The sequence below is a fragment of the Phyllobates terribilis genome, unplaced genomic scaffold (genome assembly GCF_046119375.1).
Source record: "Phyllobates terribilis strain yellow unplaced genomic scaffold, ASM4611937v1 Scaffold_1__5_contigs__length_1240528914, whole genome shotgun sequence".
NCBI classification, from domain to species: Eukaryota; Metazoa; Chordata; class Amphibia; order Anura; family Dendrobatidae; genus Phyllobates; species Phyllobates terribilis.
The window spans coordinates 509,692,743-509,981,100 of record NW_027362761.1 but is presented as its reverse complement, the minus strand read 5'-3'; positions in this window follow the sequence as shown (position 1 = coordinate 509,981,100).

Sequence of the window (288,358 nt, the reverse complement as noted above, 5' to 3'; positions counted from 1 at the left end):
GGTCTGTGAATAATAATTTTCTGAGCTTGGAATCAGCAATGCCCAAAGACACTCCCTCATCTAACATTTGAGATAATGAATCTTTAAAAAAGATGGTGGGATCAGATCTGATTTTCCTATAGGTGCTGTCATCATGTAACATGGAAGACACCAATTCTGTATATAATGAAGCATCTAAGACCACCACACATCCTGCCTTGCCTGATTGGTGGATGACTAGGTCAGTATTTGAGCGGAGTTCTTTTATTGCTATAAATTGCTTAGTAGTCAAATTTTTACAAGATGGTGACTTTCCAATTTGTATGTGAAGCGCCTTCAAATCCCCTATCTATCGACTATCTATTGCTGATAATTTGGGGGTCCCCCAAGAGTAATGACATGACATGGTGACACATGACGTCACTGTCCCAATTTACTGACATCACCTTTGGGACCAGTGTTCCAGCACTTATGTGCCTATTTCATTGCTCAAGGAAATTAAACAAGGATTAAAAGGAAATGAGAGGCTCCTTGTTTCAATTTTTAGCTTAATAAATAAGTGTCTAATCCACAAGAGAAGAATGAAAGTAAGTGAAAAAGTGAAAAAACAAAGTATGTGCATCTAACCATTCTTTTCTTTTAGATAGTTAACTTTAGAAGTGCAGTCAGCTTCCAAACTAAAATTTTGAAAACTTTGAACTTTCATTGTTTATGATCCAATCGAATTCATATTCATGAGCCGTCATTAGTAGAGATGAGCGGATCAGGCAAAATTCAAATTTGACTGTTTGCGCAGATATTCCAGGGAAATTCGATTTGCCAGTTATTCTCTGGGAATTTAATGTTTTTTATTATACTAGATGGAGGCCCGATGCTATCGCATCGGGGGGGGGGGGGCAGTAATGTCACGATGAGGGCAGGCTTTGCCGCGTTGAGAATCTCTCCCCCCATGTGCTCACTAGAGATGAGCGTTGTTCTACTCGAACTGTTCGCCAATCTCAAATTCGAGCTGTTTTGGGCGGTGTTCGAGCCGGTCGGCGAACACGAACAATTTGAGAAAAATTCGGCTGTTCGAGGTTATGTTCGATAACTGTTCGTGCACCAAAATCATAACTGGATTTTTTCTCAGTAATGATGAAAATTAATGTTAATACGCAGTTTGAGTGTACAGCGGGGCGGGGGGAGGGGCAGGGGATGGATCTCTGCAGGAACAATGAAGATCTCCATTTTTTTTTCTCTTTCCCGCATTTGCAGTGGGGAGGTGCAATCTGTCAGCCTATCAGCAGCGCACACACGGAGCGAAGTGCTTTTTTTCACACAAGCAAGGGCATGTGTGATTGGCAGTGTATGTCACATGTCCTTGCCCTATAAGACCAAGCCATTTTCCCCGTCGCCACCATTTTCTCACTGCTGCAGCTGCGTGTTAGACGGCACCGCTGTTGCTGTGTGCGCTATACCTTGTTAATTTCAAGCCAATTTTCGCACAAATATACAGATAGCTTGGGAGTAGGGAATAGTTGTGATTGCAGTCCTTTTAAGGACTAGGTTACAGCATTTCCTACGACTTTTATCAAGCAGGTCTGTGCTCTTAAATAGATAGATTGTGGGAGTAAAGACTAATTGTAATTGGAGTCCTTTTCAGGACTAGGTTACATCAGTTCCTATCAGTTTTTGCCAGGCAGGTCTGTGCCAGTGCTGTGCAAGTTTTTTTCACAGCATTTGGCTGAATCTAGCAAAGCTAATCCTTTTTGGCCTATTGCAGAGTGTGTTAGTCAGTGGAGTAGCCTATCTGTGTTGCAAGATATACCACCTGTGTATAGAATACCAATTTTTTTACTGCACCTAGTGAAGTAAAATCTTTTGGGCATAGCATCATTCTATTAGTCCATCTATACTGACCTCCATCAGGTTGCAAATTAAAAATAATTTTTTTCTGCATCTAGCTCTGAAAAAATATTTGGGCTTCTAGCAGTGTGTGGGACTTGGTCTATTAGTCCATCTATACTGACCTCCATCAGGTTGCAAATTAAAAATAATTTTTTTCTTCATTTATCTCTGAAAAAATATTGGGCTTCTAGCAGCGTGTGGGACTTGTTCTATTAGTCCATCTATACTGACCTCCATCAGGTTGCAAATTAAAAATAATTTTTTTCTGCATCTAGCTCTGAAAAAATATTTGGGCTTCTAGCAGTGTGTGGGACTTGGTCTATTAGTCCATCTATACAGACCTCCATCAGGTTGCAAATTAAAAATAATTTTTTTCTGCATCTAGCTCTGAAAAAATATTTGGGCTTCTAGCAGTGTGTGGGACTTGGTCTATTAGTCCATCTATACTGACCTCCATCAGGTTGCAAATTGAATAAAAAAAATTTCTGCATCTAGCTCTGAAAAAATATTTGGGCTTCTAGCGGTGTGTGGGACTTGGTCTATTAGTCCATCTATACTGACCTCCATCAGGTTGCAAATTAAAAATAATTTTTTTCTGCATCTAGCTCTGAAAAAATATTTGGGCTTCTAGCAGTGTGTGGGACTTGGTCTATTAGTCCATCTATACTGACCTCCATCAGGTTGCAAATTAAAAATAATTTTTTTCTTCATTTATCTCTGAAAAAATATTTGGGCTTCTAGCAGCGTGTGGGACTTGTTCTATTAGTCCATCTATACTGACCTCCATCAGGTTGCAAATTAAAAATCATTTTTTTCTGCATCTAGCTCTGAAAAAATATTTGGGCTTCTAGCAGTGTGTGGGACTTGGTCTATTAGTCCATCTATACTGACCTCCATCAGGTTGCAAATTAAAAATAATTTTTTTCTTCATTTATCTCTGAAAAAATATTTGGGCTTCTAGCAGCGTGTGGGACTTGTTCTATTAGTCCATCTATACTGACCTCCATCAGGTTGCAAATTAAAAATAATTTTTTTCTGCATCTAGCTCTGAAAAAATATTTGGGCTTCTAGCAGTGTGTGGGACTTGGTCTATTAGTCCATCTATACTGACCTCCATCAGGTTGCAAATTAAAAATAATTTTTTTCTTCATTTAGCTCTGAAAAAATATTTGGGCTTCTAGCAGTGTGTGGGACTTGTTCTATTAGTCCTTCTATACTGACCTCCAGCAGGTTGCAAATTGAATATAATTTTTTTCTGCATCTAGCTCTGAAAAAATATTTGGGCTTCTAGCGGTGTGTGGGACTTGGTCTATTAGTCCATCTATACTGACCTCCATCAGGTTGCAAATTAAAAATAATTTTTTTCTGCATCTAGCTCTGAAAAAATATTTGGGCTTCTAGCAGTGTGTGGGACTTGGTCTATTAGTCCATCTATACTGACCTCCATCAGGTTGCAAATTGAATAAAAAAATTTTCTGCATCTAGCTCTGAAAAAATATTTGGGCTTCTAGCGGTGTGTGGGACTTGGTCTATTAGTCCATCTATACTGACCTCCATCAGGTTGCAAATTAAAAATAATTTTTTTCTGCATCTAACCCAGCCAATAGTTTTGGCCTAATACCACAGTTTGGCCACTCAGCTCTGCTCGGTTACCATCCATTGTTTTTTTGTGCAAACAACTCCAGAGTTGTGAATTAGTTAACCACCAAAATGAGTGGAAAAAGGCCTGCTGCTGGTGGAAAGGGGAATAGGCGTGTTGGGAAGGGGAAAAAAGGTTGTGTCCGTGGGGTAGGTGCAGAAGAAAGACCATCTTCCAGCCAAACTAAAATGTCTACTTCTTTTAGCGGACAATGTGATAAGATCCCTTTCTTACGGCCACGCCAATCGCTACAAATTCCAGATGAGGCACAAAAACAGCAGGTGCTTCAACGGATATCAAGTGCTCCTTTAAGTGGGCTCTCCTCCACATCAACTTCAACATCACAAATACTCCAGTCCTCAAAGGTGTCACCCAAATCGCACTTGCTTCCTCACAGCTCCCAAATCTCCAGCTGCCCGTCTGAGTATGAGGTAGAACAGATGGTTGAGTCTACAGAGCTGTTTACTCATACTATAGCCTGGGAATCAGAGGTCGACTCCAGCGCTTCTGTGAATCCAGACGAGGAAATGATCTGCACTGATGCCCAGAATCTTTATGAGTCGGATCCAGGACCAGACGCAGAAGGTTCTGACCATAATGTAGACCCTCATTCCCAAACTGTAACTCCTGTTGGTGGAGACAATGAGGAAGACGATGATAAGACTCAAATACCTGATTGGAGCGACAACTTTAGTTTTTTGTCAGGGCAGGAACAGGTTGGCTCTGAGGACGACGGGTGTGATAACGCACAGGGTGATGATGATGAGGTCGGAGATCCCACTTACTGTCAACCCACAGTCAGCCAAGAGATGAGGTCAGCAGAGGAGGTGGAGGAAGATGCTAGTGACGACGAGGTCAGGTTGCGCCTTCCTGGACAGAGACGTATTACTGGAAGCACGTCAACAACTGCATCCTCAAACACAACTCTGCCTCTCACCACAAGTCGTGGTGGCTCTTCAGGTCGCATGGGTGCTAAGCCTTGCATAGCCTGGGCATTTTTTCAGATCGATAAAGATGACCCAACTCGTGTTATCTGTAACATTTGTCAGCAAAAGCTAAGTAGAGGCCAAAAAATACATAGTTTGAGTACTTCATGCATGAACCGGCACATGGACATGAAGCATAAGTTGCAGTGGGAAGCTCAGTGTGCTACAATGCGGCCTAGCCGGCCGGGCCAACCACCGTCTGCCATATCTTGTGCATCCGCGGCCTCTTCATCCTCTGTGACTGGGGGGACAGCAGTCACACCTGTTTTGGGGCGCAGACCTGCCACCTCTTTACCCGCAACAGCCAGCGTGATTGGCAGGTCATCATTTTCTTTGGAGGTGGTAACACCAGCTGTTCTTGAGCGCTGTCCGACATCGATAGCACCACCTTTGGATCAAGGCAACCTAACATGTCCGCCTGCATCTTCCTCACAGACCGGCAGTTTGCCGGGGACACCCTTATCAACCCCGTCTAAGCACAATAGCCAGCCCTCGGTCCCTCAGATGTGGACAAGTAAAAGACCATTTCCTCCTAGCCATGAGAAAGCTAAGAGGTTGAATTTCACCATCTGCAAGCTCTTGGCTACAGAAATGCTGCCTTTCCGCCTGGTGGACACAGAGGATTTTCGAGACCTTATGTCCGTCGCAGTGCCCCAGTACCAGATGCCCAGTCGGCACTACTTCTCAAAGAAAGGTGTGCCTGCGCTCCACCAGCATGTCGCACACAACATCACCGCTTCTTTGAGAAACTCTGTGTGTGACAGGGTGCATTTCACCACAGACACTTGGACGAGTAGGCATGGACAGGGGCGTTACATGTCGCTGACTGGGCACTGGGTAACTATGGTGACAGCAGGACAAGGGGCTGCTGTCCAAGTCTTGCCGTCCCCACGAGTTGTGCGTCAATCCTCTTTATGTCAAAGTTCCTCCACTGCTTCTGCCTCCTCAACCTCCTCTCGGTCTTCCACCTGCACCCAAAGCCTGTCTGGTCATGCCACAAGCTTTCTAACTGCGCAGAAGGGATCCTGCACACCTCCTTACTATGCTGGCAGTAGGGCTCAACGTCATCAGGCGGTTTTTACATTGAAATGTCTGGGAAATGTGAGTCACACAGCTGAGGAGTTGTGGTCAGCTCTGGAGAACCAATTTCATGAATGGTTGTCTCCACTGGACCTGAAACCAGGGAAGGCCGTGTGCGACAATGCTGCAAACCTGGGTGCGGCCCTTCGCCGGGGCAATGTCACACACGTGCCTTGTATGGCTCAAGTGTTGAACCTGGTTGTCCAGCAATTTTTAGCCCACTATCCCAGACTAGATGGCCTTCTGCAGAGGGCACGGTCGCTGTGTGCTCACTTCCGCCGTTCGCATCCCGCAGCTCAGCGACTTACATCTCTACAGAAGTCGTTGGGCCTGCCACTTCACAGGCTAAAATGCGATGTGCCTACCCGGTGGAATTCAACTCTGCACATGTTGCAGCGACTGTGGCAGCACCGACAAGCCCTGGTGCAATACGTTCTGACGTATAGCCTGGGCCAACGAGATTCAGAGGTGGGGCAAATCACGCTGGAGGAGTGGTCTCAGATCAGGGACCTATGCACCCTTCTGCACAGTTTTGAAATGGCGACGAAGATGTTTAGTGCTGACGATGCCATTATCAGCATGACTATTCCGGTGATTTACATGCTGGAGCACATGTTAAACAGAATTCGGAGTCAGGTGGTGGCACAAGAGGAGGTGGAGGAAGTAGAGGAGGAGGAGTTGTATGCGGAAGGGCTAACATCTGCAAGGTCCAGACGGTCGGCAGCACCAAGGCGGCAGGCATGTGAGGGTGGGGGAGATGATTTTACCAGGGCGCATGGTAGCAGCCAAACTAGTGAGGAAGGTGCAGGAGCCCAGGAAGAAGTGGAGGACGAACTGATGGAAGACTCATCAGATGAGGGAGACCTTGATCACATTTCTGTTGTGCGAGGTTGGGGGGAGAGGACAGAGGAAGGAAGCATGATTGTTACCTCGCCACCAACACAACAGGGACTTGGTGCTCCTGGATGCGCAACACACATGAGTGCCTTCTTGCTGCACTACCTGCAACATGACCCTCGAATTGTGAGAATTAGAAATAATCCTGACTACTGGGTTGCCACACTGTTAGATCCCCGGTACAAAAGTAAATTTGCAGAAATTATTCCTGCCATAGAAAGGGATGCACGCATGCAGGAGTATCAGCAGAGACTGTTGCAGAATCTTACATGTGCTTTTCCACAAAATACCAGTGGTGCATGTAGTGAATCTCACAGTTCCAATTTGCCAACCGTGGGACCGTCAAGTGTTCAGCACTCAAACCGTAACAGAACCACAGTATCTGCTGGTAACATCAATTTTGCGGAATCATTTCACCACTTTTTTAGCCCATCCTTTGCAAGGCCACAGGAGACAAGAAGTCTGACACATAGTCAACGCCTAGAGACGATGGTACAGGAGTATCTCCAAGTAAACATTGAAGCCACGACTGTGTCACTGGACCCTTGCTCTTTTTGGGCTTCCAATCTGGATAAATGGCCGGAGCTAGCCACTTACGCCTTGGAGATCTTGTCATGCCCCGCAGCCAGCGTTCTGTCTGAACGTGTGTTCAGCGCTGCTGGTGGTGTGCTGACAGATAAGCGCACGTGGTTCTCCACTGATAATGTAGACAGACTCACGTTCATAAAGATGAAAGAATCATGGATCCGAAACGACTTTTCTACCCCTGTGTAATCCTGGGGAGAGTAAAAGCTTGATGATTGGTTAAAATCACCCTACCAACCGTTTTAAGCTTTCAAATTACTAATCATGTTTATCTGTATCTTGACTGGAAAATAATTTGGGCTTTGTAGCAGTGTGCAGCACTGATCCTATTAGGCCATCTATAATAAGCTTCACCAGATTTAAAATTAAAAATAATTTTTAGCTGCATCTAGCCCGGAAAATAATTTTGGGGCTCCGAGATGCGCAAGACACATAAGTGCCTTCTTGCTGCACTACCTGCAGCATGACCCTCATATTGTCAGAATTCGAAGTAATCATGACTACTGGGTTGCCACACTCTTAGATCCCCCAAACTTTTCGATCAACCTTTTCATTTTAATAAAGACCAAAAAAATGGTCATTTTTGAAATTATAAGCATTAGCAGGTTGTTAGAAACTGAAATCAAACAGTTTTCAACTCAAAACTTTATTCTAGGTGATGTTACATTTTCACATAGGACCCCTTGTTCGAAAGGAGCTTCTGAACTCTCTCGTCCATTGAATTTGTCAGGTTTTGGATGGTTTCTGCTTCAATTGTTTTGCATGAGGACAGAATACCCTCCCAGAGCTGTTGCTTAGATGTGAACTGCCTCCCGCCATCATAGACACTCCTTTTAATGATGCTCCAAAGGTTCTGAATGGGGTAGAGGTCAGGGGAGCATGGGGGTCACACCATAAGTTTGTCCCCTTTTATGCCCATATCAGCCAGAGATGCAGATGTTTTATGTGCAGCATGAGATGGTGCATTATCATGCAGAAAAATGATCTTGCTGTGAAATACACGGTTCTTCTTCTTGAACCATGGCAGGAAGTGCTGTTTGAGAAAATCCACATACATTATGGAGTTCATCTTTAGCGCCTTCAGGGATCCTAAAGGGGCCGACAATCTCTCTCCCCATGATTCCAGCCCAAAACATTACTCCACCTCCTCCTTGTTGGCGCTGTAGCCGTGTTTGCGTGGGGTGTCCATCAACCAGCCATCCTCCACTCCATTCATCTGGACCATCGAGCGCTGCACGGCACTCATCCGTGAACAAAACAGTTTTGAAATCAGTCTTCATGTAATGTTTGGCCCACTGGAGCCGTTTCTGCTTGTGTGAAGTGGATAGAGGAGGTCGACAGGATGGCATATGCACAGCTGCAAACCTCTGAAGGACCCTGCATCTTGTTGTTCGGGGGACGTTGGAGGCACAAGCAGCTTCAAAAACTTGTCTGCTGCTATGACATGGCTTTTTTGCCGCTGCTCTTTCAACCTGACGTAATTGCCTGTAGGAAAGAGTCCTCAATTTGCCCTTATCAGCACGCACACGTGTGTACTGTGAATCAGCTACATACTTCTTGATTGCCAAGACACTTCATCCTGATCATCGCACAATGTTGATTGTAGTCATGCCTTGACCTAAACACTCCACAATTTGTTGCTTCTCAGCAGCCGACACATCCTTTTTCTTTCCCATTTTGGCAGAAAATGTAGGCTGCTTAATAATGTGAGAGAGCCTTCTTAAGTAGTCTTGCCTTTCATTGGACACACCTGCCAAACTAATTAGCACAGGTGTCTGCAATTGCTTACAGTGATATAAAGAGCCCTGACACACATCACCATCAATGAGTTTAACTGACAAACAAACAAATTCTTCCCTTATCACTCCTAAACACTTTTTGCATAATAATTTGGAACGCGGTGTACATGTGCTTTTCCACAAAACACCAGTGGTTCACGTAGTGAATCTTACAGTTCTAACTTGCCAACCGTGGTCTGTATGGAATTGTTCAATAAAGGGCCCAAAATTAAGATAACATAGATGGGAGAGGTCTCTATGAATAGGAATTCCTAAGTATTTGATACCCTGTGAGGGCCAGGCAAAGGGAAAGTTGGACTGGATGGAATCCTATATGGATTCAGGGAGGGAGACATCGAGGGCCTCAGACTTCGCTGCATTGATTTTAAAATTTTACCATGTAACAAAGTGATCTATTTCAGCCATAACAGCAGGGATGGATATATGTGATTGAGTGATATATACTAGGACATCATCAGCAAATAGAGAGCACTTGTACTCGGTGCCTCCCACCTCAATCCACCTAATATTGGGGTTATGGCGAATTGATGAGAGCAGGTGCTCCGTCACTAGGATGTATAAGAGAGGGGAAAGAGGACATCCCTGCCTTGTCCCATTGGTGATTGTGAAAGGTGATGAAAATGTTCTGACGCACCCCCTGGGCCTTGGGACACCCGGAGCCGGACCCTTTTTGGTGGATGCTGGTGGTTGTAGTCTTCGTGGCGGCGATCCGGTTCCGTGGCTCAGGGCGGTCAAACCAGTGGCGGAACTATTTATGTGGTTTTGATGTTTAAATGTCCGACTACGCCACCCGTGGATTGCGGTCAGAGTGAACCGCCGCTACAGGGCAGACCGCTAAGGCTGGTGTTGTGGGTGCAGCAGAGCGTAGCATAACTCCCCACGGGAGGAGTATAGCCTCAGGGCAGTGTATGCGGAGGATGGGGGTGATGGTGCAGGGCAGCAGCAGTAACGACACGGAGTCAGTGATGCAGTTCAGGGCCTTTACTCACAGTTCTTATTATCCAGACCACGTCTGCAGGTAACGGCTGCCCACGTCGTACTGTGCTCACCAGGTGAGGGGCTCAGACAACTCCCAGATAACTTTGGAGCGCTTCACAGGACCCCCTTTGTGTGTCCTTTGTCTGGCCTTTCTTACCAACACTTCTGTCCGGCTGCCTCGGGCCTCCTCTTGGTAAACTTGACGCCAGTTTCCCTGACCCTATGTGGTGCCTTCCTAGCGGGTGGAGCAAGGGGCTGCGCCACATAAAATGTCAGAGCCTCCGGTTTCTAGCTGAGGGTCGTTTCCTGCCTCCACTAGTTCGGGGACCGGTCTCCCCCTTTGGCCTGACCCCTCCACGCAGGTGGATTCGGGCGTGCGGTGGCGACTCGCCCGTCCGCACCCCTGGGATCCCTTCATTCCTCGTTCCTGGAGCCTTCTCCGCTCCTCTTCCTTCCTTCTCCCTCTTGCAGGCCTGGGCCTCTGTTACTAGGCCCGCCTCCGGAGCAGAGCTCATGCAGAGCCCCTGCTCCCTGCCACTTCTGCTCAGACTTCTCTGCACTGAACTAAGATGGTGCCCACCTTTTATACTCCCTTCTCAATGCACCCAGGAACTGCTTCCTCCCTGCTCCTGCACTGCAGGGTTCCCCTTCCTCAGTGTTCCCTCCCCCCACTCCAGCCAGGGACAGGGACTGTCGTGCCCATCTCAGGGGCATATTGGTCGCCCTGCCCCACGGCAATGTGGTGTAATGCATGCAGGTGTCGGGTCCTGATCCACACTCCATCCTTATCTGAGAGTGAGATATCACACCTCTGGGTGAGGTGCAATACGTCTGTAGCAACCGAGCCCTCGGTGCTACAGTTCCATTTATCTTCAGCCTAGGTGACGTATTGTGATACAGGGCCGTGATTTTGGCTATAAAAGGGTCCCCTAGACCCCTACCCCAAGCTTTTTAAGAGAATCATATATGGCGTGCCAGGAGACTCTATGGAATGCTTTCTCAGCATCCAACGAGAGTATCTACTTACAAATTTTTAACTGCATCTAGCCCAGGAAATACTTTGTGCCTAGTAGCAGTGTCTGCTAGTCAGCGGATTATCCCGGCTGTTAAGCAAGCTACACCACCTGTAGTTTGGACACTTAATTTTTTCAAAGGAAATGCTTCGGGACCACGGGATACTCAGTGAAGAGCATCAGGAGGCACCCCAAGGCATAGGGGCTGGGACTGGCACTAGGATGCCTTGCGGTGGACAGCCGAGCTCGATCCTTATAAAAGCTTTTTAACTGCAGCAGCTTTAGTGGACGCTACTGGAGCTGGAATTACGCGGCTGCTGGCATGAGACTTGCCCTCCAATAGATCCTTGTAAATGGATTTAAAGTGTATTCATTCAAATTAGAGGGACAATTTAAATTAAAAAGCTTAGAGCTGCCTCCACCACAGGGGGGCTCTCTCGACCCACCAGCGGACAGGCACCAGTATTGGGAGAGGGGGGCTGGCCGTCAGGGTTCACCGCGGCTCTGGCACAAACCCGGCGACACGGAGGTGGCACGGGCAGGAGCGGACTGGCCGTCTCGGCTTCTCACTTTTTGGATTTTAGAAGGGCATGACATGCCTATATCTGTGTCTCCCCCTCCTTTTACTCCTCCACCTCTTTTCTTTTCGCATGACTATATGTACTTGTCACTTTTCCATGTGTTAGTTGTGTCTTCTGAGCAGTTTGTCAGCTTTTGGACACCTTTGAAGGTGTTTTCTATGTGTTTCTATGTGTTTTTGTTTGCCTGCCATTGGTTTTAACGGTGTTCGAAGGTGTTCGACGAACAGTTCGACGAACAGTTCGGCGAACACACGGGTGTTCGACGAACCGAACCGAACTCGAACACTACGGGGGTGGCTCAACACTAGTGCTCACCCACCTATCCAATCTCTCTTTCCCCCATGTGCTGACTTCTCCTGTCTGTGCTCTCTTCTTTGACCTGTCTACCCCATGTGCTATCCCCCTTGTCTGCTGTCTCTCTCCTTCCTGGGCTGTGTTCTCCCCTCATGTGCAGTCCCGTTTGAGCTGTCTCCCACCTGTGCTCTGTCTCTCTCACCCCTGTGCTTTGTCTCTCTCACCCATCTGCTGTCTTCTCCTCTCATATGATCTCTTCTTTGACCTGTGTACCCCATGTGCTCTTCCCCTTGTCTGCTCTCTCTCTCCACCCCTGTGATGTCTTCTTCCCTCATGTGTTCTCTCGTTTGAGATGTCTCCCCGCGCAGTAAATCAGACCGCCGCCATCTTTGTGCAGGCAGATAGCGGCGGTCACATTAAAACTGCGTGTAACATCCCTGGCGGCGTACTGGCATGGCTTACCACCTCCCACCATGCAAGACCGGCATCTTACCTATCAGTCCATGCTGCACACTTTGCTCCAGTACCTGCTGTGTGAATGTCTCTTGTCTGATTGCTTAGGGCGGCGGCGCTGTTACTGCCTGATTCTTAAACTTTCAGTGTGCGCAGTCCTAATGCTTCCCCAGCCTATTGCTGTGAGTCACTGGATACTTAAACCCCCTCCACCCAGTAGGAGGTGACTGAGCAACACTTTCTTTCAGTGTGTTCTGTGCAACTGAGTTGCCAGGTCCTGTCCTGCATCTTGTCTGTTTCCGCCACCCTGGGGCAGTATACCCAGGCCTGTTACCTGTATCTGTGACTTCTAGTCTGTTCTGCCATCATGGGGGCTGTATACCCAGGCCTGTTACCTGTATCTGTGACTTCTAGTCTGTTTCCACCACCCTGGGGGCTGAGTTCCCAGGCTCATTCCTGTATCTTGTTCTTGGTTCAGTTCCTGTCTGAACAGTGTCCTAGCCCATTACTTGTTTGTCTCTATGTTTGTATCTTCCCTTTTCCTGCATTGTCTGAACCTGCACCTAACTCCAACTCGTTGTCTCTGTACTTCTGTTTGTGAGTTTAGTGTCCACTCGCTACTTCATTGTAAGTACCTTGTGTGTATCTGCTCTGCTTGTCTACCACACCTGTGGGTTTTGCTCTGCTCTGCTTGTCTACCGCACCTGCAGGTTTTGCTCTGCTCTGCTTGTCTACCGCACCTGCGGGTTTTGCTCTGCTCTGCTTGTCTACCACACCTGCGGGTTTTGCTCTGCTCTGCTTGTCTACCGCACCTGCGGGTTTTGCTCTGCTCTGCTTGTCTACCGCACCTGCGGGTTTTTCTCTGCTCCGCTTGTCTACCGCACCTGCGGGTTTTGCTCTGCTCTGCTTGTCTACTGCATCTGCGGGTTTTGCTTTGCTCGTCTACCGCACCTGCGGGTTTTGCTCTGCTCTGCTTGTCTACCGCACCTGCAGGTTTAGCTCTGCTCTGCTTGTCTACCGCACCTGCGGGTTTTGCTCTGCTCTGCTTGTCTACCGCACCTGCGGGTTTTGCTCTGCTCTGCTGGTCTACCGCACCTGCGGGTTTTGCTCTGCTCTGCTTGTCTACCGCACCTGCGGGCTTTGCTCTGCTCTGTTTGTCTACCGCACCTGCGGGTTTTGCGCTGCTCTGCTTGTCTACCGCACCTGCGGGTTTTGCTCTGCTCAGCTTGTCTACCACACCTGCGGGTTTTGCTCTGTCCTGCTTGTCTACCGCACCTGCAGGTTTTCTCTGCTCTGGTTGTCTACCACACCTGTGTTTTTTGCTCTGCTCTGCTTGTCTACCGCACCTGCGGGTTTTTCTCTGCTTGTCTACCGCACCTCCGGGTTTTTCTCTGCTCGTCTACCGCACCTGCGGGTTTTGCTCTGCTCTGCTTGTCTACCACACCTGCGGGTTTTGCTCTGCTCTGCTTGTCTACCGCACCTGCGGGTTTTTCTCTGCTCTGCTTGTCTACCGCACCTGCGGGTTTTGCTCTGCTCTGCTTGTCTACCGCACCTGCAGGTTTTGCTCTGCTCGTCTACCGCACCTGCGGGTTTTGCTCTGCTCTGCTTGTCTACCGCACCTGCAGGTTTTGCTCTGCTCTGCTTGTCTACCGCACCTGCGGGTTTTGCTCTGCTCAGCTTGTCTACCACACCTGCGGGTTTTGCTCTGTCCTGCTTGTCTACCGCACCTGCAGGTTTTCTCTGCTCTGGTTGTCTACCGCACCTGCGGGTTTTGCTCTGCTCTGCTTGTCTACCGCACCTGCGGGTTTTTCTCTGCTCGTCTACCGCACCTGCGGGTTTTGCTCTGCTCTGCTTGTCTACCACACCTGCGGGTTTTGCTCTGCTCTGCTTGTCTACCGCACCTGCGGGTTTTTCTCTGCTCTGCTTGTCTACCGCACCTGCGGGTTTTGCTCTGCTCTGCTTGTCTACCGCACCTGCGGGTTTTGCTCTGCTCGTCTACTGCACCTGCGGGTTTTGCTCTGCTCTGCTTGTCTACCGCACCTGCAGGTTTTGCTCTGCTCTGCTTGTCTACCGCACCTGCGGGTTTTGCTCTGCTCTACTTGTCTACGACACCTGCGGGTTTTGCTCTGCTCTGCTTGTCTACGGCACCTGCGGGTTTTGCTCTTCTCTACTTGTCTACCGCACCTGCGACTCTGTTCCTGTATCCCAGTCTGTACTGGTCCCTGTCCTACCTGCGTTCCTACCTGCCAGTACCCACCTGTCTGCATACCAGCCATGCCTGCCAGTTCCCACCTGTCTGCATACCAGCCGTGCCTGCCGGTACCCACCTGTCTGCATACCAGCCGTGCCTGCCAGCACCCACCTGTCAGTATGCCAGACTAACCTGCCTGTTCCTGCATTCCCCGGTGTGGGTCAACAGCTGTGACCGGGGTCTGACCTGGAGTAGCACCTGGTCCCTCTGCTCGGTTCCTCCCTGGTTCACGGAGTCGATTGAGCTGCCGTGCGACCTTGGTTGGACCGAGTTGATACTTAGTCACGCCCCTCCAGGCACTCCTCGGTTCATGATCCAGTGGGATCACTAACCACGCTCACGCCAGTCAGTCCGGGCGTGTGCGTAACACTGCGCATGCGCTCCTCCTGTACAAAGATGGCGGCGGTCAGTAAATCATTTGGCTGATCCCAGCGGCGGCATGTACTGCGTGTTCGCGACGGTGTTTTGCTAGTGGTACCGCTCAAGAGGCTGCTACCACCAGCGGTTTCCATATCGAGACACCCATCACTTGGATGTCCCAATATGGCGGTTGACGAACTTCCGCCGCTTGGAATTATGGGATCCGGACACATTTGGACGAAACAGGATGTGAAGACATTACAAGGTAAATATATTACAGATAATATAATAAACATAAGATGTAAAAAATAAAAAAATCCTCATACTCACGTTATCTCTCACCTCTCCAGCCCCTCCTCTCCTCACCTTCATTTGTCTGGTCCTCATTGCATCTTCTTATCAACATTGCAAATAAGGTCATGGCGTCACGACTAGAGCTATAATCTTATGCGCAGATGTGCAGTAGCGTTCTGGATCTCATCAAAGCTGGAAGTTCTGGCCTTGTGTGAGAGGCCTAAGGATTTCAGTGCTCACGGCGGTGATATGAAGGTGCGACAAGGACAGGATGGGTGACATAAGGAATAGAATTGAGCGTTGTTCTACTCGAACTGTTCGCCAATCTCAAATTCGAGCTGTTTTGGGCGGTGTTCGAGCCGTTCGGCGAACACGAACAATTTGAGAAAAATTCGGCTGTTCGAGGTTATGTTCGATAACTGTTCGTGCACCAAAATCATAACTGGATTTTTTCTCAGTAATGATGAAAATTAATGTTAATACGCAGTTTGAGTGTACAGCGGGGTGGGGGGAGGGGCAGGGGATGGATCTCTGCAGGAACAATGAAGATCTCCATTTTTTTTTCTCTTTCCCGCATTTACAGTGGGGAGGTGCAATCTGTCAGCCTATCAGCAGCGCACACACGGAGCGAAGTGCTTTTTTTCACACAAGCAAGGGCATGTGTCATTGGCAGTGTATGTCACATGTCCTTGCCCTATAAGACCAAGCCATTTTCCCCGTCGCCACCATTTTCTCACTGCTGCAGCTGCGTGTTAGACGGCACCGCTGTTGCTGTGTGCGCTATACCTTGTTAATTTCAAGCCAATTTTCGCACAAATCTACAGATAGCTTGGGAGTAGGGAATAGTTGTGATTGCAGTCCTTTTAAGGACTAGGTTACAGCATTTCCTATGACTTTTATCAGGCAGGTCTGTGCTCTTAAATAGATAGATTGTGGGAGTAAAGACTAATTGTAATTGGAGTCCTTTTCAGGACTAGGTTACATCAGTTCCTATCAGTTTTTGCCAGGCAGGTCTGTGCCAGTGCTGTGCAAGTTTTTTTCACAGCATTTGGCTGAATCTAGCAAAGCTAATCATTTTTGGCCTATTGCAGAGTGTGTTAGTCAGTGGAGTAGCCTATCTGTGTTGCAAGATATACCACCTGTGTATAGAATACCAATTTTTTTACTGCACCTAGTGAAGTAAAATCTTTTGGGCATAGCATCATTCTATTAGTCCATCTATACTGACCTCCATCAGGTTGCAAATTGAATATAATTTTTTTCTGCATCTAGCTCTGAAAAAATATTGGGCTTCTAGCTGTGTGTGGGACTTGTTGTATTAGTCCATCTATACTGACCTCCATCAGGTTGCAAACTGAATATATTTTTTTCTGCATCTACCTCTGAAAAAATATTGGGCTTCTAGCTGTGTGTGGGACTTGTTCTATTAATCCATCTATACAGACCTCCATCAGGTTGCAAACTGAATATATTTTTTTCTGCATCTACCTCTGAAAAAATATTGGGCTTCTAGCTGTGTGTGGGACTTGTTGTATTAGCCCATCTATACTGACCTCCATCAGGTTGCAAACTGAATATATTTTTTTCTGCATCTACCTCTGAAAAAATATTGGGCTTCTAGCTGTGTGTGGGACTTGTTCTATTAATCCATCTATACAGACCTCCATCAGGTTGCAAACTGAATATATTTTTTTCTGCATCTACCTCTGAAAAAATATTGGGCTTCTAGCTGTGTGTGGGACTTGTTGTATTAGTCCATCTATACTGACCTCCATCAGGTTGCAAACTGAATATATTTTTTTCTGCATCTACCTCTGAGAAAATATTGGGCTTCTAGCTGTGTGTGGGACTTGTTCTATTAATCCATCTATACAGACCTCCATCAGGTTGCAAACTGAATATATTTTTTTCTGCATCTACCTCTGAAAAAATATTGGGCTTCTAGCTGTGTGTGGGACTTGTTGTATTAGTCCATCTATACTGACCTCCATCAGGATGCAAACTGAATATATTTTTTTCTGCATCTACCTCTGAAAAAATATTGGGCTTCTAGCTGTGTGTGGGACTTGTTCTATTAATCCATCTATACAGACCTCCATCAGGTTGCAAACTGAATATATATTTTTCTGCATCTACCTCTGAAAAAATATTGGGCTTCTAGCTGTGTGTGGGACTTGTTGTATTAGTCCATCTATACTGACCTCCATCAGGTTGCAAACTGAATATATTTTTTTCTGCATCTACCTCTGAAAAAATATTGGGCTTCTAGCTGTGTGTGGGACTTGTTCTATTAATCCATCTATACAGACCTCCATCAGGTTGCAAACTGAATATATTTTTTTCAGCATCTACCTCTGAAAAAATATGTGGCCTTCTAGCAGTGTGTGGGACTTTCTCTATTAGTCCATCTATACTGACCTCCATCAGGTTGCAAACTGAATATAATTTTTTTCTGCATCTAGCTCTGAAAAAATATTTGGCCTTCTAGCAGTGTGTGGGACTTTCTCTATTAGTCCATCTATACTGACCTCCATCAGGTTGCAAATTAAAAATAATTTTTATCTGCATCTACAGTACATCTGAAAAAATATTTGGCCTTCTAGCTGTGTGTGGGAATTGTTCTATTAGTCCATCTATACTGACCTCTATCAGGTTGCAAATTGAATATAATTTTTATCTGCATCTAGCTCTAAAAAAATATTTGGCCTTCTAGCAGTGTGTGGGACTTTCTCTATTAGTCCATCTATACTGACCTCCATCAGGTTGCAAATTAAAAATAATTTTTATCTGCATCTACCTCTGAAAAAATATTTGGGCTTCTAGCTGTGTGTGGGACTTGTTCTATTACCCCATCTATACTGACCTCCATCAGGTTGCAAACTGAATATATTTTTTTCTGCATCTACCTCTGAAAAAATATTGGGCTTCTAGCTGTGTGTGGGACTTGTTGTATTAGTCCATCTATACTGACCTCCATCAGGTTGCAAATTAAAAATAATTTTTATCTGCATCTACAGTACCTCTGAAAAAATATTTGGGCTTCTAGCTGTGTGTGGGACTTGTTCTATTAGTCCATCTATACTGACCTCCATCAGGTTGCAAATTGAATATAATTTTTATCTGCATCTAGCTCTGAAAAAATATTTGGCCTTCTAGCAGTGTGTGGGACTTTCTCTATTAGTCCATCTATACTGACCTCCATCAGGTTGCAAATTAAAAATAATTTTTATCTGCATCTAGCTCTGAAAAAATATTTGGCCTTCTAGCAGTGTGTGTGACTTTCTCTATTAGTCCATCTATACTGACCTCCATCAGGTTGCAAATTAAAAATAATTTTTATCTGCATCTACCTCTGAAAAAATATTTGGGCTTCTAGCTGTGTGTGGGACTTGTTCTATTAATCCATCTATACAGACCTCCATCAGGTTGCAAACTGAATATAATTTTTTTCTGCATCTAGCTCTGAAAAAATATTTGGCCTTCTAGCAGTGTGTGGGACTTGTTCTATTAGTCCACCTATACTGACCTCCATCAGGTTGCAAATTCAAAATAATTTTTTGTTTGCATCTAGCTCTGAAAAAATATTTGGCCTTCTAGCAGTGTGTGGGACTTTCTCTATTAGTCCATCTATACTGACCTCCATCAGGTTGCAAACTGAATATATTTTTTTTCTGCATCTACCTCTGAAAAATTATTGGGCTTGTAGCTGTGTGTGGGACTTGTTCTATTAATCCATCTATACAGACCTCCTTCAGGTTGCAAACTGAATAAAAAAATTTTCTGCATCTACCTCTGAAAAAATATTTGGGCTTCTAGCTGTGTGTGGTACTTGTTCTATTAGTCCATCTATACTGACCTCCATCAGGTTGCAAATTGAATATAATTTTTTTCTACATCTAACCCAGCCAATAGTTTTGGCCTAATACCACAGTTTGGCCACTCAGCTCTCCTCGGTTCCCATCCATTGTTTTTTTGTGCAAACAACTCCAGAGTTGTGAATTAGTTAACCACCAAAATGAGTGGAAAAAGGCCTGCTGCTGGTGGAAAGGAGAATAGGCGTGTTGGGAAGGGGAAAAAAGGTTGTGTCCGTGGGGTAGATGTTAAAGCAACAATAACATCTGCAGAAGAAAGACCATCTTCCAGCCAAACTAAAATGTCTACTTCTTTTAGCGGACAATGTGATAAGATCCCTTTCTTACGGCCACGCCAATCGCTACAAATTCCAGATGAGGTACAAAAACAGCAGGTGCTTCAACGGATATCAAGTGCTCCTTTAAGTGGGCTCTCCTCCACATCAACTTCAACATCACAAATACTCCAGTCCTCAAAGGTGTCACCCCAATCGCACTTGCTTCCTCACAGCTCCCAAATCTCCAGCTGCCCATCTGAGTATGAGGTAGAACAGATGGTTGAGTCTGCAGAGCTGTTTACTCATACTATAGCCTGGGAATCAGAGGTCGACTCCAGCGCTTCTGTGAATCCAGACGAGGAAATGATCTGCACTGATGCCCAGAATCTTTATGAGTCGGATCCAGGACCAGACGCAGAAGGTTCTGACCATAATGTAGACCCTCATTCCCAAACTGTAACTCCTGTTGGTGGAGACAATGAGGAAGACGATGATAAGACTCAAATACCTGATTGGAGCGACAACTTTAGTTTTTTGTCAGGGCAGGAACAGGTTGGCTCTGAGGACGACGGGTGTGATAACGCACAGGGTGATGATGATGAGGTTGGAGATCCCACTTACTGTCAACCCACAGTCAGCCAAGAGATGAGGTCAGCAGAGGAGGTGGAGGAAGATGCTAGTGACGATGAGGTCAGGTTGCGCCTTCCTGGACAGAGACGTAGTACTGGAAGCACGTCAACAACTGCATCCTCAAACACAACTCTGCCTCTCACCACAAGTTGTGGTGGCTCTTCAGGTCGCATGGGTGCTAAGCCTTGCATAGCCTGGGCATTTTTTCAGATCGATAAAGATGACCCAACTCGTGTTATCTGTAACATTTGTCAGCAAAAGCTAAGTAGAGGCCAAAAAATACATAGTTTGAGTACTTCATGCATGAACCGGCACATGGACATGAAGCATAAGTTGCAGTGGGAAGCTCAGTGTGCTACAATGCGGCCTAGCCGGCCGGGCCAACCACCGTCTGCCATATCTTGTGCATCCGCGGCCTCTTCATCCTCTGTGACTGGGGGTACAGCAGTCACACCTGTTTTGGGGCGTAGACCTGCCACCTCTTTACCCGCAACAGCCAGCGTGATTGGCAGGTCATCATTTTCTTTGGAGGTGGTAACACCAGCTGGTGTTGAGCGCTGTCCGACATCGATAGCACCACCTTTGGATCAAGGCAACCTAACATGTCCGCCTGCATCTTCCTCACAGACCGGCAGTTTGCCGGGGACACCCTTATCAACCCCGTCTAAGCACAATAGCCAGCCCTCGGTCCCTCAGATGTGGACAAGTAAAAGACCATTTCCTCCTAGCCATGAGAAAGCTAAGAGGTTGAATTTCACCATCTGCAAGCTCTTGGCTACAGAAATGCTGCCTTTCCGCCTGGTGGACACAGAGGATTTTCGAGACCTTATGTCCGTCGCAGTGCCCAAGTACCCGATGCCCAGTCGGCACTACTTCTCAAAGAAAGGTGTGCCTGCGCTCCACCAGCATGTCGCACACAACATCACCGCTTCTTTGAGAAACTCTGTGTGTGACAGGGTGCATTTCACCACAGACACTTGGACGAGTAGGCATGGACAGGGGCGTTACATGTCGCTGACTGGGCACTGGGTAACTATGGTGACAGCAGGACAAGGGGCTGCTGTCCAAGTCTTGCCGTCCCCACGAGTTGTGCGTCAATCCTCTTTATGTCAAAGTTCCTCCACTGCTTCTGCCTCCTCAACCTCCTCTCGGTCTTCCACCTGCACCCAAAGCCTGTCTGGTCATGCCACAAGCTTTCTAACTGCGCAGAAGGGATCCTGCACACCTCCTTACTATGCTGGCAGTAGGGCTCAACGTCATCAGGCGGTTTTTACATTGAAATGTCTAGGAATTGTGAGTCACACAGCTGAGGAGTTGTGGTCAGCTCTGGAGAACCAATTTCATGAATGGTTGTCTCCACTGGACCTGAAACCAGGGAAGGCCGTGTGCGACAATGCTGCAAACCTGGGGCTCACGTGTTGAACCTGGTTGTCCAGCAATTTTTAGCCCACTATCCCAGACTAGATGGCCTTCTGCAGAGGGCAAGGTCACTGTGTGCTCACTTCCGCCGTTCGCATCCCGTTCGCATCCCGCAGCTCAGCGACTTACATCTCTACAGAAGTCGTTGGGCCTGCCACTTCACCGGCTAAAATGCGATGTGCCTACCCGGTGGAATTCAACTCTGCACATGTTGCAGCGACTGTGGCAGCACCAACAAGCCCTGGTGCAATACGTTCTGACGTATAGCCTGGGCCAACGAGATCCAGAGGTGGGGCAAATCACGCTGGAGGAGTGGTCTCAGATCAGGGACCTATGCACCCTTCTGCACAGTTTTGAAATGGCGACGAAGATGTTTAGTGCTGACAATGCCATTATCAGCATGACTATTCCGGTGATTTACATGCTGGAGCACATGTTAAACAGAATTCGGAGTCAGGTGGTGGCACAAGAGGAGGTGGAGGAAGTAGAGGAGGAGGAGTTGTATGCGGAAGGGCTAACATCTGCAAGGTCCAGACGGTCGGCAGCACCAAGGCGGCAGGCATGTGAGGGTGGGGGAGATGGTTTTACCAGGGCGCATGGTAGCAGCCAAACTAGTGAGGAAGGTGCAGGAGCCCAGGAAGAAGTGGAGGACGAACTGATGGAAGACTCATCAGATGAGGGAGACCTTGATCACATTTCTGTTGTGCGAGGTTGGGGGGAGAGGACAGAGGAAGGAAGCATGATTGTTACCTCGCCACCAACACAACAGGGACTTGGTGCTCCTGGATGCGCAACACATATGAGTGCCTTCTTGCTGCACTACCTGCAACATGACCCTCGAATTGTGAGAATTAGAAATAATCCTGACTACTGGGTTGCCACACTGTTAGATCCCCGGTACAAAAGTAAATTTGCAGAAATTATTCCTGCCATAGAAAGGGATGCACGCATGCAGGAGTATCAGCAGAGACTGTTGCAGAATCTTACATGTGCTTTTCCACAAAATACCAGTGGTGCACGTAGTGAATCTCACAGTTCCAACTTGCCAACCGTGGGACCGTCAAGTGTTCAGCACTCAAACCGTAACAGAACCACAGTATCTGCTGGTAACATCAATTTTGCGGAATCATTTCACCACTTTTTTAGCCCATCCTTTGCAAGGCCACAGGAGACAAGAAGTCTGACACATAGTCAACGCCTAGAGACGATGGTACAGGAGTATCTCCAAGTAAACATTGAAGCCATGACTGTGTCACTGGACCCTTGCTCTTTTTGGGCTTCCAATCTGGATAAATGGCCGGAGCTAGCCACTTACGCCTTGGAGATCTTGTCATGCCCCGCAGCCAGCGTTCTGTCTGAACGTGTGTTCAGCGCTGCTGGTGGTGTGCTGACAGATAAGCGCACGCGGCTCTCCACTGATAATGTAGACAGACTCACGTTCATAAAGATGAACAAATCATGGATCCGAAACGACTTTTCTACCCCTGTGTCATCCTGGGGAGAGTAAAAGCTTGATGATTGGTTAAAATCACCCTACCAACCGTTTTAAGCTTTCAAATTACTAATCATGTTTATCTGTATCTTGGCTGGAAAATAATTTGGGCTTTGTAGCAGTGTGCAGCACTGATTCTATTAGGCCATCTATACTAAAGCTTCACCAGATTTAAAATTAATAATAATTTTTAGCTGCATCTAGCCCGGAAAATAATTTTGGGGCTCCGAGATGCGCAAGACACATAAGTGCCTTCTTGCTGCACTACCTGCAGCATGACCCTCATATTGTCAGAATTCGAAGTAATCATGACTACTGGGTTGCCACACTCTTAGATCCCCCAAACTTTTCGATCAACCTTTTCATTTTAATAAAGACCAAAAAAATGGTCATTTTTGAAATTATAAGCATTAGCAGGTTGTTAGAAACTGAAATCAAACAGTTTTCAACTCAAAACTTTATTCTAGGTGATGTTACATTTTCACATAGGACCCCTTGTTCGAAAGGAGCTTCTGAACTCTCTCGTCCATTGAATTTGTCAGCTTTTGGACACCTTTGAAGGTGTTTTCTATGTGTTTCTATGTGTTTTTGTTTGCCTGCCATTGGTTTTAACGGTGTTCGAAGGTGTTCGACGAACAGTTCGACGAACAGTTCGGCGAACACACGGGTGTTCGACGAACCGAACCGAACTCGAACACTACGGGGGTGGCTCAACACTAATAAGGAACAGAGAGGCCAGAGAGGTGAGCCATAAGATGAGTATTAGTATTTTTTTGTTATTTTTTAACATTTGATGGCCTGTTATGGTTTAGAAAAATGTTGGCCAATTCTATTTAAATATATTCACTCATCTCTATGTATTAGGATTAATAAAGTAGGAATACCATAGTATAATCTTATAAAGAACGCAGACCTCACATAGTGATAAATATCTTCTCAATATTATATCATTGCAAGATAATTTGTCCATATACACAGAAATAGAGCAGTGTTATGATATAAGCTCTAAGTTGAAGAAGCCTGACCTTCTATTAAGATCCAAGAAAACTTGACTCAAGGCACTGGTCATGGATGTAATGGTTATAGACGTGAAAAGTGAAAATTTCCTTTAAATGGGTTGTGCCTCTATAGGTGATAAACGTATGATCCCTGAGGATCCCCTGTGTGAATGGATCAGTAGTGATTAAAGTGCGTATTTTATTTATGTGTGCCTAATATGAATATATGTGCATATGTGGCGCCCCTGAGGGTTCAGTCGCCACAGGGGTACTGCACCTCAGTTGAGGTGTGGTATCTCCTCTTCCAGGTAAGGATGGAGCATTTCTCAGGACCCCACTTCACCACTCAACACTACACCACTCCTGTCCTGTAGGGGGCCTAAATGCCCCAGGGTGCTGCCCCTGCCGGGGTTAGAGGAGATGGGGGGGAACCAAAGATAGGGGGAACCATGTAGTGGGTGAGGGTGGAGGACACACTTTTAGGAAACACATTGATTCATATTTAATCTACGGCCATCTTAAGTTCAAGGTCTTTGATTGTGATCTTCGTCTGTGATTGTGGTCTTCGTCTGTGATTGTGCTCTTCTGCCAGAGTCCAGCAAAAGCCCGCAGCTGATTGAAGATACACGGTCCTCGTTCTCTGGCCTTGAGATAAGGAGCGGGTCAGAGTTAACCACTGTCTCTACCCGGTCAAGGTCCTGACCTAAGAAGGCCTGGAGGGGAGCAGAGGAGATAGGCTCCACAGGCAAAAGGATCCCAGGGAATACGGACGGAGCGGAGTCGCCACCTGTACTCTTTATTCTGGTCTAGCCACAGTGATTCCTGCTGCACGAGGGGTGACCGGCCCCCGATATCTGACTTTGTCACTTCACGTCTCAGTCAGAAAAGCCCGGAGACTTAGTGGTCCCAGGGGGATATGGACGGAGCGGCCTACGCCACCTATATCTCTCATACTGCGTTTATCCAGTGGGACCCGGCCTTACACCACGTTCTAACCACACACAGTCAGGAGAAGACTTAGTGGGAGAACTCACCAAGGAGAGGAACACACACCAGAGGGGTCTCGACAGGTGCTCCTGATCTACCTGGAAAGTGCTAAACCCCCTTCCCGGTGGCCGCAGTATGCCGTGTGTAGCAGAGGGAAGATTTGTGGCTAAAGTTCATCTGAAAGTGAGTAAAACCCCTGGATGACTTCACACATCGCCTCAGCCTGTTATTTCCTGCGCGGCACTGCACCCACCATTCCTCCTCACACTGCCCTGAGGCCTGCTCCGCCTGCGGGGAGCCGTCCCACCTTAGCTGCCCGTAACACCGGCCTCAGTGGACTGAAGCAGCGCTGATGCTCATCACCGGAAACCGCAGGTGGCGTAGTCGAAATACCACTCATCCTTGAAAGCCCGTTTTCTCTTTTATGTGACCGCCCTGGGCACGGACCGGGTCCAGGCCACGACTGTCTCCCCCGCGACACCTGCACCGACCCGGCTCCGAGTAACCCCATTTCTCAGGGAGGGCCTCACACATATATACGCAGGTTGGTCCTGATATGGAGGCCAGGCCCTAGTCCTGCACAGGGACCCTTCACTGTCAGTGTTCGCCCCTGAGCAGCAGGTACCATGCACCTTTCCTGTCCATTAGAATCGTTTTTTTGGAATATTTTCTATATACATATAATTGCCTTTTTTGTCGCATATAATGTCACTCAATATTTACAAATCAGATTGCAGTATGCACGTAATGTAGCATCTCTGTTTTGGAGCAATGTCACATTATTCTTGATAGAGTTTTAGTATGTTATGGTGAGTTTCTATACAAACCGAAGGATGGTTGCAAACATATACAATGTAATCAATAGGACATGACCCTTCTGTATGGCATGTACAGTTTTATGCATTTGAGGATTTCAACAAGTGAGATGTCCTTTACACCAGCAGCGCTACTCCTTAAACTTTTATGAGGAGGTTGCAGCCTTATAATCGCTACAAGACATATGAAGCATTAAAAGGTCAATCCAATCAGGAATCCACCAAGAAAGCCACAGTCATCTGAAGGACTCCGTAGGATTGTTTCTGAATGTGTTTGACTATTAGATTAGCACTATCCTTGTGTTGATATCTAAGATTATGAAAATGAAAAAAAAACCCTCACAAAAGTAGTTGAATTTTAGTTGCTTAGGTGGAAATCTATCTCCATTCCATGGCTGGTCATTTTCACTTCCTCTTCAGGCTTTGTTCATATATGTAGTGTGGTGGATTTATTTGGTCATGCACACAGCAATTTTGCCGCAATTTCTTATATAACAGCTAGGATAAATAGTAGTGATGAGCGAGCATGCTCGCTACTGCTCGGTGCTCGCCCGAGCATCTCACTGCTCGAGATGCTTGGCGCTCGCCGAGTATTTCCGGGGTTTCTCGGCGGGACTCGGGTCCCCTCCCTGCATGTTTGGCGCTCTTTAGAGCACCAATCGACATGCAGGGATTGCCTGCCACTCACTGTAATGCTGTAGCCATGTTGGTTGTGGCATTACAGTGATTGACTGGCCGCACAGCGTCATCAGGTCTATATCAGACCTGGCGCCGCCATGCTCGTCACAGTCACTTTGGAATCAGACAGTGTAGGGAGAGGTGCTGCTGCGTCAGGGAGAGATTTGATTGTGTATTAGGTAGTGTAGGGAGAAAAACTGTACATTTACACATATCTATCTTAACAAACAGTCCTTTTGAGGACTAACTAATCCATCAGCAGAGATATCAGGCAGGCAGTGTATATAGGCAGTAAATAACCTCGGCACTCAAGATATACGTATAAATGTGAAAATTTATTACAATCATAGTCCAATCCCAAAAAGTAGACGTTTCGGCCTGTCAGTGGCCTTCATCAATACAATCTATAATCATAAATGGACACCATAGATTATAATATGAAGTTACAAGATAAAACGAAAATACATAATAATTGTGCGTCGACATTATAGATACATATGGCATAATAACAGAGAGGAGAAAAACCTCAATATATGACACATACCAAATTTTGGATTGGAATAAGTCCAAGAATGAGGGCAAGTGCCTCTGGAAAATGGAATAAGTCCTGTAGGAAAATGTGAGTCAGGGAGTGAGTTGCAGAGATCACAATGATAGTCAGGGGTGACGTATATGGTCCTATTGGAATATGCCTGTGCGTCCTGGAAATGGTCCTATAGTCCCAACGCGGTATCCACCGCTAGTTGTGGAGAGAGTGACCTCATGGATTAATGAATGCCGCTATTTATATGCCCTGATGGAGGTGGGATGTGCGTGGTGAGCATCGCTAGTAAAGTGATTGATACATGTGGAACGCACCCAGCTGAATTGCTGTGTATGTGCGTTCCACAGGGATTCGGAAATGACGTTTCCGGAAGTGACGTCAGGGAAGTCTAGTGCGTTCCACACTTCAGGAGGCTTGCGTTTCACCAGGGGAGAGGGAGGAGAGGAGCTCAGATAGAGATTTTTTTATAAATAAAAGAAGGCAAATCGCGTTGGAAGGGTGCTTCGTGCCTAAATAGTCCAATGTCCAGGTGGCAAGTTGAGTCATGTGGACGTGACACCAGAAAGGAGATACAGTGGATATGTGACACCCCAGGGGTCTGGTTGCCACAGTGATAGAGATGTTATGTCTGAGAGCAGGTGGGAGGTCCTTTGGTCAGGGATCCTGTGCATGCCACACCTCCTGCCCAGTCTTGGGAGGGGAAGGACTTCCCCTATATAGACCTGGGGCTGAGGCAGGGTTAGTGAGTTCAGAGAGGAGAAGACAGGGAGCAGAGCTGCTCTATGGGCTCTGCTCCACAGGCAGGCCCTGTCCTGGGGCCTGAGCCTGGAGTAGAAGAAGAACAGAAGTAGAGACAGAGAAGCAGCATAGGAAGAAACAACAGGAGCTCTGTGGGAGCAGTGTTACAAAGAGTCAGGGGCTGGCAGCTGCAGAGCTCGCCCTGACTGAGAAGATTTCTTACCGGACCCGGAGTCCGAGGCTGTGGGGACTAACTCCTACCCAGCAGCAGAATCCGTCAGGCAGGGGATTTCAGGTCCTCTGGCCAAGAAGCCCGAAGGCACGGTCACACGCATGGGACCAGCACCGCCGTCGTGGAGCGGAAGCTATTAGAAGGCCCCGAGTCACCGGCCATACGGGTGAGCACCACACGGTACACTCAGGGACGTGGGCTACTTATACCCGCCTCAAGCAAGGTAGCCAGAAGAGTACAGATAGTTTGGGAGGCCTACAACTCCGCCTGGCCAGGGGAGATCCCATCTGCTCAAGGACTGACCAGGCCCCAATCGCTAGCCAGTACTCCGGGAGGGTCTATCTTTATTACCAGTAAAGACCCTGAACTGCACCGTACCATCTCCGAGTGGTTCCTGCTACCCCCATCAACCACGTCGGCTGCCCTGAGGCCATACCCCTCCCGTTGGGGGTTATACCACCACGCTGCACAATCTCACCACCGGCCTCAGCGGTCTGCCCTGCAGCGGCGGCTCCAAAGCTGCATTCAACGGGTGGCGTAGTCGTACAACATCTACCGCTGATACGTCGCCGCTCAGTTTGGCTCCCTGGGCACGGACCGGGTCGCCGCCACGAGACTACAGCCCTCAAGAGATCCGGCTCCGGGTAAGCTCCCGCGTGCGCAACGCAGCGCGACACAGGCCCAGGGGCGCGTCAACTTTGGCGTAGTCGGCAGGATTTCGTGCCCGCAACCACCGGGTACTGCGTGCCTGAAAAGCAAAGACTGTTCAAACTTACCAGTGGTGAGGTTTCCCGCCATCCGGCGCCATCTTCTGCCTTCTTCCCGCCATCCGCGAAGTTTTCCCGCCATCCGGCGCCATCTTTGGCCTTCTTCCCGCCATCCGTGGAGTTTTCCCGCCATTGGACGCCATCTTGAGGACGCCGCGCGGGAAGAAGAGGGGCGTGGACTTCGAAAGCGCGCGAGAACTGAAGCCCCGCCTCACGTCCGGACGTTGCGTAAGGTCCTGGAAGGAGCCCAGCAGACGCCGACGTCACCGGAGCGCGACGGAAGGTCCTCAACCCTGACGATCTACTGCGGAGCCGCGGCCTACGGAACAGGATCATCGCAAGGTAGGCCACGGTCCACTAGGGGGGAGGAAGATGTCGGATACGGAGGAGAGCTTCACTGCCTCAACCTCCGCCAGCGCCACCGCTGCTGCAGTTATGCCCTTCACCATGCCCTATATCCCGGGAGCCGCTTGGCAACCCCAGTACTCAGGGGAGTCACATACCCTGCATGACTTTAGAGAAAAGCTGGATAGCCTCTTCCAGGTGTACCCCCTCACAGAAGAGCAAAAAGTGAGCATCCTGGTGGCCCAACTAACCGGGGCAGCCAAAAGGGAAGTAAAATCCTGGCCACCTGGGAGGAAGACTGTCGCAGGGATACTAACCCGGCTGAAGGATACCTTTGATACCCGCACCTCAGCCGAGATTAAGCTTAGATTCTACGGGTGCAAGCAGCGAGCGCATGAGAGTATAAGGGACTATGCACTAAACCTACAAGAGGCCCTGAGGGCCATTAAGCAGACCGACCCTGATGGAGTGGGAAACGAGGACAGGCTGTTGACCGAACAATTTATAGAGGGACTGTATTGTAATGCCCACCGAACTCAGTTGCGGGCGATGGCCTTACAGGATCCCCATCTGGGCTTTGCACAGTTCAAGGACAGAGCCATCCGGGTGCTCCGAGAACCGGCACCGGGTGGCGTTATGACCCACAGGCGCCCAGCTATTACTTACCACCAGGAGGCGGCGCCCTTGTCGGCAGGGCCTGTGGGAGCTGATGCGCAGGCTTTGGACAATGACCCGGCTCCAGACCTACACCATCAGGTCCAAGAGCTAGCTAAGAGCGTTGCTGCGCTAACCCGAACTGTGCAGTCTTTACAGGTTTCCACCCCAGGGAAGATCCAGCTGGCATCCGGACCGGAGGACATCCCGTGGTGTCGACCAAGGAGGACCCCACCGGCCAGAGGAAGACCCAGTGACCGATACAGCGAGGACGGACGACCCATCTGCCGCCGCTGCAATCAACCCGGACATATGGCAAGGTACTGTTCTTTAAACGGGCAGAACCTGGGGTAGAGGGCCAACCCCCAGGAAAAAGATCACCAGGCCCATCGAACTGGCGCGACAGATATGTGGGAGGACGTCCAGTCTTGCCTGTGGTACTGGATGGCATTCCCATGAGTGCCCTACTGGACACCGGGTCACAGGTCACCACCATCCCGTACGTGCTCTTTAAGCAGTACTGGAATGCCTCGGATATTACCCGCTACCCTGACGACGACTTGAGTATCATCGCCAGCAATGGCCAGCCCGTGCCACAGATCGGATTTAAAGAGGTGACCATCAAAATCGGTAGAGTCGAACTGGCAGCACAGGGACTGATCATTGTAGATATTGACAAACATGAGAGTCACCCAAAAATAACTCTAGGAACTAATGTAATTGAAAATTGTCTTGCAGAGGTGATTTTCCTTTTACAGCAGGTTGCCAAGAACGCCAGCTTCGGCGAGCAGCGGGTGCTCCAGAAAGAGATCCGGGCACTGATGCGACGGCAACAGGTGGAACTCTCCGGCGGTGAGATTGGTAGCGTAAGAATGTGTGACCCTTTTCCTATTGCCATGCCCCCAAAAAGTGAAATGATGATTTGGTGCCGGGCAGCTATTGGTCTGAGAGGTAGGGATTACCAGGCAATGGTAGAACCAGTTTACTCAGACAGTAGGCCCACCATTTTGACAGCACGGGGGGTGGTTGATGTACGCCATGGGAGGGTGCCCGTTCGCATAATAAATATCGGGGAGAGGGAAGTGTACCTGCCCCGGTATGCCACGCTAGCCAAATTATATACCATTAACCAAAATTCTATACAATCTGTGGAACCCTTGCCTCCATCTCACCCGGAGGAAGGTAACGGCTCTAAGAAAAACATGGAGGACTGGTGTCAGCAACTACATCTGGGTACTGACTCCACTCCCTCACACCAGAAACAAGGAGTCTATCGGGTGGTTCAGGAGTACGAGAGAGTGTTCAGTAAACACCCGTTAGACTTCGGGCGAGTCAAGGGGGTAGAACACCACATCCCCACGGGAGACCATCATCCTATAAAAGAGAGGTATCGACCCGTACCCCCTGCCCACTACCAACACGCCAAGGGGATGCTTAGAGACATGAAGGAGGCTGGGGTGATCAGGGATAGCTGTAGCCCCTGGGCAGCTCCACTAGTCTTAGTCAGAAAAAAAGACAACACCATGAGGATGTGTGTAGATTACCGGAAAATCAACCGTATCACACACAAGGATGCGTACCCCTTACCAAGGATAGAGGAGTCATTGGCTGCTTTAAGATCTGCTTACTTCTTCTCTACCTTGGATCTCACTAGCGGGTACTGGCAGGTTCCTGTAGCAGAGGCGGACCGGGAGAAGACCGCATTCACCACCCCGATGGGACTTAGCGAGTTCACCTGCATGCCGTTCGGACTCTGCAACGCACCAGGAACCTTCCAACGACTAATGGAGTGTTGTCTGGGCCACAGAAACTTCGAGACGGTCCTGTTGTACCTGGACGATGTCATCGTATATTCCAAGACGTATGAGGACCACCTGAAACACCTGGCGGAAGTGTTCGAAGCTCTGGCGAGTTACGGCCTAAAGGTGAAACCCTCCAAGTGTCACCTCCTGAAACCAAAGGTGCAGTACCTGGGACACGTGGTGAGCGCTGACGGAGTGGCTCCCGACCCTGATAAGATCACCGCAATTAAGGAATGGCCAAGCCCCTCCAGCGTAAAAGAAGTGCGGCAGTTCCTCGGGTTGGTAGGCTACTACCGAAGGTTTATTCCCGGTTTCACCAAAAAGGCAGCACCTATGCAGGACCTCCTGATAGGCCAGAAGCCGCCCTTCAAATGGGAGGAGCTGGAAGAAGAGTCCTTCCGCCAGCTGAAGATGGCCCTCACGGGGGACGAAATCCTGGCGTACCCGGATTATAGCCAGCCCTTTATCCTCTACACCGACGCCAGTAACATCGGGCTAGGAGCCGTACTGTCCCAGATCCAGCAGGGGAAGGAACGAGTAATCGCCTACGCCAGCCGAAAACTGCGACCCACCGAAAGGAACCCCGAGAATTACAGCTCATTTAAGCTAGAGTTCCTGGCCGTAGTATGGGCAGTCACCGAGCGCTTTAAGCATTACCTCGCTTCTTCCCGGTTCACCGTGTACACGGATAACAACCCGTTGACACACCTGGACACGGCAAGACTCGGTGCCCTGGAGCAGAGGTGGATGGCCCGTCTGTCCAACTACGAGTTCACAATCAAATACCGGGCCGGACGCTCCAATACCAACGCGGATGCCCTGTCCAGGATGCCCAACCTGCCGGACGAAGGAGAAGATCCGGAGGGACTGAAAGAAGTTGAACTCCCTGCGTTCCACCGTCATGGGACTATCCAGTATTCCCACCGGGTAAGGAGTAAGCAGGCTGCTACGTTGAACCCCTTACCTCACTACAACTGGGCGGCAACGCAAGACAGCGACCCTGTCGTCCGACTGGTGAAGGAGATGCTGACTCGCCCGGAGGCTTGCCTTGAACCAGATGCTCCGGAGGAAGCCAAACAACTATGGGCAGAGAAGAGTCGACTGTTCCTTTACAAGGGGAAGTTGTGCCGCAGAATGGTTAACTCCCGGACGCATGAACTACTCTGGCAAGTAGTGGTGCCACGAAGAGACGCAGCCATGGTGATGGAGGCATACCACGACGGAGCTGGACACTTCGGGTGGAAGAAGCTGGAGTTCCTGCTGCGCGAGCGATTCCACTGGGTAGGCATGAGGGGAACCATTGAGAAGTGGTGCAGAGACTGTGGCCCGTGCAACCTGAGAAGGAAGGACCGTGCCAGCCAGAAGACTCCCCTGCAGTCCATCGTCACCCAGCAACCGTTGGAACTGGTACCTTGGATCATGTAAAACTGACCCCAAGCAGAAGTGGCTACGTCTACGCGTTAACCATCGTGGATCATTACTCCCGGTTCTTGGTTGTCGTCCCCGTCAAGGACTTAACGGCTCAAACAGCAGCTAGAGCCTTCCAGCAGCACTTTTGCCGTCCACACGGGTACCCGGACCAAGTGCTGACGGACCAGGGACCTGCCTTTGAAGCGGAGGTCTTCCAGGAATTCTGCAATCTGTATGGCTGCCGGAAGATAAGGACGACACCCTACCATCCGCAAACTAATGGACTTTGTGAGAAAATGAACCAGGTGGTAATGGATCTTTTAAAAACGTTGCCCCTGGAAGAACGCAGTCTGTGGCCTGAGAAGTTGCCCGATCTGGTGGACCTATACAACCACATCCCGGTAGGTTCCACCAACTGTACCCCGGCTTACCTAATGAGGGCAAGACCTGGTAAGTTACCTGTTGACCTGGAAATGGGAGTCCTGACACCCGAGGACACTTCACCAGAAACAGACTGGGACACAGAGAGGCAGCAGCAGTACCGGAGAGTACAGGAGAGCGTGGAGCGAAGTCTCTGTCAGGCTAGGGAAAGACAAGAGAAAACTTACAACCAGTATGCTCCCGCTGTTCCCCTGGTACCCGGAGAGCAGGTCTTGAAGAGGAAGAGACGGCTCCACAAGTTGGACGACCAGTGGGAAAAGGACCCGTACACCGTACTGCCCTCAAGCCACGAGAACCCGAAGGTTTGTACCATCAGTAAAGACGGAGGGGAAACCACAGCTATTGTATCCCGGGACCACCTGAAGAAGTGTCCCGAACAACTGAGGAACCCTGAAGAGGAACAAGAAGACCATCGACCCGTAGAGGAAAGGGAAGATATGGTTAGTACTGTGCTCGGGGACTTCCCTCGGTCTTGGACTCAAGTCAATGGTGCAGTTGTGGTACCCGTACTCACCTTCCTCCAACCAGCATCCCAAGCACCTACGGAGCAACAGGTAGAGCTGGAAGAACAGCCGGTCCAGGAGGCAGAAGACCCCACACCCGCAGACCAGGAGGATCAACCCTCTGCTTGCAGTGAGCCTGCCATATCCCTAGTGAGCCAAAGAGCCTGTAGACAGCTGCCCAGTTTACCGTTGACAGCTCCTACACCCTGTAGTTCAGGGCTAGGCAGTCAGCTCCGTAGGTCCACTAGGGCCACTAGAGGCCAGTTACCCGCACGGTGGAGGATTTGAAGTGTATAAATTGTTTTATTTATGTTTACCTGTGTATTGTTGCTTGTGTATAATTTTGTGTTTCTAGTTATTTGTAGGAGTCCTTGGTGGATTTACCGGGAATCCTTGTACATAGTTGGAGCGTAACCCAGGACGGACTAAAGACTGTTAAGGACTCGGGGTAGGACAAACCCCTACCTGGTTACGTCTCCCTGTTTTGGTGAAATGGACACCTTGCTTTTCTTCAAAGACTGCACCCGGTTACGGACATGCCGTAACCATCTTTATATGTTTTTCTTATTGTATTATTATTGTTTTTATCTTGTTATGTTTTTCTAAAATATGTTTAGTCCCGGAGTACTAAATTTCACTAGGGGGGAATGTGACACCCCAGGGGTCTGGTTGCCACAGTGATAGAGATGTTATGTCTGAGAGCAGGTGGGAGGTCCTTTGGTCAGGGATCCTGTGCATGCCACACCTCCTGCCCAGTCTTGGGAGGGGAAGGACTTCCCCTATATAGACCTGGGGCTGAGGCAGGGTTAGTGAGTTCAGAGAGGAGAAGACAGGGAGCAGAGCTGCTCTATGGGCTCTACTCCACAGGCAGGCCCTGTCCTGGGGCCTGAGCCTGGAGTAGAAGAAGAACAGAAGTAGAGACAGAGAAGCAGCATAGGAAGAAACAACAGGAGCTCTGTGGGAGCAGTGTTACAAAGAGTCAGGGGCTGGCAGCTGCAGAGCTCGCCCTGACTGAGAAGATTTCTTACCGGACCCGGAGTCCGAGGCTGTGGGGACTAACTCCTACCCAGCAGCAGAATCCGTCAGGCAGGGGATTTCAGGTCCTCTGGCCAAGAAGCCCGAAGGCACGGTCACACGCATGGGACCAGCACCGCCGTCGTGGAGCGGAAGCTATTAGAAGGCCCCGAGTCACCGGCCATACGGGTGAGCACCACACGGTACACTCAGGGACGTGGGCTACTTATACCCGCCTCAAGCAAGGTAGCCAGAAGAGTACAGATAGTTTGGGAGGCCTACAACTCCGCCTGGCCAGGGGAGATCCCATCTGCTCAAGGACTGACCAGGCCCCAATCGCTAGCCAGTACTCCGGGAGGGTCTATCTTTATTACCAGTAAAGACCCTGAACTGCACCGTACCGTCTCCGAGTGGTTCCTGCTACCCCCATCATCCACGTCGGCTGCCCTGAGGCCATACCCCTCCCGTTGGGGGTTATACCACCACGCTGCACAATCTCACCACCGGCCTCAGCGGTCTGCCCTGCAGCGGCGGCTCCAAAGCTGCATTCAACGGGTGGCGTAGTCGTTCTAACATCTACTGCCATAGACTGCCACTGAGTTTGACACCCTGGGCACGGACCGGGTCACCGCCACAAGGACTACTACCCCTATCCGGATCCGGCTCCGGGTATCCCCTGAACACGGCCCAGGGGGCGTGTCAGATATATATTCATCTGCAATAAAGTATCATACAAAAAATGTTAGAGGAATAGCGATAGTACAGATTCAATAATATATCTAATCACCATATGTTAAATAAAAGACAATAGGTCATAGTCTCTATTGAGACCTCTGGGGGTAAGGGACTGTAACTCATTTATCCAATATGCCTCCCTCTGCTTGAGGAGGCGTATACGGTCCCCACCCCTACGTGGTGTCAAAACTGGCTCCAATACTTGGAATTTCAGTTGTGCGATTTAATGGCCTGCTGAATGAAAATGAAATGGGATAGGTAATAACAGGTTCTTACAACGAATGGTGGACTTATGTTTAGAGATACGATCTCTAATGGGTTGTGTGGTTTCCCCAACGTAAGCAAGACCGCAGGGGCACTTAATTAGGTAGACCACAAATGACGTGTCGCATGTGAAGTAGTCCTTGATCTTGTACCTCTTCCCAGAAAGTGGGTGGTGGACAGTGTCACCTCGTAACACGTTGTTACACTGTCTACATTGTAGGCAGGGGAAAGTGCCAGTTCTGGGATTTTGGAGGAACCTTTGCTTCGGGCCTAAATTCTGGCTCCCTATGTCTGCCCGTATCAGACCATCTCTCAGGTTTGAGGGTCATTTAAAACATGGTAAAAATGGTGTCTGGAAGGAGGGGATGTCTGGATAGCCTGTACTCAAGATGCCCCAATGTCTATTGATAGCTTTATGGATCATATATGCATATGGATGATAAGTGTGTACAAAAGGGATGCGGTCTCTTGTAGGTGGATTTGGACGCCTGGGTTTTTGGTGCAGGGCAGTTGTTGAGTACCAGCATCAACAAGGCCGTCGGTATTCAGTTCAGACTCCACACATAAGACCTCAGGAGTGGACATGGATGTCAGACATATGTACCATCCTCCAAAACTTTGAGGACTCCACAAAGATGGTGAGCGGCGATGACGCCATAATTAGCGTCACCATCCCGCTTCTCTGTCTTCTGAAATGCTCTCTGCTCACAATCAAAGAGGATGCATTGCAGGCGGAGCACGATGAGATGTAGTAAGGAACCATACAGGGTGATTACAAACAGCCAAGCTTCATCTCATTCCAACGTGGATTGGATGACAATGAGGAAGAGGAGGAGGAGGAGGAGTAAGGACAGGAGCTAGTTTCATGCACTATAGACGGTACTACCTGCACAGCTGTCATATCGTCTGTTCAGCGTGGATGACCAGAGTACAGAGAGGAGGAGGAGGAGGAGAGCATGGTCAGTAATCCTCATGGAAGTCTTGCCTGTTAGCAGCCTGGCATGCATGGCTGAATTTGTTACGCTGCCTTTCCCATGACCCTCGCGTTCTCATAATTTTGGGTGACAGTCATTACTGGTTGGTGACACTTCTAGACCCACGCTACAAGGAGAACTTTATATCTCTAATTCCTGAGGCGGACAGGTCTACAAAAATGGGGCTGCACCAGAAGGCCCTTGTTGCGGAACTATTAAAAAAATTCCCATCTGAAAACTCTGGCGGCAGGGGGCACACTTCGTTGGACAACCAAGGAGTACAGGCGAGAGAGACACAACTTCAATCCAGCAGAGGCAGGGGAACACTGTCAAAGTTCTGGGAGAGTTTTCTCAGACCCTCCCATCGCACAGGCCCTAAGGCGAGGGTACTCTCACAAGGAGTGCAAAGTTTGGGAAGATGCTGAGGGAGTACCTTGCCAACCGTACCATCGTCCTCCGTGATTCCTCTGTGCCTTATAATTATTGGGTATCCAAGCTGGATACGTGGAATGAACTGGCTTTCTATGCCTTGGAGGTCCTGGCCTGCCCTGCTGCCAGCGTTTTATCAGAGCGAGTTTTTAGTGCCACTGGTGGAATTATAACTGGTAAGCGCATCCGCCTGTCAGCTGAAAATGCTAACAGGCTGACTCTTATAAAAATGAACAAGGGCTGGATTGAGCCAGACTTTTCAACACCACCAAATGATAGCAGTGTAACATAAACTCAAATCCAGTGTCTTTTATTGGGAGGGGTATTCCCATGCACCTTTTCACACCCACACATGGGTATACGCTTCCTAATTTTGGCTATTTGCTCTTGTCCTCCTCCTTCTCCTCAACCTCCACCACCATATCACCAGGGTGACCGTGGTCCGTGATGCAACACACACATAATTTTTTTAAAGGGTGTTTATGATGACCGTAAAAAAAAAAATTTTTATACAGTATGTTCATGCATACCCCCCAGGGGTAAATGTTTGTCAGCCCATACACTTAGTGTATGGGCATTACAAGTATAGGAGGCCAGCTCCTTTCTAATGCAAAAATTTTTTTATGAGGCCCTCTTCCATGTCTCTTCCAAGGGGCATTGAAGTGCCTCCAAATTTTTGGCAGCCCTTGCATTTACTGCATAGGCCAACACTATGGGAGACTCTCTCCTTTCTAATGGGAATTTGTCGTTACTGTGGCCCTGCTCTATGTGTCTTTAACTTCTTAGTGGGATTTTTCCTAAATTTTGTCAGCCGTTGGACTCACTGCATACCCTATAACTGTATAGCAGACCCTCTCCTTTCTAATGGGAACATGTCGTACCTTGTTACTGTGGCCCTGCTCTATATGTCTTTAAATTCTTAGTGAGGTTTTTCCTAAAATTGGTCAGCTGTTGGACTCACTGCATACGCTATCACTGTATAGCAGACTCTCTCCTTTCTAAATGGGATTTGTCGTTACTGTGGCCCTGATCTATTTGCCTTTAAATTCTTAGTGGGGTTTTTTCTAAAATTGGTCAGCCGTTGGACTCACTGCATACCCTATAACGGTATAGCAGACCCTCTCCTTTCTAATGGGAACATGTCGTACTTGTTACTGTGGCCATGCTCTGTGTGTCTTTAAATTCTTAGTTGGGTTTTTCCTAAAATTGGTTAGCCGTTGGACTCACTGCATACCCTATAACTGTATAGCAGACTCTCTCCTTTCTAATGGGAATTTGTCTTTTCTGTGGCCCTGCTCTATGTGTCTCTAAATTCTTAGTGGGGTTTTTCCCAAATTTTGGCAGCCCTTGCAGTCACAGCATGGGCATTACCACTATAGGCGACCCGCTCCTTTATAATGGGAACATTTTTATTACTGAGACCCTCCTCTATGTCTCTTCAAAGGGGTATTGGGTTGCGTCCAATTTTTGGCAGCCCTTGCAGTCTCTGGACAAGCAAAAACAGTATAGGAGTCCCACTTGTTAATAATGGGAACAACAAAGCATAGCCGGCTGGTGGCTCTCTAACAATAGCGAGGGCCAACTGCTGGCCTTTTAAGAATAGTAAAGGCCATCTGATATCCCTTTAAAAATAAGCTTTATGACTTTCAGAGTCCCTCCATCATAAGTAAAACAGAATGTGTCTGATGATGTGTCACACACCACATTGCCAGATACGGTTGTAAAATGTTAAAATGACATTTCCCGGTGAATGCATTTGTCTTAAGAAATAACGTAAACAAAACAACAGGATCTTTCTTTAGTATAAAAAACAGCGTCACCAATTTAACCTCAATGTAATCACATTGTTCAGCTCCTGCACCTCCTCCTCCATCTCCGAAATGACCACATCAGTCACAAGCTGACAGCACTGCAGCACTGCCTTGGCCAAACGGCAATAGGCTGTGCTGAAGATAACATGCTTAATGCTTAATTGACAAACCGCCCAGCGCTGCAGAGTTGTTGAAAGCTGTAACACAGCAGCCTGATCTGCGGCTCTCACCGCTGAACATACAGCCAGGCATGGTCATGTGTGACAATGGGCGGAACCTGGTGACGGAGAAATGACAGCAGGAGAAGATACGGTTTCCGTTTATGCCAGTCCTTTCACCGAGCTAAATACAACTCTCAGCAAAAAAAGCTGTGGACTGGCTCCGTTCCGTCCCTGGCCACATTCACCTGTCCACGTGTTTGTGGTCAGGCGGTCCTTCTCAGTAAGTACACTGGGGAGGGCACGGATAATGTTGTGGGACCCGTGCTTATGGAAGGCGGAGATGACACCGGGAGAAACAGTGGCGGCTGGGGACCGAGTATGGACACCCGGCCGCCGCCAGCATAAGGTTATGAAAAGCTTCCGAATCCACGAGCCTAAAAGGCCACATTTCAAGTGCAAGCAGCAAATTTGGCAGTATAGTACTGCAGCCTGTGGGTGTGTGGGTGGCTGGCTGCATACTTGCGCTTGCATTCCATGGAATGGGGTAGGGACAACTGAACGCTGCACTGGGACAAGGACGTGGACGGTGATTGTTGCAAGTCTGCAATGACAGGTGCATGGTGGGAGGCATCTTCGCATGCGCCAAGGATCACTTATGATGGGCACACTTTTGGCAGTGACCTGGGAGTCAGAAATGCTTCCAGAGGTCTTCCCCATGCTGTTCCCATGTCTTTTCAGCACTGTATGCATGTGTCTGATGATGTGTCACACACCACATGGCCAGATAAGTTTGTAAAATGTTAAAATTACATTTCCCAGTGAATGCATTTGTCTTTGTTGAAAGCAATGCAAAGCAATGCAAAAAGTGCAAAAACGCATCAAAAACGCTATGTGTGAACATAGTCCAAGGTGTAGAGGAGTATTTTTGGTTTTGGTTATTTATTTTGCCTTATATACAAGTCATTACCCTGGAAAGGATTTTCCTTAATATATTTCCCAGTAAAATCCATTTTGGTTTTGTTTTTGTATGTTTTATTGTGAATCCGTAAAAGTATTGTAATACTCTGACAACGTTGTTGACAGCAGTGACCTGGGAGTCAAAAATGCTTCCAGGGATCTTCCCCATGCTGTTTCAATGTCATATAAGCACTGTTCCCATCGATTTGGCCAATTTTTAGGCCCTCTGCAGACCGTCGGTTGGAGCCACCTGAAAAATGCTCGAGTTTCCCATAGACTTACATTGGGCTCGTTGCTCGGGTCGAGCACCCGAGTATTCCAATTTGCTCGACCCGAGCAACGAGTACCGGAGCATTTTAGTGCTCGCTGATCACTAATAAATATTAGTTTAAAATATGGAATGCACATTCCTTTGTTATACAGGGTAGGATCCACACATCTAACCATTCCTACACATGTAGCATTCACCAGACAAATGTTCTTTATGCAACAAACTTTTGTTTGGCTCAAAAGAATCTTCATGCAAAAAAAGCATATCTGCCCCTCCAATACATAAATGAGTTCTTATCTCTTCCCCATTTTTATTTGAAGCCTGGTTGGGCATGTGGAGGGGTGAGTCGCTAGACATAGGGACCATCCCAAAAAATATTGTTGACGTAGTACCAGTGACTTAGTGCTGCGACGTCCGGGCCTTTCTATAATGCCCTACGGATATGACATGTAACAAATTATTATACTTTGTACAGTGATGAGCAGTACCTGGACCATCACAGATCAAATGCTCCCATTTTGTAAGGTAGAGTTGTTTTCTATCTCCAGAGTCACTGGATAAGTCTCTCTCTCCTTTACATGGTAAGCTCTTATGGTCAGCAGGGTCATCCTCTCCCTCTTGCCTCTAGATTATAAGCTGTATGGTCAGCAAGTTCCTATCATCAAGCTTTCTCTATTTTGTAGAGTGTAAGCTCTTATAGTCAATAGGGTCCTTTCTCTTTATCTCCTGTAGAGTGTAAGATCTATGGTAAGCATATGTATGCTTAAGGTCAGTAGTGTTCTCGCTGTCGGAAAATCCATTTTATTGTGGAAAATTCTGCAAATTCAAACTTTAAAAAATCTGCTCATCTTTACTCTCCTGCAATAGGAAGGAAAAGGATCAACACTAGTGTTGAGCGAGCACTAAAATGCTCGGGTGCTCGAAGCTCTGGCCGAGCTCACAGTGATACTCGGGTGCTCGAACCTGAGCAACGAGCCCAATGTTAGTCTATAGGAGACCCGAGCATTTTTGCGGCGGCACCCCAGCAGTCTGTAGAAAGCCTAAAAAGTGCCCAAAACGATAGTGACAGTCAGGGGTGGATTAAGAGTAGCAAGGGCCCCGGGCAGCTTAGAAGGCACGGGCCCCCACCCCCACACCTGATTTATCACGTGACATGTCACATGATCCCCTGTGATAGATCATGTGATAGTTCACGGGAAATTAATTTGGCACAATATTAATTGTGCTGCCTCATCTGAGAGCAGCACAATATAGGGGCAGATACCCTGATTCCAGCGATGTGTCACTTTTTCAGCTGCTTGTCGTCATTTTGAGAAAATCACCGTTTCATCTGCTGCAGATCTAGCAGCTCTCTGAATGCTGCGCTCTGTATAGCCCCACCCACACCACTGATTGGCAGCTTTCTGCCCATGCTCAGTGTACACAGAAATCTACTGATCAGTGATGGGGGTGGGGTCCTACAGAACTTACTAGTCATCTAGTGATAATTACCTTCTGACAAATCAATGATTTTATCAAAACAACACTAAGCAGCCCAGTAAGTGACACATTACTGGAATCAGTGCCTCTAACCCTACATTATGCTGCTCTCAGATTAGGTGGCAAAAACCTGATGACAGATTCCCTTTAAAGAAGCTGTAAACACAAAAAAGTTTGTATTAAAAAAAATACAAGCCATTTGAGAAATTAACTTTTTTTCATTGTTAATTCACATTAGACTGTATCTTCAACACTTTTGTCAGCAGGTCTTATTACAGACTCTGAATAGGGCAGCTCTCTCCCTCTCCCTCAGCAGAAAGTCACAGCATGGTTAAAAAACGGGATCTTTTATGATTTTCTCATAATAAATAAAAAAGGACATGCAAGTCCTCCAAACTATTTTCCATTTCTCTATAGGGGTGGTCCTAAATCTTTCTTGTTCTTTAGTTGATCACATGTCAAAAAGGCAAAGCATTTACTATGAACTCGCCTAAAAAAATATACACTGGGAGAGTAATATCATCATCTGTATGTAAATATTCCTTGACTCTAAGGGCTCGCTCCCACTGTCGTATAACACGGCCGAATGCTATGTGATGTTTTATCGGATAGGACTCGGCCCTATGTTATACTATGGGACAGTGCAGATCTGCGATTATCGGCATGAGAAAATAATCTCATTCGATATTCGGACCATGTGCACCCATACAAGTCTATGGGTGCACGTAAAACATTGGACTGCACTCGGATGTCATCCAAGTGCAGTCCGATGAACACTCACAGAGACTATGGAGAAGATGGAGAAAGTAAGTTCTCCATCTTCTCCATATCTGTGCTGTGAGAGAATCGGATCACACTCAGTTGAAGCTCTGACAGAGTTTGAGCCGAGTGTCATTAGCATAATTGGCCCTATTCTCTTGCATGAGAGAATATATGGCTTAGTGAGTGGACCCTAAAACTGAATAGCAGTGACGGACAGGCACCTCACAAGCGGGATCCATATAGCTCTCAGATGTCGTGTAGGTAGGGCTTCATTCCATGGGTAGGGCTTAATTTCAAGGTATATAAAAAAATGGACTTCAAATAAAAATGAAATGAACACAAAAAGCACTAATTGAATTATTTTTTTCGTATTTATGTTTGCAGCCCCTTTAAAAACCCTTTGAGGACCAAGGCACATATATGTCCCATAGTTTTAAACTGGAAAAAAATTTGATTGAATAAAATTTAAGGTCCTCCAAGGTTTAAGTAGGTCATAAATTCATATGAATACTTGCTCATACAATTGCACATGCCAAAAGATGAAGAAGAACAGAATCAAAAATATGACATTAAGTGGAGCACTTACAGGTATTCAAGGTGAAAGAGACCAGCAAAGGCATCGTCTTGAATGACAGTAAATGAGTTAGAATTCAGCAAGCTGAAAATGAAGACAGCAGGTTAGAAGCGAACCAGACTTTATGGTGCTCAGAATTAGTCAAGCAGAATTTATTGACTGCTCTTGCACTGAGACTCCCGCGGTGTATAGATGGCGCCGTGCGGCCTCCCGCTGTGTATAGATGGCGCCGTGCGGCCTCCCGCTGTGTATAGATGGCGCCGTGCGGCCTCCCGCTGTGTATAGATGGCTACGTGCAGCCTCCCGCTGTGTATAGATGGCTACGTGCAGCCTCCCGCTGTGTATTGATGGCATCGTATAGATATCTACGTGCGGCCTCCTGCTGAGTATACGTGTATAGATGGCTACGTGCGGCCTTCTGCTGAGTATAGATGCCGCATGGCGCCCCCCCCAGAGACAGCAGGAGGCCGCACAGCGCCATCTATACTCAGCGGGAGGCCGCACGTAGCCATCTATACACAGCGGGAGGCCGCATGGCGCCCCCCCAGAGACAGCAGGAGGCCGCACAGCGCCATCTATACTCAGTGGGAGGCCACACGTAGCCATCTATACACAGCGGGAGGCCGCACGGCGCCCCCCCAGAGACAGCAGGAGGCCACACAGCGCCATCTATACTCAGCGGGAGGCCGCACGTAGCCATCTATACACAGCGGGGAGCCGCACGGCGCCATCTCTACACAGCGTGGGGCCGCACGGCGCCATCAATACACGGTGGGGGGCCGCACGGCGCCATCTATACACAGAGGGGGGCCGCACGTAGCCATCTATACACAGCGGGGGGCCGCACTTAGCCATCTATACACAGCAGGGTCCGCACGTAGCCATCTATACACAGCGGAGGGCCGCACGGCGCCCCCCCCAGATACAGCAGGAGGCCGCACGGTGCCAACTATACTCAGCAGGTGGCCGCACGCACTCACGCACACACACAAACATATACAGACATATACATACACGCATAAACACATTTGAAACACAAAAATACATATAATCAGACATCACACAATCATATCTGCCCACACACACACAAACAGACATCACACAATGATATCTCCCCCCCCACACACATACAGACATCACACAATGACATCTGCCCCCCCCACACACACACACAAACAGACATCACACAATGACATCTGCCCACACACACACACAAACAGACATCACACAATGACATCTGCCCACACACACACACACAGACATACACACACACAAACAGACATCACACAATGACATCTGCCCACACACACACACACACACACAAACAGACATCACACAATGACATCTGCCCACACACACACATACAAACAGACATCACACAATGACATCTGCCCACACACACACACACAGACATACACACACACAAACAGACATCACACAATGACATCTGCCCACACACACACACACACACACACACACAAACAGACATCACACAATGACATCTGCCCACACACACACAAACAGACATCACACAATGACATCTGCCCCCCCACACACACATACAAACAGACATCACACAATGATATCTGCCCACACACACACACACAGACATCACACAAACAGACATCACACAATGATATCTGCCCACACACACACACACACACACACACATACACACACACACACACATCACACAATGACATCTGCCCACACACACACACACAGACATACACACACAAACAGACATCACACAATGACATCTGCCCACACACACACACACATACACACACACACACATACACACACACATACACACACATACATACACACACACATACACACACACACATACACATACACACACACATACATACACATACATACATACACACACACACACACACACACATACACACTCACCATCCCCCGGCTCGGCTCCAGTCCTCAGGCTCTTCGGTGCAGCAGAGCAGGCCGGGTGCGCACTGCGTGACGTCACAGCTAGGAGACACGGCCGTGCACAGGGCCGTGTCTCCTAGCAGTGACGCGGCCGGGCCAGCACAGGGAAGTTAACTGCTGCAGTGCTGGCCCGGCCGATGAAGAAGTAGCGGCGCCCGCTGCTGGGTGAGCGGTACGGGGCCCCCCCTCCCGCCACTGCTACCGGTATGTGCCGCGGCGGCCCGCACATATAATGAGGGCAATCCGGCATTAGACACCCCGCCCGGAGCCGCGGGCCCTCTGGAGGCTCGGGGCCCCGGGCGGTCGCCCGGATTGCCCTCATTATAATCCGCCTATGGTGACAGTGCTCAAATGACATGGGGACAGCATGGGGATCACCCCAGGTAGCATTTCTGGCCCCCAGGTCACTGCTGTCAACAACGTGGTCAGAGGTATTAAGCCACTTTTATGGGCTCACAATAAAATGTTCAAAAACGAAACTGAAAGTGCTTTCCTGTGAAATATGTTAAGGAACTTCCTTTCCAGGGTAAAGACTTTTGTATAAGGTAAAATAAATAACCAAAAACAAAAATACTCCTCCACACCTTGGTCTATGTTCACAAGTAGCATTTTTTATGCATTTTTGCACTTTTGTATTGCTTTCAATCGTGACAAATGCACTCACCGGGAAATGTCATTTTAACATTTTACAACATTATCTGCCCATGTGCTGTGTGACACATTCATACAGTGCTGAAAAGACATGGGAACAGCATGGGGAAGACCCCTGGAAGCATCTCTGACACCCAGGTCACTGCCTAAAAGTGTGCCCATCAGAAGTGATTCTTGCCGCATCAGACTTGCAAGTCCTTGTCCCAGGGCAGTGTTCAATTGTACCTCCCCCATTCCTTGCAATGCAAGCGCAAGAATGCATCCTGCCACCCACCCACCCCCAGGCTGCAATACCATACTGCTAGCTTGCTTGCATTTGAAATTGGGCCTTTTAGGCTTGGGGAGGCGAAATCTGGCTACCACGTCATGGCTGCGTCGGCGGCCTGGTATCCATACTCAGTCCCAAGCCGCCCGGCGGCCGGGTGTCCACGCTTGGTCCCCAGCTGCCAGGGGGCGGCCGGGTGTCCATAAACGGTCCCCAGCCGCCCCTATTTGTCCCAGTAACCTTCCCCACACTTTTCTTAACCTGGCCTGCTTTAGGGCAGCATTGGCCGAGCCCACCAGACAACCAGACTCCTCCGGTGGGCCCTGGCTTCTCCATCAGGGGAGTTGAGAGTGCCAAGGTGAGGAGCATGATGATGATGATAGAAGTTAGCATCTGCTTTGTTTTCTTGGAATACAAGCGTAAGTGTGCAGCCTGAGGCTGCAACATCATACTGCTAGCTTGCTTGCATTTGAAATTGGGCCTTTTAGGCATGTGGAGGCGGAATCTGGCCACCACGTCATGGCTGCGTCGGCGGCCTGGTATCCATACTCAGTCCCCAGCCGCCAGACGGCCGGGTGTCCATGCTTGGTCCCCAGCCGCCAGGGGGCGGCCCGGTGTCCATGCTCGGTCCCCAGCTGCCAGGGGGCCGGGTATCCACGCTTGATCCCCAGCCGCCAGGGGGCGGCCGGGTGCTCATAAACGGTCCCCAGCCGCCCCTATTTGAAGGACAGCCTAACCACAAACACGTGGACAAGTGAATGTGGCCAGGGATGGTCCATCTCACTGATGCCTTCACACTGGGTTAATATTGTGGAAGCCGGGACGCAGTTGGACACTGGGATGCAACACGTCCTCCAGACATAAAGGATTGCGGGTCCTGGGTCAATCAGGCTTCAACACAAAGTTCAGAAGGTAGACAGCAGCAGAGGTTGGCCTCCTACACAACGAGTAAATTGTTCATGATCATGAGACCATCCATCTCCTTAGCTTTCTGTTCCTTGGAATGCAAGCGCATGTATGTAGTAGCGGCTAGGCCTGAGGCGGTCAGCGTTTTGGCTCATATCCTACCTCCTCCGAGGATTGCTGGATGTTTTCCTGCTACTATCCCAGTTCTATGACTCCCATTAAAACAAAGCTTCAGGTGATGAATGATGGATGAGGTAGTGGCAAAGGAGAAAGAGCAGGAGGAACAGGGACCATTCACATCAATATCAGGCCAGTCAACCACACATGTCTTGTAGGATATGTTTCTGTACCAAAAGGAGCGGTTCGGCTACACAGTTACAGGGCATACAGTGAGTGCAATGCCTAACAAAAATTTCGAGGCACTCCAATGCCCCATGGAAGTGACATGGAGGTCAGAGGGCCTTAACTAAACCGTTTTTTCCATTTATAGAAACTGGGTCTCCTGTACACTGCTGGCCTAAGCAGAGAATCGAAGGCTTTCCAAAAATTATGAGGAACTGCAATGCCCCTTGAAACAGACGTGGATTACAGCGTACTAGAAACCTTCTACCCATTATTGGGGAGTGGGTCTCCCTTTGTGTTCGCCTATGCATTGAAAAGCAAAATCTGAATAAGATTAGGAGGAAATGCAATACCCATTGGAAGAGTGGTGGAGGTTAGAGTTAATTAAAAACAACATTTCAATGCCCGTTGGAAGAGCTGAGGAGTTCAGAGTGGTTTAACAAGACGGTTTTAATGCCCCTTGGAAGAGCGGTGGAGGTCGCAGTAGCTTAACAAGACGGTTTTAATGTCCCTTGGAAAAGTGGTGGAGGTCGCAGTAGCTTAACAAGACGGTTTTAATGCCCGTTGGAAGAGAGGTGGAGGTCGCAATAGATTAACAAGACGGTTTTAATGCCCCTTGGAAAAGTGGTGGAGGTCGCAGCAGCTTAACAAGACGGTTTTAATGCCCCTTGGAGGAGTGGTGGAGGTCGCAGTAGCTTAACAAGACGGTTTTCATGCCCCTTGAAAGAGTGATGGAGGTCGCAGTAGCTTAACAATACGGTTTTAATGCCCCTTGGAAGAGCAGTGGAGGTCGCAGTAGCTTAACAAGACGGTTTTAATGCCCCTTGGAAGAGCGGTGGAGGTCGCAGTAGCTTAACAAGACGGTTTTAATGCCCCTTGGAAAAGTGGTGGAGGTCGCAGTAGATTAACAAGACGGTTTTAATGCCCCTTGGAGGAGCGGTGGAGGTCGCAGTAGCTTAACAAGACAGTTTTAATGTCCCTTGGAAAAGTGGTGGAGGTCGCAGTAGCTTAACAAGATGGTTTTAATGTCCCTTGGAAGAGTGGTGGAGGTCGCAGTGGAATAGAAAGACAATATCAATGCCCCTTGGAAGAGTGGTGGAGGTCGCAGTGGAATAGAAAGACAATATCAATGCCCCTTGGACGAGTGGTGGAGGTCGCAGTAGCTTAACAAGATGGTTTTAATGCCCCTTGGAAAAGTGGTGGATGTCGCAGTAGCTTAACAAGACGGTTTTAATGCCCCTTGGAAGAGACGTGGAGGTCACAGTAGCTTAACAAGACAGTTTTCATGCCCCTTTCAAGAGCCATGCAGTACAGCATATACAAAACATTATTCCCATTATTGGGGAGTGGGTCTCCCATAGTCTTTGCCTATGCCTTCCAAGCAAAAGCTGCCAAAAATTAGGACGGAGGAACTTGCAATGCTGGCAACACAGACCACGGTCACCCTGGTGGTATAGTGGTGGTGGAGGCTGAGGATAAGGAGAAGAACAAAAAACAGCCGAAATGAGGAAGCATATACCCATGTGTGGGTGTGAAGCGGTGCATGGGAATACACCTCCCGAAATAACACAGTGGATTTGACTTTATGTTACTCTGCTGTCATTTGGTGGTGATGAGAAGTCTGGCCCAATCCAACCCTTGTTCATTTTGATAAGGGTTAGCTTGTCAGCATTGTCAGTTGACAGGCTCGTGTGCTTATCAGTTATAATTCCCCCAGCGGCACTAAAAATACGCTCCGAAAACACGCTAGCGGCAGGGCAGGCCAGGACCTCCAAGGCGTGCAGAGCGAGTTCATTCCAAGTGTCCAGCTTGGATACCCAATAATTAAAAGGCACAGAGGAATCACGGAGGGCGCTGGTACGGTCGGCAAGGTACTCTCTCACCATCTTTTGAAACTTTCCACTTCTTCTGAGAGTACCTCGCGCCTCAGGGCCTGTAAGCTGGGCGGGTCTCAGAAAACTGTCCCAGAATGATGACAGTGTTCTCACAGACTCTTGCTGTACGCCTTGGTTGGTCAACGAACTGTGACCTCTGCCGTGTTCAGATGGGAATTTTTTTAACAGTTTTGCAGCAAGGGCCTTCTAGTACTGCCCCAGTTTTGTAGACTTCTCCACCTCAGGAATAAGAGAGTGAAAGTTCTCCTTGTAGCTGTGGTCTAAAAGTGTCACCTACCAGTAATGACTGTCACCCAACATTTTGACAACGCGAGGGTCACGGTTAAGGCAGCGTAACATAAAGTCAGCCATGCGTGCCAGACTGGTAGCGGGCAAGACTTCCGTGTCCTCACCAAGATGACGACTGACCATGCTCTCCTCCTCCTCCCCCCTGTCCTCAGGCCACTCACGCTGAACCGACGGTATGACAGTTGTACAGATACTACCGTCTACAGTGCATGATATCAGCTCCTGTTCTTCCTCCTCCCCCTCCTCCTCTCCCTCATTGTCCCCCAATGCATGTTGGGATGAGATGAGGCTGGGCTGTGTGTAATCGCCCTCTACGGCTTTTTGATCCATCTCATCATACTCTGGCTGCAATGCCTCCTCTTTAATTCTCTGCAGAGAGCATTGCAAAAGACAGACAAGTGGGATGCTGACGCTAATGATGGCATCGTCGCCACTCACCATCTTGGTGGACTCCTCAAAGTTTGTCATGATGGTACATATGTCAGTGTTGAGCCACCCCCGTAGTGTTCGAGTTCGGTTCGTCGAACACCCGTTTGTTCGCCGAACTGTTCGTCGAACTGTTCGTCGAACACCTTTGAACACCGTTAAAACCAATGGCAGGCAAACAAAAACACATAGAAACACATAGAAAACACCTTCAAAGGTGTCCAAAAGCTGACAAACTGCTCAGAAGACACAACTAACACATGGAAAAGTGACAAGTACATATAGTCATGCGAAAAGAAAAGAGGTGGAGGAGTAAAAGGAGGGGGAGACACAGATATAGGCATGTCATGCCCTTCTAAAATCCAAAAAGTGAGAAGCCGACACGTTCAGTCCGCTCCTGCCCGTGCCACCTCCGTGTCGCCGGGTTTGTGCCAGAGCCGCGGTGAACCCTGACGGCCAGCCCCCCTCTCCCAATACTGGTGCCTGTCCGCTGGTGGGTCGAGCGAGCCCCCCTGTGGTGGAGGCAGCTCTAAGCTTTTTAATTTAAATTGTCTCTCTAATTTGAATGAATACACTTTAAATCCATTTACAAGGATCTATTGGAGGGCAAGTCTCATGCCAGCAGCCGCGTAGTTCCAGCTCCAGTAGTGTCCACTAAAGCTGCTGCAGTTAAAAAGCTTTTATAAGGATCGAGCTCGGCTGTCCACCGCAAGGCATCCTACTGCCAGTCCCAGCCCCTATGCCTTGGGGTGCCTCCTGATGCTCTTCACTGAGTATCCCATGGTCCCGAAGCATTTCCTTTGAAAAAATTAAGTGTCCAAACTACAGGTGGTGTAGCTTGCTTAACAGCCGGGATAATCCGTTGACTAGCAGACACTGCTACTAAGCACAAAGTATTTCCTGGGCTAGATGCAGTTAAAAATTTGTAATTAGATACTCTCGTTGGATGCTGAGAAAGCATTCCATAGAGTCTCCTGGCACGCCATATATGATTCTCTTAAAAAGCTTGGGGTAGGGGTCTAGGGGACCCTTTTATAGCCAAAATCACGGCCCTGTATCACAATACGTCACCTAGGCTGAAGATAAATGGAACTGTAGCACCCTGAGGGCTCGGTTGCTACAGAGGTATTGCACCTCACCCAGAGGTGTGATATCTCACTCTCAGGTAAGGATGGAGTGTGGATCAGGACCCGACACCTGCATGCATTACACCACATTGCCGTGGGGCAGGGCGACCAATATGCCTCTGAGATGGGCACGACAGTCCCTGTCCCTGGCTGGAGTGGGGGGAGGGAACACTGAGGAAGGGGAACCCTGTAGTGCAGGAGCAGGGAGGAAGCAGTTCCTGGGTGCATTGAGAAGGGAGTATAAAAGGTGGGCACCATTTTAGTTCAGTGCAGAGAAGTCTGAGCAGATGTGGCAGGGATCAGGGGCTCTGCATGAGCTCTGCTCCGGAGGCGGGCCTAGTAACAGAGGCCCAGGCCTGGAAGAGGGAGAAGGAAGGAAGAGGAGCGGAGAAGGCTCCAGGAACGAGGAATGAAGGGATCCCAGGGGTGCGGACGGGCGAGTCGCCACCGCACGCCCGAATCCACCTGCGTGGAGGGGTCAGGCCAAAGGGGGAGACCGGTCCCCGAAACTAGTGGAGGCAGGAAACGACCCTCAGCTAGAAACCGGAGGCTGTGACATTTTATGTGGCGCAGCCCCTCGCTACACCCGCTAGGAAGGCACCACATAGGGTCAGGGAAACTGGCCGCCAAGTTTACCAAGAGGAGGCCCGAGGCAGCCGGACAGAAGGGTTGGTAAGAAAGGCCAGACAAAGGACACACAAAGGGGGTCCTGTGAAGCGCTCCAAAGTTATCTGGGAGTTGTCTGAGCCCCTCACCTGGTGAGCACAGTACGACGTGGGCAGCCGTTACCTGCAGACGTGGTCTGGATAATAAGAACTGTGAGTAAAGGCCCTGGACTGCATCACTGACTCCGTGTCGTTACTGCTGCTGCCCTGCACCATCACCCCCATCCTCCGCATACACTGCCCTGAGGCTATACTCCTCCCGTGGGGAGTTATGCTACGCTCTGCTGCACCCACAACACCAGTCTCAGCGGTCTGCCCTGCAGCGGCGGTTCACTCTGACCGCAATCCACGGGTGGCGTAGTCGGACATTTAAACATCAAAACCACATAAATAGTTCCGCCACTGGTTTGACCACCCTGAGCCACGGAACCGGGTCGCCGCCACGAAGACTACAACCACCAGCATCCACCAAAAAGGGTCCGGCTCCGGGTGTCCCAAGGCCCAGGGGGTGCATCAGAACATTTTCATCACCTTTCACAATCACCAATGGGACAAGGCAGGGATGTCCTCTGTCCCCTCTCTTATACATCCTAGTGACGGAGCACCTGCTCTCATCAATTCGCCATAACCCCAATATTAGGTGGATTGAGGTGGGAGGCACCGAGTACAAGTGCTCTCTATTTGCTGATGATGTCCTAGTATATATCACTCAATCACATATATCCATCCATGCTGTTATGGCTGAAATAGATCACTTTGTTACATGATCAAATTTTAAAATCAATGCAGTGAAGTCTGAGGCCCTCGATGTCTCCCTCCCTAAATCCATATAGGATTCCATCCAGTCCAACTTTCCCTTTGCCTGGCCCTCACAGGGTATCAAATACTTAGGAATTCCTATTCATAGAGACCTCTCCCATCTATGTTATCTTAATTTTGGGCCCTTTATTGAACAACTCCATACAGACCACGGTTGGCAAGTTAGAACTGTAAGATTCACTACGTGAACCACTGGTGTTTTGTGGAAAATCACATGTACACTGTGTTCCAAATTATTATGCAAAAAGTGTTTAGGAGTGATAAGGGAAGAATTTGTTTGTTTGTCAGTTAAACTCATTGACAAACTGTAAGCAATTGCAGACACCTGTGCTAATTAGTTTGGCAGGTGTGTCCAATGAAAGGCAAGACTACTTAAGAAGGCTGTCTCACATTATTAAGCAGCCTACATTTTCTGCCAAAATGGGAAAGAAAAAGGATGTGTCGGCTGCTGAGAAGCAACAAATTGTGGAGTGTTTAGGTCAAGGCATGACTACAATCAACATTGTGCGATGATCAGGATGAAGTGTCTTGGCAATCAAGAAGTATGTAGCTGATTCACAGTACACACGTGTGCGTGCTGATAAGGGCAAATTGAGGACTCTTTCCTACAGGCAATTACGTCAGGTTGAAAGAGCAGCGGCAAAAAAGCCTTGTCATAGCAGCAGACAAGTTTTTGAAGCTGCTGGTGCCTCCAACGTCCCCCGAACAACAAGATGCAGGGTCCTTCAGAGGTTTGCAGCTGTGCATACGCCATCCTGTCGACCTCCTCTATCCACTTCACACAAGCAGAAACGGCTCCAGTGGGCCAAACATTACATGAAGACTGATTTCAAAACTGTTTTGTTCACGGATGAGTGCCGTGCAGCGCTCGATGGTCCAGATAAATGGAGTGGAGGATGGCTAGTTGATGGACACCCCACGCAAACACGGCTACAGCGCCAACAAGGAGGAGGTGGAGTAATGTTTTGGGCTGGAATCATGGGGAGAGAGATTGTCGGCCCCTTTAGGATCCCTGAAGGCGCTAAAGATGAACTCCATAATGTATGTGGATTTTCTCAAACAGCACTTCCTGCCATGGTTCAAGAAGAAGAACCGTGTATTTCACAGCAAGATCATTTTTTTGCATGATAATGCACTATCTCATGCTGCACATAAAACATCTGCATCTCTGGCTGATATGGGCATAAAAGGGGACAAACTTATGGTGTGACCCCCATGCTCCCCTGACCTCTACCCCATTCAGAACCTTTGGAGCATCATTAAAAGGAGTGTCTATGATGGCGGGAGGCAGTTCACATCTAAGCAACAGCTCTGGGAGGGTATTCTGTCCTCATGCAAAACAATTGAAGCAGAAACCATCCAAAACCTGACAAATTCAATGGACGAGAGAGTTCAGAAGCTCCTTTCGAACAAGGGGTCCTATGTGAAAATGTAACATCACCTAGAATAAAGTTTTGAGTTGAAAACTGTTTGATTTCAGTTTCTAACAACCTGCTAATGCTTATAATTTCAAAAATGACCATTTTTTTGGTCTTTATTAAAATGAAAAGGTTGATCGAAAAGTTTGGGGGATCTAAGAGTGTGGCAACCCAGTAGTCATGATTACTTCGAATTCTGACAATATGAGGGTCATGCTGCAGGTAGTGCAGCAAGAAGGCACTTATGTGTCTTGCGCATCTCAGAGCCCCAAAATTATTTTCCGGGCTAGATGCAGCTAAAAATTATTATTAATTTTAAATCTGGTGAAGCTTTAGTATAGATGGCCTAATAGGATCAGTGCTGCACACTGCTACAAAGCCCAAATTATTTTCCAGTCAAGATACAGATAAACATGATTAGTAATTTTAAATCTGGTGGAGCTTATTATAGATGGCCTAATAGAATCAGTGCTGCACACTGCTACAAAGCCCAAATTATTTTCCAGCCAAGATACAGATAAACATGATTAGTAATTTGAAAGCTTAAAACGGTTGGTAGGGTGATTTTAACCAATCATCAAGCTTTTACTCTCCCCAGGATGACACAGGGGTAGAAAAGTCGTTTCGGATCCATGATTTGTTCATCTTTATGAACGTGAGTCTGTCTACATTATCAGTGGAGAGCCGCGTGCGCTTATCTGTCAGCACACCACCAGCAGCGCTGAACACACGTTCAGACAGAACGCTGGCTGCGGGGCATGACAAGATCTCCAAGGCGTAAGTGGCTAGCTCCGGCCATTTATCCAGATTGGAAGCCCAAAAAGAGCAAGGGTCCAGTGACACAGTCATGGCTTCAATGTTTACTTGGAGATACTCCTGTACCATCGTCTCTAGGCGTTGACTATGTGTCAGACTTCTTGTCTCTTGTGGCCTTGCAAAGGATGGGCTAAAAAAGTGGTGAAATGATTCCGCAAAATTGATGTTACCAGCAGATACTGTGGTTCTGTTACGGTTTGAGTGCTGAACACTTGACGGTCCCACGGTTGCCAAGTTGGAACTGTGAGATTCACTACGTGCACCACTGGTATTTTGTGGAAAAGCACATGTAAGATTCTGCAACAGTCTCTGCTGATACTCCTGCATGCGTGCATCCCTTTCTATGGCAGGAATAATTTCTGCAAATTTACTTTTGTACCGGGGATCTAACAGTGTGGCAACCCAGTAGTCAGGATTATTTCTAATTCTCACAATTCGAGGGTCATGTTGCAGGTAGTGCAGCAAGAAGGCACTCATGTGTGTTGCGCATCCAGGAGCACCAAGTCCCTGTTGTGTTGGTGGCGAGGTAACAATCATGCTTCCTTCCTCTGTCCTCTTCCCCCAACCTCGCACAACAGAAATGTGATCAAGGTCTCCCTCATCTGATGAGTCTTCCATCAGTTCGTCCTCCACTTCTTCCTGGGCTCCTGCACCTTCCTCACTAGTTTGGCTGCTACCATGCGCCCTGGTAAAACCATCTCCCCCACCCTCACATGCCTGCCGCCTTGGTGCTGCCGACCGTCTGGACCTTGCAGATGTTAGCCCTTCCGCATACAACTCCTCCTCCTCTACTTCCTCCACCTCCTCTTGTGCCACCACCTGACTCCGAATTCTGTTTAACATGTGCTCCAGCATGTAAATCACCGGAATAGTCATGCTGATAATGGCATCGTCAGCACTAAACATCTTCGTCGCCATTTCTAAACTGTGCAGAAGGGTGCATAGGTCCCTGATCTGAGACCACTCCTCCAGCGTGATTTGCCCCACCTCTGGATCTCGTTGGCCCAGGCTATACGTCAGAACGTATTGCACAGGGCTTGTCGGTGCTGCCACAGTCGCTGCAACATGTGCAGAGTTGAATTCCACCGGGTAGGCACATCGCATTTTAGCCGGTGAAGTGGCAGGCCCAACGACTTCTGTAGAGATGTAAGTCGCTGAGCTGCGGGATGCGAACGGCGGAAGTGAGCACACAGCGACCGTGCCCTCTGCAGAAGGCCATCTAGTCTGGGATAGTGGGCTAAAAATTGCTGGACAACCAGGTTCAACACGTGAGCCATACAAGGCACGTGTGTGACATTGCCCTGGCGAAGGGCCGCACCCAGGTTTGCAGCATTGTCGCACACGGCCTTCCCTGGTTTCAGGTCCAGTGGAGACAACCATTCATGAAATTGGTTCTCCAGAGCTGACCACAACTCCTCAGCTGTGTGACTCACATTTCCCAGACATTTCAATGTAAAAACCGCCTGATGACGTTGAGCCCTACTGCCAGCATAGTAAGGAGGTGTGCAGGATCCCTTCTGCGCAGTTAGAAAGCTTGTGGCATGACCAGACAGGCTTTGGGTGCAGGTGGAAGACCGAGAGGAGGTTGAGGAGGCAGAAGCAGTGGAGGAACTTTGACATAAAGAGGATTGACGCACAACTCGTGGGGACGGCAAGACTTGGACAGCAGCCCCTTGTCCTGCTGTCACCATAGTTACCCAGTGCCCAGTCAGCGACATGTAACGCCCCTGTCCATGCCTACTCGTCCAAGTGTCTGTGGTGAAATGCACCCTGTCACACACAGAGTTTCTCAAAGAAGCGGTGATGTTGTGTGCGACATGCTGGTGGAGCGCAGGCACACCTTTCTTTGAGAAGTAGTGCCGACTGGGCATCTGGTACTGGGGCACTGCGACGGACATAAGGTCTCGAAAATCCTCTGTGTCCACCAGGCGGAAAGGCAGCATTTCTGTAGCCAAGAGCTTGCAGATGGTGAAATTCAACCTCTTAGCTTTCTCATGGCTAGGAGGAAATGGTCTTTTACTTGTCCACATCTGAGGGACCGAGGGCTGGCTATTGTGCTTAGACGGGGTTGATAAGTGTATCCCCGGCAAACTGCCTGTCTGTGAGGAAGATGCAGGCGGACATGTTAGGTTGCCTTGATCCAAAGGTGGTGCTATCGATGTTGGACAGCGCTCAACACCAGCTGGAGTTACCACCTCCAAAGAAAATGATGACCTGCCAATCACGCTGGCTGTTGCGGGTAAAGAGGTGGCAGGTCTGCGCCCCAAAACAGGTGTGACTGCTGTCCCCCCAGTCACAGAGGATGAAGAGGCGGCGGATGCACAAGATATGGCAGACGGTGGTTGGCCCGGCCGGCTAGGCCGCATTGTAGCACACTGAGCTTCCCACTGCAACTTATGCTTCATGTCCATGTGCCGGTTCATGCATGAAGTACTCAAACTATGTATTTTTTGGCCTCTACTTAGCTTTTGCTGACAAATGTTACAGATAACACGAGTTGGGTCATCTTTATCGATCTGAAAAAATGCCCAGGCTATGCAAGGCTTAGCACCCATGCGACCTGAAGAGCCACCACGACTTGTGGTGAGAGGCAGAGTTGTGTTTGAGGATGCAGTTGTTGACGTGCTTCCAGTACTACGTCTCTGTCCAGGAAGGCGCAACCTGACCTCGTCGTCACTAGCATCTTCCTCCACCTCCTCTGCTGACCTCATCTCTTGGCTGACTGTGGGTTGAAAGTAAGTGGGATCTCCAACCTCATCATCATCACACTGTGCGTTATCACACCCGTCGTCCTCAGAGCCAACCTGTTCCTGCCCTGACAAAAAACTAAAGTTGTCGCTCCAATCAGGTATTTGAGTCTTATCATCGTCTTCCTCATTGTCTCCACCAACAGGAGTTACAGTTTGGGAATGAGGGTCTACATTATGGTCAGAACCTTCTGCGTCTGGTCCTGGATCCGACTCATAAAGATTCTGGGCATCAGTGCAGATCATTTCCTCGTCTGGATTCACAGAAACGCTGGAGTCGACCTCTGATTCCCAGGCTATAGTATGAGTAAACAGCTCTGCAGACTCAACCATCTGTTCTACCTCATACTCAGACGGGCAGCTGGAGATTTGGGAGCTGTGAGGAAGCAAGTGCGATTGGGGTGACACCTTTGAGGACTGGAGTATTTATGATGTTGAAGTTGATGTGGAGGAGAGCCCACTTAAAGGAGCACTTGATATCCGTTGAAGCACCTGCTGTTTTTGTGCCTCATCTGGAATTTGTAGCGATTGGCGTGGCCGTAAGAAAGGGATCTTATCACATTGTCCGCTAAAAGAAGTAGACATTTTAGTTTGGCTGGAAGATGGTCTTTCTTCTGCAGATGTTACTGTTGCTTTAACACCTACCCCACGGACACAACCTTTTTTCCCCTTCCCAACATGCCTATTCCCCTTTCCACCAGCAGCAGGCCTTTTTCCACTCATTTTGGTGGTTAACTAATTCACAACTCTGGAGTTGTTTGCACAAAAAAACAATGGATGGGAACCGAGCAGAGCTGAGTGGCCAAACTGTGGTATTAGGCCAAAACTATTGGCTGGGTTAGATGCAGAAAAAAATTATATTCAATTTGCAACCTGATGGAGGTCAGTATAGATGGACTAATAGAACAAGTCCCACACACAGCTAGAAGCCCAAATATTTTTTCAGAGGTACTGTAGATGCAGATAAAAATTATTTTTAATTTGCAACCTGATGGAGGTCAGTATAGATGGACTAATACAACAAGTCCCACACACAGCTAGAAGCTCAATATTTTTTCAGAGGTAGATGCAGAAAAAAATATAATCAGTTTGCAACCTGATGGAGGTCAGTATAGATGGAGTAATAGAACAAGTCCCACACACAGCTAGAAGCCCAAATATTTTTTCAGAGGTAGATGCAGATAAAAATTATTTTTAATTTGCAACCTGATGGAGGTCAGTATAGATGGACTAATAGAGAAAGTCCCACACACTGCTAGAAGGCCAAATATTTTTTCAGAGCTAGATGCAGATAAAAATTATATTCAATTTGCAACCTGATGGAGGTCAGTATAGATGGACTAATAGAGAAAGTCCCACACACTGCTAGAAGGCCAAATATTTTTTCAGAGCTAGATGCAGATAAAAATTATATTCAATTTGCAACCTGATGGAGGTCAGTATAGATGGACTAATAGAACAAGTCCCACACACAGCTAGAAGCCCAAATATTTTTTCAGAGGTACTGTAGATGCAGATAAAAATTATTTTTAATTTGCAACCTGATGGAGGTCAGTATAGATGGACTAATAGAGAAAGTCCCACACACTGCTAGAAGGCCAAATATTTTTTCAGAGCTAGATGCAGAAAAAAATTATATTCAGTTTGCAACCTGATGGAGGTCAGTATAGATGGACTAATAGAGAAAGTCCCACACACTGCTAGAAGGCCACATATTTTTTCAGAGGTAGATGCAGAAAAAAATATATTCAGTTTGCAACCTGATGGAGGTCTGTATAGATGGATTAATAGAACAAGTCCCACACACAGCTAGAAGCCCAATATTTTTTCAGAGGTAGATGCAGAAAAAAATATATTCAGTTTGCAACCTGATGGAGGTCAGTATAGATGGACTAATACAACAAGTCCCACACACAGCTAGAAGCCCAATATTTTTTCAGAGGTAGATGCACAAAAAAATATATTCAGTTTGCAACCTGATGGAGGTCTGTATAGATGGATTAATAGAACAAGTCCCACACACAGCTAGAAGCCCAATATTTTTTCAGAGGTAGATGCAGAAAAAAATATATTCAGTTTGCAACCTGATGGAGGTCAGTATAGATGGACTAATACAACAAGTCCCACACACAGCTAGAAGCCCAATATTTTTTCAGAGGTAGATGCAGAAAAAAATATATTCAGTTTGCAACCTGATGGAGGTCTGTATAGATGGATTAATAGAACAAGTCCCACACACAGCTAGAAGCCCAATATTTTTTCAGAGGTAGATGCAGAAAAAAATATATTCAGTTTGCAACCTGATGGAGGTCAGTATAGATGGACTAATACAACAAGTCCCACACACAGCTAGAAGCCCAATATTTTTTCAGAGGTAGATGCAGAAAAAAATATATTCAGTTTGCAACCTGATGGAGGTCTGTATAGATGGATTAATAGAACAAGTCCCACACACAGCTAGAAGCCCAATATTTTTTCAGAGGTAGATGCAGAAAAAAATATATTCAGTTTGCAACCTGATGGAGGTCAGTATAGATGGACTAATACAACAAGTCCCACACACAGCTAGAAGCCCAATATTTTTTCAGAGCTAGATGCAGAAAAAAATTATATTCAATTTGCAACCTGATGGAGGTCAGTATAGATGGACTAATAGAATGATGCTATGCCCAAAAGATTTTACTTCACTAGGTGCAGTAAAAAAATTGGTATTCTATACACAGGTGGTATATCTTGCAACACAGATAGGCTACTCCACTGACTAACACACTCTGCAATAGGCCAAAAAGGATTAGCTTTGCTAGATTCAGCCAAATGCTGTGAAGAAAACTTGCACAGCACTGGCACAGACCTGCCTGGCAAAAACTGATAGGAACTGATGTAACCTAGTCCTGAAAAGGACTCCAATTACAATTAGTCTTTACTCCCACAATCTATCTATTTAAGAGCACAGACCTGCCTGATAAAAGTCGTAGGAAATGCTGTAACCTAGTCCTTAAAAGGACTGCAATCACAACTATTCCCTACTCCCAAGCTATCTGTAGATTTGTGCGAAAATTGGCTTGAAATTAACAAGGTATAGCGCACACAGCAACAGCGGTGCCGTCTAACACGCAGCTGCAGCAGTGAGAAAATGGTGGCGACGGGGAAAATGGCTTGGTCTTATAGGGCAAGGCCATGTGACATACACTGCCAATGACACATGCCCTTGCTTGTGTGAAAAAAAGCACTTTGCTCCGTGTGTGCGCTGCTGATAGGCTGACAGATTGCACCTCCCCACTGTAAATGCGGGAAAGAGAAAAAAAAAATGGAGATCTTCATTGTTCCTGCAGAGATCCATCCCCTGCCCCTCCCCCCACCCCGCTGTACACTCAAACTGCGTATTAACATTAATTTTCATCATTACTGAGAAATAATCCAGTTATGATTTTGGTGCACGAACAGTTATCGAACATAACCTCTAACAGCCGAATTTTTCTCAAATTGTTCGTGTTCGCCGAACGGCTCGAACACCGCCCAAAACAGCTCGAATTTGAGATTGGCGAACAGTTCGAGTAGAACAACGCTCATCTCTACTCACAATAAAACGTTCAAAAACGAAAGTGAAAGTGCTTTCCTGTGAAATATGTTAACCCCTTAACGACCTTGGGTCTTTCTGTTTTTGTGTTTTCCTTTTTTGCTCCCCTTCTTCCCAGAGCCAGAACTTTTTTAATTTTCGTTTAATATGGCCATATCAGGGCTTATTTTTTGCGGGACGAGTTGTACTTTTAAACACCATCACTGGTTTTACCATATCGTGTGCTGGAAAATGGGAAAAAAATTCCAAGTGCAGTGAAACTGCATAAAAAATGCAATTCCACAGTTGTTTTTTGGGTCCTTTTTTTACCACGTTCACAGATTGCTAAAACTAACTTGCCATCATTATTTTCCAGGTCATTACGAGTTCATAGACACCAAACATGTATAGGTTCTTTTTTATTTAAGTGGTGAAAAAAAAATCCAAAGCTTGCTAAAAAAAACAAAAAAAAGGACGCCATTTTCCGAGACCCTTAGCTTCTCCATTTTTCGGGATCTGGGGCCAGGTGAGGGCTTATTTTTTGCGTGCGGGCTGACATTTTTATTGATACCATTTTGGGGTAGATCCGATGTTTTGATCGCCCGTTATTGCATTTTATTGCAAAGTTGTAGCGACCAAAAAAACTTAATTCTGGCGTTTAAAATTTTTTTCTCGTTACGCCGTTTACTGATTGTATTAATTCTTCTTTTATATTGATAGATCGGGTGATTCTGAATGCGACGATACCAAATATGTGTATGTGTTTTTTTTTTTATATATATATATTTTATTTTGAATGGGGCGAAAGGGGGGTGACTTAAACTTTTATGTATTTTTTATTTTTTTTATTTTTTTAACAACTTTTTTTTTACACTTTCTGCTTGCTTCTATAGTCTCCAGAGGAGACTAGAAGCAGCAGTTGTCTGATTGCTTCTACTGCATACAAGCGATGAGCAGATCGCTTGTATGCAGGAGAAATGCTCACTTGCTATGAGCACTGACCACTAGGTGGCGCTCATAGCAATTGAGACATGACAACCACAGGCGTCTGCTGCAGACCCTGAGTTGTCATGCCCACCCATTGGTGACCCGCGATCACGTGACGGGGTCACTGATGGGCGGGGCTTAGGACTCCCGGAAGCGCGAGTTAAATGCCACTGTCAGAGATTTAACATGTTAACAGCCGCGGGTGGATTGCGATTCCAATAATCAGCTGACATGTGCTCGCTTCAGTGCGGGCTCACCGCCGGAGCCCCCGCTGAACTGGCCTTCCCGACCTGGTGCGTACTATTACTGACCAGGTCGGAAAGGGGTTAAGGAACATCCTTTCCAGGGTAAAGACTTGTGTATAAGGTAAAATAAATAACCAAAAACAAAAATACTCCTCCACACCTTGGGCTATGTTCTCAAGTAGCATTTTTCATGCGTTTTTGCACTTTTGTATTGCTTTCAACCGTGACAAATGCGTTCACCGGGAAATGTCATTTTAACATTTTACAACCTTATCTGGCCATGTGCTGTGTGACACATGCATACAATGCTGAAAAGACAAGGGATCAGCATGGGGAAGACCCCTGGAAGCATCTCTGACCCCCAGGTCACTGTCTAAAAGTGTGCCCATCAGAAGTGATCCTTGCCGCATCAGAAGATGCAGACTTGCAACTATCCCCGTGCAAGTCCTTGTCCCAGGGCAGTGTTCAATTGTACCTCCCCCATTCCTTGTAATGCAAGCGAAAATATGCAGCCAACCACCCACCCACCTGCAGGCTGCCATACCATACTGCTAGCTTTCACTTGAAATGGGGCCTTTTAGTTTGGAGGAGGCCGAAGCTGGCCACTACCTCATGGCCGCTTCGGCAGCGAGGTATCCATACTCTGTCCCCAGCCGCCCGGCGGCCGGGTGTCCACGCTCGGTCCCCAGCCGCCAGGTGGTGGCCAGGTGTCCATACTCGGTCCCCAGCCGCCCTGATTTCTCCTGTCACCTTCCCCCACACTTTTCTTAGCCTGGCCTGCTTTAGGGCAGCATTGGACGAGCCCACCAGAGAACCAGACTCCTCCGGTGGGCCCTGGCTTCTCCATCAGGGGAGTTGAGAGTGCCTAGGTGAGGAGCATGATGATGATGATAGAAGTTAGCATCTGCTTTGTTTTCTTGGAATGCAAGCGCATGTATGTAGTAGCGGCTAGGCCTGAGGTGGTCTGCGTTTTGGCGCATATCCTACCTCCTCCGAGGATTGCTGGATGTTTTCCTGCTACTATCCCAGTTCTGTGACTCCCGTTAAAACAAAGCTTCTGGTGATAAATGATGGATGAGGTGGTGGCAAAGGAGAAAGAGCAGGAGGAACAGGGACCATTCACATCAATATCAGGCCAGTCAACCAGATATGTCTTGTAGGATATGTTTCTGTAACAAAAGGAGCGGTTCGGCTACACAGTTATAGGGCATACAGTGAGTGCAATGCCTACCAAAAATTTCGAGCCACTCCAATGCCCCTTGGAAATGACATGGAGGTCAGAGGGCGTTAACTAAACCTTTTTTTCGATTTATAGCAACTGGGTCTCCCGTGCACTGTTGGCCTAAGCAGTGAATGGAAGGCTTTCCAAAAATTATGAGAAACTGCAATGCCCCTTACAAGAGCCATGTGTGGCACCCCAGGGGTCTGGTCACCACAGTAATAGAGATATTACATCGGAGAGCAAGTGGGAGGTTTCCTGGTCAGGATCCCTTAAACATGCAACATCCTCCTGCCCCAGTCCTGGGAGGGGAGAATTCTGCCCTTATAAACTGGATCTGGGGCGGGGTTGAGTGAGTCAGAGAACAGTCAGAGTCAGAGTGAGAGCAAGGGAAAGTAACAGCAAGAAGCTCTGTAGGAGCTAGGAGCTAAAGACCAGGGGCTGGAAGCTGAGCAGAGCTCGCCCTGGCAGAAGACAATAGGAACGGGACACAGGAGTCCGAAGCTGTGAGGACTTATATATCCAGCAGCAGAAACCAGCCGGCAGGGGATTTCAGGTCCTCTAGCCATAGAAGCCCGGAGGCTCAGTCACAAGCAAGGGACCAGCACCGCCGTCGTGGAGCGGAGGCTAACAGAAGGCCCCAAGTCACCAACCATACCGGTGAGCACTACACGGTACACTCAGGGACGTGGGCTACTTCTACCCGCTTACAGCAAGGTAGCCAGGAAGAGTGCAGACAGACGGGGAGGCCTACAACTCCACCTGGCCAGGGGAACTCCTGCTTGCTCACAGACTGACCAGGCCTCTTATGCTAGCCAGTACTCCCGGGAGGGTCTACCTTATAATCATCAGTAAAGACCCTGAACTGCACTGCAAAGACTCTGAGTCGTTCCTGCTGCGCTCGTGCACCATCACCCCCATCATCCACACTCACTGCCCTAGGGCTATACTCCTCCCGAGGGGAGTTATCCCATTCTATGCTGCGCACACAACACCAGCCTCAGCGGTCTGCCTCGCAGCGGTGGTACTCCCTGACCGCAATCCACGGGTGGCGCAGTCGGACAATTAACCTCAAAACCTAAGAAAGACTGCCACTGGTTTGACCAGCCTCAGCCACGGGACCGGGTCACCGCCACGGAGACTACAGACCCCAGAGACCCGGCACCGGCTATCCCACACACGTGTACACACGGCCCAGGGGGCGCGTCACATGCAGTACAGCATATTACAAACATAAGTCCCATTATTGGGGAGTGGGTGTCCCATAGTATTTGCTTATGCCTTGCAAGCAAAAGCTGCCAAAAATTAGAACGGAGCAACTTGCAATGCCCCTTACAAGAGCCATGCAGTACAGCATATTACAAACATAAGTCCCATTATTGGGGACTGGGTCTCCCATAGTATTTGCTTATGCTTTCCCAGCAAAAGCTGCCAAAAATTAGGATGGAGCAACTTGCAATGCCCCTTACAAGAGCCATGCAGTACAGCATATTGCAAACATAAGTCCCATTATTGGGGACTGGGACTCCCATAGTATTTGCTTATGCTTTCCCAGCAAAAGCTGCCAAAAATTAGGATGGAGCAACTTGCAATGCCCCTTACAAGAGCCATGCAGTACAGCATATTACAAACATAAGTCCCATTATTGGGGAGTGGGTCTCCCATAGTATTTGCTTATGCCTTGCAAGCAAAAGCTGCCAAAAATTAGGACGGAGCAACTTGCAATGCCCCTTACAAGAGCCATGCAGTACAGCATATTACAAACATAAGTCCCATTATTGGGGAGTGGGTGTCCCACAGTATTTGCTTATGCCTTGCAAGCAAAAGCTGCCAAAAATTAGGACGGAGCAACTTGCAATGCCCCTTACAAGAGCCATGCAGTACAGCATATTACAAACATAAGTCCCATTATTGGGGAGTGGGTGTCCCATAGTATTTGCTTATGCCTTGCAAGCAAAAGCTGCCAAAAATTAGAACGGAGCAACTTGCAATGCCCCTTACGAGAGCCATGCAGTACAGCATATTACAAACATAAGTCCCATTATTGGGGAGTGGGTCTCCCATAGTATTTGCTTATGCTTTCCCAGCAAAAGCTGCCAAAAATTAGGACGGAGCAACTTGCAATGCTGGCACCCTGGTGGTATAGTGGTGGTGGAGGCTGAGGATAAGGAGAAGAAGATTAAACAGCCGAAACGAGGAAGCGTATACCCATGTGTGGGTGTGAAGCGGTGCATGTGAATATACCTCCCGAAATAACACAGGGGATTTGACTTTATGTTACTCTGCTGTCATTTGGTGGTGATGAGAAGTCTGGCCCAATCCAGCCCTTTTTCATTTTGATAAGGGTCAGCTTGTCAGCATTGTCAGTTGACAGGCGAGTGCGCTTATCAGTTATAATTCCCCCAGCGGCACTAAAAACACGCTCCGATAACACGCTAGCGGCAGGGCAGGCCAGGACCTCCAAGGCGTACAGAGCGAGTTCATTCCAAGTGTCCAGCTTGGATACCCAATAATTAAAAGGCACAGAGGAATCACGGAGGATGCTGGTACGATCGGCAAGGTACTCCCTCACCATCTTTTGAAACTTTCCACTCCTTGTGAGAGTACCCCGCGCCTCAGGGCCTGTAAGCTGGGCGGGTGTCAGAAAACTGTCCCAGAACGTTGACAGTGTTCCCCTGCCTCTGCTGGATTGGAGTTGCATCTCTCTCGCCTGTACGCCTTGGTTGGGCAACGAGCTGTGACCTCTGCCGCTAGCGTGTTCAGATGGGAATTTTTTTAAGAGTTCTGCAGCAAGGGCCTTCTGGTATTGCCCCATTTTTGTAGACCACTCCACCTCAGGAATAAGAGAGTGAAAGTTCTCCTTGCAGAGGGGGTCTACAAGTGTCACCAACCAGTAATGACTGTCACCCAACATTTTGATAATGCGAGGTTCACGGTTAAGGCAGCGTAACATAAAGTCAGCCATGCGTGCCAGACTGGTAACGGGCAAGATTTCCGTGTCCTCACCAAGATGACGACTGACCATGCTCTCCTCCTCCTCCTCTTCCTCCTCCCCCCTGTCCTCAGGCCACCCATGCTGAGCGGACGGTATGACACTTGCACAGGTACTACCGTCTACAACGCACGATAGCAGCTCCTGTTCTTCCTCCTCCTCCTCCTCCTCTCCCTCATTGTCGCCCAATGCACGTTGGGATGAGATGAGGCTGGGCTGTGTGTAATCGCCCACTACGGCTTCTTGATCCATCTCATCATACTCTGGCTGCAATGCCTCCTCTTTAATTCTCTGCAGAGAGCGTTGCAAAAGACAGACAAGTGGGATGCTGACACTAATGATGGCGTCATCGCCACTCACCATCTTGGTGGCCTCCTCAAAGTTTGCCAGGATGGTACATATGTCAGACATCCAGGTCCACTCCAGAGGTCTTATGTGTGGAGTCTGACCTGAATATCGACGGCCTTGTTGCAGCTGGTACTCCACAACTGCTCTCTTCTGCTCACAAATCCTTTGCAACATGTGGAGGGTAGAGTTCCAACATGTGGGGACATCACACACCAGTCGGTGTGCCGGAAGCTGCAAACGCTGCTGCAACACAGCAAGGGCGGCGGAAGCTGTAGCCGACTTGCGAAAATGAGCTGACAGGCGGCGTACTTTCACGAGCAGATCTGGCAACTCGGGGTATGATTTAAGAAACCGCTGAACCACGAGGTTAAGCACATGAGCCAGGCATGGTACGTGTGTGATCTCACCTCGCCTCAGAGCCGCCACCAGGTTACGGCCATTGTCACACACGACCATGCCGGGATGTAGGTTCAGCGGTCTCAGCCACAGATCTGCCTGCTCTTTCACAGCTGTTCACAACTCACAAGCAGTGTGAGGTTTATCACCTAAGCTTATGAGTTTCAGCACAGCCTGTTGCCGCTTGGCGGTGGCAGTACTGCAATGCTTCCAGCTTGTAACTGATGTGGTGATATCTGAGATGGAGGCTGAACATGAGGAGGAGGAGGAGGAGGAGGATGCGCAGGAGCTGTATACTGTGGGGGCAACTCTGACTGACATAGGGCCCGCAATCCTCGGTGTGGGGAGGATGTGTTCCGTCCCAAGGTCCGACTGGGTCCCGGCTTCCACTATGTTTACCCAGTGTGCCGTCAAAGAGATGTACTGTCCCTGGCCACAAGCACTTGTCCACGTGTCCGTTGTCAGGTGGACTCTCCCAGTAACTGCGTTGTTGAGGGCACGGCAGATGCTTTGGGACACGTGCTTGTGTAGTGCGGGGATGGCAAACCGGGCAAAATAGTGTCGGCTGGGGACCGATTACCGAGGGACGGCCACCGCCATAAGATTGCGGAAGGATTCCGTCTCCACCAGCCTAAAAGGCAACATTTCCAATGCAAGCAGTCGTGAAATGTGCGAATTTAGGACTGTGGCCTGTGGGGCGTTAGCTGCGAATTTCCGCTTTCGTTCAAAGGTCTGGGATATGGACAATTAAACGCTGCAGTGGGACGTGGACGTGGACGTTGATGCTGTTTCTTGAGAAACTGCCATAACAAGTGAAGACTGAGAGGAGGGGGCATCTTTACATGCAGTATGGACAGTGGATTGCCTTGCACACACAAAAGGGGGTTCTATTGCACGGACAACAGTGGAAGAAGCAGTGGTGACACTCGCTGACACTGGTCGTGGACCCTGGGTTTCGCCCCACAAAGTCGGGTGCTTTGCTGCCATGTGCCTGATCATGCTGGTGGTGGTCAGGCTGGTAGTTTTGTCACCCCTGCTGATGCTGGCATGGCAGGTGGAACATATGGCCTTTTTGGGGTTATCAGCAGAGTCTTTAAAAAAATTCCAGACTCTGGAAGACCTACCGCTTGTACTGGCAACGTCCCTCGTGTTGGTGTTACGGGGAACGGTTGCCTGCCTTCTGTCTGCGGCCACCACACTGCTTCTTCCTGCCTGTTGGGGTACTCTGCCTCCCTCCCCCTGTGTGCTGCTGGCCTCACTCTGCATGTCCTCCTTCCACGTTGGGTCAGTTACTAGATCATCCACCACCTCCTCCTCTTCCACTTGCGCACCACGATCCTCCTCCTCACTTCCTGGCAATTGTGTCTCGTCATCGTCCACCTCTTGTGACAGATTGCCAACGTCGACTTCCTGTGGCCGTGGCTGTTCAAATATTTGGGCATCGCAACATGGGATCTCCTCTTCCACCACTTCAAGCGTAAGCGTATCAGGCGAGGGGCCCAAATATGGAAATGGACCAGTGAACAGCTCTTCCGAGTGTCCAAGTGTGGGATCACTTGCTGTCTGACGACACTCGGCATGGTGGGAGGAAGGAGCATCAGAGGGAGGAGGAGTATGCGGTCGAGACTCACGGATACTAAGAGTTGACCATGTGGAAGACAGACCGGAGGTGGTGGTGCTCAGGTAACTGGAAGTATTATCTGCTATCCAATTAATAACCTGTTCACACTGATCAGTTCTCAATACTGGTGTTGTTCTGTGCTTCCCTAGTAATTCGGTCAAGAAGTGGGAGCGAGAAGATGTGGCTGTTGGTTGTGGCACATTTTCACCTTGGCCACGGCCCCGTCCTCTGCACGAACCATCACCAGAACGTCCACTTCCACGTCCCTTGCCACGCGCCTTGCCCATTGTAAATGAAGTAAAATAGCTTACACATGCACTATCAATGGAAAAAGGGTAATAAAGAGTAGATTAGAACCGTGGAAGAGGAAAACCACAGTTATTGTTTACTGGGGTATACCACACTTTTTTAAATAGAGATATTTGCGGCTGAACAGTGAGCGACACACTCAAACTGCTTTTTTTTTAGATACTAAAGGCCCAAAACTGGATAGTACAGCGATTTGACCGGGGGAACTGCGAAACCACACTGGGATGTCGGGCCTACACAAGACTATTTTCAACAGATATATTTTTGTGTCACAACAGTCAGGAGACACTACTGTTTTTCTTTACGGAAAAAACTACCAAAAGCAGAATAATAGAGATTTTTTACCGTGGGATGGCAAAACCACAGTTATTGTTTACTGGGGTATACCACACTTTTTTAAATAGGGATATTTGCGGCTGAACAGTGAGCGACACACTCAAACTGCTTATTTTTTAGATACCAAAGGCCCAAAGAACTGCAAAACCACACTTCTATTTCTCTGGCCTACACCAGACTATTTTCAACAGATATATTTGTTTCTGAACAGTCAGGTAGACACTATTACTGTTTTTTTTATGTAAAAAAGGCCAAAAGCTGGATAATACTGAGATTTGTACCATGGAACTGCAAAACCAAACTTCTAGTTATCTGGCCTACACCAGAATATATTAAACAGATATATTTGGGTCTGAACAGTCAGGGAGACACTATTACTAATTTTGTTATGTAAAAAAGGTCAAAAGCTGCATAATACTGAGATTTGAACCATGGAACTGCAAAACTAAACTTCTAGTTATCTGGCCTACACCAGAATATTTTAAAACGATATATTTGTGTCTGAACAAACAGGGAGACACTATTACTATTTTTTTTATATAAAAAAAGGTCAAATGCTGCATAATTCTGAGATTTGAACCGTGGAACTGCTAAACCAAACTTCTAGTTATCTGGCCTACACCAGAATATTTTAAACAGATATATTTGTGTCTGAACTAGAGATGAGCATTGTTCGACTCGAACTGTTCGCCAATCTCAAATTCGAGCTGTTTTGGGCGGTGTTCGAGCCGTTCGGCGAACACGAACGATTTGAGAAAAATTCGGCTGTTCGAGGTTATGTTCGATAACTGTTCGTGCACCAAAATCATAACTGGATTTTTTCTCAGTAATGATGAAAATTAATGTTAATACGCAGTTTGAGTGTACAGCGGGGTGGGGGGAGGGGCAGGGGATGGATCTCTGCAGGAATAATGAAGATCTCCATTTTTTTTTCTCTTTCCCGCATTTACAGTGGGGAGGTGCAATCTGTCAGCCTATCAGCAGCGCACACACGGAGCGAAGTGCTTTTTTTCACACAAGCAAGGGCATGTGTCATTGGCAGTGTATGTCACATGTCCTTGCCCTATAAGACCAAGCCATTTTCCCCGTCACCACCATTTTCTCACAGCTGCAGCTGCGTGTTAGATGGCACCGCTGTTGCTGTGTGCGCTATACCTTGTTAATTTCAAGCCAATTTTCGCACAAATCTACAGATAGGTTTGGAGTAGGGAATAGTTGTGATTGCAGTCCTTTTAAGGACTAGGTTACAGCATTTCCTACGACTTTTATCAGGCAGGTCTGTGCTCTTAAATAGATAGATTGTGGGAGTAAAGACTAATTGTAATTGCAGTCCTTTCAGGACTAGGTTACATCAGTTCCTATCAGTTTTTGCCAGGCAGGTCTGTGCCAGTGCTGTGCAAGTTTTTTTCACAGCATTTGGCTGAATCTAGCAAAGCTAATCCTTTTTGGCCTATTGCAGAGTGTGTTAGTCAGTGGAGTAGCCTATCTGTGTTGCAAGATATACCACCTGTGTATAGAATACCAATTTTTTTACTGCACCTAGTGAAGTAAAATCTTTTGGGCATAGCATCATTCTATTAGTCCATCTATACTGACCTCCATCAGGTTGCAAATTGAATATAATTTTTTTCTGCATCTAGCTCTGAAAAAATATTTGGGCTTCTAGCAGTGTGTGGGACTTGTTCTATTAGTCCATCTATACTGACCTCCATCAGGTTGCAAACTGAATATAATTTTTTTCTGCATCTAGCTCTGAAAAAATATTTGGGCTTCTAGCAGTGTGTGGGACTTGTTCTATTAGTCCATCTATACTGACCTCCATCAGGTTGCAAACTGAATATAATTTTTTTCTGCATCTAGCTCTGAAAAAATATTTGGCCTTCTAGCAGTGTGTGGGACTTTCTCTATTAGTCCATCTATACTGACCTCCATCAGGTTGCAAATTAAAAATAATTTTTATCTGCATCTTGCTCTGAAAAAATATTTGGCCTTCTAGCAGTGTGTGGGACTTTCTCTATTAGTCCATCTATACTGACCTCCATCAGGTTGCAAATTAAAAATAATTTTTTGTCTGCATCTAGCTCTGAAAAAATATTTGACCTTCTAGCAGTGTGTGGGACTTTCTCTATTAGTCCATCTATACTGACCTCCATCAGGTTGCAAATTCAAAATAATTTTTTGTCTGCATCTAGCTCTGAAAAAATATTTGGCCTTCTAGCAGTGTGTGGGACTTTCTCTATTAGTCCATCTATACTGACCTCCATCAGGTTGCAAATTAAAAATAATTTTTTGTCTGCATCTAGCTCTGAAAAAATATTTGGCCTTCTAGCAGTGTGTGGGACTTTCTCTATTAGTCCATCTATACTGACCTCCATCAGGTTGCAAACTGAATATAATTTTTTTCTGCATCTAGCTCTGAAAAAATATTTGGCCTTCTAGCAGTGTGTGGGACTTTCTCTATTAGTCCATCTATACTGACCTCCATCAGGTTGCAAATTAAAAATAATTTTTATCTGCATCTTGCTCTGAAAAAATATTTGGCCTTCTAGCAGTGTGTGGGACTTTCTCTATTAGTCCATCTATACTGACCTCCATCAGGTTGCAAATTAAAAATAATTTTTTGTCTGCATCTAGCTCTGAAAAAATATTTGACCTTCTAGCAGTGTGTGGGACTTTCTCTATTAGTCCATCTATACTGACCTCCATCAGGTTGCAAATTCAAAATAATTTTTTGTCTGCATCTAGCTCTGAAAAAATATTTGGCCTTCTAGCAGTGTGTGGGACTTTCTCTATTAGTCCATCTATACTGACCTCCATCAGGTTGCAAATTAAAAATAATTTTTTGTCTGCATCTAGCTCTGAAAAAATATTTGGCCTTCTAGCAGTGTGTGGGACTTTCTCTATTAGTCCATCTATACTGACCTCCATCAGGTTGCAAACTGAATACAATTTTTTTCTGCATCTACCTCTGAAAAAATATTTGGGCTTCTAGCTGTGTGTGGGACTTGTTCTATTAGTCCATCTATACTGACCTCCATCAGGTTGCAAATTGAATATAATTTTTTTCTGCATCTAACCCAGCCAATAGTTTTGGCCTAATACCACAGTTTGGCCACTCAGCTCTGCTCGGTTCCCATCCATTGTTTTTTTGTGCAAACAACTCCAGAGTTGTGAATTAGTTAACCACCAAAATGAGTGGAAAAAGGCCTGCTGCTGGTGGAAATGGGAATAGGCGTGTTGGGAAGGGGAAAAAAGGTTGTGTCCGTGGGGTAGGTGTTAAAGCTGTTTACTCATACTATAGCCTGGGAATCAGAGGTCGACTCCAGCGCTTCTGTGAATCCAGACGAGGAAATGATCTGCACTGATGCCCAGAATCTTTATGAGTCGGATCCAGGACCAGACGCAGAAGGTTCTGACCATAATGTAGACCCTCATTCCCAAACTGTAACTCCTGTTGGTGGAGACAATGAGGAAGACGATGATAAGACTCAAATACCTGATTGGAGCGACAACTTTAGTTTTTTGTCAGGGCAGGAACAGGTTGGCTCTGAGGACGACAGGTGTGATAACGCACAGGGTGATGATGATGAGGTTGGAGATCCCACTTACTGTCAACCCACAGTCAGCCAAGAGATGAGGTCAGCAGAGGAGGTGGAGGAAGATGCTAGTGACGACGAGGTCAGGTTGCGCCTTCCTGGACAGAGACGTAGTACTGGAAGCACGTCAACAACTGCATCCTCAAACACAACTCTGCCCCTCACCACAAGTCGTGGTGGCTCTTCAGGTCGCATGGGTGCTAAGCCTTGCATAGCCTGGGCATTTTTTCAGATCGATAAAGATGACCCAACTCGTGTTATCTGTAACATTTGTCAGCAAAAGCTAAGTAGAGGCCAAAAAATACATAGTTTGAGTACTTCATGCATGAACCGGCACATGGACATGAAGCATAAGTTGCAGTGGGAAGCTCAGTGTGCTACAATGCGGCCTAGCCGGCCGGGCCAACCACCGTCTGCCATATCTTGTGCATCTGCGGCCTCTTCATCCTCTGTGACTGGGGGGACAGCAGTCACACCTGTTTTGGGGCGCAGACCTGCCACCTCTTTACCTGCAACAGCCAGCGTGATTGGCAGGTCATCATTTTCTTTGGAGGTGGTAACACCAGCTGGTGTTGAGCGCTGTCCGACATCGATAGCACCACCTTTGGATCAAGGCAACCTAACATGTCCGCCTGAATCTTCCTCACAGACTGGCAGTTTGCCGGGGACACCCTTATCAACCCCGTCTAAGCACAATAGCCAGCCCTCGGTCCCTCAGATGTGGACAAGTAAAAGACCATTTCCTCCTAGCCATGAGAAAGCTAAGAGGTTGAATTTCACCATCTGCAAGCTCTTGGCTACAGAAATGCTGCCTTTCCGCCTGGTGGACACAGAGGATTTTCGAGACCTTATGTCCGTCGCAGTGCCCCAGTACCAGATGCCCAGTCGGCACTACTTCTCAAAGAAAGGTGTGCCTGTGCTCCACCAGCATGTCGCACACAACATCACCGCTCCTTTGAGAAACTCTGTGTGTGACAGGGTGCATTTCACCACACTTGGACGAGTAGGCATGGACAGGGGCGTTACATGTTGCTGACTGGGCACTGGGTAACTATGGTGGCAGCAGGACAAGGGGCTGCTGTCCAAGTCTTGCCGTCCCCACGAGTTGTGCGTCAATCCTCTTTATGTCAAAGTTCCTCCACTGCTTCTGCCTCCTCAACCTCCTCTCGGTCTTCCATCTGCACCCAAAGCCTGTCTGGTCATGCCACAAGCTTTCTAACTGCGCAGAAGGGATCCTGCACACCTCCTTACTATGCTGGCAGTAGGGCTCAACGTCATCAGGCGGTTTTTACTTTGAAATGTCTGGGAAATGTGAGTCACACAGCTGAGGAGTTGTGGTCAGCTCTGGAGAACCAATTTCATGAATGGTTGTCTCCACTGGACCTGAAACCAGGGAAGGCCGTGTGCGACAATGCTGCAAACCTGGGTGCGGCCCTTCGCCGGGGCAATGTCACACACGTGCCTTGTATGGCTCACGTGTTGAACCTGGTTGTCCAGCAATTTTTAGCCCACTATCCCAGACTAGATGGCCTTCTGCAGAGGGCACGGTCGCTGTGTGCTCACTTCCGCCGTTCGCATCCCGCAGCTCAGCGACTTACATCTCTACAGAAGTCGTTGGGCCTGCCACTTCACCGGCTAAAATGCGATGTGCCTACCCGGTGGAATTCAACTCTGCACATGTTGCAGCGACTGTGGCAGCACCGACAAGCCCTGGTGCAATACGTTCTGACGTATAGCCTGGGCCAACGAGATCCAGAGGTGGGGCAAATCACGCTGGAGGAGTGGTCTCAGATCAGGGACCTATGCACCCTTCTGCACAGTTTTGAAATGGCGACGAAGATGTTTAGTGCTGACGATGCCATTATCAGCATGACTATTCCATTGATTTACATGCTGGAGCACATGTTAAACAGAATTCGGAGTCAGGTGGTGGCACAAGAGGTGGTGGAGGAAGTAGAGGAGGAGGAGTTGTATGCGGAAGGGCTAACATCTGCAAGGTCCAGACGGTCGACAGCACCAAGGCGGCAGGCATGTGAGGGTGGGGGAGATGGTTTTGCCAGGGCGCATGGTAGCAGCCAAACTAGTGAGGAAGGTGCAGGAGCCCAGGAAGAAGTGGAGGACGAACTGATAGAAGACTCATCAGATGAGGGAGACCTTGATCACATTTCTGTTGTGCGAGGTTGGGGGGAGAGGACAGAGGAAGGAAGCATGATTGTTACCTCGCCACCAACACAACAGGGACTTGGTGCTCCTGGATGCGCAACACACATGAGTGCCTTCTTGCTGCACTACCTGCAACATGACCCTCGAATTGTGAGAATTAGAAATAATCCTGACTACTGGGTTGCCACACTGTTAGATCCCCGGTACAAAAGTAAATTTGCAGAAATTATTCCTGCCATAGAAAGGGATGCACGCATGCAGGAGTATCAGCAGAGACTGTTGCAGAATCTTACATGTGCTTTTCCACAAAACACCAGTGGTGCACGTATTGAATCTCACAGTTCCAACTTGCCAACCGTGGAACCGTCAAGTGTTCAGCACTCAAACCGTAACAGAACCACAGTATCTGCTGGTAACATCAATTTTGCGGAATCATTTCACCACTTTTTTAGCCCATCCTTTGCAAGGCCACAGGAGACAAGAAGTCTGACACATAGTCAACGCCTAGAGACGATGGTACAGGAGTATCTCCAAGTAAACATTGAAGCCATGACTGTGTCACTGGACCCTTGCTCTTTTTGGGCTTCCAATCTGGATAAATGGCCGGAGCTAGCCACTTACGCCTTGGAGATCTTGTCATGCCCCGCAGCCAGCGTTCTGTCTGAACGTGTGTTCAGCGCTGCTGGTGGTGTGCTGACAGATAAGCGCACGCGGCTCTCCACTGATAATGTAGACAGACTCACGTTCATAAAGATGAACAAATCATGGATCCGAAACGACTTTTCTACCCCTGTGTCATCCTGGGGAGAGTAAAAGCTTGATGATTGGTTAAAATCACCCTACCAACCGTTTTAAGCTTTCAAATTACTAATCATGTTTATCTGTATCTTGGCTGGAAAATAATTTGGGCTTTGTAGCAGTGTGCAGCACTGATTCTATTAGGCCATCTATAATAAGCTCCACCAGATTTAAAATTACTAATCATGTTTATCTGTATCTTGACTGGAAAATAATTTGGGCTTTGTAGCAGTGTGCAGCACTGATCCTATTAGACCATGTATACTAAGCTCCACCAGATTTAAAATTAATAATAATTTTTAGCTGCATCTAGCCCGGAAAATAATTTTGGGGCTCCGAGATGCGCAAGACACATAAGTGCCTTCTTGCTGCACTACCTGCAACATGACCCTCATATTGTCAGAATTCGAAGTAATCATGACTACTGGGTTGCCACACTCTTAGATCCCCCAAACTTTTCGATCAACCTTTTCATTTTAATAAAGACCAAAAAAATGGTCATTTTTGAAATTATAAGCATTAGCAGGTTATTAGAAACTGAAATCAAACAGTTTTCAACTCAAAACTTTATTCTAGGTGATGTTACATTTTCACATAGGACCCCTTGTTCGAAAGGAGCTTCTGTACTCTCTCGTCCATTGAATTTGTCAGGTTTTGGATGGTTTCTGCTTCAATTGTTTTGCATGAGGACAGAATACCCTCCCAGAGCTGTTGCTTAGATGTGAACTGCCTCCCGCCATCATAGACACTCCTTTTGATGATGCTCCAGAGGTTCTGAATGGGGTAGAGGTCAGGGGAGCATGGGGGTCACACCATAAGTTTGTCCCCTTTTATGCCCATATCAGCCAGAGATGCAGATGTTTTATGTGCAGCATGAGATGGTGCATTATCATGCAAAAAAATGATCTTGCTGTGAAATACACAGTTCTTCTTCTTGAACCATGGCAGGAAGTGCTGTTTGAGAAAATCCACATACATTATGGAGTTCATCTTTAGCGCCTTCAGGGATCCTAAAGGGGCCGACAATCTCTCTCCCCATGATTCCAGCCCAAAACATTACTCCACCTCCTCCTTGTTGGCGCTGTAGCCGTGTTTGCGTGGGGTGTCCATCAACCAGCCATCCTCCACTCCATCCATCTGGACCATCGAGCGCTGCACGGTACTCATCCGTGAACAAAACAGTTTTGAAATCAGTCTTCATGTAATGTTTGGCCCACTGGAGCCGTTTCTGCTTGTGTGAAGTGGATAGAGGAGGTCGACAGGATGGCGTATGCACAGCTGCAAACCTCTGAAGGACCCTGCATCTTGTTGTTCGGGGGACATTGGAGGCACCAGCAGCTTCAAAAACTTGTCTGCTGCTAAGACAAGGCTTTTTTGCCGCTGCTCTTTTAACCTGACGTAATTGCCTGTAGGAAAGAGTCCTCAATTTGCCCTTATCAGCACGCACACGTGTGTACTGTGAATCAGCTACATATTTCTTGATTGCCAAGACACTTCATCCTGATCATCGCACAATGTTGATTGTAGTCATGCTTTGACCTAAACACTCCACAATTTGTTGCTTCTCAGCAGCCGACACATCCTTTTTCTTTCCCATTTTGGCAGAAAATGTAGGCTGCTTAATAATGTGAGACAGCCTTCTTAAGTAGTCTTGCCTTTCATTGGACACACCTGCCAAACTAATTAGCACAGGTGTCTGCAATTGCTTATAGTGATATAAAGAGCCCTGACACACATCACCATCAATGAGTTTAACTGACAAACAAACAAATTCTTCCCTTATCACTCCTAAACACTTTTTGCATAATAATTTGGAACACAGTGTACATGTGCTTTTCCACAAAACACCAGTGGTTCACGTAGTGAATCTTACAGTTCTAACTTGCCAACCGTGGTCTGTATGGAGTTGTTCAATAAAGGGCCCAAAATTAAGATAACATAGATGGGAGAGGTCTCTATGAATAGGAATTCCTAAGTATTTGATACCCTGTGAGGGCCAGGCAAAGGGAAAGTTGGACTGGATGGAATCCTATATGGATTTGGGGAGGGAGACATCGAGGGCCTCAGACTTCGCTGCATTGATTTTAAAATTTGACCATGTAACAAAGTGATCTATTTCAGCCATAACAGCATGGATGGATATATGTGATTGAGTGATATATACTAGGACATCATCAGCAAATAGAGAGCACTTGTACTCGGTGCCTCCCACCTCAATCCACCTAATATTGGGGTTATGGTGAATTGATGAGAGCAGGTGCTCCGTCACTAGGATGTATAAGAGAGGGGACAGAGGACATCCCTGCCTTGTCCCATTGGTGATTGTGAAAGGTGATGAAAATGTTCTGATGCACCCACTGGGCCTTGGGACACCTGGAGCCGGACCCTTTTTGGTGGATGCTGGTGGTTGTAGTCTTCGTGGCGGCGACCCGGTTCCGTGGCTCAGGGTGGTCAAACCAGTGGCGGAACTATTTATGTGGTTTTGATGTTTAAATGTCCGACTACGCCACCCGTGGATTGCGGTCAGAGTGAACTGCCGCTGCAGGGCAGACCGCTGAGGCTGGTGTTGTGGGTGCAGCAGAGCGCAGCATAACTCCCCACGGGAGGAGTATAGCCTCAGGGCAGTGTATGTGGAGGATGGGGGTGATGGTGCAGGGCAGCAGCAGTAACGACATGGAGTCAGTGATGCAGTCCAGGGCCTTTACTCACAGTTCTTATTATCCAGACCACGTCTGCAGGTAACGGCTGCCCACGTCGTACTGTGCTTACCAGGTAAGGGGCTCAGACAACTCCCAGATAACTTTGGAGCGCTTCACAGGACCCCCTTTGTGTGTCCTTTGTCTGGCCTTTCTTACCAACCCTTCTGTCCGGCTGCCTCGGGCCTCCTCTTGGTAAACTTGGCGCCAGTTTCCCTGACCCTATGTGGTGCCTTCCTAGCGGGTGTAGCGAGGGGCTGTGCCACATAAAATGTCACAGCCTCCGGTTTCTAGCTGAGGGTCGTTTCCTGCCTCCACTAGTTTCGGGGACCGGTCTCCCCCTTTGGCCTGACCCCTCCACGCAGGTGGATTCGGGCGTGCGGTGGCGACTCGCCCGTCCGCACCCCTGGGATCCCTTCATTCCTCGTTCCTGGAGCCTTCTCCGCTCCTCTTCCTTCCTTCTCCCTCTTCCAGGCCTGGGCCTCTGTTACTAGGCCCGCCTTCGGAGCAGAGCTCATGCAGAGCCCCTGCTCCCTGCCACTTCTGCTCAGACTTCTCTGCACTGAACTAAGATGGTGCCCACCTTTTATACTCCCTTCTCAATGCACCCTGGAACTGCTTCCTCCCTGCTCCTGCACTACAGGGTTCCCCTTCCTCAGTGTTCCCTCCCCCCACTCCAGCCAGGGAGAGGGACTGTCGTGCCCATCTCAGAGGCATATTGGTCGCCCTGCCCCACGGCAATGTGGTGTAATGCATGCAGGTGTCGGGTCCTGATCCACACTCCATCCTTACCTGAGAGTGAGATATCACACCTCTGGGTGAGGTGCAATACCTCTGTAGCAACCGAGCCCTCAGGGTGCTACAGTTCCATTTATCTTCAGCCTAGGTGACGTATTGTGATACAGGGCCGTGATTTTGGCTATAAAAGGGTCCCCTAGACCCCTACCCCAAGCCTTTTAAGAGAATCATATATGGCGTGCCAGGAGACTCTATGGAATGCTTTCTCAGCATCCAACGAGAGTATCTAATTACAAATTTTTAACTGCATCTAGCCCAGGAAATAGTTTGTGCCTAGTAGCAGTGTCTGCTAGTCAGCGGATTATCCCGGCTGTTAAGCAAGCTACACCACCTGTAGTTTGGACACTTAATTTTTTCAAAGGAAATGCTTCGGGACCACGGGATACTCAGTGAAGAGCATCAGGAGGCACCCCAAGGCATAGGGGCTGGGACTGGCAGTAGGATGCCTTGCGGTGGACAGCCGAGCTCGATCCTTATAAAAGCTTTTTAACTGCAGCAGCTTTAGTGGACGCTACTGGAGCTGGAATTACGCGGCTGCTGGCATGAGACTTGCCCTCCAATAGATCCTTGTAAATGGATTTAAAGTGTATTCATTCAAATTAGAGAGACAATTTAAATTAAAAAGCTTAGAGCTGCCTCCACCACAGGGGGGCTCGCTCGACCCACCAGCGGACAGGCACCAGTATTGGGAGAGGGGGGCTGGCCGTCAGGGTTCACCGCGGCTCTGGCACAAACCCGGCGACACGGAGGTGGCACGGGCAGGAGCGGACTGAACGTGTCGGCTTCTCACTTTTTGGATTTTAGAAGGGCATGACATGCCTATATCTGTGTCTCCCCCTCCTTTTACTCCTCCACCTCTTTTCTTTTCGCATGACTATATGTACTTGTCACTTTTCCATGTGTTAGTTGTGTCTTCTGAGCAGTTTGTCAGCTTTTGGACACCTTTGAAGGTGTTTTCTATGTGTTTCTATGTGTTTTTGTTTGCCTGCCATTGGTTTTAACGGTGTTCGAAGGTGTTCGACGAACACACGGGTGTTCGACGAACCGAACCGAACTCGAACACTACGGGGGTGGCTCAACACTAGTCTGAAGAGTCAGGGAGACACTATTACTATTTTTTTATGTAAAAAACGTCAAAAGCTGCATAACACTGAGATTTGAACCGTGGAACTGCAAAACCAAACTTCTAGCTATCTAGCCTACACCAGAATATTTTAAACAGTTATATTTGTGTCTGAACAGTCAGGGAGACACTATTACTGCTTTTTTTTAATGTAAAAAAGGCCAAAAGCTGCATAATACTGAGATTTGAACCGTGGAACTGCAAAACCAAACATCTAGTTATCTGGCCTACAACAGAATATATTAAACAGATATATTTGTGTCTGAACAGTGAGGGAGACACTGTTACTGTTTTTTTTATGTAAAAAATGCCAAAAGCTGCATAATACTGAGATTCTAACCGTGGAACTGCAAAACCAAACTTCTAGTTATCTGGCCTACACCAGAATATTTTAAACAGATATATTTGTGTCGAACAGTCAGGGAGACACTATTACTGTTTTTTTATGTAAAAAAGGCCAAAAACTGCATAATACTGAGATTTGAACAGTGGAACTGCAAAACCGAACTTCTAGTTATCTGGCCTACACCAGAATATTTTAAACAGATATATTTGTGTCTGAACAGTCAGGGAGACAATATTACTATTTTTTTTATGTAGAAAAGGCCAAAAGCTGGATAATACTGAGATTTGAACCGTGCAACTTCAAAACAAAACTTCTATTTATCTGGCCTACACCAGAATATTTTAAATAGATATATTTGAGTCTGAACAGTCAGGGAGACACTATTACAATTTTTTTATGTAAAAAAGGCCAAAAGCTGCATAATACTGAGATTCTAACCGTGGAACTGCAAAACCAAACTTCTAGTTATCTGGCTTACACCAGAATATTTTAAACATATATCTTTGTGTCTGAACAGTCAGGGAGACACTATTACTGTTTTTTTTATGTAAAAAAGGCCAAAAGCTGGATAATACTGAGATTTGAACGGTGGAACTGCAAAACCAAACTTCTCGTTATTTGGACTACACCAGCATTTTTTAAACAGATATATTTGTGTCTGTACAGTCAGGGAGACACTATTACTGTTTTCTTATTTAAAAAAGGCCAAAAGCTGGATAACACTGAGATTTGAACCGTGGAACTGCAAAACCACACTTCTAGTTATCTGGCCTACACCAGAATATTTTGAACATATATATTTGTGTCAGAACAGTCAGGGAAACACTATTACTGTTTTTTATGTAAAAAAGGCCAAAAGCTGCATAATACTGAGATTTGAACCATGGAACTGCAGAACCAAACTTCTAGTTATGTGGCCTACACCAGAATATTTTAAACCAATATATTTGAGTCTGAACAGTCAGGGAGACACTATTACTATTTTTTTATGTAAAAAAGGTCAAAAGCTGCATAATACTGAGATGTGAAACGTGGAAATGCAAAACCAAACTTCTAGTTATCTGGCCTACACCAGAATATTTTAAACAGACATATTTGTGTTTGAACAGTCAGGGAGACACTGTTACTGTTTTTTATGTAAAAAAGGCCAAAAGCTGGATAACACTGAGAATTGAACCGTGGAACTGCAAAACCAAACTTCTAGTTATCTGGCCTACACCAGAATATTTTAAACCGATATATTTGTGTCTGAACAGTCAGGGAGACACTATTTCTAATTTTTTTATGTAAAAAAGGTCAAAAGCTGCATAATACTGAGATTTGAACCATGGAACTGCAAAACGAAACTTCTAGTTATCTGGCCTACACCAGAATATTTTAAACTGATATATTTGTGTCTGAACAGTCAGGGAGACACTATTACTATTTTTTTTTATATATAAAAGGTCAAATGCTGCATAATACTGAGATTTGAACCGTGGAACTGCAAAACCAAACTTCTAGTTATCTTGCCTACACCAGGATATTTTAAACAGATATATTTGTGTCTGAACAGTCAGGGAGACACTATTACTGTTTTTTATGTAAAAAAGGCCAAAAGCTGGATAATACTGAGATTTGAACCGTGGAACCGCAAAACCAAACTTCTAGTTATCTGGCCTACAACAGAATATTTTAAACAGATATATTTGTGTCTTAACAGTCAGGGAGACAATATTACTATTTTTTTTATGTAGAAAAGGCCAAAATCTGGATAATACTGAGATTTGAACCATGCAACTGCAAAACCAAACTTCTAGTTATCTGGCCTACACCAGAATATTTTAAATAGATATATTTGAGTCTGAACAGTCAGGGAGACACTATTACAATTTTTTTATGTAAAAAAGGCCAAAAGCTGCATAATACTGAGATTCTAACCGTGGAACTGCAAAACCAAACTTCTAGTTATCTGGCTTACACCAGAATATTTTAAACATATATCTTTGTGTCTGAACAGTCAGGGAGACACTATTACTGTTTTTTATGTAAAAAAGGCCAAAAGCTGCATAATACTGAGATTTGAACTGTGGAACTGCAAAACCAAACTTATAGTTATTTAGCCTACACCAGAATATTTTAAACAGATATATTTGTGTCTGAACAGTCAGAGAGACACTATTACTGTTTTTTTATTTAAAAAAGGCCAAAAGCTGGATAACACTGAGATTTGAACCGTGGAACTGCAAAACCACACTTCTAGTTATCTGGCCTACACCAGAATATTTTAAACAGATATATTTGTGTCTGAACAGTCAGGGAAACACTATTACTGCTTTTTATGTAAAAAAGGCCAAAAGCTGCATAATACTGAGATTTGAACCATGGAACTGCAAAACCAAACTTCTAGTTATGTGGCCTACACCAGAATATTTTAAACCAATATATTTGAGCCTGAACAGTCAGGGAGACACTATTAATATTTTTTTATGTAAAAAACGTCAAAAGCTGCATAACACTGAGATTTGAACCGTGGAACTGCAAAACCAAACTTCTAGCTATCTGGCCTACACCAGAATATTTTAAACAGTTATATTTGTGTCTGAACAGTCCGGGAGACACTATTACTGTTTTTTTAATGTAAAAAAGGCCAAAAGCTGCATAATACTGAGATTTGAACCGTGGAACTGCAAAACCAAACTTCTAGTTATCTGGCCTACACCAGAATATATTAAACAGATATATTTGTGTCTGAACTGTCAGGGAGACACTATTACTGCTTTTTATGTAAAAAAGGCCAAAAACTGCATAATACTGACATTTGAACCGTGGAACTGCAAAAGCAAACTTCTAGTAATCTGGCCTACACCAGAATATATTAAACAGATATATTTGTGTCTGAACTGTCATGGAGACTCTGTTACTGTTTTTTTCTATGTAAAAAAGGCCAAAAGCTGCATAATACAGAGATTTGTACCGTGGAACTACAAAATCAAACTTCTAGTTATCTGGCCCACACTAGAATATTTTAAACAGATATCTTTTTGTCTGAACAGTCAGGGAGACACTATTATTGTTTTTTTTATGTAGAAAAGGCCAAAAGCTGGATAATACTGAGATTTGAACTGTGGAACTGCAAAACCAAACTTCTAGTTATCTGGCCTACACCAGAATATTTTAAACAGATATATTTGTGTCTGAACAGTCAGGGAGACACTATTACTGTTTTTTTTATGTAAAAAAGGCCAAAAGCTGGATAATACTGATACTTGAACCGTCGAACTGCAAAACCAAACTTCTAGTTATCTGGCCTACACCAAAATATTTTAAACAGATATATTTGTGGCTGAACAGTCAGGGAGACACTATTACTGTTTTTTTAATGTAAAAAAGGCCAAAAGCTGCATAATACTGAGATTTGAACCGTGGAACTGCAAAACCAAACTTCTTGTTATCTGGCCTACACCAGAATATATTAAACAGATATATTTGTGTCTGAACTGTCAGGGAGACACTATTACTGTTTTTTATGTAAAAAAGGCCAAAAACTGCATAATACTGAGATTTGAACCGTGGAACTGCAAAACCAAACTTCTAGTTATATGGCCTACACCAGAATATTTTAAACAGATATATTTGTGTCCGAACAGTCACGGAGACAACATAACTATTTTTTTATGTAGAAAAGGCCAAAAACTGGATAACACTGAGATTTGAACCGTGCAACAGCAAAACCAAACTTCTAGCTATCTGGCCTACACCAGAATATTTTAAATAGATATATTTGTGTCTGAACAGTCAGGGAGACACTATTACTGTTTTTTTATGTAAAAAAGGCCAAAAGCTGGATAATACTGAGATTTGAACTGTGGAACTGCAAAACCACACTTCTAGTTATCTGGCCTACACCAGAATATTTTAAACAGATATATTTGTGTCTGAACAGTCAGGGAAGCACTATTACTGTTTTTTATGTAAAAAAGGCCAAAAGCTGCATAATACCGAGATTTGAACCATGGAACTGCAAAATCAAACTTCTAGTTATATGGCCTACACCAGAATATTTTAAACAGATATATTTGTGTCTGAACAGTCAGGGAGACACTATTACTGCTTTTTTATGTAAAAAAGGCCAAAAGCTGAATAATACTGAGATTTGAACCGTGGAACAGCAAAACCAAACTTCTAGTTATCTGGCCTACACCAGAATATATTAAACAGATATATTTGTGTCTGAACAGTGAAGGAGACACTGTTACTGTTTTTTTTATGTGAAAAAGGCCAAAAGCTGGATAACACTGAGATTTGAACCGTGGAACTGCAAAACCAAACTTCTAGTTATCTGGCCTACACCAGAATATTTTAAACAGATATATTTGTGTCTGAATAGTCAGGGAGACACTATTATGTTTTTTTTATGTAAAAAAGGCCAAAAGCTGGATAATACTGAGATTTGAACCGTGGAACTGCAAAACCACACTTCTAGTTATCTGGCCTACACCAGAATATTTTAAACAGATATATTTGTGTCTGAACAGTCAGGGAGACACTATTACTGTTTTTTTTATGTAAAAAAGGCCAAAATCTCCATAATACTGAGATTTGAACCATGGAACTTCAAAACGAAACTTCTAGTTATCTGGCCTACACCAGAATATTTAAAACCGATATATTTGTGTCTGAACAGTCAGGGAGACACTATTACTATTTTTTTTATATAAAAAAGGTCAAATGCTGCAAAATACTGAGATTAGAACCGTGGAACTTCAAAACCAAACTTCTAGCTATCTGGCCTACACCAGAATATTTTAAACAGATATATTTGTGTCTGAACAGTCAGGGAGACACTATTACTGTGTTTTTTATGTAAAAAAGGCCAAAAGCTGGATAATACTGAGATTTGAACCGTGGAACTGCAAAACCAAACTTCTAGTTATCTGGCCTACACCAGAATATTTTAAACAGATATATTTGTGTCTGAACAGTCAGGGAGACACTATTACTAATTTTTTTATGCAAAAAAAGGTCAAAAGCTGCATAATACTGACATTTGAACCATGGAACTGCAAACCCAAACTTCTAGTTATCTGGCCTACAACAGAATATTTTAAACAGATATATTTGTGTCTGAACAGTCAGGGAGACACTATTACTGTTTTTTTTTATGTAAAAAAGGCCAAAAGCTGCATAATACTGACATTTGAACCGTGGAACTGCAAAACCAAACTTCTAGTTATCTGGCCCACACTAGAATATTTTAAACAGATATCTTTTTGTCTGAACAGTCAGGGAGACACTATTATTGTTTTTTTTATGTAGAAAAGGCCAAAAGCTGGATAATACTGAGATTTGAACTGTGGAACTGCAAAACCAAACTTCTAGTTATCTGGCCTACACCAGAATATATTAAACAGATATATTTGTGTCTGAACTGTCAGGGAGACACTATTACTGCTTTTTATGTAAAAAAGGCCAAAAACTGCATAATACTGACATTTGAACCGTGGAACTGCAAAACCAAACTTCTAGTAATCTGGCCTACACCAGAATATATTAAACAGATATATTTGTGTCTGAACTGTCATGGAGACTCTGTTACTGTTTTTTTCTATGTAAAAAAGGCCAAAAGCTGCATAATACAGAGATTTGTACCGTGGAACTACAAAATCAAACTTCTTGTTATCTGGCCCACACTAGAATATTTTAAACAGATATCTTTTTGTCTGAACAGTCAGGGAGACACTATTATTGTTTTTTTTATGTAGAAAAGGCCAAAAGCTGGATAATACTGAGATTTGAACTGTGGAACTGCAAAACCAAACTTCTAGTTATCTGGCCTACACCAGAATATTTTAAACAGATATAATTGTGTCTGAACAGTCAGGGAGACACTATTACTGTTTTTTTTATGTAAAAAAGGCCAAAAGCTGGATAATACTGATACTTGAACCGTCGAACTGCAAAACCAAACTTCTAGCTATCTGGCCTACACCAGAATATTTTAAACAGATATATTTGTGGCTGAACAGTCAGGGAGACACTATTACTGTTTTTTTAATGTAAAAAAGGCCAAAAGCTGCATAATACTGAGATTTGAACCGTGGAACTGCAAAACCAAACTTCTTGTTATATGGCCTACACCAGAATATTTTAAACAGATATATTTGTGTCCGAACAGTCACGGAGACCACATAACTTTTTTTTTATGTAGAAAAGGCCAAAAACTGGATAACACTGAGATTAGAACCGTGCAACAGCAAAACCAAACTTCTAGTTATCTGGCCTACACCAGAATATTTTAAATAGATATATTTGTGTCTGAACAGTCAGGGAGACACTATTACAATTTTTTTTATGTACAAAAAGCCAAAAGCTGCATAATACTGAGATTCTAACCGTGGAACTGCAAAACCAAACTTCTATTTATCTGGCATACACCAGAATATTTTAAACATATATCTTTGTGTCTGAACAGTCAGGGAGACACTATTCCTGTTTTTTTTATGTAAAAAAGGCCAAAAGCTGGATAACACTGAGATTTGAACCGTGGAACTGCAAAACCAAACTTCTAGTTATTTGGACTACACCAGCATTTTTTAAACAGATATATTTGTGTCTGTACAGTCAGGGAGACACTATTACTGTTTTTTTATTTAAAAAAGGCCAAAAGCTGGATAACACTGAGATTTGAACCGTGGAACTGCAAAACCACACTTCTAGTTATCTGGCCTACACCAGAATATTTTGAACATATATATTTGTGTCAGAACAGTCAGGGAAACACTATTACTGTTTTTTATGTAAAAAAGGCCAAAAGCTGCATAATACTGAGATTTGAACCATGGAACTGCAGAACCAAACTTCTAGTTATGTGGCCTACACCAGAATATTTTAAACCAATATATTTGAGTCTGAACAGTCAGGGAGACACTATTACTATTTTTTTTTGTAAAAAAGGTCAAAAGCTGCATAATACTGAGATGTGAAACGTGGAACTGCAAAACCAAACTTCTAGTTATCTGGCCTACACCAGAATATTTTAAACAGACATATTTGTGTTTGAACAGTCAGGGAGACACTGTTACTGTTTTTTATGTAAAAGAGGCCAAAAGCTGGATAACACTGAGATTTGAACCGTGGAACTGCAAAACCAAACTTCTAGTTATCTGGCCTACACCAGAATATTTTAAACCGATATATTTGTGTCTGAACAGTCAGGGAGACACTATATCTAATTTTTTTATGTAAAAAAGGTCAAAAGCTGCATAATACTGAGATTTGAACCATGGAACTGCAAAACGAAACTTCTATTTATCTGGCCTACACCAGAATATTTTAAACCGATATATTTGTGTCTGAACAGTCAGGGAGACACTATTACTATTTTTTTTTATATATAAAAGGTCAAATGCTGCATAATACTGAGATTTGAACCGTGGAACTGCAAAACCAAACTTCTAGTTATCTTGCCTACACCAGAATATTTTAAACATATATCTTTGTGTCTGAACAGTCAGGGAGACACTATTACTGTTTTTTTATGTAAAAAAGGCCAAAAGCTGGATAATACTGAGATTTGAACTGTGGAACTGCAAAACCACACTTCTAGTTATCTGGCCTACACCAGAATATTTTAAACAGATATATTTGTGTCTGAACAGTCAGGGAAGCACTATTACTGTTTTTTATGTAAAAAAGGCCAAAAGCTGCATAATACCGAGATTTGAACCATGGAACTGCAAATCCAAACTTCTAGTTATATGGTCTACACCAGAATATTTTAAACAGATATATTTGTGTCCTGCTTTGAGCAGGGGGTTGGACCAGATGACCCAGGAGGTCCCTTCCAACTCTACCATTCTATGATTCTATGATTCTATGTGTCTGAACAGTCAGGGAGACACTATTACTGCTTTTTTATGTAAAAAAGGCCAAAAGCTGCATAATACTGAGATTTGAACCGTGGAACAGCAAAAACCAAACTCCTAGTTATCTGGCCTACACCAGAATATATTAAACAGATATATTTGTGTCTGAACAGTGAAGGAGACACTGTTACTGTTTTTTTTATGTAAAAAAGGCCAAAAGCTGGATAACACTGAGATTTGAACCGTGGAACTGCAAAACCAAACTCCTAGTTATCTGGCCTACACCAGAATATATTAAACAGATATATTTGTGTCTGAACAGTCAGGGAGACACTATTACTGTTTTTTTTATGTAAAAAAGGCCAAAATCTCCATAATACTGAGATTTGAACCATGGAACTTCAAAACGAAACTTCTAGTTATCTGGCCTACACCAGAATATTTAAAACCGATATATTTGTGTCTGAACAGTCAGGGAGACACTATTACTATTTTTTTTATATAAAAAAGGTCAAATGCTGCATAATACTGAGATTAGAACCGTGGAACTTCAAAACCAAACTTCTAGTTATCTGGCCTACACCAGAATATTTTAAACAGATATATTTGTGTCTGAACAGTCAGGGAGACACTATTACTGTGTTTTTTATGTAAAAAAGGCCAAAAGCTGGATAATACTGAGATTTGAACCGTGGAACTGCAAAACCAAGCTTCTAGTTATCTGGCCTACACCAGAATATTTTAAACAGATATATTTGTGTCTGAACAGTCAGGGAGACACTATTACTAATTTTTTTATGCAAAAAAACGTCAAAAGCTGCATAATACTGACATTTGAACCATGGAACTGCAAACCCAAACTTCTAGTTATCTGGCCTACAACAGAATATTTTAAACAGATATATTTGTGTCTGAACAGTCAGGGAGACACTATTACGTTTTTTTTTTATGTAAAAAAGGCCAAAAGCTGCATAATACTGAGATTTGAACCGTGGAACTGCAAAACCAAACTTCTTGTTATCTGGCCTACACCAGAATATATTAAACAGATATATTTGTGTCTGAACTGTCAGGGAGACACTATTACTGCTTTTTATGTAAAAAAGGCCAAAAACTGCATAATACTGACATTTGAACCGTGGAACTGCAAAAGCAAACTTCTAGTAATCTGGCCTACACCAGAATATATTAAACAGATATATTTGTGTCTGAACTGTCATGGAGACTCTGTTACTGTTTTTTTCTATGTAAAAAAGGCCAAAAGCTGCATAATACAGAGATTTGTACCGTGGAACTACAAAATCAAACTTCTAGTTATCTGGCCCACACTAGAATATTTTAAACAGATATCTTTTTGTCTGAACAGTCAGGGAGACACTATTATTGTTTTTTTTATGTAGAAAAGGCCAAAAGCTGGATAATACTGAGATTTGAACTGTGGAACTGCAAAACCAAACTTCTAGTTATCTGGCCTACACCAGAATATTTTAAACACATATAATTGTGTCTGAACAGTCAGGGAGACACTATTACTGTTTTTTTTATGTAAAAAAGGCCAAAAGCTGGATAATACTGATACTTGAACCGTCGAACTGCAAAACCAAACTTCTAGCTATCTGGCCTACACCAGAATATTTTAAACAGATATATTTGTGGCTGAACAGTCAGGGAGACACTCTTACTGTTTTTTTAATGTAAAAAAGGCCAAAAGCTGCATAATACTGAGATTTGAACCGTGGAACTGCAAAACCAAACTTCTTGTTATCTGGCCTACACCAGAATATATTAAACAGATATATTTGTGTCTGAATTGTCAGGGAGACACTATTACTGTTTTTTATGTAAAAAAGGCCAAAAACTGCATAATACTGAGATTTGAACCGTGGAACTGCAAAACCAAACTTCTAGTTATATGGCCTACACCAGAATATTTTAAACAGATATATTTGTGTCCGAACAGTCACGGAAACAACATAACTATTTTTTTATGTAGAAAAGGCCAAAAACTGGATAACACTGAGATTTGAACCGTGCAACAGCAAAACCAAACTTCTAGTTATCTGGCATACACCAGAATATTTTAAATAGATATATTTGTGTCTGAACAGTCAGGGAGACACTATTACAATTTTTTTTATGTACAAAAAGCCAAAAGCTGCATAATACTGAGATTCTAACCGTGGAACTGCAAAACCAAACTTCTATTTATCTGGCATACACCAGAATATTTTAAACATATATCTTTGTGTCTGAACAGTCAGGGAGACACTATTACTGTTTTTTTTATGTAAAAAAGGCCAAAAGCTGGATAATACTGAGATTTGAACCGTGGAACTGCAAAACCAAACTTCTAGTTATTTGGACTACACCAGCATTTTTTAAACAGATATATTTGTGTCTGTACAGTCAGGGAGACACTATTACTGTTTTTTTATTTAAAAAAGGCCAAAAGCTGGATAACACTGAGATTTGAACCGTGGAACTACAAAACCACACGTCTAGTTATCTGGCCTACACCAGAATATTTTGAACATATATATTTGTGTCAGAACAGTCAGGGAAACACTATTACTGTTTTTTATGTAAAAAAGGCCAAAAGCTGCATAATACTGAGATTTGAACCATGGAACTGCAGAACCAAACTTCTAGTTATGTGGTCTACACCAGAATATTTTAAACCAATATATTTGAGTCTGAACAGTCAGGGAGACACTATTACTATTTTTTTATGTAAAAAAGGTCAAAAGCTGCATAATACTGAGATGTGAAACGTGGAACTGCAAAACCAAACTTCTAGTTATCTGGCCTACACCAGAATATTTTAAACAGACATATTTGTGTTTGAACAGTCAGGGAGACACTGTTACTGTTTTTTATGTAAAAAAGGCCAAAAGCTGGATAACACTGAGATTTGAACCGTGGAACTGCAAAACCAAACTTCTAGTTATCTGGCCTACAACAGAATATTTTAAACCGATATATTTGTGTCTGAACAGTCAGGGAGACACTATATCTAATTTTTTTATGTAAAAAAGGTCAAAAGCTGCATAATACTGAGATTTGAACCATGGAACTGCAAAACGAAACTTCTAGTTATCTGGCCTACACCAGAATATTTTAAACCGATATATTTGTGTCTGAACAGTCAGGGAGACACTATTACTATTTTTTTTTATATATAAAAGGTCAAATGCTGCATAATACTGAGATTTGAACCGTGGAACTGCAAAACCAAACTTCTAGTTATCTTGCCTACACCAGGATATTTTAAACAGATATATTTGTGTCTGAACAGTCAGGGAGACACTATTACTGTTTTTTTATGTAAAAAAGGCCAAAAGCTGGATAATACTGAGATTTGAACCGTGGAACCGCAAAACCAAACTTCTAGTTATCTGGCCTACAACAGAATATTTTAAACAGATATATTTGTGTCTTAACAGTCAGGGAGACAATATTACTATTTTTTTTAAGTAGAAAAGGTCAAAATCTGGATAATACTGAGATTTGAACCATGCAACTGCAAAACCAAACTTCTAGTTATCTGGCTTACACCAGAATATTTTAAACATATATCTTTGTGTCTGAACAGTCAGGGAGACACTATTACTGTTTTTTTATGTAAAAAAGGCCAAAAGCTGGATAATACTGAGATTTGAACTGTGGAACTGCAAAACCACACTTCTAGTTATCTGGCCTACACCAGAATATTTTAAACAGATATATTTGTGTCTGAACAGTCAGGGAAGCACTATTACTGTTTTTTATGTAAAAAAGGCCAAAAGCTGCATAATACCGAGATTTGAACCATGGAACTGCAAAACCAAACTACTAGTTATATGGCCTACACCAGAATATTTTAAACAGATATATTTGTGTCTGAACAGTCAGGGAGACACTATTACTGCTTTTTTATGTAAAAAAGGCCAAAAGCTGCATAATACTGAGATTTGAACCGTGGAACAGCAAAAACCAAACTTCTAGTTATCTGGCCTACACCAGAATATATTAAACAGATATATTTGTGTCTGAACAGTGAAGGAGACACTGTTACTGTTTTTTTTATGTAAAAAAGGCCAAAAGCTGGATAACACTGAGATTTGAACCGTGGAACTGCAAAACCAAACTCCTAGTTATCTGGCCTACACCAGAATATATTAAACAGATATATTTGTGTCTGAACAGTGAGGGAGACACTGTTACTGTTTTTTTTATGTAAAAAAGGCCAAAAGCTGGATAACACTGAGATTTGAACCGTGGAACTGCAAAACCAAACTTCTAGTTATCTGGCCTACACCAGAATATTTTAAACAGATATATCTGTGTCTGAATAGTCAGGGAGACACTATTACGTTTTTTTTGTATGTAAAAAAGGCCAAAAGCTCCATAATACTGAGATTTGAATCGTGGAACTGCAAAACCACACTTCTAGTTATCTGGCCTACACCAGAATATATTAAACAGATATATTTGTGTCTGAACAGTGAGGGAGACACTGTTACTGTTTTTTTATGTAAAAAAGGCCAAAAGCTGGATAAAACTGAGATTTGAACCGTGGAACTGCAAAACCAAACTTCTAGTTATCTGGCCTACACCAGAATATTTTAAACAGATATAATTGTGTCTGAATAGTCAGGGAGACACTATTATGTTTTTTTTATGTAAAAAAGGCCAAAAGCTGGATAATACTGAGATTTGGACCGTGGAACTGCAAAACCACACTTCTAGTTATGTGGCCTACACCAGAATATTTTAAACAGATATATTTGTGTCTGAACAGTCAGGGAGACACTATTACTGTTTTTTTATGTAAAAAAGGCCAAAATCTCCATAATACTGAGATTTGAACCATGGAACTTCAAAACGAAACTTTTAGTTATCTGGCCTACACCAGAATATTTTAAACAGATATATTTGTGTCTGAACAGTCAGGGAGACACTATTACTGTTTTTTTTATGTAAAAAAGGCCAAAAGCTGCATAATACTGAGATTTGAACCGTGGAACTGCAAAACCAAACTTCTAGTTATCTGGCCTACACCAGAATATATTAAACAGATATATTTGTGTCTGAACAGTGAGGGAGACACTGTTACTGTTTTTTTTATGTAAAAAAGGCCAAAAGCTGGATAACACTGAGATTTGAACCGTGGAACTGCAAAACCAAACTTCTAGTTATCTGGCCTACACCAGAATATTTTAAACAGATATATTTGTGTCTGAATAGTCAGGGAGACACTATTACTTTTTTTTTTATGTAAAAAAGGCCAAATGCTGCATAATACTAAGATTAGAACCGTGGAACTTCAAAACCAAACTTCTAGTTATCTGGCCTACACCAGAATATTTTAAACAGATATATTTGTGTCTGAACACTCAGGGAGACACTATTACTGTTTTTTTTTACGTAAAAAAGGCAAAAAGCTGGATAATACTGAGATTTGAACCGTGGAACTGCAAAACAAAACTTCTAGCTATCTGGCCTACACCAGAATATTTTAAACAGATATATTTGTGTCTGAACAGTTAGGGAGACACTATTACTTATTTTTTTATTTAAAAAGGTCAAAAGCTGTATAATACTGAGATTTGAACCATGGAACTGCAAAACAAAACTTCTAGCTATCTGGCCTACACCAGAATATTTTAAACAGATATATTTGTGGCTGAACAGTCAGGGAGACACTCTTACTGTTTTTTTAATGTAAAAAAGGCCAAAAGCTGCATAATACTGAGATTTGAACCGTGGAACTGCAAAACCAAACTTCTTGTTATCTGGCCTACACCAGAATATATTAAACAGATATATTTGTGTCTGAATTGTCAGGGAGACACTATTACTGTTTTTTATGTAAAAAAGGCCAAAAACTGCATAATACTGAGATTTGAACCGTGGAACTGCAAAACCAAACTTCTAGTTATATGGCCTACACCAGAATATTTTAAACAGATATATTTGTGTCTGAACAGTCACGGAGACAACATAACTATTTTTTTATGTAGAAAAGGCCAAAAACTGGATAACACTGAGATTTGAACCGTGCAACAGCAAAACCAAACTTCTAGTTATCTGGCATACACCAGAATATTTTAAATAGATATATTTGTGTCTGAACAGTCAGGGAGACACTATTACAATTTTTTTTATGTACAAAAAGCCAAAAGCTGCATAATACTGAGATTCTAACCGTGGAACTGCAAAACCAAACTTCTATTTATCTGGCATACACCAGAATATTTTAAACATATATCTTTGTGTCTGAACAGTCAGGGAGACACTATTACTGTTTTTTTTATGTAAAAAAGGCCAAAAGCTGGATAATACTGAGATTTGAACCGTGGAACTGCAAAACCAAACTTCTAGTTATTTGGACTACACCAGCATTTTTTAAACAGATATATTTGTGTCTGTACAGTCAGGGAGACACTATTACTGTTTTTTTATTTAAAAAAGGCCAAAAGCTGGATAACACTGAGATTTGAACCGTGGAACTACAAAACCACACGTCTAGTTATCTGGCCTACACCAGAATATTTTGAACATATATATTTGTGTCAGAACAGTCAGGGAAACACTATTACTGTTTTTTATGTAAAAAAGGCCAAAAGCTGCATAATACTGAGATTTGAACCATGGAACTGCAGAACCAAACTTCTAGTTATGTGGTCTACACCAGAATATTTTAAACCAATATATTTGAGTCTGAACAGTCAGGGAGACACTATTACTATTTTTTTATGTAAAAAAGGTCAAAAGCTGCATAATACTGAGATGTGAAACGTGGAACTGCAAAACCAAACTTCTAGTTATCTGGCCTACACCAGAATATTTTAAACAGACATATTTGTGTTTGAACAGTCAGGGAGACACTGTTTCTGTTTTTTATGTAAAAAAGGCCAAAAGCTGGATAACACTGAGATTTGAACCGTGGAACTGCAAAACCAAACTTCTAGTTATCTGGCCTACAACAGAATATTTTAAACCGATATATTTGTGTCTGAACAGTCAGGGAGACACTATATCTAATTTTTTTATGTAAAAAAGGTCAAAAGCTGCATAATACTGAGATTTGAACCATGGAACTGCAAAACGAAACTTAAAGTTATCGGGCCTACACCAGAATATTTTAAACCGATATATTTGTGTCTGAACAGTCAGGGAGACACTATTACTATTTTTTTTTATATATAAAAGGTCAAATGCTGCATAATACTGAGATTTGAACCGTGGAACTGCAAAACCAAACTTCTAGTTATCTTGCCTACACCAGGATATTTTAAACAGATATATTTGTGTCTGAACAGTCAGGGAGACACTATTACTGTTTTTTTATGTAAAAAAGGCCAAAAGCTGGATAATACTGAGATTTGAACCGTGGAACCGCAAAACCAAACTTCTAGTTATCTGGCCTACAACAGAATATTTTAAACAGATATATTTGTGTCTTAACAGTCAGGGAGACAATATTACTATTTTTTTTAAGTAGAAAAGGTCAAAATCTGGATAATACTGAGATTTGAACCATGCAACTGCAAAACCAAACTTCTAGTTATCTGGCTTACACCAGAATATTTTAAACATATATCTTTGTGTCTGAACAGTCAGGGAGACACTATTACTGTTTTTTTATGTAAAAAAGGCCAAAAGCTGGATAATACTGAGATTTGAACTGTGGAACTGCAAAACCACACTTCTAGTTATCTGGCCTACACCAGAATATTTTAAACAGATATATTTGTGTCTGAACAGTCAGGGAAGCACTATTACTGTTTTTTATGTAAAAAAGGCCAAAAGCTGCATAATACCGAGATTTGAACCATGGAACTGCAAAACCAAACTACTAGTTATATGGCCTACACCAGAATATTTTAAACAGATATATTTGTGTCTGAACAGTCAGGGAGACACTATTACTGCTTTTTTATGTAAAAAAGGCCAAAAGCTGCATAATACTGAGATTTGAACCGTGGAACAGCAAAAACCAAACTTCTAGTTATCTGGCCTACACCAGAATATATTAAACAGATATATTTGTGTCTGAACAGTGAAGGAGACACTGTTACTGTTTTTTTTATGTAAAAAAGGCCAAAAGCTGGATAACACTGAGATTTGAACCGTGGAACTGCAAAACCAAACTCCTAGTTATCTGGCCTACACCAGAATATATTAAACAGATATATTTGTGTCTGAACAGTGAGGGAGACACTGTTACTGTTTTTTTTATGTAAAAAAGGCCAAAAGCTGGATAAAACTGAGATTTGAACCGTGGAACTGCAAAACCAAACTTCTAGTTATCTGGCCTACACCAGAATATTTTAAACAGATATAATTGTGTCTGAATAGTCAGGGAGACACTATTATGTTTTTTTTATGTAAAAAAGGCCAAAAGCTGGATAATACTGAGATTTGGACCGTGGAACTGCAAAACCACACTTCTAGTTATGTGGCCTACACCAGAATATTTTAAACAGATATATTTGTGTCTGAACAGTCAGGGAGACACTATTACTGTTTTTTTATGTAAAAAAGGCCAAAATCTCCATAATACTGAGATTTGAACCATGGAACTTCAAAACGAAACTTTTAGTTATCTGGCCTACACCAGAATATTTTAAACAGATGTATTTGTGTCTGAACAGTCAGGGAGACACTATTACTGTTTTTTTTATGTAAAAAAGGCCAAAAGCTGCATAATACTGAGATTTGAACCGTGGAACTGCAAAACCAAACTTCTAGTTATCTGGCCTACACCAGAATATATTAAACAGATATATTTGTGTCTGAACAGTGAGGGAGACACTGTTACTGTTTTTTTTATGTAAAAAAGGCCAAAAGCTGGATAACACTGAGATTTGAACCGTGGAACTGCAAAACCAAACTTCTAGTTATCTGGCCTACACCAGAATATTTTAAACAGATATATTTGTGTCTGAATAGTCAGGGAGACACTATTACTTTTTTTTTTATGTAAAAAAGGCCAAATGCTGCATAATACTAAGATTAGAACCGTGGAACTTCAAAACCAAACTTCTAGTTATCTGGCCTACACCAGAATATTTTAAACAGATATATTTGTGTCTGAACACTCAGGGAGACACTATTACTGTTTTTTTTTACGTAAAAAAGGCAAAAAGCTGGATAATACTGAGATTTGAACCGTGGAACTGCAAAACAAAACTTCTAGCTATCTGGCCTACACCAGAATATTTTAAACAGATATATTTGTGTCTGAACAGTTAGGGAGACACTATTACTTATTTTTTTATTTAAAAAGGTCAAAAGCTGTATAATACTGAGATTTGAACCATGGAACTGCAAAACAAAACTTCTAGTTATCTGGCCTACACCAGAATATTATAAACCGATATATTTGTGTCTGAACAGTCTGGGAGACAATATTACTATATTTTTTATATAAAAAAGGTCAAATGCTGCATAATACTGAGATTTGATCCGTGGAACTGCAAAACCAAACTTATAGTTATCTTGCCTACACCAGAATATTTTAAACATATCTCTTTGTGTCTGAACAGTCAGGGAGACACTATTACTGTTTTTTTCTGTAAAAAAGGCCAAAAGCTGGATAATACTGAGATTTGAACTGTGGAACTGCAAAACCACACCTCTAGTTATCGGGCCTACACCAGAATATTTTAAATAGATATATTTGTGTCTGAACAGTCAGGGAGACACTATTACTATATATTTTATATAAAAAAGGTCAAATGCTGCATAATACTGAGATTTGAACCGTGGAACTGCAAAACCAAACTTCTAGTTATCGAGCCTACACCAGTATATTTTAAACAGATATATTTGTGTCTGAACAGTCAGGGAGACACTATTACTGATTTTTTATGTAAAAAAGGCCAAAAGCTGGATAATACTGAGATTTGAACGATGCAACTGCAAAACAAAACTTCTAGTTATCTGGTCTACACCAGAATATTTTAAATAGATATATTTGTGTCTGAACAGTCAGGGAGACACTATTACTATTTTTTTATGTAAAAAAGGCCAAAAGCTGCATAATACTGAGATTTGAACCGTGGAACTACAAAACCAAACTTCAAGTTATCTGGCTTACACCAGAATATTTTAAACATATCTCTTTGTGTCTGAACAGTCAGGGAGACACTATTACTGTTTTTTTTCTGTAAAAAAGGCCAAAAGCTGGATAATACTGAGATTTGAACTGTGGAACTGCAAAACCAAACTTCTAGTTATTTGGACCACACCAGCATATTTTAAACAGATATATTTGTGTCTGAACAGTCAGGGAGACACTATTACTGTTTTTTTATGTAAAAAAGGCCAAAAGCTGGATAATACTGAGATTTGATCTGTGGAACTGCAAAACCACACCTCTAGCTATCGGGCCTACACCAGAATATTTTAAACAGATATATTTGTGTCTGAACAGTCAGGGAAACACTATTACTGTTTTTTATGTAAAAAAAGGCCAAAAGCTGCATAATACTGAGATTTGAACCATGGAACTGCAAAACCAAACTTCTAGTTATCTGGCCTACACCAGAATATTTTAAACAGATATATTTGTGTCTGAACAGTCAGGGAGACACTATTACTGTTTTTTTAAGTAAAAAAGGCCAAAAGCTGCATAATACTGAGATTCTAACCGTGGAACTGCAAAACCAAACTTCCAGTTATCTGTCCTACACCAGAATATATTAAACAGATATATTTGAGTCTGAACAGTGAGGGAGACATTTTTACTGTTTTTTTTATGTAAAAAAGGCCAAAAGCTGGATAACACTGAGATTTGAACCGTGGAACTGCAAAACCACACTTCTGTTATCTGGCCTACACCAGAATATTTTAAACAGATATATTTGTGTCTGAACAGTCAGGCAGACAGTATTACTGTTTTTTTATGTAAAAAAGGCCAAAAGCTCCATAATACTGAGATTTGAACCATGGAACTTCAAAACAAAACTTCTAGTTATCTGGCCTACACCAGAATATTTAAAACCGATATATTTGTCTCTGAACAGTCAGGGAGGCACTATTACTGTTTTTTTTATGGAAAAAAGGCCAAAAGCTGCATAATACTGAGATTTGAAACGTGCAACTGCAAAACCAAACTTCTAGTAATCTCTCCTACACCAGAATATATTAAACAGACATATTTGTGTCTGAACTGTCATGGAGACTCTATTACTGTTTTTTTCTATGTAAAAAAGGCCAAAAGCTGCATAAAACAGAGATTTGTGCCGTGGAACTACAAAAACAAACTTCTAGTTATCTGGCGAACACCAGAATATTTTAAACAGATATCTTTTTGTCTGAACAGTCATGGAGACACTATTATTGTTTTTTTTTTATGTAAAAAAGACCAAAAGCTGGATAATACTGAGATTTGAACCGTGCAACTGCAAAACCAAACTTATAGTTCTCTGGCCTACACCAGAATATTTTAAATAGATATATTTGTGTCTGAACAGTCAGGGAGACACTATTACTATTTTTTTTATGTACAAAAGGCCAAAAGCTGCATAATACTGAAATTGTAACCGTGGAACTGCAAAACCAAACTTCTAGTTATCCGGCTTACACCAGAATATTTTAAACATATATCTTTGTGTCTGAACAGTCAGGGAGACACTATTACTGTTTTTTTTATGTAAAAAAGGCCAAAAGCTGGATAATACTGAGATTTGAACCATGGAACTGCAAAACCAAACTTCTAGTTATTTGGACTACACCAGCATTTTTTAAACAGATATATTTGTGTCTGAACAGTCAGGGAGACACTATTACTGTTATTTTATTTAAAAAAGGCCAAAAGCTGGATAATACTGAGATTTGAACCGTGGAACTGCACAACCATACTTCTAGTTATCTGGCCTACACCAGAATATTTTAAACAGATATATTTGTGTCTGAACAGTCAGGGAAACACTATCACTGTTTTTTATGTAAAAAAGGCCAAAAGCTGCATAATACTGAGATTTGAACCATGGAGCTGGAAAACCAAACTTCTAGTTATGTGGCTTACACCAGAATATTTTAAACATATATCTTTGTGTCTGAATAGTGAGGGAGACACTGTTACTGTTTTTTTTATGTAAAAAAGGTCAAACGCTGCATAATATTGAGATTTGAACCATGGAACTGCAAAACCAAACTTCTAGTTATCTTGCCTACACCAGAATATTTTAAACAGATATATTTGTGTCCGAACAGTCAGGGAGACACTATTACTGTTTTTTTATGTAAAAAAGGCCAAAAGCTGGATAATACTGAGATTTGAACCGTGGAACCGCAAAACCAAACTTATAGTTACCTGGCCTACAACAGAATATTTTAAACAGATATATTTGTGTCTTAACAGTCAGGGAGACAATATTACTATTTTTTTTATGTAGAAAAGGCCAAAATCTGGATAATACTGAGATTTGAACCGTGCAACTGCAAAACCAAACTTCTAGTTATCTGGCCTACACCAGAATATTTTAAACAGATATATTTGTGTCTGAACAGTCAGGGAGACACTATTACTGTTTTTTTATGTAAAAAAGGCCAAAAGCTGCATAATACTGAGATTTGAACCGTGGAACTGCAAAATCAAACTTCTAGTTATCTGGCCTACACCAGAATATATTAAACAGATATATTTGTGTATGAACAGTGAGGGAGACACTTACTGTTTTTTTTATGTAAAAAAGGCCAAAAGCTGGATAACACTGACATTTGAACTGTGGAACTGCAAAACCAAACTTCTAGTTATCTGGCCTACACCAGAATATTTTAAACAGATATATTTGTGTCTGAATAGTCAGGGAGACACTATTACTATTTTTTTAATTGAAAAAATGTCAAATGCTGCATAATACTGAGATTAGAACCGTGGAACTTCAAAACCAAACTTCTAGTTATCTGGCCTACACCAGAATATTTTAAACAGATATATTTGTGTCTGAATAGTCAGGGAGACACTATTATGTTTTTTTTATGTAAAAAAGGCCAAAAGCTGGATAATACTGAGATTTGAACCGTGGAACTGCAAAACCACACTTCTAGTTATCTGGCCTACACCAGAATATTTTAAACAGATATATTTGTGTCTGAACAGTCAGGGAGACACTATTACTGTTTTTCTATGTAAAAAAAGCCAAAATCTCCATAATACTGAGATTTGAACCATGGAACTTCAAAACGAAACTTCGAGTTATCTGGCCTACACCAGAATATTTAAAACAGATATATTTGTGTTCTGAACAGTCTGGGAGACAGTATTACTATTTTTTTTATGTAAAAAAGGTCAAAGGCTGCATAATACTGAGATTAGAACCGTGGAACTTCAAAAAAAAACTTCTAGTTATGTGGCCTACACCAGAATATTTTAAAACAATATATTTGAGTCTGAACAGTCAGGGAGACACTATTACCATTTTTTATGTAAAAAAGGTCAAAAGCTGCATAATACTGAGATTTGAACCGTGGAACTGCAAAACCAAACTTCTAGTTATCTGGCCTACACCAGAATATTTTAAACAGATATATTTGTGTTTGAACAGTAAGGGAGACACTATTACTGTTTTTTTTTATGTAAAAAAGGCCAAAAGCTGCATAATACTGAGATTTGAACCGTGGAACTGCAAAACCAAACTTCTAGTTATCTGGCCTACACCAGAATATTTTAAACAGATATATTTGTGTTTGAACAGTAAGGGAGACACTATTACTGTTTTTTTTTATGTAAAAAAGGCCAAAAGCTGCATAATACTGAGATTTGAACCGTGGAACTGCAAAACTAAACTTCTAGTTATCTGGCTTACACCAGAATATTTTAAACATATATCTTTGTGTCAGAACAGTCAGGGAGACAATATTACTGTTTTTTTTCTGTAAAATAGGCCAAAAGCTGGATAATACTGAGATTTGAACCGTGGAACTGCAAAACCAAACTTCTAGTTATTTGGACTACACCAGCATATTTTAAACAGATATATTTGTGTCTGAACAGTCAGGGAGACACTATTACTGTTTTTTTATGTAAAAAAGGCCAAAATCTGGATAATACTGAGATTTGAACTGTGGAACTGCAAAACCACACTTCTAGTTATCTGGCCTACACCAGAATATTTTAAACAGATATATTTGTGTCTGAACAGTCTGGGAAACACTATTACTGTTTTTTATGTAAAAAAGGCCAAAAGCTGCATAATACTGAGATTTGAACCATGGAACTGCAAAACCAAACTTCTAGTTATCTGGCCTACACCAGAATATTTTAAACAGATATATATGTGTCTGAACAGTCAGGGAGACACTATTACTGTTTTTTTTATGTAAAAAAGGCCAAAAGCTTCATAATACTGAGATTTGAACCGTGGAACTACAAAACCAAACTTCTAGTTATCTGGCCTACACCAGAATATATTAAACAGATATATTTGTGTATGAACAGTGAGGGAGACACTGTTACTGTTTTTTTTATGTAAAAAAGGCCAAAAGCTGGATAACACTGAGATTTGAACCGTGGAACTGCAAAACCAAACTTCTAGTTATCTGGCCTACACCAGAATATTTTAAACAGATATATTTGTGTCTGAATAGTCAGGGATACACTATTACGTTTTTTTTTATGTAAAAAAGGCCAAAAGCTGGATAATACTGAGATTTGAACCGTGGAACTTCAAAACAAAACTTCTAGTTATCTGGCCTACACCAGAATATTTAAAACCGATATATTTGTGTCTGAACAGTCAGGGAGACACTATTACTATTTTTTTAATAGAAAAAAGGTCAAATGCTGCATAATACTGAGATTAGAACCGTGGAACTTCAAAACCAAACTTCTAGTTATCTGGCCTACACCAGAATATTTTAAACAGATTTATTTGTGTCTGAATAGTCAGGGAGACACTATTATGTTTTTTTTATGTAAAAAAGGCCAAAAGCTGGATAATACTGAGATTTGAACCGTGGAACTGCAAAACCACACTTCTAGTTATCTGGCCTACACCAGAATATTTTAAACAGATATATTTGTGTCCGAACAGTCAGGGAGACACTATTACTGTTTTTTTATGTAAAAAAGGCCAAAATCTCCATAATACTGAGATTTGAACCATGGAACTTCAAAACTAAACTTCTAGTTATCTGTCCTACACCAGAATATTTAAAACAGATATATCTGTTTTCTGAACAGTCAGGGAGACACTATTACTATTTTTTTTATATAAAAAAGGTCAAATGCTGCATAATACTGAGATTAGAACCGTGGAACTTCAAAACCAAACTTCTAGTTATGTGGCCTACACCAGAATATTTTAAAACAATATATTTGAGTCTGAACAGTTAGGGAGACACTATTACCATTTTTTTATGTAAAAAAGGTCAAAAGCTGCATAATACTGAGATTTGAACCGTGGAACTGCAAAACCAAACTTCTAGTTATCTGGCCTACACCAGAATATTTTAAACAGATATATTTGTGTTTGAACAGTAAGGGAGACACTATTACTGTTTTTTTTTATGTAAAAAAGGCCAAAAGCTGCATAATACTGAGATTTGAACCGTGGAACTGCAAAACCAAACTTCTAGTTATCTGGCCTACACCAGAATATTTTAAACAGATATATTTGTGTTTGAACAGTAAGGGAGACACTATTACTGTTTTTTTTTATATAAAAAAGGCCAAAAGCTGCATAATACTGAGATTTGAACGGTGGAACTGCAAAACTAAACTTCTAGTTATCTGGCTTACACCAGAATATTTTAAACAGATATATTTGTGTCTGAACAGTCAGGGAGACACTATTACTGTTTTTTATGTAAAAAAGGCCAAAAGCTGGATAATACTGAGATTTGAACTGTGGAACTGCAAAACCACACTTCTAGTTATCTGGCCTACACCAGAATATTTTAAACAGATATATTTGTGTCTGAACAGTCAGGGAAACACTATTACTGTTTTTTATGTAAAAAAGGCCAAAAGCTGCATAATACTGAGATTTGAACCATGGAACTGCAAAACCAAACTTCTAGTTATCTGGCCTACACCAGAATATTTTAAACAGATATATTTGTGTCTGAACAGTTAGGGAGACACTATTACCATTTTTTTATGTAAAAAAAGTCAAAAGCTGCATAATACTGAGATTTGAACCGTGGAACTGCAAAACCAAACTTCTAGTTATCTGGCCTACACCAGAATATTTTAAACAGATATATTTGTGTTTGAACAGTAAGGGAGACACTATTACTGTTTTTTTTTATGTAAAAAAGGCCAAAAGCTGCATAATACTGAGATTTGAACCGTGGAACTGCAAAACCAAACTTCTAGTTATCTGGCCTACACCAGAATATTTTAAACAGATATATTTGTGTTTGAACAGTAAGGGAGACACTATTACTGTTTTTTTTTATATAAAAAAGGCCAAAAGCTGCATAATACTGAGATTTGAACGGTGGAACTGCAAAACTAAACTTCTAGTTATCTGGCTTACACCAGAATATTTTAAACAGATATATTTGTGTCTGAACAGTCAGGGAGACACTATTACTGTTTTTTATGTAAAAAAGGCCAAAAGCTGGATAATACTGATATTTGAACTGTGGAACTGCAAAACCACACTTCTAGTTATCTGGCCTACACCAGAATATTTTAAACAGATATATTTGTGTCTGAACAGTCAGGGAAACACTATTACTGTTTTTTATGTAAAAAAGGCCAAAAGCTGCATAATACTGAGATTTGAACCATGGAACTGCAAAACCAAACTTCTAGTTATCTGGCCTACACCAGAATATTTTAAACAGATATATTTGTGTCTGAACAGTCAGGGAGACACTATTACTGTTTTTTTTATGTAAAAAAGGCCAAAAGCTGCATAATACTGAGATTTGAACCGTGGAACTGCAAAACCAAACTTCTAGTTATCTGGCCTACACCAGAATATATTAAACAGATATATTTGTGTATGAACAGTGAGGGAGACACTGTTACTGTTTATTTTATGTAAAAAAGGCCAAAAGCTGGATAACACTGAGATTTGAACCGTGGAACTGCAAAACTAAACTTCTAGTTATCTGGCCTACACCAGAATATTTTAAACAGATATATTTGTGTCTGAATAGTCAGGGAGACACTATTACGTTTTTTTTTTATGTAAAAAAGGCCAAAAGCTGGATAATACTGAGATGTGAACCGTGGAACTTCAAAACAAAACTTCTAGTATTCTGGCCTACACCAGAATATTTAAAACCGATATATTTGTGTCTGAACAGTCAGGGAGACACTATTACTATTTTTTTAATAGAAAAAAGGTCAAATGCTGCATAATACTGAGATTAGAACCGTGGAACTTCAAAACCAAACTTCTAGTTATCTGGCCTACACCAGAATATTTTAAACAGATTTATTTGTGTCTGAATAGTCAGGGAGACACTATTATGTTTTTTTTATGTAAAAAAGGCCAAAAGCTGGATAATACTGAGATTTGAACCGTGGAACTGCAAAACCACACTTCTAGTTATCTGGCCTACACCAGAATATTTTAAACAGATATATTTGTGTCCGAACAGTCAGGGAGACACTATTACTGTTTTTTTATGTAAAAAAGGCCAAAATCTCCATAATACTGAGATTTGAACCATGGAACTTCAAAACTAAACTTCTAGTTATCTGGCCTACACCAGAATATTTAAAACAGATATATCTGTTTTCTGAACAGTCAGGGAGACACTATTACTATTTTTTTTATATAAAAAAGGTCAAATGCTGCATAATACTGAGATTAGAACCGTGGAACTTCAAAACCAAACTTCTAGTTATGTGGCCTACACCAGAATATTTTAAAACAATATATTTGAGTCTGAACAGTCAGGGAGACACTATTACCATTTTTTTATGTAAAAAAGGTCAAAAGCTGCATAATACTGAGATTTGAACCGTGGAACTGCAAAACCAAACTTCTAGTTATCTGGCCTACACCAGAATATTTTAAACAGATATATTTGTGTTTGAACAGTAAGGGAGACACTATTACTGTTTTTTTTTATGTAAAAAAGGCCAAAAGCTGCATAATACTGAGATTTGAACCGTGGAACTGCAAAACCAAACTTCTAGTTATCTGGCCTACACCAGAATATTTTAAACAGATATATTTGTGTTTGAACAGTAAGGGAGACACTATTACTGTTTTTTTTTATATAAAAAAGGCCAAAAGCTGCATAATACTGAGATTTGAACGGTGGAACTGCAAAACTAAACTTCTAGTTATCTGGCTTACACCAGAATATTTTAAACAGATATATTTGTGTCTGAACAGTCAGGGAGACACTATTACTGTTTTTTATGTAAAAAAGGCCAAAAGCTGGATAATACTGAGATTTGAACTGTGGAACTGCAAAACCACACTTCTAGTTATCTGGCCTACACCAGAATATTTTAAACAGATATATTTGTGTCTGAACAGTCAGGGAAACACTATTACTGTTTTTTATGTAAAAAAGGCCAAAAGCTGCATAATACTGAGATTTGAACCATGGAACTGCAAAACCAAACTTCTAGTTATCTGGCCTACACCAGAATATTTTAAACAGATATATTTGTGTCTGAACAGTCAGGGAGACACTATTACTGTTTTTTTTATGTAAAAAAGGCCAAAAGCTGCATAATACTGAGATTTGAACCGTGGAACTGCAAAACCAAACTTCTAGTTATCTGGCCTACACCAGAATATATTAAACAGATATACTTGTGTATGAACAGTGAGGGAGACACTGTTACTGTTTATTTTATGTAAAAAAGGCCAAAAGCTGGATAACACTGAGATTTGAACCGTGGAACTGCAAAACTAAACTTCTAGTTATCTGGCCTACACCAGAATATTTTAAACAGATATATTTGTGTCTGAATAGTCAGGGAGACACTATTACGTTTTTTTTTTATGTAAAAAAGGCCAAAAGCTGGATAATACTGAGATGTGAACCGTGGAACTTCAAAACAAAACTTCTAGTATTCTGGCCTACACCAGAATATTTAAAACCGATATATTTGTGTCTGAACAGTCAGGGAGACACTATTACTATTTTTTTAATAGAAAAAAGGTCAAATGCTGCATAATACTGAGATTAGAACCGTGGAACTTCAAAACCAAACTTCTAGTTATCTGGCCTACACCAGAATATTTTAAACAGATATATTTGTGTCTGAATAGTCAGGGAGACACTATTATGTTTTTTTTATGTAAAAAAGGCCAAAAGCTGGATAATACTGAGATTTGAACCGTGGAACTGCAAAACCACACTTCTAGTTATCTGGCCTACACCAGAATATTTTAAACAGATATATTTGTGTCTGAACAGTCAGGGAGACACTATTACTGTTTTTTCATGTAAAAAAGGCCAAAATCTCCATAATACTGAGATTTGAACCATGGAACTTCAAAACGAAACTTCTAGTTATCTGGCCTACACCAGAATATTTAAAACAGATATATTTGTTTTCTGAACAGTCAGGGAGATGCTATTACTATTTTTTTTTATATAAAAAAGGTCAAATGCTGCATAATACTGAGATTAGAACCGTGGAACTTCAAAACCAAACTTCTAGTTATGTGGCCTACACCAGAATATTTTAAAACAATATATTTGAGTCTGAACAGTCAGGGAGACACTATTACGTTTTTTTTTATGTAAAAAAGGCCAAAAGCTGGATAATACTCAGATTTGAACCGTGGAACTTCAAAACGAAACTTCTAGTTATCTGGCCTACACCAGAATATTTAAAACCGATATATTTGTGTCTGAACAGTCAGGGAGACACTATTACTGTTTTTTTTATGTAAAAAAGGCCAAAAGCTGGATAATACTGAGATTTGAACCGTGGAACTTCAAAACCAAACTTGTAGTTATCTTGCCTACACCAGAATATTTTAAACAGATATATTTGTGTCTGAACAGTCAGGGAGACACTATTACTGTTTTTTTATGTAAAAAAAGGCCAAAAGCTGGATAATACTGAGATTTGATCCGTGAAACCGCAAAACCAGACTTCTAGTTATCTGGCCTACACCAGAATATTTTAAATTGATATATTTGTGTGTGAATAGTCAGGGAGACACTATTACTGTTTTTTTATGTAAAAAAGGCCAAAAGCTGCATAATACTGAGATTTGAACCGTGGAACTGCAAAACCACACTTCTAGTTATCTGGCCTACACCAGAATATTTTAAACAGATATATTTGTGTCTGAACATTCAGGGAGACACTATTACTGTTTTTTTATGTAAAAAAGGCCAAAAGCTGGATAATACTGAGATTTGAACTGTGGAACTGCAAAACCAAACTTCTAGTTATCTGGCCTACACCAGAATATTTTAAACAGATATATTTGTGTCTGAACATTCAGGGAGACACTATTACTGTTTTTTTATGTAAAAAAGGCCAAAAGCTGCATAATACTGAGATTTGAACCGTGGAACTGCAAAACCAAACTTCTAGTTATCTGGCCTACAACAGAATATTTTAAACAGACATATTTGTGTCTGAACAGTCAGGGAGACACTATTACTGTTTTTTCATGTAAAAAAGGCCAAAATCTCCATAATACTGAGATTTGAACCATGGAACTTCAAAACGAAACTTCTAGTTATCTGGCCTACACCAGAATATTTAAAACAGATATATTTGTTTTCTGAACAGTCAGGGAGATGCTATTACTATTTTTTTTTATATAAAAAAGGTCAAATGCTGCATAATACTGAGATTAGAACCGTGGAACTTCAAAACCAAACTTCTAGTTATGTGGCCTACACCAGAATATTTTAAAACAATATATTTGAGTCTGAACAGTCAGGGAGACACTATTACGTTTTTTTTTATGTAAAAAAGGCCAAAAGCTGGATAATACTCAGATTTGAACCGTGGAACTTCAAAACGAAACTTCTAGTTATCTGGCCTACACCAGAATATTTAAAACCGATATATTTGTGTCTGAACAGTCAGGGAGACACTATTACTATTTTTTTTATAGAAAAGAGGTCAAATGCTGCATAATACTGAGATTAGAACCGTGGAACTTCAAAACCAAACTTCTAGTTATCTGGCCTACACCAGAATATATTAAACAGATATACTTGTGTATGAACAGTGAGGGAGACACTGTTACTGTTTATTTTATGTAAAAAAGGCCAAAAGCTGGATAACACTGAGATTTGAACCGTGGAACTGCAAAACTAAACTTCTAGTTATCTGGCCTACACCAGAATATTTTAAACAGATATATTTGTGTCTGAATAGTCAGGGAGACACTATTACGTTTTTTTTTTATGTAAAAAAGGCCAAAAGCTGGATAATACTGAGATGTGAACCGTGGAACTTCAAAACAAAACTTCTAGTATTCTGGCCTACACCAGAATATTTAAAACCGATATATTTGTGTCTGAACAGTCAGGGAGACACTATTACTATTTTTTTAATAGAAAAAAGGTCAAATGCTGCATAATACTGAGATTAGAACCGTGGAACTTCAAAACCAAACTTCTAGTTATCTGGCCTACACCAGAATATTTTAAACAGATATATTTGTGTCTGAATAGTCAGGGAGACACTATTATGTTTTTTTTATGTAAAAAAGGCCAAAAGCTGGATAATACTGAGATTTGAACCGTGGAACTGCAAAACCACACTTCTAGTTATCTGGCCTACACCAGAATATTTTAAACAGATATATTTGTGTCTGAACAGTCAGGGAGACACTATTACTGTTTTTTCATGTAAAAAAGGCCAAAATCTCCATAATACTGAGATTTGAACCATGGAACTTCAAAACGAAACTTCTAGTTATCTGGCCTACACCAGAATATTTAAAACAGATATATTTGTTTTCTGAACAGTCAGGGAGATGCTATTACTATTTTTTTTTATATAAAAAAGGTCAAATGCTGCATAATACTGAGATTAGAACCGTGGAACTTCAAAACCAAACTTCTAGTTATGTGGCCTACACCAGAATATTTTAAAACAATATATTTGAGTCTGAACAGTCAGGGAGACACTATTACGTTTTTTTTTATGTAAAAAAGGCCAAAAGCTGGATAATACTCAGATTTGAACCGTGGAACTTCAAAACGAAACTTCTAGTTATCTGGCCTACACCAGAATATTTAAAACCGATATATTTGTGTCTGAACAGTCAGGGAGACACTATTACTGTTTTTTTTATGTAAAAAAGGCCAAAAGCTGGATAATACTGAGATTTGAACCGTGGAACTTCAAAACCAAACTTGTAGTTATCTTGCCTACACCAGAATATTTTAAACAGATATATTTGTGTCTGAACAGTCAGGGAGACACTATTACTGTTTTTTTATGTAAAAAAAGGCCAAAAGCTGGATAATACTGAGATTTGATCCGTGAAACCGCAAAACCAGACTTCTAGTTATCTGGCCTACACCAGAATATTTTAAATTGATATATTTGTGTGTGAATAGTCAGGGAGACACTATTACTGTTTTTTTATGTAAAAAAGGCCAAAAGCTGCATAATACTGAGATTTGAACCGTGGAACTGCAAAACCACACTTCTAGTTATCTGGCCTACACCAGAATATTTTAAACAGATATATTTGTGTCTGAACATTCAGGGAGACACTATTACTGTTTTTTTATGTAAAAAAGGCCAAAAGCTGGATAATACTGAGATTTGAACTGTGGAACTGCAAAACCAAACTTCTAGTTATCTGGCCTACACCAGAATATTTTAAACAGATATATTTGTGTCTGAACATTCAGGGAGACACTATTACTGTTTTTTTATGTAAAAAAGGCCAAAAGCTGCATAATACTGAGATTTGAACCGTGGAACTGCAAAACCAAACTTCTAGTTATCTGGCCTACAACAGAATATTTTAAACAGACATATTTGTGTCTGAACAGTCAGGGAGACACTATTACTGTTTTTTCATGTAAAAAAGGCCAAAATCTCCATAATACTGAGATTTGAACCATGGAACTTCAAAACGAAACTTCTAGTTATCTGGCCTACACCAGAATATTTAAAACAGATATATTTGTTTTCTGAACAGTCAGGGAGATGCTATTACTATTTTTTTTTATATAAAAAAGGTCAAATGCTGCATAATACTGAGATTAGAACCGTGGAACTTCAAAACCAAACTTCTAGTTATGTGGCCTACACCAGAATATTTTAAAACAATATATTTGAGTCTGAACAGTCAGGGAGACACTATTACGTTTTTTTTTATGTAAAAAAGGCCAAAAGCTGGATAATACTCAGATTTGAACCGTGGAACTTCAAAACGAAACTTCTAGTTATCTGGCCTACACCAGAATATTTAAAACCGATATATTTGTGTCTGAACAGTCAGGGAGACACTATTACTATTTTTTTTATAGAAAAGAGGTCAAATGCTGCATAATACTGAGATTAGAACCGTGGAACTTCAAAACCAAACTTCTAGTTATCTGGCCTACACCAGAATATTTTAAACAGATATATTTGTGTCTGAACAGTCAGGGAGACACTATTACTGTTTTTTTTATGTAAAAAAGGCCAAAAGCTGGATAATACTGAGATTTGAACCGTGGAACTTCAAAACCAAACTTGTAGTTATCTTGCCTACACCAGAATATTTTAAACAGATATATTTGTGTCTGAACAGTCAGGGAGACACTATTACTGTTTTTTTATGTAAAAAAAGGCCAAACCTGGATAATACTGAGATTTGATCCGTGAAACCGCAAAACCAGACTTCTAGTTATCTGGCCTACACCAGAATATTTTAAATTGATATATTTGTGTGTGAATAGTCAGGGAGACACTATTACTGTTTTTTTATGTAAAAAAGGCCAAAAGCTGCATAATACTGAGATTTGAACCGTGGAACTGCAAAACCACACTTCTAGTTATCTGGCCTACACCAGAATATTTTAAACAGATATATTTGTGTCTGAACATTCAGGGAGACACTATTACTGTTTTTTTATGTAAAAAAGGCCAAAAGCTGGATAATACTGAGATTTGAACTGTGGAACTGCAAAACCAAACTTCTAGTTATCTGGCCTACACCAGAATATTTTAAACAGATATATTTGTGTCTGAACATTCAGGGAGACACTATTACTGTTTTTTTATGTAAAAAAGGCCAAAAGCTGCATAATACTGAGATTTGAACCGTGGAACCGTAAAACCAAACTTCTAGTTATCTGGCCTACACCAGAATATTTTAAACAGATATATTTGTGTGTGAATAGTCAGCGAGACACTATTACTGTTTTTTTATGTAAAAAAGGCCAAAAGCTGCATAATACTGAGATTTGAACTGTGGAACTGCAAAACCACACTTCTAGTTATCTGGCCTACACCAGAATATTTTAAACAGATATATTTGTGTGTGAATAGTCAGGGAGACACTGTTACTGTTTTTTTTATGTAAAAAAGGCCAAAAGCTGCATAATACTGAGATTTGAACCGTGGAACTGCAAAACCAAACTTCTAGATATCTGGCCTACACCAGAATATATTAAACAGATATATTTGTGTCTGAACAGTGAGGGAGACACTGTTACTGTTTTTTTTATGTAAAAAAAGTCAAAAGCTGCATAATACTGAGATTTGAACCATGGAACTGCAAAACTAAATTTCTAGTTATCTGGCCTACACCAGAATATTTAAAACCGATATATTTGTCTCTGAACAGTCAGCGAGACACTATTATTTTTTTTTTTATGTAAAGAAGGCCAAAAGCTGCATAATACTGAGATTTGAACCGTGCAACTGCAAAACCAAACTTCTAGTTATCTGGCCTACACCAGAACATATTAAACAGATATATTTGTGTCTGAACAGTGTGGGAGACACTGTTACTGTTTTTTTATGTAAAAAAGGTCAAAAGCTGCATAATACTGAGATTTGAACCACAGAACTGCAAAACGAAACTTCTAGTTATCTGGCCTACACAAGAATATTTTAAACCGATATATTTGTGTCTGAACAGTCAGGGAGACACTATTACTGTTTTTTTATGTAAAAAAGGCCAAAAGCTGGATAATACTGAGATTTGAACCGTGGAACCGCAAAACCAAACTTCTAGTTATCTGGCCTACAACAGAATATTTTAAACAGATATATTTGGGTCTTAACAGTCAGGGAGACAATATTACTATTTTTTTTATGTAGAAAAGGCCAAAATCTGGATAATACTGAGATTTGAACCGTGCAACTGCAAAACCAAACTTCTAGTTATCTGGCCTACACCAGAATATTTTAAATAGATATATTTGTGTCTGAACAGTCAGGGAGACACTGTTACTATTTTTTTATGTAAAAAAGGCCAAAAGCTGCATAATACTGAGATTTTAACCGTGGAACTGCAAAACCAAACTTCTAGTTATCTGGCTTACACCAGAATATTTTAAACATATATCTTTGTGTCTGAACAGTCAGGGAGACACTATTACTGTTTTTTTTCTGTAAAAAAGGCCAAAAGCTGGATAATACAGAGATTTGTACCGTGCAACTGCAAAACCAAACTTCTAGTTATTTGGACTACACCAGAATATTTTAAACAGATATATTTGTGTCTGAACAGTCAGGGAGAAACTATTACTGTTTTTTTTATGTAAAAAAGGCCAAAAGCTGGATAACACTGAGATTTGAACCGTGGAACTGCAAAACCACACTTCTAGTTATCTGGCCTACACCAGAATATTTTAAACAGATATATTTGTGTCTGAACAGTCAGGGAAACACTATTCCTGTTTTTTATGTAAAAAAGGCCAAAAGCTGCATAATACTGAGATATGAGCCATGGAACTGCAAAACCAAACTTCTAGTTATCTGGCCTACACCAGAATATTTTAAACAGATATATTTGTGTCTGAACAGTCAGGGAGACACTATTACTGTTTTTTTATGTAAAAAAGGCCAAAAGCTGCATAATACTGAGATTTGAACCGTGGAACTGCAAAACCAAACTTCTAGTTATCTGGCCTACACCAGAATATTTTAAACAGATATATTTGTGTCTGAACAGTCAGGGAGACACTATTACTGTTTTTTTTTATGTAAAAAAGGCCAAAAGCTGCATAATACTGAGATTTGAACCGTGGAACTGCAAAACCAAACTTCTAGTTATCTGGCCTACACCAGAATATATTAAACAGATATATTTGTGTATGAACAGTGAGGGAGACACTGTTATTTTTTTTTTATGTAAAAAAGGCTAAAAGCTGGATAACACTGAGATTTGAACCGTGGAACTGCAAAACCAAACTTCTAGTTATCTGGCCTACACCAGAATATTTTAAACAGATATATTTGTGTTTGAACAGTAAGGGAGACACTATTACTGTTTTTTTTTATATAAAAAAGGCCAAAAGCTGCATAATACTGAGATTTGAACGGTGGAACTGCAAAACTAAACTTCTAGTTATCTGGCTTACACCAGAATATTTTAAACAGATATATTTGTGTCTGAACAGTCAGGGAGACACTATTACTGTTTTTTATGTAAAAAAGGCCAAAAGCTGGATAGTACTGAGATTTGAACTGTGGAACTGCAAAACCACACTTCTAGTTATCTGGCCTACACCAGAATATTTTAAACAGATATATTTGTGTCTGAACAGTCAGGGAAACACTATTACTGTTTTTTATGTAAAAAAGGCCAAAAGCTGCATAATACTGAGATTTGAACCATGGAACTGCAAAACCAAACTTCTAGTTATCTGGCCTACACCAGAATATTTTAAACAGATATATTTGTGTCTGAACAGTCAGGGAGACACTATTACTGTTTTTTTTATGTAAAAAAGGCCAAAAGCTGCATAATACTGAGATTTGAACCGTGGAACTGCAAAACCAAACTTCTAGTTATCTGGCCTACACCAGAATATATTAAACAGATATATTTGTGTATGAACAGTGAGGGAGACACTGTTACTGTTTATTTTATGTAAAAAAGGCCAAAAGCTGGATAACACTGAGATTTGAACCGTGGAACTGCAAAACTAAACTTCTAGTTATCTGGCCTACACCAGAATATTTTAAACAGATATATTTGTGTCTGAATAGTCAGGGAGACACTATTACGTTTTTTTTTTATGTAAAAAAGGCCAAAAGCTGGATAATACTGAGATGTGAACCGTGGAACTTCAAAACAAAACTTCTAGTATTCTGGCCTACACCAGAATATTTAAAACCGATATATTTGTGTCTGAACAGTCAGGGAGACACTATTACTATTTTTTTAATAGAAAAAAGGTCAAATGCTGCATAATACTGAGATTAGAACCGTGGAACTTCAAAACCAAACTTCTAGTTATCTGGCCTACACCAGAATATTTTAAACAGATATATTTGTGTCTGAATAGTCAGGGAGACACTATTATGTTTTTTTTATGTAAAAAAGGCCAAAAGCTGGATAATACTGAGATTTGAACCGTGGAACTGCAAAACCACACTTCTAGTTATCTGGCCTACACCAGAATATTTTAAACAGATATATTTGTGTCTGAACAGTCAGGGAGACACTATTACTGTTTTTTCATGTAAAAAAGGCCAAAATCTCCATAATACTGAGATTTGAACCATGGAACTTCAAAACGAAACTTCTAGTTATCTGGCCTACACCAGAATATTTAAAACAGATATATTTGTTTTCTGAACAGTCAGGGAGATGCTATTACTATTTTTTTTTATATAAAAAAGGTCAAATGCTGCATAATACTGAGATTAGAACCGTGGAACTTCAAAACCAAACTTCTAGTTATGTGGCCTACACCAGAATATTTTAAAACAATATATTTGAGTCTGAACAGTCAGGGAGACACTATTACGTTTTTTTTTATGTAAAAAAGGCCAAAAGCTGGATAATACTCAGATTTGAACCGTGGAACTTCAAAACGAAACTTCTAGTTATCTGGCCTACACCAGAATATTTAAAACCGATATATTTGTGTCTGAACAGTCAGGGAGACACTATTACTGTTTTTTTTATGTAAAAAAGGCCAAAAGCTGGATAATACTGAGATTTGAACCGTGGAACTTCAAAACCAAACTTGTAGTTATCTTGCCTACACCAGAATATTTTAAACAGATATATTTGTGTCTGAACAGTCAGGGAGACACTATTACTGTTTTTTTATGTAAAAAAAGGCCAAAAGCTGGATAATACTGAGATTTGATCCGTGAAACCGCAAAACCAGACTTCTAGTTATCTGGCCTACACCAGAATATTTTAAATTGATATATTTGTGTGTGAATAGTCAGGGAGACACTATTACTGTTTTTTTATGTAAAAAAGGCCAAAAGCTGCATAATACTGAGATTTGAACCGTGGAACTGCAAAACCACACTTCTAGTTATCTGGCCTACACCAGAATATTTTAAACAGATATATTTGTGTCTGAACATTCAGGGAGACACTATTACTGTTTTTTTATGTAAAAAAGGCCAAAAGCTGGATAATACTGAGATTTGAACTGTGGAACTGCAAAACCAAACTTCTAGTTATCTGGCCTACACCAGAATATTTTAAACAGATATATTTGTGTCTGAACATTCAGGGAGACACTATTACTGTTTTTTTATGTAAAAAAGGCAAAAGCTGCATAATACTGAGATTTGAACCGTGGAACTGCAAAACCAAACTTCTAGTTATCTGGCCTACAACAGAATATTTTAAACAGACATATTTGTGTCTGAACAGTCAGGGAGACACTATTACTGTTTTTTCATGTAAAAAAGGCCAAAATCTCCATAATACTGAGATTTGAACCATGGAACTTCAAAACGAAACTTCTAGTTATCTGGCCTACACCAGAATATTTAAAACAGATATATTTGTTTTCTGAACAGTCAGGGAGATGCTATTACTATTTTTTTTTATATAAAAAAGGTCAAATGCTGCATAATACTGAGATTAGAACCGTGGAACTTCAAAACCAAACTTCTAGTTATGTGGCCTACACCAGAATATTTTAAAACAATATATTTGAGTCTGAACAGTCAGGGAGACACTATTACGTTTTTTTTTATGTAAAAAAGGCCAAAAGCTGGATAATACTCAGATTTGAACCGTGGAACTTCAAAACGAAACTTCTAGTTATCTGGCCTACACCAGAATATTTAAAACCGATATATTTGTGTCTGAACAGTCAGGGAGACACTATTACTATTTTTTTTATAGAAAAGAGGTCAAATGCTGCATAATACTGAGATTAGAACCGTGGAACTTCAAAACCAAACTTCTAGTTATCTGGCCTACACCAGAATATTTTAAACAGATATATTTGTGTCTGAACAGTCAGGGAGACACTATTACTGTTTTTTTTATGTAAAAAAGGCCAAAAGCTGGATAATACTGAGATTTGAACCGTGGAACTTCAAAACCAAACTTGTAGTTATCTTGCCTACACCAGAATATTTTAAACAGATATATTTGTGTCTGAACAGTCAGGGAGACACTATTACTGTTTTTTTATGTAAAAAAAGGCCAAACCTGGATAATACTGAGATTTGATCCGTGAAACCGCAAAACCAGACTTCTAGTTATCTGGCCTACACCAGAATATTTTAAATTGATATATTTGTGTGTGAATAGTCAGGGAGACACTATTACTGTTTTTTTATGTAAAAAAGGCCAAAAGCTGCATAATACTGAGATTTGAACCGTGGAACTGCAAAACCACACTTCTAGTTATCTGGCCTACACCAGAATATTTTAAACAGATATATTTGTGTCTGAACATTCAGGGAGACACTATTACTGTTTTTTTATGTAAAAAAGGCCAAAAGCTGGATAATACTGAGATTTGAACTGTGGAACTGCAAAACCAAACTTCTAGTTATCTGGCCTACACCAGAATATTTTAAACAGATATATTTGTGTCTGAACATTCAGGGAGACACTATTACTGTTTTTTTATGTAAAAAAGGCCAAAAGCTGCATAATACTGAGATTTGAACCGTGGAACCGTAAAACCAAACTTCTAGTTATCTGGCCTACACCAGAATATTTTAAACAGATATATTTGTGTGTGAATAGTCAGCGAGACACTATTACTGTTTTTTTATGTAAAAAAGGCCAAAAGCTGCATAATACTGAGATTTGAACTGTGGAACTGCAAAACCACACTTCTAGTTATCTGGCCTACACCAGAATATTTTAAACAGATATATTTGTGTGTGAATAGTCAGGGAGACACTGTTACTGTTTTTTTTATGTAAAAAAGGCCAAAAGCTGCATAATACTGAGATTTGAACCGTGGAACTGCAAAACCAAACTTCTAGATATCTGGCCTACACCAGAATATATTAAACAGATATATTTGTGTCTGAACAGTGAGGGAGACACTGTTACTGTTTTTTTTATGTAAAAAAAGTCAAAAGCTGCATAATACTGAGATTTGAACCATGGAACTGCAAAACTAAATTTCTAGTTATCTGGCCTACACCAGAATATTTAAAACCGATATATTTGTCTCTGAACAGTCAGCGAGACACTATTATTTTTTTTTTTATGTAAAGAAGGCCAAAAGCTGCATAATACTGAGATTTGAACCGTGCAACTGCAAAACCAAACTTCTAGTTATCTGGCCTACACCAGAACATATTAAACAGATATATTTGTGTCTGAACAGTGTGGGAGACACTGTTACTGTTTTTTTATGTAAAAAAGGTCAAAAGCTGCATAATACTGAGATTTGAACCACAGAACTGCAAAACGAAACTTCTAGTTATCTGGCCTACACAAGAATATTTTAAACCGATATATTTGTGTCTGAACAGTCAGGGAGACACTATTACTGTTTTTTTATGTAAAAAAGGCCAAAAGCTGGATAATACTGAGATTTGAACCGTGGAACCGCAAAACCAAACTTCTAGTTATCTGGCCTACAACAGAATATTTTAAACAGATATATTTGGGTCTTAACAGTCAGGGAGACAATATTACTATTTTTTTTATGTAGAAAAGGCCAAAATCTGGATAATACTGAGATTTGAACCGTGCAACTGCAAAACCAAACTTCTAGTTATCTGGCCTACACCAGAATATTTTAAATAGATATATTTGTGTCTGAACAGTCAGGGAGACACTGTTACTATTTTTTTATGTAAAAAAGGCCAAAAGCTGCATAATACTGAGATTTTAACCGTGGAACTGCAAAACCAAACTTCTAGTTATCTGGCTTACACCAGAATATTTTAAACATATATCTTTGTGTCTGAACAGTCAGGGAGACACTATTACTGTTTTTTTTCTGTAAAAAAGGCCAAAAGCTGGATAATACAGAGATTTGTACCGTGCAACTGCAAAACCAAACTTCTAGTTATTTGGACTACACCAGAATATTTTAAACAGATATATTTGTGTCTGAACAGTCAGGGAGAAACTATTACTGTTTTTTTTATGTAAAAAAGGCCAAAAGCTGGATAACACTGAGATTTGAACCGTGGAACTGCAAAACCACACTTCTAGTTATCTGGCCTACACCAGAATATTTTAAACAGATATATTTGTGTCTGAACAGTCAGGGAAACACTATTCCTGTTTTTTATGTAAAAAAGGCCAAAAGCTGCATAATACTGAGATATGAGCCATGGAACTGCAAAACCAAACTTCTAGTTATCTGGCCTACACCAGAATATTTTAAACAGATATATTTGTGTCTGAACAGTCAGGGAGACACTATTACTGTTTTTTTATGTAAAAAAGGCCAAAAGCTGCATAATACTGAGATTTGAACCGTGGAACTGCAAAACCAAACTTCTAGTTATCTGGCCTACACCAGAATATTTTAAACAGATATATTTGTGTCTGAACAGTCAGGGAGACACTATTACTGTTTTTTTTTATGTAAAAAAGGCCAAAAGCTGCATAATACTGAGATTTGAACCGTGGAACTGCAAAACCAAACTTCTAGTTATCTGGCCTACACCAGAATATATTAAACAGATATATTTGTGTATGAACAGTGAGGGAGACACTGTTATTTTTTTTTTATGTAAAAAAGGCCAAAAGCTGCATAATACTGAGATTTGAACCGTGGAACTGCAAAACCAAACTTCTAGTTATCTGGCCTACACCAGAATATATTAAACAGATATATTTGTGTATGAACAGTGAGGGAGACACTGTTATTTTTTTTTTATGTAAAAAAGGCTAAAAGCTGGATAACACTGAGATTTGAACCGTGGAACTGCAAAACCAAACTTCTAGTTATCTGGCCTACACCAGAATATGTTAAACAGATATATTTGTGTCTGAATAGTCAGGGAGACACTATTACGTTTTTTTTATGTAAAAAAGGCCAAAAGCTGGATAATACTGAGATTTGAACTGTGGAACTGCAAAACCAAACTTCTAGTTATCATGCCTACACCAGAATATTTTAAAAATATATATTTGTGTCTGAACAGTCAGGGAGACACTATTACTTATTTTTTTATGTAAAAAAGGTCAAAAGCTGCATAATACTGAGATTTGAACCACGGAACTGCAAAACAAAACTTCTAGTTATCTGACCTACACCAGAATATTTTAAACCAATATATTTGTGTTTGAACAGTCAGGGAGACACTATTACTATATTTTTTACATAAAAAAGGTCAAATGCTGCAAAATACTGAGATTTGAACCGTGGAACTGCAAAACCAAACTTGTAGTTATCTTGCCTACACCAGAATATTTTATACAGATATATTTGTGTCTGAACAGTCAGGGAGACAATATTACTGTTTTTTTATGTAAAAAAAGGCCAAAAGGTGGATAATACTGAGATTTGAACCGTGGAACCGCAAAACCAGACTTCTAGTTATCTGGCCTACACCAGAATATTTTAAACAGATATATTTGTGTGTGAATAGTCAGCGAGACACTATTACTGTTTTTTTATGTAAAAAAGGCCAAAAGCTGCATAATACTGAGATTTGAACCGTGTAACTGCAAAACCACACTTCTAGTTATCTGGCCTACACCAGAATATTTTAAACAGATATATTTGTGTGTGAATAGTCAGGGAGACACTATTACTGTTTTTTTTATGTAAAAAAGGCCAAAAGCTGCATAATACTGAGATTTGAACCGTGGAACTGCAAAACCAAACTTCTAGATATCTGGCCTACACCAGAATATATTAAACAGATATATTTGTGTCTGAACAGTGAGGGAGACACTGTTACTGTTTTTTTTATGTGAAAAAAGTCAAAAGCTGCATAATACTGAGATTTGAACCATGGAACTGCAAAACTAAATTTCTAGTTATCTGGCCTACACCAGAATATTTAAAACCGATATATTTGTCTCTGAACAGTCAGGGAGACACTATTATTTTTTTTTTTATGTAAAGAAGGCCAAAAGCTGCATAATACTGAGATTTGAACCGTGCAACTGCAAAACCAAACTTCTAGTTATCTGGCCTACACCAGAATATATTAAACAGATATATTTGTGTCTGAACAGTGTGGGAGACACTGTTACTGTTTTTTTATGTAAAAAAGGTCAAAAGCTGCATAATACTGAGATTAGAACCGTGGAACTTCAAAACCAAACTTCTAGTTATCTGGCCTACACCAGAATATTTTAAACAGATATATTTGTGTCTGAACAGTCAGGGAGACACTATTACTGTTTTTTTTATGTAAAAAAGGCCAAAAGCTGGATAATACTGAGATTTGAACCGTGGAACTGCAAAACCAAACTTCTAGTTATCTGGCCTACACCAGAATATTTTAAACAGATATATTTGTGTCTGAACAGTCAGGGAGACACTATTACTAATTTTTTTATGTAAAAAAGGTCAAAAGCTGCATAATACTGAGATTTGAACCATGGAACTGCAAACCCAAACTTCTAGTTATCATGCCTACACCAGAATATTTTAAAAATATATATTTGTGTCTGAACAGTCAGGGAGACACTATTACTTATTTTTTTATGTAAAAAAGGTCAAAAGCTGCATAATACTGAGATTTGAACCACGGAACTGCAAAACCAAACTTCTAGTTATCTGGCCTACACCAGAATATTTTAAACCAATATATTTGTGTTTGAACAGTCAGGGAGACACTATTACTATATTTTTTACATAAAAAAGGTCAAATGCTGCATAATACTGAGATTTGAACCGTGGAACTGCAAAACCAAACTTGTAGTTATCTTGCCTACACCAGAATATTTTAAACAGATATATTTGTGTCTGAACAGTCAGGGAGACAATATTACTGTTTTTTTATGTAAAAAAAGGCCAAAAGGTGGATAATACTGAGATTTGAACCGTGGAACCGCAAAACCAGACTTCTAGTTATCTGGCCTACACCAGAATATTTTAAACAGATATATTTGTGTGTGAATAGTCAGGGAGACACTATTACTGTTTTTTTATGTAAAAAAGGCCAAAAGCTGCATAATACTGAGATTTGAACCGTGGAACTGCAAAACCACACTTCTAGTTATCTGGCCTACACCAGAATATTTTAAACAGATATATTTGTGTCTGAACAGTCAGGGAAACACTATTACTGTTTTTTATGTAAAAAAGGCCAAAGGCTGCATAATACTGAGATATGAACCATGGAACTGCAAAACCACACTTCTAGTTATCTGGCCTACACCAGAATATTTTAAACAGATATATTTGTGTCTGAACAGTCAGGGAGACACTGTTACTGTTTTTTTTATGTAAAAAAGGTCAAAAGCTGCATAATACTGAGATTTGAACCATGGAACTGCAAAACCAAACTTCCAGTAATCTGGCCTACACCAGAATATATTAAACAGATATATTTGTGTCTGAACAGTCAGGGAAACACTATCACTATTTTTTAGGTAAAAAAGGCCAAAAGCTGCATAATACTGAGATTTGAACCATGGAACTGGAAAACCAAACTTCTAGTTATGTGGCCTACACCAGAATATTTTAAACCAATATATTTGAGTCTGAACAGTCAGGGAGACACTATTACCATTTTTTTATGTAAAAAAGGTCAAAACCTGCATAATACTGAGATTTGAACTGTGGAACTGCAAAACCAAACTTCTAGTTATCTGGCCCACAACAGAATATTTTAAACAGATATATTTGTGTCTGAACAGTAAGGGGGACACTATTACTGTTTTTTTTATGTAAAAAAGGCCAAAAGCTGCATAATACTGAGATTTGAACCGTGGAACTGCAAAACGAAACTTCTAGTTATCTGGCCTACACCAGAATATTTTAAACCGATATATTTGTGTCTGAACAGTCAGGGAGAAACTATTACTAGATTTTTTTATATAAAAAAGGTAAAATGCTGCATAATACTGAGATTTGAACCATGGAACTGCAAAACCAAACTTCTAGTTTCATTGCCTACACCAGAATATTTTAAACAGATATATTTGTGTCTGAACAGTCAGGGAGACACTATTACTGTTTTTTTATGTAAAAAAGGCCAAAAGCTGGATGATACTGAGATTTGAACCGTGGAACCGCAAAACCAAACTTCTAGTTATCTGGCCTACAACAGAATATTTTAAACAGATATATTTGGGTCTTAACAGTCACGGAGACAATATTACTATTTTTTTTATGTAGAAAAGGCCAAAATCTGGATAATACTGAGATTTGAACCGTGCAACTGCAAAACCAAACTTCTAGTTATCTGGCCTACACCAGAATATTTTAAATAGATATATTTGTGTCTGAACAGTCAGGGAGACACTGTTACTATTTTTTATGTAAAAAAGGCCAAAAGCTGCATAATACTGAGATTTTAACCGTGGAACTGCAAAACCAAACTTCTAGTTATCTGGCTTACACCAGAATATTTTAAACATAAATCTTTGTGTCTGAACAGTCAGGGAGACACTATTACTGTTTTTTTTCTGTCAAAAAGGCCAAAAGCTGGATAATACTGAGATTTGAACCGTGGAACTGCAAAACCAAACTTCTAGTTATTTGGACTACACCAGAATATTTTAAACAGATATATTTGTGTCTGAACAGTCAGGGAGACACTATTACTGTTTTTTTATGTAAAAAAGGCCAAAAGCTGGATAATACTGAGATTTGAACCGTGGAACTGCAAAACCACACTTCTAGTTATCTGGCCTACACCAGAATATTTTAAACAGATATATTTGTGTCTGAACAGTCAGGGAAACACTATTACTGTTTTTTATGTAAAAAAGGCCAAAAGCTGCATAATACTGAGATATGAACCATGGAACTGCAAAACCAAACTTCTAGTTATCTGGCCTACACCAGAATATTTTAAACCGATATATTTGTGTCTGAACAGTCAGGGAGACACTATTACTGTTTTTTTTATGTAAAAAAGGCCAAAAGCTGGATAATACTGAGATTTGAACCGTGGAACTGCAAAACCAAACTTCTAGTTATTTGGACTACACCAGAATATGTTAAACAGATATATTTGTGTCTGAATAGTCAGGGAGACACTATTACGTTTTTTTTATGTAAAAAAGGCCAAAAGCTGGATAATACTGAGATTTGAACCGTGGAACTTCAAAACGAAACTTCTAGTTATCTGGCCTACACCACAATATTTAAAACCGATATATTTGTGTCTGAACAGTCAGGGAGACACTATTACTATTTTTTTTTATAGAAAAAAGGTCAAATGCTGCATAATACTGAGATTAGAACCGTGAAATTTCAAAACCAAACTTCTAGTTATCTGGCCTACACCAGAATATTTTAAACAGATATATTTGTGTCTGAACAGTCAGGGAGACACTATTACTGTTTTTTTTATGTAAAAAAGGCCAAAAGCTGGATAATACTGAGATTTGAACCGTGGAACTGCAAAATTAAACTTCTAGTTATCTGGCCTACACCAGAATATTTTAAACAGATATATTTGTTTCTGAACAGTTAGGGAGACACTATTACTTATTTTTTTATATAAAAAAGGTCAAAAGCTGCATAATACTGAGATTTGAACCACGGAACTGCAAAACAAAACTTCTAGTTATCTGGCCTACACCAGAATATTTTAAACCAATATATTTGTGTCTGAACAGTCAGGGAGACACTATTACTATATTTTTTACATAAAAAAGGTCAAATGATGGATAATACTTAGATTTGAACCATGGAACTGCAAAACCAAACTTGTAGTTATCTTGCCTACACCAGAATATTTTAAACAGATATATTTGTGTCTGAACAGTCAGGGAGACACTATTACTGTTTTTTTTATGTAAAAAAAGGCCAAGAGCTGGATAATACTGAGATTTGAACCGTGGAACCGCAAAACCAGACTTCTAGTTATCTGGCCTACACCAGAATATTTTAAACAGATATATTTGTGTGTGAATAGTCAGGGAGACACTATTACTGTTTTTTTATGTAAAAAAGGCCAAAAGCTGCATAATTCTGAGATTTGAACCGTGGAACTGCAAAACCACACTTCTAGTTATCTGGCCTACACCAGAATATTTTAAACAGATATATTTGTGTCTGAACAGTCAGGGAAACACTATTACTGTTTTTTATGTAAAAAAGGCCAAAAGCTGCATAATACTGAGATATGAACCATGGAACTGCAAAACCAAACTTCTAGTTATCTGGCCTACACCAGAATATTTTAAACAGATATATTTGTGTGTGAATAGTCAGGGAGACACTATTACTGTTTTTTTATGTAAAAAAGGGAAAAAGCTGCATAATACTGAGATTTGAACCGTGGAACTGCAAAACCAAACTTCTAGTTATCTGGCCTACACCAGAATATATTAAACAGATATATTTGTGTCTGAACAGTGAGGGAGACACTGTTACTGTTTTTTTTATGTAAAAAAGGACAAAAGCTGCATAATACTGAGATTTGAACCGTGGAACTGCAAAAACAAACTTCTAGTTATCTGGCCTACACCAGAATATATTAAACAGATATATTTGTGTCTGAACAGTGTGGGAGACACTGTTACTGTTTTTTTTATGTAAAAAAGGTCAAAAGCTGCATAATACTGAGATTTGAACCATGGAACTGCAAAACGAAACTTCTAGTTATCTGGCCTACACCAGAATATTTTAAACCGATATATTTGTGTCTGAACAGTCAGGGAGACACTATTACTAGTTTTTTTTATATAAAAAAGGTCAAATGCTGCATAATACTGAGATTTGAACCATGGAACTGCAAAATCAAACTTCTAGTTTTATTGCCTACACCAGAATATTTTAAACAGATATATTTGTGTCTGAACAGTCAGAGAGACACTATTACTGTTTTTTTATGTAAAAAAGGCCAAAAGCTGGATAATACTGAGATTTGAACCGTGCAACTGCAAAACCAAACTTCTAGTTATCTGGCCTACACCAGAATATTTTAAATAGATATATTTGTGTCTGAACAGTCAGGGAGACACTATTACTATTTTTTTATGTAAAAAAGGCCAAAAGCTGCATAATACTGAGATTTTAACCGTGGAACTGCAAAACCAAACTTCTAGTTATCTGGCTTACACCAGAATATTTTAAACATATATCTTTGTGTCTGAACAGTCAGGGAGACACTATTACTGTTTTTTTTCTGTAAAAAAGGCCAAAAGCTGGATAATACTGAGATTTGAACCGTGGAACTGCAAAACCAAACTTCTAGTTATTTGGACTACACCAGAATATTTTAAACAGATATATTTGTGTCTGAACAGTCAGGGAGACACTATTACTGTTTTTTTATGTAAAAAAGGCCAAAAGCTGGATAATACTGAGATTTTAACAGTGGCACTGCAAAACCACACTTCTAGTTATCGGGCCTACACCAGAATATTTTAAACAGATATATTTGTGTCTAAACAGTCAGGGAAACACTATTACTGTTTTTTATGTAAAAAAGGCCAAAAGCTGCATAATACTGAGATATGAACCATGGAACTGCAAAACCAAACTTCTAGTTATCTGGCCTACACCAGAATATTTTAAACAGATATATTTGTGTGTGAACAGTCAGGGAGACACTATTACTGTTTTTTTTATGTAAAAGGCCAAAAGCTGCATAATACTGAGAGTTGAACCGTGGAACTGCAAAACCAAACTTCTAGTTATCTGGCCTACACCAGAATATATTAAACAGATATATTTGTGTCTGAACAGTGAGGTAGACACTGTTACTGTTTTTTTTATGTAAAAAAGGTCAAAAGCTGCATAATACTGAGATTTGAACCATGGAACTGCAAAACGAAACTTCTAGTTATCTGGCCTACACCAGAATATTTTAAACCGATATATTTGTGTCTGAACAGTCAGGGAGACACTATTACTAGTTTTTTTATATAAAAAAGGTCAAATGCTGCATAATACTGAGATTTGAACCGTGGAACTGCAAAACCAAACTTCTAGTTATATTGCCTACACCAGAATATTTTAAACAGATATATTTGTGTCTGAACAGTCAGGGAGACACTATTACTGTTTTTTTATGTAAAAAAGGCCAAAAGCTGCATAATACTGAGATTTGAACCGTGGAACTCCAAAACCAAACTTCTAGTTATCTGGCCTACACCAGAATATATTAAACAGATATATTTGTGTCTGAACAGTGAGGGAGACACTGTTACTGTTTTTTTTATGTAAAAAAGGACAAAAGCTGCATAATACTGAGATTTGAACCGTGGAACTGCAAAAACAAACTTCTAGTTATCTGGCCTACACCAGAATATATTAAACAGATATATTTGTGTCTGAACAGTGTGGGAGACACTGTTACTGTTTTTTTTATGTAAAAAAGGTCAAAAGCTGCATAATACTGAGATTTGAACCATGGAACTGCAAAACGAAACTTCTAGTTATCTGGCCTACACCAGAATATTTTAAACCGATATATTTGTGTCTGAACAGTCAGGGAGACACTATTACTAGTTTTTTTTATATAAAAAAGGTCAAATGCTGCATAATACTGAGATTTGAACCATGGAACTGCAAAATCAAACTTCTAGTTTTATTGCCTACACCAGAATATTTTAAACAGATATATTTGTGTCTGAACAGTCAGAGAGACACTATTACTGTTTTTTTATGTAAAAAAGGCCAAAAGCTGGATAATACTGAGATTTGAACCGTGCAACTGCAAAACCAAACTTCTAGTTATCTGGCCTACACCAGAATATTTTAAATAGATATATTTGTGTCTGAACAGTCAGGGAGACACTATTACTATTTTTTTATGTAAAAAAGGCCAAAAGCTGCATAATACTGAGATTTTAACCGTGGAACTGCAAAACCAAACTTCTAGTTATCTGGCTTACACCAGAATATTTTAAACATATATCTTTGTGTCTGAACAGTCAGGGAGACACTATTACTGTTTTTTTTCTGTAAAAAAGGCCAAAAGCTGGATAATACTGAGATTTGAACCGTGGAACTGCAAAACCAAACTTCTAGTTATTTGGACTACACCAGAATATTTTAAACAGATATATTTGTGTCTGAACAGTCAGGGAGACACTATTACTGTTTTTTTATGTAAAAAAGGCCAAAAGCTGGATAATACTGAGATTTTAACAGTGGAACTGCAAAACCACACTTCTAGTTATCGGGCCTACACCAGAATATTTTAAACAGATATATTTGTGTCTAAACAGTCAGGGAAACACTATTACTGTTTTTTATGTAAAAAAGGCCAAAAGCTGCATAATACTGAGATATGAACCATGGAACTGCAAAACCAAACTTCTAGTTATCTGGCCTACACCAGAATATTTTAAACAGATATATTTGTGTGTGAACAGTCAGGGAGACACTATTACTGTTTTTTTTATGTAAAAGGCCAAAAGCTGCATAATACTGAGAGTTGAACCGTGGAACTGCAAAACCAAACTTCTAGTTATCTGGCCTACACTAGAATATATTAAACAGATATATTTGTGTCTGAACAGTGAGGTAGACACTGTTACTGTTTTTTTTATGTAAAAAAGGTCAAAAGCTGCATAATACTGAGATTTGAACCATGGAACTGCAAAACGAAACTTCTAGTTATCTGGCCTACACCAGAATATTTTAAACCGATATATTTGTGTCTGAACAGTCAGGGAGACACTATTACTAGTTTTTTTATATAAAAAAGGTCAAATGCTGCATAATACTGAGATTTGAACCGTGGAACTGCAAAACCAAACTTCTAGTTATATTGCCTACACCAGAATATTTTAAACAGATATATTTGTGTCTGAACAGTCAGGGAGACACTATTACTGTTTTTTTATGTAAAAAAGGCCAAAAGCTGGATAATACTGAGATTTGAACCGTGGAACCGCAAAACCAAACTTCTAGTTTTCTGGCCTACAACAGAATATTTTAAATAGATATATTTGTGTCTGAACAGTCAGGGAGACACTATTACTATTTTTTTATGTAAAAAAGGCCAAAAGCTGCATAATACTGAGATTTGAACCGTGGAACTGCAAAACCAAACTTCTAGTTATCTGGCTTACACCAGAATATTTTAAACATATATCTTTGTGTCTGAACAGTCAGGGAGACAATATTACTGTTTTTTTTCTGTAAAAAAGGCCAAAAGCTGCATAATACTGAGATTTGAACCGTGGAACTGCAAAACCAAACTTCTAGTTATTTGGACTATACCAGCATATTTTAAACAGATATATTTGTGTCTGAACAGTCAGGGAGACACTATTACTGTTTTTTTATGTAAAAAAGGCCAAAAGCTGGATAATACTGAGATTTGAACTGTGGAACTGCAAAACCACACTTCTAGTTATCTGGCCTACACCAGAATATTTTAAACAGATATATTTGTGTCTGAACAGTCAGGGAAACACTATTACTGTTTTTTATGTAAAAAAGGCCAAAAGCTGCATAATACTGAGATTTGAACCATGGAACTGCAAAACCAAACTTCTAGTTATCTGGCCTACACCAGAATATTTTAAACAGATATATTTGTGTCTGAACAGTCAGGGAGACACTATTACTGTTTTTTTATGTAAAAAAGGCCAAAAGCTGCATAATACTGAGATTTGAACCGTGGAACTGCAAATCCAAACTTCTAGTTATCTGGCCTACACCAGAATATATTAAACAGATATATTTGTGTACGAACAGTGAGGGAGACACTGTTACTGTTTTTTTTAGGTAAAAAAGGCCAAAAGCTGGATAATACTGAGATTTGAACCGTGGAACTGCAAAACCAAACTTCTAGTTATCTGGCCTACACCAGAATATTTTAAACAGATATATTTGTGTCTGAATAGTCAGGGAGACACTATTACGTTTTTTTTTATGTAAAAAAGGCCAAAAGCTGGATAATACTGAGATTTGAACCGTGGAACTTCAAAACGAAACTTCTAGTTATCTGGCCTACACCAGAATATTTAAAACTGATATATTTGTGTCTGAACAGTCAGGGAGACACTATTACTATTTTTTTTATAGAAAAAAGGTCAAATGCTGCATAATACTGAGATTGGAACCGTGGAACTTCAAAAGTAAAGTTCTAGTTATCTGGCCTACACCAGAATATTTTAAACAGATATATTTGTGTCTGAACAGTCAGGGAGACACTATTACTGTTTTTTTTATGTAAAAAAGGCCAAAAGCTGGATAATACTGAGATTTGAACCGTGGAACTGCAAAACCAAACTTCTAGTTATCTGGCCTACACCAGAATATTTTAAGCAGATATATTTGTGTCTGAACAGTCAGGGAGACACTATTACTAATTTTTTTATGTAAAAAAGGTCAAAAGCTGGATAATACTGAGATATGAACCATGGAACTGCAAAACCAAACTTCTAGTTATCTGGCCTACACCAGAATATTTTAAACAGATATATTTGTGTGTGAATAGTCAGGGAGACACTATTACTGTTTTTTTATGTAAAAAAGGCCAAAAGCTGCATAATACTGAGATTTGAACCGTGGAACTGCAAAACCAAACTTCTAGTTATCTGGCCTACACCAGAATATATTAAACAGATATATTTGTGTCTGAACAGTGAGGGAGACACTGTTACTGTTTTTTTTTATGTAAAAAAGGTCAAAAGCTGCATAATACTGAGATTTGAACCATGGAACTGCAAAACGAAACTTCTAGTTATCTGGCCTATACCAGAATATTTAAAACCGATATATTTGTCTCTGAACAGTCAGGGAGACACTATTATTTTTATTTTTATGTAAAGAAGGCCAAAAGCTGCATAATACTGAGATTTGAACCGTGCAACTGCAAAACCAAACTTCCAGTAATCTGGCCTACACCAGAATATATTAAACAGATATATTTGTGTCTGAACAGTCAGGGAAACACTATCACTATTTTTTATGTAAAAAAGGCCAAAAGCTGCATAATATTGAGATTTGAACCATGGAACTGGAAAACCAAACTTCTAGTTATGTGGCCTACACCAGAATATTTTAAACCAATATATTTGAGTCTGAACAGTCAGGGAGACACTATTACCATTTTTTTATGTAAAAAAGGTCAAAACCTGCATAATACTGAGATTTGAACTCTGGAACTGCAAAACCAAACTTCTAGTTATCTGGCCTACACCAGAATATTTTAAACAGATACATTTGTGTCTGAACAGTAAGGGGGACACTATTACTGTTTTTTTTATGTAAAAAATGCCAAAAGCTGCATAATACTGAGATTTGAACCGTGGAACTGCAAAACCAAACTTCTAGTTATCTGGCCTACACCAGAATATATTAAACAGATATATTTGTGTCTGAACAGTGTGGGAGACACTGTTACTGTTTTTTTTATGTAAAAAAGGTCAAAAGCTGCATAATACTGAGATTTGAACCATGGAACTGCAAAACAAAACTTCTAGTTATCTGGCCTACACCAGAATATTTTAAACATATATATTTGGGTCTTAACAGTCAGGGAGACAATATTACTATTTTTTTTATGTAGAAAAGGCCAAAATCTGGATAATACTGAGATTTGAACCGTGCAACTGCAAAACCAAACTTCTAGTTATCTGGCCTACACCAGAATATTTTAAATAGATATATTTGTGTCTGAACAGTCAGGGAGACACTATTACTATTTTTTTATGTAAAAAAGGCCAAAAGCTGCATAATACTGAGATTTTAACCGTGGAACTGCAAAACCAAACTTCTAGTTATCTGGCTTACACCAGAATATTTTAAACATATATCTTTGTGTCTGAACAGTCAGGGAGACACTATTACTGTTTTTTTTCTGTAAAAAAGGCCAAAAGCTGGATAATACTGAGATTTGAACCGTGGAACTGCAAAACCAAACTTCTAGTTATTTGGACTGCAACAGAATATTTTAAACAGATATATTTGTGTCTGAACAGTCAGGGAGACACTATTACTGGTTTTTTATGTAAAAAAGGACAAAAGCTGGATAAAAGTGATATTTGAACCGTGGAACCACAAAACCAAACTTCTAGTTATCTGGCCTACAACAGAATATTTTAAACAGTTATATTTGGGTATTAACAGTCAGGGAGACAATATTACTATTTTTTTATGTAGAAAAGGCCAAAATCTGGATAGTATTGAGATTTGAACCGTGCAACTGCAAAACCAAACTTCTAGTTATCTGGCCTACACCAGAATATTTTAAATAGATATATTTGTGTCTGAACAGTCAGGGAGACACTATTACTATTTTTTTATGTAAAAAAGGCCAAAAGCTGCATAATACTGAGATTTGAACCGTGGAACTGCAAAACCAAACTGATAGTTATCTGGCTTACACCAGAATATTTTAAACATATATCTTTGTATCTGAACAGTCAGGGAGACACTATTACTGCTTTTTTTCTGTAAAAAAGGCCAAAAGCTGGATAATACTGAGATTTGAACCGTGGAACTGCAAAACCAAACTTGTAGTTATTTGGACTACACCAGAATATTTTAAACAGATATATTTGTGTCTGAACAGTCAGGGAGACACTATTACTGTTTTTATGTAAAAAAGGCCAAAAGCTGCATAATACTGAGATATGAACCATGGAACTGCAAAACCAAACTTCTAGTTATCTGGCCTACACCAGAATATTTTAAACAGATATATTTGTGTGTGAACAGTCAGGGAGACACTATTACTGTTTTTTTATGTAAAAAAGGCCAAAAGCTGCATAATACTGAGAGTTGAACCGTGGATCTGCAAAACCAAACTTGTAGTTATCTGGCCTACACCAGAATATATTAAACAGATATATTTGTGTCTGAACAGTGAGGTAGACACTGTTACTGTTTTTCTTATGTAAAAAAGGTCAAAAGCTGCATAATACTGAGATTTGAACCATGGAACTGCAAAACGAAACTTCTAGTTATCTGGCCTACACCAGAATATTTTAAACCGATATATTTGTGTCTGAACAGTCAGGGAGACACTATTACTAGTTTTTTTATATAAAAAAGGTCAAATGCTACATAATACTGAGATTTGAACCGTGGAACCGCAAAACCAAACTTCTAGTTTTCTGGCCTACAACAGAATATTTTAAACAGATATATTTGTGTCTGAACAGTCAGGGAGACACTATTACTGTTTTTTTATGTAAAAAAGGCCAAAAGCTGGATAATACTGAGATTTGAACTGTGGAACTGCAAAACCACACTTCTAGTTATCTGGCCTACACCAGAATATTTTAAACAGATATATTTGTGCCTGAACAGTCAGGGAAACACTATTACTGTTTTTTATGTAAAAAAGGCCAAAAGCTGCATAATACTGAGATTTGAACCATGGAACTGCAAAACCAAACTTCTAGTTATCTGGCCTACACCAGAATATTTTAAACAGATATATTTGTGTCTAAACAGTCAGGGAGACACTATTACTGTTTTTTTATGTAAAAAAGGCCAAAAGCTGCATAATACTGAGATTTGAACCGTGGAACTGCAAATCCAAACTTCTAGTTATCTGGCCTACACCAGAATATATTAAACAGATATATTTGTGTACGAACAGTGAGGGAGACACTGTTACTGTTTTTTTTAGGTAAAAAAGGCCAAAAGCTGGATAATACTGAGATTTGAACCGTGGAACTGCAAAACCAAACTTCTAGTTATCTGGCCTACACCAGAATATTTTAAACAGATATATTTGTGTCTGAATAGTCAGGGAGACACTATTACGTTTTTTTTTATGTAAAAAAGGCCAAAAGCTGGATAATACTGAGATTTGAACCGTGGAACTTCAAAACGAAACTTCTAGTTATCTGGCCTACACCAGAATATTTAAAACCGATATATTTGTGTCTGAACAGTCAGGGAGACACTATTACTATTTTTTTTATAGAAAAAAGGTCAAATGCTGCATAATACTGAGATTGGAACCGTGGAACTTCAAAAGTAAAGTTCTAGTTATCTGGCCTACACCAGAATATTTTAAACAGATATATTTGTGTCTGAACAGTCAGGGAGACACTATTACTGTTTTTTTTATGTAAAAAAGGCCAAAAGCTGGATAATACTGAGATTTGAACCGTGGAACTGCAAAACCAAACTTCTAGTTATCTGGCCTACACCAGAATATTTTAAGCAGATATATTTGTGTCTGAACAGTCAGGGAGACACTATTACTAATTTTTTTATGTAAAAAAGGTCAAAAGCTGGATAATACTGAGATATGAACCATGGAACTGCAAAACCAAACTTCTAGTTATCTGGCCTACACCAGAATATTTTAAACAGATATATTTGTGTGTGAATAGTCAGGGAGACACTATTACTGTTTTTTTATGTAAAAAAGGCCAAAAGCTGCATAATACTGAGATTTGAACCGTGGAACTGCAAAACCAAACTTCTAGTTATCTGGCCTACACCAGAATATATTAAACAGATATATTTGTGTCTGAACAGTGAGGGAGACACTGTTACTGTTTTTTTTTATGTAAAAAAGGTCAAAAGCTGCATAATACTGAGATTTGAACCATGGAACTGCAAAACGAAACTTCTAGTTATCTGGCCTATACCAGAATATTTAAAACCGATATATTTGTCTCTGAACAGTCAGGGAGACACTATTATTTTTATTTTTATGTAAAGAAGGCCAAAAGCTGCATAATACTGAGATTTGAACCGTGCAACTGCAAAACCAAACTTCCAGTAATCTGGCCTACACCAGAATATATTAAACAGATATATTTGTGTCTGAACAGTCAGGGAAACACTATCACTATTTTTTATGTAAAAAAGGCCAAAAGCTGCATAATACTGAGATTTGAACCATGGAACTGGAAAACCAAACTTCTAGTTATGTGGCCTACACCAGAATATTTTAAACCAATATATTTGAGTCTGAACAGTCAGGGAGACACTATTACCATTTTTTTATGTAAAAAAGGTCAAAACCTGCATAATACTGAGATTTGAACTCTGGAACTGCAAAACCAAACTTCTAGTTATCTGGCCTACACCAGAATATTTTAAACAGATACATTTGTGTCTGAACAGTAAGGGGGACACTATTACTGTTTTTTTTATGTAAAAAATGCCAAAAGCTGCATAATACTGAGATTTGAACGGTGGAACTGCAAAACCAAACTTCTAGTTATCTGGCCTACACCGGAATATATTAAACAGATATATTTGTGTCTTAACAGTGTGGGAGACACTGTTACTGTTTTTTTTATGTAAAAAAGGTCAAAAGCTGCATAATACTGAGATTTGAACCATGGAACTGCAAAACAAAACTTCTAGTTATCTGGCCTACACCAGAATATTTTAAACATATATCTTTGTGTCTGAACAGTCAGGGAGACAATATTACTGTTTTTTTTCTGTAAAAAAGGCCAAAAGCTGCATAATACTGAGATTTGAACCGTGGAACTGCAAAACCAAACTTCTAGTTATTTGGACTACACCAGCATATTTTAAACAGATATATTTGTGTCTGAACAGTCAGGGAGACACTATTACTGTTTTTTTATGTAAAAAAGGCCAAAAGCTGGATAATACTGAGATTTGAACTGTGGAACTGCAAAACCACACTTCTAGTTATCTGGCCTACACCAGAATATTTTAAACAGATATATTTGTGTCTGAACAGTCAGGGAAACACTATTACTGTTTTTTATGTAAAAAAGGCCAAAAGCTGCATAATACTGAGATTTGAACCATGGAACTGCAAAACCAAACTTCTAGTTATCTGGCCTACACCAGAATATTTTAAACAGATATATTTGTGTCTGAACAGTCAGGGAGACACTATTACTGTTTTTTTATGTAAAAAAGGCCAAAAGCTGCATAATACTGAGATTTGAACCGTGGAACTGCAAATCCAAACTTCTAGTTATCTGGCCTACACCAGAATATATTAAACAGATATATTTGTGTACGAACAGTGAGGGAGACACTGTTACTGTTTTTTTTAGGTAAAAAAGGCCAAAAGCTGGATAATACTGAGATTTGAACCGTGGAACTGCAAAACCAAACTTCTAGTTATCTGGCCTACACCAGAATATTTTAAACAGATATATTTGTGTCTGAATAGTCAGGGAGACACTATTACGTTTTTTTTTATGTAAAAAAGGCCAAAAGCTGGATAATACTGAGATTTGAACCGTGGAACTTCAAAACGAAACTTCTAGTTATCTGGCCTACACCAGAATATTTAAAACTGATATATTTGTGTCTGAACAGTCAGGGAGACACTATTACTATTTTTTTTATAGAAAAAAGGTCAAATGCTGCATAATACTGAGATTGGAACCGTGGAACTTCAAAAGTAAAGTTCTAGTTATCTGGCCTACACCAGAATATTTTAAACAGATATATTTGTGTCTGAACAGTCAGGGAGACACTATTACTGTTTTTTTTATGTAAAAAAGGCCAAAAGCTGGATAATACTGAGATTTGAACCGTGGAACTGCAAAACCAAACTTCTAGTTATCTGGCCTACACCAGAATATTTTAAGCAGATATATTTGTGTCTGAACAGTCAGGGAGACACTATTACTAATTTTTTTATGTAAAAAAGGTCAAAAGCTGGATAATACTGAGATATGAACCATGGAACTGCAAAACCAAACTTCTAGTTATCTGGCCTACACCAGAATATTTTAAACAGATATATTTGTGTGTGAATAGTCAGGGAGACACTATTACTGTTTTTTTATGTAAAAAAGGCCAAAAGCTGCATAATACTGAGATTTGAACCGTGGAACTGCAAAACCAAACTTCTAGTTATCTGGCCTACACCAGAATATATTAAACAGATATATTTGTGTCTGAACAGTGAGGGAGACACTGTTACTGTTTTTTTTATGTAAAAAAGGTCAAAAGCTGCATAATACTGAGATTTGAACCATGGAACTGCAAAACGAAACTTCTAGTTATCTGGCCTATACCAGAATATTTAAAACCGATATATTTGTCTCTGAACAGTCAGGGAGACACTATTATTTTTATTTTTATGTAAAGAAGGCCAAAAGCTGCATAATACTGAGATTTGAACCGTGCAACTGCAAAACCAAACTTCCAGTAATCTGGCCTACACCAGAATATATTAAACAGATATATTTGTGTCTGAACAGTCAGGGAAACACTATCACTATTTTTTATGTAAAAAAGGCCAAAAGCTGCATAATATTGAGATTTGAACCATGGAACTGGAAAACCAAACTTCTAGTTATGTGGCCTACACCAGAATATTTTAAACCAATATATTTGAGTCTGAACAGTCAGGGAGACACTATTACCATTTTTTTATGTAAAAAAGGTCAAAACCTGCATAATACTGAGATTTGAACTCTGGAACTGCAAAACCAAACTTCTAGTTATCTGGCCTACACCAGAATATTTTAAACAGATACATTTGTGTCTGAACAGTAAGGGGGACACTATTACTGTTTTTTTTATGTAAAAAATGCCAAAAGCTGCATAATACTGAGATTTGAACCGTGGAACTGCAAAACCAAACTTCTAGTTATCTGGCCTACACCAGAATATATTAAACAGATATATTTGTGTCTGAACAGTGTGGGAGACACTGTTACTGTTTTTTTTATGTAAAAAAGGTCAAAAGCTGCATAATACTGAGATTTGAACCATGGAACTGCAAAACAAAACTTCTAGTTATCTGGCCTACACCAGAATATTTTAAACATATATATTTGGGTCTTAACAGTCAGGGAGACAATATTACTATTTTTTTTATGTAGAAAAGGCCAAAATCTGGATAATACTGAGATTTGAACCGTGCAACTGCAAAACCAAACTTCTAGTTATCTGGCCTACACCAGAATATTTTAAATAGATATATTTGTGTCTGAACAGTCAGGGAGACACTATTACTATTTTTTTATGTAAAAAAGGCCAAAAGCTGCATAATACTGAGATTTTAACCGTGGAACTGCAAAACCAAACTTCTAGTTATCTGGCTTACACCAGAATATTTTAAACATATATCTTTGTGTCTGAACAGTCAGGGAGACACTATTACTGTTTTTTTTCTGTAAAAAAGGCCAAAAGCTGGATAATACTGAGATTTGAACCGTGGAACTGCAAAACCAAACTTCTAGTTATTTGGACTGCAACAGAATATTTTAAACAGATATATTTGTGTCTGAACAGTCAGGGAGACACTATTACTGGTTTTTTATGTAAAAAAGGACAAAAGCTGGATAAAAGTGATATTTGAACCGTGGAACCACAAAACCAAACTTCTAGTTATCTGGCCTACAACAGAATATTTTAAACAGTTATATTTGGGTATTAACAGTCAGGGAGACAATATTACTATTTTTTTATGTAGAAAAGGCCAAAATCTGGATAGTATTGAGATTTGAACCGTGCAACTGCAAAACCAAACTTCTAGTTATCTGGCCTACACCAGAATATTTTAAATAGATATATTTGTGTCTGAACAGTCAGGGAGACACTATTACTATTTTTTTATGTAAAAAAGGCCAAAAGCTGCATAATACTGAGATTTGAACCGTGGAACTGCAAAACCAAACTGATAGTTATCTGGCTTACACCAGAATATTTTAAACATATATCTTTGTATCTGAACAGTCAGGGAGACACTATTACTGCTTTTTTTCTGTAAAAAAGGCCAAAAGCTGGATAATACTGAGATTTGAACCGTGGAACTGCAAAACCAAACTTGTAGTTATTTGGACTACACCAGAATATTTTAAACAGATATATTTGTGTCTGAACAGTCAGGGAGACACTATTACTGTTTTTATGTAAAAAAGGCCAAAAGCTGCATAATACTGAGATATGAACCATGGAACTGCAAAACCAAACTTCTAGTTATCTGGCCTACACCAGAATATTTTAAACAGATATATTTGTGTGTGAACAGTCAGGGAGACACTATTACTGTTTTTTTATGTAAAAAAGGCCAAAAGCTGCATAATACTGAGAGTTGAACCGTGGATCTGCAAAACCAAACTTGTAGTTATCTGGCCTACACCAGAATATATTAAACAGATATATTTGTGTCTGAACAGTGAGGTAGACACTGTTACTGTTTTTCTTATGTAAAAAAGGTCAAAAGCTGCATAATACTGAGATTTGAACCATGGAACTGCAAAACGAAACTTCTAGTTATCTGGCCTACACCAGAATATTTTAAACCGATATATTTGTGTCTGAACAGTCAGGGAGACACTATTACTAGTTTTTTTATATAAAAAAGGTCAAATGCTACATAATACTGAGATTTGAACCGTGGAACCGCAAAACCAAACTTCTAGTTTTCTGGCCTACAACAGAATATTTTAAACAGATATATTTGTGTCTGAACAGTCAGGGAGACACTATTACTGTTTTTTTATGTAAAAAAGGCCAAAAGCTGGATAATACTGAGATTTGAACTGTGGAACTGCAAAACCACACTTCTAGTTATCTGGCCTACACCAGAATATTTTAAACAGATATATTTGTGTCTGAACAGTCAGGGAAACACTATTACTGTTTTTTATGTAAAAAAGGCCAAAAGCTGCATAATACTGAGATTTGAACCATGGAACTGCAAAACCAAACTTCTAGTTATCTGGCCTACACCAGAATATTTTAAACAGATATATTTGTGTCTAAACAGTCAGGGAGACACTATTACTGTTTTTTTATGTAAAAAAGGCCAAAAGCTGCATAATACTGAGATTTGAACCGTGGAACTGCAAATCCAAACTTCTAGTTATCTGGCCTACACCAGAATATATTAAACAGATATATTTGTGTACGAACAGTGAGGGAGACACTGTTACTGTTTTTTTTAGGTAAAAAAGGCCAAAAGCTGGATAATACTGAGATTTGAACCGTGGAACTGCAAAACCAAACTTCTAGTTATCTGGCCTACACCAGAATATTTTAAACAGATATATTTGTGTCTGAATAGTCAGGGAGACACTATTACGTTTTTTTTTATGTAAAAAAGGCCAAAAGCTGGATAATACTGAGATTTGAACCGTGGAACTTCAAAACGAAACTTCTAGTTATCTGGCCTACACCAGAATATTTAAAACCGATATATTTGTGTCTGAACAGTCAGGGAGACACTATTACTATTTTTTTTATAGAAAAAAGGTCAAATGCTGCATAATACTGAGATTGGAACCGTGGAACTTCAAAAGTAAAGTTCTAGTTATCTGGCCTACACCAGAATATTTTAAACAGATATATTTGTGTCTGAACAGTCAGGGAGACACTATTACTGTTTTTTTTATGTAAAAAAGGCCAAAAGCTGGATAATACTGAGATTTGAACCGTGGAACTGCAAAACCAAACTTCTAGTTATCTGGCCTACACCAGAATATTTTAAGCAGATATATTTGTGTCTGAACAGTCAGGGAGACACTATTACTAATTTTTTTATGTAAAAAAGGTCAAAAGCTGGATAATACTGAGATATGAACCATGGAACTGCAAAACCAAACTTCTAGTTATCTGGCCTACACCAGAATATTTTAAACAGATATATTTGTGTGTGAATAGTCAGGGAGACACTATTACTGTTTTTTTATGTAAAAAAGGCCAAAAGCTGCATAATACTGAGATTTGAACCGTGGAACTGCAAAACCAAACTTCTAGTTATCTGGCCTACACCAGAATATATTAAACAGATATATTTGTGTCTGAACAGTGAGGGAGACACTGTTACTGTTTTTTTTTATGTAAAAAAGGTCAAAAGCTGCATAATACTGAGATTTGAACCATGGAACTGCAAAACGAAACTTCTAGTTATCTGGCCTATACCAGAATATTTAAAACCGATATATTTGTCTCTGAACAGTCAGGGAGACACTATTATTTTTATTTTTATGTAAAGAAGGCCAAAAGCTGCATAATACTGAGATTTGAACCGTGCAACTGCAAAACCAAACTTCCAGTAATCTGGCCTACACCAGAATATATTAAACAGATATATTTGTGTCTGAACAGTCAGGGAAACACTATCACTATTTTTTATGTAAAAAAGGCCAAAAGCTGCATAATACTGAGATTTGAACCATGGAACTGGAAAACCAAACTTCTAGTTATGTGGCCTACACCAGAATATTTTAAACCAATATATTTGAGTCTGAACAGTCAGGGAGACACTATTACCATTTTTTTATGTAAAAAAGGTCAAAACCTGCATAATACTGAGATTTGAACTCTGGAACTGCAAAACCAAACTTCTAGTTATCTGGCCTACACCAGAATATTTTAAACAGATACATTTGTGTCTGAACAGTAAGGGGGACACTATTACTGTTTTTTTTATGTAAAAAATGCCAAAAGCTGCATAATACTGAGATTTGAACGGTGGAACTGCAAAACCAAACTTCTAGTTATCTGGCCTACACCAGAATATATTAAACAGATATATTTGTGTCTGAACAGTGTGGGAGACACTGTTACTGTTTTTTTTATGTAAAAAAGGTCAAAAGCTGCATAATACTGAGATTTGAACCATGGAACTGCAAAACAAAACTTCTAGTTATCTGGCCTACACCAGAATATTTTAAACAGATATATTTGGGTCTTAACAGTCAGGGAGACAATATTACTATTTTTTTTATGTAGAAAAGGCCAAAATCTGGATAATACTGAGATTTGAACCGTGCAACTGCAAAACCAAACTTCTAGTTATCTGGCCTACACCAGAATATTTTAAATAGATATATTTGTGTCTGAACAGTCAGGGAGACACTATTACTATTTTTTTATGTAAAAAAGGCCAAAAGCTGCATAATACTGAGATTTTAACCGTGGAACTGCAAAACCAAACTTCTAGTTATCTGGCTTACACCAGAATATTTTAAACATATATCTTTGTGTCTGAACAGTCAGGGAGACACTATTACTGTTTTTTTTCTGTAAAAAAGGCCAAAAGCTGGATAATACTGAGATTTGAACCGTGGAACTGCAAAACCAAACTTCTAGTTATTTGGACTGCAACAGAATATTTTAAACAGATATATTTGTGTCTGAACAGTCAGGGAGACACTATTACTGGTTTTTTATGTAAAAAAGGACAAAAGCTGGATAAAAGTGATATTTGAACCGTGGAACCACAAAACCAAACTTCTAGTTATCTGGCCTACAACAGAATATTTTAAACAGTTATATTTGGGTATTAACAGTCAGGGAGACAATATTACTATTTTTTTATGTAGAAAAGGCCAAAATCTGGATAGTATTGAGATTTGAACCGTGCAACTGCAAAACCAAACTTCTAGTTATCTGGCCTACACCAGAATATTTTAAATAGATATATTTGTGTCTGAACAGTCAGGGAGACACTATTACTATTTTTTTATGTAAAAAAGGCCAAAAGCTGCATAATACTGAGATTTGAACCGTGGAACTGCAAAACCAAACTGATAGTTATCTGGCTTACACCAGAATATTTTAAACATATATCTTTGTATCTGAACAGTCAGGGAGACACTATTACTGCTTTTTTTCTGTAAAAAAGGCCAAAAGCTGGATAATACTGAGATTTGAACCGTGGAACTGCAAAACCAAACTTGTAGTTATTTGGACTACACCAGAATATTTTAAACAGATATATTTGTGTCTGAACAGTCAGGGAGACACTATTACTGTTTTTATGTAAAAAAGGCCAAAAGCTGCATAATACTGAGATATGAACCATGGAACTGCAAAACCAAACTTCTAGTTATCTGGCCTACACCAGAATATTTTAAACAGATATATTTGTGTGTGAACAGTCAGGGAGACACTATTACTGTTTTTTTATGTAAAAAAGGCCAAAAGCTGCATAATACTGAGAGTTGAACCGTGGATCTGCAAAACCAAACTTGTAGTTATCTGGCCTACACCAGAATATATTAAACAGATATATTTGTGTCTGAACAGTGAGGTAGACACTGTTACTGTTTTTCTTATGTAAAAAAGGTCAAAAGCTGCATAATACTGAGATTTGAACCATGGAACTGCAAAACGAAACTTCTAGTTATCTGGCCTACACCAGAATATTTTAAACCGATATATTTGTGTCTGAACAGTCAGGGAGACACTATTACTAGTTTTTTTATATAAAAAAGGTCAAATGCTACATAATACTGAGATTTGAACCGTGGAACCGCAAAACCAAACTTCTAGTTTTCTGGCCTACAACAGAATATTTTAAACAGATATATTTGTGTCTGAACAGTCAGGGAGACACTATTACTGTTTTTTTATGTAAAAAAGGCCAAAAGCTGGATAATACTGAGATTTGAACTGTGGAACTGCAAAACCACACTTCTAGTTATCTGGCCTACACCAGAATATTTTAAACAGATATATTTGTGTCTGAACAGTCAGGGAAACACTATTACTGTTTTTTATGTAAAAAAGGCCAAAAGCTGCATAATACTGAGATTTGAACCATGGAACTGCAAAACCAAACTTCTAGTTATCTGGCCTACACCAGAATATTTTAAACAGATATATTTGTGTCTGAACAGTCATGGAGACACTATTACTGTTTTTTTATGTAAAAAAGGCCAAAAGCTGCATAATACTGAGATTTGAACCGTGGAACTGCAAATCCAAACTTCTAGTTATCTGGCCTACACCAGAATATATTAAACAGATATATTTGTGTACGAACAGTGAGGGAGACACTGTTACTGTTTTTTTTAGGTAAAAAAGGCCAAAAGCTGGATAATACTGAGATTTGAACCGTGGAACTGCAAAACCAAACTTCTAGTTATCTGGCCTACACCAGAATATTTTAAACAGATATATTTGTGTCTGAATTGTCAGGGAGACACTATTACGTTTTTTTTTATGTAAAAAAGGCCAAAAGCTGGATAATACTGAGATTTGAACCGTGGAACTTCAAAACGAAACTTCTAGTTATCTGGCCTACACCAGAATATTTAAAACCGATATATTTGTGTCTGAACAGTCAGGGAGACACTATTACTATTTTTTTTATAGAAAAAAGGTCAAATGCTGCATAATACTGAGATTGGAACCGTGGAACTTCAAAAGTAAAGTTCTAGTTATCTGGCCTACACCAGAATATTTTAAACAGATATATTTGTGTCTGAACAGTCAGGGAGACACTATTACTGTTTTTTTTATGTAAAAAAGGCCAAAAGCTGGATAATACTGAGATTTGAACCGTGGAACTGCAAAACCAAACTTCTAGTTATCTGGCCTACACCAGAATATTTTAAGCAGATATATTTGTGTCTGAACAGTCAGGGAGACACTATTACTAATTTTTTTATGTAAAAAAGGTCAAAAGCTGGATAATACTGAGATATGAACCATGGAACTGCAAAACCAAACTTCTAGTTATCTGGCCTACACCAGAATATTTTAAACAGATATATTTGTGTGTGAATAGTCAGGGAGACACTATTACTGTTTTTTTATGTAAAAAAGGCCAAAAGCTGCATAGTACTGAGATTTGAACCGTGGAACTGCAAACCAAACTTCTAGTTATCTGGCCTACACCAGAGTATATTAAACAGATATATTTGTGTCTGAACAGTGAGGGAGACACTGTTACTGTTTTTTTTTATGTAAAAAAGGTCAAAAGCTGCATAATACTGAGATTTGAACCATGGAACTGCAAAACGAAACTTCTAGTTATCTGGCCTATACCAGAATATTTAAAACCGATATATTTGTCTCTGAACAGTCAGGGAGACACTATTATTTTTATTTTTATGTAAAGAAGGCCAAAAGCTGCATAATACTGAGATTTGAACCGTGCAACTGCAAAACCAAACTTCCAGTAATCTGGCCTACACCAGAATATATTAAACAGATATATTTGTGTCTGAACAGTCAGGGAAACACTATCACTATTTTTTATGTAAAAAAGGCCAAAAGCTGCATAATACTGAGATTTGAACCATGGAACTGGAAAACCAAACTTCTAGTTATGTGGCCTACACCAGAATATTTTAAACCAATATATTTGAGTCTGAACAGTCAGGGAGACACTATTACCATTTTTTTATGTAAAAAAGGTCAAAACCTGCATAATACTGAGATTTGAACTCTGGAACTGCAAAACCAAACTTCTAGTTATCTGGCCTACACCAGAATATTTTAAACAGATACATTTGTGTCTGAACAGTAAGGGGGACACTATTACTGTTTTTTTTATGTAAAAAATGCCAAAAGCTGCATAATACTGAGATTTGAACGGTGGAACTGCAAAACCAAACTTCTAGTTATCTGGCCTACACCAGAATATATTAAACAGATATATTTGTGTCTGAACAGTGTGGGAGACACTGTTACTGTTTTTTTTATGTAAAAAAGGTCAAAAGCTGCATAATACTGAGATTTGAACCATGGAACTGCAAAACAAAACTTCTAGTTATCTGGCCTACACCAGAATATTTTAAACAGATATATTTGGGTCTTAACAGTCAGGGAGACAATATTACTATTTTTTTTATGTAGAAAAGGCCAAAATCTGGATAATACTGAGATTTGAACCGTGCAACTGCAAAACCAAACTTCTAGTTATCTGGCCTACACCAGAATATTTTAAATAGATATATTTGTGTCTGAACAGTCAGGGAGACACTATTACTATTTTTTTATGTAAAAAAGGCCAAAAGCTGCATAATACTGAGATTTTAACCGTGGAACTGCAAAACCAAACTTCTAGTTATCTGGCTTACACCAGAATATTTTAAACATATATCTTTGTGTCTGAACAGTCAGGGAGACACTATTACTGTTTTTTTTCTGTAAAAAAGGCCAAAAGCTGGATAATACTGAGATTTGAACCGTGGAACTGCAAAACCAAACTTCTAGTTATTTGGACTGCAACAGAATATTTTAAACAGATATATTTGTGTCTGAACAGTCAGGGAGACACTATTACTGTTTTTTTATGTAAAAAAGGACAAAAGCTGGATAAAAGTGATATTTGAACCGTGGAACCACAAAACCAAACTTCTAGTTATCTGGCCTACAACAGAATATTTTAAACAGTTATATTTGGGTATTAACAGTCAGGGAGACAATATTACTATTTTTTTATGTAGAAAAGGCCAAAATCTGGATAGTATTGAGATTTGAACCGTGCAACTGCAAAACCAAACTTCTAGTTATCTGGCCTACACCAGAATATTTTAAATAGATATATTTGTGTCTGAACAGTCAGGGAGACACTATTACTATTTTTTTATGTAAAAAAGGCCAAAAGCTGCATAATACTGAGATTTGAACCGTGGAACTGCAAAACCAAACTGATAGTTATCTGGCTTACACCAGAATATTTTAAACATATATCTTTGTATCTGAACAGTCAGGGAGACACTATTACTGCTTTTTTTCTGTAAAAAAGGCCAAAAGCTGGATAATACTGAGATTTGAACCGTGGAACTGCAAAACCAAACTTGTAGTTATTTGGACTACACCAGAATATTTTAAACAGATATATTTGTGTCTGAACAGTCAGGGAGACACTATTACTGTTTTTATGTAAAAAAGGCCAAAAGCTGCATAATACTGAGATATGAACCATGGAACTGCAAAACCAAACTTCTAGTTATCTGGCCTACACCAGAATATTTTAAACAGATATATTTGTGTGTGAACAGTCAGGGAGACACTATTACTGTTTTTTTATGTAAAAAAGGCCAAAAGCTGCATAATACTGAGAGTTGAACCGTGGATCTGCAAAACCAAACTTCTAGTTATCTGGCCTACACCAGAATATATTAAACAGATATATTTGTGTCTGAACAGTGAGGTAGACACTGTTACTGTTTTTCTTATGTAAAAAAGGTCAAAAGCTGCATAATACTGAGATTTGAACCATGGAACTGCAGAACGAAACTTCTAGTTATCTGGCCTACACCAGAATATTTTAAACCGATATATTTGTGTCTGAACAGTCAGGGAGACACTATTACTAGTTTTTTTATATAAAAAAGGTCAAATGCTACATAATACTGAGATTTGAACCGTGGAACTGCAAAACCATACTTCTAGTTATATTGCCTACACCAGAATATTTTAAACAGATATATTTGTGTCTGAACAGTCAGGGAGACACTATTACTGTTTTTTTATGTAAAAAAGGCCAAAAGCTGGATAATACTGAGATTTGAACCGTGGAACCGCAAAACCAAACTTCTAGTTATCTGGCCTACAACAGAATATTTTAAACAGATATATTTGGGTCTTAACAGTCAGGGAGACAATATTACTATTTTTTTATGTAGAAAAGGCCAAAATCTGGATAATACTGAGATTTGAACCGTGCAACTGCAAAACCAAACTTCTAGTTATCTGGCCTACACCAGAATATTTTAAATAGATATATTTGTGTCTGAACAGTCAGGGAGACACTATTACTATTTTTTATGTAAAAAAGGCCAAAAGCTGCATAATACTGAGATTTGAACCGTGGAACTGCAAAACCAAACTTCTAGTTATCTGGCTTACACCAGAATATTTTAAACATATATCTTTGTGTCTGAACAGTCAGGGAGACACTATTACTGTTTTTTTTCTGTAAAAAAGGCCAAAAGCTGGATAATACTGAGATTTGAACCGTGGAACTGCAAAAACAAACTTCTAGTTATTTGGACTACACCAGCATATTTTAAACAGATATATTTAAGTTTGAACAGTCAGGGAGACACTATTACCATTTTTTTATGTAAAAAAGGTCAAAAGCTGCATAATACTGAGATTTGAACTGTGGAACTGCAAAACCAAACTTCTAGTTATCTGGCCTACACCAGAATATTTTAAACAGATATATTTGTGTCTGAACAGTCAGGGAGACACTATTACTGTTTTTTTTTTATGTAAAAAAGGCCAAAAGCTGCATAATACTGAGATTTGAACCGTGGAACTGCAAAACCAAACTTCTAGTTATCTGGCCTACACCAGAATATATTAAACAGATATATTTGTGTCTGAACAGTGAGGTAGACACTGTTACTGTTTTTTTATGTAAAAAAGGTCAAAAGCTGCATAATACTGAGATTTGAACCATGGAACTGCAAAACGAAACTTCTAGTTATCTGGCCTACACCAGAATATTTTAAACCGATATATTTGTGTCTGAACAGTCAGGGAGACACTATTACTGTTTTTTTTCTGTAAAAAAGGCCAAAAGCTGGATAATACTGAGATTTGAACCGTGGAACTGCAAAAACAAACTTCTAGCTATTTGGACTACACCAGCATATTTTAAACAGATATATTTGTGTCTGAACAGTCAGGGAGACACTATTACAATTTTTTTATGTAGAAAAGGTCAAAAGCTGCATAATACTGAGATTTGAACCATGGAACTGCAAAACGAAACTTCTAGTTAACTGGCCTACACCAGAATATTTTAAACCGATATATTTGTGTCTGAACAGTCAGGGAGACACTATTACTAGTTTTTTTATATAAAAAAGGTCAAATGCTGCATAATACTGAGATTTGCACCGTGGAACTGCAAAACCAAACTTCTAGTTATAGTGCCTACACCAGAATATTTGAAACAGATATATTTGTGTCTGAACAGTCAGGGAGACACTATTACTGTTTTTTTATGTAAAAAAGGCCAAAAGCTGGATAATACTGAGATTTGAACCGTGGAACCGCAAAACCAAACTTCTAGTTATCGGACCTACAACAGAATATTTTAAACAGATATATTTGTGTCTTAACAGTCAGGGAGACAATATTACTATTTTTTTTATGTAGAAATGGCCAAAAGCTCGATAATACTGAGATTTGAAACGTGGAACCGCAAAACCAAACTTCTAGTTATCTGGCCTACACCAGAATATATTAAACATATATCTTTGTGTCTGAACAGTCAGGGAGACACTATTACTGTTTTTTTTCTGTAAAAAAGGCCAAAAGCTGGATAATATTGAGATTTGAACTGTGGAACTGCAAAACCACACTTCTAGTTATGTGGCCTACCCCAGAATATTTTAAACAGATATATTTGTGTCTGAACAGTCAGGGAAACATTATTACTGTTTTTTATGTAAAAAAGGCCAAAAGCTGCATAATACTGAGATTTGAACCATGGAACTGCAAAACCAAACTTCTAGTTATCTGGCCTACACCAGAATATTTTAAACAGATATATTTGTGTCTGAACAGTCAGGGAGACACTATTACTGTTTTTTTTATGTAAAAAATGCCAAAAGCTGCATAATACTGAGATTTGAACCGTGGAACTGCAAAACCAAACGTCTAGTTATCTGGCCTACACCAGAATATATTAAACAGATATATTTGTGTCTGAACAGTGAGGGAGACACTGTTACAGTTTTTTTATGTAAAAAAGGCCAAAAGCAGGATAACGCTGAGATTTGAACCGTGGAACTGCAAAACCAAACTTCTAGTTATCTGGCCTACACCAGAATATTTTAAACAGATATATTTGTGTCTGAATAGTCAGGGAGACACTATTACGTTTTTTTAATGTAAAAAAGGCCAAAAGCTGGATAATACTGAGATTTGAACTGTGGAACTGCAAAACCACACTTCTAGTTATCTGGCCTACACCAGAATATTTTAAACAGATATATTTGTGTCTGAACAGTCAGGGAGACACTATTACTGTTTTTTTATGTAAAAAAGACCAAAAGCTCCATAATACTGAGATTTGAACCATGGAACCTCAAAACGAAACTTCTAGTTATCTGGCCTACACCAGAATATTTAAAACTGATATATTTGTGTCTGAACAGTCAGGGAGACACTATTACTATTTTTTTTATAGAAAAAAAGGTCAAATGCTGCATAATACTGAGATTTGAACCATGGAACTGCAAAACCAAACTTCTAGTTATCTGGCCTACACCAGAATATTTTAAACTGATATATTTGTGTCTGAGCAGTCAGGGAGACAATATTACTATTTTTTTTATGTAGAAAAGGCCAAAAGCTGGATAATACTGAGATTTGAACCGTGGAACTGCAAAACCAAACTTCTAGTTATCTGGCCTACACCAGAATATTTTAAACTGATATATTTGTGTCTGAGCAGTCAGGGAGACAATATTACTATTTTTTTTATGTAGAAAAGGCCAAAAGCTGGATAATACTGAGATTTGAACCGTGGAACTGCAAAACCAAACTTCTAGAAATCTGGCCTACACCAGAATATATTAAACAGATATATTTGTGTCTGAACAGTCATGGAGACACTGTTACTGTTTTTTTTATGTAAAAAAGGCCAAAAGTTGCATAATACTGTGATTTGAACCGTGGAACAGCAAAACCAAACTACTAGTTATCTGGCCTACACCAGAATATTTTAAACAGATATGTTTGCGTCTGAACAGTCAGGGAGACACTATTACTTTTTTTTTATGTAAAAAAGGCCAAAAGCTCCGTAATTCAGAGATTTGTACCGTGGAACTGCAAAATCAAACTTCTAGTTATCTGGCCTACTCCAGAATATTTTAAACAGATATATTTGTTTCTGAACAGTCAGGGAGACACTATTACTGTTTTTTTTCATGTAAAATAGGCCAAAAGTTGGATAATGCTGAGATTTGAACCGTGGAACTGCAAAACCAAACTTCTAGTTATCTGGCCTACACCAGAATATTTTAAACAGATATATTTGTGTCTGAACAGTCAGGGAGACACTATTACTGTTTTTTTTCATGTAAAAAAGGCCAAAAGCTGGATAATGCTGAGATTTGAACCGTGGAACTGCAAAACCAAACTTCTAGTTATCTGGCCTACACCAGAATATTTTAAACAGACATATTTGCGTCTGAACAGTCAGGGAGACACTACTACTGTTTTTTTTCTATGGAAAAAAAGGCCAAAAGCTGGATAATACTGAGATTTGTACCATGGAACTGCAACACCAAACTTCTAGTTATCTAGCCTACACCAGAATATTTTAAACAGATATATTTGTGTCTGAACAGTCAGGGAGACATTATTACTGTTTTTTCATCTAAAAAAGGCCAAAAGTTGCATAATACTGAGATTTTAATCGTGGAACTGCAAAACCAAACTTCTAGTTATCTGGCCTACACCAGAATATTTTAAACAGATATATTTGTGTCTGAACAGTCAGGGAGACACTATTACTGTTTTTTTTATGTAAAAAAGGCCAAAAGCTGGATAATACTGAGATTTGAACCGTGGAACTGCAAAACCACACTGCTAGTTATCTGGCCTACACCAGAATATTTTAAACACATATATTTGTGTCTAAGCAGTCAGGGCGACAATATTACTATTTTTTTATGTAGAAAAGGCCAAAAGCTGGATAATATTGAGATTTGAACCGTGGAACTGCAAAACCAAACTTCTAGTTATCTGGCCTACCCCAGAACATATTAAACAGACATATTTGTGTCTCAACAGTCAGGGAGACACTATTACTGTTTTTTATGTAAAAAAGGCCAAAAGCTGCATAATATAGAGGTTTGTACCGTGGAACTGCAAAATCAAACTTCTAGTTACCTGGCCTACACCAGAATATTTTAAACAGATATGTTTGTGTCTGAACAGTCAGGGAGACACTATTACTGTTTTTTTATGTAAAAAAGGCCAAAAGCTGCATAATATAGAGATTTGTACCGTGCAACTGCAAAATCAAACTTCTAGTTATCTGGCCAACACCAGAATATTTTAAACAGATATATTTGTGTCTGAACAGTCAGAGAGACACTATTACTGTTTTTTTTATGTAACGAAGGCCAAAAGCTGCATAATACAGAGATTTGAACTATGGAACTGCAAAACCAAACTTCTAGTTATCTGGCCTACACCAGAATATTTTAAACAGATATATTTGTGTCTGAACAGTCAGGGAGACACTATTACTGTTTTATTTATGTAAAAAAGGCCAAAAGCTGCATAATGCTGAGATTTGAACCGTGGAACTGCAAAACCAAACTTCTAGTTATCTGGCATACACCAGAATATTTTAAACAGATATATTTGTGTCTGAACAGTCAGGGAGACACTATCACTGTTTTTTTATGTAAAAAAGGCCAAAAGCTGGATAACACTGAGATTTGAACCGTGGAACTGCAAAACCAAACTTCTAGTATTCTGGCCTACACCAGAAAATTTTAAACAGATATATTTGTGTCTGAACAGTCAGAGAGACACTATTACGGTTTTTTTTAAGTAAAAAAGGCCAAAATCTGGATAATACTGAGATTAGAAGCGTGGAAGAGGAAAACCACAGTTCTATTTCTCTGGCCTGCACCAGAATCTTTTAAACAGATATATTTGTTTCTGAACAGTCAGGGAGACACTATTACTGTTTTTTTTCATGTAAAATAGGCCAAAAGTTGGATAATGCTGAGATTTGAACCGTGGAACTGCAAAACCAAACTTCTAGTTATCTGGCCTACACCAGAATATTTTAAACAGATATATTTGTGTGTGAACAGTCAGGGAGACACTATTACTGTTTTTTTTCCATGGAAAAAAGGCCAAAAGCTGGATAATACTGAGATTTGTACCATGGAACTGCAACACCAAACTTCTAGTTATCTAGCCTACACGAGAATATTTTAAACAGATATATTTGTGCCTGAACAGTCAGGGAGACATTATTACTGTTTTTTTCATCTAAAAAAGCCAAAAGTTGCATAATACTGAGATTTTAATCGTGGAACTGCAAAATCAAACTTCTAGTTACCTGGCCTACACCAGAATATTTTAAACAGATATGTTTGTGTCTGTACAGTCAGGGAGACACAATTACTGTTTTTTTATGTAAAAAAGGCCAAAAGCTGCATAATATAGAGATTTGTACCGTGCAACTGCAAAATCAAACTTCTAGTTATCTGGCCTACACCAGAATATTTTAAACAGATATATTTGTGTCTGAACAGTCAGAGAGACACTATTACTGTTTTTTTTATGTAATGAAGGCCAAAAGCTGCATAATACAGAGATTTGAACTATGGAACTTCAACACCAAACTTCTAGTTATCTGGCCTACACCAGAATATTTTAAACAGATATATTTGTGTCTGAACCGTCAGGGAGACACTATTACTCTTTTATTTATGTAAAAAAGGCCAAAAGCTGCATAATACTGAGATTTGAACCGTGGAACTGCAAAACCAAACTTCTAGTTATCTGGCATACACCAGAATATTTTAAACAGATATATTTGTGTCTGAACAGTCAGGGAGACACTATCACTGTTTTTTTATGTAAAAAAGGCCAAAAGCTGGATAATACTGAGATTTGAACCGTGGAACTGCAAAACCAAACTTCTAGTCAGGGAGACACTATTACTGTTTTTTTTCATGTAAAAAAGGCCAAAAGCTGGATAATGCTGAGATTTGAACCGTGGAACTGCAAAACCAAACTTCTAGTTATCTGGCCTACACCAGAATATTTTAAACAGACATATTTGCGTCTGAACAGTCAGGGAGACACTACTACTGTTTTTTTTCTATGGAAAAAAAAGGCCAAAAGCTGCATAATACTGAGATTTGAACCGTGGAACTGCAAAACCAAACTTCTAGTTATCTGGCCTACACCAGAATATATTAAACAGATATATTTGTGTCTGAACAGTGACGGAGACACTGTTACTGTTTTTTTATGTAAAAAAAGGTCAAAAGCTGCATAATACTGAGATTTGAACCATGGAACTGCAAAACGAAACTTCTAGTTATCTGGCCTACACCAGAATATTTTAAACCGATATATTTGTGTCTGAACAGTCAGGGAGACACTATTACTAGTTTTTTTATATAAAAAAGGTCAAATTCTGCATAATACTGAGATTTGAACCGTGGAACTGCAAAACCAAACTTCTAGTTATAGTGCCTACACCAGAATATTTTAAACAGATATATTTGTGTCTGAACAGTCAGGGAGACACTATTACTGTTTTTTTATGTAAAAAAGGCCAAAAGCTGGATAATACTGAGATTTGAACCGTGGAACCGCAAAACCAAACTTCTAGTTATCGGGCCTACAACAGAATATTTTAAACAGATATATTTGTGTCTTAACAGTCAGGGAGACAATATTACTATTTTTTTTATGTAGAAATGGCCAAAAGCTGGATAATACTGAGATTTGAAACGTGGAACCGCAAAACCAAACTTCTAGTTATCTGGCCTATACCAGAATATATTAAACATATATCTTTGTGTCTGAACAGTCAGGGAGACACTATTACTGTTTTTTTTCTGTAAAAAAGGCCAAAAGCTGGATAATATTGAGATTTGAACTGTGGAACTGCAAAACCACACTTCTAGTTATGTGGCCTACCCCAGAATATTTTAAACAGATATATTTGTGTCTGAACAGTCAGGGAAACATTATTACTGTTTTTTATGTAAAAAAGGCCAAAAGCTGCATAATACTGAGATTTGAACCATGGAACTGCAAAACCAAACGTCTAGTTATCTGGCCTACACCAGAATATTTTAAACAGATATATTTGTGTCTGAACAGTCAGGGAGACACTATTACTGTTTTTTTTATGTAAAAAAGGCCAAAAGCTGCATAATACTGAGATTTGAACCGTGGAACTGCAAAACCAAACGTCTAGTTATCTGGCCTACACCAGAATATATTAAACAGATATATTTGTGTCTGAACAGTGAGGGAGACACTGTTACAGTTTTTTTATGTAAAAAAGGCCAAAAGCTGGATAACACTGAGATTTGAACCGTGGAACTGCAAAACCAAACTTCTAGTTATCTGGCCTACACCAGAATATTTTAAACAGATATATTTGTGTCTGAATAGTCAGGGAGACAATATTACGTTTTTTTAATGTAAAAAAGGCCAAAAGCTGGATAATACTGAGATTTGAACTGTGGAACTGCAAAACCACACTTCTAGTTATCTGGCCTACACCAGAATATTTTAAACAGATATATTTGTGTCTGAACAGTCAGGGAGACACTATTACTGTTTTTTTATGTAAAAAAGACCAAAAGCTCCATAATACTGAGATTTGAACCATGGAACCTCAAAACGAAACTTCTAGTTATCTGGCCTACACCAGAATATTTAAAACTGATATATTTGTGTCTGAACAGTCAGGGAGACACTATTACTATTTTTTTTATAGAAAAAAGGTCAAATGCTGCATAATACTGAGATTAGAACCGTGGAACTTCAAAACCAAACTTCTAGTTATCTGGCCAACACCAGAATATTTTAAACAGATATATTTGTGTCTGAACAGTCAGGGAGACACTATTACTGTTTTTTTTATGTAAAAAAGGCCAAAAGCTGGATAATACTGAGATTTGAACCGTGGAACTGCAAAACCAAACTTCTAGTTATCTGGCCTACACCAGAATATTTTAAACAGATATATTTGCGTCTGAACCGTCAGGGAGACACTATTACTAATTTTTTTATGTAAAAAAGGTCAAAAGCTGCATAATACTGAGATTTGAACTATGGAACTGCAAACCCAAACTTCTAGTTATCTGGCCTACACCAGAATATTTTAAACAGATATATTTGTGTCTGTACAGTCAGGGAGACACTATTACTGTTTTTTTATGTAAAAAAGGACAAAAGCTACATAATACTGAGATTTGAACCATGGAACTTCAAAACGAAACTTCTAGTTATGTGGCCTACACCAGAATATTTAAAACCGATATATTTGTGTCTGAACAGTCAGGGAGACACTATTACTATTTTTTTTATATAAAAAAGGTCAAATGCTGCATAATACTGAGATTAGAGCCGTGGAACTTCAAAACCAAACTTCTAGTTATCTGGCCTACACCAGAATATTTTAAACAGATATATTTGTGTCTGAACAGTCAGGGAGACACTATTACTATATTTTTTATATAAAAAAGGTCAAATGCTGGATAACACTGAGATTTGAACCGTGGAACTGCAAAACCACACTTCTAGTTATCTGGCCTACACCAGAATATTTTAAACAGATGTATTTGTGTCTGAACAGTCAGGGAGACACTATTACTGCTTTTTTATGTAAAAAAGGCCAAAAGCTCCATAATACTGAGATTTGAACCATGGAACTTCAAAACGAGACTTCTAGTTATCTGGCCTACACCAGAATATTTAAAACCGATATATTTGTCTCTGAACAGTCAGGGAGACACTATTACTGTTTTTTTAATGTAAAGAAGGCCAAAAGCTGCATAATACTGAGATTTGAACCGTGCAACTGCAAAACCAAACTTTTAGTTATCTGGCCTACACCAGAATATTTTAAACAGATATATTTGTGTCTGAACAGTCAGGGAGACAATATTACTATTTTTTTATGTAGAAAAGGCCAAAAGCTGGATAATACTGAGATTTGAACCGTGCAACTGCAAAACCAAGCTTCTAGTTCTCTGGCCTACACCAGAATATTTTAAATAAATATATTTGTGTCTGAACTGTCAGGGAGACACTATTACTATTTTTTTTATGTACAAAAGGCCAAAAGCTGCATAATACTGAGATTTTAACCGTGGAACTGCAAAACCAAACGTCTAGTTATCTGGCCTACACCAGAATATATTAAACAGATATATTTGTGTCTGAACAGTGAGAGAGACACTGTTACTGTTTTTTTTATGTAAAAAAGGCCAAATGCTGCATAATACTGAGATTTGAACCGTGGAACTGCAAAACCAAACTTCTAGTTATCTGGCCTACACCAGAATATTTTAAACAGATATATTTGTGTCTGAACAGTCAGGGAGACACTATTACTGTTTTTTTTATGTAAAAAAGGCCAAAAGCTGGATAACACTGAGATTTGAACCGTGGAACTGCAAAACCAAACTTCTAGTTATCTGGCCTACACCAGAATATTTTAAACAGATATATTTGTGTCTGAACAGTCAGGGAGACAATGTTACTATTTTTTTTTATGTATAAACGGCCAAAAGCTGGATAATACTGAGATTTGAACCGTGCAACTGCAAAACCAAACTTCTAGTTATCTGGCCTACACCAGAATATTTTAAATAGATATATTTGTGTCTGAACAGTCAGGGAGACACTTTTACTATTTTTTTATGTAAAAAAGGTCAAATGCTGCATAATACTGAGATTTGAACCATGGAACTGCAAAACCAAACTTCTAGTTCTCTGGCTTACACCAGAGTATTTTAAACTTATATCTTTGTGTCTGAACAGTCAGGGAGACACTATTACTGTTTTTTTATGTAAAAAAGGCCAAAAGCTGCAAAATACTGAGATTTGAACCGTGGAACTGCAAAACAAAACTTCAAGTTATCTGGCCTACATGATAATATTTTAAACATATATCTTTGTGTCTGAACAGTCAGGGAGACACTATTACTGTTTTTTTATGTAAAAAAGACCAAAAGCTGGATAATACTGATATTTGAACCATGGAACTGCAAAACCAAACTTCTAGTTGTCTGGCCTACACCAGAATATTTTAAACCGATATATTTGTGTCTGAACAGTGAGAGAGACACTATTACTATTTTTTTATTGAAAAAAAGTCAAAAACTGCATAATACTGAGATTTGAACCGTGGAACTGCAAAACCAAACTTCTAGTTATCTGGCCTACACCAGAATATATTAAACAGATATATTTGTGTCTCAACAGTCTGGGAGACAATATTACTATTTTTTTTATGTAGAAAAGGTCAAAAGCTGGATAATACTGAGATTTGAACCGTGGTACTGCAAAACCAAACTTCTAGTTATCTGGCCTACACCAGAATATATTAAACAGATATATTTGTGTCTGAACAGTCAGGGAGACACTGTTACTGTTTTTTTATGTAAAAAAGGCCAAAAGCTGGATAATACTGAGATTAGAACTGTGGAACTGCAAAACCAAACTTCTAGTTATCTGGCCTACACCAGAATATTTTAAACCGATATATTTGTGTCTGAACCGTCAGGGAGACACCATTATTGTTTTTTTTCATGTAAAAAAGGCCAAAAGCTGGATAATACTGAGATTTTAACCGTGGAACTGCAAAACCAAACTTCTAGTTATCTGGCCTACAACAGAATATTTTAAACAGATATATTTGTGTCTGAACAGTCAGGGAGACACTATTACTGTTTTTTTATGTAAAAAGGCCAAAAACTGCATAATACTGAGATTTGAACCGTGGAACTGTAAAACCAAACTTCTAGTTATCTGGCCTACACGAGAATATTTTAAACATATATCTTTGTGTCTGAACAGTCAGGGAGACACTATTACTGTTTTTTTTATGTAAAAAAGGCCAAAAGCTGGATAATACTGAGATTTGAACCGTGGAACTGCAAAACCAAACTTCTAGTTATTTGGACTACAACAGAATCTTTTAAACAGATATATATGTTTCTGAACAGTCAGGGAGACACTATTACTGTTTTTTTTATGTAAAAAAGGCCAAAAGCTGGATAATACTGAGATTTGAACCGTGGAACTGCAAAACCATACTTCTAGTTATCTGGACTACACCAGAATATTTTAAACAGATATATTTGTGTCTGAACAGTCAGGGAGACACTACTACTGTTTTTTTATGTAAAAAAGGCCAAAAACTGCATAATACTGAGATTTGAACCATGGAACTGCAAAACCAAACTTCTAGTTATCTGGCCTACACCAGAATATTTTAAACAGATATATTTGTGTCTGAACAGTCAGGGAGACAATATTACTATTTTTTTTATGTAGAAAAGGCCAAAAGCTGGATAATACTGAGATTTGAACCGTGGAACTGCAAAACCAAACTTCTAGAAATCTGGCCTACACCATAATATATTAAACAGATATATTTGTGTCTGAACAGTCATGGAGACACTGTCACTGTTTTTTTTATGTAAAAAAGGCCAAAAGTTGCATAATACTGTGATTTGAACCGTGGAACAGCAAAACCAAACTACTAGTTATCTGGCCTACACCAGAATATTTTAAACAGATATGTTTGCGTCTGAACAGTCAGGGAGACACTATTACTTTTTTTTTATGTAAAAAAGGCCAAAAGCTCCGTAATTCAGAGATTTGTACCGTGGAACTGCAAAATCAAACTTCTAGTTATCTGGCCTACTCCAGAATATTTTAAACAGATATATTTGTTTCTGAACAGTCAGGGAGACACTATTACTGTTTTTTTTCATGTAAAATAGGCCAAAAGTTGGATAATGCTGAGATTTGAACCGTGGAACTGCAAAACGAAACTTCTAGTTATCTGGCCTACACCAGAATATTTTAAACCGATATATTTGTGTCTGAACAGTCAGGGAGACACTATTACTAGTTTTTTTTATATAAAAAAGGTCAAATTCTGCATAATACTGAGATTTGAACCGTGGAACTGCAAAACCAAACTTCTAGTTATAGTGCCTACACCAGAATATTTTAAACAGATATATTTGTGTCTGAACAGTCAGGGAGACACTATTACTGTTTTTTTATGTAAAAAAGGCCAAAAGCTGGATAATACTGAGATTTGAACCGTGGAACCGCAAAACCAAACTTCTAGTTATCGGGCCTACAACAGAATATTTTAAACAGATATATTTGTGACTTAACAGTCAGGGAGACAATATTACTATTTTTTTTATGTAGAAATGGCCAAAAGCTGGATAATACTGAGATTTGAAACGTGGAACCGCAAAACCAAACTTCTAGTTATCTGGCCTACACCAGAATATATTAAACATATATCTTTGTGTCTGAACAGTCAGGGAGACACTATTACTGTTTTTTTTCTGTAAAAAAGGCCAAAAGCTGGATAATATTGAGATTTGAACTGTGGAACTGCAAAACCACACTTCCAGTTATGTGGCCTACCCCAGAATATTTTAAACAGATATATTTGTGTCTGAACAGTCAGGGAAACATTATTACTGTTTTTTATGTAAAAAAGGCCAAAAGCTGCATAATACTGAGATTTGAACCATGGAACTGCAAAACCAAACGTCTAGTTATCTGGCCTACACCAGAATATTTTAAACAGATATATTTGTGTCTGAACAGTCAGGGAGACACTATTACTGTTTTTTTATGTAAAAAAGGCCAAAAGCTGCATAATACTGAGATTTGAACCGTGGAACTGCAAAACCAAACGTCTAGTTATCTGGCCTACACCAGAATATATTAAACAGATATATTTGTGTCTGAACAGTGAGGGAGACACTGTTACAGTTTTTTTATGTAAAAAAGGCCAAAAGCTGGATAACACTGAGATTTGAACTGTGGAACTGCAAAACCAAACTTCTAGTTATCTGGCCTACACCAGAATATTTTAAACAGATATATTTGTGTCTGAATAGTCAGGGAGACACTATTACGTTTTTTTAATGTAAAAAAGGCCAAAAGCTGGATAATACTGAGATTTGAACTGTGGAACTGCAAAACCACACTTCTAGTTATCTGGCCTACACCAGAATATTTTAAACAGATATATTTGTGTCTGAACAGTCAGGGAGACACTATTACTGTTTTTTTATGTAAAAAAGACCAAAAGCTCCATAATACTGAGATTTGAACTATGGAACTGCAAACCCAAACTTCTAGTTATCTGGCCTACACCAGAATATTTTAAACAGATATATTTGTGTCTGAACAGTCAGGGAGACACTATTACTGTTTTTTTTTATGTAAAAAAGGCCAAAAGCTGCATAATACTGCGATTTGAACCGTGGAACTGCAAAACCAAACTTCTAGTTATCTGGCCTACACCAGAATATTTTAAACAGATATATTTGTGTCTGTACAGTCAGGGAGACACTATTACTGTTTTCTTATGTAAAAAAGGACAAAAGCTACATAATACTGAGATTTGAACCATGGAACTTCAAAACGAAACTTCTAGTTATGTGGCCTACACCAGAATATTTAAAACCGATATATTTGTGTCTGAACAGTCAGGGAGACACTATTACTATTTTTTTTATATAAAAAAGGTCAAATGCTGCATAATACTGAGATTAGAGCCGTGGAACTTCAAAACCAAACTTCTAGTTATCTGGCCTACACCAGAATATTTTAAACAGATATATTTGTGTCTGAACAGTCAGGGAGACACTATTACTATATTTTTTATATAAAAAAGGTCAAATGCTGCATAATACTGAGATTTGAACCGTGGAACTGCAAAACCAAACCTGTAGTTATCTTGCCTACACCAGAATATTTTAAACAGATATATTTGTGTCTGAACAGTCAGGGAGACACTATTACTGTTTTTTTAAGTAAAAAAGGCCAAAAGCTGGATAACACTGAGATTTGAACCGTGGAACTGCAAAACCACACTTCTAGTTATCTGGCCTACACCAGAATATTTTAAACAGATGTATTTGTGTCTGAACAGTCAGGGAGACACTATTACTGCTTTTTTATGTAAAAAAGGCCAAAAGCTCCATAATACTGAGATTTGAACCATGGAACTTCAAAACGAGACTTCTAGTTATCTGGCCTACACCAGAATATTTAAAACCGATATATTTGTCTCTGAACAGTCAGGGAGACACTATTACTGTTTTTTTAATGTAAAGAAGGCCAAAAGCTGCATAATACTGAGATTTGAACCGTGCAACTGCAAAACCAAACTTTTAGTTATCTGGCCTACACCAGAATATTTTAAACAGATATATTTGTGTCTGAACAGTCAGGGAGACAATATTACTATTTTTTTATGTAGAAAAGGCCAAAAGCTGGATAATACTGAGATTTGAACCGTGCAACTGCAAAACCAAGCTTCTAGTTCTCTGTCCTACACCAGAATATTTTAAATAAATATATTTGTGTCTGAACTGTCAGGGAGACACTATTACTATTTTTTTTATGTACAAAAGGCCAAACGCTGCATAATACTGAGATTTTAACCGTGGAACTGCAAAACCAAACGTCTAGTTATCTGGCCTAACACCAGAATATATTAAACAGATATATTTGTGTCTGAACAGTGAGGGAGACACTGTTACTGGTTTTTTTATGTAAAAAAGGCCAAATGCTGCATAATACTGAGATTTGAACCGTGGAACTGCAAAACCAAACTTCTAGTTATCTGGCCTACACCAGAATATTTTAAACAGATATATTTGTGTCTGAACAGTCAGGGAGACACTATTACTGTTTTTTTTATGTAAAAAAGGCCAAAAGCTGGATAACACTGAGATTTGAACCGTGGAACTGCAAAACCAAACTTCTAGTTATCTGGCCTGCACCAGAATATTTTAAACAGATATATTTGTGTCTGAACAGTCAGGGAGACAATGTTACTATTTTTTTTTATGTATAAACGGCCAAAAGCTGGATAATACTGAGATTTGAACCGTGCAACTGCAAAACCAAACTTCTAGTTATCTGGCCTACACCAGAATATTTTAAATAGATATATTTGTGTCTGAACAGTCAGGGAGACACTTTTACTATTTTTTTATGTAAAAAAGGTCAAATGCTGCACAATACTGAGATTTGAACCATGGAACTGCAAAACCAAACTTCTAGTTCTCTGGCTTACACCAGAGTATTTTAAACTTATATCTTTGTGTCTGAACAGTCAGGGAGACACTATTACTGTTTTTTTATGTAAAAAAGGCCAAAAGCTGCAAAATACTGAGATTTGAACCGTGGAACTGCAAAACAAAACTTCAAGTTATCTGGCCTACACGATAATATTTTAAACATATATCTTTGTGTCTGAACAGTCAGGGAGACACTATTACTGTTTTTTTATGTAAAAAAGACCAAAAGCTGGATAATACTGATATTTGAACCATGGAACTGCAAAACCAAACTTCTAGTTGTCTGGCCTACACCAGAATATTTTAAACCGATATATTTGTGTCTGAACAGTGAGAGAGACACTATTACTATTTTTTTATTGAAAAAAAGTCAAAAGCTGCATAATACTGAGATTTGAACCGTGGAACTGCAAAACCAAACTTCTAGTTATCTGGCCTACACCAGAATATATTAAACAGATATATTTGTGTCTCAACAGTCTGGGAGACAATATTACTATTTTTTTTATGTAGAAAAGGTCAAAAGCTGGATAATACTGAGATTTGAACCGTGGTACTGCAAAACCAAACTTCTAGTTATCTGGCCTACACCAGAATATATTAAACAGATATATTTGTGTCTGAACAGTCAGGGAGACACTGTTACTGTTTTTTTATGTAAAAAAGGCCAAAAGCTGGATAATACTGAGATTAGAACTGTGGAACTGCAAAACCAAACTTCTAGTTATCTGGCCTACACCAGAATATTTTAAACCGATATATTTGTGTCTGAACCGTCAGGGAGACACTATTACTGTTTTTTTTATGTAAAAAAGGCCAAAAGCTGGATAATACTGAGATTTGAACCGTGGAACTGCAAAACCAAACTTCTAGTTATTTGGACTACAACAGAATCTTTTAAACAGATATATATGTTTCTGAACAGTCAGGGAGACACTATTACTGTTTTTTTTATGTAAAAAAGGCCAAAAGCTGGATAATACTGAGATTTGAACCGTGGAACTGCAAAACCATACTTCTAGTTATCTGGACTACACCAGAATATTTTAAACAGATATATTTGTGTCTGAACAGTCAGGGAGACACTACTACTGTTTTTTTATGTAAAAAAGGCCAAAAACTGCATAATACTGAGATTTGAACCATGGAACTGCAAAACCAAACTTCTAGTTATCTGGCCTACACCAGAATATTTTAAACAGATATATTTGTGTCTGAACAGTCAGGGAGACAATATTACTATTTTTTTTATGTAGAAAAGGCCAAAAGCTGGATAATACTGAGATTTGAACCGTGGAACTGCAAAACCAAACTTCTAGAAATCTGGCCTACACCAGAATATATTAAACAGATATATTTGTGTCTGAACAGTCATGGAGACACTGTTACTGTTTTTTTTATGTAAAAAAGGCCAAAAGTTGCATAATACTGTGATTTGAACCGTGGAACAGCAAAACCAAACTACTAGTTATCTGGCCTACACCAGAATATTTTAAACAGATATGTTTGCGTCTGAACAGTCAGGGAGACACTATTACTTTTTTTTTATGTAAAAAAGGTCAAAAGCTCCGTAATTCAGAGATTTGTACCGTGGAACTGCAAAATCAAACTTCTAGTTATCTGGCCTACTCCAGAATATTTTAAACAGATATATTTGTTTCTGAACAGTCAGGGAGACACTATTACTGTTTTTTTTCATGTAAAATAGGCCAAAAGTTGGATAATGCTGAGATTTGAACCGTGGAACTGCAAAACCAAACTTCTAGTTATCTGGCCTACACCAGAATATTTTAAACAGATATATTTGTGTCTGAACAGTCAGGGAGACACTATTACTGTTTTTTTTCATGTAAAAAAGGCCAAAAGCTGGATAATACTGAGATTTGTACCATGGAACTGCAACACCAAACTTCTAGTTATCTAGCCTACACCAGAATATTTTAAACAGATATATTTGTGTCTGAACAGTCAGGGAGACATTATTACTGTTTTTTCATCTAAAAAAGGCCAAAAGTTGCATAATACTGAGATTTTAATCGTGGAACTGCAAAACCAAACTTCTAGTTATCTGGCCTACACCAGAATATTTTAAACAGATATATTTGTGTCTGAACAGTCAGGGAGACACTATTACTGTTTTTTTTTATGTAAAAAAGGCCAAAAGCTGGATAATACTGAGATTTGAACCGTGGAACTGCAAAACCACACTGCTAGTTATCTGGCCTACACCAGAATATTTTAAACACATATATTTGTGTCTAAGCAGTCAGGGTGACAATATTACTATTTTTTTATGTAGAAAAGGCCAAAAGCTGGATAATACTGAGATTTGAACCGTGGAACTGCAAAACCAAACTTCTAGTTATCTGGCCTACCCCAGAATATATTAAACAGATATATTTGTGTCTCAACATTCAGGGAGACACTATTACTGTTTTTTATGTAAAAAAGGCCAAAAGCTGCATAATATAGAGGTTTGTACCGTGGAACTGCAAAATCAAACTTCTAGTTACCTGGCCTACACCAGAATATTTTAAACAGATATGTTTGTGTCTGAACAGTCAGGGAGACACTATTACTGTTTTTTTATGTAAAAAAGGCCAAAAGCTGCATAATATAGAGATTTGTACCGTGCAACTGCAAAATCAAACTTCTAGTTATCTGGCCAACACCAGAATATTTTATACAGATATATTTGTGTCTGAACAGTCAGAGAGACACTATTACTGTTTTTTTTATGTAACGAAGGCCAAAAGCTGCATAATACAGAGATTTGAACTATGGAACTGCAAAACCAAACTTCTAGTTATCTGGCCTACACCAGAATATTTTAAACAGATATATTTGTGTCTGAACAGTCAGGGAGACACTATTACTGTTTTATTTATGTAAAAAAGGCCAAAAGCTGCATAATGCTGAGATTTGAACCGTGGAACTGCAAAACCAAACTTCTAGTTATCTGGCATACACCAGAATATTTTAAACAGATATATTTGTGTCTGAACAGTCAGGGAGACACTATCACTGTTTTTTTATGTAAAAAAGGCCAAAAGCTGGATAACACTGAGATTTGAACCGTGGAACTGCAAAACCAAACTTCTAGTATTCTGGCCTACACCAGAAAATTTTAAACAGATATATTTGTGTGAACAGTCAGGGAGACACAATTACTGTTTTTTTTTATGTAATAAAGGCCCAAAGCTGCATAATACAGAGATTTGAAAAATGGTACTGCAAAACCAAACTTCTAGTTATCTGGCCTACACCAGAATATTTTAAACAGATATATTTGTGTCTGAACAATCAGGGAGACACTATTACTGTTTTTTTTTATGTAAAAAAGGCCAAAAGCTGGATAATACTGAGATTTGAACCATGGAACTGCAAAACCAAACTTCTAGTTAACTGGCCTACACCAGAATATTTTAAACAGATATGTTTGTGTCTGAACAGTCAGGGAGACACTATTCCGTTTTTTTTTATGTAAAAAAGGCCAAAAGCTGGATAACACAGAGATTTGAACCGTGGAACTGCAAAAAGAAACTTCTACTTATCTGGCCTACACCAGAATATTTTAAACAGATATATTTGTGTCTGAACAGTCAGGGACACACTACTACTGTTTTTTATATAAAAAAGGCGAAAAGCTGGATAATACTGAGATTAGAACCGTGGGAGAGGAAAACCACAGTCTAATTCTCTGGCCTACAGCAGAGTATTTTAAACAGATATATTTGTATCTGAACAGTCAGGGAGACACTATTACTGTTTTTTTATGTAAAAAAGGCCAAAAGCTGGATAATGTTGAGATTTGAATGGTGGAACTACAAAACCAGCCTTTTAGTTATCTGGCCTACACCAGAATATTTTAAACAGATATATTTGTGTCTGAACAGTCAGGGAGACACTATTTCTTTTTTTTTTAAGTAAAAAAGGCCAAAAGCTGGATAATACTGAGATTTGAAACGTGGAACTGCAAAACACAACTTCTAGTTATCTGGCCTACACCAGAATATTTTAAACAGATATATTTGTGTCTGAACAGTCAGGGAGACAATATTACTGTTTTTTAATGAAAAAAGGCCAAAAGCTGCATAATACTGAGATCTGAACCATGGAACTGCAAAACCAAACTTCTAGTCATCTGGTCTACACCAGAATATTTTAAACAGATATATTTGTGTCTGAACAGTCAGGGAGACAATATTCCTATTTTTTATGTAGAAAAGGCCAAAAGCTGCATAATACAGAGATTTGAACCGTTTAACTGCAAAATCAAACTTTTAGTCATGTGGCCTACACCAGAATATTTTAAACAGATATATTTGTGTCTGAACAGTCAGGGAGACACTGTTACTGTTTTTTTATGTTAAAAAGGCGAAAAGCTGGATAATACTGAAATTTGAACCGTGGAACTGCAAAACCAAACTTCTAGTTATCTGGCCTACACCAGAATATTTTAAACAGATAAGTTTGTGTCTGAACAGTCAGGGAGACAATAATACTGTTTTTTTTATGTAACAAAGGCCAAAAGCTGCATTATACAGAGATTTGAACCGTGGAATTGCAAAACCAAACTTCTAGTTATCTGGCCCACACCAGAATATTTTAAACAGATATATTTGTGTCTGAACAGTCAGGGAGACACTGTTAATGTTTTTTTTTATGTAAAAAAGGGCAAAAGCTGGAAAATACTGAGATTTGAACCGTGGAACTGCAAAACCAAACTTCTAGTTATCTGGCCTACGCCAGAATATTTTAAACAGATATGTTTGTGTCTGAACAGTCAGGGAGACACTATTCCTGTTTTTTTTATGTAAAAAAGGCCAAAAGCTGGATAACACAGAGATTTGAACCGTGGAACTGCAAAACGAAACTTCTACTTATCTGGCCTACACCAGAATATTTTAAACAGATATAATTGTGTCTGAACAGTCAGGGACACACTATTACTGTTTTTTATGTAAAAAAGGCGAAAAGCTGGATAATACTGAGATTAGAACCGTGGAAGAGGAAAGCCACAGTTCTATTTCTCTGGCCTACACCAGAATATTTTAAACAGATATATTTGTTTCTGAACAGTCAGGGAGACACTATTACTGTTTTTTTTTATGTAAAAAAGGCCAAAAGCTGGATAACACTGAGATTTGAACCGTGGAACTGCAAAACCAAACTTCTAGTTATCTGGCCTACACCAGAATATTTTAAACAGATATATTTGTGTCTGAACAGTCAGGGAGACAATATTACTATTTTTTTTCCATGGAAAAAAGGCCAAAAGCTGGATAATACTGAGATTTGTACTATGGAACTGCAATACCAAACTTCTAGTTATCTAGCCTACACCAGAATATTTTAAACAGATATATTTGTGCCTGAACAGTCAGGGAGACATTATTACTGTTTTTTTCATCTAAAAAAAGCCAAAAGTTGCATAATACTGAGATTTTAATCGTGGAACTGCAAAATCAAACTTCTAGTTCCCTGGCCTACACCAGAATATTTTAAACAGATATGTTTGTGTCTGTACAGTCAGGGAGACACAATTACTGTTTTTTTATGTAAAAAAGGCCAAAAGCTGCATAATATAGAGATTTGTACCGTGCAACTGCAAAATCAAACTTCTAGTTATCTGGCCTACACCAGAATATTTTAAACAGATATATTTGTGTCTGAACAGTCAGAGAGACACTATTACTGTTTTTTTTATGTAATGAAGGCCAAAAGCTGCATAATACAGAGATTTGAACTATGGAACTGCAACACCAAACTTCTAGTTATCTGGCCTACACCAGAATATTTTAAACAGATATATTTGTGTCTGAACCGTCAGGGAGACACTATTACTCTTTTATTTATGTAAAAAAGGCCAAAAGCTGCATAATACTGAGATTTGAAGCGTGGAAGAGGAAAACCACAGTTCTATTTCTCTGGCCTACACCAGAATCTTTTAAACAGATATATTTGCTTCTGAACAGTCAGGGAGACACTATTACTGTTTTTTTTCATGTAAAATAGGCCAAAAGTTGGATAATGCTGAGATTTGAACCGTGGAACTGCAAAACCAAACTTCTAGTTATCTGGCCTACACCAGAATATTTTAAACAGATATATTTGTGTCTGAACAGTGAGGGAGACACTATTACTTTTTTTTTTATGTAAAAAAGGCCAAAAGCTGGATAATACTGAGATTTGAACCGTGGAACTGCAAAACCACACTGCTAGTTATCTGGCCTACATCAGAATATTTTAAACATATATATTTGTGTCTAAGCAGTCAGGGCGACAATATTACTATTTTTTTATGTAGAAAAGCCAAAAGCTGGATAATACTGAGATTTGAACCGTGGAACTGCAAAACCAAACTTCTAGTTATCTGGCCTACCCCAGAATATATTAAACAGATATATTTGTGTCTCAACAGTCAGGGAGACACTATTACTGTTTTTTAAGTAAAAAAGGCCAAAAGCTGCATAATATAGAGGTTTGTACCGTGGAACTGCAAAATCAAACTTCTAGTTACCTGGCCTACACCAGAATATTTTAAACAGATATGTTTGTGTCTGAACAGCCAGGGAGACACTATTACTGTTTTTTTATGTAAAAAAGGCCAAAAGCTGCATAATATAGAGATTTGTACCGTGCAACTGCAAAATCAAACTTCTAGTTATCTGGCCAACACCAGAATATTTTAAACAGATATATTTGTGTCTGAACAGTCAGAGAGACACTATTACGGTTTTTTTTAAGTAAAAAAGGCCAAAATCTGGATAATACTGAGATTAGAAGCGTGGAAGAGGAAAACCACAGTTCTATTTCTCTGGCCTACACCAGAATCTTTTAAACAGATATATTTGTTTCTGAACAGTCAAGGAGACACTATTACTGTTTTTTTTCATGTAAAATAGGCCAAAAGTTGGATAATGCTGAGATTTGAACCATGGAACTGCAAAACCAAACTTCTAGTTATCTGGCCTACACCAGAATATTTTAAACAGATATATTTGTGTCTGAACAGTCAGGGAGACACTATTACTGTTTTTTTTCATGTAAAATAGGCCAAAAGCTGGATAATGCTGAGATTTGAACCGTGGAACTGCAAAACCAAACTTCTAGTTATCTGGCCTACACCAGAATATTTTAAACAGACATATTTGCGTCTGAACAGTCAGGGAGACACTACTACTATTTTTTTTCTATGGAAAAAAAGGCCAAAAGCTGGATAATACTGAGATTTGTACCATGGAACTGCAACACCAAACTTCTAGTTATCTAGCCTACACCAGAATATTTTAAACAGATATATTTGTGTCTGAACAGTCAGGGAGACATTATTACTGTTTTTTTCATCTAAAAACGGCCAAAAGTTGCATAATACTGAGATTTTAATCGTGGAACTGCAAAACCAAACTTCTATTTATCTGGCCTACACCAGAATATTTTAAACAGATATGTTTGTGTCTGAACAGTCAGGGAAACACTATTCCTTTTTTTTATGTAAAAAAGGCCAAAAGCTGCATAATACAGAGATTTGTACCATGGAACTGCAAAATCAAACTGTGAGTTATGTGGCCTACACCAGAATATTTTAAACAGATATATTTGTGTGAACAGTCAGGGAGACACAATTACTGTTTTTTTTTATGTAATAAAGGCCCAAAGCTGCATAATACAGAGATTTGAAAAATGGTACTGCAAAACCAAACTTCTAGTTATCTGGCCTACACCAGAATATTTTAAACAGATATATTTGTGTCTGAATAATCAGGGAGACACTATTACTGTTTTTTTTTATGTAAAAAAGGCCAAAAGCTGGATAATACTGAGATTTGAACCATGGAACTGCAAAACCAAACTTCTAGTTAACTGGCCTACACCAGAATATTTTAAACAGATATGTTTGTGTCTGAACAGTCAGGGAGACACTATTCCGTTTTTTTTTATGTAAAAAAGGCCAAAAGCTGGATAACACAGAGATTTGAACCGTGGAACTGCAAAAAGAAACTTCTACTTATCTGGCCTACCAGATATATTTGTGTCTGAACAGTCAGGGACACACTACTACTGTTTTTTATATAAAAAAGGCGAAAAGCTGGATAATACTGAGATTAGAACCGTGGGAGAGGAAAACCACAGTTCTAATTCTCTGGCCTACACCAGAATATTTTAAACAGATATATTTGTATCTGAACAGTCAGGGAGACACTATTACTGTTTTTTTATGTAAAAAAGGCCAAAAGCTGGATAATGTTGAGATTTGAATGGTAGAACTACAAAACCAGCCTTTTAGTTATCTGGCCTACACCAGAATATTTTAAACAGATATATTTGTGTCTGAACAGTCAGGGAGACACTATTTCTTTTTTTTTTAAGTAAAAAAGGCCAAAAGCTGGATAATACTGAGATTTGAAACGTGGAACTGCAAAACACAACTTCTAGTTATCTGGCCTACACCAGAATATTTTAAACAGATATATTTGTGTCTGAACAGTCAGGGAGACAATATTACTGTTTTTTAATGAAAAAAGGCCAAAAGCTGCATAATACTGAGATCTGAACCATGGAACTGCAAAACCAAACTTCTAGTCATCTGGTCTACACCAGAATATTTTAAACAGATATATTTGTGTCTGAACAGTCAGGGAGACAATATTCCTATTTTTTATGTAGAAAAGGCCAAAAGCTGCATAATACAGAGATTTGAACCGTTTAACTGCAAAATCAAACTTTTAGTCATGTGGCCTACACCAGAATATTTTAAACAGATATATTTGTGTCTGAACAGTCAGGGAGACACTGTTACTGTTTTTTTATGTTAAAAAGGCGAAAAGCTGGATAATACTGAAATTTGAACCGTGGAACTGCAAAACCAAACTTCTAGTTATCTGGCCTACACCAGAATATTTTAAACAGATAAGTTTGTGTCTGAACAGTCAGGGAGACAATAATACTGTTTTTTTTATGTAACAAAGGCCAAAAGCTGCATTATACAGAGATTTGAACCGTGGAATTGCAAAACCAAACTTCTAGTTATCTGGCCCACACCAGAATATTTTAAACAGATATATTTGTGTCTGAACAGTCAGGGAGACACTGTTAATGTTTTTTTTTATGTAAAAAAGGGCAAAAGCTGGAAAATACTGAGATTTGAACCGTGGAACTGCAAAACCAAACTTCTAGTTATCTGGCCTACGCCAGAATATATTAAACAGATATGTTTGTGTCTGAACAGTCAGGGAGACACTATTCCTGTTTTTTTTTATGTAAAAAAGGCCAAAAGCTGGATAACACAGAGATTTGAACCGTGGAACTGCAAAACGAAACTTCTACTTATCTGGCCTACACCAGAATATTTTAAACAGATATAATTGTGTCTGAACAGTCAGGGACACACTATTACTGTTTTTTATGTAAAAAAGGCGAAAAGCTGGATAATACTGAGATTAGAACCATGGAAGAGGAAAGCCACAGTTCTATTTCTCTGGCCTACACCAGAATATTTTAAACAGATATATTTGTTTCTGAACAGTCAGGGAGACACTATTACTGTTTTTTTTTATGTAAAAAAGGCCAAAAGCTGGATAATGCTGAGATTTGAACCGTGGAACTGTAAAACCAAACTTCTAGTTATCTGGCCTACACCAGAATATTTTAAACAGATATATTTGTGTCTGAACAGTCAGGGAGACAATATTACTATTTTTTTATGTAGAAAAGGCCAAGAGCTGCATAATACAGAGATTTGAACCGTTTAACTGCAAAATCAAACTTTTAGTTATGTGGCCTACACCAGAATATTTTAAACAGATATATTTGTGTCTGAACAGTCAGGGAGACACTATTACTGTTTTTTTTCTGTAAAAAAGGCGTAAAGCTGGTTAATACTGAGATTTGAACCGTGGAACTGCAAAACCAAACTTCTAGTTATCTGGCCTACACCAGAATATTTTAAACAGATATATTTGTGTCTGAACAGTCAGGGAGACACTATTACTGTTTTTTTTTTATGTAATAAAGGCCCAAGGCTGCATAATACAGAGATTTGAAAAATTGTACTGCAAAACCAAACTTCTAGTTATCTGGCCTACACCAGAATATTTTAAACAGATATATTTGTGTTTGAACAGTCAGGGAGACAGTATTACTGTTTTTTTTATGTAAAAAAGGCCAAAAGCTGGATAATACTGAGATTTGAACCGTGGAACGGCAAAACCAAACTTCTAGTTATCTGGCCTACACCAGAATATTTTAAACAGATATATTTGTGTCTGAACAGTCAAGGAGACACTATTGCTGTTTTTTTTATGTAAAAAAGGCCAAAAGCTGGATAAATCTGAGATTTGAACTGTGGAGCTGCAAAACCAAACTTCTACTTATCTGGCCTACACCAGAATATTTTAAACAGATATATTTGTGTCTGAACAGTCAGGGACACACTACTACTGTTTTTTATATAAAAAAGGCGAAAAGCTGGATAATACTGAGATTAGAACCGTGGGAGAGGAAAACCACAGTTCTAATTCTCTGGCCTACACCAGAATATTTTAAACAGATATATTTGTATCTGAACAGTCAGGGAGACACTATTACTGTTTTTTTATGTAAAAAAGGCCAAAAGCTGGATAATGTTGAGATTTGAATGGTGGAACTACAAAACCAGCCTTTTAGTTATCTGGCCTACACCAGAATATTTTAAACAGATATATTTGTGTCTGAACAGTCAGGGAGACTCTATTTCTTTTTTTTTTAAGTAAAAAAGGCCAAAAGCTGGATAATACTGAGATTTGAAACGTGGAACTGCAAAACACAACTTCTAGTTATCTGGCCTACACCAGAATATTTTAAACAGATATATTTGTGTCTGAACAGTCAGGGAGACAATATTACTGTTTTTTAATGAAAAAAGGCCAAAAGCTGCATAATACTGAGATCTGAACCATGGAACTGCAAAACCAAACTTCTAGTCATCTGGTCTACACCAGAATATTTTAAACAGATATATTTGTGTCTGAACAGTCAGGGAGACAATATTCCTATTTTTTATGTAGAAAAGGCCAAAAGCTGCGTAATACAGAGATTTGAACCGTTTAACTGCAAAATCAAACTTTTAGTCATGTGGCCTACACCAGAATATTTTAAACAGATATATTTGTGTCTGAAAAGTCAGGGAGACACTATTACTGTTTTTTTTTATGTTAAAAAGGCGAAAAGCTGGATAATACTGAAATTTGAACCGTGGAACTGCAAAACCAAACTTCTAGTTATCTGGCCTACACCAGAATAATTTAAACAGATAAGTTTGTGTCTGAACAGTCAGGGAGACAATAATACTGTTTTTTTTATGTAACAAAGGCCAAAAGCTGCATTATACAGAGATTTGAACCGTGGAATTGCAAAACCAAACTTCTAGTTATCTGGCCCACACCAGAATATTTTAAACAGATATATTTGTGTCTGAACAGTCAGGGAGACACTGTTAATGTTTTTTTTATGTAAAAAAGGGCAAAAGCTGGAAAATACTGAGATTTGAACCGTGGAACTGCAAAACCAAACTTCTAGTTATCTGGCCTACGCCAGAATATTTTAAACAGATATGTTTGTGTCTGAACAGTCAGGGAGACACTATTCCTGTTTTTTTTTTATGTAAAAAAGGCCAAAAGCTGGATAACACAGAGATTTGAACCGTGGAACTGCAAAACGAAACTTCTACTTATCTGGCCTACACCAGAATATTTTAAACAGATATAATTGTGTCTGAACAGTCAGGGACACACTATTACTGTTTTTTATGTAAAAAAGGCGAAAAGCTGGATAATACTGAGATTAGAACCGTGGAAGAGGAAAGCCACAGTTCTATTTCTCTGGCCTACACCAGAATATTTTAAACAGATATATTTGTTTCTGAACAGTCAGGGAGACACTATTACTGTTTTTTTTTATGTAAAAAAGGCCAAAAGCTGGATAATGCTGAGATTTGAACCGTGGAACTGCAAAACCAAACTTCTAGTTATCTGGCCTACACCAGAATATTTTAAACAGATATATTTGTGTCTGAACAGTCAGGGAGACAATATTACTATTTTTTTATGTAGAAAAGGCCAAGAGCTGCATAATACAGAGATTTGAACCGTTTAACTGCAAAATCAAACTTTTAGTTATGTGGCCTACACCAGAATATTTTAAACAGATATATTTGTGTCTGAACAGTCAGGGAGACACTATTACTGTTTTTTTTCTGTAAAAAAGGCGTAAAGCTGGTTAATACTGAGATTTGAACCGTGGAACTGCAAAACCAAACTTCTAGTTATCCGGCCTACACCAGAATATTTTAAACAGATATCTTTGTGTCTGAACAGTCAGGGAGACACTATTACTGTTTTTTTTATGTAATAAAGGCCCAAGGCTGCATAATACAGAGATTTGAAAAATGGTACTGCAAAACCAAACTTCTAGTTATCTGGCCTACACCAGAATATTTTAAACAGATATATTTGTGTCTGAACAGTCAGGGAGACAATATTACTATTTTTTTATGTAGAAAAGGCCAAGAGCTGCATAATACAGAGATTTGAACCGTTTAACTGCAAAATCAAACTTTTAGTTATGTGGCCTACACCAGAATATTTTAAACAGATATATTTGTGTCTGAACAGTCAGGGAGACACTATTACTGTTTTTTTTCTGTAAAAAAGGCGTAAAGCTGGTTAATACTGAGATTTGAACCGTGGAACTGCAAAACCAAACTTCTAGTTATCCGGCCTACACCAGAATATTTTAAACAGATATCTTTGTGTCTGAACAGTCAGGGAGACACTATTACTGTTTTTTTTTATGTAATAAAGGCCCAAGGCTGCATAATACAGAGATTTGAAAAATGGTACTGCAAAACCAAACTTCTAGTTATCTGGCCTACACCAGAATATTTTAAACAGATATATTTGTGTTTGAACAGTCAGGGAGACAGTATTACTGTTTTTTTTATGTAAAAAAGGCCAAAAGCTGGATAATACTGAGATTTGAACCGTGGAACGGCAAAACCAAACTTCTAGTTATCTGGCCTACACCAGAATATTTTAAACAGATATATTTGTGTCTGAACAGTCAAGGAGACACTATTACTGTTTTTTTTATGTAAAAAAGGCCAAAAGCTGGATAAATCTGAGATTTGAACCATGGAACTCAAAACCAAACTTCTAGCTATCTGGCCTACACCATATTATTTTAAACAGATATATTTGTGTCTGAACAGTCAGGGAGACACTATTAATGTTTTTTTTAATGTAATGAAGGCCAAAAGCTGCATAATTCAGAGATTTGAACCATGGAACTGCATAACCAAACTTCTAGTTATCTGGCCTACACCAGAATATTTTAAACAGATATATTTGTGTCTGAACAGTCAGGGAGACACTATTACTGGTTTTTTTTATGTAAAAATGGGCAAAAGCTAGATAATACTGAGATTTGAACCGTGGAACTGCAAAACCAAACTTCTAGTTATCTGGCCTACACCAGAATATTTTAAACAGATATATTTGTGTCTGAACAGCCAGGGAGACACTATTACTATTTTTTTATGTAAAAAAGGCCAAAAGCTGGATAATATTGAGATTAGAACTGTGGAAGAGGAAAACCACTGTTCTATTTCTCTGGCCAACACCAGAATCTTTTAATCAGATATATTTGTTTCTGAACAGTCAGGGAAACACTATTACAGTTTTTTTTATGTAAAAAGGCCAAAAGCTGGATAATGCTGAGATTTGAACCGAGGAACTGCGAAACCAAACTTCTAGTTATCTGGCCTAGACCAGAATATATTAAACAGACATATTTGTGTCTGAACAGTCAGGGAGACACTGTTACTGTTTGTTTTATGTAAAAAAGGCCAAAAGCTGCATAATACTGAGATTTGAACCGTGGAACTGCAAAACCAAACTTCCAGTTATCTGGCCTACACCAGAATATTTTAAACAGATATATTTGTGTCTGAACCGTCAGGGAGACACTATGACTGTGTTTTTTATGTAAAAAAGGCCAAAAGCTGCATAATACTGAGATTTGTACCATGGAACTGAAAAACAAAACTTCTAGTTATGTGGCCTACACCAGAATATTTTAAACAGATATATTTGTGTCTGAACAGCCAGGAGACACTATTACTATTTTTTTATGTAAAAAAGGCCAGAAGCTGGATAATACTGAGTTTAGAACTGTGGAAGAGGAAAACCACAGTTCTATTTCTCTGGCCTACACCAGAATCTTTTAAACAGATATATTTGTTTCTGAACAGTCAGGGAGACACTATTACAGTTTTTTTTATGTAAAAAAGGCCAAAAGCTGCATAATACTGAGATTTGAACCGTAGAACTGCAAAACCAAACCTCTAGTTATCTGGCCCACACCAGAATATTTTAAACAGATATAATTGTGTCTGAACAGTCAGGGAGACACTATTACTGTTTTTTTATGTAAAAAAGGCCAAAAGCTGCATAATACTGAGATTTCAACCGTGGAACTGCAAAACCAAACTTCTAGTTATCTGGCCTACACCAGAATATTTTAAACAGATATATTTGAGTCTGAACAGTCAGGGAGACAATATTACTATTTTTTTTATGCAGAAAAAGCCAAAAGCTGGATAATACTGAGATTTGAACCGTGGAACTGCAAAACCAAACTTCTAGTAATCTGGCCTGCACCAGAATATATTAAACAGATATATTTGTGTCTGAACAGTCAGGGAGACACTGTTACTGTTTTTTTTATGTAAAAAAGGCCAAAAGCTGCATATGACTGAGATTTGAACCGTGTAACTGCAAAACCAAACTTCTAGTTATCTGGCCTACACCAGAATATTTTAAACAGATATATTTGTGTCTGAACAGTCAGGGAGACAATATTACTATTTTTTTATGTAGAAAAGGCCAAGAGCTGCATAATACAGAGATTTGAACCGTTTAACTGCAAAATCAAACTTTTAGTTATGTGGCCTACACCAGAATATTTTAAACAGATATATTTGTGTCTGAACAGTCAGGGAGACACTATTACTGTTTTTTTTCTGGAAAAAAGGCGTAAAGCTGGTTAATACTGAGATTTGAACCGTGGAACTGCAAAACCAAACTTCTAGTTATCCGGCCTACACCAGAATATTTTAAACAGATATCTTTGTGTCTGAACAGTCAGGGAGACACTATTACTGTTTTTTTTTATGTAATAAAGGCCCAAGGCTGCATAATACAGAGATTTGAAAAATGGTACTGCAAAACCAAACTTCTAGTTATCTGGCCTACACCAGAATATTTTAAACAGATATATTTGTGTTTGAACAGTCAGGGAGACAGTATTACTGTTTTTTTTATGTAAAAAAGGCCAAAAGCTGGATAATACTGAGATTTGAACCGTGGAACGGCAAAACCAAACTTCTAGTTATCTGGCCTACACCAGAATATTTTAAACAGATATATTTGTGTCTGAACAGTCAAGGAGACACTATTACTGTTTTTTTTATGTAAAAAAGGCCAAAAGCTGGATAAATCTGAGATTTGAACCATGGAACTCAAAACCAAACTTCTAGCTATCTGGCCTACACCATATTATTTTAAACAGATATATTTGTGTCTGAACAGTCAGGGAGACACTATTAATGTTTTTTTTAATGTAATGAAGGCCAAAAGCTGCATAATTCAGAGATTTGAACCATGGAACTGCATAACCAAACTTCTAGTTATCTGGCCTACACCAGAATATTTTAAACAGATATATTTGTGTCTGAACAGTCAGGGAGACACTATTACTGGTTTTTTTTATGTAAAAATGGGCAAAAGCTAGATAATACTGAGATTTGAACCGTGGAACTGCAAAACCAAACTTCTAGTTATCTGGCCTACACCAGAATATTTTAAACAGATATATTTGTGTCTGAACAGCCAGGGAGACACTATTACTATTTTTTTATGTAAAAAAGGCCAAAAGCTGGATAATATTGAGATTAGAACTGTGGAAGAGGAAAACCACTGTTCTATTTCTCTGGCCAACACCAGAATCTTTTAATCAGATATATTTGTTTCTGAACAGTCAGGGAAACACTATTACAGTTTTTTTTATGTAAAAAAGGCCAAAAGCTGGATAATGCTGAGATTTGAACCGAGGAACTGCGAAACCAAACTTCTAGTTATCTGGCCTAGACCAGAATATATTAAACAGACATATTTGTGTCTGAACAGTCAGGGAGACACTGTTACTGTTTGTTTTATGTAAAAAAGGCCAAAAGCTGCATAATACTGAGATTTGAACCGTGGAACTGCAAAACCAAACTTCCAGTTATCTGGCCTACACCAGAATATTTTAAACAGATATATTTGTGTCTGAACCGTCAGGGAGACACTATGACTGTGTTTTTTATGTAAAAAAGGCCAAAAGCTGCATAATACTGAGATTTGTACCATGGAACTGAAAAACAAAACTTCTAGTTATGTGGCCTACACCAGAATATTTTAAACAGATATATTTGTGTCTGAACAGCCAGGAGACACTATTACTATTTTTTTATGTAAAAAAGGCCAGAAGCTGGATAATACTGAGTTTAGAACTGTGGAAGAGGAAAACCACAGTTCTATTTCTCTGGCCTACACCAGAATCTTTTAAACAGATATATTTGTTTCTGAACAGTCAGGGAGACACTATTACAGTTTTTTTTATGTAAAAAAGGCCAAAAGCTGCATAATACTGAGATTTGAACCGTGGAACTGCAAAACCAAACCTCTAGTTATCTGGCCCACACCAGAATATTTTAAACAGATATAATTGTGTCTGAACAGTCAGGGAGACACTATTACTGTTTTTTTATGTAAAAAAGGCCAAAAGCTGCATAATACTGAGATTTCAACCGTGGAACTGCAAAACCAAACTTCTAGTTATCTGGCCTACACCAGAATATTTTAAACAGATATATTTGAGTCTGAACAGTCAGGGAGACAATATTACTATTTTTTTTATGCAGAAAAAGCCAAAAGCTGGATAATACTGAGATTTGAACCGTGGAACTGCAAAACCAAACTTCTAGTAATCTGGCCTGCACCAGAATATATTAAACAGATATATTTGTGTCTGAACAGTCAGGGAGACACTGTTACTGTTTTTTTTATGTAAAAAAGGCCAAAAGCTGCATATGACTGAGATTTGAACCGTGTAACTGCAAAACCAAACTTCTAGTTATCTGGCCCACACCAGAATATTTTAAACAGATATATTTGTGTCTGAACAGTCAGGGACACACTATTACTGTTTTTTATGTAAAAAAGGCGAAAAGCTGGATAATACTGAGATTAGAACCGTGGAAGAGGAAGACCACAGTTCTATTTCTCTGGCCTACACCAGAATATTTTAAACAGATATATTTTTTTCTGAACAGTCAGGGAGACACTATTACTGTTTTTTTTATGTAAAAAAGGCCAAAAGCTGGATAATGTTGGGATTTGAACCGTGGAACTACAAAACCTGACTTCTAGTTATCTGGCCTACACCAGAATATTTTAAACAGATATATTTGTGTCTGAACAGCCAGGGAGACACTACTACTGTTTTTTTTTATGCAAAAAAGGCCAAAAGCTGGATAATACTGAGATTAGAACTGTGGAAGAGGAAAACCACAGTTCTATTTCTGTGGCCTACACGACAATCTTTTGAACAGATATATTTGTTTCTGAACAGTCAGGGAGACACTATTACTGTTTTTTTTATGTAAAAAAGGCCAAAAGCTGGATAATGCTGAGATTTGAACCGTGGAACTGCAAAACCACACTTCTAGTTATCTGGCCTACACCAGAATATTTTAAACAGATATATTTGTGTCTGAACAGTCAGGGACACACTATTACAGTTTTTTTTATGTAAAAAAGGCCAAAAGCTGGATAATGCTGAGATTTGAACCGAGGAACTGCAAAACCAAACTTCTAGTTATCTGGCCTACACCAGAATATATTAACAGACATATTTGTGTCTGAACAGTCAGGGAGACACTGTTACTGTTTTTTTATGTAGAAAAGGCCAAAAGCTGGATAATACTGAGATTTGAACCGTGCAACTGCAAAACCACACTTCTAGTTATCTGGCCTACACCAGAATATGTTAAACAGATATTTTTGTGTCTGAACCGTCAGGGAGACACTATGACTGTGTTTTTTATGTAAAAAAGGCCAAAGCTGCATAATACTGAGATTTGAACCATGGAACTGAAAAACCAAACTTCTAGTTATGTGGCCTACACCAGAATAATTTAAACAGATATATTTGTGTCTGAGCAGTCAGGGAGACACTATTACTATTTTTTCATGTAAAAAAGGCCAAAAGCTGGATAATACTGAGATTAGAACTGTGGAAGAGGAAACCCACAGTTCTATTTCTGTGGCCTAAACCAGAATCTTTTAAACAGATATATTTGTTTCTGAACAGTCAGGGAGACACTATTACAGTTTTTTTTTATGTAAAAAAGGCCAAAAGCTGGATAATGCTGAGATTGAACCGTGGAACTGCAAAACCAAACTTCTAGTTATCTGGCCTACACCAGAATATTTTAAACTGATATATTTGTGTCTGAACAGTCAGGGAGACTCTATTACTGTTTTTTTTATGCAAAAAAGGCCAAAAGCTGCATAATACTGAGATTTGAACCGTGGAACTGCAAAACCAAACTTCTAGTTATCTGGCCTACACCAGAATATTTTAAACAGATAAATTTGTGTCTGAACAGTCAGGGAGACAATATTACTATTTTTTTTTATGTAGAAAAAGCCAAAAGCTAGATAATATGGAGATTTAAACCGTTGAACTGCAAAACCAAACTTCTAGTTATCTTGCCTACACCAGAATATTTTAAACAGATATATTTGTGTCTGAACAGTCAGGGAGACACTGTTACTGTTTTTTTTTTATGTAAAAAAGGCCAAAAGCTGCATATTACTGAGATTTGAACCGTGGAACTGCAAAACCAAACTTCTAGTTATCTGGCACACACCAGAATATTTTAAACAGATATATTTGTGTCTGAACAGTCAGGGAGACACTGTTAATGTTTTTTTTTATGTAAAAAAGGGCAAAAGCTGGATAATACTGAGATTTGAACCGTGGAACTGCAAAACCAAACTTCTAGTTATCTGGCCTACACCAGAATATTTTAAACAGATATGTTTGTGTCTGAACAGTCAGGGAGACACTATTCCTGTTTTTTTTTATGTAAAAAAGGCCAAAAGCTGGATAACACAGAGATTTGAACCGTGGAACTGCAAAACAAAACTTCTACTTATCTGGCCTACACCAGAATATTTTAAACAGATATAATTGTGTCTGAACAGTCAGGGACACACTATTACTGTTTTTTATGTAAAAAAGGCGAAAAGCTGGATAATACTGAGATTAGAACCGTGGAAGAGGAAAGCCACAGTTCTATTTCTCTGGCCTACACCAGAATATTTTAAACAGATATATTTGTTTCTGAACAGTCAGGGAGACACTATTACTGTTTTTTTTATGTAAAAAAGGCCAAAAGCTGGATAATGTTGAGATTTGAACGGTGGAACTACAAAACCAGACTTCTAGTTATCTGGCCTACACCAGAATATTTTAAACAGATATATTTGTGTCTGAACAGTCAGGGAGACACTATTTCTTTTTTTTTTATGTAAAAAAGGCGAAAAGCTGGATAATACTGAGATTTGAACCGTGGAACTGCAAAACCAAACTTCTAGTTATCTGGCCTACACCAGAATATTTTAAACAGATATATTTGTGTCTTAACAGTCAGGGAGACACTATTACTGTTTTTTTATGTAATAAAGGCCCAAAGCTGCATAATACAGAGATTTGAAAAATGGTACTGCAAAACCAAACTTCTAGTTATCTGGCCTACACCAGAATATTTTAAACATATATATTTGTGTCTGAACAGTCAGGGAGACACTATTACTGTTTTTTTTATGTAAAAAAGGCCAAAAGCTGGATAATACTGAGATTAGGATTGTGGAAGAGGAAAACCACAGTTCTATTTCTATGGCCTACACCACAATCTTTTGAACAGATATATTTGTTTCTGAACAGTCAGGGAGACACTATTACTGTTTTTTTTAAGTAAAAAAGGCCAAAAGCTGGATAATGCTGAGATTTGAACCGTGGAACTGCAAAACCACACTACTAGTTATCTGGCCTACACCAGAATATTTTAAACAGATATATTTGTGTCTGAACAGTCAGGGAGACACTATTACAGTTTTTTTATGTAAAAAAGGCCAAAAGCTGGATAATGCTGAGATTTGAACTGAGGAACTGCAAAACCAAACTTCTAGTTATCTGGCCTACACCAGAATATATTAAACAGACATATTTGTGTCTGAACAGTCAGGGAGACACTGTTACTGTTTTTTTTATGTAAAAAAGGCCAAAAGCTGGATAATACTGAGATTAGAACTGTGGAAGAGGAAAACCACAGTTCTATTTCTCTGGCCTACACCAGAATCTTTTAAACACATATATTTGTTAATGAATAGTCAGGGAGACACTATTACAGTTTTTTTTTATGTAAAAAAGGCCAAAAGCTGGATAATACTGAGATTTGAACCGTGGAGCTGCAAAACCAAACTTCTAGTTAACTGGCCTACACCAGAATATTTTAAACAGATATATTTGTGTCTGAACAGTCAGGGAGACACTATTACTGTTTTTTTTATGCAAAAAAGGCCAAAAGCTGGATAATACTGAGATTAGAACTGTGGAAGAGGAAAACCACAGTTCTATTTCTATGGCCTACACCACAATCTTTTGAACAGATATATTTGTTTCTGAACAGTCAGGGAGACACTATTACTGTTTTTTTTAAGTAAAAAAGGCCAAAAGCTGGATAATGCTGAGATTTGAACCGTGGAACTGCAAAACCACACTTCTAGTTATCTGGCCTACACCAGAATATTTTAAACAAATATATTTGTGTCTGAACAGTCAGGGAGACACTATTACAGTTTTTTTATGTAAAAAAGGCCAAAAGCTGGATAATGCTGAGATTTGAACCTAGGAACTGCAAAACCAAACTTCTAGTTATCTGGCCTACACCAGAATATATTAAACAGACATATTTGTGTCTGAACAGTCAGGGAGACACTATTAATGTTTTTTTTAATGTAATGAAGGCCAAAAGCTGCATAATTCAGAGATTTGAAGCGTGGAACTGCATAACCAAACTTCTAGTTATCTGGCCTACACCAGAATATTTTAAACAGATATATTTGTGTCTGAACAGTCAGGGAGACACTATTACTGTTTTTTTTTATGTAAAAAAGGCCAAAAGCTGGATAATACTGAGATTTGAACCGTGGAGCTGCAAAACCAAACTTCTAGTTAACTGGCCTACACCAGAATATTTTAAACAGATATATTTGTGTCTGAACAGTCAGGGAGACACTATTACTGTTTTTTTTATGCAAAAAAGGCCAAAAGCTGGATAATACTGAGATTAGAACTGTGGAAGAGGAAAACCACAGTTCTATTTCTCTGGCCTACACCAGAATCTTTTAAACACATATATTTGTTAATGAATAGTCAGGGAGACACTATTACAGTTTTTTTTTATGTAAAAAAGGCCAAAAGCTGGATAATGCTGAGATTTGAACCGTGGAACTGCAAAACCAAACTTCTAGTTATCTGGCCTACACCAGAATATTTTAAACAGATATATTTGTGTCTGAACAGTCAGGGAGACAATATTACTATTTTTTTATGTAGAAAAGGCCAAGAGCTGCATAATACAGAGATTTGAACCGTTTAACTGCAAAATCAAACTTTTAGTTATGTGGCCTACACCGGAATATTTTAAACAGATATATTTGTGTCTGAACAGTCAGGGAGACACTATTACTGTTTTTTTTATGTAAAAAAGGCATAAAACTGGTTAATAATGAGATTTGAACCGTGGAACTGCAAAACCAAACTTCTAGTTATCTGGCCTACACCAGAATATTTTAAACAGATATATTTGTGTCTGAACAGTCAGGGAGACACTATTACTGTTTTTTTTATGTAATAAAGGCCCAAGGCTGCATAATACAGAGATTTGAAAAATGTTACTGCAAAACCAAACTTCTAGTTATCTGGCCTACACCAGAATATTTTAAACAGATATATTTGTGTTTGAACAGTCAGGGAGACAGTATTACTGGATTTTTTATGTAAAAAAAGGCCAAAAGCTGGATAATACTGAGATTTGAACCGTGGAACGGCAAAACCAAACTTCTAGTTATCTGGCCTACACCAGAATATTTTAAACAGATATATTTGTGTCTGAACAGTCAAGGAGACACTATTACTGTTTTTTTTATGTAAAAAAGGCCAAAAGCTGGATAAATCTGAGATTTGAACTGTGGAGCTGCAAAACCAAACTTCTAGTTATCTGGCCTACACCAGAATATATTAAACAGATCTATTTGTGTCTGAACTGTCAGGGAGACACTATGACTGTGTTTTTTATGTAAAAAAGGCCAAAAGCTGCATAATACTGAGATTTGTACCATGGAACTGAAAAACAAAACTTCTAGTTATGTGGCCTACACCAGAATATTTTAAACAGATATATTTGTGTCTGAACAGCCAGGGAGACACTATTACTATTTTTTTATGTAAAAAAGGCCAGAAGCTGGATAATACTGAGATTAGAACTGTGGAAGAGGAAAACCACAGTTCTATTTCTCTGGCCTACACCAGAATCTTTTAAACAGATATATTTGTTTCTGAACAGTCAGGGAGACACTATTACAGGTTTTTTTATGTAAGAAAGGCCAAAAGCTGGATAATACTGAGATTTGAACCGTGGAACTGCAAAACCAAACCTCTAGTTATCTGGCCCACACCAGAATATTTTAAACAGATATATTTGTGTCTGAACAGTCAGGGAGACACTATTACTGTTTTTTTATGTAAAAAAGGCCAAAAGCTGCATAATACTGAGATTTGAACCGTGGAACTGCAAAACCAAACTTCTAGTTATCTGGCCTACACCAGAATATTTTAAACAAATATATTTGAGTCTGAACAGTCAGGGAGACAATATTACTATTTTTTTTATGCAGAAAAAGCCAAAAGCTGGATAATACTGAGATTTGAACCGTGGAACTGCAAAACCAAACTTCTAGTTATCTGGCCTACACCAGAATATATTAAACAGATATATTTGTGTCTGAACAGTCAGGGAGACACTGTTACTGTTTTTTTTATGTAAAAAAGGCCAAAAGCTGCATATGACTAAGACTTGAACCGTGGAACTGCAAAACCAAACTTCTAGTTATCTGGCCTACACCAGAATATTTTAAACAGATATGTTTGTGTCTGAACAGTCAGGGAGACATTAATACTGTTTTTTTTATGTAAAAAGGCCAAAAGCTGCATAATACAGAGATTTGAAAAATGGTACTGCAAAACCAAACTTCTAGTTATCTGGCCTACACCAGAATATTTTAAACAGATATATTTGTGTCTGAACAGTCAGGGAGACACTATTACTGTTTTTTTTTATGTAAAAAAGGCCAAAAGCTGGATAATACTGAGATTTGAACCGTGGAGCTGCAAAACCAAACTTCTAGTTAACTGGCCTACACCAGAATATTTTAAACAGATATATTTGTGTCTGAACAGTCAGGGAGACACTATTACTGTTTTTTTTATGCAAAAAAGGCCAAAAGCTGGATAATACTGAGATTAGAACTGTGGAAGAGGAAAACCACAGTTCTATTTCTATGGCCTACACCACAATCTTTTGAACAGATATATTTGTTTCTGAACAGTCAGGGAGACACTATTACTGTTTTTTTTAAGTAAAAAAGGCCAAAAGCTGGATAATGCTGAGATTTGAACCGTGGAACTGCAAAACCACACTTCTAGTTATCTGGCCTACACCAGAATATTTTAAACAAATATATTTGTGTCTGAACAGTCAGGGAGACACTATTACAGTTTTTTTATGTAAAAAAGGCCAAAAGCTGGATAATGCTGAGATTTGAACCTAGGAACTGCAAAACCAAACTTCTAGTTATCTGGCCTACACCAGAATATATTAAACAGACATATTTGTGTCTGAACAGTCAGGGAGACACTATTAATGTTTTTTTTAATGTAATGAAGGCCAAAAGCTGCATAATTCAGAGATTTGAAGCGTGGAACTGCATAACCAAACTTCTAGTTATCTGGCCTACACCAGAATATTTTAAACAGATATATTTGTGTCTGAACAGTCAGGGAGACACTATTACTGTTTTTTTTATGTAAAAATGGCCAAAAGCTAGATAATACTGAGATTTGAACCGTGGAAATGCAAAACCAAACTTCTAGTTATCTGGCCTACACCAGAATATTTTAAACAGATATTTTTGTGTCTGAACAGTCATGGAGACACTATTACTGTTTTTTATGTAAAAAAGGCCAAAAGCTGGATAATATTGAGATTAGAACTGTGGAAGAGGAAAACCACTGTTCTATTTCTCTGGCCAACACCAGAATCTTTTAATCAGATATATTTGTTTCTGAACAGTCAGGGAGACACTATTACAGTTTTTTTTTATGTAAAAAAGGCCAAAAGCTGGATAATGCTGAGATTTGAACCGAGGAACTGCAAAACCAAACTTCTAGTTATCTGGCCTAGACCAGAATATATTAAACAGACATATTTGTGTCTGAACAGTCAGGGAGACACTGTTACTGTTTGTTTTATGTAAAAAAGGCCAAAAGCTGCATAATACTGAGATTTGAACCGTGGAACTGCAAAACCAAACTTCTAGTTATCTGGCCTACACCAGAATATTTTAAACAGATATATTTGTGTCTGAACCGTCAGGGAGACACTATGACTGTGTTTTTTATGTAAAAAAGGCCAAAAGCTGCATAATACTGAGATTTGTACCATGGAACTGAAAAACAAAACTTCTAGTTATGTGGCCTACACCAGAATATTTTAAACAGATATATTTGTGTCTGAACAGCCAGGGAGACACTATTACTATTTTTTTATGTAAAAAAGGCCAGAAGCTGGATAATACTGAGATTAGAACAGTGGAAGAGGAAAACCACAGTTCTATTTCTCTGGCCTACACCAGAATCTTTTAAACAGATATATTTGTTTCTGAACAGTCAGGGAGACACTATTACAGTTTTTTTTATGTAAGAAAGGCCAAAAGCTGGATAATACTGAGATTTGAACCGTATAACTGCAAAACCAAACCTCTAGTTATCTGGCCCACACCAGAATATTTTAAACAGATATATTTGTGTCTGAACAGTCAGGGAGACACTATTACTGTTTTTTTATGTAAAAAAGGCCAAAAGCTGCATAATACTGAGATTTGAACCGTGGAACTGCAAAACCAAACTTCTAGTTATCTGGCCTACACCAGAATATTTTAAACAGATATATTTGAGTCTGAACAGTCAGGGAGACAATATTACTATTTTTTTTATGCAGAAAAAGCCAAAAGCTGGATAATACTGACATTTGAACCGTGGAACTGCAAAACCAAACTTCTAGTTATCTGGCCTACACCAGAATATATTAAACAGATATATTTGTGTCTGAACAGTCAGGGAGACACTGTTACTGTTTTTTTTATGTAAAAAGGCCAAAAGCTGCATATGACTGAGATTTGAACCGTGGAACTGCAAAACCAAACTTCTAGTTATCTGGCCTACACCAGAATATTTTAAACAGATATGTTTGTGTCTGAACAGTAAGGGAGACATTAATACTGTTTTTTTATGTAATAAAGGCCAAAAGCTGCATTATACAGAGATTTGAATCGTGGAACTGCAAAACCAAACTTCTAGTTATCTGGCCCACGCCAGAATATTTTAAACAGATATATTTGTGTCTGAACAGTCAGGGAGACACTGTTAATGCTTTTTTTATGTAAAAAAGGCCAAAGGCTGGATAATACTGAGATTTGAACCGTGAAACAGCAAAACCAAACTTCTAGTTATCTGGCCTACACCTGAATATTTTAAACAGATATATTTGTGTCTGATCAGTCAGGGAGACACTATTCCTGTTTTTTTTTTATGTAAAAAAGGCGAAAAGCTGGATAACACAGAGATTTGAACCGTGGAACTGCAAAACCAAACTTCTAGTTATCTGGCCCACAACAGAATATTTTAAACAGATATATTTGTGTCTGAACAGTCAGGGACACACTATTACTGTTTTTTATGTAAAAAAGGCGAAAAGCTGGATAATGTTGAGATTTGAACGGTGGAACTACAAAACCAGACTTCTAGTTATCTGGCCTACACCAGAATATTTTAAACAGATATATTTGTGTCTGAACAGTCAGGGAGACACTATTTCTTTTTTTTTTATGTAAAAAAGGCCAAAAGCTGGATAATACTGAGATTTGAACCGTGGAACTGCAAAACCAAACTTCTAGTTATCTGGCCCACAACAGAATATTTTAAACAGATATATTTGTGTCTGAACAGTCAGGGACACACTATTACTGTTTTTTATGTAAAAAAGGCGAAAAGCTGGATAATGTTGAGATTTGAACGGTGGAACTACAAAACCAGACTTCTAGTTATCTGGCCTACACCAGAATATTTTAAACAGATATATTTGTGTCTGAACAGTCAGGGAGACACTATTTCTTTTTTTTTTATGTAAAAAAGGCCAAAAGCTGGATAATACTGAGATTTGAACCGTGGAACTGCAAAACCAAACTTCTAGTTATCTGGCCTACACCAGAATATTTTAAACAGATATATTTGTGTCTGAACAGTCAGGGAGACACTATTACTGTTTTTTTTTATGTAATAAAGGCCCAAAGCTGCATAATACAGAGATTTGAGAAATGGTACTGCAAAACCAAACTTCTAGTTATCTGGCCTACACCAGAATATTTTAAACAGATATATTTGTGTCTGAACAGTCAGGGAGACACTATTACTGTTTTTTTTTATGTAAAAAAGGCCAAAAGCTGGATAATACTGAGATTTGAACCGTGGAGCTGCAAAACCAAACTTCTAGTTAACTGGCCTACACCAGAATATTTTAAACAGATATATTTGTGTCTGAACAGTCAGGGAGACACTATTACTGTTTTTTTTATGCAAAAAAGGCCAAAAGCTGGATAATACTGAGATTAGAACTGTGGAAGAGGAAAACCACAGTTCTATTTCTATGGCCTACACCACAATCTTTTGAACAGATATATTTGTTTCTGAACAGTCAGGGAGACACTATTACTGTTTTTTTTAAGTAAAAAAGGCCAAAAGCTGGATAATACTGAGATTTGTACCGTGGAACTGCAAAACCACACTTCTAGTTATCTGGCCTACACCAGAATATTTTAAACAGATATATTTGTGTCTGAACAGTCAGGGAGACACTATTACAGTTTTTTTATGTAAAAAAGGCCAAAAGCTGGATAATGCTGAGATTTGAGCCGAGGAACTGCAAAACCAAACTTCTAGTTTTCTGGCCTACACCAGAATATATTAAACAGACATATTTGTGTCTGAACAGTCAGGGAGACACTGTTACAGTTTTTTTATGTAAAAAAGGCCAAAAGCTGGATAATACTGAGATTAGAACTGTGGAAGAGGAAAACCACAGTTCTATTTCTCTGGCCTACACCAGAATCTTTTAAACACATATATTTGTTAATGAACAGTCAGGGAGACACTATTACAGTTTTTTTTTATGTAAAAAAGGCCAAAAGCTGGATAATGCTGAGATTTGAACCGTGGAACTGCAAAACCAAACTTCTAGTTATCTGGCCTACACCAGAATATTTTAAACTGATATATTTGTGTCTGAACAGTCAGGGAGACAATATTACTATTTTTTTATGTAGAAAAGGCCAAGAGCTGCATAATACAGAGATTTGAACCGTTTAACTGGAAAATCAAACTTTTAGTTATGTGGCCTACACCAGAATATTTTAAACAGATATATTTGTGTTTGAACAGTCAGGGAGACAGTATTACTGTTTTTTTTTATGTAAAAAAGGCCAAAAGCTGGATAATACTGAGATTTGAACCGTGGAACGGAAAAACCAAACTTCTAGTTATCTGGCCTACACCAGAATATTTTAAACAGATATATTTGTGTCTGAACAGTCAAGGAGACACTATTACTGTTTTTTTATGTAAAAAAGGCCAAAGCTGGATAAATCTGAGATTTGAACTGTGGAGCTGCAAAACCAAACTTCTAGTTATCTGGCCTACACCAGAATATTTTAAACAGATATATTTGTGTCTGAACAGTCAGGGAGACACTATTACAGTTTTTTTTATGTAAAAAAGGCCAAAAGCTGCATAATTCTGAGATTTGTACCGTGGAACTGCAAAAGCAAACTTCTAGTTATGTGGCCTACACCAGAATATTTTAAACAGATATATTTGTGTCTGAACAGTCAGGGAGACACTATTACTGTTTTTTTTATGTAAAAAAGGCCAAAATCTGGATAATACAGAGATTTGAACCGTGGAACTGCAAAACCAAACTTCTAGTTATCTGGCCTACACCATAATATTTTAAACAGATATATTTGTGTCTGAACAGTCAGGGAGACACTATTAATGTTTTTTTTAATGTAATGAAGGTTAAAAGCTGCATAATTCAGAGATTTGAACCGTGGAACTGCATAACCAAACTTCTAGTTATCTGGCCTACACCAGAATATTTTAAACAGATATATTTGTGTCTGAACAGTCAGGGAGACACTATTACTGTTTTTTTTTTTGTAAAAATGGCCAAAAGCTAGATAATATTGAGATTTGAACCATGAAACTGCAAAACCAAACTTCTAGTTATCTGGCCTACACCAGAATATTTTAAACAGATATTTTTGTGTCTGAACAGTCATGGAGACACTATTACTGTTTTTTTATGTAAAAAAGGCCAAAAGCTGGATAATATTGAGATTAGAACTGTGGAAGAGGAAAACCACTGTTCTATTTCTCTGGCCAACACCAGAATCTTTTAATCAGATATATTTGTTTCTGAACAGTCAGGGAGACACTATTACAGTTTTTTTTTATGTAAAAAAGGCCAAAAGCTGGATAATGCTGAGATTTGAACCGAGGAACTGCAAAACAAAACTTCTAGTTATCTGGTCTAGACCAGAATATATTAAACAGACATATTTGTGTCTGAACAGTCAGGGAGACACTGTTACTGTTTGTTTTATGTAAAAAAGGCCAAAAGCTGCATAATACTGAGATTTGAACCGTGGAACTGCAAAACCAAACTTCTAGTTGTCTGGCCTACACCAGAATATTTTAAACAGATATATTTGTGTCTGAACAGTCAGGGAGACACTATTACTGTTTTTTTTATGTAATAAAGGCCCAAAGCTGCATAATACAGAGATTTGAAAAATGGTACTGCAAAACCAAACTTCTAGTTATCTGGCCTACACCAGAATATTTTAAACAGATATATTTGTGTCTGAACAGTCAGGGAGACACTATTACTGTTTTTTTTATGCAAAAAAGGCCAAAAGCTGGATAATACTGAGATTAGAACTGTGGAAGAGGAAAACCACAGTTCTATTTCTATGGCCTACACCACAATCTTTTGAACAGATATATTTGTTTCTGAACAGTCAGGGAGACACTATTACTGTTTTTTTTAAGTAAAAAAGGCCAAAAGCTGGATAATACTGAGATTTGAACCGTGGAGCTGCAAAACCAAACTTCTAGTTAACTGGCCTACACCAGAATATTTTAAACAGATATATTTGTGTCTGAACAGTCAGGGAGACACTATTACTGTTTTTTTTATGCAAAAAAGGCCAAAAGCTGGATAATACTGAGATTAGAACTGTGGAAGAGGAAAACCACAGTTCTATTTCTATGGCCAACACCACAATCTTTTGAACAGATATATTTGTTTCTGAACAGTCAGGGAGACACTATTACTGTTTTTTTTAAGTAAAAAAGGCCAAAAGCTGGATAATGCTGAGATTTGTACCGTGGAACTGCAAAACCACACTTCTAGTTATCTGGCCTACACCAGAATATTTTAAACAGATATATTTGTGTCTGAACAGTCAGGGAGACACTATTACTGTTTTTTTTTATGTAAAAATGGCCAAAAGCTAGATAATACTGAGATTTGAACCATGGAACTGCAAAACCAAACTTCTAGTTATCTGGCCTACACCAGAATATTTTAAACAGATATTTTTGTGTCTGAACAGTCATGGAGACACTATTACTGTTTTTTTATGTAAAAAAGGCCAAAAGCTGGATAATATTGAGATTAGAACTGTGGAAGAGGAAAACCACTGTTCTATTTCTCTGGCCAACACCAGAATCTTTTAATCAGATATATTTGTTTCTGAACAGTCAGGGAGACACTATTACAGTTTTTTTTTATGTAAAAAAGGCCAAAAGCTGGATAATGCTGAGATTTGAACCGAGGAACTGCAAAACAAAACTTCTAGTTATCTGGTCTAGACCAGAATATATTAAACAGACATATTTGTGTCTGAACAGTCAGGGAGACACTGTTACTGTTTGTTTTATGTAAAAAAGGCCAAAAGCTGCATAATACTGAGATTTGAACCGTGGAACTGCAAAACCAAACTTCTAGTTATCTGGCCTACACCAGAATATTTTAAACAGATATATTTGTGTCTGAACAGTCAGGGAGACACTATTACTGTTTTTTTTATGCAAAAAAGGCCAAAAGCTGGATAATACTGAGATTAGAACTGTGGAAGAGGAAAACCACAGTTCTATTTCTATGGCCTACACCACAATCTTTTGAACAGATATATTTGTTTCTGAACAGTCATGGAGACACTATTACTGTTTTTTTTAAGTAAAAAAGGCCAAAAGCTGGATAATACTGAGATTTGAACCGTGGAGCTGCAAAACCAAACTTCTAGTTAACTGGCCTACACCAGAATATTTTCAACAGATATATTTGTGTCTGAACAGTCAGGGAGACACTATTACTGTTTTTTTTATGCAAAAAAGGCCAAAAGCTGGATAATACTGAGATTAGAACTGTGGAAGAGGAAAACCACAGTTCTATTTCTATGGCCAACACCACAATCTTTTGAACAGATATATTTGTTTCTGAACAGTCAGGGAGACACTATTACTGTTTTTTTTAAGTAAAAAAGGCCAAAAGCTGGATAATGCTGAGATTTGTACCGTGGAACTGCAAAACCACACTTCTAGTTATCTGGCCTACACCAGAATATTTTAAACAGATATATTTGTGTCTGAACAGTCAGGGAGACACTATTACAGTTTTTTTATGTAAAAAAGGCCAAAAGCTGGATAATGCTGAGATTTGAGCCGAGGAACTGCAAAACCAAACTTCTAGTTATCTGGCCTACACCAGAATATATTAAACAGACATATTTGTGTCTGAACAGTCAGGGAGACACTGTTACTGTTTTTTTATGTAAAAAAGGCCAAAAGCTGGATAATACTGAGATTAGAACTGTGGAAAAGGAAAACCACAGTTCTATTTCTCTGGCCTACACCAGAATCTTTTAAACACATATATTTGTTAATGAGCAGTCAGGGAGACACTATTACAGTTTTTTTTTATGTAAAAAAGGCCAAAAGCTGGATAATGCTGAGATTTGAACCGTGGAACTGCAAAACCAAACTTCTAGTTATCTGGCCGAGACCAGAATATTTTAAACTGATATATTTGTGTCTGAACAGTCAGGGAGACAATATTACTATTTTTTTATGTAGAAAAGGCCAAGAGCTGCATAATACAGAGATTTGAAGCGTTTAACTGGAAAATCAAACTTTTAGTTATGTGGCCTACACCAGAATATTTTAAACAGATATATTTGTGTTTGAACAGTCAGGGAGACAGTATTACTGTTTTTTTTTATGTAAAAAAGGCCAAAAGCTGGATAATACTGAGATTTGAACCGTGGAACGGAAAAAACCAAACTTCTAGTTATCTGGCCTACACCAGAATATTTTAAACAGATATATTTGTGTCTGAACAGTCAAGGAGACACTATTACTGTTTTTTTTATGTAAAAAAGGCCAAAAGCTGGATAAATCTGAGATTTGAACTGTGGAGCTGCAAAACCAAACTTCTAGTTATGTGGCCTACACCAGAATATTTTAAACTGATATATTTGTGTCTGAACAGTCAGGGAGACACTATTACAGTTTTTTTTATATAAAAAAGGCCAAAAGCTGCATAATTCTGAGATTTGTACCGTGGAACTGCAAAAGCAAACTTCTAGTTAACTGGCCTACACCAGAATATTTTAAACAGATATATTTGTGTCTGAACAGTCAGGGAGACACTATTACTGTTTTTTTTATGTAAAAAAGGCCAAAATCTGGATAATACAGAGATTTGAACCGTGGAACTGCAAAACCAAACTTCTAGTTATCTGGCCTACACCATAATATTTTAAACAGATATATTTGTGTCTGAACAGTCAGGGAGACACTATTAATGTTTTTTTTAATGTAATGAAGGCCAAAAGCTGCATAATTCAGAGATTTGAACCGTGGAACTGCAAAACCAAACTTCTAGTTATCTGGCCTACACCAGAATATTTTAAACAGATATTTTTGTGTCTGAACAGTCATGGAGACACTATTACTGTTTTTTTATGTAAAAAAGGCCAAAAGCTGGATAATATTGAGATTAGAACTGTGGAAGAGGAAAACCACTGTTCTATTTCTCTGGCCAACACCAGAATCTTTTAATCAGATATATTTGTTTCTGAACAGTCAGGGAGACACTATTACAGTTTTTTTTTATGTAAAAAAGGCCAAAAGCTGGATAATGCTGAGATTTGAACCGAGGAACTGCAAAACAAAACTTCTAGTTATCTGGTCTAGACCAGAATATATTAAACAGACATATTTGTGTCTGAACAGTCAGGGAGACACTGTTACTGTTTGTTTTATGTAAAAAAGGCCAAAAGCTGCATAATACTGAGATTTGAACCGTGGAACTGCAGAACCAAACTTCTAGTTATCTGGCCTACACCAGAATATTTTAAACAGATATATTTGTGTCTGAACCGTCAGGGAGACACTATGACTGTGTTTTTTATGTAAAAAAGGCCAAAAGCTGCATAATACTGAGATTTGTACCATGGAACTGAAAAACAAAACTTCTAGTTATGTGGCCTACACCAGAATATTTTAAACAGATATATTTGTGTCTGAACAGCCAGGGAGACACTATTACAATTTTTTTATGTAAAAAAGGCCAGAAGCTGGATAATACTGAGATTAGAACTGTGGAAGAGGAAAACCACAGTTCTATTTCTCTGGCCTACACCAGAATCTTTTAAACAGATATATTTGTTTCTGAACAGTCAGGGAGACACTATTACAGTTTTTTTTATGTAAGAAAGGCCAAAAGCTGGATAATACTGAGATTTGAACCGTGGAACTGCAAAACCAAACCTCTAGTTATCTGGCCCACACCAGAATATTTTAAACAGATATATTTGTGTCTGAACAGTCAGGGAGACACTATTACTGTTTTTTTATGTAAAAAAGGCCAAAAGCTGCATAATACTGAGATTTGAACCGTGGAACTGCAAAACCAATCTTCTAGTTATCTGGCCTACACCAGAATATTTTAAACAGATATATTTGAGTCTGAACAGTCAGGGAGACAATATTACTATTTTTTTTATGCAGAAAAAGCCAAAAGCTGGATAATACTGAGATTTGAACCGTGGAACTGCAAAACCAAACTTCTAGTTATCTGGCCTACACCAGAATATATTAAACAGATATATTTGTGTCTGAACAGTCAGGGAGACACTGTTACTGTTTTTTTTACGTAAAAAAGGCCAAAAGCTGCATATGACTGAGATTTGAACCGTGGAACTGCAAAACCAAACTTCTAGTTATCTGGCCTACACCAGAATATTTTAAACAGATATGTTTGTGTCTGAACAGTCAGGGAGACATTAAAACTGTTTTTTTTATGTAATAAAGGCCAAAAGCTGCAATATACAGAGATTTGAATCGTGGAACTGCAAAACCAAACTTCTAGTTATCTGGCCACGCCAGAATATTTTAAACAGATATATTTGTGTCTGAACAGTCAGGGAGACACTGTTAATGTTTTTTTTATGTAAAAAAGGCCAAAGGCTGAATAATACTGAGATTTGAACCGTGAAACTGCAAAACCAAACTTCTAGTTATCTGGCCTACACCTGAATATTTTAAACAGATATATTTGTGTCTGATCAGTCAGGGAGACACTATTCCTGTTTTTTTTTTATGTAAAAAAGGCGAAAAGCTGGAAAACACAGAGATTTGAACCGTGAAACTGCAAAACCAAACTTCTAGTTATCTGGCCCACACCAGAATATTTTAAACAGATATATTTGTGTCTGAACAGTCAGGGACACACTATTACTGTTTTTTATGTAAAAAAGGCGAAAAGCTGGATAATACTGAGATTAGAACTGTGGAAGAGGAAAACCACAGCTCTATTTCTATGGCCTACACCACAATCTTTTGAACAGATATATTTGTTTCTGAACAGTCAGGGAGACACTATTACTGTTTTTTTCAAGTAAAAAAGGCCAAAAGCTAGATAATGCTGAGATTTGTACCGTGGAACTGCAAAACCACACTTCTAGTTATCTGGCCTACACCAGAATATTTTAAACAGATATATTTGTGTCTGAACAGTCAGGGAGACACTATTACAGTTTTTTTATGTAAAAAAGGCCAAAAGCTGGATAATGCTGAGATTTGAGCCGAGGAACTGCAAAACCAAACTTCTAGTTAGCTGGCCTACACCAGAATATATTAAACAGACATATTTGTGTCTGAACAGTCACGGAGACACTGTTACTGTTTTTTTATGTAAAAAAGGCCAAAAGCTGGATAATACTGAGATTAGAACTGTGGAAGAGGAAAACCACAGTTCTATTTCTCTGGCCTACACCAGAATCTTTTAAACACATATATTTGTTAATGAGCAGTCAGGGAGACACTATTACAGTTTTTTTTTATGTAAAAAAGGCCAAAAGCTGGATAATGCTGAGATTTGAATCGTGGAACTGCAAAACCAAACTTCTAGTTATCTGGCCGACACCAGAATGTTTTAAACTGATATATTTGTGTCTGAACAGTCAGGGAGACAATATTACTATTTTTTTATGTAGAAAAGGCCAAGAGCTGCATAATACAGAGATTTGAACCGTTTAACTGGAAAATCAAACTTTTAGTTATGTGGCCTACACCAGAATATTTTAAACAGATATATTTGTGTTTGAACAGTCAGGGAGACAGTATTACTGTTTTTTTTTATGTAAAAAAGGCCAAAAGCTGGATAATACTGAGATTTGAACCGTGGAACGGAAAAAACCAAACTTCTAGTTATCTGGCCTACACCAGAATATTTTAAACAGATATATTTGTGTCTGAACAGTCAAGGAGACACTATTACTGTTTTTTTTATGTAAAAAAGGCCAAAAGCTGGATAAATATGAGATTTGAACTGTGGAGCTGCAAAACCAAACTTCTAGTTATGTGGCCTACACCAGAATATTTTAAACAGATATATTTGTGTCTGAACAGTCAGGGAGACACTATTACAGTTTTTTTTATGTAAAAAAGGCCAAAAGCTGCATAATTCTGAGATTTGTACCGTGGAACTGCAAAAGCAAACTTCTAGTTATCTGGCCTACACCAGAATATTTTAAACAGATATATTTGTGTCTGAACAGTCAGGGAGACACTATTACTGTTTTTTTTATGTAAAAAAGGCCAAAATCTGGATAATACAGAGATTTGAACCGTGGAACTGCAAAACCAAACTTCTAGTTATCTGGCCTACACCATAATATTTTAAACAGATAGATTTGTGTCTGAACAGTCAGGGAGACACTATTAATGTTTTTTTTAATGTAATGAAGGCCAAAAGCTGCACAATTCAGAGATTTGAACCGTGGAACTTCATAACCAAACTTCTAGTTATCTGGCCTACACCAGAATATTTTAAACAGATATATTTGTGTCTGAACAGTCAGGGAGACACTATTACTGTTTTTTTTATGTAAAAATGGCCAAAAGCTAGATAATACTGAGATTTGAACCGTGGAACTGCAAAACCAAACTTCTAGTTATCTGGCCTACACCAGAATATTTTAAACAGATATTTTTGTGTCTGAACAGTCATGGAGACACTATTACTGTTTTTTTTATGTAAAAAAGGCCAAAAGCTGGATAATATTGAGATTAGAACTGTGGAAGAGGAAAACCACTGTTCTATTTCTCTGGCCAACAGCAGAATCTTTTAATCAGATATATTTGTTTCTGAACAGTCAGGGAGACACTATTACAGGTTTTTTTTATGTAAAAAAGGCCAAAAGCTGGATAATGCTGAGATTTGAACCGAGGAACTGCAAAACAAAACTTCTAGTTATCTGGTCTAGACCAGAATATATTAAACAGACATATTTGTGTCTGAACAGTCAGGGAGACACTGTTACTGTTTGTTTTATGTAAAAAAGGCCAAAAGCTGCATAATACTGAGATTTGAACCGTGGAACTGCAGAACCAAACTTCTAGTTATCTGGCCTACACCAGAATATTTTAAACACATATATTTGTGTCTGAACCGTCAGGGAGACACTATGACTGTGTTTTTTATGTAAAAAAGGCCAAAAGCTGCATAATACTGAGATTTGTACCATGGAACTGAAAAACAAAACTTCTAGTTCTGTGGCCTACACCAGAATATTTTAAAGAGATATATTTGTGTCTGAACAGCCAGGGAGACACTATTACAATTTTTTTATGTAAAAAAGGCCAGAAGCTGGATAATACTGAGATTAGAACTGTGGAAGAGGAAAACCACAGTTCTATTTCTCTGGCCTACACCAGAATCTTTTAAACAGATATATTTGTTTCTGAACAGTCAGGGAGACACTATTACAGTTTTTTTATGTAAGAAAGGCCAAAAGCTGGATAATACTGAGATTTGAACCGTGGAACTGCAAAACCAAACCTCTAGTTATCTGGCCCACACCAGAATATTTTAAACAGATATATTTGTGTCTGAACAGTCAGGGAGACACTATTACTGTTTTTTTATGTAAAAAAGGCCAAAAGCTGCATAATACTGAGATTTGAACCGTGGAACTGCAAAACCAATCTTCTAGTTATCTGGCCTACACCAGAATATTTTAAACAGATATATTTGAGTCTGAACAGTCAGGGAGACAATATTACTATTTTTTTTATGCAGAAAAAGCCAAAAGCTGGATAATACTGAGATTTGAACCGTGGAAATGCAAAACCAAACTTCTAGTTATCTGGCCTACACCAGAATATATTAAACAGATATATTTGTGTCTGAACAGTCAGGGAGACACTGTTACTGTTTTTTTTATGTAAAAAAGGCCAAAAGCTGCATATGACTGAGATTTGAACCGTGGAACTGCAAAACCAAACTTCTAGTTATCTGGCCTACACCAGAATATTTTAAACAGATATGTTTGTGTCTGAACAGTCAGGGAGACATTAAAACTGTTTTTTTATGTAATAAAGGCAAAAAGCTGCAATATACAGAGATTTGAATCGTGGAACTGCAAAACCAAACTTCTAGTTATCTGGCCACGCCAGAATATTTTAAACAGATATATATGTGTCTGAACAGTCAGGGAGACACTGTTAATGTTTTTTTTATGTAAAAAAGGCCAAAGGCTGGATAATACTGAGATTTGAACCGTGAAACTGCAAAACCAAACTTCTAGTTATCTGGCCTACACCTGAATATTTTAAACAGTTATATTTGTGTCTGATCAGTCAGGGAGACACTATTTCTGTTTTTTTTTTATGTAAAAAAGGCGAAAAGCTGGAAAACACAGAGATTTGAACCGTGGAACTGCAAAACCAAACTTCTAGTTATCTGGCCCACACCAGAATATTTTAAACAGATATATTTGTGTCTGAACAGTCAGGGACACACTATTACTGTTTTTTATGTAAAAAAGGCGAAAAGCTGGATAATACTGAGATTAGAACCGTGGAAGAGGAAGACCACAGTTCTATTTCTCTGGCCTACACCAGAATATTTTAAACAGATATATTTGTTTCTGAACAGTCAGAGAGACAGTATTACTGTTTTTTTTTATGTAAAAAAGGCCAAAAGCTGGATAATGTTGAGATTTGAACCGTGGAACTACAAAACCTGACTTCTAGTTATCTGGCCTACACCAGAATATTTTAAACAGATTTATTTGTGTCTGAACAGCCAGGGAGACACTATTACTGTTTTTTTTATGCAAACAAGGCCAAAAGCTGGATAATACTGAGATTAGAACTGTGGAAGAGGAAAACCACAGTTCTATTTCTGTGGCCTACACGACAATCTTTTGAACAGATATATTTGTTTCTGAACAGTCAGGGAGACACTATTACTGTTTTTTTTATGTAAAAAAGGCCAAAAGCTGGAAAATGCTGAGATTTGAACCGTGGAACTGCAAAACCACACTTCTAGTTATCTGGCCTACACCAGAATATTTTAAACACATATATTTGTGTCTGAACCGTCAGGGAGACACTATGACTGTGTTTTTTATGTAAAAAAGGCCAAAAGCTGCATAATACTGAGATTTGTACCATGGAACTGAAAAACAAAACTTCTAGTTATGTGGCCTACACCAGAATATTTTAAACAGATATATTTGTGCCTGAACAGCCAGGGAGACACTATTACAATTTTTTTATGTAAAAAAGGCCAGAAGCTGGATAATACTGAGATTAGAACTGTAGAAGAGGAAAACCACAGTTCTATTTCTCTGTCCTACACCAGAATCTTTTAAACAGATATATTTGTTTCTGAACAGTCAGGGAGACACTATTACAGTTTTTTTTATGTAAGAAAGGCCAAAAGCTGGATAATACTGAGATTTGAACCGTGGAACTGCAAAACCAAACCTCTAGTTATCTGGCCCACACCAGAATATTTTAAACAGATATATTTGTGTCTGAACAGTCAGGGAGACACTATTACTGTTTTTTTATGTAAAAAAGGCCAAAAGCTGCATAATACTGAGATTTGAACCGTGGAACTGCAAAACCAATCTTCTAGTTATCTGGCCTACACCAGAATATTTTAAACAGATATATTTGAGTCTGAACAGTCAGGGAGACAATATTACTATTTTTTTTATGCAGAAAAAGCCAAAAGCTGGATAATACTGAGATTTGAACCGTGGAACTGCAAAACCAAACTTCTAGTTATCTGGCCTACACCAGAATATATTAAACAGATATATTTGTGTCTGAACAGTCAGGGAGACACTGTTACTGTTTTTTTTATGTAAAAAAGGCCAAAAGCTGCATATGACTGAGATTTGAACCGTGGAACTGCAAAACCAAACTTTTAGTTATCTGGCCTACACCAGAATATTTTAAACAGATCTGTTTGTGTCTGAACAGTCAGGGAGACATTAAAACTGTTTTTTTTATGTAATAAAGGCCAAAAGCTGCATTATACAGAGATTTGAATCGTGGAACTGCAAAACCAAACTTCTAGTTATCTGGCCGCGCCAGAATATTTTAAACAGATATATTTGTGTCTGAACAGTCAGGGAGACACTGTTAATGTTTTTTTTATGTAAAAAAGGCCAAAGGCTGGATAATACTGAGATTTGAACCGTGAAACTGCAAAACCAAACTTCTAGTTATCTGGCCTACACCTGAATATTTTAAACAGATATATTTGTGTCTGATCAGTCAGGGAGACACTATTCCTGTTTTTTTTTTATGTAAAAAAGACGAAAAGCTGGAAAACACAGAGATTTGAACCGTGGAACTGCAAAACCAAACTTCTAGTTATCTGGCCCACACCAGAATATTTTAAACAGATATATTTGTGTCTGAACAGTCAGGGAGACACTGTTAATGTTTTTTTTATGTAAAAAAGGCCAAAGGCTGGATAATACTGAGATTTGAACCGTGAAACTGCAAAACCAAACTTCTAGTTATCTGGCCTACACCTGAATATTTTAAACAGATATATTTGTGTCTGATCAGTCAGGGAGACACTATTCCTGTTTTTTTTTTATGTAAAAAAGGCGAAAAGCTGGAAAACACAGAGATTTGAACCGTGGAACTGCAAAACCAAACTTCTAGTTATCTGGCCCACACCAGAATATTTTAAACAGATATATTTGTGTCTGAACAGTCAGGGACACACTATTACTGTTTTTTATGTAAAAAAGGCGAAAAGCTGGATAATACTGAGATTAGAACCGTGGAAGAGGAAGACCACAGTTCTATTTCTCTGGCCTACACCAGAATATTTTAAACAGATATATTTGTTTCTGAACAGTCAGGGAGACAGTATTACTGTTTTTTTTATGTAAAAAAGGCCAAAAGCTGGATAATGTTGAGATTTGAACCGTGGAACTGCAAAACCTGACTTCTAGTTATCTGGCCTACACCAGAATATTTTAAACAGATATATTTGTGTCTGAACAGCCAGGGAGACACTATTACTGTTTTTTTTATGCAAACAAGGCCAAAAGCTGGATAATACTGAGATTAGAACTGTGGAAGAGGAAAACCACAGTTCTATTTCTGTGGCCTACACGACAATCTTTTGAACAGATATATTTGTTTCTGAACAGTCAGGGAGACACTATTACTGTTTTTTTTATGTAAAAAAGGCCAAAAGCTGGATAATGCTGAGATTAGAACCGTGGAACTGCAAAACCACACTTCTAGTTATCTGGCCTACACCAGAATATTTTAAACAGATATATTTGTGTCTGAACAGTCAGGGAGACACTATTACAGTTTTTTTTATGTAAAAAAGGCCAAAAGCTGGATAATGCTGAGATTTGAACCGAGGAACTGCAAAACTAAACTTCTAGTTATCTGGCCTACACCAGAATATATTAAACAGACATATTTGTGTCTGAACAGTCAGGGAGACACTGTTACTGTTTTTTTATGTAGAAAAGGCCAAAAGCTGCATAATACTGAGATTTGAACCGTGGAACTGCAAAACCAAACTTCTAGTTATCTGGCCTACACCAGAATATTTTAAACAGATATATTTGTGTCTGAACAGTCAGGGAGACACTACTACTGTTTTTTTATGTAAAAAAGGCCAAAAGCTGGATAATACTGAGATTTGAACCGTGCAACTGCAAAACCACACTTCTAGTTAACTGGCCTACACCAGAATATTTTAAACAGATATGTTTGTGTCTGAACCGTCAGGGAGACACTATGACTGTGTTTTTCATGTAAAAAAGGCCAAAGCTGCATAATACTGAGATTTGAACCATGGAACTGAAAAACCAAACTTCTAGTTATGTGGCCTACACCAGAATAATTTAAACAGATATATTTGTGTCTGAGCAGTCAGGGAGACAGTATTACTATTTTTTCATGTAAAAAAGGCCAAAAGCTGGATAATACTGAGATTAGAACTGTGGAAGAGGAAAAGCACAGTTCTATTTCTGTGGCCTAAACCAGAATCTTTTAAACAGATATATTTGTTTCTGAACAGTCAGGGAGACACTATTACAGTTTTTTTTATGTAAAAAAGGCCAAAAGCTGGAAAATGCTGAGATTGAACCATGGAACTAAAAAACCAAACTTCGAGTTATCTGGCCTACACCAGAATATTTTAAACAGATATATTTGTGTCTGAACAGTCAGGGAGACTCTATTACTGTTTTTTTTATGCAAAAAAGGCCAAAAGCTGCATAATACTGAGATTTGAACCGTGGAACTGCAAAACCAAACTTCTAGTTATCTGGCCTACACCAGAATATTTTAAACAGATATATTTGTGTCTGAACAGTCAGGGAGACAATATTACTATTTTTTTTTATGTAGAAAAAGCCAAAAGCTGGATAACATGGAGATTTAAACTGTTGAACTGCAAAACCAAACTTCTAGTTATCTTGCCTACACCAGAATATATTAAACAGATATACAGTTATATGAAAAAGTTTGGGCACCCCTATTAATCTTAAGCTTAATGTTTTATAAAAATAGGTGTTTTTGCAACAGCTATTTCAGTTTGATATATTTAATAACTGTTGGACACAGTAATGTTTCTGCCTTGAAATGAGGTTTATTGTACTAACAGAAAATGTGCAATCTGCATTCAAACAAAATTTGACATGTGCATAAGTATGGGCACCCTTATCATTTTCTTGTTTTAAATACTCCTACCTACTTTTTACTGACTTACTAAAGCACTTTTTTTGGTTTTGTAACCTCATTGAGCTTTGAACTTCATAGCCAGGTGTATGCAATCATGAGAAAAGCTACTTAAAGTGGACACTTGCAAGTTGTTCTCCTGTTTGAATCTCCTCTGAAGAGTGGCATCATGGGCTCCTCAAAACAACTGTCAAATGATCTGAAAACAAAGATTATTCAACACAGTTGTTCAGGGGAAGGATACAAAAAGCTGTCTCAGAGATTTAACCTGTTAGTTTCCACTGTGAGGAACATAGTAAGGAAATGGAAGAACACAGGGACAGTTCTTGTTAAGGCCAGAAGTGGCAGGCCAAGAAAAACATCAGAAAGGCAGAGAAGAAGAATGGTGAGATCAGTCAAGGACAATCCTCAGACCACCTCCAGAGAGCTGCAGCATCAACTTGCTGCAGATGGTGTCACTGTGCATCGGTCAACTATACAACGCACTTTGCACAAGGAGAAGCTGTATGGGAGAGTGATGCGAAAGAAGCCATTTCTGCAAGCACGCCACAAACAGAGTCGGCTGAGGTATGCAAAAGCACATTTGGAGAAGCCAATTTATTTTTGGAAGAAGGTCCTGTGGACTGATGAAACCAAGATTGAGTTGTTTGGTCATACAAAAAGGCGTTATGCATGGCGGCAAAAAAACACAGCATTCCAAGAAAAACACTTGCTACCCACAGTAAAATTTGGTGGAGGTTCCATCATGCTTTGGGGCTGTGTGGCCAATGCCGGCACCGGGAATCTTGTTAAAGTTGAGGGACACATGGATTCCACTCAGTATCAGCAGATTCTTGACAATAATGTTCAATAATCAGTGATAAAGTTGAAGTTACGCAGGGGATAGATCTTTCAGCAAGACAAGGATCCAAAACACCGCTCCAAATCTACTCAGGCATTCATGCAGAGGAACAATTACAATGTTCTGGAATGGCCATCCCTGTCCCCAGACCAGAATATCATTGAACATCTGTGGGATCATTTGAAGAGGGCAGTCCATGCTCGGCGACCATCAAACTTAACTGAACTGGAATTGTTTTGTAAAGAGGAATGGTCAAAAATACCTTCATCCAGGATCCAGGAACTCATTAAAAGCTACAGGAAGCGACTAGAGGCTGTTATTTTTGCAAAAGGAGGATCTACTAAATATTAATGTCACTTTTCTGGTAAGGTGCCCATACTTATGCACCTGTCAAATTTTGTTTGAATGCAGATTGCACATTTTCTGTTAGTACAATAAACCTCATTTCAAGGCAGAAACATTACTGTGTCCAACAGTTATTACATATATCAAACTGAAATAGCTGTTGCAAAAACACCAATTTTTATAAAACAATAAGCTTAAGATTAATAGGGGCGCCCAAACTTTTTCATATAACTGTATTTGTGTCTGAACAGTCAGGGAGACACTGTTACTGTTTTTTTTTATGTAAAAAAGGCCAAAAGCTGCATATTACTGAGATTTGAACCGTGGAACTGCAAAACCAAACTTCTAGTTATCTGGCCTACACCAGAATATTTTAAACAGATAAGTTTGTGTCTGAACAGTCAGGGAGACAATAATACTGGTTTTTTTATGTAATAAAGGCCAAAAGCTGCATTATACAGAGATTTGAACCGTGGAACTGCAAAACCAAACTTCTAGTTATCTGGCCCACACCAGAATATTTTAAACAGATATATTTGTGTCTGAACAGTCAGGGAGACACTGTTAATGTTTTTTTTTATGTAAAAAAGGGCAAAAGCTGGATAATACTGAGATTTGAACCGTGGAACTGCAAAACCAAACTTCTAGTTATCTGGCCTACACCAGAATATTTTAAACAGATATATTTGTGTCTGAACAGTCAGGGAGACACTATTCCTGTTTTTTTTTATGTAAAAAAGGCCAAAAGCTGGATAACACAGAGATTTGAACCGTGGAACTGCAAAACGAAACTTCTACTTATCTGGCCTACACCAGAATATTTTAAACAGATATAATTGTGTCTGAACAGTCAGGGACACACTATTACTGTTTTTTATGTAAAAAAGGCGAAAAGCTGGATAATACTGAGATTAGAACCGTGGAAGAGGAAGACCACAGTTCTATTTCTCTGGCCTACACCAGAATATTTTAAACAGATATATTTGTTTCTGAACAGTCAGGGAGACAGTATTACTGTTTTTTTTATGTAAAAAAGGCCAAAAGCTGGATAATGTTGAGATTTGAACCGTGGAACTGCAAAACCTGACTTCTAGTTATCTGGCCTACACCAGAATATTTTAAACAGATATATTTGTGTCTGAACAGCCAGGGAGACACTATTACTGTTTTTTTTATGCAAACAAGGCCAAAAGCTGGATAATACTGAGATTAGAACTGTGGAAGAGGAAAACCACAGTTCTATTTCTGTGGCCTACACGACAATCTTTTGAACAGATATATTTGTTTCTGAACAGTCAGGGAGACACTATTACTGTTTTTTTTATGTAAAAAAGGCCAAAAGCTGGATAATGCTGAGATTAGAACCGTGGAACTGCAAAACCACACTTCTAGTTATCTGGCCTACACCAGAATATTTTAAACAGATATATTTGTGTCTGAACAGTCAGGGAGACACTATTACAGTTTTTTTTATGTAAAAAAGGCCAAAAGCTGGATAATGCTGAGATTTGAACCGAGGAACTGCAAAACTAAACTTCTAGTTATCTGGCCTACACCAGAATATATTAAACAGACATATTTGTGTCTGAACAGTCAGGGAGACACTGTTACTGTTTTTTTATGTAGAAAAGGCCAAAAGCTGCATAATACTGAGATTTGAACCGTGGAACTGCAAAACCAAACTTCTAGTTATCTGGCCTACACCAGAATATTTTAAACAGATATATTTGTGTCTGAACAGTCAGGGAGACACTACTACTGTTTTTTTATGTAAAAAAGGCCAAAAGCTGGATAATACTGAGATTTGAACCGTGCAACTGCAAAACCACACTTCTAGTTAACTGGCCTACACCAGAATATTTTAAACAGATATGTTTGTGTCTGAACCGTCAGGGAGACACTATGACTGTGTTTTTCATGTAAAAAAGGCCAAAGCTGCATAATACTGAGATTTGAACCATGGAACTGAAAAACCAAACTTCTAGTTATGTGGCCTACACCAGAATAATTTAAACAGATATATTTGTGTCTGAGCAGTCAGGGAGACAGTATTACTATTTTTTCATGTAAAAAAGGCCAAAAGCTGGATAATACTGAGATTAGAACTGTGGAAGAGGAAAAGCACAGTTCTATTTCTGTGGCCTAAACCAGAATCTTTTAAACAGATATATTTGTTTCTGAACAGTCAGGGAGACACTATTACAGTTTTTTTTATGTAAAAAAGGCCAAAAGCTGGAAAATGCTGAGATTGAACCATGGAACTAAAAAACCAAACTTCGAGTTATCTGGCCTACACCAGAATATTTTAAACAGATATATTTGTGTCTGAACAGTCAGGGAGACTCTATTACTGTTTTTTTTATGCAAAAAAGGCCAAAAGCTGCATAATACTGAGATTTGAACCGTGGAACTGCAAAACCAAACTTCTAGTTATCTGGCCTACACCAGAATATTTTAAACAGATATATTTGTGTCTGAACAGTCAGGGAGACAATATTACTATTTTTTTTTATGTAGAAAAAGCCAAAAGCTGGATAACATGGAGATTTAAACTGTTGAACTGCAAAACCAAACTTCTAGTTATCTTGCCTACACCAGAATATATTAAACAGATATACAGTTATATGAAAAAGTTTGGGCACCCCTATTAATCTTAAGCTTAATGTTTTATAAAAATAGGTGTTTTTGCAACAGCTATTTCAGTTTGATATATTTAATAACTGTTGGACACAGTAATGTTTCTGCCTTGAAATGAGGTTTATTGTACTAACAGAAAATGTGCAATCTGCATTCAAACAAAATTTGACATGTGCATAAGTATGGGCACCCTTATCATTTTCTTGTTTTAAATACTCCTACCTACTTTTTACTGACTTACTAAAGCACTTTTTTTGGTTTTGTAACCTCATTGAGCTTTGAACTTCATAGCCAGGTGTATGCAATCATGAGAAAAGCTACTTAAAGTGGACACTTGCAAGTTGTTCTCCTGTTTGAATCTCCTCTGAAGAGTGGCTTCATGGGCTCCTCAAAACAACTGTCAAATGATCTGAAAACAAAGATTATTCAACACAGTTGTTCAGGGGAAGGATACAAAAAGCTGTCTCAGAGATTTAACCTGTTAGTTTCCACTGTGAGGAACATAGTAAGGAAATGGAAGAACACAGGGACAGTTCTTGTTAAGGCCAGAAGTGGCAGGCCAAGAAAAACATCAGAAAGGCAGAGAAGAAGAATGGTGAGATCAGTCAAGGACAATCCTCAGACCACCTCCAGAGAGCTGCAGCATCAACTTGCTGCAGATGGTGTCACTGTGCATCGGTCAACTATACAACGCACTTTGCACAAGGAGAAGCTGTATGGGAGAGTGATGCGAAAGAAGCCATTTCTGCAAGCACGCCACAAACAGAGTCGGCTGAGGTATGCAAAAGCACATTTGGAGAAGCCAATTTATTTTTGGAAGAAGGTCCTGTGGACTGATGAAACCAAGATTGAGTTGTTTGGTCATACAAAAAGGCGTTATGCATGGCGGCAAAAAAACACAGCATTCCAAGAAAAACACTTGCTACCCACAGTAAAATTTGGTGGAGGTTCCATCATGCTTTGGGGCTGTGTGGCCAATGCCGGCACCGGGAATCTTGTTAAAGTTGAGGGACACATGGATTCCACTCAGTATCAGCAGATTCTTGACAATAATGTTCAATAATCAGTGATAAAGTTGAAGTTACGCAGGGGATAGATCTTTCAGCAAGACAAGGATCCAAAACACCGCTCCAAATCTACTCAGGCATTCATGCAGAGGAACAATTACAATGTTCTGGAATGGCCATCCCTGTCCCCAGACCAGAATATCATTGAACATCTGTGGGATCATTTGAAGAGGGCAGTCCATGCTCGGCGACCATCAAACTTAACTGAACTGGAATTGTTTTGTAAAGAGGAATGGTCAAAAATACCTTCATCCAGGATCCAGGAACTCATTAAAAGCTACAGGAAGCGACTAGAGGCTGTTATTTTTGCAAAAGGAGGATCTACTAAATATTAATGTCACTTTTCTGGTAAGGTGCCCATACTTATGCACCTGTCAAATTTTGTTTGAATGCAGATTGCACATTTTCTGTTAGTACAATAAACCTCATTTCAAGGCAGAAACATTACTGTGTCCAACAGTTATTACATATATCAAACTGAAATAGCTGTTGCAAAAACACCAATTTTTATAAAACAATAAGCTTAAGATTAATAGGGGCGCCCAAACTTTTTCATATAACTGTATTTGTGTCTGAACAGTCAGGGAGACACTGTTACTGTTTTTTTTTATGTAAAAAAGGCCAAAAGCTGCATATTACTGAGATTTGAACCGTGGAACTGCAAAACCAAACTTCTAGTTATCTGGCCTACACCAGAATATTTTAAACAGATAAGTTTGTGTCTGAACAGTCAGGGAGACAATAATACTGGTTTTTTTATGTAATAAAGGCCAAAAGCTGCATTATACAGAGATTTGAACCGTGGAACTGCAAAACCAAACTTCTAGTTATCTGGCCCACACCAGAATATTTTAAACAGATATATTTGTGTCTGAACAGTCAGGGAGACACTGTTAATGTTTTTTTTATGTAAAAAAGGGCAAAAGCTGGATAATACTGAGATTTGAACCGTGGAACTGCAAAACCAAACTTCTAGTTATCTGGCCTACACCAGAATATTTTAAACAGATATATTTGTGTCTGAACAGTCAGGGAGACACTATTCCTGTTTTTTTTTATGTAAAAAAGGCCAAAAGCTGGATAACACAGAGATTTGAACCGTGGAACTGCAAAACGAAACTTCTACTTATCTGGCCTACACCAGAATATTTTAAACAGATATAATTGTGTCTGAACAGTCAGGGACACACTATTACTGTTTTTTATGTAAAAAAGGCGAAAAGCTGGATAATACTGAGATTAGAACCGTGGAAGAGGAAAGCCACAGTTCTATTTCTCTGGCCTACACCAGAATATTTTAAACAGATATATTTGTTTCTGAACAGTCAGGTAGACACTATTACTGTTTTTTTTATGTAAAAAAGGCCAAAAGCTGGATAATGTTGAGATTCGAACAGTGGAACTACAAAACCAGACTTCTAGTTATCTGGCCTACACCAGAATATTTTAAACAGATATATTTGTGTCTGAACAGTCAGGGAGACACTATTTCTTTTTTTTTTATGTAAAAAAGGCCAAAAGCTGGATAATACTGAGATTTGAACCGTGGAACTGCAAAACCAAACTTCTAGTTATCTGGCCTACACCAGAATATTTTAAACAGATATATTTGTGTCTGAACAGTCAGGGAGACACTATTACTGTTTTTTTTATATAATAAAGGCCCAAAGATGCATAATACAGAGATTTGAAAAATGTTACTGCAAAACCAAACTTCTAGTTATCTGGCCTACACCAGAATATTTTAAACAGATATATTTGTGTCTGAACAGTCAGGGAGACACTATTACTGTTTTTTTTATGCAAAAAAAGGCCAAAAGCTGGATAATACTGAGAGTAGAACTGTGGAAGAGTAAAACCACAGTTCTATTTCTATGGCCTACACCACAATGTTTTGAACAGATATATTTGTTTCTGAACAGTCAGGGAGACACTGTTACTGTTTTTTTATGTAAAAAAGGCCAAAAGCTGGATAATACTGAGAGTAGAACTGTGGAAGAGTAAAACCACAGTTCTATTTCTCTGGCCTACACCAGAATCTTTTAAACACATATATTTGTTAATGAACAGTCAGGGAGACACTATTACAGTTTTTTTTTATGTAAAAAAGGCCAAAAGCTGGATAATGCTGAGATTTGAACCGTGGAACTGCAAAACCAAACTTTTAGTTATCTGGCCTACACCAGAATATTTTAAACAGATATATTTGTGTCTGAACAGTCAGGGAGACAATATTACTATTTTTTTATGTAGAAAAGGCCAAGAGCTGCATAATACAGAGATTTGAACCGTTTAACTGCAAAATAAAACTTTTAGTTATGTGGCCTACACCAGAATATTTTAAACAGATATATTTGTGTCTGAACAGTCAGGGAGACACTATTACTGTTTTTTTTATGTAAAAAAGGCGTAAAGCTGGTTAATACTGAGACTTGAACCGTGGAACTGCAAAACCAAACTTCTAGTTATCTGGCCTACACCAGAATATTTTAAACAGATATATTTGTGTCTGAACAGTCAGGGAGACACTATTACTGTTTTTTTTTATGTAATAAAGGCCCAAGGCTGCATAATACAGAGATTTGAAAAATGGTACTGCAAAACCAAACTTCTAGTTATCTGGCCTACACCAGAATATTTTAAACAGATATATTTGTGTTTGAACAGTCAGGGAGACAGTATTACTGTTTTTTTTATGTAAAAAAGGCCAAAATCTGGATAATACTGAGATTTGAACCGAGGAACGGCAAAACCAAACTTCTAGTTATCTGGCCTACACCAGAATATTTTAAACAGATATATTTGTGTCTGAACAGTCAGGGAGACACTATTAATGCTTTTTTTAATGTAATGAAGGCCAAAAGCTGCATAATTCAGAGATTTGAACCGTGGAACTGCATAACCAAACTTCTAGTTATCTGGCCTACACCAGAATATTTTAAACAGATATATTTGTGTCTGAACAGTCAGGGAGACACAATTACTGTTTTTTTTTATGTAAAAATGGCCAAAAGCTAGATAATACTGATATTTGAACCGTGGAACGGCAAAACCAAACTTCTAGTTATCTGGCCTACACCAGAATATTTTAAACAGATAAGTTCGTGTCTGAACAGTCAGGGAGACAATAATACTGTTTATTTTATGTAATAAAGGCCAAAAGCTGCATTATACAGAGATTTGAACCGTGGAACTGCAAAACCAAACTTCTAGTTATCTGGCCCACACCAGAATATTTTAAACAGATATATTTGTGTCTGAACAGTCAGGGAGACACTGTTAATGTTTTTTTTTTATGTAAAAAAGGGCAAAAGCTGCATAATACTGAGATTTGAACCGTGGAACTGCAAAACCAAACTTCTAGTTATCTGGCCTACACCAGAATATTTTAAACAGATATATTTGTGTCTGAACAGTCAGGGAGACACTATTACTGTTTTTTTTATGTAATAAAGGCCCCAAGCTGCATAATACAGAGATTTGAAAAATGGTACTGCAAAACCAAACTTCTAGTTATCTGGCCTACACCAGAATATTTTAAACAGATATATTTGTGTCTGAACAGTCAGGTAGACACTATTACTGTTTTTTTTTATGTAAAAAAGGCCAAAAGCTGGATAATACTGAGATTTGAACCGTGGAACTGCAAAACCAAACTTCTAGTTAACTGGCCTACACCAGAATATTTTAAACAGATATATTTGTGTCTGAACAGTCAGGGAGACACTATTACTGTTTTTTTTATGCAAAAAAGGCCAAAAGCTGGATAATACTGAGATTTGAACCGTGGAACTGCAAAACCAAACTTCTAGTTATCTGGCCTACACCAGAATATTTTAAACAGATATATTTGTGTCTGAACAGTCAGGGAGACACTATTACTGTTTTTTTTTATGTAATAAAGGCCCAAAGATGCATAATACAGAGATTTGAAAAATGGTACTGCAAAACCAAACTTCTAGTTATCTGGCCTACACCAGAATATTTTAAACAGATATATTTGTGTCTGAACAGTCAGGGAGACACTATTACTGTTTTTTTTTATGTAAAAAAGGCCAAAAGCTGGATAATACTGAGATTAGAACTGTGGAAGAGGAAAACCACAGTTCTATTTCTATGGCCTACACCACAATCTTTTGAACAGATATATTTGTTTCTGAACAGTCAGGGAGACACTGTTACTGTTTTTTTATGTAAAAAAGGCCAAAAGCTGGATAATACTGAGAGTAGAACTGTGGAAGAGTAAAACCACAGTTCTATTTCTCTGGCCTACACCAGAATCTTTTAAACACATATATTTGTTAATGAACAGTCAGGGAGACACTATTACAGTTTTTTTTTATGTAAAAAAGGCCAAAAGCTGGATAATGCTGAGATTTGAACCGTGGAACTGCAAAACCAAACTTCTAGTTATCTGGCCTACACCAGAATATTTTAAACAGATATATTTGTGTCTGAACAGTCAGGGAGACAATATTACTATTTTTTTATGTAGAAAAGGCCAAGAGCTGCATAATACAGAGATTTGAACCGTTTAACTGCAAAATAAAACTTTTAGTTATGTGGCCTACACCAGAATATTTTAAACAGATATATTTGTGTCTGAACAGTCAGGGAGACACTATTACTGTTTTTTTTATGTAAAAAAGGCGTAAAGCTGGTTAATACTGAGACTTGAACCGTGGAACTGCAAAACCAAACTTCTAGTTATCTGGCCTACACCAGAATATTTTAAACAGATATATTTGTGTCTGAACAGTCAGGGAGACACTATTACTGTTTTTTTTTATGTAATAAAGGCCCAAGGCTGCATAATACAGAGATTTGAAAAATGGTACTGCAAAACCAAACTTCTAGTTATCTGGCCTACACCAGAATATTTTAAACAGATATATTTGTGTTTGAACAGTCAGGGAGACAGTATTACTGTTTTTTTTATGTAAAAAAGGCCAAAATCTGGATAATACTGAGATTTGAACCGAGGAACGGCAAAACCAAACTGCTAGTTATCTGGCCTACACCAGAATATTTTAAACAGATATATTTGTGTCTGAACAGTCAGGGAGACACTATTAATGTTTTTTTTAATGTAATGAAGGCCAAAAGCTGCATAATTCAGAGATTTGAACCGTGGAACTGCATAACCAAACTTCTAGTTATCTGGCCTACACCAGAATATTTTAAACAGATATATTTGTGTCTGAACACTCAGGGAGACACTATTACTATTTTTTTTTATGTAAAAATGGCCAAAAGCTAGATAATACTGATATTTGAACCGTGGAACGGCAAAACCGAACTTCTAGTTATCTGGCCTACACCAGAATATTTTAAACAGATAAGTTCGTGTCTGAACAGTCAGGGAGACAATAATACTGTTTTTTTTATGTAATAAAGGCCAAAAGCTGCATTATACAGAGATTTGAACCGTGGAACTGCAAAACCAAACTTCTAGTTATCTGGCCCACACCAGAATATTTTAAACAGATATATTTGTGTCTGAACAGTCAGGGAGACACTGTTAATGTTTTTTTTTTATGTAAAAAAGGGCAAAAGCTGCATAATACTGAGATTTGAACCGTGGAACTGCAAAACCAAACTTCTAGTTATCTGGCCTACACCAGAATATTTTAAACAGATATATTTGTGTCTGAACAGTCAGGGAGACACTATTACTGTTTTTTTTTATGTAATAAAGGCCCAAAGCTGCATAATACAGAGATTTGAAAAATGGTACTGCAAAACCAAACTTCTAGTTATCTGGCCTACACCAGAATATTTTAAACAGATATATTTGTGTCTGAACAGTCAGGGAGACACTATTACTGTTTTTTTTTATGTAAAAAAGGCCAAAAGCTGGATAATACTGAGATTTGAACCGTGGAACTGCAAAACCAAACTTCTAGTTAACTGGCCTACACCAGAATATTTTAAACAGATATGTTTGTGTCTGAACAGTCAGGGAGACACTATTACTGTTTTTTTTATGCAAAAAAGGCCAAAAGCTGGATAATACTGAGATTAGAACTGTGGAAGAGGAAAACCACAGTTCTATTTCTATGGCCTACACCACAATCTTTTGAACAGATATATTTGTTTCTGAACAGTCAGGGAGACACTGTTACTGTTTTTTTTATGTAAAAAAGGCCAAAAGCTGGATAATACTGAGATTAGAACTGTGGAAGAGTAAAACCACAGTTCTATTTCTCTGGCCTACACCAGAATCTTTTAAACACATATATTTGTTAATGAACAGTCAGGGAGACACTATTACAGTTTTTTTTTATGTAAAAAAGGCCAAAAGCTGCATAATGCTGAGATTTGAACCGTGGAACTGCAAAACCAAACTTCTAGTTATCTGGCCTACACCAGAATATTTTAAACAGATATATTTGTGTCTGAACAGTCAGGGAGACAATATTACTATTTTTTTATGTAGAAAAGGCCAAGAGCTGCATAATACAGAGATTTGAACCGTTTAACTGCAAAATCAAACTTTTAGTTATGTGGCCTACACCAGAATATTTTAAACAGATCTATTTGTGTCTTAACAGTCAGGGAGACACTATTACTGTTTTTTTTATGTAAAAAAGGCGTAAAGCTGGTTAATACTGAGACTTGAACCGTGGAACTGCAAAACCAAACTTCTAGTTATCTGGCCTACACCAGAATATTTTAAACAGATATATTTGTGTCTGAACAGTCAGGGAGACACTATTACTGTTTTTTTTATGTAATAAAGGACCAAGGCTGCATAATACAGAGATTTGAAAAATGGTACTGCAAAACCAAACTTCTAGTTATCTGGCCTACACCAGAATATTTTAAACAGATATATTTGTGTTTGAACAGTCAGGGAGACAGTATTACTGTTTTTTTTATGTAAAAAAGGCCAAAATCTGGATAATACTGAGATTTGAACCGTGGAACGGCAAAACCAAACTTCTAGTTTTCTGGCCTACACCAGAATATTTTAAACAGATATATTTGTGTCTGAACAGTCAGGGAGACACTATTAATGTTTTTTTTAATGTAATGAAGGCCAAAAGCTGCATAATTCAGAGATTTGAACCGTGGAACGGCAAAACCAAACTTCTAGTTATCTGGCCTACACCAGAATATTTTAAACAGATATTTTTGTGTCTGAACAGTCATGGAGACACTATTACTGTTTTTTTATGTAAAAAAGGCCAAAAGCTGGATAATATTGAGATTAGAACTGTGGAAGAGGAAAACCACTGTTCTATTTCTCTGGCCAACACCAGAATCTTTTAATCAGATATATTTGTTTCTGAACAGTCAGGGAGACACTATTACAGTTTTTTTTTATGTAAAAAAGGCCAAAATCTGGATAATGCTGAGATTTGAACCGAGGAACTGCAAAACCAATCTTCTAGTTATCTGGCCTAGACCAGAATATATTAAACAGACATATTTGTGTCTGAACAGTCAGGGAGACACTGTTACTGTTTGTTTTATGTAAAAAAGGCCAAAAGCTGCATAATACTGAGATTTGAACTGTGGAACTGCAAAACCAAACTTCTAGTTATCTGGCCTACACCAGAATATTTTAAACAGATATATTTGTGTCTGAACAGCCAGGGAGACACTATTACTATTTTTTTATGTAAAAAAGGCCAGAAGCTGGATAATACTGAGATTAGAACTGTGGAAGAGGAAAACCACAGTTCTATTTCTCTGGCCTACACCAGAATCTTTTAAACAGATATATTTGTTTCTGAACAGTCAGGGAGACACTATTACAGTTTTTTTTTTATGTAAGAAAGGCCAAAAGCTGGATAATACTGAGATTTGAACCGTGGAACTGCAAAACCAAACTTCTAGTTATCTGGCCTACACCAGAATATTTTAAACAGATATATTTGAGTCTGAACAGTCAGGGAGACAATATTACTATTTTTTTTATGCAGAAAAAGCCAAAAGCTGGATAATACTGAGATTTGAACCAAGGAACTGCAAAACCAAACTTCTAGTTATGTGGCCTACACCAGAATATATTAAACAGATATATTTGTGTCTGAACAGTCAGGGAGACACTGTTACTGTTTTTTTTATGTAAAAAAGGCCAAAAGCTGCATATGACTGAGATTTGAACCGTGGAACTGCAACACCAAACTTCTAGTTATCTGGCCTACACCAGAATATTGTAAACAGATATGTTTGTGTCTGAACAGTCAGGGAGACATTAATACTGTTTCTTTTATGTAATAAAGGCCAAAAGCTGCATTATACAGAGATTTGAATCGTGGAACTGCAAAACCAAACTTCTAGTTATCTGGCCCACGCCAGAATATTTTAAACAGATATATTTGTGTCTGAACAGTCAGGGAGACACTGTTAATGTTTTTTTTATGTAAAAAAGGCCAAAGGCTGGATAATACTGAGATTTGAACCGTGAAACTGCAAAACCAAACTTCTAGTTATCTGGCCTACACTTGAATATTTTAAACAGATATATTTGTGTCTGATCAGTCAGGGAGACACTATTCCTGTTTTTTTTTTATGTAAAAAAGGCGAAAAGCTGGAAAACACAGAGATTTGAACCGTGGAACTGCAAAACCAAACTTCTAGTTATCTGGCCCACACCAGAATATTTTAAACAGATATATTTGTGTCTGAACAGTCAGGGACACACTATTACTGTTTTTTATATAAAAAAGGCGAAAAGCTGGATAATACTGAGATTAGAACCGTGGAAGAGGAAGACCACAGTTCTATTTCTCTGGCCTACACCAGAATATTTTAAACAGATATATTTGTTTCTGAACAGTCAGGGAGACAGTATTACTGTTTTTTTTATGTAAAAAAGGCCAAAAGCTGGATAATGTTGAGATTTGAACCGTGGAACTACAAAACCTGACTTCTAGTTATCTGGCCTACACCAGAATATTTTAAACAGATATATTTGTGTCTGAACAGCCAGGGAGACACTATTACTGTTTTTTTTATGCAAACAAGGCCAAAAGCTGGATAATACTGAGATTAGAACTGAGAAAGAGGAAAACCACAGTTCTATTTCTGTGGCCTACACGACAATCTTTTGAACAGATATATTTGTTTCTGAACAGTCAGGGAGACACTATTACTGTTTTTTTTATGTAAAAAAGGCCAAAAGCTGGATAATGCTGAGATTTGAACCGTGGACCTGCAAAGCCACACTTCTAGTTATCTGGCCTACACCAGAATATTTTAAACAGATATATTTGTGTCTGAACCGTCAGGGAGACACTATGACTGTGTTTTTTATGTAAAAAAGGCCAAAAGCTGCATAATACTGAGATTTGTACCATGGAACTGAAAAACAAAACTTCTAGTTATGTGGCCTACACCAGAATATTTTAAACAGATATATTTGTGTCTGAACAGCCAGGGAGACACTATTACAATTTTTTTATGTAAAAAAGGCCAGAAGCTGGATAATACTGAGATTAGAACTGTGGAAGAGGAAAACCACAGTTCTATTTCTCTGGCCTACACCAGAATCTTTTAAACAGATATATTTGTTTCTGAACAGTCAGGGAGACACTATTACAGTTTTTTTTATGTAAGAAAGGCCAAAAGCTGGATAATACTGAGATTTGAACCGTGGAACTGCAAAACCAAACCTCTAGTTATCTGGCCCACACCAGAATATTTTAAACAGTTATATTTGTGTCTGAACAGTCAGGGAGACACTATTACTGTTTTTTTATGTAAAAAAGGCCAAAAGCTGCATAATACTGAGATTTGAACCGTGGAACTGCAAAACCAATCTTCTAGTTATCTGGCCTACACCAGAATATTTTAAACAGATATATTTGTTTCTGAACAGTCAGGGAGACACTATTACAGTTTTTTTTATGTAAGAAAGGCCAAAAGCTGGATAATACTGAGATTTGAACCGTGGAACTGCAAAACCAAACTTCTAGTTATCTGGCCTACACCAGAATATTTTAAACAGATATATTTGAGTCTGAACAGTCAGGGAGACAATATTACTATTTTTTTTATGCAGAAAAAGCCAAAAGCTGGATAATACTGAGATTTGAACCATGGAACTGCAAAACCAAACTTCTAGTTATCTGGCCTACACCAGAATATATTAAACAGATATATTTGTGTCTGAACAGTCAGGGAGACACTGTTACTGTTTTTTTTATGTAAAAAAGGCCAAAAGCTGCATATGACTGAGATTTGAACCGTGGAACTGCAAAACCAAACTTCTAGTTATCTGGCCTACACCAGAATATTTTAAACAGATATGTTTGTGTCTGAACAGTCAGGGAGACATTAATACTGTTTTTTTTATGTAATAAAGGCCAAAAGCTGCATTATACAGAGATTTGAATCGTGGAACTGCAAAACCAAACTTCTAGTTATCTGGCCCACGCCAGAATATTTTAAACAGATATATTTGTGTCTGAACAGTCAGGGAGACACTGTTAATGTTTTTTTTATGTAAAAAAGGCCAAAGGCTGGATAATACTGAGATTTGAACCATGGAACTGCAAAACCAAACTTCTAGTTATCTGGCCTACACCAGAATATTTTAAACAGATATGTTTGTGTCTGAACAGTCAGGGAGACACTATTCCTGTTTTTTTTTATGTAAAAAAGGCCAAAAGCTGGATAACACAGAGATTTGAACCGTGGAACTGCAAAACGAAACTTCTACTTATCTGGCCTACACCAGAATATTTTAAACAGATATAATTGTGTCTGAACAGTCAGGGACACACTATTACTGTTTTTTATGTAAAAAAGGCGAAAAGCTGGATAATACTGAGATTAGAACCGTGGAAGAGGAAAGCCACAGTTCTATTTCTCTGGCCTACACCAGAATATTTTAAACAGATATATTTGTTTCTGAACAGTCAGGTAGACACTATTACTGTTTTTTTTATGTAAAAAAGGCCAAAAGCTGGATAATGTTGAGATTCGAACAGTGGAACTACAAAACCAGACTTCTAGTTATCTGGCCTACACCAGAATATTTTAAACAGATATATTTGTGTCTGAACAGTCAGGGAGACACTATTAATGTTTTTTTTAATGTAATGAAGGCCAAAAGCTGCATAATTCAAAGATTTGAACCGTGGAACTGCATAACCAAACTTCTAGTTATCTGTCCTACACCAGAATATTTTAAACAGATATTTTTGTGTCTGAACAGTCATGGAGACACTATTACTGTTTTTTTATGTAAAAAAGGCCAAAAGCTGGATAATATTGAGATTAGAACTGTGGAAGAGGAAAACCACTGTTCTATTTCTCTGGCCAACACCAGAATCTTTTAATCAGATATATTTGTTTCTGAACAGTCAGGGAGACACTATTACAGTTTTTTTTTATGTAAAAAAGGCCAAAATCTGGATAATGCTGAGATTTGAACCGAGGAACTGCAAAACCAAACTTCTAGTTATCTGACCTAGACCAGAATATATTAAACAGACATATTTGTGTCTGAACAGTCAGGGAGACACTGTTACTGTTTGTTTTATGTAAAAAAGGCCAAAAGCTGCATAATACTGAGATTTGAACCGTGGAACTGCAAAACCAAACTTCTAGTTATCTGGCCTACACCAGAATATTTTAAACAGATATATTTGTGTCTGAACAGCCAGGGAGACACTATTACTATTTTTTTATGTAACAAAGGCCAGAAGCTGGATAATACTGAGATTAGAACTGTGGAAGAGGAAAACCACAGTTCTATTTCTCTGGCCTACACCAGAATCTTTTAAACAGATATATTTGTTTCTGAACAGTCAGGGAGACACTATTACAGTTTTTTTTTATGTAAGAAAGGCCAAAAGCTGGATAATACTGAGATTTGAACCGTGGAACTGCAAAACCAAACTTCTAGTTATCTGGCCTACACCAGAATATTTTAAACAGATATATTTGAGACTGAACAGTCAGGGAGACAATATTACTATTTTTTTATGCAGAAAAAGCCAAAAGCTGGATAATACTGAGATTTGAACCATGGAACTGCAAAACCAAACTTCTAGTTATCTGGCCCACACCAGAATATATTAAACAGATATATTTGTGTCTGAACAGTCAGGGAGACACTGTTACTGTTTTTTTTATGTAAAAAAGGCCAAAAGCTGCATATGACTGAGATTTGAACCGTGGAACTGCAAAACCAGCAAAACCAAACTTCTAGTTATCTGGCCTACACCAGAATATTTTAAACAGATATGTTTGTGTCTGAACAGTCAGGGAGACATTAATACTGTTTTTTTTATGTAATAAAGGCCAAAAGCTGCATTATACAGAGATTTGAATCGTGGAACTGCAAAACCAAACTTCTAGTTATCTGGCCCACGCCAGAATATTTTAAACAGATATATTTGTGTCTGAACAGTCAGGGAGACACTGTTAATGTTTTTTTTATGTAAAAAAGGCCAAAGGCTGGATAATACTGAGATTTGAACCGTGAAACTGCAAAACCAAACTTCTAGTTATCTGGCCTACACTTGAATATTTTAAACAGATATATTTGTGTCTGATCAGTCAGGGAGACACTATTCCTGTTTTTTTTTTTATGTAAAAAAGGCGAAAAGCTGGAAAACACAGAGATTTGAACCGTGGAACTGCAAAACCAAACTTCTAGTTATCTGGCCCAAACCAGAATATTTTAAAGAGATATATTTGTGTCTGAACAGTCAGGGACACACTATTACTGTTTTTTATGTAAAAAAGGCGAAAAGCTGGATAATACTGAGATTTGAACCGTGGAACTGCAAAACCAAACTTCTAGTTATCTGGCCTACACCAGAATATTTTAAACATATATATTTGTGTCTGAACAGTCAGGGAGACACTATTACTGTTTTTTTTTATGTAATAAAGGCCCAAAGCTGCATAATACAGAGATTTGAAAAATGGTACTGCAAAACCAAACTTCTAGTTATCTGGCCTACACCAGAATATTTTAAACAGATATATTTGTGTCTGAACAGTCAGGGAGACACTATTACTGTTTTTTTTAATGTAAAAAAGGCCAAAAGCTGAATAATACTGAGATTTGAACCGTGGAACTGCAAAACCAAACTTCTAGTTAACTGGCCTACACCAGAATATTTTAAACAGATATATTTGTGTCTGAGCAGTCAGGGAGACACTATTACTGTTTTTTTTTATGCAAAAAAGGCCAAAAGCTGGATAATACTGAGATTAGAACTCTTTATGAGGAAAACCACAGTTCTATTTCTATGGCCTACACCACAATCTTTTGAACAGATATATTTGTTTCTGAACAGTCAGGGAGACACTGTTACTGTTTTTTTATGTAAAAAAGGCCAAAAGCTGGATAATACTGAGATTAGAACTGTGGAAGGGTAAAACCACAGTTCTATTTCTCTGGCCTACACCAGAATCTATTAAACACATATATTTGTTAATGAACAGTCAGGGAGACACTATTACAGTTTTTTTTTATGTAAAAAAGGCCAAAAGCTGGATAATGCTGAGATTTGAACCGTGGAACTGCAAAACCAAACTTCTAGTTATCTGGCCTACACCAGAATATTTTAAACAGATATATTTGTGTCTGAACAGTCAGGGAGACAATATTACTATTTTTTTATGTAGAAAAGGCCAAGAGCTGCATAATACAGAGATTTGAACCGTTTAACTGCAAAATCAAACTTTTAGTTATGTGGCCTACACCAGAATATTTTAAACAGATCTATTTGTGTCTTAACAGTCAGGGAGACACTATTACTGTTTTTTTTATGTAAAAAAGGCGTAAAGCTGGTTAATACTGAGACTTGAACGGTGGAACTGCAAAACCAAACTTCTAGTTATCTGGCCTACACCAGAATATTTTAAACAGATATATTTGTGTCTGAACAGTCAGGGAGACACTATTACTGTTTTTTTTATGTAATAAAGGACCAAGGCTGCATAATACAGAGATTTGAAAAATGGTACTGCAAAACCAAACTTCTAGATATCTGGCCTACACCAGAATATTTTAAACAGATATATTTGTGTTTGAACAGTCAGGGAGACAGTATTACTGTTTTTTTTATGTAAAAAAGGCCAAAATCTGGATAATACTGAGATTTGAACCGTGGAACGGCAAAACCAAACTTCTAGTTATCTGGCCTACACCAGAATATTTTAAACAGATATATTTGTGTCTGAACAGTCAGGGAGACACTATTAATGTTTTTTTTAATGTAATGAAGGCCAAAAGCTGCATAATTCAGAGATTTGAACCGTGGAACTGCATAACCAAACTTCTAGTTATCTGGCCTACACCAGAATATTTTAAACAGATATATTTGTGTCTGAACAGTCAGGGAGACACTATTACTGTTTTTTTTTATGTAAAAATGGCCAAAAGCTAGATAATACTGAGATTTGAACCGTGGAACGGCAAAACCAAACTTCTAGTTATCTGGCCTACACCAGAATATTTTAAACAGATATTTTTGTGTCTGAACAGTCATGGAGACACTATTACTGTTTTTTTATGTAAAAAAGGCCAAAAGCTGGATAATATTGAGATTAGAACTGTGGAAGAGGAAAACCACAGTTCTATTTCTGTGGCCTACACGACAATCTTTTGAACAGATATATTTGTTTCTGAACAGTCAGGGAGACACTATTACTGTTTTTTTTATGTAAAAAAGGCCAAAAGCTGGATAATGCTGAGATTTGAACCGTGGAACTGCAAAACCACACTTCTAGTTATCTGGCCTACACCAGAATATTTTAAACAGATATATTTGTGTCTGAACCGTCAGGGAGACACTATGACTGTGTTTTTTATGTAAAAAAGGCCAAAAGCTGCATAATACTGAGATTTGTACCATGGAACTGAAAAACAAAACTTCTAGTTATGTGGCCTACACCAGAATATTTTAAACAGATATATTTGTGTCTGAACAGCCAGGGAGACACTATTACAATTTTTTTATGTAAAAAAGGCCAGAAGCTGGATAATACTGAGATTAGAACTGTGGAAGAGGAAAACCACAGTTCTATTTCTCTGGCCTACACCAGAATCTTTTAAACAGATATATTTGTTTCTGAACAGTCAGGGAGACACTATTACAGTTTTTTTTATGTAAGAAAGGCCAAAAGCTGGATAATACTGAGATTTGAACCGTGGAACTGCAAAACCAAACCTCTAGTTATCTGGCCCACACCAGAATATTTTAAACAGTTATATTTGTGTCTGAACAGTCAGGGAGACACTATTACTGTTTTTTTATGTAAAAAAGGCCAAAAGCTGCATAATACTGAGATTTGAACCGTGGAACTGCAAAACCAATCTTCTAGTTATCTGGCCTACACCAGAATATTTTAAACAGATATATTTGTTTCTGAACAGTCAGGGAGACACTATTACAGTTTTTTTTATGTAAGAAAGGCCAAAAGCTGGATAATACTGAGATTTGAACCGTGGAACTGCAAAACCAAACTTCTAGTTATCTGGCCTACACCAGAATATTTTAAACAGATATATTTGAGTCTGAACAGTCAGGGAGACAATATTACTATTTTTTTTTATGCAGAAAAAGCCAAAAGCTGGATAATACTGAGATTTGAACCGTGGAACTGCAAAACCAAACTTCTAGTTATCTGGCCTACACCAGAATATATTAAACAGATATATTTGTGTCTGAACAGTCAGGGAGACACTGTTACTGTTTTTTTTATGTAAAAAAGGCCAAAAGCTGCATATGACTGAGATTTGAACCGTGGAACTGCAAAACCAAACTTCTTGTTATCTGGCCTACACCAGAATATTTTAAACAGATATGTTTGTGTCTGAACAGTCAGGGAGACATTAAAACTGTTTTTTTTATGTAATAAAGGCCAAAAGCTGCATTATACAGAGATTTGAATCGTGGAACTGCAAAACCAAACTTCTAGTTATCTGGCCACGCCAGAATATTTTAAACAGATATATTTGTGTCTGAACAGTCAGGGAGACACTGTTAATGTTTTTTTATGTAAAAAAGGCCAAAGGCTGGATAATACTGAGATTTGAACCGTGAAACTGCAAAACCAAACTTCTAGTTATCTGGCCTACACCTGAATATTTTAAACAGATATATTTGTGTCTGATCAGTCAGGGAGACACTATTCCTGTTTTTTTTTATGTAAAAAAGGCGAAAAGCTGGAAAACACAGAGATTTGAACCGTGGAACTGCAAAACCAAACTTCTAGTTATCTGGCCCACACCAGAATATTTTAAACAGATATATTTGTGTCTGAACAGTCAGGGACACACTATTACTGTTTTTTATGTAAAAAAGGCGAAAAGCTGGATAATACTGAGATTAGAACCGTGGAAGAGGAAGACCACAGTTCTATTTCTCTGGCCTACACCAGAATATTTTAAACAGATATATTTGTTTCTGAACAGTCAGGGAGACAGTATTACTGTTTTTTTTATGTAAAAAAGGCCAAAAGCTGGATAATGTTGAGATTTGAACCGTGGAACTACAAAACCTGACTTCTAGTTATCTGGCCTACACCAGAATATTTTAAACAGATATATTTGTATCTGAACAGCCAGGGAGACACTATTACTGTTTTTTTTATGCAAACAAGGCCAAAAGCTGGATAATACTGAGATTAGAACTGTGGAAGAGGAAAACCACTGTTCTATTTCTGTGGCCTACACGACAATCTTTTGAACAGATATATTTGTTTCTGAACAGTCAGGGAGACACTATTACTGTTTTTTTTATGTAAAAAAGGCCAAAAGCTGGATAATGCTGAGATTTGAACCGTGGAACTGCAAAACCACACTTCTAGTTATCTGGCCTACACCAGAATATTTTAAACAGATATATTTGTGTCTGAACAGTCAGGGAGACACTATTACAGTTTTTTTTATGTAAAAAAGGCCAAAAGCTGGATAATGCTGAGATTTGAACCGAGGAACTGCAAAACCAAACTTCTAGTTATCTGGCCTACACCAGAATATATTAAACAGACATATTTGTGTCTGAACAGTCAGGGAGACACTGTTACTGTTTTTTTATGTAGAAAAGGCCAAAAGCTGCATAATACTGAGATTTGAACCGTGGAACTGCAAAACCAAACTTCTAGTTATCTGGCCTACACCAGAATATTTTAAACAGATATATTTGTGTCTGAACAGTCAGGGAGACACTACTACTGTTTTTTTTATGTAAAAAAGGCCAAAAGCTGGATAATACTGAGATTTGAACCGTGCAACTGCAAAACCACACTTCTAGTTAACTGGCCTACACCAGAATATTTTAAACAGATATATTTGTGTCTGAACCGTCAGGGAGACACTATGACTGTGTTTTTTATGTAAAAAAGGCCAAAGCTGCATAATACTGAGATTTGAACCATGGAACTGAAAAACCAAACTTCTAGTTATGTGGCCTACACCAGAATAATTTAAACAGATATATTTGTGTCTGAGCAGTCAGGGAGACACTATTACTATTTTTTCATGTAAAAAAGGCCAAAAGCTGGATAATACTGAGATTAGAACTGTGGAAGAGGAAAACCACAGTTCTATTTCTGTGGCCTAAACCAGAATCTTTTAAACAGATATATTTGTTTCTGAACAGTCAGGGAGACACTATTACAGTTTTTTTTATGTAAAAAGGCCAAAAGCTGGATAATGCTGAGATTGAACCGTGGAACTGCAAAACCAAACTTCGAGTTATCTGGCCTACACCAGAATATTTTAAACAGATATATTTGTGTCTGAACAGTCAGGGAGACTCTATTACTGTTTTTTTTATGCAAAAAAGGCCAAAAGCTGCATAATACTGAGATTTGAACCGTGGAACTGCAAAACCAAACTTCTAGTTATCTGGCCTACACCAGAATATTTTAAACAGATATATTTGTGTCTGAACAGTCAGGGAGACAATATTACTATTTTTTTTATGTAGAAAAAGCCAAAAGCTTGATAATATGGAGATTTAAACCGTTGAACTGCAAAACCAAACTTCTAGTTATCTTGCCTACACCAGAATATATTAAACAGATATACAGTTATATGAAAAAGTTTGGGCACCCCTATTAATCTTAAGCTTAATGTTTTATAAAAATAGGTGTTTTTGCAACAGCTATTTCAGTTTGATATATGTAATAACTGTTGGACACAGTAATGTTTCTGCCTTGAAATGAGGTTTATTGTACTAACAGAAAATGTGCAATCTGCATTCAAACAAAATTTGACATGTGCATAAGTATGGGCACCCTTATCATTTTCTTGTTTTAAATACTCCTACCTACTTTTTACTGACTTACTAAAGCACTTTTTTTGGTTTTGTAACCTCATTGAGCTTTGAACTTCATAGCCAGGTGTATGCAATCATGAGAAAAGCTACTTAAAGTGGCCACTTGCAAGTTGTTCTCCTGTTTGAATCTCCTCTGAAGAGAGGCATCATGGGCTCCTCAAAACAACTGTCAAATGATCTGAAAACAAAGGTTATTCAACACAGTTGTTCAGGGGAAGGATACAAAAAGCTGTCTCAGAGATTTAACCTGTTAGCTTCCACTGTGAGGAACATAGTAAGGAAATGGAAGAACACAGGGACAGTTCTTGTTAAGGCCAGAAGTGGCAGGCCAAGAAAAACATCAGAAAGGCAGAGAAGAAGAATGGTGAGATCAGTCAAGGACAATCCTCAGACCACCTCCAGAGAGCTGCAGCATCAACTTGCTGCAGATGGTGTCACTGTGCATCGGTCAACTATACAACGCACTTTGCACAAGGAGAAGCTGTATGGGAGAGTGATGCGAAAGAAGCCATTTCTGCAAGCACGCCACAAACAGAGTCGGCTGAGGTATGCAAAAGCACATTTGGAGAAGCCAATTTCTTTTTGGAAGAAGGTCCTGTGGACTGATGAAACCAAGATTGAGTTGTTTGGTCATACAAAAAGGCGTTATGCATGGCGGCAAAAAAACACAGCATTCCAAGAAAAACACTTGCTACCCACAGTAAAATTTGGTGGAGGTTCCATCATGCTTTGGGGCTGTGTGGCCAATGCCGGCACCGGGAATCTTGTTAAAGTTGAGGGACACATGGATTCCACTCAGTATCAGCAGATTCTTGACAATAATGTTCAATAATCAGTGATAAAGTTGAAGTTACGCAGGGGATAGATCTTTCAGCAAGACAAGGATCCAAAACACCGCTCCAAATCTACTCAGGCATTCATGCAGAGGAACAATTACAATGTTCTGGAATGGCCATCCCTGTCCCCAGACCAGAATATCATTGAACATCTGTGGGATCATTTGAAGAGGGCAGTCCATGCTCGGCGACCATCAAACTTAACTGAACTGGAATTGTTTTGTAAAGAGAAATGGTCAAAAATACCTTCATCCAGGATCCAGGAACTCATTAAAAGCTACAGGAAGCGACTAGAGGCTGTTATTTTTGCAAAAGGAGGATCTACTAAATATTAATGTCACTTTTCTGGTAAGGTGCCCATACTTATGCACCTGTCAAATTTTGATTGAATGCAGATTGCACATTTTCTGTTAGTACAATAAACCTCATTTCAAGGCAGAAACATTACTGTGTCCAACAGTTATTACATATATCAAACTGAAATAGCTGTTGCAAAAACACCAATTTTTATAAAACAATAAGCTTAAGATTAATAGGGGCGCCCAAACTTTTTCATATAACTGTATTTGTGTCTGAACAGTCAGGGAGACACTGTTACTGTTATTTTTTATGTAAAAAAGGCCAAAAGCTGCATATTACTGAGATTTGAAACGTGGAACTGCAAAACCAAACTTCTAGTTATCTGGCCTACACCAGAATATTTTAAACAGATAAGTTTGTGTCTGAACAGTCAGGGAGACAATAATACTGTTTTTTTTATGTAATAAAGGCCAAAAGCTGCATTATACAGAGATTTGAACCGTGGAACTGCAAAACCAAACTTCTAGTTATCTGGCCCACACCAGAATATTTTAAACAGATATATTTGTGTCTGAACAGTCAGGGAGACACTGTTAATGTTTTTTTTTATGTAAAAAAGGGCAAAAGCTGCATAATACTGAGATTTGAACCGTGGAACTGCAAAACCAAACTTCTAGTTATCTGGCCTACACCAGAATATTTTAAACAGATATGTTTGTGTCTGAACAGTCAGGGAGACACTATTCCTGTTTTTTTTTATGTAAAAAAGGCCAAAAGCTGGATAACACAGAGATTTGAACCGTGGAACTGCAAAACGAAACTTCTACTTATCTGGCCTACACCAGAATATTTTAAACAGATATAATTGTGTCTGAACAGTCAGGGACACACTATTACTGTTTTTTATGTAAAAAAGGCGAAAAGCTGGATAATACTGAGATTAGAACCGTGGAAGAGGAAAGTCACAGTTCTATTTCTCTGGCCTACACCAGAATATTTTAAACAGATATATTTGTTTCTGAACAGTCAGGTAGACACTATTACTGTTTTTTTTATGTAAAAAAGGCCAAAAGCTGGATAATGTTGAGATTCGAACAGTGGAACTACAAAACCAGACTTCTAGTTATCTGGCCTACACCAGAATATTTTAAACAGATATATTTGTGTCTGAACAGTCAGGGAGACACTATTAATGTTTTTTTTAATGTAATGAAGGCCAAAAGCTGCATAATTCAGAGATTTGAACCGTGGAACTGCATAACCAAACTTCTAGTTATCTGGCCTACACCAGAATATTTTAAACAGATATATTTGTGTCTGAACAGTCAGGGAGACACTATTACTGTTTTTTTTTATGTAAAAATGGCCAAAAGCTAGATAATACTGAGATTTGAACCGTGGAACGGCAAAACCAAACTTCTAGTTATCTGGCCTACACCAGAATATTTTAAACAGATATTTTTGTGTCTGAACAGTCATGGAGACACTATTACTGTTTTTTTATGTAAAAAAGGCCAAAAGCTGGATAATATTGAGATTAGAACTGTGGAAGAGGAAAACCACTGTTCTATTTCTCTGGCGAACACCAGAATCTTTTAATCAGATATATTTGTTTCTGAACAGTCAGGGAGACACTATTACAGTTTTTTTTTATGTAAAAAAGGCCAAAAGCTGGATAATGCTGAGATTTGAACCGAGGAACTGCAAAACCAAACTTCTAGTTATCTGGCCTAGACCAGAATATATTAAACAGACATATTTGTGTCTGAACAGTCAGGGAGACACTGTTACTGTTTGTTTTATGTAAAAAAGGCCAAAAGCTGCATAATACTGAGATTTGAACCGTGGAACTGCAAAACCAAACTTCTAGTTATCTGGCCTACACCAGAATATTTTAAACAGATATATTTGTGTCTGAACAGCCAGGGAGACACTATTACTATTTTTTTATGTAAAAAAGGCCAGAAGCAGGATAATACTGAGATTAGAACTGTGGAAGAGGAAAAGCACAGTTCTATTTCTCTGGCCTACACCGGAATCTTTTAAACAGATATATTTGTTTCTGAACAGTCAGGGAGACACTATTACAGTTTTTTTTATGTAAGAAAGGCCAAAAGCTGGATAATACTGAGATTTGAACCGTGGAACTGCAAAACCAAACTTCTAGTTATCTGGCCTACACCAGAATATTTTAAACAGATATATTTGAGTCTGAACAGTCAGGGAGACAATATTACTATTTTTTTATGCAGAAAAAGCCAAAAGCTGGATAATACTGAGATTTGAACCATGGAACTGCAAAACCAAACTTCTAGTTATCTGGCCTACACCAGAATATATTAAACAGATATATTTGTGTCTGAACAGTCAGGGAGACACTGTTACTGTTTTTTTTATGTAAAAAAGGCCAAAAGCTGCATATGACTGAGATTTGAACCGTGGAACTGCAAAACCAAACTTCTAGTTATCTGGCCTACACCAGAATATTTTAAACAGATATGTTTGTGTCTGAACAGTCAGGGAGACATTAATACTGTTTTTTTAATGTAATAAAGGCCAAAAGCTGCATTATACAGAGATTTGAATCGTGGAACTGCAAAACCAAACTTCTAGTTATCTGGCCCACGCCAGAATATTTTAAACAGATATATTTGTGTCTGAACAGTCAGGGAGACACTGTTAATGTTTTTTTTATGTAAAAAAGGCCAAAGGCTGGATAATACTGAGATTTGAACCGTGAAACTGCAAAACAAAACTTCTAGTTATCTGGCCTACACCTGAATATTTTAAACAGATATATTTGTGTCTGATCAGTCAGGGAGACACTATTCCTGTTTTTTTTATGTAAAAAAGGCGAAAAGCTGGATAATGTTGAGATTTGAACGGTGGAACTACAAAACCAGACTTCTAGTTATCTGGCCTACACCAGAATATTTTAAACAGATATATTTGTGTCTGAACAGTCAGGGACACACTATTACTGTTTTTTATGTAAAAAAGGCGAAAAGATGGATAATGTTGAGATTTGAACGGTGGAACTACAAAACCAGACTTCTAGTTATCTGGTCTACACCAGAATATTTTAAACAGATATATTTGTGTCTGAACAGTCAGGGAGACACTATTTCTTTTTTTTTTATGTAAAAAAGGCCAAAAGCTGGATAATACTGAGATTTGAACCGTGGAACTGCAAAACCAAACTTCTAGTTATCTGGCCTACACCAGAATATTTTAAACAGATATATTTGTGTCTGAACAGTCAGGGAGACACTGTTACTGTTTTTTTTTATGTAAAAATGGCCAAAAGCTAGATAATACTGAGATTTGAACCGTGGAACGGCAAAACCAAACTTCTAGTTATCTGGCCTACACCAGAATATTTTAAACAGATAAGTTTGTGTCTGAACAGACAGGGAGACAATAATACTGTTTTTTTTATGTAATAAAGGCCAAAAGCTGCATTATACAGAGATTTGAACCGTGGAACTGCAAAACCAAACTTCTAGTTATCTGGCCCACACCAGAATATTTTAAACAGATATATTTGTGTCTGAACAGTCAGGGAGACACTGTTAATGTTTTTTTTTATGTAAAAAAGGGCAAAAGCTGCATAATACTGAGATTTGAACCGTGGAACTGCAAAACCAAACTTCTAGTTATCTGGCCTACACCAGAATATTTTAAACAGATATGTTTGTGTCTGAACAGTCAGGGACACAATATTCCTGTTTTTTTTTATGTAAAAAAGGCCAAAAGCTGGATAACACAGAGATTTGAACCGTGGAACTGCAAAACGAAACTTCTACTTATCTGGCCTACACCAGAATATTTTAAACAGATATAATTGTGTCTGAACAGTCAGGGACACACTATTACTGTTTTTTATGTAAAAAAGGCGAAAAGCTGGATAATACTGAGATTAGAACCGTGGAAGAGGAAAGCCACAGTTCTATTTCTCTGGCCTACACCAGAATATTTTAAACAGATATATTTGTTTCTGAACAGTCAGGTAGACACTATTACTGTTTTTTTTATGTAAAAAAGGCCAAAAGCTGGATAATGTTGAGATTCGAACAGTGGAACTACAAAACCAGACTTCTAGTTATCTGGCCTACACCAGAATATTTTAAACAGATATATTTGTGTCTGAACAGTCAGGGAGACACTATTTCTTTTTTTTTTATGTAAAAAAGGCCAAAAGCTGGATAATACTGAGATTTGAACCGTGGAACTGCAAAACCAAACTTCTAGTTATCTGGCCTACACCAGAATATTTTAAACAGATATATTTGTGTCTGAACAGTCAGGGAGACACTATTACTGTTTTTTTTTATGTAATAAAGGCCCAAAGCTGAATAATACAGAGATTTGAAAAATGGTACTGCAAAACCAAACTTCTAGTTATCTGGCCTACACCAGAATATTTTAAACAGATATATTTGTGTCTGAACAGTCAGGGAGACACTATTACTGTTTTTTTTATGTAAAAAAGGCCAAAAGCTGGATAATACTGAGATTTGAACCGTGGAACTGCAAAACCAAACTTCTAGTTAACTGGCCTACACCAGAATATTTTAAACAGATATATTTGTGTCTGAACAGTCAGGGAGACACTATTACTGTTTTTTTTATGCAAAAAAGGCCAAAAGCTGGATAATACTGAGATTAGAACTGTGGAAGAGGAAAACCACAGTTCTATTTCTATGGCCTACACCACAATCTTTTGAACAGATATATTTGTTTCTGAACAGTCAGGGAGACACTGTTACTGTTTTTTTATGTAAAAAAGGCCAAAAGCTGGATAATACTGAGATTAGAACTGTGGAAGAGTAAAACCACAGTTCTATTTCTCTGGCCTACACCAGAATCTTTTAAACACATATATTTGTTAATGAACAGTCAGGGAGACACTATTACAGTTTTTTTTTATGTAAAAAAGGCCAAAAGCTGGATAATGCTGAGATTTGAACCGTGGAACTGCAAAACCAAACTTCTAGTTATCTGGCCTACACCAGAATATTTTAAACAGATATATTTGTGTCTGAACAGTCAGGGAGACAATATTACTATTTTTTTATGTAGAAAAGGCCAAGAGCTGCATAATACAGAGATTTGAACCGTTTAACTGCAAAATCAAACTTTTAGTTATGTGGCCTACACCAGAATATTTTAAACAGATCTATTTGTGTCTGAACAGTCAGGGAGACAGGATTACTGTTTTTTTTATGTAAAAAAGGCGTAAAGCTGGTTAATACTGAGACTTGAACCGTGGAACTGCAAAACCAAACTTCTAGTTATCTGGCCTACACCAGAATATTTTAAACAGATATATTTGTGTCTGAACAGTCAGGGAGACACTATTAATGTTTTTTTTAATGTAATGAAGGCCAAAAGCTGCATAATTCAGAGATTTGAACCGTGGAACTGCATAACCAAACTTCTAGTTATCTGGCCTACACCAGAATATTTTAAACAGATATATTTGTGTCTGAACAGTCAGGGAGACACTATTACTGTTTTTTTTTATGTAAAAATGGCCAAAAGCTAGATAATACTGAGATTTGAACCGTGGAACGGCAAAACCAAACTTCTAGTTATCTGGCCTACACCAGAATATTTTAAACAGATATTTTTGTGTCTGAACAGTCATGGAGACACTATTACTGTTTTTTTATGTAAAAAAGGCCAAAAGCTGGATAATATTGAGATTAGAACTGTGGAAAAGGAAAACCACTGTTCTATTTCTCTGGCAAACACCAGAATCTTTTAATCAGATATATTTGTTTCTGAACAGTCAGGGAGACACTATTACAGTTTTTTTTTATGTAAAAAAGGCCAAAAGCTGGATAATGCTGAGATTTGAACCAAGGAACTGCAAAACCAAACTTCTAGTTATCTGGCCTAGACCAGAATATATTAAACAGACATATTTGTGTCTGAACAGTCAGGGAGACACTGTTACTGTTTGTTTTATGTAAAAAAGGCCAAAAGCTGCATAATACTGAGATTTGAACCGTGGAACTGCAAAACCAAACTTCTAGTTATCTGGCCTACACCAGAATATTTTAAACAGATATATTTGTGTCTGAACAGCCAGGGAGACACTATTACTATTTTTTTATGTAAAAAAGGCCAGAAGCTGGATAATACTGAGATTAGAACTGTGGAAGAGGAAAACCACAGTTCTATTTCTCTGGCCTACACCAGAATCTTTTAAACAGATATATTTGTTTCTGAACAGTCAGGGAGACACTATTACAGTTTTTTTTATGTAAGAAAGGCCAAAAGCTGGATAATACTGAGATTTGAACCGTGGAACTGCAAAACCAAACTTCTAGTTATCTGGCCTACACCAGAATATTTTAAACAGATATATTTGAGTCTGAACAGTCAGGGAGACAATATTACTATTTTTTTATGCAGAAAAAGCCAAAAGCTGGATAATACTGAGATTTGAACCGTGGAACTGCAAAACCAAACTTCTAGTTATCTGGCCTACACCAGAATATATTAAACAGATATATTTGTGTCTGAACAGTCAGGGAGACACTGTTACTGTTTTTTTTATGTAAAAAAGGCCAAAAGCTGCATATGACTGAGATTTGAACCGTGGAACTGCAAAACCAAACTTCTAGTTATCTGGCCTACACCAGAATATTTTAAACAGATATGTTTGTGTCTGAACAGTCAGGGAGACATTAATACTGTTTTTTTTATGTAATAAAGGCCAAAAGCTGCATTATACAGAGATTTGAATCGTGGAACTGCAAAACCAAACTTCTAGTTATCTGGCCCACGCCAGAATATTTTAAACAGATATATTTGTGTCTGCACAGTCAGGGAGACACTGTTAATGTTTTTTTTATGTAAAAAAGGCCAAAGGCTGGATAATACTGAGATTTGAACCGTGAAACTGCAAAACCAAACTTCTAGTTATCTGGCCTACACCTGAATATTTTAAACAGATATATTTGTGTCTGATCAGTCAGGGAGACACTATTCCTGTTTTTTTTTATGTAAAAAAGGCGAAAAGCTGGATAATGTTGAGATTTGAACGGTGGAACTACAAAACCAGACTACTAGTTATCTGGCCTACACCAGAATATTTTAAACAGATATATTTTTGTCTGAACAGTCAGGGAGACACTATTTCTTTTTTTTTTATGTAAAAAAGGCCAAAAGCTGGATAATACTGAGATTTGAACCGTGGAACTGCAAAACCAAACTTCTAGTTATCTGGCCTACACCAGAATATTTTAAACAGATATATTTGTGTCTGAACAGTCAGGGAGACACTATTACTGTTTTTTTTTATGTAATAAAGGCCCAAAGCTGCATGATACAGAGATTTGAAAAATGGTACTGCAAAACCAAACTTCTAGTTATCTGGCCTACACCAGAATATTTTAAACAGATATATTTGTGTCTGAACAGTCAGGGAGACACTATTACTGTTTTTTTTATGCAAAAAAGGCTAAAAGCTGGATAATACTGAGATTAGAACTGTGGAAGAGGAAAACCACAGTTCTATTTCTATGGCCTACACCACAATCTTTTGAACAGATATATTTGTTTCTGAACAGTCAGGGAGACACTATTACTGTTTTTTTTAAGTAAAAAAGGCCAAAAGCTGGATAATGCTGAGATTTGAACCGTGGAACTGCAAAACCACACTTCTAGTTATCTGGCCTACACCAGAATATTTTAAACAGATATATTTGTGTCTGAACAGTCAGGGAGACACTATTACAGTTTTTTTATGTAAAAAAGGCCAAAAGCTGGATAATGCTGAGATTTGAACCGAGGAACTGCAAAACCAAACTTCTAGTTATCTGGCCTACACCAGAATATATTAAACAGACATATTTGTGTCTGAACAGTCAGGGAGATACTGTTACTGTTTTTTTATGTAAAAAAGGCCAAAAGCTGGATAATACTGAGATTAGAACTGTGGAAGAGGAAAACCACAGTTCTATTTCTCTGGCCTACACCAGAATCTTTTAAACACATATATTTGTTAATGAACAGTCAGGGAGACACTATTACAGTTTTTTTTTATGTAAAAAAGGCCAAAAGCTGGATAATGCTGAGATTTGAACCGTGGAACTGCAAAACCAAACTTCTAGTTATCTGGCCTACACAAGAATATTTTAAACAGATATATTTGTGTCTGAACAGTGAGGGAGACAATATTATAATTTTTTATGTAGAAATGACCAAGAGCTGCATAATACAGAGATTTGAACCGTTTAACTGCAAAATCAAACTTTTAGTTATGTGGCCTACACCAGAATATTTTAAACAGATATATTTGTGTCTGAACAGTCAGGGAGACACTATTACTGTTTTTTTTATGTAAAAAAGTCGTAAAGCTGGTTAATACTGAGATTTGAACCGTGGAACTGCAAAACCAAACTTCTAGTTATCTGTCCTACACCAGAATATTTTAAACAGATATATTTGTGTCTGAACAGTCAGGGAGACACTATTACTGTTTTTTTTATGTAATAAAGGCCCAAGGCTGCATAATACAGAGATTTCAAAAATGGTACTGCAAAACCAAACTTCAAGTTATCTGGCCTACACCAGAATATTTTAAACAGATATATTTGTGTTTGAACCGTCAGGGAGACAGTATTACTGTTTTTTTTTATGTATAAAAGGCCAAAAGCTGGATAATACTGAGATTTGAACCGTGGAACGGCAAAACCAAACTTCTAGTTATCTGGCCTACACCAGAATATTTTAAACAGATATATTTGTGTCTGAACAGTCAAGAAGACACTATTACTGTTTTTTTTATGTAAAAAAGGCCAAAAGCTGGATAAATCTGAGATTTGAACTGTGGAGCTGCAAAACCAAATTTCTAGTTATCTGGCCTACACCAGAATATTTTAAACAGATATATTTGTGTCTGAACAGTCAGGGAGACACTATTACAGTTTTTTTTATGTAAAAAAGGCCAAAAGCTGCATAATTCTGAGATTTGTACCGTGGTACTGCAAAAGTAAACTTCTAGTTATCTGGCCTACACCAGAATATTTTAAACAGATATACTTGTGTCTGAACAGTCAGGGAGACACTATTATTGTTTTTTTTATGTAAAAAAGGCCAAAATCTGGATAATACAGAGATTTGAACCGTGGAACTGCAAAACCAAACTTATACTTATCTGGCCTACACCATAATATTTTAAACAGATATATTTGTGTCTGAACAGTCAGGGAGACACTATTAATGTTTTTTTTAATGTAATGAAGGCCAAAAGCTGCATAATTCAGAGATTTGAACCGTGGAACTGCATAACCAAACTTCTAGTTATCTGGCCTACACCAGAATATTTTAAACAGATATATTTGTGTCTGAACAGTCAGGGAGACACTATTACTGTTTTTTTTAATGTAAAAATGGCCAAAAGCTAGATAATACTGAGATTTGAACCGTGGAACTGCAAAACCAAACTTCTAGTTATCTGGCCTACACCAGAATATTTTAAACAGATATTTTTGTGTCTGAACAGTCATGGAGACACTATTACTGTTTTTTTATGTAAAAAAGGCCAAAAGCTGGATAATATTGAGATTAGAACTCTGGAAGAGGAAAACCACTGTTCTATTTCTCTGGCCAACACCAGAATCTTTTAATCAGATATATTTGTTTCTGAACAGTCAGGGAGACACTATTACAGTTTTTTTTTATGTAAAAAAGGCCAAAAGCTGGATAATGCTGAGCTTTGAACCGAGGATCTGCAAAACCAAACTTCTAGTTATCTGGCCTAGACCAGAATATATTAAACAGACATATTTGTGTCTGAACAGTCAGGGAGACACTGTTACTGTTTGTTTTATGTAAAAAAGGCCAAAAGCTGCATAATACTGAGATTTTAACCGTGGAACTGCAAAACCAAACTTCTAGTTATCTGGCCTACACCAGAATATTTTAAACAGATATATTTGTGTCTGAACCGTCAGGGAGACACTATGACTGTGTTTTTTATGTAAAAAAGGCCAAAAGCTGCATAATACTGAGATTTGTACCATGGAACTGAAAAACAAAACATCTAGTTATGTGGCCTACACCAGAATATTTTAAACAGATATATTTGTGTCTGAACAGCCAGGGAGACAATATTACTATTTTTTTATGTAAAAAAGGCCAGAAGCTGGATAATACTGAGATTAGAACTGTGGAAGAGGAAAACCACAGTTCTATTTCTCTGGCCTACACCAGAATCTTTTAAACAGATATATTTGTTTCTGAACAGTCAGGGAGACACTATTACAGTTTTTTTTATGTAAGAAAGGCCAAAAGCTGGATAATACTGAGATTTGAACCGTGGAACTGCAAAACCAAACCTCTAGTTATCTGACCCACACCAGAATATTTTAAACAGATATATTTGTGTCTGAACAGTCAGGGAGACACTATTACTTTTTTTTTATGTAAAAAAGGCCAAAAGCTGCATAATACTGAGATTTGAACCGTGGAACTGCAAAACCAAACTTCTAGTTATCTGGCCTACACCAGAATATTTTAAACAGATATATTTGAGTCTGAACAGTCAGGGAGACAATATTACTATTTTTTTTATGCAGAAAAAGCCAAAAGCTGGATAATACTGAGATTTGAACCGTGGAACTGCAAAACCAAACTTATATTCTGGTGTAGGCCAGATAACTAGATTAAACAGATATATTTGGGTCTGAACAGTCAGTGAGACACTGTTACTGTTTTTTTTATGTAAAAAAGGCCAAAAGCTGCATATGACTGAGATTTGAACCGTGGAACTGCAAAACCAAACTTCTAGTTATCTGGCCTACACCAGAATATTTTAAACAGATATGTTTGTGTCTGAACAGTCAGGGAGACATTAATACTGTTTTTTTATGTAATAAAGGCCAAAAGTTGCATTATACAGAGATATGAATCGTGGAACTGCAAAACCAAACTTCTAGTTATCTGGCCCACGCCAGAATATTTTAAACAGATATATTTGTGTCTGAACAGTCAGAGAGACACTGTTAATGTTTTTTTTATGTAAAAAAGGCCAAAGGCTGGATAATACTGAGATTTGAACCGTGAAACTGCAAAACCAAACTTCTAGTTATCTGGCCTACACCTGAATATTTTAAACAGATATATTTGTGTCTAATCAGTCAGGGAGACACTATTCCTGTTTTTTTTTTATGTAAAAAAGGCGAAAAGCTGGATAATACTGAGATTAGAACCGTGGAAGAGGAAGACCACAGTTCTATTTCTCTGGCCTACACCAGAATATTTTAAACAGATATATTTGTTTCTGAACAGTCAGGGAGACACTATTACTGTTTTTTTTATGTAAAAAAGGCCAAAAGCTGGATAATGTTGAGATTTGAACCGTGGAACTACAAAACCTGACTTCTAGTTATCTGGCCTACACCAGAATATTTTAAACAGATATATTTGTGTCTGAACAGTCAGGGAGACACTATTACAGTTTTTTTTATGTAAAAAAGGCCAAAAGCTGCATAATTCTGAGATTTGTACTGTGGTACTGCAAAAGTAAACTTCTAGTTATCTGGCCTACACCAGAATATTTTAAACAGATATATTTGTGTCTGAACAGTCAGGGAGACACTATTATTGTTTTTTTTATGTAAAAAAGGCCAAAATCTGGATAATACAGAGATTTGAACCGTGGAACTGCAAAACCAAACTTATACTTATCTGGCCTACACCATAATATTTTAAACAGACATATTTGTGTCTGAACAGTCAGGGAGACACTATTAATGTTTTTTTTAATGTAATGAAGGCCAAAAGCTGCAGAATTTAGAGATTTGAACCGTGGAACTGCATAACCAAACTTCTAGTTATCTGGCCTACACCAGAATATTTTAAACAGATATATTTGTGTCTGAACAGTCAGGGAGACACTATTACTGTTTTTTTTAATGTAAAAATGGCCAAAAGCTAGATAATACTGAGATTTGAACCGTGGAACTGCAAAACCAAACTTCTAGTTATCTGGCCTACACCAGAATATTTTAAACAGATATTTTTGTGTCTGAACAGTCAAGGAGACACTATTACTGTTTTTTTATGTAAAAAAGGCCAAAAGCTGGATAATATTGAGATTAGAACTGTGGAAGAGGAAAACCACTGTTCTATTTCTCTGGCCAACACCAGAATCTTTTAATCAGATATATTTGTTTCTGAACAGTCAGGGAGACACTATTACAGTTTTTTTTTATGTAAAAAAGGCCAAAAGCTGGATAATGCTGAGATTTGAACCGAGGAACTGCAAAACCAAACTTCTAGTTATCTGGCCTAGACCAGAATATATTAAACAGACATATTTGTGTCTGAACAGTCAGGGAGACACTGTTACTGTTTGTTTTATGTAAAAAAGGCCAATAGCTGCATAATACTGAGATTTGAACCGTGGAACTGCAAAACCAAACTTCTAGTTATCTGGCCTACACCAGAATATTTTAAACAGATATATTTGTGTCTGAACCGTCAGGGAGACACTATGACTGTGTTTTTTATGTAAAAAAGGCCAAAAGCTGCATAATACTGAGATTTGTACCATGGAACTGAAAAACAAAACTTCTAGTTATGTGGCCTACACCAGAATATTTTAAACAGATATATTTGTGTCTGAACAGCCAGGGAGACAATATTACTATTTTTTTATGTAAAAAAGGCCAGAAGCTGGATAATACTGAGATTAGAACTGTGGAAGAGGAAAACCACAGTTCTATTTCTCTGGCCTACACCAGAATCTTTTAAACAGATATATTTGTTTCTGAACAGTCAGGGAGACACTATTACAGTTTTTTTTATGTAAGAAAGGCCAAAAGCTGGATAATACTGAGATTTGAACCGTGGAACTGCAAAACCAAACCTCTAGTTATCTGACCCACACCAGAATATTTTAAACAGATATATTTGTGTCTGAACAGTCAGGGAGACACTATTACTGTTTTTTGATGTAAAAAAGGCCAAAAGCTGCATAATACTGAGATTTGAACCGTGGAACTGCAAAACCAAACTTCTAGTTATCTGGCCTACACCAGAATATTTTAAACAGATATATTTGTGTCTGAACAGTCAGGGAGACACTGTTACTGTTTTTTTTATGTAAAAAAGGCCAAAAGCTGCATGTGACTGAGATTTGAACCGTGGAACTGCAAAACCAAACTTCTAGTTATCTGGCCTACACCAGAATATTTTAAACAGATATGTTTGTGTCTGAACAGTCAGGGAGACATTAATACTGTTTTTTTATGTAATAAAGGCCAAAAGTTGCATTATACAGAGATATGAATCGTGGAACTGCAAAACCAAACTTCTAGTTATCTGGCCCACGCCAGAATATTTTAAACAGATATATTTGTGTCTGAACAGTCAGGGAGACACTGTTAATGTTTTTTTTATGTAAAAAAGGCCAAAGGCTGGATAATACTGAGATTTGAACCGTGAAACTGCAAAACCAAACTTCTAGTTATCTGGCCTACACCTGAATATTTTAAACAGATATATTTGTGTCTGATCAGTCAGGGAGACACTATTCCTGTTTTTTTTATGTAAAAAAGGCGAAAAGCTGGATAATACTGAGATTAGAACCGTGGAAGAGGAAGACCACAGTTCTATTTCTCTGGCCTACACCAGAATATTTTAAACAGATATATTTGTTTCTGAACAGTCAGGGAGACACTATTACTGTTTTTTTTATGTAAAAAAGGCCAAAAGCTGGATAATGTTGAGATTTGAACCGTGGAACTACAAAACCTGACTTCTAGTTATCTGGCCTACACCAGAATATTTTAAACAGATATATTTGTGTCTGAACAGTCAGGGAGACACTATTTCTTATTTTTTTTTGTGTAAAAAAGGCCAAAAGCTGGATAATACTGAGATTTGAACCGTGGAACTGCAAAACCAAACTTCTAGTTAGCTGGCCTACAACAGAATATTTTAAACAGATATATTTGTGTCTGAACAGTCAGGGAGACAATATTACTGTTTTTTTTTATGTAAAAAAGGCCAAAAGCTGCATAATACTGAGATCTGAACCATGGAACTGCAAAACCAAACTTCTAGTTATCTGGTCTACACCAGAATATTTTAAACAGATATATTTGTGTCTGAACAATCAGTGAGACAATATTACTATTTCTTTATGTAGAAAAGGCCAAAAGCTGCATAATACAGAGATTTGAACCGTTTAACTGCAAAACCAAACTTCTAGTTATCTGGCCTACACCTGAATATTTTAAACAGATATATTTGTGTCTGAACAGTCAGGGAGACACTATTACTGTTTTTTTATGTTAAAAAGGCGAAAAGCTGGATGATACAGAGATTTGAACCGTGGAACTGCAAAACCAAACTTCTAGTTATCTGGCCCACACCAGAATATTTTAAACAGATATATTTGTGTCTGAACAGTCAAGGAGACAATATTACTATTTTTTTATGTAAAAAAGGCCAAAACTGCATAATAATGAGATTTGAACCGTGGGACTGCAAATCCAAACTTCTAGTAATCTGGCCTACACCAGAATATTTTAAACAGATATATTTGTATCTGAACAGTCAGGGAGACAATATTACTATTTTTTTTATGTAGAAAAGGCCAAAAGCTGGATAATACTGAGATTTGAACCGTGGAACTGCAAAACCAAACTTCTATTTATCTGGCCTACACCAGAATATTTTAAACAGATATATTTGTGTCTGAACAGTCAGGGAGACACTATTACTGTTTTTTTTATGTAAAAAAGGCCAAAAGTTGGATAATACTGAGATTTGAACCGTGGAACTGTAAAACCAAACTTCTAGTTATCTGGCCTACACCAGAATATTTTAAACAGATATATTTGTGTCTGAACAGTCAGGGAGACACTATTACTGTTTTTTTATGTAAAAAAAACAAAAGCTGGATAATATTGAGATTTGAACCGTGGAACTGCAAAACCACACTTCTAGTTATCTGGCCTACACCAGAATATTTTAAACAGATATATTTGTGTCTGAACTGTCAGGGAGACACTATTAATGTTTTTTTTATGTAAAAAAGGCCAAAAGCTGAATAATACTGAGATTTGAACCATGGAACTGCAAATCCAAACTTCTAGTAATCTGGCCTACACCAGAATATTTTAAACAGATATATTTGTATCTGAACAGTCAGGGAGACAATATTACTATTTTTTTATGTAGAAAAGGCCAAAAGCTGGATAATACTGAGATTTGAACCGTGGAACTGCAAAACCAAACTTCTAGCTATCTGGCCTACGCCAGAATATTTTAAACAGATATATTTTTGTCTGAACAGTCAGGGAGACACTATTACTGTTTTTTTTATGTAAAAAAGGCCAAAAGCTGGATAATACAGAGATTTGAACCGTGGAACTGCAAAACCAAACTTCTATTTATCTGGCCTACACCAGAATATTTTAAACAGATATATTTGTGTCTGAACAGTCAGGGAGACACTATTACTGTTTTTTTATGTAAAAAAGGCCAAAAGCTGGATAATACTGAGATTTGAACCGTGGAACTGTAAAACCAAACTTCTAGTTATCTGGCCTACACCAGAATATTTTAAACAGATATTTTTGTGTCTGAACAGTCAGGGAGACACTATTTCTGTTTTTTTATGTAAAAAAACCCAAAAGCTGGATAATACTGAGATTTGAACCGTGGAACTGCAAAACCACACTTCTAGTTATCTGGCCTACACCGGAATATTTTAAACAGATATATTTGTGTCTGAACAGTCAGGGAGACACTATTAATGTTTTTTTTATGTAAAAAAGGCCAAAAGCTGCATAATACAGAGATTTGAAACGTGGAACAGCAAAACCAAACTTCTAGTTATCTGGCATACACCAGAATATTTTAAAAGATATATTTGTGTCTGAACAGTCAGGGAGACACTATTAATGTTTTTTTTCATGTAAAAAAGGCCAAAAGCTGGACAATACTGAGATTTGAACCGTGGAACTGCAAAACCAAACTTCTAGTTATCTGGCCTACACCAGAATATTTTAAACAGAGATATTTGTATCTGAACAGTCAGGGAGACACTATTACTGTTTTTTTATGTAAAAAAGGCCAAAAGCTGGATAATACTGAGAATTGAACCGTGGAACTGCAAAACCAAACTTCTAGTTATCTGGCCTACACCAGAATATTTTAAACAGATATATTTGTGTCTGAACAGTCAGGGAGATACTATTACTGGTTTTTTTTATGTAAAAAAGGCCAAAAGCTTCATAATACAGAGATTTGAACCGTGGAACTGCAAAACCAAACTTCTAGTTATCTGTCCTACACCAGAATATTTTAAACAGATATATTTGTGTCTGAACAGTCAGGGAGACACTCTTACTGTTTTTTTATGTAAAAAAGGCCAAAAGCTGCATAATACTGAGATTTGAACCGTGGAACTGCAAAACCAAAATTCTAGTTGTCTGGCCTACACCAGAATATTTTAAACAGATACATTTTTGTCTGAACAGTCAGGGAGACAGTATTACTGTGTTTTTTATGTAAAAAAGGCCAAAAGCTGCATAACACAGAGATTTGAACCGAGGAACTGCAAAACCAAGCTTCTAGTTATCTGGCCTACACCAGAATATTTTAAACAGATATATTGGTGTCTGAACAGTCACAGACACACTCTTTTTTTTGGGGGGGTGGGGGGGGGATACCAAAAGGTTAATAAGATGCGTATTTGTACAGTCTGACTGAGGGAAAAAAAAATACAGGATTTAGATGAAAAAAAAAGGATTTTTCCTGGCCCCTGAGACCGGGGCATAAGTCTAGCAATTTGACCAGCAGAAGCACACAGGACTGTAATGCAGTGTTTGTTGGTATAACCACTGTGTCTCCTATACAGCCTGCCTGCCTGATATCTGGGATGGATATTAGTCCTGAGAAGGACTGTTTGTTTGATTTGGCAGACTTTAGAGACCCTACACTAAGTATTTCGCAGTATAATTCTCTCCCTTGCTCTGCAGCACTCACCGTACACTGTCTGATCTGAAGCGACTGCGTCCAAGATGGTGGCACCCAGTTTTAAATACTCGAGGTGACGCTGTGCGGCCAGCCAATCACTGTAATGCCCACAAACAACATGGCTGCGGCATTACAGTGACTTGCGGGCAATCCCTGCATGTTCATTGGCTCTGTAAAGAGCGCCAAACGTGCATGGCGGAGACCCGAGCTCCCGCCCGAGTAACCTGGAAATGCTCGGTGCTCGCCGAACATCCCGAGTAGCGAGATGCCCGGGTGAGTACCGAGCAGTGTCGAGCATGCTCGCTCAACACTAATCAACACTAGTGATGAGCAAACGTACTTGCCACTGCTTGGTACTCGCCCGAGCATCACGTCGAGACCGGGCGCCGCTATGCTCATCACTGTCTACCCCAGAATCAGGCAGAGTAGGGAGAGGTGCTGCTTGGGAGAGATTTGCTTGTTTAGAGTTAGTATAGGTATTCCACAACATATATCTATACATCCATCTGAACTAACAGTCCTTTTGAGGACTAATCCAGGTGCATATTTTCAGTGGTGAAGGTGATAGCAGGAGCTAGACAGGCAGGCAGTGTATGTAGCAGACTGCAGTGCATATAGTGCAAAAGGGTCCATAGCACATTCCTGTTGCTGTTCTTACAGATATTTGTAGACATAGCCCCAAATATCAGGGGCCAGGGACAATTTTTTTTTTTTAGTTTAATCCTGGTTATTTGCTTAAAAAGCAATCCAGAGTACACAATTTTTCTGCTCCATATTTCAGCGATAAAAATCCAGAAATTTTAACTGAACCTGGAAAATATTGGCCTCCTTTTAATTCTGTTGCAGTGTGTCGATCAAGCTATTCACACTAGGTGTCTGTGAAGAAAAGTATTAGAAAATGACAGGCCTGCTATTTAAAACCGTGGTTCTCTGTCAGACATATCACCTATACCAGTGTTCCAAAATCAGCCATTTCTGCCTTCCATTTCGTTGCAGTGTGTCTGTCGGTCAAGCTAGTCACACTAGGTCTCTGTGTAGAATAATATTAGTAAATAACAGGCCTGATATTTAAAACCGTGGTTCTCTGTCAAACATATCACATATAACAGTATTCCAAAATCAGCCATTTCTGCCTTCCATTTTGTTGCAGTGTGTCGGACAAGCTATTCACACTAGGTTTCTGTGAAGAATAGTATTAGTAAATTACAGGCCTGCTATTTAAAACCGTGGTTCTCTGTCAGAGATATCACATATACAGTAACTGCGTTCCAAAATCAGCCATTTCTAGTGAATGTGGAAAATATTGTTTTCCATTTAAAATGGGCAAGGTGCTTGGCAAGGGACGGGGAAGTGAATGTGATTGTGATGGTGCATGCAGAGGCCGAGGCCATGGGCAGGCTGAAATTGTGCCACAACAAACACCCACATCTTGTTGCTCGACCTTCCTGTCCCAATTGCTAGGGGACCGCAGCGCACTAGTGATGGGCGAGCACTAAAATGCTCGGGTCGAGTAAATTGGAATGCTCGGGTGCTCGACCCGAGCAAAGAGCCTAATGTAAGTCTATGGGAAACTCGAGCATTTTTCAGGCAGCTCCCCCCGGCGGTCTGCAGAAGGCCTAAAAATTGCCCAAATCGATGGGAACAGTGCTCAAATGACATGGGAACAGCATGGGGAAGACCTCTGGAAGCATTTCTGACTCCCAGGTCACTGCTGTCAACAACATTGTCAGAGGTATTACGCCACTTTTACGGACTCATAATAAAACATAGAAAACGAAACCAAAATGGATTTTCCTGGGAAATATGTTAAGGAACATCCTTTCCAGGGTAATGACTTGCATATAAGGAAAAATTCATTTGCAAAAATGCTCCTCCACACTTTGGGCTATGTTCACACGTTGCGTTTTTGAAGCATTTTTGCACTTTTGCATTGCTTTCAACCAAGACAAATGCATTCACTGGGAAATGTCATTTTAACATTTTACAACCTTATGTGGCCATGTGGTGTGTGACACGTCATCAGACACATGCATACAGTGCTGAAAAGACAAGTATGCAGACAGCCACCCACCCACCCACAGGCTCCAATGCTATACTGCCAAATTTTTGACAGCTGCTTGCACTTGAAATGTGGCCTTTTAGGCTCGTGGAGTAGGAAGCTGTCCACAACCTTATGGTGTCGGCGGCGACCGTTCACATACTCGGTCCCCAGCCGCCACTATTTGTCCCGGTGTCGTCTCCGCCTTCCACAAGCACGAGTCCTACAACATTACACGTGCCCTCCCCAGTTTACTTACTGGGAAGGACTGCCTAACCACAAGCACGTGGATTGAAAAATCGACTGGTGTCAACACTAGAGATGAGCGTTGTTCTACTCGAACTGTTCGCCAATCTCAAATTCGAGCTGTTTTGGGCGGTGTTCGAGCCGTTCGGCGAACACGAACAATTTGAGAAAAATTCGGCTGTTCGAGGTTATGTTCGATAACTGTTCGTGCACCAAAATCATAACTGGATTTTTTCTCAGTAATGATGAAAATTAATGTTAATACGCAGTTTGAGTGTACAGCGGGGTGGGGGGAGGGCAGGGGATGGATCTCTGCAGGAACAATGAAGATCTCCATTTTTTTTTCTCTTTCCCGCATTTACAGTGGGGAGGTGCAATCTGTCAGCCTATCAGCAGCGCACACACGGAGCGAAGTGCTTTTTTTCACACAAGCAAGGGCATGTGTCATCGGCAGTGTATGTCACATGTCCTTGCCCTATAAGACCAAGCCATTTTCCCCGTCGCCACCATTTTCTCACTGCTGCAGCTGCGTGTTAGACGGCACCGCTGTTGCTGTGTGCGCTATACCTTGTTAATTTCAAGCCAATTTTCGCACAAATATACAGATAGCTTGGGAGTAGGGAATAGTTGTGATTGCAGTCCTTTTAAGGACTAGGTTACAGCATTTCCTACGACTTTTATCAGGGAGGTCTGTGCTCTTAAATAGATCGGTTGTGGGAGTAAAGACTAATTGTAATTGCAGTCCTTTTCAGGACTAGGTTACATGAGTTCCTATCAGTTTTTGCCAGGCAGGTCTGTGCCAGTGCTGTGCAAGTTTTTTTCACAGCATTTGGCTGAATCTAGCAAAGCTAATCCTTTTTGGCCTATTGCAGAGTGTGTTAGTCAGTGGAGTAGCCTATCTGTGTTGCAAGATATACCACCTGTGTATAGAATACCAATTTTTTTACTGCACCTAGTGAAGTAAAATCTTTTGGGCATAGCATCATTCTATTAGTCCATCTATACTGACCTCCATCAGGTTGCAAATTAAAACTAATTTTTATCTGCATCTACAGTACCTCTGAAAAAATATTTGGGCTTCTAGCAGTGTGTGGGACTTGTTCTATTAGTCCATCTATACTGACCTCCATCAGGTTGCAAACTGAATATATTTTTTTCTGCATCTACCTCTGAAAAAATATTGGGCTTCTAGCTGTGTGTGGGTCTTGTTCTATTAATCCATCTATACTGACCTCCATCAGGTTGCAAACTGAATATATTTTTTTCTGCATCTACCTCTGAAAAAATATTTGGCCTTCTAGTAGTGTGTCGGACTTTCTCTATTAGTCCATCTATACTGACCTCCATCAGGTTGCAAATTAAAACTAATTTTTATCTGCATCTACAGTACCTCTGAAAAAATATTTGGGCTTCTAGCAGTGTGTGGGACTTGTTCTATTAGTCCATCTATACTGACCTCCATCAGGTTGCAAACTGAATATATTTTTTTCTGCATCTACCTCTGAAAATATATTGGGCTTCTAGCTGTGTGTGGGTCTTGTTCTATTAATCCATCTATACTGACCTCCATCAGGTTGCAAACTGAATATATTTTTTTCTGCATCTACCTCTGAAAAAATATTTGGCCTTCTAGTAGTGTGTCGGACTTTCTCTATTAGTCCATCTATACCAGGGGTCTCAAACACGCGGCCCGCGGGCCGCATGCGGCCCCTGAGGCTGCTTTATGCGGCCCGCAGGCACAGACCCCTTGACGATCCCGACCTGGTCCATGAGGAGCCGCCGACAGCAGCGCTGAATTTCCGCACAGAGACTGTTTCCCAGCACTGCATTTCCAATGCCAGCCGCCGGCCAATCAGAGGCCAGCAGCTGATATCTGCGTGTCGGCGCAGCGAGTATGACGTCATTGCCATATGCAGATGTCAGCTGCTGGCCTCTGATTGGCCGGCGGCTGACATTGAAAATGCTGTGCTGGGAGACAGTCTCTGTGCGGCAATGCAGCGCTGCTGTCGGCGGCTCCTCCTGGACCAGGTCGGGATCGTCAAGGGGTCGGACTCTGTGGTGCCTGCGGGCCACATCTGCAGGAAGGCCGCCGAGGGAACGGAGGACAGGTGAGAATCATCTTTTTTTTTTTTTTTATGTGTGTGAAGAACAGCACAGGGGGCACATAGCCACAACATGGGGACCGGGATGGGGCACATAGCCACAAGAGGGGACCTGGATGGGGCACAGAGCCACAAGAGGGGACCTGGATGGGGCACATAGCCACAAGATGGGGACCTGGATGGGGCACATAGCCACAAGATGGGGACCTGGATGGGGCACATAGCCACAAGATGGGGATCTGGATGGGGCACATAGCCACAACATGGGGACCGGGATGGGGCACATAGCCACAGCATGGGGACCTGGATGGGGCACATAGCCACAGCATGGGGACCTGGATGGGGCACATAGCCACAAGAGGGGACCTGGATGGGGCACATAGCCACAAGATGGGGACCTGGATGGGGCACATAGCCACAAGATGGGGACCTGGATGGGGCACATAGCCACAAGATGGGGATCTGGATGGGGCACATAGCCACAAGATGGGGATCTGGATGGGGCACATAGCCACAAGATGGGAACCTGGATGGGGCACATAGCCACAAGATGGGGACCTGGATGGGGCACATAGCCACAAGATGGGGACCTGGATGGGGCACATAGCCACAGGATGGGGACCTGTATGGGGCACATAGCCACAAGATGGGGACCTGGATGGGGCACATAGCCACAAGATGGGGACCTGGATGGGGCACATAGCCACAAGATGGGGACCTGGATGGGGCACATAGCCACAAGATGGGGACCTGGATGAGGCACATAGCCACAGGATGGGGACCTGGATGGGGCACATTAGTACAAGATGGGGACTTGGATGGGGAACATTACTACAAGATGTTTGCCATTATTACTATATGATGCTAATTGTAAGACAATATTACTGTATGTGGCCAATTGGGGGAAACAAAATTGTAAAAATCAAAAAAATAAAAATAAAGCCTGAAAAAATATTGGGCACTAAAAATGCTGTTTTATATGTAAACTAAAGTAAACACAAAAAAGTGCACGTTTATTATCGCCACATCCATAACGACCCAAGCTATAAAAAAATAAACACGGAAAAAATGTTCAAAAGGTGTATACAAAAAAAAATGGTATCACTAAAAATGTCACATTGAACAAAGAATGCGGCCCCCCAAATTCAAATTTTTTCCATGTGCGGCCCATATACCCAGCCGAGTTTGAGACCCCTGATCTATACTGACCTCCATCAGGTTGCAAATTAAAACTAATTTTTATCTGCATCTACAGTACCTCTCAAAAAATATTTGGGCTTCTAGCAGTGTGTGGGACTTGTTCTATTAGTACATCTATACTGACCTCCATCAGGTTGCAAACTGAATATAGTTTTTTCTGCATCTACCTCTGAAAAAATATTGGGCTTCTAGCTGTGTGTGGGTCTTGTTCTATTAATCCATCTATACTGACCTCCATCAGGTTGCAAACTGAATATATTTTTTTCTGCATCTACCTCTGAAAAAATATTTGGCCTTCTAGTAGTGTGTCGGACTTTCTCTATTAGTCCATCTATACTGACCTCCATCAGGTTGCAAACTGAATATAATTTTTTTCTGCATCTAGCTCTGAAAAAATATTTGGCCTTCTAGTAGTGTGTCGGACTTTCTCTATTAGTCCATCTATACTGACCTCCATCAGGTTGCAAATTAAAACTAATTTTTATCTGCATCTACAGTACCTCTGAAAAAATATTTGGGCTTCTAGCAGTGTGTGGGACTTGTTCTATTAGTCCATCTATACTGACCTCCATCAGGTTGCAAACTGAATATATTTTTTTCTGCATCTACCTCTGAAAAAATATTGGGCTTCTAGCTGTGTGTGGGTCTTGTTCTATTAATCCATCTATACTGACCTCCATCAGGTTGCAAACTGAATATATTTTTTTCTGCATCTACCTCTGAAAAAATATTTGGCCTTCTAGTAGTGTGTCGGACTTTCTCTATTAGTCCATCTATACTGACCTCCATCAGGTTGCAAACTGAATATAATTTTTTTCTGCATCTAGCTCTGAAAAAATATTTGGCCTTCTAGTAGTGTGTCGGACTTTCTCTATTAGTCCATCTATACTGACCTCCATCAGGTTGCAAATTAAAAATAATTTTTATCTGCATCTACAGTACCTCTGAAAAAATATTTGGGCTTCTAGCTGTGTGCGGGACTTGTTGTATTAGTCCATCTATACTGACCTCCATCAGGTTGCAAACTGAATATATTTTTTTCTGCATCTACCTCTGAAAAAATATTTGGCCTTCTAGTAGTGTGTCGGACTTTCTCTATTAGTCCATCTATACTGACCTCCATCAGGTTGCAAATTCAAAATAATTTTTTTCTGCATCTAACCCAGCCAATAGTTTTGGCCTAATACCACAGTTTGGCCACTCAGCTCTGCTCGGTTACCATCCATTGTTTTTTTGTGCAAACAACTCCAGAGTTGTGAATTAGTTAACCACCAAAATGAGTGGAAAAAGGCCTGCTGCTGGTGGAAAGGGGAATAGGCGTGTTGGGAAGGGGAAAAAAGGTTGTGTCCGTGGGGTAGGTGTTAAAGCAACAGTAACATCTGCAGAAGAAAGACCATCTTCCAGCCAAACTAAAATGTCTACTTCTTTTAGCGGACAATGTGATAAGATCCCTTTCTTACGGCCACGCCAATCGCTACAAATTCTAGATGAGGCACAAAAACAGCAGGTGCTTCAACGGATATCAAGTGTTCCTTTAAGTGGGCTCTCCTCCACATCAACTTCAACATCACAAATACTCCAGTCCTCAAAGGTGTCACCCAAATCGCACTTGCTTCCTCACAGCTCCCAAATCTCCAGCTGCCCGTCTGAGTATGAGGTAGAACAGATGGTTGAGTCTGCAGAGCTGTTTACTCATACTATAGCCTGGGAATCAGAGGTCGACTCCAGCGCTTCTGTGAATCCAGACGAGGAAATGATCTGCACTGATGCCCAGAATCTTTATGAGTCGGATCCAGGACCAGACGCAGAAGGTTCTGACCATAATGTAGACCCTCATTCCCAAACTGTAACTCCTGTTGGTGGAGACAAAGAGGAAGACGATGATAAGACTCAAATACCTGATTGGAGCGACAACTTTAGTTTTTTGTCAGGGCAGGAACAGGTTGGCTCTGAGGACGACGGGTGTGATAACGCACAGGGTGATGATGATGAGGTCGGAGATCCCACTTACTGTCAACCCACAGTCAGCCAAGAGATGAGGTCAGCAGAGGAGGTGGAGGAAGATGCTAGTGACGACGAGGTCAGGTTGCGCCTTCCTGGACAGAGACGTAGTACTGGAAGCACGTCAACAACTGCATCCTCAAACACAACTCTGCCTCTCACCGCAAGTCGTGGTGGCTCTTCAGGTCGCATGGGTGCTAAGCCTTGCATAGCCTGGGCATTTTTTCAGATCGATAAAGATGACCCAACTCGTGTTATCTGTAACATTTGTCAGCAAAAGCTAAGTAGAGGCCAAAAAATACATAGTTTGAGTACTTCATGCATGAACCGGCACATGGACATGAAGCATAAGTTGCAGTGGGAAGCTCAGTGTGCTACAATGCGGCCTAGCCGGCCGGGCCAACCACCATCTGCCATATCTTGTGCATCCGCGGCCTCTTCATCCTCTGTGACTGGGGGGACAGCAGTCACACCTGTTTTGGGGCGCAGACCTGCCACCTCTTTACCCGCAACAGCCAGCGTGATTGGCAGGTCATCATTTTCTTTGGAGGTGGTAACACCAGCTGGTGTTGAGCGCTGTCCGACATCGATAGCACCACCTTTGGATCAAGGCAACCTAACATGTCCGCCTGCATCTTTCTCACAGACCGGCAGTTTGCCGGGGACACCCTTATCAACCCCGTCTAAGCACAATAGCCAGCCCTCGGTCCCTCAGATGTGGACAAGTAAAAGACCATTTCCTCCTAGCCATGAGAAAGCTAAGAGGTTGAATTTCACCATCTGCAAGCTCTTGGCTACAGAAATGCTGCCTTTCCGCCTGGTGGACACAGAGGATTTTCGAGACCTTATGTCCGTCGCAGTGCCCCAGTACCAGATGCCCAGTCGGCACTACTTCTCAAAGAAAGGTGTGCCTGCGCTCCACCAGCATGTCGCACACAACATCACCGCTTCTTTGAGAAACTCTGTGTGTGACAGGGTGCATTTCACCACAGACACTTGGACGAGTAGGCATGGACAGGGGCGTTACATGTCGCTGACTGGGCACTGGGTAACTATGGTGACAGCAGGACAAGGGGCTGCTGTCCAAGTCTTGCCGTCCCCACGAGTTGTGCGTCAATCCTCTTTATGTCAAAGTTCCTCCACTGCTTCTGCCTCCTCAACCTCCTCTCGGTCTTCCACCTGCACCCAAAGCCTGTCTGGTCATGCCACAAGCTTTCTAACTGCGCAGAAGGGATCCTGCACACCTCCTTACTATGCTGGCAGTAGGGCTCAACGTCATCAGGCGGTTTTTACATTGAAATGTCTGGGAAATGTGAGTCACACAGCTCAGGAGTTGTGGTCAGCTCTGGAGAACCAATTTCATGAATGGTTGTCTCCACTGGACCTGAAACCAGGGAAGGCCGTGTGCGACAATGCTGCAAACCTGGGTGCGGCCCTTCGCTGGGGCAATGTCACACACGTGCCTTGTATGGCTCACGTGTTGAACCTGGTTGTCCAGCAATTTTTAGCCCACTATCCCAGACTAGATGGCCTTCTGCAGAGGGCACGGTCGCTGTGTGCTCACTTCCGCCGTTCGCATCCCGCAGCTCAGCGACTTACATCTCTACAGAAGTCGTTGGGCCTGCCACTTCTCCGGCTAAAATGCGATGTGCCTACCCGGTGGAATTCAACTCTGCACATGTTGCAGCGACTGTGGCAGCACCGACAAGCCCTGGTGCAATACGTTCTGACGTATAGCCTGGGCCAACGAGATTCAGAGGTGGGGCAAATCACGCTGGAGGAGTGGTCTCAGATCAGAGACCTATGCACCCTTCTGCACAGTTTTGAAATGGCGACGAAGATGTTTAGTGCTGACGATGCCATTATCAGCATGACTATTCCGGTGATTTACATGCTGGAGCACATGTTAAACAGAATTCGGAGTCAGGTGGTGGCACAAGAGGAGGTGGAGGAAGTAGAGGAGGAGGAGTTGTATGCGGAAGGGCTAACATCTGCAAGGTCCAGAAGGTCGGCAGCACCAAGGCGGCAGGCATGTGAGGGTTGGGGAGATGGTTTTACCAGGGCGCATGGTAGCAGCCAAACTAGTGAGGAAGGTGCAGGAGCCCAGGAAGAAGTGGAGGACGAACTGATGGAAGACTCATCAGATGAGGGAGACCTTGATCACATTTCTGTTGTGCGAGGTTGGGGGGAGAGGACAGAGGAAGGAAGCATGATTGTTACCTCGCCACCAACACAACAGGGACTTGGTGCTCCTGGATGCGCAACACACATGAGTGCCTTCTTGCTGCACTACCTGCAACATGACCCTCGAATTGTGAGAATTAGAAATAATCCTGACTACTGGGTTGCCACACTGTTAGATCCCCGGTACAAAAGTAAATTTGCAGAAATTATTCCTGCCATAGAAAGGGATGCACGCATGCAGGAGTATCAGCAGAGACTGTTGCAGAATCTTACATGTGCTTTTCCACAAAATACCAGTGGTGCACGTAGTGAATCTCACAGTTCCAACTTGCCAACCGTGGGACCGTCAAGTGTTCAGCACTCAAACCGTAACAGAACCACAGTATCTGCTGGTAACATCAATTTTGCGGAATCATTTCACCACTTTTTTAGCCCATCCTTTGCAAGGCCACAGGAGACAAGAAGTCTGACACATAGTCAACGCCTAGAGACGATGGTACAGGAGTATCTCCAAGTAAACATTGAAGCCACGACTGTGTCACTGGACCCTTGCTCTTTTTGGGCTTCCAATCTGGATAAATGGCCGGAGCTAGCCACTTACGCCTTGGAGATCTTGTCATGCCCCGCAGCCAGCGTTCTGTCTGAACGTGTGTTCAGCGCTGCTGGTGGTGTGCTGACAGATAAGCGCACGCGGCTCTCCACTGATAATGTAGACAGACTCACGTTCATAAAGATGAACAAATCATGGATCCAAAACGACTTTTCTACCCCTGTGTCATCCTGGGGAGAGTAAAAGCTTGATGATTGGTTAAAATCACCCTACCAACCGTTTTAAGCTTTCAAATTACTAATCATGTTTATCTGTATCTTGGCTGGAAAATAATTTGGGCTTTGTAGCAGTGTGCAGCACTGATTCTATTAGGCCATCTATAATAAGCTCCACCAGATTTAAAATTACTAATCATGTTTATCTGTATCTTGACTGGAAAATAATTTGGGCTTTGTAGCAGTGTGCAGCACTGATCCTATTAGGCCATCTATACTAAAGCTTCACCAGATTTAAAATTAATAATAATTTTTAGCTGCATCTAGCCCGGAAAATAATTTTGGGGCTCCGAGATGCGCAAGACACATAAGTGCCTTCTTGCTGCACTACCTGCAGCATGACCCTCATATTGTCAGAATTCGAAGTAATCATGACTACTGGGTTGCCACACTCTTAGATCCCCCAAACTTTTCGATCAACCTTTTCATTTTAATAAAGACCAAAAAAATGGTCATTTTTGAAATTATAAGCATTAGCAGGTTGTTAGAAACTGAAATCAAACAGTTTTCAACTCAAAACTTTATTCTAGGTGATGTTACATTTTCACATAGGACCCCTTGTTTGAAAGGAGCTTCTGAACTCTCTCGTCCATTGAATTTGTCAGGTTTTGGATGGTTTCTGCTTCAATTGTTTTGCATGAGAACAGAATACCCTCCCAGAGCTGTTGCTTAGATGTGAACTGCCTCCCGCCATCATAGACACTCCTTTTAATGATGCTCCAAGGGTTCTGAATGGGGTACAGGTCAGGGGAGCATGGGGGGTCACACCATAAGTTTGTCCCCTTTTATGCCCATATCAGCCAGAGATGCAGATGTTTTATGTGCAGCATGAGATGGTGCATTATCATGCAGAAAAATGATCTTGCTGTGAAATACACGGTTCTTCTTCTTGAACCATGGCAGGAAGTGCTGTTTGAGAAAATCCACATACATTATGGAGTTCATCTTTAGCGCCTTCAGGGATCCTAAAGGGGCCGACAATCTCTCTCCCCATGATTCCAGCCCAAAACATTACTCCACCTCCTCCTTGTTGGCGCTGTAGCCGTGTTTGCGTGGGGTGTCCATCAACCAGCCATCCTCCACTCCATCCATCTGGACCATCGAGCGCTGCACGGCACTCATCTGTGAACAAAACAGTTTTGAAATCAGTCTTCATGTAATGTTTGGCCCACTGGAGCCGTTTCTGCTTGTGTGAAGTGGATAGAGGAGGTCGACAGGATGGCATATGCACAGCTGCAAACCTCTGAAGGACCCTGCATCTTGTTGTTCGGGGGACGTTGGAGGCACAAGCAGCTTCAAAAACTTGTCTGCTGCTATGACAAGGCTTTTTTGCCGCTGCTCTTTCAACCTGACGTAATTGCCTGTAGGAAAGAGTCCTCAATATGCCCTTATAAGCACGCACACGTGTGTACTGTGAATCAGCTACATACTTTTTGATTGCCAAGACACTTCATCCTGATCATCGCACAATGTTGATTGTAGTCATGCCTTGACCTAAACACTACACAATTTGTTGCTTCTCAGCAGCCGACACATCCTTTTTCTTTCCCATTTTGGCAGAAAATGTAGGCTGCTTAATAATGTGAGACAACCTTCTTAAGTAGTCTTGCCTTTCATTGGACACACCTGCCAATCTAATTAGCACAGGTGTCTGCAATTGCTTACAGTGATATAAAGAGCCCTGACACACATCACCATCAATGAGTTTAACTGACAAACAAACAAATTCTTCCCTTATCACTCCTAAACACTTTTTGCATAATAATTTGGAACGCAGTGTACATGTGCTTTTCCACAAAACACCAGTGGTTCACGTAGTGAATCTTACAGTTCTAACTTGCCAACCGTGGTCTGTATGGAGTTGTTCAATAAAGGGCCCAAAATTAAGATAACATAGATGGGAGAGGTCTCTATGAATAGGAATTCCTAAGTATTTGATACCCTGTGAGGGCCAGGCAAAGGGAAAGTTGGACTGGATGGAATCCTATATGGATTTGGGGAGGGAGACATCAAGGGCCTCAGACTTCGCTGCATTGATTTTAAAATTTGACCATGTAACAAAGTGATCTATTTCAGCCATAACAGCATGGATGGATATATGTGATTGAGTGATATATACTAGGACATCATCAGCAAATAGAGAGCACTTGTACTCGGTGCCTCCCACCTCAATCCACCTAATATTGGGGTTATGGCGAATTGATGAGAGCAGGTGCTCCGTCACTAGGATGTATAAGAGAGGGGACAGAGGACATCCCTGCCTTGTCCCATTGGTGATTGTGAAAGGTGATGAAAATGTTCTGATGCACCCCCTGGGCCTTGGGACACCCGGAGCCGGACCCTTTTTGGTGGATGCTGGTGGTTGTAGTCTTCGTGGCGGCGACCCGGTTCCGTGGCTCAGGGTGGTCAAACCAGTGGCGAAACTATTTATGTGGTTTTGATTTTTAAATGTCCGACTACGCCACCGGTGGATTGCGGTCAGAGTGAACCGCCGCTGCAGGGCAGACCGCTGAGGCTGGTGTTGTGGGTGCAGCAGAGCGTAGCATAACTCCCCACGGGAGGAGTATAGCCTCAGGGCAGTGTATGCGGAGGATGGGGGTGATGGTGCAGGGCAGCAGCAGTAACGACACGGAGTCAGTGATGCAGTCCAGGGCCTTTACTCACAGTTCTTATTATCCAGACCACGTCTGCAGGTAACGGCTGCCCACGTCGTACTGTGCTCACCAGGTGAGGGGCTCAGACAACTCCCAGATAACTTTGGAGCGCTTCACAGGACCCCCTTTGTGTGTCCTTTGTCTGGCCTTTCTTACCAACCCTTCTGTCCGGCTGCCTCGGGCCTCCTCTTGGTAAACTTGGCGCCAGTTTCCCTGACCCTATGTGGTGCCTTCCTAGCGGGTGTAGCGAGTGGCTGCGCCACATAAAATGTCACAGCCTCCGGTTTCTAGCTGAGGGTCGTTTCCTGCCTCCACTAGTTTCGGGGACCGGTCTCCCCCTTTGGCCTGACCCCTCCACGCAGGTGGATTCGGGCGTGCGGTGGCGACTCGCCCGTCCGCACCCCTGGGATCCCTTCATTCCTCATTCCTGGAGCCTTCTCCACTCCTCTTCCTTCCTTCTCTCTCTTCCAGGCCTGGGCCTCTGTTACTAGGCCCGCCTCCGGAGCAGAGCTCATGCAGAGCCCCTGCTCCCTGCCACTTCTGCTCAGACTTCTCTGCACTGAACTAAGATGGTGCCCACCTTTTATACTCCCTTCTCAATGCACCCAGGAACTGCTTCCTCCCTGCTCCTGCACTACAGGGTTCCCCTTCCTCAGTGTTCCCTCCCCCCACTCCAGCCAGGGACAGGGACTGTCGTGCCCATCTCAGAGGCATATTGGTCGCCCTGCCCCACGGCAATGTGGTGTAATGCATGCAGGTGTCGGGTCCTGATCCACACTCCATCCTTACCTGAGAGTGAGATATCACACCTCTGGGTGAGGTGCAATACCTCTGTAGCAACCGAGCCCTCAGGGTGCTACAGTTCCATTTATCTTCAGCCTAGGTGACGTATTGTGATACAGGGCCGTGATTTTGGCTATAAAAGGGTCCCCTAGACCCCTACCCCAAGCTTTTTAAGAGAATCATATATGGCGTGCCAGGAGACTCTATGGAATGCTTTCTCAGCATCCAACGAGAGTATCTAATTACAAATTTTTAACTGCATCTAGCCCAGGAAATACTTTGTGCCTAGTAGCAGTGTCTGCTAGTCAGCGGATTATCCCGGCTGTTAAGCAAGCTACACCACCTGTAGTTTAGACACTTAATTTTTTCAAAGGAAATGCTTCGGGACCATGGGATACTCAGTGAAGAGCATCAGGAGGCACCCCAAGGCATAGGGGCTGGGACTGGCAGTAGGATGCCTTGCGGTGGACAGCCGAGCTCGATCCTTATAAAAGCTTTTTAACTGCAGCAGCTTTAGTGGACGCTACTGGAGCTGGAATTACGCGGCTGCTGGCATGAGACTTGCCCTCCAATAGATCCTTGTAAATGGATTTAAAGTGTATTCATTCAAATTAGAGAGACAATTTAAATTAAAAAGCTTAGAGCTGCCTCCACCACAAGGGGGCTCGCTCGACCCACCAGCGGACAGGCACCAGTATTGGGAGAGGGGGGCTGGCCATCAGGGTTCACCGCGGCTCTGGCACAAACCCGGCGACACGGAGGTGGCACGGGCAGGAGCGGACTGGCCGTGTCGGCTTCTCACTTTTTGGATTTTAGAAGGGCATGACATGCCTATATCTGTGTCTCCCCCTCCTTTTACTCCTCCACCTCTTTTATTTTCGCATGACTATATGTACTTGTCACTTTTCCATGTGTTAGTTGTGTCTTCTGAGCAGTTTGTCAGCTTTTGGACACCTTTGAAGGTGTTTTCTATGTGTTTCTATGTGTTTTTGTTTGCCTGCCATTGGTTTTAACGGTGTTCGAAGGTGTTCGACGAACAGTTCGACGAACAGTTCGGCGAACACACGGGTGTTCGACGAACCGAACCGAACTCGAACACTACGGGGGTGGCTCAACACTAGTCAACACAATCCATCAGAACTACCTTGTTATTTAACTGAAAGTGAAGTCTGCTTGGCCTGTATAACAGATGGAAATGAAATCTTTGACTGCTTGACATATAGCATATTGAAATCAAACTATGTATTTTTTAACAGAGAAGAACGTTATGCCTATCATAGATGTAAAAAAACAAGACTCACTTGTACTTCATTTTACAACCACCGCTACATAAAGTATAGAGAGATGTAACAGAGGTATCGCCCAAGAGACTATCTCAAAACCATGTTTTTTTTCAAAGCTGTTCATCTTATCCTACTTTTCTTGGGATATGTTCTGCCAAGAGGAAAGGAAGGACACATCTGCAAACCCAACCTACATATTATCAAAGATCAAGTACACATCTTCATAGCCATGGTATTATCTAATGGTATTGACTTTTTAAGTTGGATAAAGCGTCCAGTCAAACTGCAAAAATATTTAAGGCATGGAATTGACTTTTCCGCCAAATTCCCAAGCTCTCAATCTGATTGAGCATTTTCGGGATGGGCCTGAAATCAAGATTCATTGGGGTTGCATCTCACAACTTTTAAGACTTTGAGAGGTTTTATTGAGTTCATGCCTCTACACTTCACATTTGTTTTGGTGGCACAAACAGGACCTTCATAATATTAGGCACATGGTTTTAATGGTACTGCCAATTGGTTCATAAGTGTTATACTTCACATAACAAAGATTATGAAGTATGGCTGTATATTACAGTATCATAACATGATACATAAAGTACTTTTTTTTTACATTTTCGTTAAAGCAATATGCATCTTGCATGTAGTCCTTTGACCGATAAGCCCTTCATAAAGTGCAGGAACAATTAGACGTTTGCTTAGGTAGCCAGGTTGAATCAATATCAATATGTTTGTGTTTTTGTTAACCAAAATAATTGTAATGGATGGCATTCCTGACACTGAGTCACGTAGAGAGTAGCGTTAATATCACAGGTAGGTCATTTGGGAAACTAAGGAATTGGAAAAACAAGCTAACCATCATATATCAAAATATTTCAACAAGTGACAAGGCAAATTACATTTCATCAACACAAAATAAGTAATGGACAATCAAGCTGCTGAATAGTAGCATGGAGTTTTTCCTTAGACCGAAGAGCAAGAAAGTAACGGCATTGTTATAGACTCCAATTTCAACAAATACTATAAAATGAGCAGCAAATATAAAATATAAAGCAGCAAACTATGATGTACTGTAACTATACTATATTGTTAATTCTATATAACAGGTTATATTTAGTTTAAAGTCATAATATTAAATACAGAAGATGCAGAACACTAAATATAATAATAGCATTGTTATAATTATTATTTCATTTATTACTGAATGAGGATGTAGTAATCTTCAGTAGGCCACTAAAGAAATTAGCTGTTTAGTCGTAATTGCTTTAGCTCTTTAATTATGATTGGAGTTTTATTTTATCTGATTCTTTGTGTAGAATGATTGACTGGTATTAAATAGAGATGAGCGTTGTTCGACTCGAACTTTTCGCCAATCTCAAATTCAAGCTGTTTTGAGCGGTGTTCGAGCCGTTCGGCGAACACGAACGATTTGAAAAAAATCCGGCTGTTCGAGGCTATGTTTGATAACTGTTCGTGCACCAAAATCATAACAGGATTTTTTCACAGTAATGCTGATAATCAATGTTAATACGCAGTTTGAGTGTACAGCGGGGTGGGGGGAGGGGCAGGGGATGGATCTCTGCATAAATAATGAAGATATCCATTTTTTTTTCTCTTTCCCGCATTTACAGTGGGGAGGTGCAATCTGTCAGCCTATCAGCAGCGCACACACGGAGCGAACTGCTTTTTTTCACACAAGCAAGGGCATGTGTCATTGGCTGTGTATGTCACATGTCCTTGCCCTATAAGACCCTGCCATTTTCCCTGTCGCCACCATTTTCTCACTGCTGCAGCTGCGTGTTAGACGGCACCGCTGTTGCTGTGTGCGCTATACTTTCAGTGTTAATTTCAAGCCAATTTTCTCAGAAATATACAGATAGCTTGGGAGTAGGGAATAGTTGTGATTGCAGTCCTTTTGAGGACTAGGTTACAGCATTTCCTACGACTTTTAGCAGGCAGGTCTGTGCTCTTAAATAGATAGGTTGGGAGTAGGGACTAATTGTAATTGCAGTCCTTTTGAGGACTAGGTTACAGCATTTCCTAGGACTTTTTGCCAGGCAGATCTGTGCCAGTGCTGTGCAAGTGTTTTTCACAGCATTTGGCTAAATCTAGCTAAGCAAATCGTTTTTGGCCTCTTGCAGTGTGTGTTAGTCAGTGGAGTAGCGTATCTGTGTTGCAAGCTACACCACCTGTGTATAGAATACAATTTTTTTTACTGCCCCTAGCCCAGTAAAACCTTTTGGGCATAGCACCATTCTATTAGGCCATCTATACTAAGCTCCACCAGCTTGCAAATTAGTAATAATTTTTATCTGCATCTAGCTCGGAAAATAATTTTGGGCTTGTAGCAGTGTGTGGGACTTATTCTTAGTCGATCTATACTAAGCTCCTCCAGCTTGCAAAATACAAATAATTTTTATCTGCATCTAGCTAGGAAAATAATTTTGGGCTTGTAGCAGTGTGTGGGACTTATTCTTAGTCCATCTATACTAAGCTCCACCAGCTTGCAAATTACAAATAATTTTAATCTGCATCTTGCTCGGAAAATAATTTTGGGCTTGTAGCAGTGTGTGGGACTTATTCTCAGTCCATCTGTACTAAGCTCCTCCAGCTTGCAAATTACAAATAATTTTTATCTGCATCTAGCTCGGAAAATAATTTTGGGCTTGTAGCAGTGTGTGGGACTTATTCTTAGTCCATCTATACTAAGCTCCACCAGCTTGCAAATTACAAATAATTTTTATCTGCATCTAGCTCGGAAAATAATTTTGGGCTTGTAGCAGTGTGTGGGATTTATTCTTAGTCCATCTATACTAAGCTCCACCAGCTTGCAAATTACAAATAATTTTTAGCTGCATCTAGCTCGGAAAATAATTTCGGGCTTGTAGCAGTGTGTGGGACTTATTCTTAGTCCATCTATACTAAGCTCCACCAGCTTGCAAATTACAAATAATTTTTAGCTGCATCTAGCTCGGAAAATAATTTTGGGCTTGTAGCAGTGTGTGGGACTTATTCTTAGTCCATCTATACTAAGCTCCACCACCTGTGTATGTAATAAAATTGTTTTACTGCATCTAACCCAGCCAATCCTTTTGGGCTAATACCACAGTTTGGCCACTCAGCTCTGCTCGGTTCCCATCCATCATTTTTTGTGCAAACAACTCCAGAGTTGTCAATTAGTTAACCACCAAAATGAGTGGAAAAAGGCCTGCTGCTGGTGGAAAGGGGAATAGGCATGTTGGGAAGGGGAAAAAAGGTTGTGTCCGTGGGGTAGGTGTTAAAGCAACAGTAACATCTGTAGAAGAAAGACCATCTTCCAGCCAAACTAAGATATCTACTTCTTTTAGCGGACAGTGTGATATGATCCCTTTCTTACGGCCACGCCAATCTCTACAAATTCCAGATGAGGCACAAAAACAGCAGGTGCTTCAAGGGATATCAAGTGCTCCTTTAAGTGGGCTCTCCTCCACATCAACTTCAACATCACAAATACTCCAGTCCTCAGAGGTGTCACCTAAATCGCACTTGCTTCCTCACAGCTCCCAAGTCTCCAGCTGCCCGTCTGAGTATGGGGTAGAACAGATGGTTGAGTCTGCAGAGCTGCTTACTCATACTATAGCCTGGGAATCAGAGGTCGGCTCCAGAGCTTCTCTGAATCCAGACAAGGAAATGATCTGCACTAATGCCCAGAATCTTTATGAGTCGGATCCAGGACCAGACGCAGAAGGTTCTGACCATAATGTAGACTCTCGTTCCCAAACTGTAACTCCTGTTGGTGGAGACAATGAGGAAGACGATGATGAGACTCAAATACCTGATTGGAGGGACAACTTGAGTTTTTTGTCAGGGCAGGAAGAGGTTGGCTCTGAGGATGACGGGTGTGAGAACACACAGGGTGATGATGACGAGGTTGCAGATCCCACTTACTGTCAACCCACAGTCAGCCAGTCGATGAGGTCAGCAGAGGAGGTGGAGGAGGATGCTAGTGACGACGAGGTCAGGTTGCACCTTCCTGGACAGAGACGTAGTACTGGAAGCACGTCAACAACTGCATCCTCAAACACAACTCTGCCTCTGACCACAAGTCGTGGTGGCTCTTCAGGTCGCATGGGTGCTAAGCCTTGCATAGCCTGGGCATTTTTTCAGATCGATAAGGATGACCCAACTCGTGTTATCTGTAACATTTGTCACCAAAAGCTAAGTAGAGGCCAAAAAATCCATAGTTTGAGTACTTCATGCATGAACCGTCACATGGATATGAAGCATAAGTTGCTGTGGGAAGCTCACTGTGCTACAATGCGGTCTAGCGGGCCGGGCCAACCACCGTCTGCCATATCTTGTGCATCCGCGGCCTCTTCATCCTCTGTGACTGGGGGGACAGCAGTCACACCTGTTTTGGGGCGCAGACCTGCCACTTCTTTACCCGCAACAGCCAGTGTGATTGGCAGGTCATCATTTCATTTGGAAGTGGAAACACCAGCTGGTGTTGAGCGCTCTCCGACATCAAGAGCACCACCTTTGGATCAAGGCAACCTAACTTTTCCGCCTGCATCTTCCTCACAGACCGGCAGTTTGCCGGGGACACCCTTATCAACCCCGTCTAAGCACAACAGCCAGCCCTCGGTCCCTCAGATGTGGACAAGTAAAAGACCATTTTCTCCTAGCCGTGACAAAGCTAAGAGGTTGAATTTCACCATCTGCAAGCTCTTGGCCACAGAAATGCTGCCTTTCCGCCTGGTGGACACAGAGGATTTTCGAGAACTTATGTCCATCGCAGTGCCCCAGTACCAGATGCCCAGTCGGCACTACTTCTCAAAGAAAGGTGTGCCTGCGCTCCACCAGCATGTCACACACAACATCACCGCTTCTTTGAGAAACTCTGTGTGTGAAAGGGTGCATTTCACCACAGACACTTGAACGAGTAGGCATGGACAGAGGCGTTACATGTCGCTGACTGTCACTGGGTAACTATGGTGACAGCAGGACAAGGGGCTGCTGTCCAAGTCTTGCCGTCCCCACGAGTTGTGTGTCAATCTTCTTTATCTCAAAGTTCCTCCACTGCTTCTGCCTCCTCAACCTCCTCTCGGTCCTCCACCTGCACCCAAAGACTGTCTGGTCATGCCACACGCTTTCTAACTGTGCAGAAGGGATCCTGCACACCTCCTTACTATGCTGGCAGCAGGGCTCAAAGTCATCAGGTGGTTTTTGCTTTGAAATGTCTGGGAAATGTGAGTCCCACAGCTGAGGAGTTGTGGTCAGCTCTGGAGAACCAGTTTCATGAATGGTTGGCTCCACTGGACCTGAAACCAGGGAAGACTGTGTGCGACAATGCTGCAAACCTCGGTGCGGCCCTTCGCCGGGGCAATGTCACACACGTGCCTTGTATGGCTCACGTGTTGAACCTGGTTGTCCAGCAATTTTTAGCCCACTATCCCAGACTAGATGGCCTTCTGCAGAGGGCACGGTCGCTGTGTGCTCACTTCCGCCGTTCGCATCCCGCAGCTCAGCGACTTACATCTCTACAGAAGTCGTTGGGCCTGCCACTTCACCGGCTAAAATGCGATGTGCCTACCCAGTAGAATTCAACTCTGCACATGTTGCAGCGACTGTGGCAGCACTGACAAGCCCTGGTGCAATACGTTCTGATGTATATCCTGGGCCAACGGGATCCAGAGGTGGGGCAAATCACGCTGGAGGAGTGGTCTCAGATCTGGGACCTATGCACCCTTCTGCACAGTTTTAAAGTGGTGACGAAGATGTTTAGTGCTGACGATGCCATTATCAGCATGACTATTCTGGTGATTTACATGCTGGAGCACATGTTAAACAGAATTCGGAGTCAGGTGGTGCGACAAGAGGAGGTGGAGGAAGTAGAGGAGGAGGAGTTGTATGCGGAAGGACTAACATCTGCAAGGTCCAGATGGTCGGCAGCACCAAGGCGGCAGGCATGTGAGGGTGGGGGAGATGGATTTACCAGGGCGCATGGTAGCAGCCAAACTAGTGAGGAAGGTGCAGGAGCCCAGGAAGTAGTGGAGGACGAACTGATGGAAGACTCATCAGATGAGGGAGACCTTGATCACATATTTGTTGTGTGAGGTTGGGGGGAAAGGGCAGAGGAAGGAAGCATGATTGTTACCTCACCACCAACACAACATGGACTTGGTGCTCCTGGATGCACAAGACACATGAGTGCCTTCTTGCTGCACTACCTGCAACATGACCCTCGAATTGTCAGAATTTGAAATAATCCTGACTACTGGGTTGCCACACTCTTAGATCCCCGGTACAAAAGTAAATTTGCCGAAATAATTCCTGCCATAGAAAGGGATTCACGCATGCCGGAATATCAGCAGAGACTGTTGCAGAATCTTACATGTGCTTTTCCACAAAACACCAGTGGTGCACGTAGTGAATCTCACAGTTCTAACTTGCCAACCGTGGGACTGTCGAGTGTTCAGCACTCAAACCGTAACAGAAACACAGTATCTGCTGGTAACAGCAATTTTGTGGAATCATTTCACAGCTTTTTTAGCCCATCCTTTGCAAGGCCACAGGAGACAAGAAGTCTGACACATAGTCAACGCCTAGAGACGATGGTACTGGAGTATCTCCAAGTAAACATCGAAGCCATGACTGTGTCACTGGACCCTTGCTCTTTTTGGGCTTCCAATCTGGATAAATGGCCGGAGCTCGCCACTTACGCCTTGGAGATCTTGTCATGCCCCGCAGCCAGCGTTCTCTCTGAACGTGTGTTCAGCGCTGCTGGTGGTGTGCTGACAGATAAGCCCACGTGGCTGTCCACTGAGAATGTAGACAGACTCACGTTAATAAAGATGAACAAATCATGGATCCGCAAGGGCTTTTCTACCCGTGTCATCCTGGGGAGAGTAAAAGTCTGAGGATTTCGTAAAATCACCTCACCAACCGTTTTAAGCTTTCAAATTACTAATAATTTTTAGCTGCATCTTGTCTGGAAAATAATTTTGGGCCTGTAGCAGTGTGCGGTACTCATTCTGTTATGCCATCTATACTAAGCTCCACCAGCTTGCAAATTACTAATAATTTTTAGCTGCATCTTGTCTGGAAAATAATTTTGGGCCTGTAGCAGTGTGCGGTACTCATTCTATTATGCCATCTATACTAAGCTCCACCAGCTTGCAAATTACTAATAATTTTTAGCTGCATCTTGTCTGGAAAATAATTTTGGGCATAGTAGCAGTGTGTGGTACTCATTCTAACCAACCGTTTTAAGCAACTCTGGGGCAATTGATGCCACTTAAGTGGTGTCTGTGCCACAAATTTTAGGATAAAGCGGAGACTCTTTGGAGTCCCCTTGCTTTGCTTTACGTGACGTTGCCATCGTCAATTAGAGGTGGGTTGGGTCTCCCCCCCCCTTTTAACCGTAAGAAAATACATATACTATGGCTTGGGGTAACACAGATGGTTGAGTCTGAAGAGCTGTTTACTCAGAGGTCTGCTCCAAAGCTTCAGTGTCTGATAGTCAGCGTAGTAACCCAGCTGCGAAGCAAGCTGCACCGCCTGTGTATCTAATAATGATTTTTAAATGCATCTAGCCTAGGCAGACTGTGGGGACCCCTAACCAAACCCAGACGATCAGCCCCCTAACGCCCCCCCTTTCATAGACAATACAATCATGTAACTCTTACAACTGGATGTCTCCACAACGGCAAGTTGGCCAACAAGTGTAACTCTCCAACATATCCTTTCTATTTCCAGGCCACGGAGGATCCTGCTTAGTCGTATGCAGGACTCCGACCCCCATCCATCACTCTTAATGCTTGTTCCACTCCATCCTGGAGTCCTGACAGGAGTATGTCCAGTCCAATATCCATTAAGTGAACACCCTCGGGCCGTATGAGGCCTGCTTTATCTCCTTCCAGTTGTCGGTGTCGTATCACTACACAGCCTCTGTCTCTTATAAATTTTGCCATCCGAATATTTATTACCTGCCTTGTCCGTTCGATGCCATGATGTCTCACGCACCTTGCCATACCGTTCTCGGCACAATCTCTGACCATACTATAGTTAGTTTTGTGAAAAATTCTCTGAAGCGCTCAGTGTCTAGTTTCATTATTGCCATTAGTTATGCGCTCTTGTGGTAAGCTATGTCGTTTCCCCCGGCCTGTATAACTAAGATGACCGGACCTCTTGCCTCTCTCCCTACCTTGATTACCTCCATTAGTACCTGTGGCCATTGCAGGCCTCTAATACCTCTCCAGTTCAAATATGTGTTATGAAACTCCAATTTCCTCCCGCCTGGGCGGACTTTCGCCCTTCTTTCTGCACAATATATATATGAGTTCTTAATCATTGCATAGCAAAAAAACAGCAAGGAAGTGGTATTAATATGTCATGTTCTGCTATGCACCTGTTCAAGGCTGAGTTAATCAGAAATTTAAACACACATACCATGTTAAAATCGTATAGCATAGAAACAATGCATATAAATGTAAATAATCAAAAAGAAAAAGAAAAGAAGAAAAAAGGAACATATATATATAATAATAATCTATAAATGATCACTGATAATGATACATAAAATCATGTCTGATGTTTAAACCCGCTGGTACACGTGTATTTAAAGTATAAATCCACCAACTTTCTCTATTAAGGAGCTTTCTCCTATAATCATCCACCAAATCTCCACCAATCGCCACTGCCCACGGAGGGGCCACCACAGTCAGTGAATCCTTCCTTATTTAGTATAGAGTCTACCAATACTTTGGGCGTATTAGCCCAGCTGTGAAGCAAGCTGCACCGCCTGTGTGTAATGCACACGCCCGGGCTGAGCGGCGTGTGCGTGTGATTCCACTGGACCGTGCCGGAGAGTGAATGCCTGGAGGAACGTAACTAGGTATTCACTCGATCCGACCAGGGTCGCACGACGGCATACGACGCCAGTGCACCAAGGAGGAACCGAGCAGAGGGACCAGGTGCTACTCCAGGACAGACCCCGGACACGGCTGTTGACCCACACAGGGGAATACAGGAACAGACTGGTTAGGCTGGCACACAGACTGATGGGAATAGGCAGGCACGACTGGTATGCAGGCAGGCGGGTATGCAGGCAGGGGGGTACAGGCAAGCACGGCTAGAGTGCAGACAGGAAGGCACTAGCAGGCAGGAACACAGGCGGGACAGGACCCAGTACACACTGGGACCCTGGAACAGAACCACAGATGTGGCAGACAAACACAGCAGAGTGAGGCCGCCCAGAGAGGTGAGCGAGAACAGGGCAGGACGAGACCGCCCGGAGCGGTGAGCAAGAGCAGGGCAGGACGAGACCGCCTGTAGAGGTGAGCAAGAGCAGGGCAGGACGAGACCGCCTGGAGCGGTGAGCAAGAGCAGGGCAGGACGAGACTGCCTGGAGCGGTGAGCAAGAGCAGGGCAGGACGAGACCGCCTGGAGCGGTGAGCAAGAGCAAAGCAGGACGAGACCGCCTGGAGCGGTGAGCAAAGGGTCAGAGCTGAGCGAGACTGCCGGAGCAGTGAGCAAGGAGTCAGAGCAGGACGAGGCCGCCTGGAGCCTTGAGCAAGGAGTCAGAGCAAGACTGAAAGGAGCAGTGAGCAAAAGGATAAGAGCGGAGCGAGACTGCCGGAGCAGTGAGCAAAAGGGTCAGAGCGGAGCAAGGCTGCCGGAGCAGTGAGCAAAAGGGTCAGAGCAGAGCAAGGCTGCCGGAGCAGTGAGCAAAAGGGTCAGAGCGGAGCAAGGCTGCCGGAGCAGTGAGCAAAAGGGTCAGAGTGGAGCAAGGCTGCCGGAGCAGTGAGCAAGGAGTCAGAGCAGGACGGACAGTGCTCTGTTCACACGGAACAGACAGGAAGGGAAAGGCAGAGCCAGATACCCACAGGGTATTTGCAGTGAAGTAGCAAGTGGACCACAAACTCACAAACGGGAGTACAGAGACAACAAGCAGGAGTTAGGAACGAGTTCAGACTCTGCAGAAAAAGGAAAGGAACGGACATAGAGGCAAAACAGGTAAAGGATAGGAGAGAGTTCAGACTGGAACTGAGTGTACGGAAGAGACCGACACTGCAGCGGGATACAGGAGCGGGTCTGGGAATACGGCCCCCAGAGAGGCGGGACGAACAGGCAAGGAGCGTGTTCAGACAGGACAGACAAGATACAGGAGCGGGTCTAGGTAATCGGCCCCTAGAAGGCGGGAGGAACAGGCTAGGAGCGTGTTCAGACAGGCCTGGAAATACAGCCTCCAGGATAGGCAGACAAGAGAAACACAGAACGGGACCTGGCACCTTCAGAGTGCAAGCACACACTGAATGAAACACAATGCTCAGGCAGGGATTGATTGGAGCAGCTGGGTTATATACCAGGTGACAGACAGCAATAGGCTGAGGACGCACAAGGGGTGTGACCCACAGCAGGTACAAAAAGCAGGAAGTGATTGGGCGCCACCCTTAAGCAGCAGAAACAGACACAAACAGACAGCATGGAGGGAAGCCAGAGAGACATTCTGGACTGGAGATCAAGTGTGCGCTCTTGCACAGTGGGAGATGGACCACCATGCAAGGGTGCCGCCAGGTATGTTACAGTACCCCCCCCCTTACGCCCCCTCTTCTTCAGGCCTGCCAGAATCTTCCGCAGGGAATTCGAGGGCCAATCCTTCACTTTAAGGAGATCACTCCCACTGTCCAGAGGAAAAACTGGTCTCATCTGGTTAGCTAGGATGCTACCTCCTATCCAGCCATCCTCAGCAACAGACGAAACGGGTGGAGTACCAGGAACAGCACACAAGGAAGTCTCTCTCCACATATTTTCAGGTGGCACCCCAGAGGGTACAGGAGACAACTGGAAGTCCTCCACCAGGTTGGAGGGGAGCAGAGACTTGGGGGTAAACTCTGCTTCGAGGTACATCTTGTCAAGCTCACAGGAAGAAATAGACGGGTTATCAGGTACAGGATGAGGAAAAATCACTGTCTCTTTGTTATCTGGTGGTACCCCGGAGGATTCAGGAAACAACTGGAGGTCCTCCGCCGGGTCAGAAGAGTGCAGAGGCTCGGAGAAAACATCTGCTTCAGAGTACACTAGGTCGGACTTACTGGACGAAGCGAGCGAGGTATCAGGTACAGAGTATAGGAGAGTCTCTGTCCTTTCGCTACCAGATAGCACCCCGAAGGGTTCTGGAGACAACTGGAGGTCCTCCGCCTGGTCAGAGGGGTGTAGAGACTCATGGGTAACCTCTGCTTCAGAGCACACTAGGTTGGACTCACTGGACGAAGCGAGCGAGGTATCAGGTACAGAGTATAGGAGAGTCTCTGTCCTTTCGCTACCAGGTAGCACCCCGAAGTGTTCCGGAGACAACTGGAGGTCCTCCGCCTGGTCGGAGGGGTGTAGAGACTCATGGGTAACCCCTGCTTCAGAGTACACTAGGTTGGACTCACTGGACGAAGCGAGCGAGGTATCAGGTACAGAATATAGGAGAGTCTCTGTCCTTTCGCTACCAGGTAGCACCCCGAAGGGTTCTGGAGACAACTGGAGGTCCTCCGCCTGGTCAGAGGGGTGTAGAGACTCGGGGGTAACTACCACTTTGGGGTACCCATTCTCAGGCTCACAGGACGGAGCGGACAAAGTATCGAGTACCAGGTGTAGAGAAGTCTCTCTCCATTTGTCATCGAGTGGTATCCCGGAGGATTCAGGAGGCAACTGGGGGTCCTCCGCCAGGTATTAGAGGTGCACAGACTCTGAGGTAATCACAGCTTCAGAGCATCCTTGGACATGCACACCGGTTAAAGTGGGTGAAGCATCTGATGCCGGGTGCAAGAAGTTCTCCTGTGTGGAGTCTGGATGGGCAGTAGTCTCTTCGGGCAGGAGAACTGGTGCACTACCCACGCACATTACCCGTTGGGGCTTCTCCGGGATACAGGGAGATGAAGCTTCAGTAGGGACTTCAAGGTTGGGGTCAGGAGGTCTCAGGGAGGACAGACCCTGGCGTGACGGCTTGCCTCTACGTCTAGCACGTCTGGACTGCCTCTTGAGGTTGGGAGAAGTATTCCGGAGAGCGTAGTCACCCTGTGAGGATTCTAGGTGGGCAGTAGTCTCATTGGGCTGGAGGACTATTGCGCTACCCACACACATTACCCATCGGGGCTGCTCCGGGATATTGGGAAGTGAAGCTTCAGCAGGAGCCTCCGGGTTAGGATCATCGAAGACCATTAGAAAGGCCACCAGGAAGGCCATTATGTCCAGGACGATAGGATCCTGTGTTTCCCATAAGGGGTTGATCCATTCCAAGGCATCACCCGCTAGGTTAGACATAATGAATGCCACCTTAGCCCGATCGGTGGGAAAACATAGAGGGTAGAACTTGAAGTGTAACATGCATTGCTCCACAAATGCACGACTTTGTCTTGGATCCCCATAGTAACGTGGCGGATCCGCAGGAACGAGAGCAGATAGATCCATCTGGACGGGTGCGTAATTAGCCAGGAACTCAGCTAGAGAAAAAAAAATTGTATTTATTTATTTTTAATGCATGTATTCGCTGGAAAACGTCTCAGAGAGCGAAGGCCGTGGGGCTCAACGGGAACCATGGCCTGAGCATGCTGTAATGCACACGCCCGGGCTGAGCGGCGTGTGCGTGTGATTCCACTGGACCGTGCCGGAGAGTGAATGCCTGGAGGGGCGTAACTAGGTATTCACCCGATCCGACCAGGATCGCATGATGGCATACGACGCCAGTGCACCAAGGAGGAACCGAGCAGAGGGACCAGGTGCTACTCCAGGACAGACCCTGGACACGGCTGTTGACCCACACAGGGGAATACAGGAACAGACTGGTTAGGCTGGCACACAGACTGGTGAGAATAGGCAGGCACGACTGGTATGCAGGCAGGCGGGTATGCAGGCAGGGGGGTACAGGCAAGCACGGCTAGAGTGCAGACAGGAAGGCACTAGCAGGCAGGAACACAGGCGGGACAGGACCCAGTACACACTGGGACCCTGGAACAGAACCACAGATGTGGCGGACAAACACAGCAGAGTGAGGCCGCCCAGAGAGGTGAGCGAGAACAGGGCAGGACGAGACCGCCCGGAGCGGTGAGCAAGAGCAGGGCAGGACGAGACCGCCTGGAGAGGTGAGCAAGAGCAGGGCAGGACGAGACCGCCTGGAGCGGTGAGCAAGAGCAGGGCAGGATGAGACCGCCTGGAGCGGTGAGCAAGAGCAGGGCAGGACGAGACCGCCTGGAGCGGTGAGCAAGAGCAAGGCAGGACGAGACCGCCTGGAGCGGTGAGCAAAGGGTCAGAGCTGAGCGAAACTGCCGGAGCAGTGAGCAAGGAGTCAGAGCAGGACGAGGCCGCCTGGAGCAGTGAGAAAGGAGTCAGAGCAAGACTGCCGGAGCAGTGAGCAAAAGGATAAGAGTGGAGCGAGACTGCCGGAGCAGTGAGCAAAAGGGTCAGAGCGGAGCAAGGCTGCCGGAGCAGTGAGCAAAAGGGTCAGAGCGGAGCAAGGCTGCCGGAGCAGTGAGCAAAAGGGTCAGAGCGGAGCAAGGCTGCCGGAGCAGTGAGCAAAAGGGTCAGAGCGGAGCAAGGCTGCCGGAGCAGTGAGCAAGTAGTCAGAGCAGGACGGACAGGGCTCTGTTCACACGGAACAGACAGGAAGGGAAAGGCAGAGCCAGATACCCACAGGGTATTTGCAGTGAAGTAGCAAGTGGACCACAAACTCACAAACGGGAGTACAGAGACAACAAGCAGGAGTTAGGAACGAGTTCAGACTCTGCAGAAAAAGGAAAGGAACGGACATAGAGGCAAAACAGGTAAAGGATAGGAGAGAGTTCAGACTGGAACTGAGTGTACGGAAGAGACCGACACTGCAGCGGGATACAGGAGCGGGTCTGGGAATACGGCCCCCAGAGAGGCGGGACGAACAGGCAAGGAGCGTGTTCAGACAGGACAGACAAGATACAGGAGCGGGTCTAGGTAATCGGCCCCTAGAAGGCGGGAGGAACAGGCTAGGAGCGTGTTCAGACAGGCCTGGAAATACAGCCTCCAGGATAGGCAGACAAGAGAAACACAGAACGAGACCTGGCACCTTCAGAGTGCAAGCACACACTGAATGAAACACAATGCTCAGGCAGGGATTGATTGGAGCAGCTGGGTTATATACCAGGTGACAGACAGCAATAGGCTGAGGACGCACAAGGGGTGTGACCCACAGCAGGTACAAAAAGCAGGAAGTGATCGGGCGCCGCCCATAAGCAGCAGAAACAGACACAAACAGACAGCATGGAGGGAAGCCAGAGAGACATTCTGGACTGGAGATCAAGTGCGCGCTCTTGCACAGTGGGAGATGGACCACCATGCAAGGGCCCCGCCAGGTATGTTACACTGTGTATCTAATGAGAATTTTTAACTGCATCTAGCCTAGGCAGACTGTGGGGACCCCCAACCAAAACCAGACGCTCTGCATCTAACCCAGCCAATCATTTGATAGTATTGCTAGTAGCAGAGTCGCATGAGCTCTAAACCTTGCATAGCCTGGGCATTTTTTCAGATCGCTAAGGATGACCCAACTCGTGTTATCTGTAACATTTGTCACCAAAAGCTAAGTAGAGGCCAAAAAATCCATAGTTTGAGTACTTCATGCATGAACTGTCACATGGATATGAAGCATAAGTTGCAGTGCGAAGCTCACTGTGCTACAATGCGGCCTAGCGGGCCGGGACAACCACCATCTGCCCCACCTGTGTCATCCTGGGGAGACTAAAAGCTACTGCGTAGTCTTTTCCAAAAATTTGAGGGAATTACCACGGGAATGGTTTGGAAGAGGTATAAGAGTTTAGGTAGGACGTTCATTTTTAGTATACTTATTCTGCCGAACCAGGAAAAATCCTTCACCGTCCAAGAAGTAAGATCTTTATGGAGTTGTTCAATAAAGGGACCAAAATTAAGATAAAATAGACGGGAAAGGTCTCTATGAATACGAATTCCTAAGTATTTGATACCCTGTGAGGGCCAGGCAAAGTGAAAGTTGGACTGGATGGAATCCTGTATGGATTTGGGGAGGGAGACATCGAGGGCCTCAGACTTCGCTGCATTGATTTTAAAATTTGACCATGTAACAAAGTGATCTATTTCAGCCATAACAGCAGGGATGGATATATGTGATTGAGTGATATATTCTAGGACATCATCAGCAAATGCAGAGCACTTGTACTCGGTGCCTCCCACCTCAATCCACCTAATATTGGGGTTATCGCGAATTGATGAGAGCAGGTGCTCCATCACTAGGATGTATAAGAGAGGGGATAGAGGACATCCCTGCCTTGTCCCATTGGTGATTATGAAAGGTGATGAAAATGTTCCATTTATCTTCAGCCTAGCTGACGGATTGCGATACAGGGCCATGATTTTGGCTATAAAAGGGTCCCCTAGACCCCTACCCCAAGCTTTTTAAGAGAATAATATATGGCGTGCCAGGAGACTCTATGGAATGCTTTCTCAGCATCTAACGAGAGTATCTAATTACAAATTTTTAACTGCATCTAGCCCAGGAAATACTTTGGACCTAGTAGCAGTGTCTGCTAGTCAGCGGATTATCCCAGCTGTTAAGCAAGCTACACCACCTGTAGTTTGGACACTTCATTTTTTCAAAGGAAATGCTTCGGGTCCCCGGGACACTCAGTGAAGAGCATCGGGGAGGCACCCAAGGCACAGGGGCTGGGACTGGTGGTAGGACGCCTTGCGGTGGACCGCCAAGCTCGATCCTTATAAAAGCTTTTTAACTGCAGAAGCTTTAGTGGACGCTACTGGAGCTGGAATTCCCGCGGCTGCTGGCATCAGACTTGCCCTCCAATAGATCCTTGTAAAAGGATTTAAAGTGTACTCATTCAAATTACAGAGACAATTTAAATTAAAAAGCTTAGACCTGCCTCCACCACAGGGGGGCTCGCTCGACCCTCCAGCGGACAGGCACCAGTATTGGGAGAGGGGGGCTGGCCGTCAGGGTCCACCGCAGCTCTGGCACAAACCCGGCAACACGGAGGTCGCACGGGCAGGAACGGACTGGCCGTGTCAGCTTCGCACTTTTTTGGTTTTAGAAGGGCATGACATGCCTATATCTGTGTCTTCCCCTCCTTTTACTCCTCCACCTCTTTTGTTTTCGCATGACTATATGTACTTGTCACTTTTCCATGTGTTAGTTGTGTCTTCTGAGCAGTTTGTCAGCTTTTGGACACCTTTGAAGGTGTTTTCTATGTGTTTCTATGTGTTTTTGTTTGCCTGCCATTGGTTTTAACGGTGTTCGAAGGTGTTCGACGAACAGTTCGACGAACAGTTCGACGAACATACGGGTGTTCGACGAACCGAACTCGAACACTACGGGGGTGGCTCAACTCTAGTATTAAATTAAGATTATTAAAATTAATCTAATTAAGTAAATATAAGAAAAATATATAAGTATAACATGGTAAAAATAACAATGTAAAATAGAATAAATACGGTAGATTATTAGGCTTGGTTCATAGAACCTTGTTTATCCCTTTTAAAATGTATACCTACAGTATAATGCTTGTAGGGAATGTAACTGTTTACCCATAAATTTCTGCCTTTGACATTTATTGTCAAAAATATAACTTAGTATATATTTTAATGCTATACTATTATTACACTTACAAAGGCATGCATTTTACACAAATAATTACATTGGAACCCATACGGTAGATCCATAAAAAAGAATGGGATACTTTATAAGTACATTTAAAGGGGTTTTCCAGGGGGACTAATATATTTATGACACACTAGATGGTGGCCTGATTCTAACGCATCGGGTATTCTAGAACATGTAGGCGGCCGACCGGGCGCAATCAGCATAGCGGTGTTTAAATTTGGCGCCAAAATCGCTGATTGGTTGCGGCCAGTCATCTCCCGGCTGCATCTCCGCTGACCTCCGTGCAGCAGATGAGCCGCTAACGGCCGCCATCTTTTTCTGAAATCCCGCGTCACTGATTGGCCGCGGCCGGACCAATCAGTGACGCGGGATTTCCTGGACAGAAGGACAGACAGACGGGATAAGACGATTATATATATTAGATTTATCAGATGTGTAGGTCTTCAACAGAGAGAACTGCCACAAAACAGGTTCTGCAGCTAGTGGGAGTACAGAGTCAGAAACCAAAAGCTCCACACACTGTGTAGTAATCGATCTCAGATCACATTCACTTCAACAATATCTCAGCTGTAGTACACCAGAACAACCACTACAGTGTACAAAGCTGTAGTGGTTCGAATCTGTGCACTGTGTACTAGCACCCGCCGCAAGGTGGGCTAACAGCTGATTCATGGGGCTGCAGACTGTTTGACCCCCACCAATGTATTATTGATGATTTATGCTAAGGATAGGTCATCATTGTGGGTGTTTTGGACAATCAATTTAAACATGTTTTAAATGAACAGCATTTCAAAAAAGTAATTTACAAGTAGTAGAGATGAACAAATATTTTGAAATTTCAATTTGCAAGCCTTATTGAATTTTTACAAAAAAATTGATTCACACCAAATCACAAGTGCTGCAAAGCTTCCAGTTGCCCTTAAAATACATGTATAGCACTCTGACGTCTCCTAGGCTTGCAGTGAACACCTTTCAATCTCTTTAATGCCAACAAAATCTTAGTAATGTGAACGTGACCTTTGAATATGGATTATAGCTATGGTTAAACAGATAGTAACTAACTCTCACAGGAAGACTTCATCACATTAAAAACAGCAACTTTCACATTCAAATCAGCCCTCACCTCTACTAAACAGGTCCATTTCACAACTCTTGTATCTTATCTATCCCACAACCACAAACAATTATTCAACACTTTTAACTCCCTTCTCCTCCCTCCACTGCTCCCTCTGACCTCTTTCATCTCTGCAGAACATTTCGCCCGAACATTTCAAAAATAAGATCGACCAAACAAGGCAATTCTTTACTGCCCATCCACCACAACCCCTCCATTTAACAGACCACGGCCCCTCACAATAACCTTCCTCCCCACAATCACTGAAGGAGAACTCGCTCATGTCCTCTCCAAATCGCACCTTACCACTTGTGCACTTTGTTATGATCTGCAACAAGTACTAAGGAAAGATAGGGGAAAGCTGTCCCTACAGTAAGACTAAGCTGAATCCCTACGATGTAGCGGGCTGCCTGTTCCTAGCGAACAGACCCGCCTTAGTCCTCGGTTAGTCTGAACGAAGACCTATAGCATAAGGGGAGGGGTCCCTAAAAGAACTAAGGACTGGGACAAAAATGGGACACCTCCTGAACAGAGAAGTTGTTGCAGAACACAAAAAGACAAACAGACAAAAAGGTACTAGAGGTCCCAGAAGGACCAAATGAACAGACAGAGAAAGGCACAGAAGCACCTGGCTAGAGAAACAGTTAAACACTGAAGTCCAGCACAGCCAGGAGGGCGGAGCTGGAATATAAAGGCAGGTGGTTACGTGACCGCAAAACACAAGATGGAAAAACAAACATGAGGGTTCTAACAGTACCCCCTCTTTTATGATAATCCTCCGGATCCTCCAGGCCCAGGCCTATCCGGAAACCTCCGGTGGAAAGCTCTAACAAGCCTAGGAGCAGAGACATCATCCGCCCTTACCCAGGAGTTATCTTCGGGACCGAAATCCTTCCATTAGACAAGATACTGTAATCTCCCTCTATGCCATCTAGAATTCATGATACGAGAAATTTCATATTCGCCGTCTTCCACCACAGGAGGAACTGTGACAGTGGAATCCCTATCAGATACATCAGCCTTTTTCAACAAGGAAACATGAAACACAGGATTAATCTTCCAGGAAGTAGGGATATCCAACCTAACCGCAGACGGATTAACAACCTGAAGCACTTTAAATGGACTCACAAACTTAGGACCCAGGTTTTTAGAGGGAATCCTCAACCGCAGGTTCTTTGAGGACAACCAAACCATGTCATCCACACTAAACAAAACCTCCTTACGTTTCCTGTCAAAATATTTCTTGGACTTCTTGTTAGCCTCTTGAAGGTTGCAATGTACATTACTCCAAACTCTCTCCAAATCACAGTAAAAATTCTCCTCCTCCAGCACGACGGACCCCAATTTGGAGAACGAACCAAAAGACGGATATCTCCCAGTACAAAAAAAAAAAGAACACCCAGCAGAGGAGGATGTATGATTGTTAAGAGCAAATTCTGCGAGAGGCAGAAACTCAGACCACACCTCTTGATTGTCCGCCACAAAACAACGCAAAAACTGGTCTACATCCTGGTTCTTTCTTTCAGTCTGTCCATTAGATTCAGGATGATACCCAGACGAAAATGACAAATGGACTCCCAACCTGTCACAAAAACCATGCCAAAAGCGAGCCACAAACTGAGGTCCTCTATCAGAAACAATATCAGTGGGAATGCCATGAAGCTTGACAATCTCCTTAACAAACACCTTATTGAGTGTCTTGGCAAAGAGCAACTTAATGAATGGAACCAAATAACACATCTTACTAAAACGGTCCACAACCACCCAGATGACAGTAAAACCCTCAGACACTGGAAGATCAGTAATAAAATCCATTGTGAGATGCTTCCAAGGCGCACTGGGAACCTCCAGAGGGCAAAGCAACCCCGCAGCAGGAGTATGTGAAGCCTTTGACCTAGCACACACAGTAAATTGACGCACCCACTTAATGACTTCCTTCTGCCATCCAGGCCACCAAAAACTGCGACTTATAAGTCTCTTAGTCTCAGAAATTCCTGGATGACCTGCCAACCGGGACTCATGACACTCCACAAACAAATCTCTTCTAAAGGCTCTAGTCACTAACAACCTCCCATGGGGAGTGTTAGATGGAGCATCATCTTGAGCTTTCAGAATCCCATTCTCCAAAACGGAGTCCAATGCCGCCACCACAGCTCCTTTCTGTAAAATGCTCTCCTCCTCCTCGGCACCGACAGTAGGAGAGAAGCTGCGAGATAAAGCATCGGCTTTATCATTCTTAGTACCAGGGATATAGGTAACAGAAAAATGAAACCGAGAAAAAAAAAGTTCCCACCTAGCTTGACGGGCATTCAAGCGCTTGGCAGCATCCAGATAGATCAAATTCTTATGATCTGTGAACACCTGAATAGGAAATCTAGCGGCTTCCAAAAAATGACGCCAATGTTCAAAAGCGAGTTTAATAGCCAACAACTCCGGATTTCCAACATCATAATTTAGTTCGGTATCCGAAAATTTTTTCGAAAAGAAGGCACAAGGATGTACCCCATCCTTGTTCTCCTGAGACAAAACTGCTCCGATCCCCACCGATGAAGCATCGACCTCGACCAAAAAAGGCTTGGTCTCATCAGGCTGCATAAGGATAGGGGCAGAACTGAACCTCTCTTTGAGATACTCAAATGCTTCAATGGCCTAAGTAGTCCACTGGACCGTATTTGTACCTTTCCTGGTGAGATCGGTCAGAGGCTTAACAATTAAAGAAAAATTCTTAATGAATTTCATGTAATAATTGGCAAAACCCAAAAATCTCTGTATAGATTTCAAACCAATAGGCCTAGGCCATTCCTGCATAGCCTGAACCTTCACCGGGTCCATCTCAAAGCCCTCGCTGGAGACAATGAAGCCCAAAAATCTAATTTTCTGCACAGCAAACTCACATTTCTCTAGCTTAGCAAAGAGTGAATTATCACTCAATAACTGCAAAACTTCACGTACACTCTGCCAATGGGACTCTGGATCTGGTGAATAAATCAAAATGTCATCCAAATACACAACCACATTCTTCCCAATCAAAGGTCTCAGGATGTCATTAATAAGGTTCTGAAAAAATGCAGGAGCATTGGTAAAACCAAAAGGCATCACCAGATTCTCAAAATGACCTACCGGAGTGTTAAAAGCAGTTTTCCGTTCATCACAATCCTTCACTCGTAACAAATTGTATGCCCCCACCAACTGGTTAAACAAGTCAGGAATTAACGGCAATGGGTAGGAATTGTGTACGGTAATCTTATTAATTTCACGAAAATCCAGACATGGACGTAAACCCCCGTCCTTTTTTTAACAAAGAAAAATCCAACTGCCACAGGCGACTTAGAAGGTCTAATGTGACCAGCAGTTAGGCTAGTCTGTATGTACTCCTCCAAGGACTTTCTTTCAGGGATAGTCAGATTAAACAAGCGACTCTTGGGAAGAGTAGCTCCAGGAACAAACTCAATGGTGCAATCATAATCCCTATGAGGAGGTAAAACTTGCGACTCCTCCTCCGAAAAAACCCTCCAAAAATCTTGAATAGGTACAGGTAATTCCCCTTTTTCCACAGCCGCAATGCGACCATTACAACATTTATCATAGCACTTCGGACTCCAAGACTTAATCACATTAGTAGACCAGTCCAGCAAAGGATTGTGCAGTTTTAACCAAGACAAACCTAAAATGACCGGAGAGGGTAAATTATCTAATACAACCAAGTCCAAAATTTCTTGGCGAACTCCATTGATAGTGAGGGGAAATGCAGCAACCTTGTGAGTAATGCATTTCAAGGGAGTGTTATCAATTGCAATCACAGAAATAGGTGATGACAAAGGTTTGGACTTCAATTTAAGTTTTTCCAAAAACCCTTTATCAATCACATTAAGTGTTGAACCACAATCCACAAATACCTGAAATTCAATCAAATCTCCCTGCAAAGTAGTACTCCCAGAAAGAAATACTCCTGCAGAGCGTAAACAAGCTATACGGGCGTAACTGACCTTTTTTTTTTTCTTTACTTAAACGAAGCTCAAAATACTTAATCAAATGGTCAGCTTTACCACAATAAAGACACAATCCCTCGGCGAACCTCCGGTCTCTTTCCTGAGAGGGGAGCAACTTTGCCCCAACCTCCATCGGTTCTCCGCCGTCAGAGCAGATTTTCTGGGGACTAGGACCTGGCATTACAGGAGTCTTTACCTCATTCTGTCTAAATCTCAGTCTCCTATCCACACGAACAGCTAATTGCATGGCATCCTGCAGAGTCTCAGGTGCGGGGAATGCTATTAGCAAATCCTTAACCCTTTCACTCAGACCAGCAAGAAATAGACATTTCAGAGCAGGATCATTCCATCTAACTTCCGAGGCCCATCTTCTGAAGTATGTGCAATAATTTTCAACATCACCTGACCCCTGATTCAAACGCCTGAGTTCTGCCTCAGCAGACTCGATCAGGATCATCATATAATAGCCTCATAGCAGAAAAAAAATTCTTCTACAGACCTTAAACATGGATCATTAGGTTGGAGAGAAAAGGCCCACCCCTGTGGTTCTTTGCGCAAAAGTGACATAATAAAACCAATGCGCTGTGATTCATTTCCAGAGGACCTTGGTCTCAAACAAAAATATAACAAACAAGCATTTTTAAAGGAAAAAAAATCTTGCTGTTTACAAAAAAAAACATCAAGCAGTCCTACCTTGGGTTCCACAAAATGCGCTTCAGAACAGCTACTCACATGTTGCTGGAACTTGCCTACCTCCAGAGACAATCCCTGCAGGTGTTGAGCCAAATCCTGGACGGAAACCATACTGATCCCCGAATTTCTTTCCTTTTAGTTTTTTTGGGCTGGACTTACTGTTATGATCTGCAACAAGTACTAAGGAAAGATAGGGGAAAGCTGTCCCTACAGTAAGACTAAGCTGAATCCCTATGATGTAGCGGGCTGCCTGTTCCTAGAGAACAGACCCGCCTTAGTCCTCGGCTAGTCTGAATGAAGACCTATAGCATAAGGGGAGGGGTCCCTAAAAGAACTAAGGACTGGGACAAAAATGGGGCACCTCCTAAACAGAGAAGTTGTTGCAGAACACAAAAAGACAAACAGACAAAAAGGTACTAGAGGTCCCAGAAGGACCAAACAAACTGACAGAGAAAGGCACAGAAGCACCTGGCTAGAGAAACAGTCAAACACTGAAGTCCAGCACAGCCAAGAGGGCGGAGCTGAAATATAAAGGCAGGTGGTCACGTGACCGCAAAACACAAGATGGAAAAACAAACAGGAGGGTTCTAACACACTTGCCACTATCCCATCCCACCTCCTCCCCAACCTCACCACCACACTTATCTCAGCCCTAACTTATTTTTTCAACTTATTGCTAACCTCTGGTTCCTACCCTTCTGCTTTCAAACATGTCATGATCACAGCTATCCTAAAAAAGACATCCCTCCACCCGACCTCTATGTCCAGCTATCGCCCCTTATCGCTTTCTTAAAGTAATGATGGCCACTCATTTTTCTTTACTTAGCTGCTTTTTCTTGCCATAATACAAATTCTAACAGTCTATTCAGTAGGAATATCAGCTGTGTATCCACCTGACTTCTGCACAACACAACTGATGGTCCCAACCCCATTTATAAGGCAAGAAATCCCACTTATTAAACCTGACAGGGCACACCTGTGAAGTGAAAACCATTTCCGGTGACTACCTCTTGAAGCTCATCAAGAGAATGCCAAAAGTGTGCAAAGCAGTCATCAAAGCAAAAGGTGGCTACTTAGAAGAACCTCGAATATAAGACATATTTTCAGTTGTTTCACACTTTTTTGTTAAGTATATAATTCCACATTTGTTAACAAATAGTTTTGATGCCTTCAGTGTGAATGTACAATTTTCAAAGTCATGAAAATACAGAAAAATCTTTAAATGAGAAGGTGTGTCCAAACTTTTGGTCTGTACTGTATATATATATATATATATATATATATATATATATATATATATATATACACATATATAAAATGTGCGATGCACACGAAAGAAGCAATGGTTGCTTGATAAGCCATTCAGCTGTCCAAAAATGATCCTTTTTTTGGGAGCAGAAGCAGTTTTGCAGGTTTGCTATTTGGAAAGTGAAGGAGCAATGGCTTTTTTAAAAAAACTATCCTTTTTTTTGAGAGCAGTTTTAGATTTATTTACCCTGTGCAGGATAGGTTTCTCAGTTAAAGTTGGGTGTACTTATAGGACACAGTACACAGTCAAGAGATGTTTGTGCCAGCACTTTTATCCCCAGAAGCTAAAACAGTATAGATATAACATGATGGAGAATCCAAGCAGGAAATGCCTGGCTCTGTGGGGGCAATGGCTCTAGAGCAATATAAAACAGAATGCAATAAGCAGGTGATTGTTAAGGCCAATGAAATCATTGGCATCATCCATTGGAGAATGAAAATTGGCATTGATTCATGCCTGAATCATTTGGACAAAATGTAAGGTTTATCACACTTGAGGAAGACAATATGGTATACTTGAGCATGACAAGGTCACCTGCCATGCTGAATGCCCTCTCTGACAGTACACTGGTGGCTGAAAAAGACAGTATGCCCATGGAAAACTGGGACAGTTCTTGCCACTAGTTCAATCTAATGACCCAAAAGTCCATGGGGCTGGTGCTCAGGGTATCAATAAGAAAAAAAAATGACACAGACCACATATGACTTATCCTGGCTGCTCTGGCAGTCATTCTCTGTTTGTTGATGTGTGTCAGGTTGGCACAGCAATACAACCTCTGGTTCATCATGTCACGTATATTATAGTTACTGCTGCTGCCTCAGCTAAATGTTGTAGCCTTAGCACTTCCATAGAAAGAGAAACATAAACTCTGTATGCAGCAAAGAGGGGTGTCCTGGTCACCAGGCGTCTGTTCAGTTGGAACGCCACTTCTTTTGGAAGCCAACAAAATTGCCCAATTTTACTTAAAGGGAAACTGCGATATGCCCAAATGAGATAAACCTACAGTTATGAGGTTACCCTGTAGTTTTACAGCATTCTAAGGCTGCCCGGCTTACTTACTTCTTCAAAGGGCCTTATCACATGTCCCTCATCAGCAGCCTATTTTAAAGTAACCCATGCTCCAGTTTGCCTGATGCATGATCTAATCAGTAACTGCTTTATACAGCTTCTACTGACACGCCAACCTATGCAGCATTGAAATTCTATCATGTTGCTTGCCACATCACAAATCAGGCATGCCATTCTATTTTACAAAGCCTGATGGACATGCTTCACCACATAAGAATATATTCTGCCCACTATTTTCTTCAAGTGGGTATATTTCTTTAAGAATTTTTGCACAACTACATTTAGGTCATTCACCAGGCAGGGATCATGAGTTATTTTGCCCAAACGTAGTGCAGCCACAATGTTTCTGGCATTGTCACTTATGACAAGTCTCAGTTGCAATTAACGGGTATCCATCACCCGATTTGCTGCTTGATGCAGAGGAGCAAATCAACTGTTGTATGGCTTTTGATGTCCATGCTCACAAGCTGTAAAATATCTTGGCAGCGCTTAATCTTACAAGAACTAAAAGATTGATGGTGGGAACTTGATGCAGCACTGTAACCTTTTGCTCTTGGGGATAAGGTGAATTCTATTGAAGAGGAGGTATAGAAGGAGGTGGATAAGTGCTGCCTGGTGCTGGAACCAGACCTAGCGCACAACTGTGGAGGCTTCATCACTTCACTCAAAATATTGAGGCAGTGGGCTGTGAAAGACATCTACTGTCTCTGTCCATTACTGCTGCTCCACATGTCGACAGTGCATTTTCGAGCTCAATGCCAAGTCTACAGAGTGGCCCACATTCTCCTGCATGTGAGAGCACAGGAACAGTATCTTTCATTGAGGTTGAACATGCCATAATTTCTTGAAAGGCAGTGGAATCCACTAAGTGGTACCTCGGTGACTGCACCACCAGCAACTTGCTTGGATGGGAGTTGAGTTGGCATACAGATGGATAACAGGGAGTGTATGGTAGTTCTCTGGTCACGCAATCAGAAGAAGGAAGATGAGTCATCATAGTATGACAAACAATAGATGATGATTATGATGACACCAATAAAGTACTGCTCGAAGATGTGGTCTGCTACCAGGAAGATGATCATGAGGAGAAACGTTAGAACAGCTTAAGTCTTGCTTATAT